This window comes from Trachypithecus francoisi, unplaced genomic scaffold, assembly GCF_009764315.1.
Source record: "Trachypithecus francoisi isolate TF-2019V2 unplaced genomic scaffold, Tfra_2.0 Lachesis_group21, whole genome shotgun sequence".
Taxonomy (NCBI): domain Eukaryota; kingdom Metazoa; phylum Chordata; class Mammalia; order Primates; family Cercopithecidae; genus Trachypithecus; species Trachypithecus francoisi.
The window spans coordinates 4,994,491-5,282,848 of NW_022681467.1; the positions used below are offsets into that span (position 1 = coordinate 4,994,491).

The window sequence follows — 288,358 nt, forward strand, 5'->3', positions numbered from 1 at the left end:
GAGCAAACGTACAAAACACTTTTGTGTATATCCAGTTCTGTCCTCATTGAACTTTAGAATATAGCTCAGAAATGTCAGTACGGAAATGTAATACAGATACATAGACACAAAACTGTGCCTTTTTAGGGTCTCAGTAAGTGTACATTGATAAATATAGAAAGATTATTTAATTCTGGCTTGGTGCAGTGGCTCCTGCCTATAATCCCAGCACTTCAGGAGACTGAGGTGGGTAGATCACCTGAGACCAGGCGAAACCCTATCTCTACAAAAAATGCAAAAATTGCTGGGCATGGTGGCACGTGCCTGTAGTCCCAGCTACTCGGAAGGCTGAGGCGGGAGGATAGCTTGAACCCAGAAGGTCAAGGTTGCAGTGAGCTGAGATTGTGCCACTGCACTCCAGCCTGAGCAACAGAGCAAGACCCTGCCTCAAATTAAAAAAAAAAAAAAAGAAAATTTATTTAATTCAATTCTAAATTGTCTCAATCTATGTTCATGCCTTAAGTCACCCAAAAACATTTTTGTGAGTAATGTATCCAAAAATATGTAAAAAGGAGGTTCTGTGGTCAGATAACTTTGAGAATTCTGGCTTAAATCGAGCTAAACAGACTACATTTCTGCAACCATCTTAGAGCCTTTTTGATTGCACATTTCTAAATTTCTCTAACCATGACAATCCTTTTTTGCAAACCATACTTGTTATCACATGGATTTAGATGACAGATCCCATGCTCTAAACCATAACCCCAAGCAACCAAAGCCTGCTAGAACAGGATTTGCTTGTAAAGCAGATACAAGATCCTAGATCCATTACTATGAAAGGTGTCCTAGATCCATTACTACATTTCATTCCCTAATACGACATTTAAGAAAATTCTGGCAGATTCCTGTTTAAGGCCACAGGTTGTATTGTTCCTTAAAGGAAAAGACAGGGAGTTGACAGGAGCCATATGTTTCAAAGAGCTGAACAGTAATAATTCCCTGGAAGAAGCTGGATGGAAAAGACCTTGTTTAAAGGATAATAAAGTGTAAAGCACTCTGAGAAGTGTTGAAGGTAAGACCTCAACCCTACAAGCTGATAAGCAGGCCCAGACTTTTATTTGTAGTGACATGAGTGACATTTATCTGCCTTTCACTAGAACATGTAATCCACTTGTCAAGTTGTGTCTTAAACGGGGACCTGATTTCTGGTCAGAGTTGGCAGGCTTCAAATACAAATATGACTGCCCTGGCTGAAATTCCTGATTGGAAAAACAAAACAAAAAATTGAGATATAAAATCATGGGATGGGGTAACTATATCAACTCAATTTCAGTTTGCCTCACAGAAGTCTTTGACTGAAGAGGGTCTTGGCTTTGTGATAGAAAGTATGGTCTGTCAGTTAAAGGAGGAGTGGGATGAATTACCAAGGGATTCACAAACCACAATACCCCCCTACTTAGTCCCTAGGTACAGTCATAATAGAATTGTAGGTTTCTCTTCCTTACCCCAAAATGTTAACCCAGTCCAGTTTTAGGAACTGAAAATCGACGAATCAAGAACATCTACAAAAACTGCCCAGCTGCTGTAGTTAAGGAACTGTGGGGAGATCCAGGGTACAGGACTCTCTTAAGGAACTTGTGTTCTATGTATGAGATAAGCCATAGGCACATTTGAAATTAACTAGCAGTAAGCAATTTGAATAGCAGTTCAAGAGAAAAGAGGCCATAGCTATTTACACATACATTAAACAAACAGAACTTACTATAACAGTACAAAAGAGGGAAAGATGAAAAGGTTGCTCTGGTTCGGGACTCAAGCAAGAATTTGTGAAGATGTGGGATTTGAACAGGCCTTGATGGACGAGTGAAATAAATAATACCTTCTCTAAAATGATGTATCATTCTTTAACTCCAGGCCATGGTGGATCTACTCCCCCACCTCTCTCTCTCTCTCTCTCTCTCTCTCTCTCTCCTCTCTCTCTCTCTCTCTTTCTCTCTCTCTCTCTTTCTCTCTGCCTCCTTCTCTACTTCTTGTCAGTAGGCTTCTTTGGCCGCTTAATCCATTCTGCCACCCATTGCTCCTAAGTACAGGGCCTTGTGCCATGGATCTGCACCTCAGCTTCGTACTAAACCATAAACACCTTAGGAAAGTCTCTTCTGTTTCCTCCCCTTGGCCTTGTGTAAAGCTATGCCCAAATATAGATCTCTTTGTTTATAACCAGTCAACTTCGTTGTGGTGTAATTTTCAGATATTAAAATGCATCCATTTGAAGTGTACAGTTCAATGAGGTTTGACAAATGTATATACTTGGGCAACCACCACTACAATCATGATATATAACAATTTTGTAACCCCCAAAGGTCTCTTTTGCTTCTTTATGGTAGAAACTCCCTCCCTAGCCCTAGTCTCAGGCAACCATTGATCTGCTTTTTGCCCCTATACATTAGTTTCATTAGAGTTTCATGTAAATGAAGTCATACTATTTATAGTCTTATATCTGGCTATATTAAGTGTAATGTTTTTGAGATTCACCCATGTTGTGTGAATCGGTAGTTTTTTGGTTTTGGTTTGTTTTTTGTTTGTTTTTGCTGTGTGGTATCTCGTATAGATGTAACACAATTTGTTTACCCAGTTACCCATTGATGGATATTTGGGCTATTGGATTTCTTGGAATAAAGCTAGTATGAATATTCATGCACAAGTCCTTTTGTAGAAATACATTTTCGTTTCTTTGGAACAAATACCTAGGAATAAAGGTTGCGTAATAGTGTATATTTAACTTTGTAAAAAACTACCAAACTGTTTTCCAAAGTACTCGTGCCATTTTTCCTAAATATCTGCTTGGTGATTATAGGAATGGCCTCCATGAGCATTACTGCCATTGTCAAAAACTCTGGAAGCCGCAGGGCATGGTGGCTCATGCCTGTAATCCCAGCCCTTTGGAAGGCCGAGGCGGGCAGATTACGAGGTCAGGAGATGGAGACCATCCTGGCTAACACGGTGAAACCTCATCTCTACTAAAAATACAAACAATTAGCCGGGCGTGGTGGCGAGTGCCTGTAGTCCCAGCTACTCAGGAGGCTGAGGCAGGAGAATGGTGTGAACCTGGGAGGTGGAACTTGCAGGGAGCTGAGATCGTGCCACTGCACTCCAGCCTGGGCAACAGAGCGAGACTCCATCTCAAAAAAACAAAACAAAACAAAAAACTGTGGAAGCCTCTCTGGTTATCTGTAGGCTGGAATTTACACTCCCAAGTCTAGCATCCTTGGCTGTCCACTGTCTGCCCTTATTTCACTTTCCAGACTTGGCCTTCCACTGACCTGGTAAATGCTTGCTTCACTTGCTCACTTACCATTGAACCACTTGCTTATCCACAACTGAGCCATACATTACAGTGCTTCCAGGGCTGCAAGTGGACTTAGCCTGGCCCAGTGCTGCTTTTTGCCTGACTTTCCACGTGGCCAATGACACAGAATGACCAATCAAAAGGTCAGGGTTAAGATCAACAGGATCCTCAACAGGATCTAGGTTAGGCATCAGCATGGATATGTGACTCACTATATTCTTTTTTTTTTTTTTTTTTTTTTTTTTTTTTTTTTTGAGATTGAGGCTCGCTCTGTCACCCAGGCTGGAGTGCGGTGGCGGGATCTCGGCTCCCTGCAAGCTCCGCCCCGCAGGTTTACGCCATTCTCTGGCCTGAGCCTCCGGAGTAGCTGGGACTACACGCGCCCGCCACCTTGCCCGGCCCTTTTTTTGTATTTTTTTAGTAGAGATGGGGTTTCACCGTGTTAGCCAGGATGGTCTCGATCTCCTGACCTCCTGATCCACCCGTCTCAGCCTCCCAAAGTGCTGGGATTACAGGCTTGAGCCACCGCGCCCGGCCAATATGACTCACTATATTCTTAAGACAAATTCACAGACATTATCCATCTTGAAATTTTATTTGTCTCTAAGGAGAAGCATACCAAACATATTTCTAGGATTTTAGAAATCCCCCTTTTCTTTTTCTTTTTTTTTTTTTTTTTTTGAGACAGAGTCTCACTCTGTCGCCCAGGCTGGCATACAGTGGTGTGATCTCAGCTCACTGCAACCTCTGCCTCCCAGGTTCAAGCGATTCTCCTGCCTCAGCCTCCCAAGTAGCTGGGATTACAGGTGCACACCACCACACCTGGCTAATTTTTTTTTTTTTTGTATTTTTAGTAAAGATAGGGATTCACCATGTTGGCCAGGCTGGTCTTGAACTCCTGACCTCAGGTGATCCACCTGCCTTGGCCTCCCAAAGTGCTAGGATTACAGGTGTGAGCCACCTCGCCCAGCCAGAAATCTTGTTTTTTGAAAGGAGGGGAGTACAGAGGGCATTCTCTCTTCAAAGATTCATTCAACAACCATTTGGTGAGCATCTACTATAAGCAAAACTTCGTGGGAGATACAAACATGTGCTGTCTCTGCAGGATGGCTGAGAGTCACTGCCTTTGAAACCAGCAGAGGCTCATAGACAGCCTGAAGAAAATAAGTGGACTGATGTGATTTTAACTGAAGCACAAACTGGAAAATTGGAATGTATGTTTCATGACAATTACAAAGAGGAAGAAATAGAAGAATGCAACCCACCCTGTCTCATTATTCATTCATTGCTTAAGCAAACAACTTAAATCATCTATTTGGGTGATACTGAATTTGAATGAAGTCTGTGCCTGTTAGTAGCATCATCATGGGCAAGATTTGGTTCCATAATGTCTCCTGGGTTCAGCTGTGGTTTCTTCAAGGTAATGCTAGTCATGAAGATGAAAACAAGATAGGAGGGGAGTGAGGGGAGAAAAATTATGCATTTTTTAAATCACCAATGGCCAATTTTGCTTAGTAGACAATGGTATCAATTTGAAGGAGAAAATACATTAGGAATTTAGTGTACAACGTGTTTAACCACCATTTCTCATTTATTCTATTTTTTTTAAAACCTGATTTGCACTGTTCTGTGAATCCCCATACTCTTTTCTGAAATGAGTCTTCCACCTGGAGTAGTGTATGTATTTCTTTGTCCTAACACATGTTACTTAAATAGAATCTGTCAATAAACTTGAATAATAACTAAAACAGGGAATTGGACACTTGCGTTATGCAAAAATGAGTCATTATCTGGCTATGGTTGACAATGTGGGAGCTGCTTATACTGTAGAATTTAGTCCAGCATAATAGAAGAATGCCTTGAATTAGTGCTCTCAGAAATGTAACAAAGTTAAGGATCAAAAAGCTTTTCTTCCAGTGAATGGCAGGAACACGTTTCTATCTGTTTATCATGGAATCACTTGCTTAAAGAGAACCAGCTTAGAAATCACTACCTTTTACAGAGAGCACTTTAGTGTATGGTTAGAAAAAAAGGGGATATTATGACACCCAGAGATGAGGAATATTTTTATGTGGCTGATCCCACCACAAAAGGTAAATCAAAAGACCTAAAACTCCAAAGAAAATGCATTTTCCTTCTGTCTAGTACAAAGAGAACCCTCAAAGTATGAGCCTGACTTTTAACATCCAATTCAGAGTCAATATTGTTTCTGACATCTCATTCGTTTCTACCTAACTGCACTGCTAGGCTAGGAACACTCCTTTCCTAAAATATGCTGCACTTGGCGGAGGAGGCAGCCCTGCTGCAGAAGACCGAGAGCCTGGAACTCTTGCTAGTGACCCACGTCACGTGGCCTGCCTTCTAAGCCTGCTGCTGTGTGTCCTTGAAAGAGCCTCTCATCTCCTTTAGATCCCACTACCCTCACCCAGAAAATGAGTAGCTAAACCAAGTCACCTCTAAGGAGCCTTCCAGCTCTCATGAGTCAGGATGAGATGCTCTCTCCCTTGTCTGAATGCCTGTGACACTGGTGATCTGCATTTAACACACTGATAACTGTGTTATCAATGGTCTGATTGCCACTTGTTTTCAGCTATGTAGGCTCCGCCTCCCTTCCTGGAGTTACTCCATTCATTTAATTACCTTCGACAAATCCTGACTAAGCAGCTGATGTGCACCAGATGTGGTTGTAGGTGCTGGGTGGACAGCACAAAGTGCCTGCTCATCTAGATTTTATGGTCTTCTTGGGGTGGCAGGTTGGGGGAGAGAGAGACAGCGAACAGGTGGGAAAGACAATATGTCATGCTGTGATGGGTTGTGATAGGTGCTATGAACTAAAATAAAACAGGGCAAAGGGACGCAGCGTAACCATGGGCTGGGGACTCTATTTTGGGATCAGGAAAGGCCTTTTTTCTTTTCCTTTTTCTTTTTCTTTTTCTTTTTTTTTTTTTTGAGACAGGGACTTGCTCTGTCACCCAGACTAGAGTGTAGTGGTGCAATCACGGCTTACAGCAGCCTTGACCTCCTGGGCTCAAGCCATCCTGTAGTCCCAGCTACCAAGTAGGGACAAATCCTACCGAGTAGCTGGGACTACAGGTTTGCACCACCATGCTTGACTACATTTAAAAATTTTTTTTGTAATTTAAAATGTAATGTAATTTAAATGTAATTCTAAATTTAAAATATAAATTTAAAAAACATTTTTTTGTAGAGATTAAGTCTTGCTTTGTTGCCCAGGCTGGTCTCGAACTCCTGGGCTCAAGCAATCTTCCTGCCTCAGCCTCCCAAAGTGCTGGGATTTCAGGTATAAGCCACTGTACCTGGCCAATTTTTCTATTTTTATTTATTTACTTATTTATTTAGAGATGGAGTCTCATGCTGTCACCCAGTCTAGAGTGCAGTGGCGCAATCCCAGCTCACTGCAACCTCTGCATCCCAGGGTCAAGTGATTCTCCTGCCTCAGCCTCCTGAGTAGCTGGGACTACAGGTACCTACTACCCTGCCCAGTGAATTTTTGTATTTTTAGTAGAGATAGGGCTTCAACATGTTGATCAAGCTGGTCTCAAACTCATGACCTCAAGTGATTCACCTGCTTCAGTCTCCCAAACTGCTGGGATTACAGGCATGACCTACCACACCCAGCCCCATTTTTCTATTTTTTAAATTGGAGTGTAACTGACATACCATATGATGCACAGTTATGTGTTCAGTTGATAAGCTGTGACAGTTGTACAGAACTGAAATTCTATGACACTATTCCCATCTTTCCCACTATTCCCATCCCATTCCTTGATTTTATTTTATTTTTATTTTTTTTGAGATGGAGTCTTGCTCTGTCACCCAGGCTGGAGTGCAGGGGCACAATCTTGGCTTACTGCAACCGCTGTCTACTGGGTTCAAGCAATTCTCCTGCCTCAGCCTCCTGAGTAGCTGGGATTACAGGCACACACCACCACGCCTGGCTAACTTTTTTGTATTTTTAGTAGAGGTGGTGTTTCACCATATTGGTCAGGCTGGTCTTGAACTCCTGACCTCTAGTAATCCACCCGCATCGACCTCCTTTAGTGCTGGGATTAAGGCGTGAGCCACCATACTGGCCCCATCCCTTGATTTTAGACTGGCCTTGTGACTTGATGTCAATGCATACAATGTAGGAGAAGGGACATGGTATGATTTCTGAGACTAGGTTAGATAAGCAAGACAGCTTCCATCTGGCACATGCTTGCCTGGGGTTTCCCCCACCCCCTCCTCTCTCTCCATCCATCCCCCCTATCCCCAACCTGCACCACCACCAACCTCACGTTTATCCTCAGAACCCACCCAACTGTACTGTAAGGAAGCCTAGTGGCCCTGGACAAGCCATGTGTAAGTAGGTGTTCTGGCCATAGCTGAGGTCAGCCGACAGCCAACACCAACCACCAAATATGGGAGTAAATGAACCTTTGGATAATAGCAGCTCGTAGCCTTCAAGTTTTCTAGCTGAGGCCCCAGACATCACAGAACACCCTGTCCCCACTGTGCCCTGTCCAAGTTCCTCTACTGCAGAAATCCCGAGAGGTAAAAAATAATGGTTTTCCTCAACTAAATTTGGGAGCAATTTGTTATGCAGCAATAGACAACAGAAAAAAAAAATCCATGTAATTACCACCCAAAATAAAATGTAGAACATTTTCATTAACCCAGAAAGTTCTCTCATGCCCCTTCCAGGCAATTTCTCCTCCACCCGGAGACACCACATTCTTCTCCTACTGGCATTAACTAGTTTTGCTTATTCTAGAGAGGAAAGCCCCTTTGAATGAAATGCTCTTTGACGCCTGTGGGAAGTAAGGAAGTGATTATGCGTGCCAAGGTCCATGGGATCCAGGCAGAGGAAACAGCCACTGCCAGGACCTCCAGACAGGAATGTGAATGGCGAGGTTGGGAAACAGTGGAGTCTAACATGGACTGCATGGAGTAAGCAGGAGAGAGGGGCCAGGAGAAGGGGCAAGGGTCAGATTAAGTTGTCTAATTAGCCAGGAGAGGAGAAGCTGTTGATGAGCTCTAAGATTTATGTTTTGTTTTTGTAGGTTTTTGTTTGTTTGTTTGTTTTCTTGAGACAGGGTTTTGCTCTGTCATCCAGCCAGGCTGCAGTGGAGTCGTGTGATCAGAGTTCACTGCAGTCTCAAACTCCTGGGCTCAAGTGATCCTCCTGTCTCAGTCTCCAGAGTAGCTGGGATTATAGGTGTACACCAACATGCCTGGCTAATTAAAAATAAAAAATTGTAGAAACGGAGTCTCACTATGTTGCCTAAGCTGGTCTCAAACTCCCAGGCTCAAACGGTCATCCTGCCTTGGCCTCCCCAAGTACTGGGATTAGATTACAGGCACGAGCCACCACACCCGGTCAGGGATTTATGATTTTAAAAGGAAGTTTCTAGAAGATATGTGGAGTAATGGTAGAAGCAGAGAGACCTGTGTGGTGGACTAATGATGACCACAAATTCTTTGCCTCTTTCCATTGAAAGCTGGTAATATTTCTCACTACTTAACTTTGGGCAGATTCTGTGACTGCTTTGATTAAAGGAACGTGAAGAAGTGGTTCCCTAGTCTGTGATTTAAGAAATATGCAGTTTCCCTTTTGGTGCCTGGAACGCTCCCACTTAGAACCTAGCCACCATGCTGTGAGGAAGCCCAAGCAGTTATGTGGAAAGGTGAGATCCAGGTGGAGAAGAATCAAAGCCCCTGGCCAATTGCTATAGCTGAGCTTCCATTGATAGTCATCCCCAAATCCCAGCCATGAAAGTGGGACCATACTCATCCTTCCAGCCATCCTAGTACCTCAAATGACATCACATCAAGCTGTGTAACTACCTGACCAACTCACAGAATCATGGGAAATAATAAATGAAGGGCTGTTGCTTTGAGCCACTAAATTTCAAATCGTTACACAGAAATAGAGAACTGAAACAACCTGTGAGGAGACTGTTAGTCTGGGTGGGAGATGATGGTGGCTTGGACTAGGTTAGCAGGGGTGGAGGCAGTGAGGAAAAAGATGACAGGATTTGTAACTGTGGAATACGAAAAAAAGAAAAAGGGATGAAACCAACAATTTAGGTCTTGATACTTGGAGGAATGAAGTTGTCATTTACTGAGACAGGAAGAATGACACAGGGACAGGCTTGGGGGAGAAATCAGGGATTCAAATTGGGACTTGTTAAGTCTGACATTGTTAACTTCCAAATGGAGATGCTGAGTAGGCAGGTGGATCTGTGAATCTGAAATCCATGGGAGGAATCTGGGCTGGACACTTAAATTTGGAAGTCAGTAGCATATGAGTGGATTTAAAGCTACAAATATGGATGCAATTACTTTGGTTTCATGTTAAAAAGGAAGAGAAGAGTTCTGGAGACTGAGCCCCAAGGTAGTCCAATATTGTGAACTCTGAAGGTTAAGGAGAGGCCAGGCGCGGTGGCTCACGCCTGTCATCCCAGCACTTTGGGAGGCCTAGGCGGGTGAATCACTTGAGGTTGGGAGTTCAAGACTAGCCTGACCAACATGGAGAAACCCTGTCTCTACTAAAAATACAAAATGAGCCGGGCATGGTGGCGCATGCCTATAATCCCAGTTGTTCGGGAGGCTGAGGCAGGAGAATTGCTTGAACCTGGGAGGCGGAGGTTGCAGTGAGCCGAGATTGTGCCATTGCACTCCAGCCTGGGCAACAAGAGCAAAACTCTATCTCAAAAAAAAAAAAAAAAAGGATAAGGAGAAATCTCAGAGGAGACGGAGAAGGATAGCCTGTGAGATGGGAGGGAAATCAAGAGTGTGTCCTGGAGGCCAAGAGAAGGAACATGTTTCAAGAAGAGAGTAGGCTGGGTGTGGTAGCTCATGTCTGTAATCCCAGTGCCTTTGGAGGTCGAGGCAGGTGGATCACCTGAGGTCAGGAATTCAAGACCAGCCTGGGCAATATAGGGAGACCCAGTTTCTACTAAAAAAAATTAAAAAATAGGCCGGGCGCGGTGGCTCATGCCTGTAATCCCAGTACTTTGGGAGGCCAAGGCAGGCAGGTCACCTGAGGTCAGGAGTTCAAGATCAGCCTGGCCAACATGGTGAAACCCTATCTCTACTAAAAATACAAAAAAAAAAAAAAAAATTAGCTGGGCATTGTGGCACGTGCTTGTAATCCCAGTTGCTCGGGAGACTGAGGCAGGAGAATCGCTTAAACTCAGGAGACAGAGGTTGTGGTGAGCTGAGATCACGCCACTGCTCTCCAGCTCAGGGGCAACAGAACAAGATTCTGTCTCAAAAAAATAAATAAATAAAAATTAAAAAATAAAAATTAGCCAGGCTTGGTGGTGTGCACCTGTAATCCCAGCTACTCAGGGAGGCTGAGGTGGGAGGATCGCTTGAGCCCAGGAGTTCAAGGCTGCAGTGAGCTTTGATTGCACCACTGCACTCCAGCCTGGGCAACAGAATAAAACTCTATCTCAAAAATAAAGGAGGAATGGTTAGGTCAACATGGTATGTTAATATGGAAATACTCTAGCAATTTTTAAAGACCAAGGTAGATCTATAGATAGTAATATTTTGTAATCTGTAGCACTTTTGTAACAAACCATGAAAGTTAAAATTCCTAAATGTAAGCAAATGTTTGTAAATGCACACCAAAACATCTCTAAGGATACTTAGCTATTTATGGTTTGAATATTATAGAACAAGAATCTACTTAATATGTGGGCATTTAAAACAAAATTTGGTAGAGAAACTAGAAGAAAGTGAAGCTAAATATTTATAGGGCCTGCTTGGAAAGGTGAGACTTTTGTGTTCATTTTCCCCTGTGTTTTTATTTTTCCACTGAGTACATTTTTAGAATGATTATTTATATGGAAAAAAAGACAGTGGTGAAATAATAATGGGTCAAGAAACAAGACCACCAAAAAAAAAAAAAAAAAGAAAGATATGCTCATTAAAGGAGATGAAATTGTGCAGTGAGAGTTCCTGAGCGTGTTCTAGACTCTTCTCCTCATTAAGTATAAATCCTTCCCAGAGAGTTTGTATAAGGCAGCAGGGGTGGAAAAGGGGCTAGGGGCCTCTGAAATCATTGTTCTTTGTGGACTCAGAATTGGAACAGTAGCCTAATATGGCCAGGTGGTAGGAACATCTCTGTGGGACTAGTTGTCTTGATCCAGAGAGAAAACAGGGGTTCCACAGACAATAAACTGTGTAGCTAGGAGCAGCCTTGCTTCAGTGCAAAGCTGTTGGCCACAGGGAGGACTGATCAACATCACTACCTTATTGTGGGTAGATGGAGTTGCACCTCCACCCACTGCCAGGCTGTTGTTTCCCTTCTTCCTCCCTCTGCTTCTATTCCTGCCTGTCTGCTCAGCAGGCAGGGTTGCTATGCAAGCCAGCGAACTGCCTGCCCCTGCACAGGGATGACATGCTCTGTCCCTCTCTGTTCCCTTCTTATAATACTGATCTTCTGAGATCAGGAGAAGTAAAGCCATGTCCTCCCTTGAGTGAGGGCTGCCCACTTTTTCACTAGCACTAGTTTGGGGTCCAGGCCTCCACATTCCCATCTCTAGTTGCCTCATCCTCTGGATTCTAATGGTCCTGGTTACACATTAATTGACCAATGGCCTTGGACCCTGGTAGCGCTGAAAGGTGAGAGTGCACGACTATGGGGTGTGTCTGGACAGTGTAAACAGAAAGTGAGGTCTGAGCATTAACACCCATATGTTAAGACCTGGTTTCCAATCCAAGTCAAAGATCCTGGATGGGACCAAAAGAAAGAAATCCTGAATTAAAAGAGAGCTTGCCTTCAAGGCTAGAAAGAATCAAGGTGGAAGGAGCTTAAACAGTGCCCTGGGGGAAGGCAAAGAAATTGCTTTGCCATCTGAATAAAGTAGTTTACACGGCCGGGCGTGGTGGCTCAAGCCTGTAATCCTAGCACTTTGGGAGGCCGAGACGGGCGGATCACGAGGTCAGGAGATCGAGACCATCCTGACTAACACGGTGAAACCCCGTCTCTACTAAAAACTACAAAAAACTAGCCGGGCGAGGTGGCGGCGCCTGTAGTCCCAGCTACTCGGGAGGCTGAGGCAGGAGAATGGCGTGAACCGGGAGGCGGAGCTTGCAGTGAGCTGAGATCCGGCCACAGCACTCCAGCCTGGGTGACAGCGCGAGACTCCGTCTCAAAAAAAAAAAAAAAAAAAAAAAATAAAGTAGTTTACACATTGATTTTATTTGGGAGTGAGGAGACACTGACAGTGACCTCTGAGCACAAAAGAGGGTTAGTGGTGTCCCACATCAGGAAAAAAGAAAACCTATGCTTTGAAAAACTTGTTTATTTTGGAATAATTTCACACTCTCAGAAAAACTGCAAGAATGGTGCACAGAATGCCCATATACTCTTTATTCAGTTTGATGACGTGTAAACACTTTGCCACATTTGTTTTGTCATTCTGTCTCTCTCTCACACACATTACACATATTTTCTGAACCATTTGAGTAAAGTTAGCGCTATAGTTTGGATGTTTTTCCCTCCAAACTTCATGTTAAAATTTGATCCCCAGTGTGGGAGGTGGGAATAAACAGGAGGTGCTTGGGTCATGCACAAGGGAGGATCCCTCATTAATAGATTAATGCCCTGGGAGAGGGGTGAGCGAGTTCTCACTGTTAGTTTCCACAAGCACTGGTTGCTAAAAAGAGCTGGTCCCTCCCCTTCTCACTCTCTCTCGCTGCGTCTCCTGCCAGGGGATCTCTACACAGCCAGCTCCCCTTTGCCTTCTGCCATGAGTGGAAGCAGCTTGAGATCCTCCCAGAAGCTGAGCAGATGCTGATGCCATGCTTCTTCTACAGCCTGCAGAACAGAGTCAAATAAACCTTTTTTCTTTACAAATGACCCAGCCTTGGTCAGGTGCAATAGCTCACACCTGTAATCCTAGCACTTTGGTAGACTGAGGTGGGTGATTGCTTGAGCTCAGGAGTTTGAGACCAGCCTGGGCAACATGGTAAGACTCTGTCGCTACTAAAAATACAAAAAAAAAAAAAAAAAAAAAAAATTAGCCCGGTGTGGTGTCACATACCTGTAGTCCCAGCTACTCAGGAGACTGAGGTGGGAGGATCACTTGAGCCCAGGAGACAGAGGTTGCGGTGAGCCGAAATTGCACCATCTTGGGTGACAGACTGGGACCACATCTCAAAAAAAAAAAAAAAATTACCTGGCCTCAAATATTCCTTTATAGCAACTCTAAACAGACTAAGACAGAGAGATCGTGCTCCCCTTTATCCCTGAATATCTGACAGCATTTTCTAAACCTCTGTCCTGATTTTGATAAAAATCAGGAAAACTATTGATACATTGTTACTACTAAATAAACAGTCCATGTTCAGTGTTTGTCCTTTGTCCCCTAATAATGCCCTCTACAGCAGTGTTTCCAGTCTGGGACCCCAGGGTCACACATTTGCACTGAGCTGCTGGGACTCTTTACCCTACCTCCATCTGGGACTGTTCCTTCTTCCTTCTTTGCCTTTCTTGACCTTAATGTTTTTTAAAAGTGCAGAACAGTTCTTTTGTAGGCTGTTCCTCAATGTGAGCTTGTCTGATATTTCCTCATGATTAATTTTAGATCATGCGTTTTGGGGAGGAACAGCACAGCAGTACACTGCTGTCTGTATAGTGTGTTGAAGGTCGATATGTCCCATTGCTGGCGGCACTAACATTGATCTCTTGGGTAAGGTGGTGACCCCCAGGTTTCTCCACTGGAAGGTCATTATTTTTCTCTTTGTAATTAATTAATAAGTAATTAATAAGTAATTTGGGAGTTAATATTTTGAGAATATGTAAATGTCCTGTTCTTCATCATATGTTCATGCACTACTTTTAACATCCATTGATGATTCCTGTGTGACTCAATATCATGATGGCTGCAAAATGATGATGTTTCTTTTCTCTTTCTTTCTTCTTTCTCTCTCCCTCTCTTTCTTTTTCTTTCTCTCTTTTTTTCTTTTTATTTTCTTTTCTTTTTTTTTTTTTTTTTGAGATAGAGTTCTCTCTCTCGCTCTGTCACCCAGACTGGAGCGCAGTGGCGAGATCTCAGCTCACTGCGACTTCTGCCTCCCAGGTTCAAGTGAGTCTCCTGCCTCAGTTTCCCAAGTAGCTGGGATTACAGGTGTGTGCCACCATGCCTGGCTAATTTTTGTATTTTTCAGTAGAGACGGGATATTGCAATGTTGGCCAGACTGGTCTCGAACTCCTGGTCTGAAGTGATCCACCTGACTTGGGCTTCCAAAGTGCTGGGATTATAGGCGTGAGCCACTGCACCCGGTCCAAAATGGTGATGTTTCTAACTTCATCATTCCTTCTACATTTGTTACCTAAATAGGAGAGAAAGGAAAGTTTTGTTTTGTTTTGTTTTTCTGAGATGGAGTCTTGCTCTGGATGGGCAGACTTGCCCAGATGGAGTTGCCCAGGCTTGACTGCAGTGGTGTTATCTCGGCTCACCACAACCTCTGCCTCCTGAATTGAAGTGATTCTCCTGCCTCAGCCTCCCATGTAGCTGAGATTACAGGTGTGTACCACCACACCCAGCTAAATTTTGTATTTTTAGTAGAGATGGGGCTTCACCGTATTGGCCAGGCTGGTCTCAAACTCCTGACCTCAAGTGATCCACCTGCCTTGTCCTCCCACAGTGCTGGAATTACAGGTTTGAGGCACTGCACATGGCCAGAAGGGAAAGTTCTTCATAGAAGAATGCCAACTAATAATGTATAACTGCTATATACAAATATGCATGCATACATACATATTCATAATATACAAAAATAACACACATATATACATATTCATAATATACTAAATATACTAAAACACATTTTACTATGTAGTATATTATACACACATATATAATATACTAAAAATTATATTTATATTTACCATTTATATATAGAATACATTATACTATGTAGTATAATGCAGAATGTTAATGTATACTACTATACACACATAAATAATATACATAATATACTAATAATGTATATGTATATATGTTATATGTATTTGTTATTAGTTGTCATATACACACACACACACACACACACAAAGAGTGTATGTGTGTATAATAACCGTGGACAGATGGGTTCTTCTTTTATTTATGGGTTATAATCCTTTGCTGTCATTTTTTATTTTTTATTTTTTATTTTTTTTTTAATAGAGACAGGGTCTTGCTCTGCCATCCAGGCTGGAGTGCAGTGCCGCAGTCATAGCTACTGCAGCCTCCACCTCCTGGGGTCAAGAGATCTTCCCACCTCAGCCTCCTCAGTAGCTAGGACTATAGGCATGCACCACCATGCCTGGCTAGTTAAAAAATTTTTTCTTTTGTAGAGACAGGGTCTGTGTTGCCCAGGCTGGTCTCAAACTCCTGGCCTCAAGGGATCCTCCCGCCTCAACCTCTCAAAGTACTGGGATTATAGGCATGACCCACTGAACTCGATCTTATTTTGGCTTATGTTAATGTTCATATTGTCTCAAATGTGGTCAGTGGGAGCCCCTTCAAATTAGCTCCTGCATCCTTTCGATGTTTCCAACCTTTTTAGAGTTTGCCCTTTTCTTCTGGCACAATAAGATGTTCCAGGCTCATCTTGAACTTTCCCTGTGCCAGCTCTGGAATCAGCCATTTCTCCAAGTTGCCCTAGAAGTCTACATGTTCAGAAATGAAGTTAGTCCCTGTCTAAAGCTCTCAAAAGTGTGCTGGCTGCTCTGGTGGGATATCCACTGAGCTTCCCACTAACATGCCATATCAAATTAAATTTTATCTCATTTAATTTTATTTTATCTTAATTATTTGTAATATGACACATTGTAAAATGATTGTTTATTAACAGAGAAACTTTTTTTCTTTTTTTTTTTTTGAGATGGAGTCTCACTCTGTCGCCCAGGCTAGAGTGCAGTGGCACGATCTCAGCTCACTGCAAGCTCTGCCTCCCGGGTTCACACCATTCTCCTGCCTCAATCTCCCGAGTAGCTGGGACTATAGGCGCCCACCGCCACGCCCGGCTAATTTTTTTTTTTTGTATTTTTAGTAGAGACAGGGTTTCACCATGTTAACCAGGATGGTCTCGACCTCCTGACCTCGCGATCCGCCTGCCTCAGCCTCCCAAAGTGTTGGGATTACAGGTGTGAGTCACCGCGCCTGGCCTCTTTTTTTTTTTTTTTTTTTAAGTGCAGTCTTGCTCTGTCGCCCAGGCTAGAGTGCAATGGCGCGATCTCGGCTCACTGTATCCTACGCCTCCCGGGTTCAAGCGATTATCCTGCCTCAGTCTCATGAGTAGCTGGGATTACAGGCACCTACCACCATGCCCAGCTAATTTTTTGTTTTTTTTGTACTTTTAGTAGAGAATGTGTTTCACCATATTAGTCAGGTTGGTCATGAACTTCTGACCTCAGGTGATCCACCCCCCTCGGCCTCCCAAAGTGCTAGGATTACAGGCGTGAGCCACCACTCCCTGCCTAGAAGATAAACTTCTGATTTACTCTATATGTTTAAACATCTTATGAAAGTTAGAATAAAATTTATCTTGCTACTTTTTGTTTTTGTGCAAAATTAGTAATTGTAGCCATGTTATGGGGTGACTAAGCTTTTGTGAACTGATCTAAACATTCAATTAGCCATCATGTAGAATCCTGATTGCATGAGATGAGTTCTGAGCATGAAACAACCAATTTATAAATGGACTTTGGAAGATGGGATATTTATAAGATGGGCTCACAGGTGGTTAAACTAGTCAGTGAAGTTTAAATTCTCCTTCATCCCTAAATTCTTTTTTTTTTTTTTGGAAACATAGTCTTACTGTGTTTTGCAGTGGCATGATCTTGGCTCACTGCAACCTCAGCCTCCCAGGTTCAAATGATTCTCCTGCCTCACCTTCCCAAGCAACTGGGATTACAGGCATGCGCCACCACTCTCAGCTAGTTTTTGTATTTTTGGTAGAGACTGGTTTCACCGTGTTGGCTAGGCTGGTCCTGACCTCAAGTGATCTGCCTGCCTTGGCTTCTCAAAGTGCTGGGATTATAGGCGTGAGCCACCACGCCCGGCCATAAAATTCTTTTGCTTTTATTCATCTATGATTACCTTTGACCAGAAACCAATTCAAAGGTCAACTTCTGCGGTTGGTGGCGCTTGTATTCCTTTCCACGTTCCACCAGGAGTCAATTCAGAAAATACCTGTCAAATGAACTCTGGAGAGAAAAGGGTCCCATGGTTTGGGGTCCTAGTTTACGCACAGTGTGAGGATGTGCTCAGAAAACAAGGAGACAGAGGGTAATTACTCGATACCACGGAGATCTAAGGCAGTGGTTGTCAAAGTGTGGTCCCTGGTCCAGCATTAGTATTTCCTGGAAACTTGTAGGAGATATTCATATTCTCAGGCCCTAAACCAGACTTCTGGATTTGAATCTGTGGGGTGGGTCCCAGGGATCCAGGTTTTAATATGCTCGCCAGGAGACCCCAGTGTCACTCAGATTTGGGAACTGCCGCTCAAAGAAGGGTGGAGAGTCAGGGCTGCACCCGCTAAAAAGCCAGCCAGCGTCCCAGCAAGCAGCCAGCCAGGGATCTAGAAAGGGAAGAATCTTCTACCATGGGGACGGGGACTGTTCCTGCCTCAGGTCTTGGCCACTCCCAGGTGTGCCCAGAGCCAAGTGTTCAGGTGACCCAGGACCTGCAGGAGAAATCACCAGGAAGCGGTTATGTTCACAGAAAATTCACACGGGATGGGGCAAGCCAAGGTGCGTGGGTATCTGCTGTCTCCAGTGGTTCCCCATGCTACACCTGATTCTGTTTTCAGAGCCATCTTCTCGGGATATTGGTTCTTTGCCTGATTGTGTCTCATCTGACAGGAAGCACAATAGGAAGCAGGGAATTCAGAGCAAACAACTATGCAAAGCCCTGCAGAACATCCTTATGGGGAGACATTCAAGGGCTCAGGGATGGTGGGTGGGGGCAAAGAGGGAGGAGCTTCTCCTGGACCCTCACCCCACAATGGGAATGTGGCCACCTCAGAACTTCTGTTTATAACCACTAAGATGGCCATGATCCCAAACTGCAGCTATAATAATATTTGACATCTATTTTGAAATCTCAGAACAAAGCTTTGGCTGCCCTAGAAAAGGGACTGGCTGTGTTCAGCAGATGGAGGCAGAGTTTGCATGGAGGGGTCAGGAGTGGTCACAGACAAGCCTTGTGATCAAGCTATGCAAATAGGCACCCATGTGCTATTCTGGACTCAAGGCCAATGTCACTTCCCATTTTCTGAAAAGAGAGCCTTGGAGTGACTTCCACCTTAGCCTCTTTAGGAAATTAAAGCCTGGAGCTGTGACGAATGCCTTTCTGACCAGGGCAGCACGGGCAGTGTAAAGATCTACGTGCTTCTTATTTAATGATGAGCTCAGGCCAAGATCAGCCTTCAAGGGGAAACCACTGCGTCTCCTTTCTGCTCACTCCAGAGCAGGGCTTGAGAGTCCTACTGGGCTGAGAGGCTCTTCAAGGATCTCAAGTTTACCCAGCAGAGATGATATTGACCTTCCGTTTTTAATCAGTGGTTCGTCCCCCGAGGCCACACAGAAGATGGAGACTGCAATCTGTCCTTTCGCCTTCTTTTCTCTAATTCCTTTCCCGGTTCTGACAACACTGTTTCCTTAGGAAAACATAGGTAAACATTTACATCAGACTCCCAAGGTCCTAGTTATAGCCAGTGGGGTCCCACAGCCTTCTGTTTACTTATGGTTTCCTGGGGGAGAACATGGAGGAGGGAAGCCATCTAAACTAAGGGTGATGGTTCCTCTTCCTCCTTAGAGGACTGCAGAATGGGGACTCACAACATAAAAGGATTGAGATCACCAGTCAACTTTTGCATATCTTTGTGAACCGTTTAATGTTTATTACAGTAAAATAATGACTTCCACACCATGTAAAGGCAGTGTAAACTCACCGGTAAGCTTCAGCGTCCTCCTCTGCATGTCAATAAGAAGCTTGTGAATTCACTCAGCTTGGGAGCAGAGCAGATAAGGCACAAACCAAGGAGAATTAGTGTGTGTATGCCTGGTTCTTCATGCAAACAAAAAACTGATTTCAATGCCATGATAGTGTTTCTAGACTCATGTATCCTGGACTCCTCTGGGTTTCTGGAAATGTCCTACTGCCTCTTCCACCAACAGGGGCAGGAAAGCCCTGTGTTGAGTTACTATCCCTCTCTCCTGATACTGCACTGCAAAAACTGTTTTACCTTCCTCTTCCCTTCTCCCACTCGAGGTCTCATTCCTTCTAAGCAACCCCCTGCAGAGTGATGCATCTCTACCCAGAAAAGATCCACTGAAGGAACCAGATGTTTCCATAGGAGAAATGCACAGCATGGAATTACTATACAGAGAAATACATGAGCCATCAAGAAGTAAAGTGAGAATGTGGATGAGGCCCATGAAGAAGCCAATATGCCAAACAGTGAGCACACCAGGTGTGTATGTGTGACCGGAAATGAAAACAGTTTCTGTGAAAGCACATTTTCACCCAGACAAGACCAGTTAGAATAGTGTTTGCCACAAGTAAATGATTCTTACTGAAACTTATAACCTGAGAAATAGGTAGAACAGGTGTTGTTCCCAGTTCAGAGAGCAGCAAAGAGTTGCCCAGGTAACAATCACACCGTGAGACAAGGTCTGGCTCTGTCACCCAGGCTGGAGTGCAGTGGCTCTATCACAGCCACTGTAGCTTCAACCTCCTGGGCCCAGACAATCCTCCCACTTCAGCTTCCTGAGTAGCTGGGATTACAGGCACATGACACCATGCCTGGTTAATTTGTGTATTTTTAATAGAGACGGGGTTTTACCATATTGGCCAAGCTGGTCTGAAACTCCCGGGCTCAAGCCATCCTCCCACTTCTGCCTCCTAAAGTGCTGAAATTACAGGTGTGAGTCACTACTCCCAGCTGACTTCTAGTGAGGATCTTTTTTCTTTAGTAAAATAAATGCCTTTCAGGAATTCTTCACATTCATGAAAGCCAAATGCAATGAGGAAGCCTTAAGTAGCTCCTTGAGTTAAAAAAAAAAATGCTAGAATAGAAGATTTTTGTGCAAATTGGGAATTGTGAATGGACTATATGTTGGATGGCATTCTTGAATTAGTGTCAATGGTCCTCATGTCATGATCGTGTTGTGACTAGGAAGGACCCATCCTTGTTCTTTGGAGATGCTGTTTGGGGAATTTAGGCCATAAAGAAAGAAGTGACCACAGAGGAAAGGAGAGTGAAGGCATCAGAGGACCTAGCTGGTCTGCTCAGGACTCCACTCAGCTAGATGGAAAACACAGTTCTGAATATCTGTTGCTGTGTAATAGACCAGCCCAGAATATGGAGCATAAAAAACAACCATTGCTTCTTTGCTCCCAGTCTGCACTTCGGGCAGGTGCTCCTCTCTGGTCCTGTGGCATCACCTCTGGTGCTCCAGTGCTGGGGGCTGAAAGGAGTCACTTGCTGTTGCCTGGGTTCCTGGGTTCTCTCCACATGTCCTCTCCATGTGGTGAGCTTGGGCTTCCACACAGCATGGTGGTCTCAGAGTAGCTGGACTTCTTATATGACAGCTGGCTTCCCCTAAAGTGCAAAAATAGAAGTTGCCAGAGCTTCACAGGGCTTAGGCCTAGAACAAGCACTGTGTCACTTCTGCCACGGTCACAGAGCCGGGCCAGCTTCAAAGGAGTTAGATACAAGGAGAGGCTTATGCGGGTGGGGGTCACTAAACAGACAGTTAACCACACATAGGGATGAGGAGCTATGGTTAGTGGAAATTTACTGTAGGCCAACATCCACAGGAACAGGGTACTCGATAAGACTGTGTCTCAAAATTATTTGGTCGTTGGCCCTACCAAGGCGCCTAAGTTGAATGCAGTGATCAAACCATTCAGTGAAAAATGGGGAAAACAAGAGTTTCCTTATTACAGGACTACTCCAAGAATTTAAGAAGCTCACACACATTGGGAGTATAATAAAGAAAGGACTCCCGGCCGGGCGCGGTGGCTCAAGCCTGTAATCCCAGCACTTTGGGAGGCCGAGACGGGCGGATCACGAGGTCAGGAGATCGAGACCATCCTGGCTAATACGGTGAAACCCCGTCTCTACTAAAAATACAAAAACTAGCCGGGCGAGGTGGCGGGCGCCTGTAGTCCCAGCTACTTGGGAGGCTGAGGCAGGAGAATGGCGGAAACCCAGGAGGCGGAGCTTGCAGTGAGCTGAGATCTGGCCACTGCACTCCAGTCCGGGCGACAGAGCGAGACTCCGCCTCAAAAAAAAAAAAAAAAAAAAAAAAAAAAAAAAGAAAGGACTCCCTATTCAATAAATAGTGCTTGGATAACTTACTGGCCATATGCAGAAGATTGAAACTGGATTCCTTCCTTACACCATAAACAAAAATCAATGGTCCTCATGTCATGATCGTGGATGGATTAGAGTTAAATGTAAAACCTAAATCTATAAACACTCTGGAAGATAACCTAGGAAATATCATTGTGAACATAAGCCCTGGCAAAAATTTCCTGATGAAAATGCCAAAAGCAATTGCAACAAAAACAAAAATTGACAACTGAGACTTAATTAAACTAAAGAGCATCTGCGCAGCAAAAAGAACTATCAACAGAGTAAACAGACAACCTGCAGAATGGGAGACGGTATTTGCAAACTATGCATCCAACAAAGGTCTAATATCCAGCATCTATAGGGAACTTATTAAAAATCAGAAAACAACCCCATCAAAAACTGGTCAAAGGACATGAACGCTCTTCAGAAGAAGACACACATGCAGCCAACGAACATATGAAAAAATGCTCTACACCACTAATCATTAGAGAAATTCAAATCAAAACCACAATGTGGTACCATCTCACACTAGTCAAAATGACGATTATTACAAAGTCAAAAAATGGAGAGGTTGTGGAGAAAAGGGAACACTTAGATGCTGCTAGTGGAAATGTAAATTAGTTCAGCCATGTGGAAAGCAGTGTGACAATTTCTCAAAGAACGTAGAACTGCCATTCGACCCAGCAATCCCATTATTGAATATACACCCAAAGGAATAGAAATCATTCTACCATAAAGACACATGAACACGTATGTTCATCACAGCACCATTCACAATAGCAAAGAACGAGATCATGTCCTTTGAAGCAACATGGATGAAGCTGGAAGCCATTATCCCAAAAAAACAAATGCAGGAACAGAAAAGCAAATACTGCACGTTCTCACCTATAAGTGGGGAGCTAAACATGGAGCTAAACACATGGTAACAAAGAACCGAACAACGGATATTAGGACCTACTTGATGGTGGAGGGTGGGAGGAAGGAGAGGATTGAAAAACTACCTATTGGCTACTATGCTTATTACCTCGGCGACAAAATAATCTGTACACCAAACCCCCAGGACATGCAATTTACCTATATGCAAGCCTGCCCGTGTATTTTAATTCTAAAATAAAATATTTTAATTCTAAATTCTAAAATAAAATATCTTAATTCTAAAATAAAAATTTAAAAAATAAAGCATTTGCCAAACCTGTCTGACTTCAGTGCACACTTTTTAGAAAAGACTGTCATTTGAGACATCAGGATTATAAAGACTCCAGTTTGGATTCTTATCCTCCAAGACATGGAGGGTGAGTTTCTCATTAGATCACAGTCCTGGGTTTTCTGCTGTCTGTCCTCAGTTTCAGCACATTCCTGTTCACTGATTCTCATGATGTATGTTGATAGTCTCTCTTCTCTGCCATCCTCCCAAGGGGATTTGCTGAGGTTCGATGTTATTACAGGGTGAGAATGTGAACCTCAGGAACCTAATATGAGCTCCCTTGGTATGAGAAAATTCTTACTGTTCACAGGTAAAAATAATATCATGGTCACACACTTCCCTTGGCACACCCATGCCCAGCATGACTGAACCCCCAATTGTGCACATGTTGAACTCTTACTGGACCTTCAAGACTCAGCCCAAAGTTTCCTTCCTTATCTAAGCCTAATAGGAACCACTCACAAGCAGTCTATCCAATCCAAGTGCGTTTCCATGGAATAGTAAATAACAATGCTGTCAGCTAATAATTGTTGGGTACTTACTATGTATATGACACTGTGCTGAGTACTGGGATTTGAATGTAGATTTGTCTGACTCCTGAACCAGATTGTTTAACCATTGCATGGTCTGGCCTCTCCTGAGCTGTTCCCCTACCAGTATTTAGCACATAGCATTGTGTGATAAAGACTGCCAGTTTTCCACCAAAATTCGCATTGCTCTTCTTCCTGAGACTACGGCTGTTCAGGTGGTAAATGTTTCCTGACCTACCCCATGGCTAGGTGTGACCAAGTAGCCAAGCATTCACCAGTAGAACTGGAGAAATTCCCATGGTCCTCCTTAAAAGGACATCTCTTTCCTAGGACTTCCACTCTCTCCCTTCTCCAGTGCCTGGAACTCACTTGGCCATGCAGACCAGCATGGTCCCCTGGGGTTGGTGGAGGGATGAAATGGAATGAAATGGAAGGGCTTCAGAACGTGCGGAGCAGAGCCACTTGCCAAACTGGAGGCTGGTAATGGATGAGCGCAAAATGAACTTCCCTGTTCTCTGAGCCACTGTATTTCAGGGCCTGTTTGTCACAGCAGCTGAGACATTGCCCTCAACAATTCACCTTGAGATGATCTGGTTTTTCCCTACAAGACAATGAAGTCCTTGAAGTCGGGGATCATGCCAAACTCATTTCTCCGTGTATCCAGCTTGACATGGTGCCTGGGGCACAGCAAGTACTCCCCAGTGATGCTCCTGTTGAATGTGTGAATAAGTAAAGTGCTACTTCTTATATTGCTGCAAAAATGCCAATGAGAAATGTCTGTGCATTGAGACTAGATGCAGGTATATCTGAACAGAGAGAAAGACTGGTCTTTGGTGAGAATTGGGACCAGGAGCAAGACTGACAGCATTCCCAGGGGACTGGAGGGAGAGATGCGTCCGATTTTGGTTGATTCCATACAGTGGCAATGAGTGTGCTTGCAAATGTCAGGAAGGCTTGGCCAGTGGCACCCTGTGAACACCATTTCATGCACTACTATGGTGATGAAACCTCAGCGTGCTCCAGAGAGGCTTTCTAGCTCTTTTCCCTGGCACATCCCTCTCTTGAGTAATGCCTGGCTTTAAATTTGGGAAGGCAGAAGATGGCAGTCGGGCTGTCTGTCAGTCTCATCATCTGTCATCATCTTCGGGCTGCCAGTGGGACAGCTGGGGAAGAGCAGGATCAAGTTGACTGGCAGAGGGTTTTACATCTAATGAGTTTGTGTGCAGTAATAGTATAATAAACAAGGCTCTGGAGGAACTCGGCTATCACTTGCATTCCAAAAGTGAGATATGGCCTTCCCAGAAGCTCATGGAACCATCTGTCACCAAATACTAGTCTGTGTCAGTGGCTGGACTGCCTGAGGACATGGAAGACGTCAGTGGAAGGAGGCAATAGACACACCATGTCATTCAAAAAGATTTAAAGGGAGCCACCTTAAGGAGCTGGAGATTTCCAGGTGATTTTTGAAAAACCACCACCAAAAGCAGTGAGACTTGAAATTTCAGCTGCTGAATGCTAAAGAGTCTTTCCTTAGGAGGAGTTCAGTTTCTGTCACTTGGGGTAAATTCTTGAGTCATATCATCCTTATCTGCTTGCATTTGGGGCTGGAATTAATGCAGTGTTTTTAAATGTGTTTCTGCCAGTGTGAGCCATCAAGATCTGATTGTTGTGGAAGAACTCTGCCAATGACACAGCCGTTAGTGACAGGAATATCGAGAGCGGACGAAAGCTTGAGTATTGGATAAAAGCTGTCAGGATTGGTAGTTGTTTGGTTTCCTTGTTTTTTTTTTTTGTTGAGGAAAAGGAGGAGGAGGCTTACTAGCTGTTACAAATAAAGAACTGGGGCCTGAATAAATCTTGTGTTGGTAACACAAGTCCATGCTGAGCTATTAAACCACATGGTAATGGGGAAAGTCAGGGGACAGAGGGGCATGGTGACCCTTTAAAATGGAGGCAAAATTAGGCAAACAATTCCTTGTGCTCACTTGAGCAGTACAGATAGTAAATTTAGAAAAGCAATTCATTGAAATGAAAAGTTCAAGGATAGCCAAGTCCCAGTGGTAGCAAATGCAGATTTTATGGGTCTCATCTGTGTGAGGTAAGGTAAACCCACCAAGATTTGCCTTGGTGTGTTTACGCCTGGAGAAAGTGTGCTTTCCCATGTTGATGGAAGACCCTGGATTGGCCTCTGCTGGGGAGTTGCAGGGATGGGTCCCTAAGGACAGGGTTCAGTGAGGTTGATTTTAGTGCTTCAAACTCACAGAATTTACCCCTCATTCCCTGACGAGAACAATCCTTCTCAAATGTATTCCAGGACCAGTACCAGCAGATTTCTGTGGTGGATATGGTAGAATGGTACTCCACATCCATTCCAGCCCCTTCTGGTATGTCTACCTACACTACAGAGCATGGAAAGCAAATCACTACATTTCCTAGACTCCCTTGCAGCTAGGGTTCTGTTGTGCTCTAGGTAGGTCCTACTAATCAGATGTGCTTGGAAGAGATTTGGAGAGTGGGAAGCAGGCAGAGCTGTGCCGCTGCTCCTGGGGCTGAAAGCTTGCTTATAGCAGTGTCAGTGGAGGACCCAGGGCATTGAATCAGAGCACACAACATCCATTTTGTCCTGGACAGCTATGACAGTGATGCTCAGTGGCTCATCTCGGGTCACCCTGGCACAGGAAGCCCAGTAGTGTGGGTGGGACTGTGGCTTTGGTTGTAGCCCTCACACACCAGGGCTTCTGACCTGAATCCTCCACTTCCCCATGTGCATCTCAAGCCTGACTTGAGACTCCATATTCAGTCTCTCCTTTCACTGGGGCCCACATGCAGTCATCCTTGTGCTTAGCTTGGTCCCCTCCCCGGGTTGCCTCCCGTCAACCTGGTCCCAAGCCATTCTCCCAGAACCGGCCCACTGAGGCCTCACCTCAGCACCCAACTCCAGGCCAATCTGGCTGTCTCTCACATGCGTCAGCCTTTATCCTGGCTTGTCACCTGGTGCATTTGGTCACTTGTGTATGTTTACATGTGCGTGTATCTTGTCTCTCCAAAGACCCTGGGGGAGCTTGCCCCAGCCTTGTTCTGCAGCCCTGGCACAGAGCTAGGTTGCTGACAAAGGCTCAGCTTGCTCTTACTTGGATTCAGTGTTGGACCTGAAGCCCTGGGGCATCAACACTGGGCTCTCATCAGGAAAGCCAGCTGGTGTTTCCTCTGGGCATGAGTGGTCTGGTGAAAGATGAGATGGGAGCTCTGGCCAAAGGTCTTCCCGCACTGGGCACTGGATGCAGCGATGGGGTTTCTCCCCACCGTGCATCCGCTGGGGCACTAGGAGGTCAGAGCTGCAGGTGAAGGCCTTGCTGCATTCAGAGCACTCACAGGGCCTCTTGCCTGTGTGGCTCCTCTGGTGCATCAGGAGGCAAGCGCTGTCTGTGGTTGAGGTCTTGCTGCACTCAGGGCACATGGATGGCTTCACACTGTGTGCACACCTGGTGCACAGTGAGGCTGGAGCCCTGACTGAAGGCCTTGCTGCATGTGCTACAGACGAAGGGCTCCTCCCCCGTGTGCACCCCCTGGTGCCACCTTCAGTATGTGCATAGAGATTCCTGCTGTGGCGGCCAGGCTGGGGCTGAGGCGGACAACTTCCCCGAGTTCCAGATGGTTCTGGCCTCGCTCCTGGGAGACATTTCTTTTCTGTTGCTGGGGCCTGCCTGGTATCTTTTCGTTTTTCCCCATTTGCTCGCCTGCAGGCTGTTCCAACAGCTCTGCTCCTCTGTTCCCTGCTTCTCGGGCTTCCCCAAATGCACAGGCCTCTGGAATCTCACCCTTGAGTCTTCCAGAGAATTCTTCTTTCCGATTTGTTTATTCCAGAATCCAATCCTCCTTTTCAACTTTGGTCTCAATATCCAGCATGGCTGAGGCCTCTCTACTCAGCCTTAGCAGAACGTCCCCAACAGTAACCCTCAGGGCAGGGAACAGATGGGTCCCAGGCAGCAGGTGGCCTCAGAGGGCTGAAGTCAGAGGAAGCCCAGGCCCTGCTCTCACGGTGGCTTTCTCATCCAGAGTTCATGCTGCTGTCGCCAGGCCAGTTCTGAGACTCTCTGCTGTGGCACGCCAAGTTCCTATGGGAAATGCCCACACTCTGCTTTGGTGGGGGAGCTGACCACTTTTACGTCAACTTCATACAGGCACAATTTACATGTCATAAAATGCTCCATGTTAAGTGTACAGTTTTGATAAATGCATACACCCATGTGATCACCACCACAATTAAGAACAGTGGTGAGGCCCGGGCTCCTCCTTCAGGCTCACAGGGCTCTCCCCATTTGTATGCACCTCATTTGCGTCTGACCCCAGGCGACTGGAGAGAGGAAACCCTGATGTATTCTATGGGCTCAGTGAGTGTCACCCGAGTATGCCTGGCAGAGCCTGAAGCCCAGATCCTTAGGGTCTGTCCAATGCTCTGTCCAAAAAGTCTTTAAGCCATTTTGTGGCCTATTGTTTTAGAGAATCTCCAAATACAGCTCTGTGATAGTTTCTGTTGTATACACATGCAACTGTACCCATTAAGAGGTGAGGTCTCATCCTCCTCCCTTTGCTGGTCCCAGTGACTTGCTTGAACTGCAGAATGCAGCAGAAGTGACTTTCAAGGCTAGGTCATAAGAAGCATTGCCGCTCTGGCTGGGCCTCTTGGAATTCTCGCTCTCAGAGGACTGAGCCGCCACACGGAAAGTCTTGCTGCCTTGAAGCCACCGTGCTCTGAGGAAGTCCAAGATGGCCACAGGGGAAGCCAGCCACAGTCAGGAGATAACTTGCCAAGCAAGAACGCAGCAAGGGGAATGAGTGGGTGGCATTTCTGTGATGGCCTTGTGCATTTCTCCCCACTAAACCGAATATCCATGCCAAATGAATCTATTTTATACTCTGACTGGAAACATGGAGAAGACACATTACAAATACTTGCTTCTCTTTTTAAGAGCCCATGCTGGCTGTTCTTAATTGTGGTGGTGATCACATGGGTGTATGCATTTATCAAAACTGTACACTTAACATGGAGCATTTTATGACATGTAAATTGTGCCTCTATGAAGTTGACTTAAAGCTGTCAGCTATCTCTCTGGAGGCCAAGTCATGCCACAGGTCTTCAAGGTGGTGGGGTGTGTGGTGACTTCTGCAGATGTCTTTGATACCTGGCTTCATGGAGCCCAAATATTGTAAATTATCAGAGATCTTCAGGGAAAAAATATCTCTTGAGCTACAAGTGTCTAATGTATTTGGTTGGAGCAAAAGTAATTGTGGTTTTTGCCATTTTTATTGCCAAAAACCACAATTACTTTTACACCAACCTAATAAGAAGATTATATGCTGTACTCCTTGTGTGATTCATTCAATGAATCCTTTGGGAATGAAGTCAATGTATAAGTAAATCTCCCTTAAAAACGGAGGGAAAACTTCCTAATGCAGACTTGGCAGAGCTTGGATTTAGAATGGATGACAACTCCTATTTGTCCTGTCTTGCTAAAGAGAACAGGCTCTCCTATAACCCATGATGAATGGGGAGGTTTTGCCTATTCCAGCCTTAGTCCCCTGTTTTGTCTGGTTCCTTTTCTTCCTCTAAGGTTGATGCTTCCTTCACTTCAGATATCCAAGAAACCCTAGTCTCTTCTTGGGACCCTGTCTTACTGAAGTTAGGAAAGATATAAAGTTAACTATTATATTTACGCCTTCTTCTTCTCCTTCTCCTCCTCCTTCTCCTCCTTCTCTTTCTTCCTCCTCCTCCTCTTCCTCCCCCTCCCACTCCCCCTCCCCCTCCTCTCTCTCCTTCTCCTCCTCCTTCTTCTTCTTCCTCTTCATCTTCTTCTTCTTCCTCTTCTTTTTGATTTTTGTTTGAGACGGAGTCTTGCTCTATTGTGAAGTCTGGAGTGCAGTGGTTGCAGCCTTAATCTCCCAGGTCCAAGTGATCCTCCTACCTCAGCCTTCCAATACCTCGGACCACCACACCCAGCTAATTTATTTTTGTAGAGACAGGGTCTCACTATTTTGCCCAGGCTGGTCTCAAACTCCCATGCTCAAGTGAACCTCCCACCTCGGCCTCCCAAAGTGTTGGGATTACAGGCGTGAGCCATCGTGCCCGGTCTGTTTATGCTTCTTGATTCATTGTTTATATTTCAGCTTGAGTTTCAGTCCAGGAGTTTGGCAGCTATTGTTAGGTTTGCCAGCTCAACTCACATTCCTATTTCAATCCCTATAGGATTTGTCTGCCTATGTCATAGAGGTGAGAGTGTGGATATGATCTTTTCTAGACTCCTATGCAGCTATGATGCAAACATATGACCTCGAACCTCCCAATCATGTGCACGCCTGTAAGACCTAGATGTAGAAGCAAACTACAGGACCATTCTTCTGTAGACGAACTGGGCCTTCCAGCAAGCACAGTGGCAGAGGAGTCAGGTCCACCCAAGCAGTCAAGGCCGAGTTTGTGACATCACAGTTGGCAGGCAGTGGAGGCAGCAGCATTTTCACTAGAATGAGAACTAGGCATTTTTTTCTGGTTTCATTGTAGTGACCATATGAACACATAGCCTAGTTGGCTAGTTCTCCTGGAGATTCTAGTGTTGTCAAATATTTTTCAATAAATCCCTTTCTACCTAATCTAAGCTAGAATGGACACTGTTGCCTGCAACTAAGGACTCTGACCATTACAAGTGATGATGGTGACCAGGCAATTGTATTTTAAGTGTTATCTCTTATCATGAACCAAGAACCTTTTTATTCAGTGAAAGAAATTTCAGGCATCTGTGACAAAGGAGTAGAAAAAAATAGGGGGTCAGTCTAAGAATTTTCTGCTATAACAATAGGCTAACGCTGGGCATGGTGGCTCATGCCTGTAATCCCAGCACTTTGGGAGGCTGAGGCAGGTGGATCACTTGAGGTCAGGAGACCAGCCTGGACAACATGGTGAAAACCCGTCTTTAGTAAAAATGTAAAAATTAGCTGGGTGTGGTGGCACACACCTGTAATCCCAGCTACTTGGGAGGCTGAGCCAGGAGAATCACTTGAACCTGGGAGGCAGAGGTTGTAGTGAGCTGAGATGGTGCGAGTGCACTCCAGCCTGGGTAACAGAGAAAGACTCTGTCTTGAAAGAAAGAAAGAGAGAAAGAGAGAGAGAGAGGGAGGGAGGAAGGAAGGAAGAAAAGAGGGAGGGAGGGAGGGAGGGAGGAAATGGAAGGAAGGAAGGAACGAAGGAAGGAAGGAAGGAAGAAGGAAGGAACGAAAGAAGGAAAGAAAAAATAGGCAAGGTCTACTAGATATAATTTGATTTTATGTTGTCTTCTTTCACCAAGGAGGTAGTGAACCCACTCCTTCTTTTCCTATGAAGGATGATAGAATTTTAAAAAATCTTTTTTTTTTTTTTTTTTTTGTTGAGACGGAGTCTCGCTCTGTCGCCCAGGCTGGAGTGCAGTGGCCGGATCTCAGCTCACTGCAAGCTCCGCCTCCCGGGTTTACGCCATTCTCTCGCCTCAGCCTCCCGAGTAGCTGGGACTACAGGCGCCCGCCATCTCGCCCGGCTAATTTTTTGTATTTTTTTTAGTAGAGACGGGGTTTCACCGTGTTAGCCAGGATGGTCTCGATCTCCTGACCTCGTGATCCGCCCGTCTCGGCCTCCAAAGTGCTGGGATTACAGGCTTGAGCCACCGCGCCCGGCCTAAAAAAATCTTTAGAGCAAATGCATACTGATGCACTGTCTCCTTTTCGCTTCAGTTTTTTTTTTGTTTTGTTTTGTTTTGTTTTGTTTTGTTTTTGAGACGGAGTCTCACTCTGTCGCCCAGGCTGGAGTGCAGTGGCCGGATCTCAGCTCACTGCAAGCTCCGCCTCCCGGGTTTACGCCACTCTCCTGCCTCAGCCTCCCGAGTAGCTGGGACTACAGGCGCCCGCCACCTCGCCCGGCTAGTTTTTTGTATTTTTTTTAGTAGAGAGGGGGTTTCACCGTTGCTTCAGTTTTTGACATTATCCCAAACTTCTACTTGCCGAAGTGAAATTATAATTGTTTATTCCTACCTAAATTTCAACTATTCTAATTCATTTGATACCATATTTGGATTCAAAATAATTTCCTGTTTAAATATATTTTAAATCTTACATTCTTATGTGTTCAACATTCTTTTATTTATATAAATATTTAAAAATTATTTCAGTACATTTGACAATAGTTCATTAAATCATCCTCTCATTATAACCATTATTTAATCGAATCTAAAATGCTATTAATGGCCAGGCATGGTGGCTCACGCCTGTAATCCCAGCACTTTGGGAGACCGAGGTGGGCAGATCACTTGAGGTCAGGAGTTTGAGACTGGCCTGGCCAACATGATGAAACCCCATCTCTACTAAAAATACAAAAATTAGCCAGGCATGGTGGCATGTGCCTGAATCCCTGCTACTAGGGAGGCTGAGGCAGGAGATTTGCTTGAACCCGGGAGGTGGAGGCTGCAGTGAGCTGAGATCCTGCCGCTGCACTCCAGCCTGGGCAGCAGAGCGAGACTCCATCTCAAAAAATAAATAAAATAAAATGCTATTAATTGTAAGGTTTAATGTTATTTTATGTACCATTAAGAAGGACAAAAAAAAAAAAAAAACCTTCCACTTAACCTGTGATATAATTTTTCCTTTTCTCTTAGAATATTTGTTTTACATTTGTTGAAAACACTCTTTTAGGCTTAAACATAGATTTAAAAAATCATTTCACAAAAAACCAAGCCTCTTGAATAAAAAATGGGCAAAAGACTTGAATAAACATTTCTCTAAAGAGGATATACAAATGGCCAATAAGCACATGAAAAAATATTCAACATCATTTACTACTAAGGAAATCCAAATCAAAACCACTATGAAATATCACCTCATGCCCATTAAGATAATATGGTTTGGCTGTGTCCCCACCCAAATGTCACCTGGAATTGTAATAATCCCCAGGTGTCAAGAGTGGGGCCAGGTGGAGATAATTTAATCATGGGGGCAGTTTCTTCAATACTGTTCTGGTGGTGGTGAATAAGACTCATGAGATTTGATGGTTTTATAAATGGGAGTTTCCCTGCTCAAACTCTCTTCACTACTTCCATGTAAGACGTGACTTTGTTCCTCATTCTACTTCTGCCGTGATTTTGAGGCCTCGTCAGCCATGTGGAACTAGGAGTCCATTAAAACGCTTTCCTTTATCATTTACCCAGTCTCTGGTATGTCTTTATTAGTAATGGGAGAGCAGACTAATACAGATGGATACTATTTTTTTAAAAAAAGAAAAAAGTGTCGGTGAGGATATGGAGAAATTGGGATCTGTGCACTGTTGGAGGGAATGTAAAATGGCACAGTCATGATGAAAAACAGTCTGACAGTTTCTCAAAAATTAAAAATAGATATGATTCATATGATCCTGCAATTCCACTTCTGGGTATATACCCAAAAGAATTGAAACAAGGGTCTCAAAGAGATATTTGTACAGCCATATTCATAGCAGCATTATTCACAAAAGCCAAAAGGCAGAAGCAAACCCAGGTGCTTATTCATGGATAAATGGATAAGCAAAATGTGGTACATACATTCAAGTATTTTTCAGCCTTACAAAGGAAAGAAATTCTGACACATTCTACAGTGTAGATTAACCTTGAGAACATGATGCTAAATGAAGTAAGACAGGTATTATATGATTCCACCTAACTGAGGTACCTAGAGTAGGCAAATTCATAGAAAGTTAGGGGGCCGGGTACAATGGCTCATGCCTGTAATCCCAGCACTTTGGGAGGCCGAGTTGGGCGGCTCACCTGAGGTCAGGAGTTCAAGACCAGCCTGGCCAACATGGTGAAACCCCGTCTCTACTGAAAATATTTCTAAAAAATTAACCAGGTGTGGTGGTGGGTGTCTGTAATCCCAGCTACAAGGGAGGCTGAGGCAGGAGAATTGCTTGAACCCAGGAGGTGGAGGTTGCAGTGAGCTGACACAGTGTCATTGCATTGCAGCCTGGGTGATAGAGTGAGACTCCGTCTCAAAGAAAAAAAAAGAAAGTTAGAATGTGGTTGCCAGGGACTGGTGGAAAAGGGGAATGGGCAGTTATTGTTTAATGGGTACAGAAGTTTAGTTTTACAAGTTGAGAAAGATCTAGAGCTGGATAGTGGTAATGGTTACACAACGGTGTGTCTATACTTAATGCCACTGAACTGTACGCTTGGTAATGGTTAAGATGGTACATTTTATGTGTATTTTACCATAATTTAAAAAAATTAAGAAAGAAGAAAATTTTCACTCTTATGCATGTATATAAAAAAAATAATAAAGGCCAACCAAATGAGTTAATGCTTTCCCAAAACTCCTTCACATATCAAACTTGCCTCTTCCAAATCACTTTTTGATTCTGAGTGGTAGATGTCACTTTCCCCACGTGGCGTCATCCACGGTGCCATGAAGCACATTGGTGATGCAGCATGTCAGAGTTCTCCACTATTGTCCCCAGGACTTCTGTCGAAGCAGCTGATACCCATTCTTCAATAACAACAATGCCACGACTGTTGTGTGGCCAGTGAGATGCATTCCAATTTCAGAATTGTTAAAATGTGAAAAAAACTGTGCCAGAAGCAATAAAATATGGTGATTTTTGTTCTTGACTTTTATTAGCTAGTGGACTTGATGAACCTAAAATGAGATTGTCAGAATCCAAATGCTCTCTCAAGATGGAAATCTCATCCCCTGTTTAAAAGTCTTCAGTGGCTTCCAAATATTGGCCAATAGAATAAAGTTCAAATTCCTTAGCATCAATATAACACTCTTCATGACCTGTTTCTTTTTTAAAATTATGAACTATTTTAAACACACAAAAATTCAGAGAAAAACATAACAAATAACATGTAGCCACCACCCATATTTGACAAATATTTGATAAATGTTGATACTTTGCCATATTTGCCTAGACCATATGGATTTTTTTTTTTTTTTTGCTATGTAAACATAAGTAACATTTATAACACTAGGTTTTAAAAACTCAGGGTAAGTGATAAGTGAACATATTAAAACTGTTCCAAAAAATATACAATGGAAAAAAGTCTAAAAGAAAATAAACCAAAATTACAGGGTGAATAATATATACCATTTTACATTTTTATAGCAAGCAATCATTGGAAAATTGTTTAAAAATTAGTGGTGATCAATGATATAACTGAAGACTATCTATGTCTTATGTCTTTCTACACTCACAAGTACATGAAGCTGAGAGAGTATTTGGGTTTTTGTTGTTGTTGTTGTTGTTGTTTTTGAGACAAGGTCTCATTCTATTGCCCAGGCTGGAATGCAGTGGTGTGATGTCATCTCACTGCAACCTCTGCTTCCCAGACTCAAGCAATCCTCCCACCTGTCTCTGGAGTAGCTGGGGCGACAGGCCTGTGCCACCATGCCTGGCTAGTTTTTGTATCTTTTTTTTCGTAGAGAATGGGTTTTGCCATGCTTGCCAGGCTGGTCTTGAACTCCTGGGCTCAAGGGATCTGCTTGCATCAGCTTCCCAAAGTGCTGAGATCACAGGTGTGAGCCACGGTGCCTGGCCAAGTTGCTTAAAAAAGGAAGCCACTACTGATGAACTGAAGTTCTCTGTGTACCACCCAGCCTATTCTTTTTTATTCCCCAGAGCTCATCGCTATCTTGAAGCGCTCACAACTCCCTTCCATCCATGTTTTTATACTTTTATTCTATATGAGTCCTTTCCTCTCTATCTTTAAGTGACACATTGAATTACTTTGTTTTTACTTGTACACATTATTTTTGTTTTTCTTTTTTCACTTTTACATATGCTTCATAGCTGTATAAATCCTCCAGCAATGTGTTTCTTACCATTTTCCTGTCCATGGGCCCAAATGCTTCCAACGTTTCCTATTTCAAACAATCCACAATTAAATTTTGGACATGTCTTTGTGTACAATGGCCAGAATTCTCTAGAGCAGCTTCGGCCAATAGAAATATAATAGAACCACAAATGCAAATCACATATGTAATTTTAAATTTTCTAGTAGCTACATTAGAAAATGCAAAAAGAGGCTGGGCGTGGCGGCTCACACTGTAATCCCAGTACTTTGGGAGGCCGAGGTGGGCAGATCAACTGAAGTCAGGAGTTCAAGACCAGCCTGACCAACATGGAGAAACCCCGTCTCTACTAAAAATACAGAATTATCTGGGTGTCATGGTGCATGCCTGTAATCCCAACTACTCGGGAAGCTGAGGGAGGAGAATCGCTTGAACCCAGGACGTGGGGGTTGCAGTGAGCCGAGATCGCGCCATTGCACTCCAGCCTGAGCAACAAGAGTGAAACTCTGTCTCAAAAAAATAAAGCAAAAAGAAACTGGTAAAAAAAGAAACTGTTGAAATTAATTTTGATGCTATATTTAACCCAATATATCCAATATATCCATTTCAAGATATGAACAATATAAAAATAAAATAGTTTATATTATTTCTTGCAGACCAAGTCTTCAAATCCAGTGTGTGTCTCATAATTTGGACTGGTCATGTTTCAAGTGCTCAAGTTATTTGTGGCTGGTGATGACTGTGCTGGGTAGCGTGGCTCTAGAGTATACATTGGAAATGGAGTTGCTGAGTCAGGACATGCCTGTCTATAACTTCACTTGATGTTGCAAATGGACTCTTCACATTACCAAGTCCCTCTTCCCTGAAGTCCTTCCCAGTTGTCAGTGTGACCTGCCTCTCTCTCTGCCAGTCTGTTGGGTATGGAATGGCACCTTATCATGTGTCACTTTTACAGTTTATGCTAGTGAGTTCAAGAATCTTTTACGAGGCCGGGCGCGGTGGCTCAAGCCTGTAATCCCAGCACTTTGGGAGGCTGAGACGGGCGGATCACGAGGTCAGGAGATCGAGACCATCCTGGCTAACACGGTGAAACCTCGTCTCTACAAAAAAATACAAAAAACTAGCCGGGCGAGGTGGCGGGCGCCTGTAGTCCCAGCTACTCGGGAGGCTGAGGCAGGAGAATGGTGTAAACCCGGGAGGCGGAGCTTGCAGTGAGCTGAGATCCGGCCACTGCACTCCAGCCTGGGCCACAGAGCGAGACTCCGTCTCAAAAAAAAAAAAAAAAGAATCTTTTACATTTACTGATCATCTGAATTTCATTTCTATGAACTTCTCATTCCGATCCTTTGTGTTTTTCTACTGAGTTGTATTTTTCTCAATACGTATTTCTTTATGTATTCCACATACAGGTCTTTGATGGATATATATCCTAGAAATGTCACCTTCCAGAGAATTATTTGTCTTTTTTTGTTGGCATTTTGTCACACAGCAGAGTTTAAAAACTTTTCTTTCTTTTTTTCTTTTCCCCCCTCCCTCCCTCCCTCCCTCCCTCCCTCCCTCCCTCCCTTCCTTCCTTCCTTCCTTCCTTTCTTCCTCCTTCCTTCCTTCCTTCCTTCCTTCCTCTCTTTTTGGGGTCTTCCTCTGTCACCCAGGATGGAGTGCAGTGGCGCAATCTCGGCTCACTGCAAGCTCCGCCTCCTGGGTTCAAGCGATTCTCCTGCCTCAGCCTCCAGAGTAGCTGGGATTACAGGCAACTACTATTACAAAACCACCCTAACACTCCCTTATATCTACCCATCTTGCCGACCTCTCACTGGTTCTAAGGTGTAGCCTTCGAAGTCTCTTGATTTTCTTTGTTAACAACCATATTGTCTATGAATAATGAATACTCTGTCTCCGCCCTTCCAATCTGCAGTTACTCCTTTCTCAGTTACTTCCACCTACCTTCACGGACTCAGCCCTCACCTTGCTGCATATGTTCCTTATGCTGCTACATGCGACGATTAATCATGCTTAATTTACACACATTCTTTTGTGCCACTGAGCCTTGCAGGTGCCATTTCTCTTCCTATGTCCCCTGTGCCTCCAGATTCACTCCATCTTGTACAAACGCCACCTCCCATGTGAAACTTTCTTAACTCTACCTTAGGAGAAATTGTTTTTCACTCCTCTCAGCTTTGGGGACATACACAGATGGTCCCTAACTTACAATGGTTTGATTTAAAATTTTTGACCTCATGATGGGATTACTTAATGCATTTCAACTTACCTCTAATTTTGACTTATGATAAGGTTGTCAGGATGCATCCCATTGTATGTCAGGGGCATCTTTCCCACCATCATGTATATAACGCACCATGCTTCAGGCTTTTTCTCCTTTCTTGGACTGTGAGTATCCTGAGGTCAGTGACTGTGCTACATTCATCTCTGCATTCCAAGTGACTAGCATAACAAGGGCCCACACACAGGGAGTGTCTGAAAAGGACTGAGATTTATAATTCTTTGGGTATATACCCAGTAATGAGATTGCTGGGTCAAATGGTATTTCTAGCTAGATCCTTGAGGAATTGCCACACTGTCTGCTATAAAGACACATGCATATGTATGTTTACTGTGACACTATTCACAATAGCAAAGACTTGGAACCAACCCAAATGCCCATCAATGACAGACTGGATAAAGAAAATGTGGCACATATACACCATGGAATACTATGCAGCCATTAAAAAAATGAGTTCATGTCCTTTGCAGGGACATGGATGAAGGTGGAAACCATCATTCTCAGCAAACTATCACAAGAACAGAAAACCAAACATTGCATGTTCTCATTCATAAATGGGAGCTGAACAATGGGGACACATGGACACCGGGAGGGGAACATCACACACTGGGGCCTGTCAGGAGGTGGGGGACTAGGGGAGGGATAGCATTAGGAGAAATACCTAATGTAGATGACGGGCTGATGGTGCAGCAAACCACCGTGGCACGTATATATCTATGTAACAAAACTGCACGTTCTGCACATGTACCCCAGAACTTAAAGTATATAAAACAAAAACAAAAACATCCTTTACTCGGGGGGCAGGGGCAGTGGAAAGCACTGCAGAATGACCAAATAATAAAGCTGCATCTGAATTTCAGTTGGGAGTTGGTGGGGAGTGACTACCCCAGATCTAGAGCTGAGTCCTTAGCACTGTGAGTCCTGGTGCTTGATTTCACCAGTTCACAGTATCCACATGTTAATCAAACTCACAAAAGTTTGATTTATCAATGGGCAGATTGGGTTATTAACTTATGCCATGATAGTGATAGTGCTTTCACCTGGGAAACAGGACTAGCCATGGGCCGCATGTGTGACCTCCCTGTGAAGCCTGATCCTCTGGAAACCCCAAAATACATCAGGGAGGTATTTGGTGAGGGTCTAACAGTGCAGCTTTCCCCTCCTTCCACTTGGTCATGCCCTCCTAGCACTTGTTCTATTTTTTTTTTTTTTAGCTTATTTTTGAAGGTCAATTTTCTTTTTCCCTAAAATGTATTTTAAAAGGGAACTTTATATCCCTGCTATCCATTTTATTTTACTTTTATTTTGTCAGGGCCTCATTCCGTTGCTCAGGCTGGAGCGTAGTGGCACGATCATGGTTCACTGCAGCCTTGAGCTCCCCAGACTCAGTGATCCTTCCACCTCAGCCTCCTGTGTAGCTGGAATTACAGGCATGAGCCACTGTGCCTGGCCACTTCTCTACATTTTAAACCAGAGTCATTTGAGATAAATAGAAAGGAACTAAAAAGAAACACAAAAGGTTAAATTTTAGCTGGAAAATTTTGCTTGCTACTAGTATGGGGCCCTATGCCTACTCCATTGCTATGAAGTAAGAAAACAGCAAAGTTTTAAAGACTAGCACCAAACCTAGGCTTTCTTCTGGACTATCACCAGTGCAGCACGTGATCTCTAGGTAAAAGATGTTAACATGTAGGACTCTGTATACCCCATCAGCATTGCTGACACATAGCAAGGTAGTGCCCTGGTCGAAGGCGTGTTTTGTTTCCTTAGTGGTTATCAATTCTATAAGCCTGGTAAGTTTTAGATTAAAAATAGAAACATTTAAGAAAAGAGAACACCAAAAGCAACGGCAGCAAAAGCAAAATTGACACATGGGATCTAATTAAACTAAAGAGCTTTTGCACAGCTAAAGAAACTACCATCAGAGTGAATGGCACCTACAGAATGGGAAAAAATTTTGCAACCTACTCATCTGACAAAGGGCTAATATCCAGAATCTACAAGAACTAAACAAATTTACAAGAAAAAAACAACAACCCCATCAAAAAGTGGGGAAAGGATATGAACAGACATTTCTCAAAGAAGACATCCATACAGCCAACAGACACATGAAAAAATGCTCGTCATCACTCGCCTCAGAGAAATGCAAATCAAAACTACAATGAGATACCATCTCACACCAGTTAGAATGGCATCATTAGAAGTCAGGAAACAAAAGGTGTTGGAGAGGATGTGGAGAAATAGGAACACTTTACACTGTTGGTGGGATGTAAACTAGTTCAACCATTATGGAAAACAGTATGGCGATTCCTCAAGGATCTAGAACTAGATGTACCATATGACCCAGCCATCCCACTACTGGGTATATACCAAAGGATTATAATTACTCTAATACAAAGACACATGCACACGTATGTTTATTGCGGCACTATTACAATAGCAAAGACTTGGAATCAACCCAAATGTCCATCTGTGACAGACGATAAGAAAATGTGGCACATATACACCATGGAATACTATGCAGCCATAAAAAGGATGAGTTTGCATCCTTTGTAGGACATGGATGCAGCTGGAAACCATCATTCTTAGCAAACTATCACAAGAAGAGAAAAGCAAACACCGCATGTTCTCACTCATAGGTGGGAACTGAACAAGAGATCACTTGGACTCGGGAAGGGGAACATCAACACTTGGGCCTATCATGGGAGGGGGGCGGGGGGATTGCATGGGGAGTTATACATGATATAAACGTCATGCACATGTACCCTAGAACTTAAAGTATAATAAAAAAAAAAAAACAAAAAAACAAAAAAACAAAACAAAAAAAAACAAAAAAGAAAAGGAGAAATCATATGCTCATAGAAAAAGTGTGGAAGGGTGTCACCCAAGTGTCAATAACATTTATTGACGGAGGTTAGTTTACGTGGAATAATTTTAGATTTGCTGCAAAGATAATGCAGATTTCTTATATAGCCCTAGCCCAGTTTCAGTTGCCCTTAATATTATCAGCTTACATTGCTTTGGCACATTTGTCAAAACTAAGAAACCAACATGGTACATTAATATTATACTCTAGACTTTACTCACATTTCGCCGGATTTTCCACGAATGTTCTTTTTTTTTTTTTTTTTTGTTCGAGGATCCCACCGGGGCTCCACAATGCATTTTAGTTGTCATGTCTCTTTCTCCTCTGGTCTGTGAAAGTTTCTTAGTCTTTCCTTGCTTTTCATGACATTGCCTGTTTTGAGGAGTAAAGGCTGGGTGTTTTGTCAAATGTCCCGAGGTTATCTGATTTTTTTCATGATTAGGCTGTGGTTAAGATTTTTCAGAAAGAACACTGTAGGGGAGAAGTGCCCGTCGCCTGGCAGCACAGCATGTCAGGGTTCCAGATATCCACACGAGTCATCACTCATGGGTGTTAACCTTCATCACGTAGGGTGGTGTCAGGCAGGGTTCTCCACTGTACCATACTATTTCCCCCTTTCCATCTCTATTCTGTGGAAGTGACTCACTAAGTCCAGCCCACATTAGAAATGGGGAGAGGAGGGAGACTTCAGTTCTACCTCTTGGGTCAGATGGTTGGAGGAACCCACTCCATTTGCTATTTTCCAGTCGAGATATATACAGATACCCAGAGAAATGCTCCAGATGCTGTGCCTGCTTTCCAGAGACCACGGAGGGCTTCCCAGCAGGCTGTGGTTTCTGGAGTTTTTCCTGTCAACAGGCTCCCATTTATTGGCTACCACAGCTCCGTTCTAAAAACGTCCCGCAACCCCTGCCCCAAGGTGTGCAACTTGTTCCTCACCTTCCGCAACTGTAATTGTTAACACTTCATTTAGAAATAGTCTAACCACAGACACTTCAGGTTCTCAACTGGAACAAAGAAAAAAGATGTTCTTTATTCAGTATCAAATTTTCTTTAAAAAAATCTTAAAGGTGTAATGTTTATTCAGTGAGCATTTAGGAAACCTTGCAAGTCTCACCACTCCAAAATTAAATTACACATGGCCTAATCAGAATATACATAAATGGCTGGGCGTGGTGGCTCACGCCTGTAATCTCAGCATTTTGGGACGCAGAGGCGGGCAGATCACTTGAGTTCGAGAACAGCTTGGCCAACATGGTGAAACCCTCCCTACTAAAAATATATAAATTAGTCAGGCATGGTGGCGCATACCTGTGATCCCAGCTACTCGGGAGGTGGAGGTTGCGGTGAGCTGAGATCCTGCCACTGCACTCCAGCCTGGGCGACCGAGTGAGACTCTGTCTCACACACACACACACACAAAAGGAAAAAAAGAAAAGAAAAGAAAAGAATATACGTAAATGGAAGAATAGTATATTGGTCAGGCTAGGCCAGAATTTTCCTGTGGTAACAACCTCCCAATTCCAGTGGTGCGAACATGATCAGCGGGGAGGTCTGCCCATCCTAGTCACTGAGGCACCCAGGCTGATGCAGGCTCCACTTGTCCCATGCTGCCATGGCTGCTGACCCAGGAAAGAGGACACAGAGAATCACGCATAGCACTAAACCTTCTCACCGAAAGTGGCATCAGTTACTTGTGTTCACACTGCATTGGTCAAAACAAGTCACGTGTTTCCATTTAACTTCAACCCTTGCCAGGCAGGCTCCTCCTTCCTTGCCTTCTTAGTGTTACTGACAACTTGGTATCTATATTGCTGTTCACTTGGCTGCCTTATTTATGTATCACTTTTGACCAAGTTTTCTAAAACGAGAAGTTTTGATGAATAATGTTTTTGACTCTAAACTTCAAAGACCATGTGATCTCTAAAAGCTTTTCCAGTCCTAAAATAGCATGATTCTAAATCTTTCCATCGTGTGCTTTGAGCCATAATGTACCCCCTTATTTATGTGCAGAATTACCATTAGAGTCAACTCCCATTATTTAATAATGGTGGATAGGGAAGAGAGAATATAGAAAAACAATGCTGGAGTATAAAGCTTAAAAGTTTTAAAAACCAAAGAACGAAATATTGTCTTATTAGAACAAACAACTAAGCCAGAACAACATAATGCAAAAAAGAAAAAAAAAGAAAAAGAAAAGAACAAAACAAAACAGAAAAACCAAACAGCCAACATTCCTTGCCTCCCATCAAATGGATAAAAACACGGATTTCAGAGTTGAATTTATTTCCCCACAGTAGATAGTTGTCTTTCTAGAAAAGTGATTCCCACAGGGGTGCCTGCTAAAAATGCAGATTCCTAGTCTCTACATCAGCTCTGGGTTTCTGTGCTGAGCAAGCAAAGTGTCTGGGACATAATAGGGTGCTCAATAAATAGCAGCTATTTTATTATTAGCAAATTAATAATACACAAATTATACTTTTTTAAGAAGAAAGAAAAAGGAAACCCATGGCAGGATTTTTCTTAGTTGCCAAGGGCAATATCAAGACAGCTGCTGCAGAAACTCAGGTGTGAAGGCTCAGATGCGGATGGTGATGATGGCAGGGAAGAGACAGGAAGGGCCTTGGTAATTTGAGTGAAAAGAAGGAAGAATAAAGGAGTGAATCAAAGACAACTTCCAAGTTCTTGAGCAGGGTGAGTGACAAGCAGGAGGTGATTTAAAAACAAAATACAATGCTTTAAAAGTCATTTCAATTTCAGAGATTCTGAGGGCCCAAAGGAAGCCAGAGTAGTCACATGACCCACCATGACCCTCAGGCTCCTGAGTTGCACAATTAACTTCTGACATTGACTAAAGTGACCATTTAAAAGTGAGAAAGTGTTGCACCAAGAGTTGCCTATAGTCACTCGAGTCACTAGACTCCAAGATGTATGAATTACCAATTTCCTGTTTCTAAACAGTATTGACATGTAATTTACATAGCATATAATTCACCTATTTAAAGTGTACAATTCAATGGTTTTCGGTGTATCCACAGATTATATAGTCATCAGCACAATGAATTTTAGGACATTTTCATTATCCCTGCCAAAACCCCTCCTATCAGCAGTCACTCTTCTCCTGACCCCAGGCCTAGACAAGCACTCATCTGTCGATGGATTTTCCTATCCTAGACACTGCATAGAAATGAATCTGACATTATGTGGTCTTTTGTGAGTGCCTTCTTTCACTTAGAATAATGTTTTCAAGGTTCACCCATGTTGTAGCATGGATTAGTACTCCATGCCTTTTTACTGATGAATGATATTCTATTCTATGGATATTCTGTTTATCCATTTATAAGTGATGGACATTTGGGTTGTTTCCACTCTTTGGCTCTTACAAATAATTCTTCTATACACATTCCTGTACAAGTTTTTGTGTAGATATGTTTTCATTTCTCTTCGAGTAGAATCATTAGGTAATAATCCCTCTATGTTTAACCTTTTCAGGAACTACCAGAGTTTATCAAAGTTGCTGCACCATTTCACATCCCTGCCAGCGATTTCTCCACCTCCTCATCACTTGTTACCTGCCTTTTTGATTCCAGTCATGCTAGAGGGCATGAAGGGGAACCTCACTGTGGTTTTGATTTGCATTTCCTTGAAGACCAATGATGCCATGCATCTTACTGGCCATTTGTGTCTCTTCTTTGGAGAAATCTCTATTCAGATCCTTTGCCCATTTTAGAAATTGGGTTGTCTTTTTATTATTGAGTCATAAGAGTTACTTATGTATTTCTGGATACAAGTCCATTTTTAGATGTATAATTTGCAAATATTTTCTCATTCCATAGATTGTCTTTTCTTTTCTTTTCTTTTTTTTTTTTGAAATGGAGTCTCACTCTGTCACCCAGGCCGGAGTGCAGTGGCGCTCTCTTGGCTCACTGCAACCTCCACCTCCTGGGTTCAAGCAATTCTCCTGCCTCAGTTTCCCAAGTTGCTGGGACTACAGGTGTGTGTCACCACGCCCAGCTTTTTGTATTTTTAGTGGAGATGGGGTTTCACCATGATGGCCAGGCTGGTCTCAAACTCCTGACCTCAAATGATCCACCCACCTTGACCACCCAAAGTGCCAGGATTACAGGCATGAGCCCTGCACCTGGCCTTAACTTTGATGGTATCTTTTGCAACCACATCTAAGCCTTTGCGGTCATATCTAAGAAACTGTTGCCTAATCCAAAGTTAGATAAATTTACACGTTTACTTCTTTTTTTTTTTGAGACCAAGTCTTGTTCTTGTCGCCCAGGTTGGAGTGCAATGGTGTGATCTTGGCTCACTACAACCTTCGTCTCCCAGGTTCAACCGATTCTCCTGCCTCAACCTCTCAAGTAGCTGGAATTATAGGTGCTTGCCAGTATGACTGGCTAATTTTTGTATTTTTAGTAGGGATGGGGTTTCACCATGTTGGCCAGGCTGGTCTTGAATTCCTGACCTCAGGCGATCTGCCTGCCTCAGTCTCCTGAAGTGCTGGGATTACAGGCATAAGCCACTGTGCCTGGCCACCTATGTTTACTTCTAACAGTTTTATACTTTTAGCTCTTATATTTAGGTTCTTGATCCATTTTGGTTAATTTTTGTATATAGTGTGAGGTAGGGATCCAAGATCATTCTTTTGCATGTGGCTATCCATTTGTTCCAGCATCATTTGTTGAAAAGACTATTCTTTATCCCCATTGAGTAGCAGAAATTGTCACCCTTGTCAAAAATTAATTTACCTAAATGTGAGTTTGTTTTTGTATTCTCAATTCTAGATACATATGAATCAACAGTCAATATTCCATTGATTTCTGTTTATCTAGTACCACAGTATCTCAATTACTGTAGCTTTTCAGTAAGTTTTGAAATAAGGAAATGTGAGAAATCCAACGGTTTTTTTTTTTTTTTTTTTGAGATGGAGTCTTGCTCTGTCACCCAGGATGGAGTGCAGTGGCGTGATCTCAGCTCATTGCAACCTTTGCCTCCCAGGTTCAGGCGATTCTCCTGCCTCAGCCTCCTGAGGACCTGGGATTACAGGTGCATGCCACCACGCCTGGCTAATTTTTCTATTTTTAGTAGAGACAGGGTTTCACCATGTTGGCCAGGCTGGTCTTGAACTCCTGACCTCAAGTGATCCACCAGCCTCAGCCTCCCAACTGTATTTCTTTTTCAAGATTGTTTTGGCTATTCTGGGTCTCTTGAATTCCACATGAATTTAAGATCAGTTGGCTAATTCGTAACATAGAAACCACCTTGAATTTTCATGGGCATTGCATTTATCACTTTGCTTCATGATGACACTTAAAAATGAATATGCAAGTTCATATTTATGTCATAAAATTTCACTTGAATAGCAATGTAGTCCTAAGTTTTCCTGTGAAACCATCAGAAAACTTAAAAGAACATATTGATTTTGGACATCACATATGAACACAGGGTTTCAGTTTGTTTAAAGACTTTATTTACAACAGATGTCACAGCATGTTAGTCATAAAAATCATCAGAATCATCGGTGTTATGGTTTCTAGGGCGTAAAGCAGCCTCAATTTCTGAGTTACTGTCGTCAGTCTCACCCCAGAGGGCTGGAAAATAAAACCAGACAGTCATTTAACATTTCTGCACTCTGGTTAAGAGCTTACAAAACATCAGAGCACGGAAGGACTGGTTAAGCAGAGTGTCGGTCTGCAAAATGCCTAACAGGGACACCACATAATGTACCTGACCAGACACACCCAAATGCATGTCATACTGCACAAATTACACAAAGTGTGTCTTATGCACTGTTATGGAAAACAATTTGCAGACTATTTCCTTTTCCCTTCTGTTGTGCCCAACTCTTTATTACAGGATAGGGATTTAAAGTCAGTGTTACGGAAGCAGGGTTCCCTCGTGTGCTGTATCAGCCTGATGCCGCCCCACTTCAGCTGTCCCTCCACTTTTATCTCCCACTCTTCTGTATGAGAGCAGAGAGGAGAAGGGAAAGACGTGACAGAGGAATAAGCAGAGATGGTTAGCCTGAGACAGGGCTTTGGTTCACATCGTTTACTTGAGAGGTGATCCCAGGAACCATGGAGACAGTGTAACAAGGAAGACAGGAAGCCAATGAAGGGTATGATGATGAGTGGATGCCTGACAGTGAGTGGACAGGCAGGCCTCAGCCTGCTGGGGCCCCCTGAGAGACTGCAGAACTCTCCCCCAGATTGTCCCAGTGAAGAGCAAGGGAGTGGGGTTACTGATCCACCAACTTGCCTCTGTTGGTTGAGGGTTGCTCTCAACCCAGGGCATCAACTCCCTGGTACTCTGGGCTGCCTTGTGAGGGCTGAGCATGCTCCTGCAGCCAGAGAAAGCCCCTCAGGTAGAGAGACACAGCTGCTTGGTGCAGGAAGCTGTAGGCGCGTCTGTGAATTGGAGCTGAGGTGCCCTGTGGGTGGTCTGGCAGGATGTGGTGGTGGAGTGCACTGTGTCTACTGCATCAACAATCCCCTAACTCTGTGGACACCCGCATGGCAACACCTGCCAGCTCTGTGCTGACTTCTCATATGTGACCCGATCTCATCCTCACACCAGTCTGGCAAGGTAAGTATTAATGTTTCCACTTCACTGAGCAAACAAATGGACGCTGAAGGGGTTAAGAAATTGGCCACAATCACTGCCTATGAGTATCCAAGCTGGGAGTCCCACCCAAGTCATCTGACTCAAGCCCGTACTCTCCATCACAACCCACTGGGTACTTGTCTCCCCCACAGTAGGTAGCTGTCCTTCTAGAAGAGTGATTCACACTGGGGTGCTTGCTAAAAATGCAGATTCCTAGGCCTAGGTTCTACAGCAGCTCTGAATTAGTTTCCATCCTGCGTTAGCAAAGTGGGACATACTGTGCTAAATAAATAGTAGATATTTTTGTTATTGGCAGTAAAACTATTAATCGAATTATATCTTTAAGGTATAAGCAGTTTAAGAAGACAGGAGCTGAGAGAGCCCAAGCTGGGCAGGGGATATGCCACAGTGTTATGGTAGAAGGAAGGCTAGATTTTTCCTGTGAGCTGGGGGTTGAAGGATGAATAGGTGCTCACTGGGCTGCGGAGAAGGAAAAGGAACTCCCTAGAGAAGGAACAACATGGACAAAGGTACAGAGGCATAGGTGCGGTACAGCTGAAAAAAGCTGACTGTGGCTTGACCCAAACAGGGGACCTTGGGAGGAATAAGCTGCAGAGCAGAGCTGAGGCCTCCCAAGAATGGAGAAAGCTCAGACTACCCTGCAGGCACAGGGAGGCATTGGCAGTCCTTACACAAGAAGGTCGGGGCAAGCCAGGGTTTGGAGGCTGGTGGCCCGATGAAGGACAGTCAAGAGCTGGGAGGAACTCGGTATGAGGAAACCAGTAAGAGTTACTCCAAGAGGCCTGTCCAGTCATGAGCAATGGGTGCTTCCGACGATGGGGAGAGTCAAGAAACATTTTATCGGTAAAATACACAGTGCTGATAATTAATTAGACATGGAGGCCAGGATCCCCTACAAATTCATACTTGCAAATTACAATGCTCTGCCCCTGAGGTCCATGGCACCTGTGTGGTCCTGTCTGTGAAGAACTGAGCCTCCAGAAGCCCTCAGGCTCCACCCCAGGGAGAACTGCAATGGCAGTCCCTGTGAGCATGCCTGCTTCAGGACTCACACGAGGGTGTAAACAACAAATGCATGTCACAGAGTTTTTTGGTTAAAACATAAAAAGAAAATCTGTTGTCCGATTATCTCTCTTACCATTAGATTTTAACTTGATCATGGGTTTCTTTCTGTCTTCATGCCTGCAAAATAAAGAAACACTCTAAATTCTGGGAAAAAAACAAAACAAAACAAAAAAAACAATGAAACTAGTATTTTCATAATGAATGCATTAGAGAAGGAGCACTTTGATTCACTGGAGGCCAGAACTTTACACTTACTTCCCAGAGTTTAAAAGTAAAGGGAAAATATCGGGATGCAGCGTGGCCTTGTTGGGAGGGTCGCTACTCAACAGCATTGCTCCCGTCCCGTGTGCGTCCCCTCGGCAGGTCTGCATGGCCCACCCCGCGCTGCTGAGCTGTGCCTGTGTAGGGCTAGTGTTCTTGGGGGAGGATGATCGCATGGGCCCCTGAGGCAGAGGACCGGTTTCCCTCAACAGTCTTCTGGAAGACACTGATGCGTGAAGCTTTAGTGCCTTCAGGCAAGCTAAAAATGAAACACTGACAGTAGGGAATTCAGGATGTTGGTAAGGAAGTTAAAACACCGAGTCAAACCAGTGGCAGCAACACGAACAGCCTAAGAAAGGAGTTCAACACAAACACCTGGTAGAGGGCACCGCACGTGTCATACAAATGCTAGTGTCCAGGGCATCCAGGACCGAGTGACTTCTCGACTGAGGCCAATATGGCAAGAAAACTGGCTCCACGGGATACGATTTCTCTGTGTGCCTTTTCAGGAGCTTTTGCAATTTTAATGAATTTAAAAGTCTCCCCAGGGAGTGGCACTCGAATGTTTTATGATGCTGAGATTCTTTTTTTTTTTTTTTTTTTTTAATAAAGGAAAGAGGTTTAATGAACTCACAGTTCCACATGGCTGGGGACACCTCACAATCATGACAGAAGATGAAGGAGGAGCAAAGGGACATCTTACGTGGTGGTGGGCAAGAGAGCTTGTGCAGGGGGACTCCCGTTTATGAAACCATCGGATCTCATGAGAATTATTCACTAACCCGAGAACAGCATGGGAAAAACCCTTTCCCGTGATTCAATTATCTCCACCCGGCCCCGCCCTTGACACGTGGGGATTATTACAATTCAAGGTGAGATTTGTGTGGGGACACAGCCAAACCATATCAGGTATGTGCCTATCAAGCCATGGAACAACGTGAAGGAGCCTTAAGTACATATTGCTAAGTGAAAGAAGCCAGCCTGAGCAGACTGCATATTGTATGATTCCAACTATATGACATTCTGGAAAGGGCAAAGCTATAGAGACAGTTAAAAGATCAGGTTGCTTGGCAGGCCGAGGTGGGTGGGTGGATCACCTGAGGTCAGGAGTTTGAGACCAGCCTGGCCAACATGGCCAAACCCCATCTCTACTAAAAATACAAAATATTAGCCAGGCATGGTGGCGGGCACCTGTAATCCCAGCTACTCGGGAGGCTGAGACAAGAGAATTGCTTGAACCCGAGAGGCGGAAGTTGCAGTGAGCCAAGATCCTCACGCTGCACTCCAGCCTGGGTGACAGAGCAAGACTCTGTCTCAATCTCAAAAAATGCTGAGATTCTTTAAGAATTGCCTGAATGGTCACAGGAGATGTTGGTAGAGAAACCATTCTTGGTGCATAGCTTGACGCTTTGCCCTACCCCACGTACCACCACCGCCCTTCTCAAGGCCGGGGCCTTGCTCTTCTGACAAAGGAAACCCTGCAAATATCTTTTCCTTCCCTTTGGGCCAAGTCTGGTTGACTTTTGGCTTAAAAATCTACCTTTTGCTATAATTTACTGTTTTTTCAGAACAACATGCTTCGCTAATGTATCGTTTTCTAGGCTATCTTTCAGTATTCCCTTTAAATTTAGTGCCTGTTTCTTTAATTGCCATGACTGAGTAGTGCTCACAGCCACTTCTCCATGAAGCATGGAAGACCCCTACGAGCATCCGGAAAGGCCAGCAGCTGACTGACAGTCCTGGAGCTGCCAGGATTGTGGGGACCTGCCAGTGAGTTGAGCCTGCAAGAACCCGTTTTACAGAAAGTGACACACACATCACACACACACTAAATGCAACCCGCAGGGATGTCTCTTATTTCCCCACCTACCCCTATCTGAGGACACTGGGCTAGGTGCTGCAGGAGAGGGTGGATTATAAAAATGCCAGGAGGGGGTGGAAAGAGGCTAATTTGCCAGCCACGGTCCATATAAGAAGAGCCACAGGGGGAGCAGGAGAAATCTTTGCCAGCTGGGAGGACGAGAGCACTGTGGCAGGCGATTGGGGGAGCTGCAGGACCACAGAGGAAGCCAGGCACCTCCAAAGGCAGAGGCTTTCACAGGCCAGGACTGAGGAACAAGGTGTGGCAGCAGGGAGCCCCTGACACAGGAGAAAGGACACAGTGGCAGGTGAGCTCAGCTCCTTCCATCTCAGCAAATGGTACCCCAGACCCACTAGTCCCCCCAAGCCCCTCTCCAGTCTCCACTCCTCCTTCCTCCACACCCAGTCTGGACCTCGGTCCTGCCAATTCCCCCACCTCCCCACAATACTTCCTGCAGTCCTCGCCAGTTCCCTGGGCACTGCCAGCACACTGGGCAACAAAACTATCAGCTCTTGCTTCTATCTCTGCAACAACTTCCTAACTGGTGACATGCACTCATCTTGTCCCCTACAATCCATTTCCCACTAGGCAATGAGAGTGAGATTTCTGAAATGCAAATCTGGTCACTCCACTTCCTCGCTTAAAATTCTTCAATGCCTTTCCATTGATTTCTGCACAAAGACCTAAATCCCAAGCAGTGCCTCCAAGATGGATCCCCCAGGAGTGTCGTGCTGTCCTCCTGGAGTCTTCCCACTTCTGACTCCCTATCTTCACCACTGAGTCCTCATCAAGTTGCTGTTTCACATCCACTTGTGCAGCGAACAGATGCGCCACTCCTCCCCCTCTGAAATGCAAGCTCCATGCGGGCAGTGACCACACCTGTTTCAGCTCACCTGGGTAACGCGGTGCACAGCACTTAACAGGTGCTCAGTATGTTCACTTGGAATGAACAAGTGAACCTCACTAAGCATAGGGCCCTGCTTAAAGGTATTTGATCAATATTCAATTATATAATACTTGATTTACATATTTCTATTTAATATTGCACTTCAGAATCAAGTTCAAGTTTCTTTGGCTTCCCTGCTGGCAAAGAAAAAAAAAAAATCAGAAAAGCTAAAGGGAGAGGGGGAAAAAAAGGAGAAAGTCTCATGCACAAGGCTGTAAACACAAACAACATGAGAACCATCTATGCGAGTGTGTGCTAGTCGTCACTTAACTCATCAAAAGCAATCAGCCAGCAACGCTCAGTCCCACCACGGAGGTGACCCACTGAGCATTTCAGGGACCTCGCTTCTGCATGTGGCACTCTAGGAAAAAATGATTTCCTGAAGCCATGTCTCTATGAGGCCACTTGAACTTGCTTTTTCTGTTTGTCCTGTGGTTACACAGTGTGGCTTTGAGAACATTTAAGCCACAGGGAGCCAGTAAACATCCCAGTGAAATGTGAATTAATTGTGTAATGGTTCTTAATTGTCTGTGTTACTGGTTTTCTCACAGGAGACATGTTTCAGAGCTAAATGTGCGTGGGGCATGGTCTACCCACGGAGATGGGCAGAGTGTGCTTTTCAGTGTTTTGTTCTCCACTCTCATATCTAAGGGGCAATTATTTTTCCTTTCGGGAAAATCTCTGAAAGTCAATGTGACCCTGCAATTCATAGTTAATTTTTTTATTATACAGAATTCTTAGGGTCAACATTTTTTTCTCTAGGTCATGCCTAACATGTAAAGCTAAGGCAAGGCTGATGGAGAAGCCTGAGAAGTTTCTGTGGTGTGCTGGACAGAGCCAACTACTTTGGCTACTAGAGTAGATGAAAGAAAAACAAAACTGCATTTCAGAAAGTAAAATAAATCAAAGAGTTAAGGGTGTAGGCCATGGGATACGGTCACCATGTGGTCTTATGTGCTCGGAATCTAACTGCCAAATCTTTGCTGAGAGTGTAGAAGTAATGTTTTCATCTTGTAAGGCAGAGGTTTTCTGTAAAGAACCAGAGAGTAAATAGTTCAGGCTTTGTGGGCCATACGGTCTGCCACAACTACTCAACTGTGTTTGTAGCACGAAAACAGCCATGGACAATTTGTAAACTAAAAGATGTGGCTGTATTCCAATTAAACTTCATGTATAGACACGGAAATTTGAATTTCATACAATTTTCACATGTCATAAAACATTATTCTTTTAATTTTCATCCAACCATTTAAAAATGTGAAAACCACTCTTAGCTTGTGGGCTGTATGGACCCAGGCAGGGGCCTGGGCATGGCCCAAGGGCCATTACTGTTGTAAAGAATTGCCTCACATGAGGCCCATGCTGCAAGTCACAGAGCCTGCCTTTCCCCTGCACCGTGGCTCAGGGGCAACTCTTGGAACCCCAGAGGGTAGACTTGGTATTTTTTCCCTAGAAGTTTACAATTGGACTAGAGGTCCTACTTCAAAATAAACCATTTTCAGGCAAGACACTGCAGATGATTAACTGAGTAAATTAAAATATAACCATGTTCCACTAGTCTCATTTGAATGGGACAATTAGCTGGGTGTGGTGGCTCACGCCTGTAAGCCCAGCACTTTGGGAGGCTGAGGCGGGTGATCGCCTGAGGTCAGGGGTTCGAGATCGGTCTGGTCAACATGGTGAAACTCTGTTGCTACTAATAATATAAAAATTAGCCAGGCATGGTGGTACGTGCCTGTAATCCCAGCTACTTGGGAGGCTGAGGCAGGAGAATCGCTTGAACCTGGGAGGCAGAGGTTGCTGTGAGCTGAGATCACACCACTGCACTCTAGCCTGGGTGACAGAGCGAGACACCATCTCAAAAAAATTTAATTAATTAGTTTTAATTAATTAAAAATAATGGGACAATTATCTCTGCAGAATTTCCCAGTAGCTTTGGTCATTTTTTCTCCCAGCTGTGCCAGGAATGCCCCATTCCCAGTTCACTTGCTGCCGTTCTGCTGTGCTGACTTCACCACATCTCCCCCTCTACCTAGCCATTAAGCCATTTTATTTTGGATGCATTTTGGTAACTGCTTATAAATTCCCCTGCTATTGATAAACCAGATTAGGACAATGCTAATCAACATCACTTTTGTTCTCAACGTTATTCAACTTAAGAAGTTAGGGCCAGCCAGGACTTCAACAGAACAGGTTTGATCTGAGAGCAGCCCTGGTACAGAGTGAACACGCTACACATGGAGTCAGGATGACACAGTGTGCTATGGAAAACAGTAACAATTACGTGTCAGTTGTTCATTTTATATGAACAAAAGGCTAATGTAGCTAGAATTGGTCTACACAGTCAACATCAATATAAAGTTAGACAGTAAGGATGACTGACAATAGTAGGTTTTGCTTTGTGGAGCCAACAAGTAAAGACAAAAATGAGACACAGAATACCCAAGGCCAAGAAACCCACTATTCAATTAGAACACGGCATTCACAGATTATCAATCCAGAGCCTTCACTGTACAGTGGTGGAGCCCAGAGAGGTTGAGAGATGCGTCCTAAGACACACAGAGTGAGCCAGCAGCAGAGTAGAAGTGGAACAAAATGCTCCTCCCAGGACACTCCTACAAATGCACACCCGCCCCAAAGGGCCTCCTGAGCAGTAGTAAAACAGTAGGGCAGGGAGAACCCTGTCGCAGCATGTGCCTGGCTATGTGATCTGCTTTCAGAAGCTGAGACAGAATCAGCTCTGGGGCCAGAGAGACTCTGCTCACTCATGATCCTGTGCAAGATCCCTACCTCTTCAAGCACCGGTTTTCTTGTCTGTGGAATGGGGACAGCAATGCCTTCCTGGAAGTGTTCTGAGAAGTTTGCAGACAATCCTGTGAGAGCCTGCAGAAGGCAGACTTCAGTAAGCAGTGCCACTGCACTGCCAGCACATGTGGATCAACAAAAGCATGTGCTCAGTTTGGTGACGTGCAGCCGTGGGTTCTAAGTGGAGGTGATGAGTACTTAGGCACAGGCGCCAAGGAATGGGAGGTTTGGGGACAGACGGAGAGAAGACAGGTCTGAGATGCATGAAGTTTCTTCCTTGAGGAACCCGGTAAGTGGGTGCCCTTGAAATGGGAAGAGACAGGGCAACTGCCTCAGCCAGGCCTTCTAAGAGCAGGGGCAGAGCAAGGCATCGGACTCTGTGCTGGGGCTGCAGCAGCAAACAAGACAGACTCACTCGATGCCCTTGAGGTGTTCATGCTCCAGTGAGGAGACTGACACCAGAATAAATACCATGAAATGGGCTGAAAAGGCAACTGTGGGGTTGGCTGAGAACTGATGACAGTGGAATTGGGGGATGATGTTCCAGGCCTCCAGCATGTGCCAAGAGCTCTCATCAAGGTCAGGGCCCGAAGCCAGACACCTTTCCATCAGCAGACAAGACAGCAGCCAGGAAAGAACCCCAGTGAGACTCTGCAAGTGTGTTCACACAGGTCCTGCTTCCTGAAACTGGAGATGCATGAGCAGACGGCATATTCACAGTCATCACCAGTCTCCCTTTGAAAATGTATGTGTCCACACACACACACATTCACATACACACCCTCTCACACACTCTCACACACACACTCTCTCACACACCCACACACTTATGCAGATAACTGTATGAAATGCATGATTCCCTGCAGCTCAAGTACATGATGCCATACAGAAGTGAGGGAACTTGTACAGACTGACTTTTATTTAAAAAAAAACAAAACTAGAGTGAATGGTGCAGCTATATATCCATGCTTACTCACTCAGGAAGTGCAATGACTATCCAGCACTGGTGATTAAGAAACCCACTGATAGGCACGGTGGCTCGCTTATAATCCCAGCACTTTGGGAGGCCGAGGAGAGAGGATCACCTGAACTCAGGAGTTCGAGACCAGCCTGGGCAACCTGGCGAAATGTCGTCTCTACCAAAAATACAAAAAATTAGCCGGGCTGTGGTCCCAGCTGCTTCGGAGGCTGAGGTGGGAGGATTGCTTGAGCCTGGGAGGCAAAGGTTGCAGCGAGCAGAGATCATGTCACTGCACTCCAGCCTGGGTGACAGAGCAAGACCCTGTCTCTAAATAAATAAATAAATGAAACCTGCTACACTGTGGGAGGGAGGGTACTGGGAAGGGTACTGGGAAATGGCTTCTATCCCTGCACTACAGATGATAACAGAAATAGCTAGGGAGACCACAGGAGGGGCATGCTGTACAGCCAGGTCTCTGCTTAGGAAACTTTCAGAAGGTTGAGTTAAGCCTTGAAAAATCTAGGCCTTAACCAGGTAAAAGAGTGGAACAGGAGCATTCCACTAAAAGCCAGGGACATGAAATAGTGGGTCATACGAGGGCATGACATGCGGTCTGGTTGTTAACTTTCTTGAGCAGCGGGACAAGGGGAGCTGGCTGGTAAAGGTGTGCAGACTGCCCGTGCTTGACAGGGGTGCAGGCAACAAGGGCCCCCTGAGAGATTTGTGGCAGCAAAGGTGGGTGTCAGATACTCATTCCTGGCCAGAGCCGGAGCAGGGGGTGGAAATTTAAAGAAAAGAACAGAGAGAAAGCCTCATGCTAGTAAGACATTGATTCAATGTCATGGTCAATATCTTTTTTTTTTTTTTTTTGAGACGGAGTTTTGCTCTGTCACCCAGGCTGGAGTGTAGTGGCACCATCTTGGTTCGCTGCAAACTGCCTCCTGGGTTCAAACGATTCTCCTGCCTCAGCCCCCTGAGTAGCTGGGATTACAGGCACCTGCCACCATGTCCAGGTGGCATTTTTAGTAGAGATGGGGTTTTGCCATTTTGGCCATGCTGGTCTTGAACTCCTGACCGCAGGTGGTCCACTCACCTCAGCCTCTCAAAGTGCTGGGATTACAGGTGTGAACCACCGCATCCAGCCATCATTTTTTTTTGTTTGTTTTTTTGAGACGGAGTCTTGCTCTGTTGCCCAGGCTGGAGTGCAGTGGCCGAATCTCTGCTCACTGCAAGCTCCGCCTCCCGGGTTTATGCCATTCTCCTGCCTCAGCCTCCCGAGTAGCTGGGACTACAGGCGCCCGCCACCTCGCCCAGCTAGTTTTTTGTATTTTTTAGTAGAGACGGGGTTTCACCGTGTTAGCCAGGATGGTCTCGATCTCCTGACCTTGTGATCCGCCCATCTCAGCCTCCCAAAGTGCTGGGATTACAGGCTTGAGCCACCGCGCCCGGCTGTCATTTTTTTTTTTTTTTGAAACAGAGTCTTGCTCTGTTGCCCAGATGAGTGCAGTGGTACAATTTCGGCTCACTGCAAGTTCTGCTTCCCAGGCTCACGCAATTCTCCTGCCTCAGCCTCCCAAGTAGCTGGGATTACAGGTGCACACCACCACACCTGGCTAATTTTTTTTTTGTATTTTTAGTAAAGAGGGATTCACCATGTTGGCCAGGCTGGTCTTGAACTCCTGACCTCAAGTGATTTGCCTGCCTTGGCCTCCCAAAGTGCTGGGATTACAGGCGTAAGCCACTGTGCCTGGCCTGTCATATCATTTTTTAAAAAAGAAAAAATAGCCATGGCCTATTAACAAATATACCCAAGTTATTGTGACTTTGAGGCCTCACCAATTGAGTGTGGCAATAAGACTCAGAGGGTCCTGCCAGGAGCACTATCTATGATGTCCAGGATAAGGAGGAATGGCTCCCGGCAGGAAGTGTCCTTCCAGTTCTGAAGTCTAATTAGCAGGCTGAAAATAGCGAATTTATGAGAAGACATGGTCTTTAGACTCCAAATTCTAAAATTTTAAGTAATTTTTGACTGCTACCGGAAATCAGTATTACAATTTCTAAAGGAGCAATTTCAGCTGGAACGTTCCTCAAAACAAACATATGTTTCTGAAAAACAGAAGGCAAAAAATAATCCAGAAAGAAAAAAATCCCAATGACTGTGCCAACAAATCTCTGTAAACACTAATTTTAGGTTTTAAAGGTCTACCAGTAATTTAACAAAGTCTGAGCGCCCCCTGATGGTTAATCAGGGGTCCTACAGAAGACGCCACTTTTAGCTACCTGAGGTCAACTTGTTAACTTTTCTCTTCAAATAATCAAGCAAGTCATTGTTCTTATTTGCTTTGTGCAGAAAAAACAAAGTATGTAGGCTTGTGATAAGAAATGTGACATATTTAGGAAGCTGCCAATTCAGTGAAATTTAACAACGGAGATGTGCCAAACCCAAGACAGAGAAGAGTGCTTTAATATAAGAACCCAAAGGACTTCCAGGAAAAACTCATAATATTTCACTGGACTATTGGTTCCTTATAATCTTTATGTTATCCTAGGGAAAACATCACAGTGACCAGGCAAAGACAGAAAATGCCACCGCCCCCACCAGAGCATCAGCTGCAGGCTGGCGCCCTCCACTGGCCGCTCTGGTGGCTGCAAGGCTGGCACAGAATGCCACCCATGGTGGCCCTGCCAGGGAACAGTGGCTGGGTGACTTCTGCTACCTTTCCCCCAGGCAATTATGCTGCAAGCACACACCCTTTCCTTTTGGTAAAACATTATCTGGTCCAACCAGTAAGCTGAAGTTACAAGGCAGGAACCAGCAAGCTAAGGGCAGGCTGTTAAAATATACTCTCCATTAAACAAATGGATCCGGGAGAGTGAAAACTGCTTGCTGGGGAAGGTAAAGCGAGACAATGTTTGCAGAGGAGAGGAAGCTCTGGCATGCACCCCTGAACAAAAGGGAACAAGTGGTCTTTACTTGGAGAACGGCTTCCTATTAGGACTCACTCCTTCGTACATTATGCCTTTCATCCCCACTCAACCACAAAATGATTTTGCTGAAGCAAATACAATGGTAGAAAAAGATTTACACTGAAAGAATCTTTAATAATAAACTGTTGCCAATCTGCCTACTTGCCCGTGATTTATAATACAATAAACATCGGATTCTATTACGGCTCATGCACTGAAGCTGCTGCTCTGAAAACCGGCATATGAAAGCACCCGAACCCCACCACCATCACAATGAAATGAGCATGTATAAATGTGCTAAGAGTATCTCTTTGCATCTTTTATAGCTTGTGTGTATTAATCTGTAACGCTTATTAAGAAAGTCATTGCTATGCAAAGCAGCACCCAATCCCTTTCTCTGGCTTTTCAACAGGAGTACACTGTTTAGCCAATAGGACGGACCCTCTGGCCCTCATTCTGCATTCATCACAGGCAACATTTGCACAATGTATCTCTCAAAGGCGGCTGAAAAGAAGGCCTTAATACTCATGTAAACAACTGCAAACCAATTACTTAATGAATCAGGCCCACACATAATGAGGTGCAGACAAAGAGCTATAAATGCATTTTTGCGCCCAAGCCGCTGCTTTAAAGTAAAATCCCTCAGCTGTAGTTTGGGCTTAACTAGCACATCATAATTATTGTCTCTAGGACATCAGAGGAAGCCATTTTTTTTTTTAGGTCCAGCGGGTTTTTTTTTTTTTTTTTTTTTCTGAGGTTGCTCATCAGCTCACTGACAAAATAGAGCAAAGAAGAATTTTAAAAGTGCTACAGCAGCACTGCACTGTTATGTTTATTCTCAAGTACCGGGTTTCGAGACCACTTGTAAAAGCAATAAAGCACAAGGAGTGACTGCAGTAAGTGGGATCCTTAAATGTAAGCCTCTAAGAAATTTCAGTGAATCCAGCACAAACAGCAAAACTGGAGCTCTCCAAAGCCCAGGGTGGCGTATTAACAACACCAAACCCAGCACAAGAACCCAACTGTGACAAACAGCACGCCAAACCTACGCCCTCTGGGCCCAGACCTTTTCATCACTGGATTATTATCAAGTGCCTAGAACCAAGAGTTCCTTGAAGGCCTTTTTGTGTTTTTTTTTTTTTTTTTTTGCTTGTTTTCTTAAAGGGGATGATGAGATTACTTGTAATTTATTAGGAAATTCATTTCATACAGAAATAATACTAATAACAAAAGGCCTCTGCCTCAATTTGAAGGAGGAAAAAAGTATGATTTTAGTTTAGTGAAATATAGACAAGATGTGAAATTATTAGGCTGAGAAATGTTCTACAAAATCCAATTGCTTTCTCAATGTCTTCAAACATTTCCCAAAGAACCTATGTAAAGACTGTTGAGGAAGAACTGGGTTTTTTAGTGCCTCTATATATTATTAAGCCAAATGGTAACATTCGGCCCTGAAAACTATCTGTAGAATTTACTGTCTTTTAAAATTTCTTTTAGGAGACCTAGAACTTGAATTTATAATATAATCGTAATAACATAATACTTTTAACACTCTTCCTGTTCCGTTTACCTCCCATTTCCTTCAAAAATATGGATGAAAACTCAGGCATTAAAAATAATAACTTCTGATAATTAAATGAGTTATCTCCCTAAAACTGAACTTGTCAAGTTTCTAAAACCCATAATTTTAGAAATTCAGTCTCATTTTAATATACTCCAGGTTCTAAAAACATTGTATTGTTTTATAAAATAAGAATAAAAATAGGATTTTTTTATTTAAAAAATTCGACATTCCTGGCTCAAATTATTTTCTCTTATGGAACATTGTATGTTATACTAGAAATATAAAGTTCCTGTTCTAAAATTTCATCACAGACAAGCAGTTAATTCAAATGTAATATAATCATCTGAAGGACACCTTTTTACTGAGCAATGCTGTTCCAAAAGGAAAGTTGCTATGCCATTTTAAATAATATTTAGCTCAAAGCGAAAGAGCAAGGTATTTCATCAGATGACGGCTGATATCCCCATCTATAAATTCTAAGTGACCTGAAGCTACTGTGATTAGTATTTTATGTTAATGACAAATTCAGCACACAACTCTCTTAGCACTGCTCAAAAAACTTACAAGGAGTGAGTACTACAGTTTGACAAATGTGAAGAGATAAATTTTGTTCTTTATGGAAAACAAGCAAGAAAGTATTAGAAAAGGAAAGAATAATCTAGCCTGAACACACTTGGTTAAAAAAAAAGAGAAAAATAAAAATGAATATCCAGCAATTACTAGTTTATATATTAGCCATCACAAAAAGAAGAAACATGCCACTTTATTTCTTTTAAGGCCTGATGTTTTCTCTCTGCCCTTTTTTCTGACAACCTCCATTGTGTGATCTCTAAGCAGTCCTACTGCGAGCAGCTGTAGACGCTAATTTGTGGTTCACTGAGGTGTCAATTGAGTCTTAAACCAAGGAAACAACAGCTGCAAAACAATACTTGGCTCTGGTGCAAACATTTTCAAAGGTAGACTAAAGTTTCAACTGTTATTTTAGATAAACAAAAACCCAAACCATAACCCTCCAAGTCACACAACAAAATAATATGCAGCTAGAGTTTAATTCATTGCATTGTGACATTTCTCATCTTGTTGCTGCTATTCAGAAAGGCTTTCACAACTTTACCTTGACAAAGGACTTCCTTCACTAGATGAAAAACTAGCTTCCGACGTAATTTTGTTAGCTGTCTTTGTCTCGAATGCACCGCTGCCAATATTCAAACCTGTGATAAGCGTAAACATGGAGAGTGAAGGTTAGCTGTCATGTAGCCACGGGACAAAATGAATAAAGTGGCCTCACAGTAAGTTTGGTGAAACAAACGCCAGCAGAGGAAGAATCTGTTCAAGCCACAGAAGGCAAGGGAACTTCTGAGGCAGAGAATGAAATGCTGGTAGAATATTGAAAGGGAGTAGGCCGCTTTCCTGTGATACCTAAACAGAAGCCACAAAAAGTGAAAACTGAAATCATCCAAAGAGTTCAATTTTAAATGACCAAGATGCACATGTAGGCATATGGATCTCTACTGTGTCACAAAGCACTGGATAATTCCCATTGTTATAACATATGAGCAGCAAACCAGGGCTCAGAAATAATTGAGATCCGTGGATAAGTTACCCACCTTATCCGTTAAGCCCCTCTGTAAAATCCTCTATTTTCCATCCCACAGAGGAGAAAGAATCTCCACTGAAAATCATCAAGGCCACTCTTTACCAGCCTCAAAAGGTTGAGGAGGAGGATGCACACTCCACCTCTTTCTCTGGAGCCAGAGACTTGGATATTCCCACAATGCCCCCAGTTTTTGCAGGGCAACCCCTGACCTTTGCCTTCTGGGAGTTCTCAGCCTTGGATATTTCTGCTACAGGTCTGCTTCTTAATTGGCAGTCACAATCAGAGACACAGCATGCATGGGCATCTGTGCAAAAAGCATTTGCTGAGTTTCTAACCTGGAACCTGCCTGCTTTCATGTACACTCTGCAGCAAAGTGATTATTTTAGAAATGTGTCCACATTCAGCCCAAAGAGGGTGTCCACATGCTTACCAGGAGGAGGTCTTTTCAGACATGAAAACTAAGGCTTGAGATTTAAGAGGCTTTCCTCAGGACAGGTCCACAGACTCAGAAGTAAGTGAAACATGCACTGCTTCTTCATTAGATTTGGGGTGGGCTCCTTGAGTGCAGAGTGCACCACCACCTCTCATCCCTGCTACTTCTAACACTGTGAAGCTGCCCTACACCCTCCAGTCCACTTTCTGTTTTTCATTTTTTTTTTTTTTTGAGACGGAGTCTCGCTCTGTCACTTGGGCTGGAGTGCAGTGGCCGGATCTCAGCTCACTGCAAGCTCCGCCTCCCGGGTTTACGCCATTCTCCTGCCTCAGCCTCCCGAGTAGCTGGGACTACAGGCGCCCGCCACCTCGCCCGGCTAGTTTTTTGTATTTTTTAGTAGAGACGGGGTTTCACAGTGTTAGCCAGGATGGTCTCGATCTCCTGACCTCGTGATCCGCCCATCTCGGCCTCCCAAAGTGCTGGGATTACAGGCTTGAGCCACCGTGCCCGGCTCACTTTCTGTTTTTCTTTGGGACTCAGATAAGTCCTTAGGATCAGAATGAGAGTAAGGGTAAAAGACAACACACAGCCAAAGGATCTGACCACAATGACAGTGACGGCAAACACAGGCAGGAGCACTTTGAGTATGGGGCAAGGGAAATGAATTTAGGGGTGCCTGACTATATAACCTAGAGTGTCATTTCATTTATGAATAAATTAATAAAAATGCATTAAGTACTAGGTTATTAATAGTACCATAATCCATAATTTCAGATACACATCCAAACGGGATTACAACTTATATGTCAGATTTACTCATCTTTTTTTTGTTTTTTGAGATAGGGTCTGGCTCTGTCACCCAGACGGTAGTGCAGTGGCGTGACCTTAGCTCACTGCAACCTCTGCCTCCTGGGCTCAAGCCATTCTCCTGCCTCAGCCTCCTGAGTAGCTGAAGCGCCTGTCACCATGTCTAGCTAATTTTTGTATTTTTAGTAGAGACAGAGTTTCACCATATTGGCCAGGCTGGTCTTAAACTCCTGACCTCAGGTGATCCGCCTGCCTTGGCCTCCCAAAGCGCTGGGATTACAGGTGTGAGCCACAGTGCCCAGCCAAATTTACTTATCTTTTGCACTTGTCCAATTAACTACTGAAAATAACACTTACCAGAAACAGATGTGTGGAGTCACTTTCCAAAGTATGTGTGTCATTTATCCAGCTGAAAGGCTCTGAGCAAGGTGTTACTCTCCTGGGGACTCATTTGTAAAATAGGAGTGTTGAATACATTCTTTCTAATATCCCTCTGGATTCCAATTCCATGACTCAAATGTGAAGAAGGTCATGGAAAGCAAACAGTTAAGAGTTTGCAAGTGATGACAGTCTCCATCAGGACAGAGGCCCTGTTTTATAACTCAGTAAACTACAATGTCTTATGTTCAAATCACCCCTACCACCACAATGGCTGGCTCTCCTAGGGAGCTTTTCACTGTTAGGCACTGTGCTGGGCACTTAACATGCAGTGGCTCACCAAATCCTCAAAACCACCAAAATAACTGAATTTTGTGCCACAACTGACTTTAACCACTAATATTATCTAGGAAATAGCTCTCCAAACACAGCTAAGTCTGATGGACCGTAAGTATGTCCCTCGAAAATATCTGTCTGAAAAAGACATTTTTTGTTTTATTTTTTAGATCGGGTCTTGCTCTGTTGCCCAGTGCAGTGGTGTGATCATAGCTTGCTGCAGCCTCAAACTTCTGGGCTCAAGTGATCCTCCTGCCTTATTAGCCTCTTAAGTAGCTGGTAGTGTAGGAACATGCTAACATGTGTGGCTAAGTTTTAAATTTTTTGTAAAAACAGTGTCTTGCTATATTGCCCAGGCTGGTCTTGGGACTCCTGGCCTCAAGCACCTCTCTCACCTTGGCCTACCAAAATGCTGGGATTACAGGCATGAGCCACTGTGCCTGGCTGAAGAAGACATCCTTGAGACAACCAGGAAATCTGAATATGGACCGGGAATTACATGCTATTTAGAAATCACTGTTCATTCTGCTAGGTGAAATTATGGCATGGTGGCTAAGAAAGCCATTAATGTGGATTTCCTTCTGTATTAATCCATTTACTCTCACAAAGGAAACTGAGGTAACTTATGCTTTAAAAACTGGTGTAATGAAAGGAAAACCACTGAAAATAACAGATGTACAATAACAAAGTATAAAAAAAAAAATTATAATTAAAACAAAATCCTAGATTGAGGGAACTATAATTAAGCTTACAATTTAGCTTTCCTGACTGGGCATGGTGGCTCACACCTGTAATCCCAACTCCTCGAGAGACCAAGGCAGGCAGACAGCTTGAGTCCAGGAGTTTGAGACCAGCCTGAGCAACATGGCAAAACCCTATCTCACAAAAAAATACAAAAATTAGCTGAGTGTGGTGGTGTGCACCTGTAGTCTCAGCTACTTGGGAGGCTGAGGTGGGACGATTGCTTGAGACTGGTAGGTTGAGGCTTCAGTAAGCCATCATGCCACTGCACTCCAGCCTGGGAGACAGAGCAAGACCCTGTCTCAAAAATAAATAAATAAACAAACAAACAAACAAATAAAATATAGCATTCCTGGGATTTACAATCCTTTCAGTAAAATAACTAAAAATCCCCCAACATTCTGGTGAGGGAAAGCAGCCCAGTACAACACTGCCCATTGAATGACAAAGACACTAGCAGTCGTGGGGAAGAGAAGGAATTTGGGTGTGTCTTCCCAGGATCACTGATGACAAGTCACTATGATGACATGCTTGGCAGAATCCAGGGCCTGGGAGGGCCACTGCCGTGCTGGCCAGCACATGTCTAGGACACAACAAAAGGGCTTTTCCACATGTCCGTTTGCCAAGGATAAAAAAAGTACTAGCTCGGCCGGGCGCGGTGGCTCAAGCCTGTAATCCCAGCACTTTGGGAGGCCGAGACGGGCGGATCGCGAGGTCAGGAGATCGAGACCATCCTGGCTAACACGGTGAAACCCCGTCTCTACTAAAAATACAAAAACTAGCCGGGCGAGATGGCGGGCGCCTGTAGTCCCAGCTACTCGGGAGGCTGAGGCAGGAGAATGGCGTAAACCCGGGAAGGCGGAGCTTGCAGTGAGCTGAGATCCGGCCACTGCACTCCAGTTCGGGCAACAGAGCGAGACTCCGCCTCAAAAAAAAAAAAAAAAAAAAAAAAAAAAAAAAAAAAAAGTACTAGCTCATTCTGTCCTGGTGACAGCTTGTTACAGAGCAAACTCCAGAAACCTTCATAAAGAATAACCACCCTTCCCTGAACACAGCCCTGCCTGCCACTTTGGGCCCCTGGACACTGCCATTTGCTCTTACTTACCTGACAAGTGTGACATAGAAGCATCTGCCTTTTGAAACCTGTTTTCAGTTTGATTTGTATTATCCTGAAGGGTAGCCTTCTTCAGTAACTGGTAGGCTTCTGTTTCTATTGATTAAAGAAAAACACAGAAATACCACATTTTTTACTGCCCAGAAAGCAGCTTTTAAAATTCTTCCTACGAGATGAACACTTCTCAAATGCATGCAAATTATTATTTTTTGAACTGTCACGTTTTAGACATTCTGAAAATAAAAACAATTTAGTTGAAACCAGGTTTCAAGACTCAAAGACAAGTTGTATGAGTTTATTTGAGGCAGCCAAATTCTAGTCTGTGGGTCTGTGGATAGGTTCACCATCACAGTAAAACATTTTCACTTCCCTCTGGGCCTTGTAGAGGCAGCTACAGGAATGAACCAGAAGAGAAAGCAAGCCTTCCTAGGTTGCCAGGTCACTCAGAAACTCTCTTTGCTCCAGCCCTTGGGCTCTCACACTCAAGTGCAGGGGCTCTGGGACAGGGCTGGGGGAATGGGGAGAGGGTCAAGAAGGGTGGTGACAGCTGGATGAGTTCAGAGTCCCACAGCTGAGGAAATCTAACCAAGTCTTGCCACGGGGAAGGAGCGAGAATGGGTTTGCAGAGAGCAAAGCCAGGCGTCCACAGGGATCAGTGGGAGCCTGTACATGCTCATGTTCATAGGATGCTCTTGGCCATGCAGTGCTTCTAATGGCATCTGCTGTAAGTGAAATTGGGGAAGACTGTTGGGAAAAACAGTAAACAAAAATACATAAAGAACCTGAGTGACACAACCTTCCCCATTACTCTAAGTTTCAAGAGCACCCAGATGAAATACAGGATGAAGAATCAGAGTTTCAGCACAAACATAACAAAACAGCATCCATGTCTACATCTTCAACGTAACACAAAAGGAGTCCCACTGTCAATGCCAGGGGCTGGCAACAGGTTGGATTCCTGCTTTCGCTGGCTTCATTTAAGGACTTAACCATGAGACCCTATTACTGGATTAAAACTATCATCACACTGAAGAATAAAAACACAACTTACCTTGCCCTACTGAAAATCAGTCAAGATAAAAATGAGTACTTAAAATGAACATTATACTTTGGAATATTAAATACTATATAATTAAAATACATACAGATCAGGGATTCTTCACTCTGAAGATAATAAATTCTAAGGCAACACTTTTTTAACATTGCCGGATTGTGAAATCAGTTTAGGTCATTGAAACTAGTATTTTGAAAAATCTAATAAAGAAAACATCAGCAACAGTGCATACAGATGGGAAAGTGCTGTTTTGTGTAATGTGTGTTGGGGGCGGGGGGCTGGGATGAAAGTGTCTCCTGGTGAGGCTGGTCACACTGTCCTAGGATGGCTCCAATGGGATGGTGTCCTGAGGCCCTTTGGCTAATCCTAAGATCCGCGTTACTTCAAATACACTGTAAGGTAATTGTGAAAGAGGGACAATATTAATAAAACCAAAGACAGAGTGTCTGAATTCTAAAGGTAAGGAATCAGTGTAAAAGAGGTAAAAATGCCCTGTTTTGTTTTTATTTTATAAAAATCAACCAAAAAGTTTTTCAGCTCTCAGGATACAACTCCAGATCTTAATGACCACATGTTATTTTTACATTCAATTAAACTTATTTTGCCAAGGAAAAGATAGCAAAGATGGGAATTTAAAAAAAAAAGGAGCAGCTTCTTGATAAACAAAGCCTCCTGGCCACTGGAAGCTGGAGTTACGTACTGCAAATTCATTTCTCCATTGTCGGAAGGCAAATCACTTGACTCCAGTGAGACGGTGCTCCTGCTTCTCAGAAACCAGGAAAACGTGTCACTGGCAGTCAGAAGGGGATTTCTGTGAGAAGTATCAAGCTAGTAGTCCTGAGGTAATTTCAGATTTGGGGGGGATTAAGCATTCTGCTCAAACAGAAGAAGGGCTGATAGTATTACTGGTTTGAGGTTAGCAAGGGAGGAAACTGCCAATGTGAAGTGAAATCACTTCTAGCAACAAGGCACCATTTTGATACTCTGGAATAGATGAGCCCTTTCTATGTTCCACACTTTCCATCTGGTCCCCCTCCCTTCCTTCCTGAAGAGTGCGAGCTCAGGAGCTTTTGGCTAACCACCCACCCTGAGATGGCTCACTCTCCTGCCCCATTCAACCAGAGCCCACCACTTCCCAATCACCTCACTGGTGTTTCATCCTTAAGCCTCTGTGGCCTTTCTCCAAGCAGAGTCACCGAAGCCCACCTGGGTAGTTTTTATTTGGGATGCAGCTGCCCCGACCTGAGTCATAAAGGACAGGCAAGATCAGGCTGAGGACTGCTGGGCACATCTCTCACCGCCAATCCCAGTGCGCACTCCCTCCAATGGTTTAAAGGCAAAGTGAAGTTTAAAAGGTACAAAGATGAAGTGCATTCACCTAGAGGAATGACACTCACTGAGGCAGGACCACAGATGTCAAAGCTGGAGAGGGCAGAGAGCCTAGCACTGTTGCCGCCCAACTGAGGATCAGATGCACCAGAGCTGGAGTCGCTCTCCCTATGCATCACCCCCCTATTTAGTCAGAATTGTTGCCCAAAACTATTTATGAAAGTCTGAGAGATGATCTACATAGGAAAAACAAAATTAATAAGGGTTGGTTAAAACAAATTAGAAGTGGTTAAAGGATACATAGTCTGCATAGAACAAGGTTGGAGAAGGGAAGGAAAGTTCAGGTATTGCAAACAGACTGGACAGGGTGGGCATTGTGGATGCAGATGCCTCTGGGGCCAAGCAAGTATCTCCAAGAATTGACTATGGCCAGGCAGGAACAGCAGGAAGCGGCTGCCCTGTAGCAGGCAAGGAGGCACATGACTTGTCCATAAAGCACAGCTGCTCCTTGGCTCCAGCCAATTGCTGCCTGGTGGGAAGGTGGGCCTGGTCTTGCCAGACTTCTGCCTTTTCTTTCTTCTTTTTAAAAATAAAACACTGCACAGACAAAACAGAACATATTTGTAGCCTCAAAACTAGATGGTACCGAGCAACTTTTTGTGTTCACTGAAAGTGGTACAAGAACACTTAGGGAAAAACTGCAGCCAAATAATACAAGCTAGATATCAGGAAAAGCTTTCTTATTGAAAAGGTTGTTGGAACATGTTATCCAGGGAGGATGCATCAGCTGTATGAAGATTTTTAAGGGGCTGTCTGTATCAAACAGACCAGGTTTCAGACTCTGGAGGCAAGAGTGTATTTTTTTTTTAGGAGTTCTCAAACAAATCAGACATCCTCCTGAAACAGCACAGAAGACTTGGCTGGGATGCTAGTTTCATGAAGCAAGAGTGTAAAGCTATAGACATGAGGTTTGTGGTAACTCAGGCCCAGGATTTTTTAGAAGAAACACAGTGATGAACCAAGCAGTTAAAAGCTCCACTTTGTTGCTGCTCTGCAAATTCAGAGTTACTAAATGAATGAACAAATAAAGGAGCAAAAGTAACGAATCAAGAAGTTCAAGTTAGTCTGTTATAAACAAGGTAGGGACAAAGTCAATATATTTCCAAGGGAAAAAGATTTTCGTTTTCTCAGATGCAAGTAAACTGTAAGTCTGAAAATTTGAGGATTGGGTGTTTGCTTTAATGGTTTCACTTTCTAGCCTGACTTAGAAATCCAGGGAAACACTTCCTCCCATTAGTAAAGTAAAACTCTCAGAAAATATTGAGTAGTGAAAATGTTTAGATTAAACAAACATTTCTAAAGAATACAATCACTTTCAGTTGGAATGTTCTGATACACACAGAAACAAACACACATGCATGCTCAAGCTTTCAGTTCTGAATCTTTGTTCAAGCACTGATTATATATTCAAATCTGTGTCAAGACTTAGTTTAAAAAGTAGAAAATATTGTAGTTTAAAATGTAAGGCAAGGCAAGGGGGGGGCATCCCATGCAGTCTATAGCTCCAGAAGGTGAAAATCTATCCTTGTCTATTAACTCTTGACTGATGACATGAGATAAATGTATTTTCCCTTACTTTGTTACATAAGCTGCCTGAACCCAATCATCTATCTTTCTGCAAAGTGCTGAAGGATCGCTGAGACTGTTTTTTTTTTTTCTTTTTGATATGCGTTTTGTGTCTGGAAAAAAGAAACAGCTACAGAAAGAAAGTGAAAACATGCTGAATAAAGAGGTGGGAGAGAGATGATGCTGAGGAGAGGAGAAAGAAAAAGCCTCAACTTCTTATCTTTTTTCCTCTTTTATATGCAAATGTACACCTGCTAAAATACTTCTAAATCTACAAATAAAAAGAAAATATCTGATAAACAAGTGCTTTTAACACCCCATTACAAGAGCCAGACAAACACATGGTTCACCAGTCTCTAAGGGGTGTCTTGGAGCAGGGAATCTGCCCATTGCTTTTGCAGAAATCCTTAAAGAAAAAAAGAGTTGGGCTCGGAAAAAAAATAACAAAAGGAGATGCAAACAATACTGTCACTACGGCTAAAAAACCGACCTTGAACTGACAGAGAACTGGGCATGTTTGAGTAAGGAAGGATAATTGCTATTTCTATATGAAGTCAAAATGAAATCTGAAAAAGATTCTCTGTCCACTGAGTTTCTCAGCATTGTTACTTTTCACGTATTTCTACACCTACATGTTTTTTCAAATTGTACTAGGTGTGTTGCTGACACTGCAAACTCGGTCATTTTTGCAAAATAAAATAAAAATTGTGAGATATGTTTCTTAAGTTACTTCAAAAGATAAATATTAACACTGAGAATCCAGAAATCATTTGTCTAGTAATCTGCATAAATAAAAATAAGGGCCAGGTGGGGTGGCTCACGCCTGTAATCCCAGCACTTAGGGAGGCTGAGGAAGGTGGATCACTTGAGGTCGGGAGTTCGAGACCAGCCTGACCAAAATGGAGAAACTGTATCTACACCACTGCATGGTGGCACATGTCTGTAGTCCCAGCTACTTGGGAGGCTGAGGCAGGAGAAAAGCTTGAACCTGGGAGGCGGAGGTTGCGGTGAGCCAAGATCGTGCCATTGCACTCTAGCCTGGGCAACAAGAATGAAACTCCATCTCAAAAAAAAAAAAATAAATAAATAATAAGGAAATAGGGCCAGGCGCAGTGGCTCACACCTGTAATCCCAGCACTTTCGGAGGCTGAGATGGGTGGATCATTTGAGGTCAGGAGTTCAAGACCAGCCTGACCAACATGGTGAAACTCCGTCTCTACTATAAATACAAAAATATAAAAATTAGCTGGGCACAGTGGCAGGCACCCCTAATCCCAGCTACTGAGGAGGTTGAGGCAGGAGAATCACTTGAACCTGGGAGGTGGAGATTGCAGTGAGCCGAGATCACATCACTGCACTCCAGCCTGGGTAAGAGAGCAAGACTCTGTCTGTGGAAAAAAAAAAAGAGAGAGAGAGAGAGAGAGAAAATAGGATATGGTTGCTTTCGCAATTCTGAAAATACAAAAAAGGATTTTTTTTTTTTTTTTTAAAGGCAGGAAGATACACAAGTTTGGGTCCATAACCAGAATCACTTTTCACGTCCAGACTTTCTGCAATAAACTCCACTCCACCTGTATAGACCTGGACCTGCAAATTCCATTGTCAAGGTTGCTCTCTGCACTCTCAGGAAGAGGGCCGATGCATTAGAAGAGACCCACCTAATTCACATGAGTTGTCTGGAACTGCTTCAGAAAATAGAGATTTATGTCATAGTCCTAATTTCTATGGGTCAACTCAACAATTAAACCTGAAAACAAATTCCAGGCTGGAAACTGACCTTTAACCGACATTCCCCAAATAAGCTGAAACACTTTTGCTTGCTATTTAACACTGTTCAGTTGTGACAGGCGAATTTTCAACTCTCAACCTCATGACACCTTTAACTTTTCAACTTGAGTAATCTTGATCAGAAAGCTGTATTTTATTGATATAAATAGCTTTTTTAAAAAACAGTATATTTTAGCCCTTTGTACTCAATGATTTATTTAATGAGAGAAATTAGAAATGGCAATATTATCTTTACCATTATTTATGATAGGTTCAGGAATAATTACTATAGAAGACGAACTGGATGCTAAAAATGTAAAATATGAAGGAGTCCATCCTCATTCCCTGTAGTTGGTTGAATAGTGTTGTTCACCTCAACCCGACACACTCATGTCCTCCCAGAACCTCAGAATGTGACCTTATTTGGAAATAGGTTCTTTACAGACATATTAGTTAAGGTTCCCGAGATGAAATCATTCTGCATTTACCGTGGGCCCTAAATCCCATTTCTGATGTTCTTCTAAGAAGAGCAGACACAAAGACACAGAAGAGAAGGCCAAGTGAAGACAGAGGCAGAGACGGGGCTTATACTCCCACAAGCCAGGAGCCACCAGCTAGCGCCTTCAGAGGCGAGGGCCCTGCTGATGCCTGGATTTCAGACTTCTAGCTCTCAAAACTGTGAGAGAGTGCATTTCGGTTGTTTTAAGTTTGTGCTGCTTTGTTACAACAGCCCTAGGAAAATAATACACTCCAACCCCTGATTTTATTAAAATATTTAAAGCCCGATTTCATCTTTCAGAGTCTTCTGTGTAAAATGAGGGTGCTTCACAACAGGACCTATAAGGGTTCTTTTGAACTGAGACCCCTGCTCCATAGTTCTCAAACCTAAGAAGTTACCTGGATGTGTTACAAAGTACTTATGCCTGGGTGCCACTCCCAGAGGTTCAGAAATAATTGCACAAGGGTGTGGCTGGGGCATGGGTATGTTCTAAAACTCTACATGGGATTCTACCATGAGCCACTAGGGAGAATTTCTCCTGGCATTTATGAGTTCATCTCCTTGAACGTAGAAGCATCCAGTCCAGAAGACCCATCAGAAAGATACTTTTTATCCTTTAATGACCAGGTTAAATAAACAGCACTGTCCTGCAATATAATGAGGACTGTTTTGCTATGGCAAGTAGCAGGGAGCAGGCTCCATGGGTGAAGCCCCAGCAGGCTGACGCCTGGCACAGAGACAGGGCCATGTGGACTTTCAATGGACAATCCAGCAACATATGGCGGTTCCCCTGGTTTTGCACAAGCTGGGGGTTTCCTGTCCCAGGCACAACAGGTAACATGTCTCGACTGATTCTTGTCAGGAAAGTGCTTCTGGGACAGGACAGGTGAAGCACATTCTCGGTAAAGCCTCAGTAGTAGCGGTGTTATGCCACTGTGCTTTGGGAGCCCAAAGTCATCACTGCAGTCTTTCCTTCCAGGATAAATCCAGTCACCAGTGACAACCTAGCTACTATATCTTTCCAGCCCTTTTCCAAACTGATGTAAAACTCAAGCAATCATATTTTGGGAAGCACTGCCTAGAACTCCAAGTGGCACCCTCCAAATCTAAGCTGACCTCCTGGAAAGATTCTAAATGGATGTCTTAGGAAATATGCAAGGAAATACTACCTTGCATATTTCAGCTTGCCAAAGAATATCCACAAGGAATGGCTCAGTCAGGCAACCACTTTCAACACAGCTTGACCAAGAGAACTGGTGTCAAAAGAATGAGAGGCTGAATGGACATTCTTAGAGGCTTAATCCTCTTGAGATAAAAGCTGAGAGCCCTTTTCACATGGAGCTTAAGGAGACTAGTTTTGCCAGGATGGGCACGTGGGGTGGGAAAAGTACTGGTGGAGTGAATGACTGAAAGAGATAGTATTCTGTCCTGAATCAACAAGCATGTAAGAAAATTCCTTAATATCCCCATTTTTATTCCTTTGACAAATTAAGTGCCCACTCTGTGCTAGGTGCTGTATTTTTATGACATTTAGCATAGCTGCATCATCTGCTAAAATTAAAACTCACTTAATGCTGAAAGGTAAATTTAGTGTAAATACAAACAAAATTGTCAATGTGGGAAATTTTCACTTTGGGGATATAAGTAGTTCAAAAGGCAGACTTTCTCTCCCAATCTAGATAAGCATCACTTTGCTCATGGCCTGAGTGTTTCAGGCAAACTAACCTGTATATTAGGTCAGGAAGTATTTCAGGGAAACCGACCTCCCAGCAGCCCAGCTGGGCTCAGGTTTGCCCCACTTGATAAAACGTCTACCTCTTGGGATGAGCTGCATTTGAAAATCCTTGCATGCTGCCCACCTCTCCAGGCCTAACCCAAGTGAAAGAAAAGGCAAGCTTTGTTTATCATTGCTCTCAGAAGCAGCCTTGCAAAGTCCATCTTCTGTTATGATGTACACTGATGTTTAATTGATCTGGACATCCTGATACAGTTGTCTTTTTGGTAAAATAAAAGAGGCAGGGTAGGCCGGGCGTGGTAGCTCACACCTATAATCCCAGCACTTTGGGAGGCCAAGGTGGGTGGATATTTTGAGGCCAGGATTCAAGACCAGCCTGGCCAACAGGGCAAAACCGTCTCTATTAAGAATACAAATTTAGCCGGGCATGGTGGAATGTGCCTGTAATCCCAGCTACTCAGGAGGCTGTGGCACGAGAATTGCTTGAACCTGGGAGGCAGAAGTTGCACTGAGCCGAGATTGTGCCACCACACTCCAGCCTGGGTGACGGAGTGAGACTCTGTCTCAAAAGAAATAAACAAATAAATAATAATAAAACAAAATAAAATAAAAAATAAAAGAGGCAGGGCAGTGAAACGGAAGGAGTTCAAGGGCCCAAATCCCAAAGTCTAAGTTCAATTCAAGATCTAACACACTAGCAACATGGCCTTGAGCAGGACACCTTTCAAGTCTCTCTTTGACCACTTGTAGGGTGAGTACTAATGTTTACCCTATAAGACTGTTGTGAAGGTGAGAGATGAGGGAGGTTTAGTGAGGGCAGGGATCCCATCTTTTGTGGTTCCTGGTATCCCAGGATTCAGCCCATGTAAAAGTATTAATTAATTAATATAATTAAGGATTTTATATATAATTATATGATATATAATATATAATATATATTGTATTAATACATCTAATTATATAGTACTTATATACAGAAAACCATATATTTATAGATATAAAAATTCATCTTTGATTTCCACCTGGATTCTTTAGTGAACAACAACTACACCAATAAAAGGGGTAGAATATATTCACAACAACAGATCATACAGGCTATGGAATACTGACTCTGTGTTTGTGGGTGGGGGATCGGTGTGTGCCCAGGAGGGTTTATATGTAAATCTAAACACAGAAAACTCGCATGCTCCATAATAATGATTAACAAAGCAGATGCCTTCAAAGTGATAGCAGACTCTTTAAGGAGGAGCCTCAGCCAAGAAGACCTCCATTTTGGGGTGATAAGCAAATGAGAAAGGGAAATGAAGAGATGAGAATGCTGGCACACTGGATTCCATTAGCACAGAGGAAGAAGCACAGTCCCTTGGCATTAGAAGGAACGCCAGGGGTCACAGAGGCAATAACTCCTTCCACGATGCCTCTTTTAGAGAGCCACAGGACCAGGCAAAGTGGCTCATGCCTACAATCCCAGAACTTTGGGAGGCCAAAGCGGGCAGACTGCTTGAGCTTGGGAGTTTGAGACCAGCCTGGGCAACATGGTGAAACCCCATCTCTACAACAAATACAAAAATTAGCCAGGCATGGTGACGCATGCCTGTAGTCCCAGCTAGTTGGGAGGCTGAGGAAGGAAGATCACTTGAGCTCAGGAGACAGAGGCTGCAACAAGCTATGAGCACAACAATGTACTCCAGCCTGGGCCACAGAGCAAGACCCTGACCCTGTCTCAAAAAAAAATAAGTCATGGTTCCTGCCACGGTTCAAGCACTCACACCTGGAAGATATTGAACTTGGTTTTGCTGAAATGAAGAGCTAGAAAGTTGTTTTGTTACTGAGCTACACTCTATAATTAAGCTCGATAAATATTCTGCCTGGTATATGGCAGCTTCTCAAATATTTAAAGAACTACTGTGCCCTTCTCAGGCTAAACATCTCCAGGACCCCCTCATTCTGATAAAGATATGACTTCACAGCTTCCCACCCCCACCTTCCTGTGACTTCCCAGATTCCACTTCAGCCACGTCTTCTATTTCTCTTATACTTCTTCTGAAATGGCTGAAGAGCAAATAAAGACATACAGAAGGATCCCACACTGAAGAATAGCACTCCTGGGCGCCTGAAGTTACTACTGTAACCTTCTCATCAATTCAAGGAACAGCTGTAACAAACAGCTGTCAGTCATAACATCTGGGTGTAGTTACACTACAGCAGCCCAAAGTTTCCTTATAAAGCAATCTCACGTACAAGAGAGCTTCCCACAAAATGAAACCACAGAAAAATGTTGAAGATAATTTTAGTGTATTGAGGAAACTGGTGTCCCCATTGGACTCACTGCTTTCAAAGTGTTCCACATATATGTGTGTATGTTTCACAAAGCATGTTCCATAGAACATTAATTCTGTTGGCTGTTAACAGGAAAAATTCCATTTTCAAATAAATGATAAGTTATCTGAAACTCCAGGATCATACTTTTAAACAATTCCTTTGCTGAAAGTCTTCTCCAAGTCTTCACTGTGCTTCTATGCATTATGCATACTGCAGAGAGAGACAAGGATCACGCAGGGCTTGGCAACAAAATATGTATTAATTGATGTATTTTCTGGGTGGAGCACTGCAAATAACACATTTTGGAAAATGCTGCATTAGCTCATCAATACTTGTGGGGCAGCACACACATCAGGGGAGGTCTGCCGCCTGGTGATCAGGTGCCCTGCAACGTCTTCCACTGTGAGCAAGTAAGGGTCACTAAGGGCACACAGGCCCCCCCAGGCACAGACGTCTAGGCCTTGACCAATGAGATCTTCAGGAACACTTCAGCAGCTGTTTTGGATATTTCTCTATGGATTTTCTCATGGGACTAAGTGGAAGTTGGAAAAGTATCATCAAACTCTTTTTGAGATTCCTTTTTGATAAGGTAACCATCCTTCTGGATTTGAATCTCAATTGTGTTCTCAAGTGGCAATTTCTTGCAGAAACTAACGTAGCAGTACTACCGGGAAGTACTGTCTTGCAGGCATTGCAGCAGCAGTGTACTTGTGTGGGTCTTGGTCCCAAGTGGCTACCACAACTCAAGGAAGGTATGCAGGTCCACAAGAACAGACTGAAAGTGTCCACTCTTCCGGGGGCTCATCTCACAATGGCACTTTCTGTGATGCTGCATCCCCATTCTCTCTCTCTACTTCTGTTCTTCTTTGAGTTTGCATTGTGAGGCTCCTCATAGCTGGTTTGGAAATGCTGGGGCTTGTGGGGGCCAGCACAGAAGACCAAGAACACTAATAATGTTCACGTGAATGTTATTATATATCACAGATAAAACTGAGTGTCTAGTATCTGCTTGGAACTTTCATAAATGATTTCATTTAAACTTTAAGACAATCCTATTGGGCAGTATGTCTGCTTTCCCAATACAGAGACTCAGAGAGGGTAGAGAAACAGAGCAAGGAGTAAAAGAGCTGACACTGAAGGCTGGTTCCAAAGCCCCAGTCTAATTGCTACATTTCCTCAACCTTCAGGGGACAGCCTCTGGAATATTTCTTTTCTTTGGAATATTCTAGAAGGAATGCAGCCCATACAAACACAACCACCATGTACTCACACAAACAGGACACTCCAACAAAACTATTAAAAAGAGGCAGGCAGACTCTATCTTAAATTAAACTACGTACTTGCTTTACTCTACCAAATGCAAAATCTCCAAATAGTTATGCCAAAGTCACAAACATTTAATAAAGGGATGATGGTCAAGAACTTAAGAGATCAAAGTAGCTGCAATGATGGACAAAGCAACAGTATTAGCAGTGCCAAGGTGTGTGAGGCCCTCAAACATGAATTTCATGGGAGGTCCCTGGGTGGGGAGAGTACACTGCCAAGGACAGAACAGTAACACCTTAACAAAGTATATGGCTTTGCTAAGTTTTTAAAATATTTCCAAAGTTTTTTTTTTAATGCCTAATATTTTGGCACAAAATAGGCACAAAGCATTTTTTTTTTAACTGCCAACTATTGGTGGATCAATGGCAGGTTGTTGGAATTACAATTTCTTTTAAAATCTTTTTCTTTTTTTTTGAGACACAGTCTCGCTCTGTCCCCCAGGCTACAGTGCAGTGGTGCAATCTCAGCTCACTGCAAGCTCCGCCTCCTGGGTTCCCGCCACTCTCCTGCCTCAGCCTCCCAAGTAGCTGGGACTACAGGTGCCCGCCACCACGCCCGGCTAATGTTTTGTATTTTTAGTAGATATGGAGTTTCACCATGTTAGCCAGAATGGTCTCGATCTCCTGACCTTGTGATCCGCCTGCCTTGGCTTCCCAAAGTGCTGGGATTACAGGCGTGAGCCACTGCACCCAGCCTTTCTTTTAAAATGTTAATGGCCAATAACCCAGGTTGCTTCTAGCCATATTGCACTTCTTTCTGCATAAGGGAGGATTTGAAACCCTGGTACTTAATTATCCATTTTCTTATAAAGAAAGTATATAAGAAAATACATTTGCATTAACTTTGGGGAGAGTCAACTACTCCCAGCAAGGGATGATTGTAAAGAATACTGAAAAGAGAAGAAAGAATGAACAACAAGGTAATTTCCTGGTTTCACCTCAATAATCCTTTATAATTTTAACTGAAATAAATTCAGAGGCCATTAGATACTTCTGTATCCAAAAGTAAATGCAAGGGGAAAGTATCCAAATGACTTCTTGGTTATCTGTAGTTTGGGATCATCTACATTTCCATTAATAAAAATAACAGGGAGCCATACCAGAGTTTTCAGAAAATGCAGACTAAAAACACAATAAACATATCATTGGGGAAAATGTTTAAAATAAAAAAACTCTGCATTTTAGAGTAAAATATTATCTGAATGCATAATATATACAATAATTGCTCTACCATAAACTCCTTTTTCAAAACCAGAGTTCATCACAAAAACATGAGTTTAAAAAATTAATCATGCCAGGAATTGCACTGCTATAAAAGCAGGCCATTCTTTTCTGCTTATAAACAACAACAAAACTACCACATATGCACATGCATGCCTCAGTACCTTGGTGCAATGGTGTATTTACTTGTATAAATATTTAAAGTCAGACCTTTGAATTTATAATGAAGTAGTACACCACTTTACAAAATAAGGTACTAGTAAATTCAGGTGTATGACAAATAGAACTCTGTACAGAATACTAATTGCTGCTGTTGCTATTCTAAAAAGAAAAAAATAATGATATCGTTCAGATTCCACCTAAACAAGCCTAATACATGTGCCGAAATCTTAATAGGTCTTGATGAAGCCTGATCGGTGCAATTTTTAAATTATCAGACAGGCTTTGTAACTGAGGCAAACACAAGCTTCCTATCTGGTATTTTTTAAAAAATTATCTGCTTATTTTAATATATATATTCAATTACCACAGGAAAGAAAGAGTAAAATCAGAAACATCTATAGTTTGCTATGTAATGACTGGGTGTTCCCCAGGGAGATGGACCTTTTCTTTTTTTTTTTTTTTTTTGAGGCGGAGTCTCGCTCTGTCGCCCGGACTAGAGTACAGTGGCCAGATCTCAGCTCACTGCAAGCTCCGCCTCCTGGGTTTCCGCCATTCTCCTGCCTCAGCCTCCCAAGCAGCTGGGACTACAGGCGCCCACCACCTCGCCCGGCTAGTTTTTGTATTTTTAGTAGAGACGGGGTTTCACCGTATTAGCCAGGATGGTCTCGATCTCCTGACCTCGTGATCCGCCCGTCTCGGCCTCCCAAAGTGCTGGGATTACAGGCTTGAGCCACCGCGCCCGGCCGAGATGGACCTTTTCACACAGACGCAGGTGCTGAAAGGGTACATGATGGAGGATGTTACAGGTGTAAATATATAACATGGTGATGAAGAATTCAATAGACACGGTGATTTTCCACCTTAGTTTATGTTAACAAAGGTATATATGTTCTGCTCTTAGGATTAATCTCCTGCTCTAGCATGCAGTAGCTGAATACATGTGCTCTTAGTGGGGTCCACAAACCACTGACCCAAAATGTTCTGATTATATAATAATGCTAAATCTTGTGTCTGAAACTCTTAGGCAACCATAGCTTTACCTGTGATTGGGATATCTGCAGCCATATTTTCTTTCTTGCTCTTGTCTCCACAGCCATTTGAAACTTCTAAAAATTGAATGCATAATAATAAAAATGTATTTCAAAGTTAAGGAATAGATCCTTTGGTGTTTAATTGCCATTCCTTTTATGTTCAATGTTTTCTTTTTTTTTTTTTGGTTAATGTATTTTTTTTTTTTTTTTTTTTTTTTTTGAGACGGAGTCTCGCTGTGTCGCCCAGGCTGGAGTGCAGTGGCGCGATCTCGGCTCACTGCAAGCTCCGCCTCCCGGGTTCCCGCCATTCTCCCGCCTCAGCCTCCGAGTAGCTGGGACTACAGGCGCCCGCCACCTCGCCCGGCTAGTTTTTTGTATTTTTAGTAGAGACGGGGTTTCACCGTGTTAGCCAGGATGGTCTCGATCTCCTGACCTCGTGATCCGCCCGCCTCGGCCTCCCAAAGTGCTGGGATTACAGGCTTGAGCCACCGCGCCCGGCGGTTAATGTATTTCTTGTCTGAAATAATACTGTTCCTAAAAAGAAATCTATTCTAAAATTAAGGTATCTCATAAATAAAAATTTAAAAATTAAATTAAATTAAGGTGCCAATATGTTGCTTTCATGCAAAATAATTGGGCCTGACATCTATCAAATTTGGGTGGGACATAAAATAAGTGAGTCTCACATCCTGTACATGTACATCAACTGGAGCAATTCCTGAGGAATTCATAACTGTCTTGGAAAACCATTAAAGCAGTTAAATGGCATGTCTTAGCGGTAGTGCTAAAATAATCACAGTTTCTGGGTGCTCAAAATTGGTTATTAAATTTGGGGGGCATAAATTCATTGATTCTTAATCAACTGTTTAGACACTGGTAAGGTTCTATTATAATTAAAAGGAATGTTTACAATTACGAGTAAATCCTATTAAGTGATATCAACAACTTCACAGTACTTTATGGAATCATCTTCATCTTTGTGGGATCAAAATTATCTACTGCCAAGCAATTAGTTTTGTTAAGATTTCATAACTTCTGAATACTTATTTTATTAGAAATAAATTCACTAGAACTAAAGACTTACAGTTAGATTTCCCATTCCTGTTAGACTAAAGGAGAACATATGTATTTATTGGAAGGTGGTATAAAACAAATAATACATTATGCATATTAAAATCAGAGGTATTCACTAGTCAGTGATATTCTATAGGTATACCTTGAGAAAGATGATGATGACCCTGAATGCCTTTTTGCTACAGACAAACACTTTAACAATAGTTACCTTGTTCCCTTGTAGGAACGCTGTTGAGCCATACAGCAGGTTTGGCTTCCTTTATTCCACTACTGTCATTCAGAATAGACGGCAAGCTGCAAGATGATTCACTACTGTGAATAGCTGACCTATGGCCACACTCTTCTGCAAGGGCTTTTCTCAATAATGCTGTTGCCTACAATGTTTCAAAAAAAGCACAAAGAAATAAAAACAAACTGTAGCCACATTCCTCTTGGTCTCAAAGACATAGCCTTCAAATATAATTTTAAGTTAAGCTTTACTTAGGATTTGTTTCCTATATTTAAATGAAATTAAAATGTCAAGATAAAATAACACCTGGTTATTTTCTACTATAATCTAATTCTTTACAAGTTACCCTCAAAATAATACACTTTTTGAGGGCTGAATCTTATGTAATGTAGAAATGTTCTTCTGCTTGTTAAGTATGTATATGAAACCTGACCACCTCTGTTAATCTGGGCAGGTTTATCCTCCCTTCGATATATACAAAAGGCAGAGAGCCTCAGACCTCCTTTCTGAAGGAAAAAATTATTCTTTCATTACATGAATCCTATTTTCTAGGCATGTCAGACAGAATTACTTTGAACTGAGAAAAAGATCTGGAAAGATGTGACCCTGCCATATCCCGGTCCTCCTAAAAATGACCCATGAACTTCCCCTAAATAGGAAGATTGCAGAAAAATTTGTGGCTGAAGAGGATGCACTGAGCAGAAAGATAACTGCCCTTATTCTAAATCCCAATCTTCAATCAAGTACTAAGATGGTCTGCACTTTGCCTGTAAGTCGTCTGGGGATCTGGGGAAACTCACCCACCACATTGCCTATCTTTTTTCAAAGGCATTGTCTTACTTATAATACCTCACGTGTCCTGAGTAAGGAGGACGACACAGGTTTTTTTCAGAGCCAACCCTAGAGGTGGAGAAAAGGGGGCAATTCACAGGGCCTGGGTTAGTAGCCATGTCTCTTGATTTTCAGGTCAGTACTTTCCCCTAAGAAATACAAATATGCTGGTAACAAGAGTTAAACTTTTAGTAGGTAACCACTGGTCACATTATCCCGCTGCCAGACTGTATGTTTCTCTCATTTTCTATTGATAGGTGGCAATTTCCTTAGGTAGCGGGAGAGGAAACCTCGGTGGTGATGGTGACCCACAGGTAGCTGACAATGACAGTAAATACTGGGTAGTGTCCAACCCAATTGTGGGAAATGCCCATGAGAGTTTGAAATTAATATGAAGAGCAGAAGTGGATAAATGTTCATAGGTCATCATTAGCCAAGAGTGAAGTGGTAACAATGTAACTGTCCAGTGAACAAGGTGGAAAAAAAAACCTTCCTTGTGATTAACATGAAAGAAGGTGAAGACACTCTGACAGGGAAAATCACTAAAGCAGAGCATGGAAGGTCTGGCCTTGCATGTTTGGCATTTCAGACACTTTAAAGCAGCTACCTTTAGTCCTGACATCCCTGCAGGGTTCTTGCCTTCTGCCCTCCCTAGTACTGGCTGACCTCCTGGACCCATGGTCTACCCTAGGAGCTGGAGTAGCTGATTAGGGGGATTTAAGGAGTTCTAGTCCTCCTGGCCAAAGAACTTGGTGTCAAGTTAGCCTTGCAGCCAGGACCTTTCTGTGGTGCAGTTCTAGTGACCAGGGGCTTTTCCTCTATTTCTAGAAACTAGTCTCTGGATTTCACTCCACTGCGATAACTCTGTTGGGATGACTTGCTCAGTATTCCCATTTCTGCTGAGTAGGGGGAAGGCATAGGGTCCTGCCCTTGAAGGCCAGGCCAAGGTTGGTTCCCATCACTGTCCCCATCCCAACTGCCTAAACAGACCACTGCACCACTGCATCTGTTTCTGGAATCTACTACAAACACCTTTCTGATGAGTCCTTGTATGCTTGACAAGAATACCGCCATTGCCAACAGTTCTGCGCTGAGCCCTCTTTTCCACGGTGAGGTAAATAATGTGGTGGGCACACTGCACTGCTAGTTTAATTTACTTTGTACACAGACGCTCCTTGAGTTTATGAAGGAGTTACATCCAATAAACCCACAAGTTGAAAAAATTGTAAGTCAGAAATGTATTTAACACACTTAACCTACTGAACATCACAGTTTAGCTTTGCCTGCCTTACACTGCTCAGAACACTTACATTAGCCTACAGATGGCTAAAATCATTTAACACAAAGCCTATTTTATAATAAAATGTTGATTTTCACATGTAATTTGTTGGATACTGTACTAAAAAAGAAAGATAGAGGTGCTGTATGGGTACTTGCAGTATGGTCTCCACTGAATGCCTATCACTTTCACACCACCATAAAATCAAAAAAATGTAAGTTGAACCACTGGAAGTCAGGGACTATCTGTATTTTATCCCATTTATCTTCACTACTCAATACTTATCTCCAGGATTTCTGTTACTTTTTTGATAGAAATGTTTATAAAAGAACCTATCTTTTAAGATAATTCCACAGATAATTTCTCAAAAAAATTTCTAGAAAAAGTTGTTTTCTAGTCAAAAACAACTTTGTTTTGAGACAGTCTCACTTTCCTGCCCAGGCTGGAGTGCAGTGGTGGGATCTCGGCTCACTGCAACCTCCACCTCCCAAGTTCAAGTGATTCTTGTGTCTCAGCCTCCCAAGTAGCTGGGATTACAGGTGTGTGTCACCACACCAGGCTAATTTTTGTATTTTTAGTAGAGGCGGGGTTTCACTATGTTGGCCAGGCTGGTCTCGAACTCCTGTCCTCAGATGATCTGTACTCCTTGGCCTCCCAAAGTGCTGGGATTACAGGTGTGAGCCACTGCGCCTGGCAAACACAACTTCTGCAGTCAGGAAAACATCTGTAATACATTTTCAAGATGTACTGTTTGCAGATGTTCCAGAAAAGTGTATTTCTAAGGAAACCTCCAATCTGAAGGAGTTTGCAGTCTGAGACTGACGACACTAACACATAGAGAAGCTCAGAGAACAGTTAACAGGTTGCTTTATTACATCTCATGCTGGGACTAAATGGGTTCTGCAAATTGGAGCTAATTCTCTGAAAAAATGTCACTAGACAACAATTTTACCACAGGCTTTCTGATAGTGCTTATGAATGAACTATGCATGGGTTTCAACTTACCTGTTACTAATAAAGGCTCTCTTTTTGGAGCCCAGAAGAGAAAACTAGAGATTGTTTCATTGTTCTCAGCAGTCTGAAGCCTAAGTCAGTACCAACAAACTATCCCCTCACTTTTCAGCCTTACCAGGAGCCAGGAGAAAGAGCTTGGAAATTAAATGCCAGCACACACACTGTGGAATGACTGATGTTGATACTTCCATATTTCAGACATTATGGCAGATAAACTGTTCTATGAATTATACCTACAGTACTATTCCTTTATTAGCCCAGTTCTACTAGAATTTTCCTCCATGTTCAGTTTAAATATTAATCTTGCTATGTCTAGAACCCCAAGAATCATCTAGGCTTACTCTTAAATTATATCAAAAAACTTACAGTTGTGATATTCAAATGTATAAAGAGACAGATGTAAGATATTAATAGAAAAGACATTGTGTCCAAAACACCATTAAGAAAATTAAAAGACAAAAATTAAACTGCTAAAAAGGTAGTAACAAAATTTCCAAATTTATATTTAAAAAAATTTTGCAAGTCAATAAGAAAAAATATTACTAACCTAATAGAAAAATGAGCAAAGAACATGAGCTGGCAGATTATGATAAAAGAAATACAAATAGCTAATAAATAGGTAGAGAAAAAGTTCGACCTCAATTGTAATAAAAAGGTCAAATGAACAAAAAAAAATTGGATGTCATTTTCATCTCTCAAATTGGTGCCCCTAAAAAAAAAAGTTGATAGTATCTAGTTTCATAAAGAACTCAGAGAAATGTTATTTTCATCCATTACTGGTAACTCTGATGACCCTTCCAGAGTGAGATCTGGCCATGCATAGCAAAAGCCTGAAAGATATACCCACCTTTTGACCTAGTAATTCTACATCTAGGAATTCATTCTAAGAAAATATTATAGATATTTGTAAAATCTGAATTGCACAGATATTCTCTGAAACTTTTTTACTAGAGGAAAAATTAGAAACAAATGTTGAACAACAGGTAAATGACTGAAGTGACAGTGGACAGGGGACCTCTGTAAAGCCACTTGAAATGATATAAATAGAACATGTAATGGTATGAAAGAGTTCACTTTGCAGCAAATGGGGGTAAAAAAAAACACAAGGTTATGTATACAAATAAAGCAACCTACGTTTTTCAATGTATTAATTATTATTATTATTATTATTTTTAAAAACTGAGTCTCACTCTGTCACCCAGGCTGGGCTGGAGTGCAGTGGTGCGATCTCAGCTCACTGCAACCTCTGCCTCCCAGGTTCAAGCAATGCTTGTGCCTAAGCCTCCCAAGTAGCTGGCATTACAGGTGTGTGCTACTACACCTGGCTGATTTTTCTATTTTTAGTAAAGACGGGCTTTTACCACGTTGGTCAGGCTGGTCTTGAACTCCTGACCTCAGGTGATCCACCAACCTCAGCCTCCCATATCACTATATTAAATATTAAAAAACATACACCATAATGTTAACAGAGTTATATATAAATAGTAGAATAGTAGGATAAAGGCCAGTTTTCTTTTTGTTTATCTTACTATTTCAAGATTTTTTTTTAAATGCTTGTTTTTGAAAGAAAACATATGCTAACTCTAAAGAAATCCAATTTCTGCTATCGGTGGTACCAATACAAAAAGAAAATGAATGTAAATGCATCTGATAAAATTAAATTCCCTTCTATATGCAAACCAGTGCTACTAACACAGACACAGAAAAGCAAAAGAATTAAAAATCATGGATATGGAGAGCAGATGATATTTTCCCCTAGTATGCAGATTTAACTGACATGGATATGGACAGCAGATGATATTTTCCCCTAGTATGCAGATTTAACTGGCTCTTCCTCAACGTTCAAGAATATTCCTCTTGGCCGGGCGCGGTGGCTCAAGCCTGTAATCCCAGCACTTTGGGAGGCCGAGACGGGTGGATCACGAGGTCAGGAGATCGAGACCATCCTGGCTACCATGGTGAAACCCCGTCTCTACTAAAAAATACAAAAAACTAGCCGGGCGAGGTGGCGGGCGCCTGTAGTCCCAGCTACTCGGGAGGCTGAGGCAGGAGAATGGCGTAAACCTGGGAGGCGGAGCTTGCAGTGAGCTGAGATCTGGCCACTGCACTCCAGCCTGGGCGACAGAGTGAGACTCCATCTCAAAAAAAAAAATAAATAAATAAAAAATAAAATAAAAAAAAGAATATTCCTCTTGGACAATGGAAGTAACTTCTTGGTGTTTAAAGAGAAATGCAAGCATCAACACTTAAGTTCTACATTAAAGGGAATGAAGGGATTTTACCTGTATAGCAATTTTTTTTTTAAATGGGGTCATTCATATGACCCAGCAAATGAGTATTCAGGAGATAAGAACAAGAGAACAGCCCAGCATTTGGGGAAAGCATCTTCCTGGTGAATAAAACTGGTTTGTGTGTATGGTGGGGGCAGGACCCAACTACTCTATGAGTGTCACCAGCAGATTGCTCTGCTGTGACAAAGTTCTCCAGGGCGGAAACAGGTATCACTTGGGAGAAAAGTAATATTAACGCACTTTGTATTTTAATGAAGCACCCAACTCATCTTTTTCTCCACAAAAAGTAATTACAAATTTTTCTGATTTAAAAGCAGGCAGTTCAATTATGTAATTGCCTAATAGGTTGTGTGGGCACTGCGGACCTTATCTGGTCTCCAGGGAACATAATCTGCGTTTCTGCGGCTTTGATGATGTATTTACTCAAGAGAAGGGATTGACTCGGGCTGACAGCACAGGGAACCACAGGTAAACATCATTTACATGCGGCTTTTTAATTAGCCATTTACCCAAGAGATCAAAGTAAATATTTCTGAGCTTCATTAGACTCTTAACCAAGTAGTTTCTAGTAGAGCTTTTTTAAATTTTGAAAATCACTTACTTTTAAGATTTTATCTAAAGAGAGAGATTGAACCCGTAGTATTTACTAAATGTGTAGATGGTTTCAATACACAGAAACAACTCAAAGACACTTTATTTTACTAATCGGAAAAGGATGACACGTAAACCAAAACAGTTTTAGGACTCACAAAAGCATTTTGTCCTTCAGTTCACAAGGCGTGCCCCACCTGCATCATTTTGGTAATACCGTTCTTTGGGACTGTGCATTTCTTCAATCACAACTTAACTGGATGGGAAATTACCTGTTTACTTCCATGTTTTTTTTTTTTTTTTTGAGACAGAGTCTTGCTCTGTCACCCAGGCTGGAGTGCAGAGGTGCAATCTCTGCTCACTGCAAGCTCCGACTCCCAGGTTCACACCATTCTCCTGCCTCAGCCTCCTCAGTAGCTGGGACTACAGGTGCCTGACACCACACCCGGCTAATTTTTTGCATTTTTAGTAGAGATGAGGTTTCACCATGTTAGCCAAGATGGTCTCGATCTCCTGACCTCGTGATCCACCCACCTCAGCCTCCCAAAGTGCTGGGATTACAGGTGTGAGCCACCGCGTCCAGCCTACTTCCATTTTTAAGGATAGAGTTTGTCATTAATCTATTGGTAATTTTTACGATTGTCCCTAAAATGAGATCAGAATGATCTAAAAAGGAACAAAGATCTATTGGGGAAGCAGAATATAATTTGATTCATTCGGTATTAGTTGGACAGCAACCCCTCCTATTATTGGAAAAATTGAGTAGATTGGTTGTTTGGGACTTGGACCATGTTTTCTAATATAAACAGTATCATTAAAAAAAAAAAACATTAGATAGCAAAGGACAGCTGACCAACACTTATTTCACCCTTAAAACGCCTGAGATGTGATGTACTTGCAGTGAACAAGCATGGAAAATAATGTTGTTACAAGACAGTGCTAACTCAAAGGGACAATAAAACCCAAACAGTATCTTTCTGAAGATCTATGTTCATCAGCTGGGTGTGGTGGCTCACATCTGTAATCTCAGCACTTTGGGAGACTGAGGGAGGGGTGTGGATTGCCCAAGGTCAGGACTTCGAGACAGCCTGGCCAACATGGTGAAACCCTGTCTCTACTAAAAATACAAAAAATCAGCCAGGCATGGTGGCACATGCCTGTAGTCCCAGCTACTTGGGAGGCTGAGGAAGGAGAATCGCTTGAACCCGGGAGGCGTGAGCCTCGGTTGCAGTGAGCCAAGATCGCGCCACTGCACTCCAGCCTGGGCAACAGAGCGAGACTCCGTCTTGAAAAAACAAACAAACAAGCAAGCAAACGAAAAAGATCTATGTTCATCAGCAAAGAAGGAATGGATCTAGGTTATCTTTGAAAAGGGGCATGAAATCTGTGAGAAGCCTACAGGGGGCTGTACCTATCTTTGTAATAATTTATTTCTTCCCCCTAAGGAATAGGGGGAAGGGGGAGGGAAGGAAGTTTGAGAAGAGGGAGAAGAGAGAAAGAACAGAAGAGAAGGAAGGTGGGTGAAGTGAGGGGAGGAAAGGAGGGAGAAGCAGGGGTAGGAAGATGGGGGAAAGGAGGAAGAGGAGGAGGAGGAGGTCGGAAACAAATATGGTGCAATGGTAACAACACATGTGAATTTGGGTTGTGGGCATGGAATTAGTGCGTCCGTCCTATCACTGAATATATGTATGTTTGAAATGCTATAAAAAAAGGAGTCCTACTACTCTCTTAATTGTAGTGGCAAGGAAAGAGGGGTCTGAGGGGGACTGAAGGTGCTCTGGAAGGCTGGAGGGGGAATGCCAGAGGCTCTAGATGGCACAGCCACGTGGGCATGTGACTTCAAGACAGAGGCAGCAAAGCTTGACTCCAGAAGGTACAGGTATATAATCCTTGAACTATGAGCATGACAATAATTTTAAAAAACCTTAAAAAGAATCAAAGCCAGAATATCCTATATTATATATAAAGATGAAAAAACATGATTTGAAACGACACATTCCCAAGATGTTCAACCCAGAAGGCTGTTTCCCTGAATGTGACTTTTCTAGGGAATGAGGAAGGAATATGCCAATGGACATGCTCTAAACTTAGGCTTCTGGTTCCTCCCCTCATAATTTCCTTGGGAACTTGCTCCATCTGTTTCCATGTTCTGTTCAGCATCTTCAAATTCTCTCTTGGCACCAGCTCCCAAGGCCTCTCCTTCCTCTTGCCTGAAACACTGCAGGGCTCCCTCCTTCAATGTCTCAGTCCCAAACCAAACATGAAATTCCCTAAGGCACTGCAGAACTCCTATCACAGCTTTGTTCAAAAAGCCCCAGTGGGTTTTCAAAAGCTACGAAACTAAACACAGTCTCCCTGGCCTGGTGTTGGATGCTGCACACCATGGCCAGCAACTACTTCTTGAGTTCCTTCTCACCATCCCCAGACTTGAGTCCTCGCTTCAGCCTCAGGATGGCTCTATTGCCTGAGTATGTGTTGGGTTTCCCAGCGTGCTCTCTGGCTCATAGCTGCCATTTCTTGTCGCCTCTGTCCCCTCCAACTCATACCGTCAAAAGCCTATCTTTTAAGGATCACTTCTCATGCCCCTGTACTCCCTCCATCATGATCTCTGCCTTCCTTGCTTCTCCAGGAGTCTTGGCTTGGCTCTCTTTCCTCAAAGCCCATATTTTTGCCATTTTCTTATTACATGCATCCCATGATGTCACACCCCAGAAGGGGGGGGGGCACATTTTATTGTCTCTTTCCCTCCAGTGGATCTGGGCTGACATCTGTGTACAGTAATGGATGGATAGGCCGGGCGCGGTGGCTCAAGCCTGTAATCCAGCTTTGGACATGCCGAGACTATCACGAGTGGAGATCGAGACCATCCTGGCTAACACGGTGAAACCCCGTCTCTACTAAAAAATACAAAAAACTAGCCGGGCGAGGTAGCGGGCGCCTGTAGTCCCAGCTATCGGGAGGCTGAGGCAGGAGAATGGCGTAAACCCCGGAGGCGGAGTTTGCAGTGAGCTGAGATCCGGCCACTGCACTCCAGTGGTGACAGAGCGAGACTCCGTCTCAAAAAAAAAAAAAAAAAAAAAAAAAAAAAAAAAAAAAAAAAAAAAAAAGAGTAATGGATGGATAGGTATTTGCTGAATTGACATGACTATACAGTATTTCTAAAGTATAGAGTGGAGATGAAAAACCAGAGTGTTATAAGACGCTTTGAAATTTCTTGGAAAATGAATGCCTACATAAAACATTATGCAAAAGGCCTGAGGTCAGAAAGTTAAAAACCAACCAACCACAAAACCTCACTTACTACTTTTCTTATTGCTGTTTTTTGCAAATACATAACATTTCCTCAATGAATAACTGGCATATCTGGAGACTTTTTTTTTTTTTTTTTTTTGAGATAGTGTCTCACTCTGTCACCCAGGCTGGAGTGCAGTGGCATGATCTTGGCTCTCTGCAACCTCCGCCTCCTGGGTTCAAGCAATTCTCCTGCCTCAGCCTCCCAAGCAGCTGGGACTACAGGCGCATGCCACCATATCCAGCTAATTTTTGTACTTTCAGTAGAGACAGGGTTTCACCATGTTGGCCAGAATGGTCTTGATCTCTTAAGCTCATGATCTGCTTGCCTCGGCATCCCAAAGTGCTGGGATTACAGGCATGAGCCACCGCACCCGGCCAAAACTTTTCTTTTTTTTCTTTTTTAAATAAAAATTACGGCCGGGCGCGGTGGCTCAAGCCTGTAATCCCAGCACTTTGGGAGGCCGAGACGGGTGGATCACGAGGTCAGGAGATCGAGACCATCCTGGCTAACACGGTGAAACCCCGTCTCTACTAAAAAATACAAAAAAAACTAGCCGGGCGAGGTGGCAGGCGCCTGTAGTCCCAGCTACTCGGGAGGCTGAGGCAGGAGAATGGCGTAAACCCGGGAGGTGGAGCTTGCAGTGAGCTGAGATCTGGCCACTGCACTCCAGCCTGGGCGACAAAGCGAAACTCCGTCTCAAAAAAAAAAAAAAAATTACTAACCTTGCTCTGTGGTCCATATTTGTGACTGGGAAAACTTCAGACAGTCTAGCTACCTACCTCTTCTTTGAGAGAATTATCATGTTTTTTCAAGGTGGCAACATGCTGACCCACCGGTGCCCTCGGTACGCCTGAGTCTGGTGCTTGTCCAGGTCTATAAAACAGAAACAGAACACTCACTATAGATTTGTAATATTACAAGATTCCTACTTTTTTAAAGGCCTCAATTATGTTAGTAGAAGGTGGTTTATCCAGAAAAGTCTGGAACTCAACATATTCTGGACTAAGTGAGTTTTGAGTCCAAGTATCATTTTTTTTAACTTTTAAAAACTTTGGTTATTTCATTGCTAAGTGAGTATTCTCAACTTTTGCTGCACACAGAACAACCTGGTGAGTTCTGCACAATCTGGGTGCCTGGGGCCACCTCTACAGAGTCCAGGAAAAATGGTCTGGGGTGCGGCTTGGCCAGTGGGCTTTTTAAAAAATTTATTTTAAAATTTTAATCTATTTATTTATTTAGAGACTGGGTCATGAGACTGGCTTTCATCATGTTGCCCAGGCTGGTCATAAACTCCTGGGCTCGAGCAGTCCACCTGCCTCGGTCTCCCAAAGTGCTGAGATTATAGGCGTGAGCCACCATGCCTGGTCTGGTCAGTGGGATTTTTAAGGCTCACAGAGTGATTCTAAAGTACAACAATGGTTTTGAATCACTGCATAGATGGTCAGTCTTCCACATGTAGTCAAGAGAAAAAGATCACATTTTCATCTCGACAGCAGTTGTTCTGTTACACTCTTACCATGGTCTACTTACAGTTTTTTAAAAATTAAGATATTAGGAAAGCATTAAAAAGTAAGCCTATGGCCAGGCGTGGTGGCTCAAGCCTGTAATCCCAGCACTTTGGGAGGCCAAGACGGGTGGATCACAAGGTCAGGAGATCGAGACCATCCTGGCTAACATGGTGAAACTCCGTCTCTACTAAAAAATACAAAAAAAACTAGCCGGGCGAGGTGGCGGGCGCCTGTAGTCCCAGCTACTTGGGAGGCTGAGGCGAGAGAATGGCGTGAACCCGGGAGGCAGCGGAGCTTGCAGTGAGCTGAGATCTGGCCACTGCACTCCAGCCCAGGCGACACAGCGAGACTCCGTCTCAAAAAAAAAAAAAAAAAAAAAAAAAAAAAAAAAAAAAAAAGTAAGCCTATACTGCTGCCCAGGCTGTGGTATTTATATACTAAAAGGAACCAGAGTTCATTAAAGAAATGCCCTATTCAGGTCTGGGGCAGGAAACGCACAAGATGAACCTGAAACATCTTGTGGGTACCAGAAAGTAAGGAAGCTCTCAAAGTTGTATCAAAAGAACTGAAGGTGGGGAGGAGATATCTTGAGGAAGCTCCCACTGTCAATGATGGGACGATTTCAGCCCCAAAAGGATACTGACTGCAGTGGACTGAAACACAGGGAATACATGAAAATCCTTGAGTTCATCTAAAAATAAATAAATAAAATTTTAAAAATAAAAATAAAAACCTTTGGATTCAGCCTTAAAAGGAAGGAAATCCTGTCACATACTACAACATAGATGAATCTTAAGGGCATTGTGCTAAGTGAAATAAGCCAATCAGAAAAGGACAAATACTGTATGATTCCACTTACATGAGGTACCTAGAACAGTCAAATTCATAAAGACAGAAGGTGAATGGTGGGTGCTGGGGCCTGGGGGGAAGGGAAAATGAGGAGTTGTTTAATGTGTATAGATTTTCCATTTTATATCATGAAAATGTTCTGGAGATCTGTTTTACAACAAAGTAAAGATATTTAACACTACTGAACTGTACAGTTGAAAATGGTTAAGAAGGCTAATTTTATGTTTTTTTAAACCACAATAAAGATAAAATAAAAATAAATCGTAAAACCTTTGGAGGCTGGTAGGGCAACAATTCATTATTCTGCAAACTGGTAAATAAAGAAATAGAATAAAGCATTTATCCTGCTTTTGTGGTCAAAAAATACATTTCAGAGTCACCAAGTAGCTGATAAGGAAAAGTTCTTCCAATAAACGCAGAAGAAATGATCAAATTAGAAAAGTCACCATTTTGTAAGTCCAAATTAATGAATGTATCTAGGAAATGGTCATAATGTTGTGAAAATTACATAATAGTAAACTTCTGTACTGGAGTCATCAACCTTCTGACATTTGAACCCACAGATCGGTCTTAGTATCACTAACTACGGGGTGACCACGCATCATGTGCTGCCCAATTTTAAGTACCAGCACCACCCATGATATTTTCTTGCCAAAATAACTGGCCTGGAACTTAATCACACATTTGGATCTAACCACCAGTTTACAGGTAATAAAGAGTAAAGAGGAACTGGTTAAACATACCAACCAAATAGAGCATGTAAATTCTCCAGGATAAGTGACCCAATTCCTTCAACAAATCAATACTATAAAAAAAGGAGGGAGGGAATGTTACAAAATTAAGAGATTTCAGAGACATAGCCAATTGTAATATGTGGACCTTATTTGAACTCTGATTCAAACAAAACAAATATAGAAAAACATTTTTTCAGATAAGCAAGGCAAACTGACAATGACTAGGTATTAGATAAACTGAAGAATTTTGTTGATTATGTTAAAATGATAGTATTTTAAATCCTTATATGTTAGAGACATAAGTATTTGTGAGTGAAATGATATGTTGTCTGTTTTAAACTACTCAAGAAAAAAAGCGTTAGGGAAAGAGATAAAACAAGACTGATGAAATGTGAGCAGCTGGTGGGTCTGAGTAATGGGTATATGAGACTTCAAATGTTCAAAAATGTCAAGGTAAAAAGTTAAGTGTATATTAGCATCTGCAACTTACTTAGAAATGTATAAAAATAAGAGATTGATGGAAGGATGGATAAACAAATATGAGGCCGGGCGCGGTGGCTCAAGCCTGTAATCCCAGCACTTTGGGAGGCCAAGACGGGCGGATCACGAGGTCAGGAGATCGAGACCATCCTGGCTAACACGGTGAAACCCCGTCTCTACTAAAAATACAAAAACTAGCCGGGCGAGGTGGCGGGCGCCTGTAGTTCCAGCTACTCGGGAGGCTGAGGCAGGAGAATGGCGTAAACCCGGGAGGCGGAGCTTGCAGTGAGCTGAGATCCGGCCACTGCACTCCAGCCTGGGTGACAGAGCGAGACTCTGCCTCAAAAAAAAAAAAAAAAACAAATATGAGAGTGCAATAAAATGTCAGGAGTACAATCTGGGTGGTGTGTATATGGATATCCACTGTATGATTCCTTTTATTTTTCTGTATGTTTGAAAAATTTCGTAACAAAATCTCTGGAAAAAGAAGTAAGTCTAGGTACAGTTCAGAACCTTCCTTAATAAATCTTAATTGTTATAACTTGTGCCTGACCTAACCCTATTTTTTTCAGGACTTGAATAAAGTGAGATGAATCATTGGAATCCTTTGATTCTAAGGCTTCTGACTAGTTTGATAGAAAGACCTTTCAGCAATTTGCCTTTCTTGGTTACCACCGTACCGCAATGATGTCACTAAACTACCCAATTCCTTTGTTTCGACCTTTGCATCTATATTTGGTTTCTTAACAGACTGCCCTGCTAGGAAAATGCACTGACCAGTCATCAGCAAATTCTAGCCCATTCAGCAGGTATATTTATTATAATAAGCAAGTCAACTATGCTTTTTGCTTGAAAGCAAGTTTAACTAGGATAAATTAAATTAGTTAAACAGCTAAGTGAGTCAAATTATCAACTAAGTGAGTCAAATTATCAAAGAACGGTCCCTCTAGTGTCTAATACACATGATTTTCTGAAGAAGCAAAACCAAGTCAAGACTCTTGTTACTAATACACCACCCAACTGCATCTACCCTTTGGGTCCTAGCATGAAAAACTAGCTAAGGTTTCCTATAATTATTATACTTATTTCCCACAAAAGGACAACATTGATTAAATGACTTGCGCAAGTCAAACAGAAAATGAGCTGTTGAAGGAGGTACAGCACCTAGGGTTTGTGACTTCTGAACAACTAAGGCAACCCTTAAAGCACAAAAGCAAGCCGACTTGCTGATTTCTTTTGGGATAGATCAGGTAAGAAGTGCAAGAGCCATGGCTTCCTTAAATGGAGCTTTGCCCATGGCTCTACAAAAACATACCACATTAGAAAATGTGCAAAGTGGTACAAAGGATTTGAAGAAGATTTTTCTCTTTTTTCTACTTTATGTTGGAAAATGTATAACATTGATCACACACAAAAAAACAAAGTTTAATGTCAGGTAGTTCTTTAATTAAAAATGTAATAAAGGAATATGGTTTAAATTGTCTATAATTAATTTCATGTACTTGAAAAGGCTTCCAATCAGAAAACTGAAATTTAAACAAATCTATCAGCATTTCTTAACTTTAAATGCAGAGTAATAAATACCCTGAGTTTTATTCTGAACACAGGCAGACTAGAGATGTTTACATACTATAATCCAAATAATACAAAGCTGACTCAATTTTTCAGTATGAGCCTGAGAACACAACTGGGAAACTGTATCTGAAGGTAGCCACTAATACAGACAATTAGTTGCACCTGGAAAAAAATAAATGGTCTCATTATGTTTCTCATAAGATAAAACTACTTATTAATCATTTTTATATTAAAATGTTTTCCAGAAGACAATAATGAGCAATTTTTAAATCAATTTCTCTAAATAACATGAATTATATTTTTATAATTCATAATTGTCAAAAACAATACCTTGGTCTTCCACATGATAATAGTAAACCTTGCATATGACTTTTTGTTATTTTTTTTTTTTTTGAGACAGCATCTTGCTGTGTCACCCAGGCTGGAGTGCAGTGGCACAATCACAGCTCACTGCAGCCTTGACACCCTGGGCTCAAGCGATCCTCCCGCCTCAGTCTCCTGAGTAGCTAAGTCCATATGTGTGCGCCACCACACCTTGCTAATTTTTTTGTATTTTTTGTAGAGATGAGGTTTCGCCATGTTGCCCAGGCTGGTCTCGAACTCCTGAGCTCAAGCAATCCATCTGCCTCAGCCTCCCAGAGTGCTGGAATTACAGGCATAAGCCACCTGGCCCATATGAAGGTCTTAATCCTTGATATAACATAAATCAATAATGATGACAAGAGTGGTCTGTTCTTTTTTTCTCTTAAGATGCTTCATTTTGTGAGCAGGAATTCAGAAATCTTCACATTGTCTTCTAGAGCAGGGGTCCCAACGCCTAGGCCATGGACTGGTACTGATATGTGGTCTGCTAGGAACTGGGCCACAAAGCAGGAGATGAGTGGCAGGAGGGTGAAGCATGAGCTCTGCCTCCTGTCAGATCACAGGGAGCATTAGATTCTTATAGGAGCACAAACCCTATTGTGAACTGTGCATGTAAGGGAGCTAGGTTGCATATTCCTTATGAGAATCTAATGCCTGATGATCTGTCACTGTCTCCCATCACCCCCAAACGTGACCATCTAGTTGCAGGAAAACAAGCTCAAGGCTCCCGCTAATTTTCCATTATGGTGAATTGTATAATTATTTTATTATCTATTAAAACGTAAGAATAATAAAGTGCACAATAAATGTAATGTACTTGAACCATCCTGAAACCAGGCCCCTGCCCATACCTTCCTAACCCCGGTCCGTGGAAAAACTGTCTTCCATGAAACCGGTCCCTGGTGCCAAAAAGGTTGGGGACTGCTGCTCTAGAGTATGCTATGGGGGCAGATGTCTCATTTTATAGATCAAGATTAAAGAGACAGATGTGAGCTGCTGCTACACCAAACACTCTTTTAAGGATTATGTAATCAGTCAAAGCCTTTCCACCCTGCCTGGATTAGAATTCTATGACACCAGGCTGGGTGTGACGGCTCATGCCTGTAATCCCAGTACTTTGGGAGGCAGAGGTGGGTGGATCACTTTAGGCCAGGAGTTCAAGACCAGCCTGGTCAACATGGTGAAACCCCATCTTCTACCAAAAATACAAAAAATTAGCAGGGTGTGTCGGTGCACACCTGTAATCCCAGCTACTCAGGAGGCTGAGGCACAAGAATCTCCTGAGCTCAGGAGGCGGAGGTTGCAGTGAGCCAAGATCACTCCACAGCACTCCAGCCTGGGCGATAGAGCAAGATTCTGTCTTAAAAAAAAAGAAAAAAGAATTCTATGACACCAGAGTTATTAACCATTAAAGAATAAGAATAAATCATTCTCTCCAAACCAGTGTTTCTGCAATGGTTGATCAAAATGGCCAGGTGACGATCACAAAGCAGACAGGTCTATTTCAATTAGACTTGGGGTTCCCAGCAGGCACTTCTGGGTGCTAAGGGGCACAGAGGACGCCAGAACCAGGAGAGCAGCAGGGGAGCCTGGTGACTAAAATCCATTAGGAAGAATCTGTGTTTAAAGACCTGACTACTGTCTCTCAAAGGTTACAAACACTTGGCACTTTTTTCAAGGCTAGACAGTGAACCAGTGATAATGAGTGTGCGTTAAACAGCATCCCCAATCACAACATATACAGCAATTCTAACTGTAGCAGAACATAATGCTGACAGCAGAAAACATTCCTGACTTCTTTATCTGGCTCTAAAAAATGATTGTGGTAAAGAAACAGTTTTGAAGACTCCAGATATTAATTTTAAAATTTGTGGTGGTCATAAAGAAGGATCATTTCTTATGGAAGACTGATTTACACATAATTGTAGATCAATAGTCATGTAAAACACAACCTTTCATAATGGAAATCAATGCTCTATTATGAATGCTGAGAAACTCTAACAATCGTTAGTCTAGTAGGTGCAGACATCATGGCTTATCACCCATAATCACAGTTTGGCAGCCTAGGTTAAGAGAGTCACAAAATGAATCCTTTTTTTAAACAACTCAGTTTGCACACAGAATTATAAATGCATATATCCTTCCCATGCTACACACCACAACTGTGGTTTATGCCAAAGAGTATATAAACAGATATAAAAGGCACTGAGAAAGAAACGGGAGATTCGTTAAAGAGCCTTCTAAGACATAATCACCAAATGACCTAGAGAGCGTAGAAGGACTCCTCCCAACCCAGCTTCTTCCACTACGTTGTAAAGGATTATTTTAAGACTGTGGTTTTTATTCTGCATGATAAAAACTGCAAGAGGGTTTTCTTGCATTGCTCTTTACTGCCTTAGGTTGAAAAGCTACTGACCGGGAAGGTCTTAGGTTGAAAAGCTACTGACCGGGAAGGTCATTTCCAGCATTTCCCATAGCTTCAAGATTACTAGTACAGATGCAGAAGGTAACGTAAAAACACAGCCACTTAATCCAGTGACGTTTTCTTGTGACAAGGTCCCTTTAAAGACTATTATCCTGATTTCCATCCACCCTTTGAGAGAATCCAGTGCGTACTAGATTTAAGCGGAATCCTCTAAATATTCTCCCTATTTATATTTTTAACATAAAACAGCCTAAGTGGCACATGACAGGTGAGGAAGACGGCGCTATGTGTAGGCTAAGCAGACCCAAAGCCACTCACTCGCTCGGCCAGCCAAACAAGGTCCCTTCAGTGGAGCTTTCACAGACATGCATCTACTGACCACTTCTGAGTAATAATCTGTTCTCTGCTAGTAAACAGTGCAGATGTATTTTAATAAGAGGATTGCAACTTTCATAAGAGGATGTCAAGCCAGTAAGACTTGACTTGCTTTTCATAGCTGCTACCCCAGGTAGGAGTCCTGGGAGCTGATGAAGGACAGCTTCTCTGTGAGCTTCAAGGTCTTCTTTCAGAATGTCACTGTGATTACAGAGCCTATAAAATAAAAAAGGTGCTGCAGGAGATGCTTATTTAAGCACAGATCGCCAGCTTCTAGAATCTATGGTGGTTCTTCATGGTTTACTGAAATATATCTGTAATATAATCTGGACATTAAAATGCAGCAGCTATACTGTCTCTCAACAAAGATATAAAATGGGGCAGTTTGAAAAACTTGTTTGTGTGTATGCGGCAATTTTAAATCCATCAGAGGAAGTAACTTTTAACCCTTTGTTGACTTTAATGATGTTCAAATCCACAGCTGGGCAATCTCGTTCCACATTCCACCTGAATGATAGGTATGCTAGATAATCTTAACAGCAGAAAAGGCTAATTTTATATTGTCAATCATAACAAAGTTAGATCCCCACAACTCATATGAAATTTACTTAAATTGTCACTGCCAAGAAATTGAAAACTTCTGGCTGAAGTATAGGTTACGTCCTCTATTTCCAAATGTAGAAAAATGACTATTATTTTTCCATTCAGATCCTATTACAGTAAAATTTTCTTTATTCTTAATCAGGATAAGAAGGTTTAGAAAGAGGGATTTATCTTTTATTATCTATATCCAGTCTACTGAGTAAGTGATAAGAGTCTAAAAATTTGGTCACTGTTTTAGGTTAGGTCTACCATTGCATCACAGTAGCCTTCAAAGCTTAAAGATGGTTAGTTACCATCTTTAAAAAAATGTCTATTTTGGGGGATGCATGATTCTAAAAAGCTGTAGGAGAAGATATAAAAGACAAAACAGTGTTTCTACTTTAAAGGAGCTGTTCACATTTGTAGTTAGGAATATTCAACACATAATCCAAAAAGAAAATGAAGATTAGTTACAAAGCAACTTATAAATCAATATGTTATTTGTGAAGTACTAATTTGTAAATAGCACTACAGTTGGTGAAGTTACTGGACCTAGTTGATGACTATGTGCCTGATGCGACAAGGATGAAGGAGACGTGGTCTATTGGAGGATGAGTGACAACTGCAGACTCAAGCCTACCCCTACTGTGAAGTGTATCTTTATGCTGGGAAGGAAGCAATAACAGGCACACAGGATTCAAGTGCTACTCCTGACTCTTATCCACACTGTTGGTGCTCCAGCTCCTTGCCAATTCCCAAGCTTCTGTCTAAACTCTAAGCCTGGATTCTTAGTTCTTATAGGTCAGACCCCGAGTTGGGTCCTTCACTCCTGGGTTCTGCTGCCCCAAAGCTTCCAGACTTCAGGCCTACCTGACTTATAGTACCTATGAATATTTCTTATTGCCTAGACAAAATCTGGATCCTAATTCTTCCTGGAAGACTCTATCCTGTCATCACTCAATTCCCAGAACAACACCCGCCCTTAAGAGGTTCCCCCAGTGGTAAGCCAATTTCAGGGCAGTAAAAGACAGCCTGTAATCAATGGTGAAAGGCACAGGGCAGGCCATCAGACAATCAGGAATTATGAAGCAGTGAAGACACAGAGAGATCACTGGAGGCCCAGGGGCTTGACTGAGGAGGAGGAACTTGAGCCAGGCAGGTTTTACGGAGGAGGGGAGATGACATTTGAAACTAAGGAGAGACACAGGCAAAGGTGATGGGAAATGGCAGGGTAAGAGTGGTGTGGGGACCGGCAAGGGAGACAAGTTTGGCTGGGTAGGGGCTGCTGTTGGTGACAGTATGATAGCAATGGAAAATTAAATTCAATATGAAACTCTGGAAAGAATACAGCAACAAGCTTGTGGATTTCTGAGTCATTGCTGGTTTCTCGAAAGCAGTGTTTTTCAGAGGGTTAGCCTGGCAGCCCTGCAAGGATGGAGTTGGTGAGGAGAGAGACCTGAGACCTAGAGACCAGTCAGGAGACTGACCTTGTGTTGTAGGTGGCAGAGGAAGAGCAGGTAAGTAGGTGAGGCAAGGGAGGAAGAAACAGTCCTTTACTGTTCACCTGGGGAGCACTCAGCTGCCTACAGGAAAGGTAACTGAGACCACGCTGGCTGCTGGTGGGGTGGGGCTGTGGAGAGCTGGGGCCAGTGCCTCCATCAAAAGTTCCCCTGGGGAGTGTGTGTCCTAGTGAACCTAGATCTTCTCAGTTTTTAAGAGAAGCTGGAAGTTTATAATAGCAAGTTTTGTTTTTATTTAACAGCTCCCAATCTTTAAAATGTGGTGACTAATTCAAAAGGTTGCCTATACACTGACGGGACAAAGAGAACCCATCTGCAGCCCAAGGTAGGCCTGCGGCCACCAGCTTATGATCTCCAAGCTTAGATTCCCTTTAGTCCCACTTCTCAAACCAGGATGCAAACCTGGAGCAAGGACCATGGCTTAATATTTTGGATATCCTCTAAAAGGTTAGTACTGTGCAATACTGGAAACTGGCTGACACTCCATGGTGCTAGTGGATGCTGCAGTGGGAGCAGGTTCCCTCCCTGGGAAGGTGTATTTTATCTTTGCCATGCTTAGGAATGGTGACAACAGAAAGCAGACTGACTTTTAGTGGTCTTATCATTGTTTTTAAATTGTTCCACAGAATGCACCTACTTATTACCAGAATCTGCACTCCTCCAACATCCCCTCACTACCACCATGGCGTGCATGCCAGTGCTTAGTAATGCTTGATTGTCCTGCCAGGACAAATGCCAGATAACCTTTGTTCTTTGCAGATCTTATCAATCTAAGTGTCAGGCTTACTTAGACTAGCTCAGCTCATGACCTTCTAGAAGCTTCCCTGACTACCTTACTCATAGGGCTCTTTCTTATCCCTGAATTCTTTAGCACAAATGAGACACCATCTTACCTTCTTACCTTGTGCTATTCCACAGTTAAGTCATCTCTGCTGAGTCTTCTCAACAAGAGTAAAAGCCTGGTGAGAACAGCAATTGCACTTCTGAATTTTTTACTTTTATTTCTCATAGCATTCAGCACAATGCTGAGCACAGAACTTAATGATACTACATGTCGAATGACAAGCTGAAACTTAAGCCCAGATAAAAGAAATTCATATGACACACTTATCTTTACATTTTTTTTTTTTTTTTTTTAAAATAAAAATGAGATGGGGTCTTGCTTTGTTGCCCAGGCTGGTCTCAAACTCCTGAGCTCAAGCGATCCTCTCACCTCGGCCTCCCGAAGTTCTGGGATTACAGATATAAGCCATCACACCTGGCTGACAGTATTTTTCTAATGGTTGTTGTTACACCAGTCCAGGGTTTCCCCCTTGGTATTGGGTGATCAATCAGCTGGCCACAAGCACTATGCACAGCTCTTATGATCTACTGTAACTCGGAACTTTCTCTGACTAAAAGATGAGCTGGTTTATGCTGAGGATTTCTAACAGTGCTCTTCCCAGATAGCAGACTTTAGTTTATAAAATATTCATCAGTTATTTTGCTGAAAAGAACTCAACTAAAGAATTCAAACACTATATGGAATTAAATATTAAAGACTATGCGTCATAAAAAACACAGAAACTATTTTAGAACTCAAGACCTCAATTCCTTTTTCTATGTGCATTCCTGCCAAAATCATTCCAGCTAGAAGGACACTGGCCTGAGGAACCCGTGTCCAGTCTCTGGCACCAACATGCTAGCCCTACCATCACCTTGTTCTCTGTCAGATCTGGCAGGTGGAGGAACCCGCCGAATGACAAGTAACTCGTGGACACAAATGGCACTTTAAAGATGCATAACTTATCCAACAACAGTTAAAGCATGTAATAAATGTAAAAAATTTGGCCAAATTAAAAATAATTGCTTTCTAGCTTCATTTTCAGTCACACAGAACTTAGGAGACAACTCCACTCCAGGCTATTGGGAACACTGAAATTAAGGTACAGGGTTTTTTAAAGTGAGTAAGAGAGAAAAGGTGCTATGCTCAGAATTGCAAACTGAGAATTACTTCTTGGCAAAAATGACCCTGTATGAGGGCTACAGAAAATAAACTTTTCCTTAACCCTACCAGATAACTTTTACGTATTCCTGACAGTGTTATCTTTTTCGTGAGTTAAATTTTTGTGTTTCAGTTGCAGCATAGTAAGCTTGATTTGCAGATTTTATTTTCTCCAAAGAATAGCAATCTCAAAATGGTGTGGTGATCTCTGATCATAAGTAGTAACAAGTTTGCCAACATTGGGGCTCAGAAGCTGATATCCGAAAATACAGCATTTTGAAATGCTGGGCTGAAGCAGGGATGCAAGGTCTCTCTGATCTTCCCTCCCCCATTCCCCTTCCTGTCTTTCAATTCTCTGTCTCTCCCAAAGCACAGGATGCAATTGTTCTCTGAAGTTCCCTTAACTGCCTAAAGTCTGAATCTGCTGGAAGAAGAAAACAATCACCTATGGTCCCTTCTCTGAATTTTTATTAACTTAACTTACACTGCAGGAAGGACTAAGTCTGTCAACACACATGGACAGATTTCCTCACAAACCACTGTCTATTCTGCAGGCCAAAGAGACTTTGTCCCAGGACACTATATGTTCTTCAAGTCCATTCGTTTTCCCCTAAAAATCATTTACTATCCCCCAAATTGCCACCTTTCCCCATCTCCCCTCCCCTATGAAGAAGGGTAAAAAAGTATTCATACCCCAGTGGGTTACTGGGTAATCATTCTCCTGTAATGCCCCTGTGCTGTGCATATCAAAACAAATTTTCCAAGTCTTTTCTCCTATCAATCTGCCTTTTGTCAGTTCATTTTTCAGGGAAACTTATACTTACATAATTTACATATTACTTTTTAGAAGTTTTATAAAATGTTGTTACTGTATTTTTAGTGAGACTGAAGAGTCACAGAGCACTGGAGTTGATCACATCCAGAATAAAATTTTAGGGAAGGAAATTGTATTTCAAAAGAAGCAAGTCAGGCACGGTGGCTTTAGCCTGCAGTCCCAGGTACTCAGAAGGGGGAGGTAGGAAGATCACTAGAGCCCAGGAGTTGGAGCCTCGCCTGGGCAACATATTATAACCCAGTTGCTAATAATCAAACAAAATAACACCCTCCCCACCACAAAAAAAAAAAAAAAAAAAAAATCCCGAAATGAACAACAAAATGGTGTCATTTGGAGAGGTGGTCCCTAAGTGATGAACATGTAATTCAGGAATACCCTGTATTCAGAAAGCTGGGAAGAGGCAAGGCAGCCAACCTTTGTTTCCAATTCCAATTGTTTTCCAGTGACACAGAAAAACTGGCTAGGAAACTCAGCTTCTGTCTTCTCATGGGTTTGGCCCTACCTTCCATCCTGCTCCTGCTCCTTGGAGCCCTGGTTTCCCTTCTTCCAATCCCAGTGTACCCTTCCCTGCCAGCAGGAGCTGGGGTTGGACAGTTCCCAACAAAGAGGGTTTGTGAGTGGAATAAACCAAAACATTCTCGATAAGGGAGCTCCGGGCTGCTTTACTGCCTTTTCTCACTAGACTCCTTTTACTGGTATACTGGTAGCAGTCTGGGGCTGCTTTTTTTTTTTCTTTTAAACAACTCCCACCTCCTCTCCAAAAAACAAAACAAACTTGTTGGTTACCTCATATACTAAAAATTCTTTTCAGGTACAAATCTACTAAGGTAGGTTCCTTTCTGGATGCTTCCCCTCTCTGTTCTCTTTTAGCATGTATACAAAGACACATTAAAGCAAAATGAACAGGCTTCCTTACTTCATAGTTATTTTGATTTTTAAACCATGATGACTTCTTTAGCCTCTGTGAGGATCAATGAACATCCAATCACTGCCTCAAAATTTTCCAAAGTTAAAAAACAAAAAATAATTTAGTTGTGGTTGCTTTCTTGGAATACAAAGCCTTTGCTGTGGCTCACCTCCCCAGGAATGCCTGGCCTGGCTTTCCCCATAGGCTCAAAACCACCTTTCCTGGGGAGTTCCCCAAAAGCCCTTCCACCCAATGCATTCAATTTCTTTAATGTTTCTTAAAAGAACAATATTTATTTATAAACAGTTGTGTCTACTTTCCTTCTGCCTGGCATGTCTATTACATGGAAAACTTGCAGGCTGCAAAGTCTGTTTAAATTATATTTACTATCCTGACTACTCTCAGCAACCAAGACAATTCTTTTTACTCCATGTGCAATATCACTAAATTCAGCAGCTAACACCATGCCTGAGATGGATACCTAGTAAGTACTTGTTGAATAAATGAATAAATGCTTTATGAGGGAAAAATAGTAGAACTAGTGATAAGGTGGTCATTAAAATGTCCCAAGCTTTGTTTTCATTCCAACCAAGCATTCCAAACTCCATCAGTTTTCATCCATTTAATGTAGTTTAACACCCTCTCTTCCTGCCATGCTTCTGACCTGCCAGTTTCCCTCCCTGTCCACCTCCCTGGTCCTCCATCTTACAATCAGAACTCACTCAGGCCTAGGCTGAGCATCTGAAACTGATGTGTAGTTCCATCTTTACATTATGAAAAGACAATTTCATCTATTGTCTATTGACAGGGTAATTCTAAACACAAAAAGGCTTTGATCTTTAAAAACATATGGTCTGGATAGAAAAAGATTACTTTTAACACTATCACGTTCTGGTTGTGGTTTTTGCATATAATTCCCAAGGAAATTTGTTGCTTACAATAAACAACATGTAAAATCCTCCTAAGACCAATGAAAATTTTTACTTGAAACAGATGTAGAAGAATGCATCCAGGTACCAAATACTCAAGGACCACAACTGCTACAAAATATAATGAATGAACCAAAGCAGACAACTGCCTGCCAGTTGGCAGGCAATATTGCCTGAGAGGCTAATTCAATATTTGTGGCATACCAGTTATCCCAAAGCAATTTAGCACCCTCATCAATAAGATAAATCTCTAGTGACTCTCCCATCCACAGGTACACAAATTCAACTGGGAACTAGAGAGGTCTGTAGAAGCTCTACCTCCATAAGGATGCAAATTAAGATTTAAACAGTGTAACAATTGGCTAGCGCTAATCCTTTTACAGAGGTGTAAATGGCTATTGAGAACTGAATTCCGGGCTGCCAGCTTTTGTTAAGCAGCATTACAGGCAAATTTCACCCAAGAGCAATGCCCAGCCATCAACTCTGAGGACTACTGATAAAATACTTTAATAAAGCCAGTGCAATTTGCTTGTTTTGATATCACGTTTCTTGGTCATAAATCTAAGCATGTAACTAGAAACCACATCAAGAATTAGTGTCCTGGGAAAATAAACTGGAAACGACTATCTCAAGTCTGACACCCGATGGCTGGAACAGCTGTATGTGAGGCCACAGTGAAGTTTGTATACAGGGTTTTGTTTGCCACACAAAACAGTTGTGGAAAGGACAAACACATACATAGTTAAACAGTATTTTTCTTTTAAAGGGCTGTCTTACAAAACCTGTGTTTTGGTGGCTACCTCAGTCTCCATTGTGCAGCCCCCTGGGTGGTCCCTTCCAGGGGGCCACTTGAAGGGAGCACAACGCCAAAAAGGAGGGAAGGAGGGGACAGCAACACAAAGGCCAGCAGAGCGGGGCGACCATGGCAGGCTGTGGACCAGGGGTCAGCAAACAACGCTCCTTCTCTTTACCCAGGAAACAAGGGCTCCTTCTCTTTACCTGGAAACAGTGTGATGAAGCTGACAGCTTGAATTATGGGCTACATTTGGTAGGGCACTGTCCATCTGCACTAAGGTCCTCTTCATTGTAGCACAGGCTGCACAAGCAAAACCCTTGCCTTTTCCCCACTCAGGCCTCTAAACAGACCTCATCATTCTGTTACATTTGAATGTTCAGAACTAACCCCCTCCCATATGACTTTCTAAAAAAGTTTCTTAATGAAGAGCTGGAAGGCCTGGGAGAATTTTTAATAGGTATTTCCCTCCACCCTTAAAGAGAGAACCCATCATACATTTTTTCTCCACCCTTAAACCTCCTGAACCCATCGCCCATATTTAATAGCCAAGAATCATTTGTAATGGTGGCAGACATCATTTATGAAATGAGTAACATTCTCTTTTTCACAATTCTATGGATCCCAAACTTAACCCTTTTAACAGAACAGGGGTTCCGTTTTTTTCAGGTTGAAAAAAACCCTCCTGACTGGGCAGGTAAAGATTGGGAAAATTTACTCTTACTTCCCTGGGTTTCTTCCAAATCAGCACCGATACAAGGCTGTAGTCACTAGGGTACTGGCTGAGTTCTCCAACTGAGATGTATAAACAGCACGCAGGATGGTGGCTCATGCCTCTAATCCCAGCACTTTGGGAAGCCAATGTGGGAGGACCGCTTAAACCCAGGAGTTTGAGACCAGCTGGGCAACATAGCAAGACTCTGTCTCTTAAAATAAAATACAAAACAGGCCAGGTGTGGTGGTTCATGCCTGTAATCCCAGCACTTTAGGAGACCAAGGCGGGCAGATCACAAAGTCAGGAGATTGAGAACATCCTGGCTAACACGGTGAAACACTGTCTCTACCAAAAAAAAAAAAAATTAGCTGGGCATGGTGGTGGGCACCTGTAGTCCCAGCTGCTTGGGAGGCTGAGGCAGGAGAATGGCATGAACCTGGGAGGCGGAGCTTGTGGTGAGCCGAGATCACGCCATTGCACTCTAGCCTGGGCGACAGAGCGAGACTCCATCTCAAAAAAATAAATAAAATAAAATAAAATACAAAACAGATCTCCAGGGCTTACTATGGGGCCAGCTACCTAAAGTGACTGCCTTAAATATCTACTAAAGAAGAAAAAAAAAAAGAATGTGGAGGGTGTAGGGGCAGAAGGGGTGATCCCTTTCCTCCTCATCATAAGGGTCACAGTCAACACCCTTATAACAAACAGGTTAACAAAAGAAAACACAAGAAATTTTATTTGATCATTGTTTTCTGTGACATGGCAGCCTTCAGACTGAAGACCTAAGAATATTGAGAAGATTGTCCATTTTTATGCTGAAGTTCAATGAAGAACAGACAACCATGTAGAACTGTGCTTGGCCAAGAAGGGTATGTATGACTGAATGCTAACAGACTGAGTGCGGAAACTCAGCCAGGCCTGTCTGTTCATTCTTCTTGGCGTCTCTGTGCAGTGTTCCTTCCTCCCTGGTACCCGGCAGGACCCTTTCTCAAACGGGGAGTCTTACGACTCATAATCAAACAAGGTAGGTTGAAGAATTTCTTTATGGCCAATTTCACCACAGAAATACAGGAGGGAAATTAGAGTAATATTTTTAGGTTTTATGGCTGGCTTTGGGGAAAATGGGTTCAGGTTTTTATGATCCACTTTGAAGAAAAGGAATTCTAGTTTCTACAGCTTACCTCTGAGAAAATGAGGCTGAGGTACTGGAGAGTAGGACAAGATCAGAGAGAAACTTACTTCTGAGGCCTTCCCTTTGGGGTGTCATTTTCTGAGGCCCAATGAGGGTAAATGTCTTATTATCATACAACTTTATGCCTTCCCCAAATTTAATACAACTAGGCTCTGTAATTTCAAAAAGTTTTAAAATACTACAAACACATCAAAAAGAATTTACTAGACATTATAATCAGTTCTTTTTTCCTTTTATTTTTTTTTTTTGAGATGGAGTCTCGCTCTGTCGCCCAGGCTGGAGTGCAGTGGCCGGATCTCAGCTCACTGCAAGCTCTGTGTCCCGGGTTTATGCCATTCTCCTGCCTCAGCCTCCCAAGTAGCTGGGACTACAGGTGCCCACCACCTCGCCCGGCTAGTTTTTTGTATTTTTTTAGTAGAGACGGGGTTTCACTGTGTTAGCCAGGATGGTCTCGATCTCCTGACCTTGTGATCCGCCCGTCTCAGCCTCCCAAAGTGCTGGGATTACAGGCTTGAGCCACCACACCCGGCCATTATAATCAGTTCTATCATTAAACTCTAGAGGGTAAATGATGATGATGAAAAGGTATCTGGTATTGTCAAGGTAGAATCATCTTTGTGAGGATTAAAGGCTGACGCAGGACCATAAAACAAAACGTCAGACTCTGCTGTGTTGTTCCATGTCTGTCCGTCTGTTTATACTCATATACACACACGTGGGTTTAAGAGAGGAGACAAGGAGGCTCAGACAGGGCTGGTGAGGGTTACACTAGGTGAGTGGATTCGGGGAGAAGGGAAACCAGAGGGCACGATGGGACGGTGGATAGGCTTACTGAAGTTCGGCTCAGGCAATGTTGAGACCCTGAAATAAGCTGCCATGTCACTTCTCTAGGATAAGTGAGTCTCCACACAGGCCAATTTAGTCTGATGAATGGGAATTGGTCTAGTACAGAGTTATCGTCCACTGAGGGGGTACTCAGATGAATAGGGCAGGCCCCATCCTGGGTTCTTACTCTGCTCGGGGTCCATTTCCATGATAACAGTGAAATGCCTGGTTTATGAACATCATGCCTCCTGCTCCCTGAGCATGGTAGATATCAAACACAGGACTGCTGAAAGGATTGGGCTGGTTTGCTGTTGGACCCTCAGAGGATCAATATAGGTTGAATATCCCTCATCTGAAATGGTTGAGAATTTGGATTTTGAATTTTTTCAGATTTTGAATTGTGTTTTTTTATTTTTACTTTTTGATTTTGGAATATGAGCATCCTAAATCTGAAACGCTTCAATAAACATTTCATCATGTTGGCACTCAAAAAGTTTCAGATTTTGGAGCATTTTGGACTTTGGATTTTAGGATTTGGGATGCTCAACCTGCCCTGTATTAAACTGAAGACGCTGAATCAATTAATTATTCAAGTGCTTGTTCATCTAAGAAGCTGCCAAGAGGAAGCCAAAGACAAAAAGAAGAAATAAGAAACATGAAAGTGCACAAGAACAAGTATTATGAATGGATAAATGGATTAAGTCTGGAGGAAGGGCAGGAGGGATGTAAGCACAAAAACAACAAAAGCTAACTGGTTCTCCTAGGACAGCCTGTCAGATTTGAGTTTGTTTTCTTTACTGTAGTGATTCTCAGATATATTTTAGTAGAATTATTCTACATTTGAGTAAAGTAGTCTTTTCTAAGTTCTTAGGAAAATTAATCTTTGTAATTTTGAGAACCTTCCCAAAATTGGTTTAGTAAAGTTTTGGCATCTGCTATCTAGTTTGCCTACTAGAAGATAATAAAATGAATGACAGTACCGAATGAAAAATAATGGAAAGTATGGAAGTAGCTGGGAACCAGATGCAATGACCTCTTTTGTCAGTGTCAGAGTTTAGGGGATGTCAGACAATCATGTCCCAATTCCAGGTAAGTGGACTTTTCAGAACAGAAGAAACGGATTCCAAGTGTACTCAGGATTACAGATGCCAGCCTGTAATCCTGCTCCTAAAACAACCATGCCTAGTCCAGTCCATAACATGGACATCATATGTCCATGTGATGTGTGACAGAGCCGATCAGTAAGGACCAGCTGTCTCATGACCAGAAATTCTTTTTGGGATTTGGTTATCCTGGAAAGTAGTACTTTTCAATGTTTAAGGTGGCAGAACACCTGAAATTCACAAAAATTTTTGCCACAAAGTATTGACATATTCCATTTATCACACAAATTAGAACTTTTTTTTTTTTTTGAGACGGAGTCTCGCTCTGTCGCCCAGGCTGGAGTGCAGTGGCCGGATCTCAGCTCACTGCAAGCTCCGCCTCGCAGGTTCACGCCATTCTCCCGCCTCAGCCTCCCGAGTAGCTGGGACTACAGGCGCCTGCCACCTCGCCCGGCTAGTTTTTTGTATTGTTTTAGTAGAGACGGGGTTTTACCGTGTTAGCCAGGATGGTCTCGATCTCCTGACCTCGTGATCCGCCCGTCTCGGCCTCCCAAAGTGCTGGGATTACAGGCTTGAGCTACCGCGCCCGGTAATTCGAACATTTTTTACTAGTAAACAATAAATATATGCATACAATATAAAAATCAAACCATTAACATATGTCCATGATTTAAAAATCTGTCGAGATCAGCTACTTCCACTTTCCCTTACTTTTCATTCGGTACTCTTATTCATTTTGTTATCTTCTAGTAGGCAAACTATATAGCAGGTGCCAAAGTTTTAGTAAACCAATTTTAAGAAGGTTCTCAAAATTACAAAGATTAATTTTTCTATGTAGAAAAGACCACTTTACTCAGATGTAGAATAATTCTAGCAGGGCACGGTAGCACATGTATGTTGTCCCAGTTACTCAGGAGGCTGAGGCAGGAGGATTGCTCGAACCTGGGAGGTTGAGGCTGTGATGAGCCAAGATGGCACCACTGCACTCCAGCCTGGGCAACATAGCAAGACTCTGTTTATTTGTTTATTTTTTTTTGAGATGGAGTCTCACTCTGTTGCCCAGGCTGGAGTGCAGTGGCGCAATCTCGGCTCACTGCAAGCTCTACCTCCCGGGTTCACGCCATTCTTCTGCCTCAGCCTCCCGAGTAGCTGGGACTACAGGTGCCCGCCACCATGCCCGGCTAATTTTTTGTATTTTTAGTAGAGATGGGGTTTCACCGTGTTAGCCAGGATGGTGTCGATCTCCTGACCTCGTGATTCACCCGCCTCGGCCTCCCAAAGTGCTGGGATAACAGGCGTGAGCCACCGCGCCCAGCAAGACTCTGCTTAAAAAACAAAAGAAAGAAAGAAAGAAATAGGGCTGGGTGCGGTGGCTCACGCTTGTAATCCCAGCACTTTGGGAGGCTGAGGTGGGTGGATCACTTGAGGCCAGGAGTTCGAGACCCCATTGGGAAACATGGTAAAACCCTGTCTCTACTAAAAGTACAAAAATTAGCCAGGCATGGTGGTGGCCACCTGTAATCCCAGCTACTCTGGAGACTGAGGCAGGAGAATCGCTTGAACCCGGGAGGCAGAGGTTACAGTGAGCTGAGATTGCGCCACTGCACTCCAGCCTGGGCAACGGAGTGAGACTCGGTCTCAAAAAAAAAGTAGAATACTTTTACTAAAATGTATCTGAGAATCACTACAGTAAAGAAAACAAATTTGAAACTAGTACTGTTTTCAGATTTAAAAACACATTTCCAGTCCATTAAAATGACAAACAAATCAAAATGAATTTACACTGAAAAAGGAAAGCTATCAGAAAAAAAGTGAGAAAAATAGTTGAAAGCCATAAAAGATAGGGGATTCAGAACTATTCCTCACATCTCTCTTGTAGGTTAAGGTAATATTCTAAGGCTTGCTACCCAAATTCAAAATAGATTCAGTATAAAAGTATAGAAAGAATGCACCCACGCACACATACACACACACAATTATTTTTTTCCTTTTCTTGAGACAGGGTCTTGCTCTGTTGCCCAGGCTGGAATGCAGTGATGCAATCATAGCTCACTGTATTTCCCAACTCCTGGGCTCAAGCAAGCCTCCCACTTCAGCCTCCTGAGTAGCTAGGATTACAGGTGTGAACCACCATGCCTGACGAATTTATTTTTATTTTTATTTTTATAGAGCCAAGGTCTTGCTATGTTGCTCAGGCTAGTCTCAGTCTCCTGGCCTCAAGCAATCCTCCTACCTCAGCCTCCCAAAGGGCTGGGATAACAAGCATGACCCACGACACGAGGCCCCAGGAAACATTAAAGTCTTATTTCCTGCTTAACTTTCAAGTTTTAGTGTGTCTCATTCACCTGGCCTATCTGCAGACACTTTTCCCTCCCTGAAGGGAAGCTTTCCCACTCAGTTATCAAGCTTGAAGATTCTTTGTCAAATCCCACCTTAAAACAAACTCGGTTTTTCCAAAAGTCTGTCACTAGAAGCTCAACTACTATTCTTCAAAGCTGTGAGAACTGTAAGTTAAAGAGAATTAAAGGAAAAGTATGCCACAAAGAACTAAAGAAGGAAGAATGAAGTGGGCAATAACAGGTAGAAATGAAGTCAGGGGACCGGGTGCGGTGGCTCACGCCTGTAATCCCAGCACTTTGGAAGGCTGAGGCAGGTGGATCACCTGAGGTCAGGAGTTCAAGATCAGCCTGGCTAACACAGTGAAACCCCATCTCTACTAAAAATACAAAAAATTAGCTGGGCATGGCGGTGGGCATCTGTAATCCCAGCTCTACTTGGGAGGCTGACACAGGAGAATCGCCTGAACCCGGGAGGCAGAGGTTGCAGTGAGCTGAGATTGTGCTATTGCACTCCAGCCTGGGCAACAAGAGTGAGATTCTGACTCAAAAAAAAAAAAAAAAAAAAAAAAGTCAGGGATGCAGAGAAGGGAAGTGTTGGGTCTGCCACCTGGCAACTATTAAGAGAACCCAGTTTTATTCTGATGAACCACTACTCCCCTATCCTAACCCATACACCTTGAGTGAAGCATGAGGTCCAAGTAAAAGCCAATGGACTCTGCCCTTGATTCAGTGATTGTGTAAGGGATGGGCATATGATGTGGTCAGAGCCAATGACAGTCTCTGATTCAGCATGCCAGGGAAAAGTTCTCCAGCAGTAGGGCCTAAGAACTGAGCTGATGCAGAGGGAGGTGAGCCAGGAAACAGAGAAGTCAGAGTCCACTGGCACCATCTGAGGCTTGGGTAAAGCCAGCCTGAAGACTGTCTACCACTGGGCTGCAATGACATGTGCAATGAAAGAGTCTTACTGCATAAAAAGAAATACACCTTAAAAAGAGGTAAAAAGGACAAAAAAAACCCCTGCAATTTACTGTTTCTGTATCAGTTTTATTTTTGTTGTAAGGATGCTAATTCTTTGATTATAAAATATAAAATATTTTGCATGGTCTGAAAAATATTTAGCACATATGTAAAAAGAAATAGTTATTAAAAGTATCCCCATCATGGGAAGATTTCCAAGGCCCTCCGTGAAAGCTGTGAAGCTAGCCACACAGCCAAAGGCACCCTTGCCTCTAAAGGGCAAGCACCACAGAGCTGCGGTCCATGGTTTTTAAGCTTTGGAATTCAGGAGATTTTTTTTTTTACTGTTCTAGTAAGATATGATTCACATATCATAAAATTCACTAATTTAAAATGTACACTTCAATGGTTTTTATTAGTATACTCAGAGTTGTGCAACCATCACACAATCGAATTTTAGAACATTTCTGAAAGATGGTTTAAATTTTTTTCCTGATTATAAAAGCAATACCTATTCATCACAGACAACTTGCCTGTGGCATTTCAATTTTAACCCACCAGTCACAGGACAAACACCTTGCTGGGGTCGAGTTCTGTCTCCAGACTCGGTCCCTTTGGCTGTTTCCTATATCTACTAACCTTTCTTTGGACCAAATTTAGCAATCATGCGGTTACCTACTCAATGTCCATCTCCCTTCTTCCTTTTCGTGGAACCCCAATTGTGTTTACTAATCAACCTCTCCTTTGTATAACTCATGGGGCAATAATTCCTTGTCTCATTCCAGAGTAGACTGTGATTAGTCTAAGCCAGGAGTGACCAAATCCAGCCACAGCCTGCTGTTGTATAGCTCTTGAGCATATATTTAAAAAGAGAAAGAGCAGAGAGAGGGAGGGGAGAGGAGGAGAAAAGAAGCCTAAAATATTTGCTATTTGGTCTTTTTTTTTTTTTTTTTGGCTGGGGGACAGTCTCGTTCTGTTGCCCTGGCTGGAGTGCATGGCACAACCTCGGCTCACTGCAAATTCTGCTTCCCGGGTTCAAGTGATTCTCATGCCTCAGGCTCCCAAGTAGTTGGGATTACAGGTGCACACCAACATGCCCAGCTAATTATTGGTATTTTCAGGAGAGACAGGGTTTTGTCCTGTTGCCCAGGCTGGTCTTGAACTCCTGAGCTCAGGCAATCTGCCCACCTCGGCTTCCCAAAGTGCTAGGGTTACAGGTGTGAGCCACTGCACCCGGCCTTACTATTTGATCTTTCACAGAAAAGGTTTCCTTAGTCTAGGCCAATTATAATAACCCTTGCCAGTAATTAGCTTAGGAATGGGTCTGTGAACAAATTTTAGTCAACAAGATGCAAGGGGAAGTCTACTGAATACTTTCCTTGCTTCTAACCGAGACTCAAAAAGAGTCTCTTTCTGTCTTTGGAAGCTATAAGGCTGTGGTGTCTAGATGGGGTCCTTGGTACTTGTCTACCTTCTCATTCCTCACTGTGTCCTCAGACGGTAGGGGAGAAAGAGAGCTCTCTTGTGTCTCTTCTTATAAGGGCATTTAATTCTATCATGACAGCCCTACCTTCCTGACCTCATCTAACTCAGATTACCTCCCAAAGGTCCCTTCTCCAGATATCACACTGAGGGTTACGGCTTTAACATATGAATTTTAGAGGGACACAAACCCCGGAGGCAGAGGTTGCAGTGAGCTGAGATTGCACTATTGCACTCCACCCTGGGCAACAAGAGTGAGACTCTGACTCAAAAAAAAAAAAAAGTCAGGGATGCAGAGAAGGGAAGTGTTGGGTCTGCCACCTGGCAACCATTAAGAGAATCCAGTTTTATTCTGATGAACCACTACTCCCCTATCCTAACCCATACAGCAGTCCATAATAGCACTGCTGCTGCCCCTTTGCTCCTGGCTGCAGGAAGATGTCAACACTGAGGATGCCAGAGCATGGAAATGGAAAGGATCTGGGTCTTTGACAACAAAAGTGAAGGGCAGTACCAACCAACTCCATGGCCTGCTCTACCTCTGGACTTCCAGAAATGAGACAGAACAATAGAACCCTTGCCTTTGGTGTGGCTGGGCCAGCATGAGGCAAGACCAGGTGGCTGGTCTTGTGTGGGAACTGGAGAGATGAGGAAAAGACACTTTGCAGACCCTGACTGCATCCCCTGGGCCTACAGTAGTGCTATTTGCTGGTATGCGAGCTGCTCCTTCAGTTGGAGTAACCATAGTTCCCAGATACAGGCCATGCTTGCTTATCTCCAGGCCTCTGCTCATACTGCAGCCTTCAAAATCTGGAATGACGAATCTCCTTCAACTAGCCAAACCAGTCATCATGGCTATTCTGATTATCTACTGCTGTATGATAAAATACCACCCAAATTTAGTGGTATAAACCAACAACTTTTTATAATGCTCATGGCTTCTGTGGTTCAGTAATCTGGACATGGGTAGGGCATAGTACAGGTGGCTTGTCTCTGCTCCATGATGTCTGGGGTCTCAGTTTGAACATCTGAGGGTGACTTGGAATAAAGGGACTGGAATTATTTGGTGACTCTTACACTCACATCTGGATCCTGGGCTGGAATTACTGGGCTCAGCTGGGATACTGACTGGAGTACCTGTACCTGGTCTGTCACTGAGACTTCAATGCTATTGGGCTAATTTTTTTGGAAACCTGCCTATGTTGTGCTTTCTCCTGCCTTATTTGCATCTTGAACAACCAGGGCTTGACTTTCAGAGTCTCCTCTCTAACTTCTGAAACCATGGGTAAACCTGTTTCACCCGAATAAACTACTCTTAGATCTCAAATTCGTATTGAAAGAAGTTTAGTTTTGCCACACCCGTAGTTGGATTTGGCTTGACTCTTGGTTCCCTTCTCAACAGAGGCTGAAGTCTGCTCTATGCTCTCAGTAGCCTTCCTGGCTTTTCCTCTCCTTGCACCCGTCTCTTCTTTCCTCGCCCCACCCCCTACCACTTACTTGGCTCCAGGAGAGTGGGATAGGACACCTTAACACTGACTTGGGAGATTGCCCCAAAATGCTGTAATTTACTTAAATATAAAATGGTGAAAAGAATTACAGGAAAACAGTTGTAGAGTTGTCACCATCATCATCTTTAAAAAAAACTCCCTGCATTAAAAAAAAACTCCCTTATTTAAAAAAAAAAAAAAAGAGCAAAGAGCAAACCAAAAACTCATAGATTTTTGAGTTTGAAAATGAGGTGAAATAGACAGCAATATAATACTGGTAGGAGACTTCAGTATTCCATGTTCAATAATAAATAGAACAACCAGACAGAAAATCAACAAAGAAACAACAAACTTGAACAACAGTACTTGCAAAATGGACCTAACAAACATATGTAGAACACTCCACCCAAAACCAATAGCATTTTTTATACTTAAAGTATAAAAAAAAAAAGAAAAAGAAATTTTAAAAAAGATGAAAATTCATGTGGAATCACAAAAGACCCGGAACAGCCAAGACAATCTTGAGAAAGAAGAAAAAAAAGCAATAGAATAGCAATACATTCTTCTCAGAAGTGCTGACAAAACATTCTCTAGCACAGACCACATGTTAGGTTCCAAAATAAGTCTCAACACATTTAAAAAGACTGAATCATACCAAGTGTTTTCTCTGATGAAACGGAATTAAATTAGAAATCAATAGCAGAAGCAAAATTGTAAAATTCACAAACGTGGAAATTAAACAACACACTAACAACCAACAGATCACAAAATAAATCAAAAGGGAAATTAGAAAACATCTGACACAAATGAAAACAAAAACACAACATGCCAAAACTTATGAAATGCAGCAAAAGCAGTACTAAGAGAGAAGTTTATAGCAATAAAAACTTACATTTAAAAAGAAGAAAAGCTTAAATCAACAACCTAACTTCACACCTTAAAGGAAGTAGAAAAACAGAACAAAACAAGCCCAAAGTTAGTAGATAGAAGGAGATAATAATGATTAGAGATAAATGAAAAAGAGAATACAAAAAAAGGAAAAAAAAACAACTAAGAGTTTTTTGAAAAAATAAACAAAATTGACAAACCGTTAGCTAGACTACTTGAGAAAAGAGAGAAAACCCAAATACATAAAATCAGAAATGAAAGAGGAAACACTGCAATTGATACCAGAGATTAAAAAGGATCACAAGAAACTATATTATAAACAATTATACACCAACAAACTGGATAACCTGGAAGAAATAAATACATAAATTCCCAAAAACATACAACATACCAAGACTAAATAATAAAGAAATAGTCTGAACAGACCTAAAACTAGTAAGGAGATTGAATCAGTAATCAAAAACCTCCCAACAACAAAAACAATGTCCAGGACCAGACAGCTTCACTGGTGAATTCTACCAGACATTTAAAGAATTAATGCCAATACTTCTCAAACTCTTCCAAAAAAACTGAAGAAAAGGGAATACTTCCAAACTTATTTTATTAGGCCCGCATTACCCTGATGCCAAAGCCAGGCAAAGATATCACAAAAAAAGAAAACTACAGACCAATATGCCTAATGAATACAGACACAATTATTGTCAACAAAATACTAACAAGCCAAATTCAACAGTACATTAAAAGAATCATAAATCATGACCAAGTGAGATGTTTATCCCTGGGATGCAAGAATGAATCAACATATAAAAGTCAATGTGATACATCACAGTAACAGAATGAAAGACAAAAATCACATGACCATTTTAATAGACACAGAATAAATGTCTGACAAAATTCAACACCTTTTCCCAATAAAACCTCTCAATAAACTAGACATAGAACGAAATTACCTCAACTTAATAAAGGTCATATATAAAAAGTTCATAGCTAATACCATACTCAATGGTGAAAGCTGAAAGCTCTTCCTTTGAGATCATGAACAAGACAAGGACGCCCACTCTTGCCACTTCTGTTTAATATAGTACTGAAAGCCCTAGCCAGAACAATTAGGCAAGGAAAAGAAATAAAAATTATTCAAATCCAAGTAAAATTGTCCCTGTTGCTGATGACATGATATATAGAAAACTCTAAAGATCACATATACACACACATGCATACTGTTAGAATTAATAAATGAATTCAGTAAAGTTGCAGGCTATAAAATCAACATACAAAAATCAGTTGTGTTTCTACACACTAACAACAAAACTGTCTGAATATGAAGTTAGAAAAATATTCCCATTGGCCGGGCGCGGTGGCTCAAGCCTGTAATCCCAGCACTTTGGGAGGCCGAGACGGGCGGATCACGAGGTCAGGAGATGGAGACCATCCTGGCTAACACGGTGAAACCCCGTCTCTACTAAAAATACAAAAAAACTAGCCGGGCGAGGTGGCGGGCGCCTGTAGTCCCAGCTACTCGGGAGGCTGAGGCAGGAGAATGGCGTGAACCAGGAGGCGGAGCTTGCAGTGAGCTGAGATCCGGCCACTGCACTCCAGCCTGGGCGACAGAGCAAGACTCTGTCTCAAAAAAAAAAAGAAAAATATTCCCATTTACAATAGCACCAATAAGAATAAAATACTTAGAAACAAACTTAATTAAGGAGGTAAAAGACTTCCATGCTAAATACTACAAAACACTGACGACAGAAATTAACGAAGACACAAGCAAATGGAAAGAATTCCATGTTCATGGATTAGAAGATTTAATTTTGTTAAAGTGTCCATACACTACCAAAGCAATCTCCAGATTCTATGAAATTTCTATCAAAATTTCAATGGCACAGGGCAACCAGGCAGGAGAAAGAAATAAAGGGTATTCAATTAGGAAAAGAGGAAGTCAAATTGTCCCTGTTTGCAGATGACATGATTGTATATTTAGAAAATCCCATCGTCTCAACCCAAAATCTCCTTAAGCTGATAAGCAACTTCAGCAAAGTCTCAGGATACAAAATCAATGTGCAAAAATCACAAGCATTCTTATACACCAGAAACAGACAAACAGAGAGCCAAATCAGGAGTGAACTCCTTTCACAATTGCTTCAAAAAGAATAAAATACCTGGGAATCCAACTTACAAGAGATGTGAAGGACCTCTTCAAGGAGAACTACAAACCACTGCTCAACGAAATAAAAGAGGACACAAAAAAATGGAAGAACACTCCATGCTCATGGATAGGAAGAATCAATATTGTGAAAATGGCCATACTGCCCAAAGTAATTTACGGATTCAGTGCCATCTCCATCAAGCTACCAATGACTTTCTTCACAGAATTGGAAAAAACTACTTTAAAGTTCATATGGAACCAAAAAAGAGCCCACATTGCCAAGACAATCCTAAGACAAAAGAACAAAGCTGGAGGCATCACGCTACCTGACTTCAAACTACACTACAAGGCTACAGCAACCAAAACAGCATGGTACTGGTACCAAAACAGAGATATAGACCAATGGAACAGAACAGAGCCCTCAGAAATAATACCACACATCTACAGCCATCTGATCTTTGACAAACCTGACAAAAACAAGAAATGGGGAAAAGATTCCCTATTTAATAAATGGTGCTGGGAAAACTGGCTAGCCATATGTAGAAAGCTGAAACTGGATCCCTTCCTTACATCTTATACAAAAATTAACTCAAGATGGATTAAAGACTTAAATGTTAGACCTAAAACCATAAAAACCCTAGAAGAAAACCTAGGCAATACCATTCAGGACACAGGCATGGGCAAGGACTTCATGTCTAAAACACCAAAAGCCATGGCAACAAAAGCCAAAATTGACAAATAGGATCTAATTAAACTAAAGAGCTTCTGCACAGCAAAAGAAACTACCATCAGAGTGAACAGGCAACCTACAGAATGGGAGAAAATTTTTGCAATCTACTCATCAGACAAAGGGCTAATATCCAGAATCTACAAAGAACTTAAATTTACAAGAAAAAAACAAACAATCCCATCAAAAAGTGGGCAAAGGATATGAACAGACACTTCTCTCTTTTTTTTTTTTTTTTTTTTTGAGACGGAGTCTCGCTCTGTCGCCCAGGCTGGAGTGCAGTGGCCGGATCTCAGCTCACTGCAAGCTCCGCCTCTCGGGTTTACGCCATTCTCCTGCCTCAGCCTCCCGAGTAGCTGGGACTACAGGCGCCTGCCACCTCGCCCGGCTAGTTTTTTTGTATTTTTTTTAGTAGAGACAGGGTTTCACCATGTTAGCCAGGATGGTCTTGATCTCCTGACCTCGTGATCCGCCCGTCTCGGCCTCCCAAAGTGCTGGGATTACAGGCTTGAGCCACCGCGCCCGGCCAACACTTCTCAAAAGAAGACATTTACGCAGCCAACAGACACATGAAAAAATGCTCATCATCACTGGCCATCAGAGAAATGCAAATCAAAACCACAATGAGATACCATCTCACACCAGTTAGAATGGCAATCATTAAAAAGTCAGGAAACAACAGGTGCTGGAGAGAATGTGGAGAAATAGGAACACTTTTACACTGGTAGTGGGACTGTAAACTAGTTCAACCATTGTGGAAGACAGCATGGCGATTCCTCAAGGATCTAGAACTAGAAATACCATTTGACCCAGCCATCCCATTACTGGGCATACACCCAAAGGATTATAAATCATGCTGCTATAAAGACACACGCACACGTATGTTTACTGTGGCACTATTCACAATAGCAAAGACTTGGAACCAACCCAAATGTCCATCAATGACAGACTGGATTAAGAAAATGTGGCACATATACACCATGGAATACTATGCAGCCATAAAAAGGGATGAGTTCATGTCCTTTGTAGGGACATGGATGAAGCTGGAAATCATTGTTCTCAGCAAACTATCACAAGGACAAAAAACCAGACACCACAAGTTCTCATTCATAGGTGGGAATTGAACAATGAGAACACTTGGACACAGGAAGGGGAACATCACACACCAGGGCCTGTTGTGGGGTGGGGGCTGGGGGCAGGGAAAGCATTAGGAGATATACCTAATGTAAATGACGAGTTAATGGGTGCAGCACACCAACATGGCACATGTATACATATGCAACAAACCTGCATGTTGCACACATGTACCCTAGAACTTCAAGTATAAAAAAAAAAAGAAAAAAATAAAAAAAAGATGAAAATTCATGTGGAATCACAAAAGACCCAGAACAGCCACGACAATCTTGAGAAAGAAGAAAAAGTTGGAGGCATCACACTTCGTGATTTCAAAATACATTACAAAGCTACCATAATCAACACAGTATGGTATAGCATAAAGACAGACATATAGACCAACGGAACATTAAGAATAGAGAGCCCATAAATCAAGCCATGCATATGCAGTCAACTGATCTTTGACAAGGGTGTCAAGAATATATGATGAGGGAAGGACAGTCCTTTAACATATGGTGTTGGAAGAAACTGGAAATCCATATGCAAAAGAATGAAACCAGACTCTTATACCACACACAAAAATCAACTCAAAATGAATCATGGATTTACATATAAGACCTGAAGCTTTAAAACTCCTAGAAGAAAAACATAGGGAAAAAGCTTCATAACACTGGCCTTGGCAAAGATTTCATGGATACAACACCAAAAAGCACAGGCAACAAAAGCAAAAATAGACAAGTGGGACTACATCAAACTAGAAAGTTTCTGCACAACAAAGGAAATGATTAACAGAGCAAAAAGGCAATCTATTGAATGAGAGAAAATATTTGCAAAACACATATAAGGGGTTAATTTCCAAAACATATAAAGAACTCCAACAGTTTAATAGCAAAAAAACTAGTACTCTGATTAAAATATGGGCTAAAGACCTGAGTAAACATTTCTCCAATGTCTCCATAAAACATACGAATGGCCAACAGGTATATGAAAAGATCCTCATCACTAATCATCAGGGAAATACAAATCAAAACCATGGAAAAATATCAGTTCATATCTGTTAGGATGACTATTCACAAAAAGAACAAAAGATAACAAGCATTGAAAAAGATGTGGAGAAACTGGAACTCTAGTACACTGTTGGTGGGAGTGTAAAATGGAAAACAGTAGGGAGATTCCTCAAAAAATTAAAACTAGAACTACTATTTGATCCAACAATCTCACTTTTGGGTATTTATCCAAAATAATTGAAATCAGGATCTCAAAGAGGTGTTAGCACTCCAGTGTTCATCATAGCACTATTCACAATAGTGAAGATTTAGAAACAACCAAAATGTTCATCAATGGATGAATGGACAAAGAAAATACACGTACAATGAAATATTACTCTGCCTTAAAAAGGAAGGAAATTTTGACATGTCATAACATGGATGAATTCTGAAGACATCATGCTAAGTGAAATAAGCCAGACATCATTTCTCTACCAAGTCCAATCTACTGATAAACCCATCAAAGGCATTCTTTATTTCTGTTACAGAGTTTCTTTAATTCTAGCATTACTTTTTTATTCTTTAGTATAAATTTCATCTTTCTGTTTACATTACCCATCTTTTCTTGCACATTGTCCTCTTTTTCCTTTAGAGACCTAGAGCCCCAGCATATTAATCAGTTATTTTAAATTCCTAGTCTGAAAAATCCAACATCTGCCATATCTGTGTCTGGCTCTGATGCTTGCTCTGTCTATTCAAACTATTTTTTTTTTTTTTTTTTTTTTTTTTGCCTTTTAGTGTGCCTTGTAATATTTTGTTGAAAGCCAGGCATGATGTACTAGGTAAATAGTCCTTTAGGGTGAATAGGTAAACAGGTCTTCAAGGTGAGGTTTCATGTTCATCTGGCTAGAAGTTAGGCTGTGTTTATCATTTGTTGTAGCTGCAAATGTAGGTATTGGAGGCTAAAATTCCCTTGGGCGTCCTTGTTTTTGTCTCCTTCCCTTGTCTTCAGGTTTCCCGACTGATTGACTGATTTGAGACAGAGTCTCACTCTGTCACCCAGGATAGGGTGCAGTGGTGTGATCTCGGCTCACTGCAACCTCTGCCTCCTGGGTTCAAGCAATTCTTATGTCTCAGCCTCTCAAGTAGCTGGAATTACAGGTACCTGCCACCACAGGCAGCTAATTTTTGTATTTTTCGTAGAGACAGGTTCTGCGCTGTTGGCCAGGCTGGTCTTGAACTCCTGACCTCAGGTGATCCACTTGTCTTGGTCTCCCAAAGTGCTGAGATTATAGGCGTGGGCTACCGTGCCCAGCCTCCTTTTTTATTCAGACAAGGTCCCACTCTGTTGCTCAGGCTGGAGGGCAGTGGCGCCATCTCGGCTCACAGCAACCTCCGCCTCCTGTGTTTAAGCAATTCTCCCACCTCAGCCTCCTGAGTAGCTAGGAGTATAGATGTGTGCCACCATGACCAGCTAAGTTTTGTATTTTTTGGTAGAGACCAGCTTTCACCATATTCGCCAGGCTGGTCTCAAACTCCTGACCACAAGTGATACACCTGCCTCGGCCTCCCAAAGTGTTGGGGATTACAGGTGTGAGCGAGCCACCATGCCTGGCCTCCTAGAGACTTAACTAAGGTCTGAGACATGTGGTTCATTCAGTTGTATAATAGTTTCCTGCTACTAGACAGGATCCCTAGTGATGTGGTGGCAAGGTTTGGGGGAGGAGAAGCCTTTTATGGTCCTTGGATTAGGTTTCAGTCTTCTGTGACCTTCACAAGTGCTTCTCAGTTCCTATCTAACCCCTGCCTTTGCCCCATGTGACTCATGTACTTCTGACTGAGGCTAGAAGCCTATATGCTGAGATGGCTGGCAAAGGACGGAGAACTGAGTTCATTCCCATTGGCCAATGGAGACTTCTTTTGACATCTCCTCTACACCAAATGACAATGACTGTGACTATGATTATTGCCTACTTTGCTGAGGATCAGGTCTCAGGACTATTCCCTTCTTAGAAACCTGGTTTGGATTTTTAAAAATTTAAACCAAAATAAGGATAATGAAAGTCTTAGATTTTTCAGAAACTAGGTGAGCTAACAGGAAAGGTACAGGCAAGATAAGAATGAAGTGACAGGTAGAAAACAAAGGGAATACTCTGAATGGCCACACCTACTGGCATTGGGTTATTTTTCCAGAAGTATAATGCATAGCCTTACTTTGGGAACAAAGGACAGAATCTGTGTGGTGGTAAGAAAAGGCTCAGGGGCCACCGGTGCTGAGAGGCCAAAGGTCACATTCAAGAAAAACAGGCAACTGTGCTGATGAAAACAGACAGCTGAGAACAGACATGTGAAGGCATCATCACATCTGAAGGAATGTTGAATTTCTAAATATGCTTCCAGCTCCTCATAAAGTGAATTCAGGGTAAATTCTAAATGAACATAGTTCAAACCTATTATTCCAGGCACATGACTTTCAGCAACAAATTCTTCTCAGATGCAATAACTTCTTTCCTACATTTAACTTTGAAGAGGAGCTAAATTAAAATCACTGGATGGGATTCAATCTGTGTGATCACATTTTTATGACCTTGAGAAACCAAGGCTTTCATTTGACTTAGTTTAAAAGGCAGCATTCAGTCACACTCCAGGGGGAGAGAGAACAAAGCAACTTTGCAAGTACTTTGTTCAAGCCTGAATAAAGGCACATAGCACTTCATTGGCCTATTTGAGGCTGGAAAGCACAAAACCAATATGGACGGAGCAAAAGGTCAAATTGCCACTGCTTAGTTTTCTTTTCTTTTTTCTTTTTCTAATTAAAGAATCTAATTTGCTTTTTGAGCTTCCTATTTAACCTTATAAAATATTATCTTTGATGATACTCCAACTATCTAGGTAGTAAAGATTCACTGGGAGACAGCATAGGGTACCAGTTAACTCTGGTCACAGAGGGTCAGTTTGAAGCATACACAGCTGTTTTATGACTTCCCATATATTACATAACTCCCTGTGCCTCAGTTTTCTTATCTGTAAAATGATGATGATGATAATAGGATTAAATGATTATAAATAAAGGTGTTAAAACAGTGCCTGGCATGGAGTCAATACTACTGAAGGGCATATCACCATTTTGGTTGTGATTTGCGTGGTAGAAAACAGAAATCAAGAGCATGCATTCTGGCATTAGACTGTTAGTTTAGACCCTAGCTGCCCCTCTGTGACCTGAGCAGGTTATTTAAGGTTTCTAAACCTCATCTGAAACATTCTACTTGGCACCTGCAGCATAATGCCCTCCTGGTTCTCCTTGTTCTTCCCTGCGGCGTCTTCTCAGACTCCTTTGCTAGTTCCTTCTGATCTTCCCGATCCTGAATGTGGAGTCATGCCCTGGGCCGCTTTCCTATTTATATTCACTCTCTAGTGTTCTTCTTAGGGCCCGTGGCTTTAAAATGCATTTACACCCTGATGATTTACAAATTTATTTATCTAGCCCTGACCTCTCTCTGAATTCCAAGTTCATGAAATCCATCTGCCTACTCAGCATCTCCCTGTGAATGTCAAAAAGACATCTCAAATCTAACATACCCAAACATTGTGTCTTGATTTTCTTTCCCTCAAGTCTGTGCTTCCTACATGTTCCTTATCTCAATAAATAACTCACTCTGCCCCCAAACCCTGGAGTCATCCTTCTACTCCCTTTCTCTCATAACCCAGACCCAACCCATAAAGAATCCAGATGGTTCTTTTTTTTTTTTTTTTTTTTGAGACAGAGTCTCCCTCTGTTGCCCAGGCTGGAGTCCAGTGGCATGATTTCAGCTCATTGCAACCTCCACTTCCCGGGTTCAAGCAATTCTTCTGGCTCAGCTGCCCAAATAGCTGGGATTACAGGCACCTGCCACCATGCCTGGCTAATTTTTATATTTTTAGTAGAGACGGGGTTTCACCATGTTGGCCAGGCTGGTCTTGAACTCCTGACGTCAAGTGATCCACCCATCTCAGCCTCCCAAAATGTTGGGATGACAGACGTGAGCCACCACACCCAGCCCTCCAGCTGTTCTTTATTTTTTTTTTTTTTTTTGAGACGGAGTCTCGCTCTGTCGCCCAGGCTGGAGTGCAGTGGCCAGATCTCAGCTCACTGCAAGCTGCGCCTCCCGGGTTCCCGCCATTCTCCTGCCTCAGCCTCCCGAGTAGCTGGGACTACAGGCGCCCGCCACCTCACCCGGCTAGTTTTTTTTTTTGTTATATTTTTTAGTAGGGACGGGGTTTCACCGTGTTAGCCAGGATGGTCTCGATCCCCTGACCTCGTGATTCGCCCGTCTTGGCCTCCCAAAGTGCTGGGATTACAGGCTTGAGCCACCGCGCCCGGCCCCAGCTATTCTTTTATATAAAAATATATCCAGAATCTGACCACTTCTCACCACCCCACTGCTGCCACCACAGTTCAAAGCAACAGCACCTCTCTGCAGGATCTCTGCAATATTCTCCAAAGAGCATTCCTTGCTCCCACTCTTTCCCCCAGTTTATTTCCCATAAGTGGCCAGAGTGATTCCTCATTTCAACTGAAGTTCAACCTAAAGTCCTTCCTTCAGCCTACTGACCCTTCACGATGTGGCACACTGATGCTCTCTCACTCCAGCCTCTCCCTCCTCCCCAACACCTGTTCAGATTCAGGTGCACCAGCCACTTTGCTGTTCCAGGAAACACTCAGTACGCCCCAAATGCATGGCCTCTGTACTGTGGTTCCCTTTGCCTCGTATTCTCTTTCTCAAGACACATCCCATCTCTCTCCCCTCTCTCTCCCAGAGGAGAGAGAGGAAATATAAACTAAGAAAAAAACACATAGGCCGGGCACGGTGGCTCAAGCCTGTAATCCCAGCACTTTGGGAGGCCGAGGCGGGCGGATCACGAGGTCAGGAGATCGAGTCCATCCTGGCTAACATGGTGAAACCCCGTCTCTACTAAAAAATACAAAAAACTAGCCGGGCGATGTGGTGGGCGCCTGTAGTCCCAGCTACGTGGGAGGCTGAGGCAGGAGAATGGCGTGAACCCAGGAGGCGGAGCTTGCAGTGAGCTGAGATCCGGCCACTGCACTCCAGCCTGGGCGACAGAGCGAGACTCCGTCTCAAAAAAAAAAAAAAAAAAAAAAAAAAAAAAAAAAGAAAGAAAAAAACACATAAACCAGTGTAAAAGACGACAAAGAACAGATGAGGTTAAGTGGATAGAGAAGGCATGGGCACAACTGAATGTCGCTTACCAACTCTCTCACTTCAGGTCCTACTCAACTACCATCTTACCACAGAGACCTTTCCCCACTATCTTATATCTTATATTAAATTGCACCCATGCCTTCTCTATCTACTTAACCCGCTTATTCTTCATCATAATATATATATAATTTTTATTTTTTTATTTTTATTTTTTGAGACAGGATCTCACTTTGTCACCCACCTGGAGTGCAGTGGCACGATCTCAGCCCACTGCAGTCTCAACCTCCTGAGTTTAAATAATCCTCCTGCTTCACCATCCCCAAATAGCTCAAGCATGTGCCACCACACCTGGCTAATTTTTTTGCATCTTTTGTAGAAATGAGGTTTTATCATGTTGCCAGGCTGGTCTCAAACTCCTGAGCGCAAGCAATCCATTCACCTCAGCCTCCTAAAGTGCTAGGATTACACGTTAGTCACCACGTCTGGCCCTTTGTCATAATACTTTTCACACAGATTGTTTACTGGTTTATATTTCCTTCCTCTCCTCCACATGCATGATCATAAGTACCATAAGAGCAAGAACAATGCCCGGCACAGAGCAGGTGTTCCACATTTAATGTTAAATGAATGTACCCTTTTTCTCATTATCTATAGACTCATAACAAATTACCTCAAAACTTAGTAGCTTAAAACAACAACCAAGTCATTATATTTCATGCTTTTGTGGATTAGGAAAGCAGGCAGGGAGTGGCTGGGTGACTCTTCTGTTTCACATATTATCAAGAGAGGGCATTTAGTGGTATTTAGTCTCTGGATGGATTTATCTGGAGAGTCCAAGAAGGCTTCACCTATGTGTCCGGCACCTTGGTGGGGATGACTGGAAGGATAAGGCTCAGCAAGGACTATGGACTGGGGCACCTACACATAATTTCTTCAGCATAGCAGCCCTAGAATGATCAGACTTTCTATATGGTGGCTTGTGGTTCCCATTGTGAGAGTTGCAGCTAATAGGGTAGACATTGCAAGGCCTTTTATGTATAATTCAACCTCAAAAGTTATATAGCAACAGGCTGGGCATGGTGGCTCATGCCTGTAATCCCAGCACTTTGGGAGGCCAAGGCGGGTGGATCATCTGAGAACATGACTTCGAGACCAGCCTGGCCAACATGGTGAAACCCTATCTCTACTAACAATACAAAATTAGCCGGGTGTGGTGGCACGTGCCTGTAATCCCAGCTACTCAGGAGGCTGAGGTGACAGGATCACCTGAGCTTGGGGAGGTAGAGGCTGCAGTGGGTCACGATCGCACCACTGTATTCCAGCCTGGGCAACAGAGTGTGACCCTGTCACAAACAAACAAACAAAATACATTTTAAAGAATAAAATTTAAAACTTCTGCTCTGTAAAAGACACTGTTCAAAAGAAAAGACAAGCCATAGATTGGGAGAAAATATCTGCAAGGCACACTATCCCCCTGATAAAGGACTGATATCCAAAATACAAAAAGAGCTATTAAAACTCAACGATAAGAAAACTAACAACTGAATTAAAAATGGGTGAGAGATCTGAACAGACATCTCATCAAAGAAGATACACAGATGGCAAATAAGCATATGAAAAGATGTTCAACATCATATGTCATTAGGGAACTGCAAATGAAAACAATCGCATACCACTAAACACCTTTTAGAATGGCTAAAATGTTAAAAACTGACAATACCAAATGCTGACAAGATGCAGAACAAGAACTCTCATTCATTGCTAGCAATAATGTAAAATGGCACAGCCACTTTGGAAGATGACGGTTCAGCAGTTTCTTACAAAGCTAAACATAGACTTACCTATTTAGCCATAGAAAAGCATGAGATCATGTCATTTAAAACAACATTGATGGAATTGGAGGTCATTATGTTAAGTGATCTAAGCCAGGTACAGAAAGACAAACTTTGCATGTTCTCATTTATTTGGGGGAGCTAAAAATTAAAACAATTGAACTCATGGAGACAGAGAGTAGAAAGACAGTTACCAGAGGCTGGGAAGTGTAGCTGGGCTCAGGGATGGGGGGAAGTGGGGATGGTTAATGGGTACAAAAAGATAAGTCAGAAAGAATGAATAAGATCTAGTATTTGATAGCACAACCAGATGACTATAGTAAATAATAATTTAATTGTACATTTAAAACTAAAAGAGTGTAACTGGATTGTTTATAACACAAAGGATAAACGCTTGAGGGGAGGGATACCCCATTTACCATGAAGTAATTATTATACATTGCATGCTTGTATTAAAATATTTCATGTACCCTATACATATATATATACCTATGTACCCACAAAAATTAAAAATTAAAAGTTAAAAAATAAACAATCCCAAACCAAAAATAGACTTACATATGATCCAGCAATGACCCTCCTTGGTATTTACCCAAATTAGTTGAAAACTTATGTCCACACAAAAACCTGCACAGAGATATTTATGGCAGCTTTATTCACAATTGCCAAAACCTGGAAGCCACCAAGATGTTCCTCAGTAGGTGAATGGATAAACTGTGGTACATCCAGACAATGAAGTATTTATTCAGCACTAAAAATAAATAAGCTATGAAGCCATGAAAAGACACAGAAGAACCTTAAATTTACGTTACTAAGTGAAAAAAGCCAATCTGATACTACTACTTGTTACATAATTCCCACTACTTGACATTCTGGAAAAGACAAGACACTAAAAAGATCAGTACTTGCCAGGGGTTCAAGTGGGGTTATCATTTTCAAGCAGAGAAACTATTTTTTAATGATACTTTTAAGGTGGGTACATATCATTATGCATTGATATATAAAACAAAGCAGGCTGGGCACAGTGGCTCACACCTGTAATCCCAGCACTCTGGAGGCAGGCAAATCTCCTGAGGTTAGGAGTTCGAGAACAACCTGGTCAACGTGGTGAAACCCCAGCTCTATTAAAAATACAAAATTAGTTGGATGTGCTGGCACATGCCTGTAATGCCAGCCAGCTACTTGGGAGGTTGAGGCATGAGAATAGTTTGCACCTGGGAAGCGGAGGTTGCAGTGAGTCGATATCGTGCCATTGCACCCCAGACTGGGTGACGAGAGCGAAACTCCATCCCCACCCCCACCCCCCCCAAAAAAAGCGAAACAAACAAAAAACCCACTAGCATGAGAAACTGCTTGTTGGTGAATGCAGACAGGGACACCCACTTTTAAAGTCCCTATCCGTCTATAATGTTCCACTACTGCTTACCTGAGTATGAAAATGCACTTGCTCAGACAGTGAAGGTACAAGGTGAGGGGAAGCACAGGTTACCTTGGCTGCTGAATCACTTGCTCAGCACTTTGTTACCATGTGTTCCCACAAGGAACCCTGAATATGTCCAATTCAGCCTGTTCCCAGTCATTATGGGTAGACACTTCTATCCATACAATCCTTGCTTCCAATTCTTCAACTGAGTTGTATTAATTTTCTTATTGCTGTATCACAAATTACCACATTTATTATTTCATAGTTCCCATGAGACAGGAGTCTGGATCTGGGTTAGTGGGGTCATCTGCTCAAGGTCTCACCAGGCTGAAATTAAGGTGTCTGCTGGAGATGCAATCTCATCTAAGGCTCAGGGACCTCTTCCAAGCTCACTGGTTATTGGCAGAATCAATTTCCTTGTGGCTGTAGGACCGAGGCCCTCAGCCCCTAGAGGCTGCATGCCATTTCTTGTCATGTGGTCTTTCCCACAAGATGACAGTTTGCTTCTTCAGGCAAACAGAAGAGTATCTTAGCTGCTTTAACTCTCTCTGGCTTCAGGCTGGGCGCGGTGGCTCATGCCTCTAATCCCAGAACTTTGGGAGGGCAAGGCAGGCAGATCGCTTGAGGTCAGCAGTTCAAGACCAGCCTGGCCAACATGGTGAAACCAGGTCTCTACTAAAAATACAAAAATTGGCCAGGAGCGGTGGCTCATGCCTGTAATCCCAGCACTTTGGGAGGCCGAAGCGGGCAGATCACCCAAGGTAGGGAGTATAAGACCAGTCCGACCAACATGGAGAAACCAAGTCTCTCTAAAAAAAACAAAACAAAACAAAATACAAAAATTAGCCGGCCATGGTGGCACATGCCTGTAATCCCAGCTACTCAGGAGGCTGAGGCAGAAGAATCGCTTGAACCCAGGAGGCAGAGGTTGTGGTGAGCTGAGGTTGCGCCATTGCACTCCAGCCTGGGCAATGAGAGCAAAACTCCATCTCAAAAACAAAAACAAAAACAAAACAAAACAAATTAGCCAGACGTGGTGGCGGGCACCTGTAATCCCAACTATTTGTAAGGCTAAGGCAGAAGAATAGCTTGAACCCAGGAGGCAAAGGTTGCAGTGAGCTGAGATTGTGCCACTGGCTTCAGTAAGGGCCAGTGTCTTTTAAAGTCTCATCTGATTAGGTCAGGTCCACCTTGAATAATTTTCATTTGACTAGCTCAAGGGCAAATGATTTGGGACCTTCATTATATCTGCAAAATCCTTCACCTTTGTCACGTGACAGCTTCATCACAGGAGTAAAATCCACCAGACTCCCAATCCTGCCCACTCTCAAGGCAAGGAGATTACACAGGGCGCAAACAACAGGAAGAGAATCTCAGGGCCATCTGCACTTCTGCCTACCACACCGATGATTAATCCTAATGAACTAACACTGTCAGGTTAATCCTCCTAAATCAAGCCTCATCACACTGTCCTCCTCCTAAAATAACCTTGAACAGCTTTACAAAGCATAGAGAGTGAATTCTAAATTCATTAACCTGATATTCCAGGCCTTTCTCAACCTCACCCTAGGTGACATTTTGAACCTTAACTCCAAAAGGCCCTCCTCAGCCATGTGGTCCTTTGCTCTGCCCCTCCCATGTCCTCTGTGTTCTCTGCTCTGCATTCCTTCTTGCATTTTCCTCCAGACCCTATTTGCTCTTTCCCTCCTCTTCCTCCTTCAAAGCCTATACAGACTTCAAGATGTTGTGCAGATTCTACATTCCAGATCATACGTTCCTGTGTGTCCTCCTTTGTCCCATTTATGCATCTTTGCTAATTAAATTCTTGAAGTGCCTTTTCTCCAGGCCCCCAACAGACCCTAAAGTCAACTGAAATACTGAACTGTTGAGGTTATAGTGTTAGCTCTATAAATATGATGCTATGGTCTCAGACTAATAATTAACCCTCAGAGCAAAGGAGAAGAGCTCCAACTAAACAATAAATTAACAAAATGTGGGGCCTCAAATGCAGTGGTGATGTCAGGGAGTTAACTAGCATCATTTAAAACCACCTTTGACTGATTGCTGGAGAATATTTTTACCCAGAAAATCAGTAGGCTCAAATTTGATAATACAGACACAAAAACAACCACTGCTGACTGACATTTTCATTCTGGAGGCATTTTAGTAAGAGAAATACTCAAAATTCCCCACATGCCCATATTTTCCAATAAATACTGGAAAACTATATGCCAAAACTCCAAGGAGCCTGACTTTATGCCTCCAAGATCATTTTTAAAAAAGTCTTTCGAATGGAGACAGAATGAACATTCTTGACTCTTAGAGAAATGTTAAGTAGGAATTCCATACACACACTCAATTTTTTTCACCTCAGAAAAAGACTGAGTCCTGGGTAAGTATATTAGTCCCCTTGTTAGCCTACCAAAGTACTAACTGGTCCATCATGCCATAAAAATAAGCCCACAAACACAAAACTATAGATAGATAACATTCTATCTCCAGTAATAAAGTTTCTGATGATGTAATATGTATTACCTGTGCCTCTTTGATGAAAGTATTATTACTAGAAAAATCCATTTAGCTTGCCTCTCCAATAAATCAAATTTCTCAATGACAGGAACCATGTCGGTTCTTCCATCCCTAGTGCAAGAACTTTTACTTGGAGATGCTCTTTTTTTTTTTTTTTTTTTGAGACGGAGTCTCGCTCTGTCGCCCGGGCTGGAGTGCAGTGGCGGATCTCAGCTCACTGCAAGCCCCGCCTCCTGGGTTTACGCCATTCTCCTGCCTCAGCCTCCCGAGTAGCTGGGACTACAGGCGCCCGCCACCTCGCCCGGCTAGTTTTTTGTATTTTTAGTAGAGACGGGGTTTCACCGTGTTAGCCAGGATGGTCTCGATCTCCTGACCTCGTGATTCGCCCGTCTCGGCCTCCCAAAGTGCTGGGATGACAGGCTTGAGCCACCGCGCCCGGCCTGGATATGCTCTTAATAAATATTTCCTGAACATCAGTTTGGATACAATCTATAAATTAAAGCCTATTCATAAACTTTTCACCATAAGTAAACGATGAATGGTAAGAGGCAATATATTAAAAGGTACAGCGGTGTTCTAAAAGAGAACACATGCCTCATACACAAAAATGCCCACTTGGCTTCTCACTCCTGCCAGCTTTGTGGAAACGAAAGGGTGACCAGCATTATGATGTAACAGAAAATTCTGGAGGTGGGGCAGTGGTGTCACATTCAGGCAGACAGGGTGCGGGGTGTCCTGCCCCAGCAGATCCAGCAGAACTATAGGACACCACTCTGCCCCGGCCTTCGTTTCCTCATTTGTAAAAGGTGAGATCTACCTTAGGTTGTTTACTTAGGTTCCTTCTACCCCAAAAGAGATTTGATGTTATTAATGCCATTTTTCAGCACAGAATCAGTTTTCAACAGTTAACAAGTTTTCTACACAGTAGATACACAAGAACTTTCTACAACGTTTTCTTCTAGCATCTCCGATCAGTAGCACAAAAGCATATATAAATTTTTATCAGTTGGATAATGTAAGTTCTCAAAATGTATAACGCTGATGTTCCCATTTAACATTAGAGATTCCAATGTTTCCTATTTACATTCAAAAAAGGAAATCTGGCTTATATATACAATTGGAAAAACTTATTAACTCATATTTAATCAAATGACAAAAATGATACTATGGCAAGGAATATAAGGATTAAGCAAATTAATTAGACATAAAGTTCTCAGACTCTAATACTGCATTCCTAGTAAGTTTAACTGTCACCTTCTGTGCTACCAAAACTTCAAAACAGATTTATTTTCTGAAAGGCTGGAGAGTAGGGTGTTGGGGAATGACTTATTACGTTAACCAGGGATTGTGTGTATATAATTGCAAGCTGCAATCACCATGACTCAATTATATCCAAACTTTTAAAGCTTTTCTGTTAAAGAAAGAAGGAAGGGAGGAAGGAAAGAAAGAAGTAAGAAGGACAGAAAGAAAATTGGGTCTTGCCTAAAAGATTACTTATGAGACTTAAGGAATTTACACATTCATGGCTGAGTGCTCAATAATACATTCCCAGTGGAATGGTCTCTAGAAATGTCTACAATTAAAAACAGAACAATATAAAAAAAAAAATTGAATGGCTTACTCTCTAGTTGGTGCGTTAGTGGAGGATTCCTTTTCTGAATCAGGAGAGCTTAAGGTTTGCAAAATACAATGATTTTTTTCAGTGGATAGGGCATCTCTTTCTTGCTCAGCATGGATTAATTTTAAGGCCTCTATTCCATCTTCTCTCTCCATCTTGCCACCTGGATTTGGCTGTGGTTCTGGGCTCTTTAAAAACAGGTCATCTTCTTCACTTATTGAAACAGTGAGGTCACTGCTGGTACTCCAACTTTCCTCCTCCTTCTCTTCCTGCTTTTTTCTGAAGGGCTTTTGTGACTTTGGGTCCCCGTGAGCAAGATGATCTGCAAGTGGGGACACGAATCGATTACCAATCACTGACTTCAGGGGGAAGCAAGGTAACACAGAGCAGAATCATTCGTCGGTTAAAAACACGGAGAAGCAGCCCACACACAATTCATTATAGAACCTAAAAGCTTAAACATATTTTCAAACGTTTAAAAAAATCACAGTGTAAGGTTTAAAAATCAGCAAATTCACTTGCATGTACATTTTTAAGAGTTCATTAGAATGGAACTTGTTGCCAAAGATACTATTTTATGACAAAGAGAGATAATTAGAGAGTATATTTTGTCCTTACATAAGATCACTACCACCCAGAAACATCAGCAACCAAACTCAGCCTTTCATCCCACCTGAAACACCTTCCCAAGGAGAATGCTTCTCTTGAGACCACTTATTTTCAGATTCACAGTATTCTGAAACTGATATCTGAGAGACTGGCGGGCTGGCTCTTTTTTCCTCAACTTCAATATGTTCCCGTGTCAGTATTTCTCCCTCTGATCCCTCTGATCTGCTGGAACTGTCACACTTTAAATCAGTGGTTCTGTTCTCTGGACTTAATCTTTCCTGTAACGGGGAATTGAGTTCAGCAGACTTTTTGCCTTCAGATAAATTACTCTTGCCATGACGTGTGTTACTTCCTATCTCCAAGCAATGAGTTTGTTCCTCCTCAGACAATACACTGGCTGTGACTGGCGTTTTCTCACCAGTCTGAAGAGATGCCTTTCCATCTATGCTGTCAGACTTATTTAAGCACTGTGTGTCATTACTAGTTTGTACTACACAGCTGTCTGTCACATTACTTCTCTGGGCTGTCTGTCGGTGTGAATGTGGGTCAGGAATTGAAAAGTTCTTTGTGGGTTGGGGAGATTTGTGCTCTGTACTGAAATCTCCCATGCTTGAGACGGCTGACATTTGGCGGCCCATAAAGATTGTTGCTGGTTGATACAATCCTCTTGACATGGCTGTTCCTGAGTTAATTCCCTCCTGCACTGCAACCTGCAACACCAAAAGAGATGTGAGCTAAACATATTGTGTATAAACAATTAGGTGGGTTTTTTTTTTCCGGAAATGAAAGGAGGTCAAACAAAGCATGATTACTGAAATCAGCACCTACCATGTTTTATTAAACTCATGCCTTCCTATATAATGAATGAGCAAAAAGCAGTAAAGTCCATACAATTTAATTTTAATAACAATGATAGTTCATAAAACCAACATAGTAAAGAAAGTAGGCCAGGTGTGGTGGCTCACGCCTGCAATCCCAGCACTTTGGGAGGCTAAGGTGGGCAGATCACCTGAGGTCAGGAGTTCGAGACCAGCCTGGCTGACATTGTAAAACTCTGTCTCTGCTAAAAATACAAAAATTAGCCAGGCATGGTGGCAGGTGCCCGTGATGCCAGCTGTTTGGGAAGCCGAGGCAGGAGAATCACTTGAACCCAGGCAGCAGAGTTTGCAGTGAGCCGAGATCATGCCACTGCACTCCCGCCTGGAGACTCCATCTCAAAAAAAAAAAGTTAAGTACAGAATATATGTTTTTGAAAAAAGAAATACATGCTTTGAAAAGACATCATTAGGAAAGTGAAAACATAACCCACACAATGGGAGAAAATATTATAATTATGTATCTGATAAGGGTCTAGTATCCAAAATACATAAAGAAGTCATATAATTACATAATAAAAAGACAAATAGCCCTTAAAAGTGGGAAAAGGATTTAGATAGACATTTCTCCAAAGAAGATATATGAATGGCCAATAAACACATAAAATGATACTATCGATACTCATTAGGAAAACATAATTCAAAAGCACAATAAGATATCACTTTACCCACTATGATGGCTGTCTTGGTCTGTTCACGTTGCTATAACAAAATACCATAAACTAGACAGTGCATAAATAACAGAAATTTGTTTCTGATAGTTCCGGAGGCTAGGAAGTCCAAGATCGAGGCAGGCGCCAGCAGACTCTGGGTCTGGTAAGGAACTGCTTTCTCTCAGACAGCATCTTTCTGCTGTGTGCTCGCAGGGTGGAAGGGGCAGGCAAATTTCCCTGGGCCTCTTTTATAAAGAAACTAATCGTGCCCATGAAGGCTCTGCCCCCTTGATTCAATCACTTCCCAAAGTCCTCACCCTCAAAAACCAACACCTTGGGGATTAGAATTTCAATACATGAATTGTGCCGGGGGCGGGGGGCACACAAATATTCAGCCCATATCAATGGCTATACTAAGAAAGATAGACGTTTTAATTTAGGATATTTAAGATGGAGAGTACCCCTCCAATAATCAGGAGAAATATGAGATAGAAATAAAGACATTATCACTTACAGGTTCTGGGGAGTACACGGCATACCTGGAGGCCAGCACACAAACGTCAGGGAGTGCAGGCAGAGAGAGAAAGAAAAGGGACCCGTGTCCTCACACGGTGGAAGCAGTGGTTTGAGGGGAAGGACACATGAGCCAATGTCTTTATTGGGTCCCAGGTGTTATCCAAACAGGTTTCCCACAGGCAGCATGGGGAGTTTTAACTGGTGAGTTTAAAGCAAGCAGGCATGAGTTTTGGGAGGTTACCCAGTGACTGAGAGGTGGTCACTGTGGCATATGGTCCATGGAGAATGTGAAGGTCAGAAGGGCCTGTCAAGCAGGCTGCATCCAGCTGTCCCATAGGGAAGTGGTCACCAGAGAGCAGCTGTGTAAGGCAGGTATCCGGACCGACCACACTGAGGAACTGAGGAGGAAGGTGGAACTGCCAACTGTGTCAGGGGTGACTCAGTCCTGCTTCTGGTATGAGAAGGTTCAACTTAGATTTAAAATGGATGCTGAGGCAACATAAAATTATAAGAATTTACTATGGCCAGGTGCGGTGGCTCAAGCATGTAATCCCAGCACTTTGGGAGGCTGAGACGGGTGGATCACGAGGTCAGGAGATCTAGACCATCCTGGCTAACACGGTGAAACCCCATCTCCACTAAAAAAATACAAAAAACTAGCCGGGGGCGAGGTGGCAGGCGCCTGTAGTTCCGGCTACTTGGGAGGCTGAGGCAAGAGAATGGTGTAAACCCCGGAGGCAGAGCTCGCAGTGAGCTGAGATCTGGCCACTGCACTCCAGCCTGGGTGACAGAGCGAGACTCTGTCTTGGGAAAAAAAAAAAAAAAGAATTCACTACAACAAGCAATAACAAGTGTTGTCCAGGATGTGGAAAAACTAGAATCATACACTGCTGATGGGAATATAAAACGGTGCAGCCACTTTAGAAGAGTTTGGCAGCTCCTGAAAAAGTTAAACAGAGTTATCAACTGACCAGCAATTCCATATCTAGGCAGAGGTATGGAGAATGTAAACATATGACTACACAAAATCTTGTACAAGGATGTGCACAGCAACATTATTTATGATAGCCAAAAGTGGAGATAACTCCAATGGCCAACATTAGATGACTAGATAAAATGTAATATATTCACACAAGAGAATAATTTTCAGCCACGAAAATAAATGAATTACTGATACCTGTTACATCATGGATGAACTTCGAAAATATCATGCTAAATGAGAAGCCAGTCACAAAAAGACCACATACTGTAAGATTTCATTTATGAAAATGTTCAGAATAGGCAAATTTTTAGAGACAGGAAGTAGTTAACTGTTTGCCCCAGGCTGGGGACTGAAGGGCGGGGGTGGGTGGTGGGGAGTAGAAGGAATTGGGGGAAGTAAAGAGTGATTGCTAAAAGGTATGGGGTTTCTTTTTCAGGAATGAAAGTATGCTCACATTGATTGTGATTATGGCTGTACAACTCTTAATAAAAACTATAAAGCTGTCACAAAAAAAGAAAATGAACAAATGAATAAAAAATCCTTAGAAAAGAAATTAAGTTATGCAGCTAGGAAGAGATTAGGAAGAGTTCCTGGCCCTGAGGCTGAGGTGGGAGGATTGCTTGAGCCCAGGAACTTGAGACCAGCCTTGGCAACACAGTGAGACTCCACCTCTACAAAATAAAAAATTTTTTAAAAATTTTTAATTAAAAAATCTTTGGGCACCTGTAATCCCAGCTACTCAGGGGGCTGAGGCAGGAGATTTCGCTTGAACCCAGGAGGCAGAGGTTGCAGTGAGCCGAGCTCCATATATATATATATATGTATAAAATTAGCTAGGCATGGTGGCACACACCTGTGGTCCCAGCTACTTGGAGACTGAGGCAGGAGAATTGCTTGGGCCCAGGAAGTCAAAGCCGCAGTGAGCTATGATCGCACCACTGCACTCTAGCCTGGGCTACAGAGTGAGGCCATGTTTCAAAAAAAATTAGGAAAAGTACATCTCTCCCATCTCTCCCCATAGAGGGAGGAGGGACAGGAAGATCCAGCAGGATAGAAAAGTATAGAGGAAAAAGGAAGTTCTACCTCCACGATCCTTTAGTCCTCTAGCTGTTCTCCCCAGAGAAAGCAACTCTAAGTTTCTTGCAGAAAGGACTTTGATACACTAGTAGGTATGTGCGTAAAGGGTGACATACTTTGCATTATGTAATTATAGTTTTTATTATATTCAATTTTAACAGCAGCATATTATCCTATTCTATAGATGTACCATAATTTATGTAAACAGTCTGCTATTGAAGGACATTGGTTTGTTTCCCACCATCTTCCACTCCAAATCACGCTGCAGTGATTATCCCTGAGTGTATGTCTCTCTGCACACACGCAAGTATATCAGTAGGATACTTTTCTAGAACTGAAATTGCTGGGTCAAGCCTGCCTTATAGAATATTGTCATTTTACCATCCAAAGAGGCCATTATGTCATTTTAAAGAATTTCCCATTATACCATATGGTTTAAATAGCAAAATGATATTAATCAACATTCTGATTCATCAATATGAATAGTATTTGTAATATACTGGTGTCTTCTATTCCTTTTGTAATTAAAAAAAGCTGATATATGTTATACTGATATAATAAAAACAAATTTTAAAACAGGAAAAATTATCTATTACCACTACCATAATCTAACAACTACTTTCATTTTTCCTGTTATAAAAAAACTAGTTGTGTAAATAGATGGCTCTGAGGGATGGGCTACTGTGGAGACTTTAGCAGGGCTAAAAGGGCTGAGGCCTCAGAGTGGCTGCGCAATAGCAGTCATTTGGTGGAGACATGAGGCAAATCAGGGATCAGACTTAGAAGTCTGAGAAGGCTTTAATTTTTCATTTTCAAGACCAGTTTATGAAGTGTTAATGTACCAACACCAGAGCAATGACTAACCCAGTACAGGGAGGACATGGCAGGCCTAAGCACCTTCCTCTTTTGATCTGCTAAAGGCCAAGCCAAAGCACAAAAGGCGGCACATTTCAGATATGAGAAAGACACCTGAGGAGGGCCAAAGGACATGCCCCTGAGTTACTGCGCTCAATTAGTAATTCTCAAATGTCTCTGACCCCCTAAGAGAGGCAAAACTGAACAACGAATCCAGAGCCAAGAACTAGAGAGAAACAGCAATCAGATTGGTAATCTGCAGAGTCAGGAAGGTAGCAGGGAACCATGATGTACTTAAGGTAAATGCTTCAGAACTACAGAAAGTGAAAATAAGGACCCAATTCAAGAGACAACACTGTTAGCAGGGGTTTATTTCCCAACAAGAGGAGCATTTATCACTTTCTGTGATAGCAAGTAGTTATTAACTGTTTTGCAATTTTGCCAAGCATTGCCAGACTTCTTGGGATACTGAAGTCTGGGTCCTCAACAAACTCTAGTAATATACTAATTAATAAGTACATGGCATGTTAGTGCCCTGTAACAAATTAGGAGTTATAGAAAAGTGGCCCTTAATTATGTGTAAAAATAAAAGTCTGTGGACGATGCATCATTCATCCAAGGGCCCAAAAAAGGCAACATGTACTTGAGGATATGCTTCAACTCAATAGGAAGGTTGTCTTCCTGCGCTATTTCTAGTTGTTGCCAGTATTATTCATAGGGAACAGTAACTTTTTATTTTGACATAATTCAAACAATATTTTTTATTTATAGAGATGTGGTCTATGTTGCCCAGGGTGGACTCGAACTCCTGGGCTCAAGTGATCCTCCTGCCTCGGTCTCCCAAGTAGCTGGGACTGCAGGTGTGCATCAACATGTGTGACTTTATTTTGATATAATCTTACACCTACAGAAACATTGCAAAAACAATACAAAACATTCCCCTAACAGTGTTTAGCCAGATTTACCAAATGTTTACATTTTATCCCATTTATCACTTTCTCTCCCTCTACATATATGTGTTTGTCTCTGTATGTGTGTATACTTAAATATAAGCATACGATTTTCTTCTGAATCATTTGAGGGTAAGTTGGGACACTCTGCCTATTTACCACTAAGCACTTCAGTGAGCATTTCCAAAAGCACAGGGACACGCTCGTTCTTGAGCAAAGTTCATGATTAGAATCAGAAATTTAACACTGATATAATCTTGTTTTCTATTCCACAACCCATAATCCAATTTTGTCAATTGGGCCAATAATAAGCCAGTAACAAAGTCATTTATTATTATTATCATCAAGTATTATATACTATACATAATTGTTTCTGCTATACTTTTATACAACTGGCAGCACAGTAGGCTTGTTGACACCAGCATCACCACAAACATGTCAGGAATGCATTACACTACAATGTTAAGTCACAGGCAATAGGAATTTTTTCAGCTCCATTATAACCCTATGTCTAAGACTGACAACAATGTAATACCATTCTATAAACATTAAATTTTTAAAAATTTAAATTATAACAATCCTGGATTGGGTCCTGGAACAACAAAAAAAGAAGACATTAATGGAAAAACTGGTAATATCTGAATCAAGTCTAGAGTTTAGTTAATAGTAATGTATCTGTGTTGGTTTCCTAGATTTGACAAGTGTAGCATGGTAATGTAAGATGGTAACAACGGTGGCAACTAGGTGAGGGATCCAAGGGAACACTTTGTACTATCTCTGCAACTTTTCTGCAACTCTAAAATTACTGTAAAATAAAGATGATTTTTAAAAAATTATAACCCCCCAGTACTGAGGAAGGTTAGGTGAAATAGAAGCTCTCACACTGTTGGAGGCTGAATAAATGGGCAGAATCCTCTTAGGGAAGAATCTGGCATCAAGAGTCCTAACCATACTTGTTGCTTTGATTCAGTAATTCTATATGGAAATCCATCATAATAAGGAAATAAAGCTAATAGAAAAAAACAGCTATGTGGACAAACAAGTTCACTTAGAGCATTATTTAAAATCATAAAAAGTTGGAAGCAACCTGTATGACTATAAAATAGGGAAAGGTCATGAAGTCATACAAATTGGGCAAATAGAGACTATGTCATAACAAAAATACTTACACTTTAAAAATTACATACTCAGTATGCTTATACCTATATAAAATAAATCTAAACACAGGAAAAAGATATTTACCAAAATGTGTTTATATAGAATTATGTCAAGAATATTAACACTGCTATTCTCTTTTCTTTTTTTTGGTTTAATAAATTCAACTTGATTTAAACTTTTGAAAACCATTTTACTGAGATATAATTCACATACCATAAAACTTATCCTTTTAAAAGCATACAATTCATTGGGCTTTTAGTATATTCACAGAGTTGTGCGACCATCACCACAATCAATTTTGGAACATTTTTTCATCACTCCAACAAGAAACCCCATACCTTTTTGTAACTCCCCATCCTCCCCAGTCAGTTCCCAGCCCTAAGCAGCCACTAATCTACTTTCTGTTTGTAAAAATCTGCTTATTCTGCACATTTCATTAATATTTAAGTGGAATCATATAGTATGTTGTCTTTTTTGATTGGTTTCTTTCACTTAGCACCATGTTTTCTAGGTTTATCCATTCTGTGGCATTTATCAGTATTTTATTCCTTTTCATGGCTGAATAATATTCTGTTTTAAGGATATACTGTATTTTGTTTATCCATTCATCAGATGAGAACATGTAAATTGTGTCCACTTTTGGATTACTATGAATAACGCTGCTATAAACTTTTGTCCACTTTTTGTGTCCAATCTTGTACACAGCAAGCTGCTATGCTTGAATGCTATGCTATGAATGAAACTGTTGCTTCATATGGTAACTACATGTTTAACTTTTTCAGGAACTGCTAAACTGTTTTCCAAAGTGTTTGCACCATTTTACATTCCCACCAGCAATTACATAAACTTTAATAACAAAAAATGAGAAACTTGCAAAAATTAATTGCTGCTCCCTATAAGGCAATGCTGCATTTGAACTAACTCAATACTTGCAAAGTAAAATACTGGCTCCAGTAAAATGCAAGGTGAACTTCTGTAGGCTTGCAGGTTTCCCATTTGCTGAAATCAGGCGCTAAGACAGGTGTCTCTTTTCTTTTTTAAAAGTCTGTCATTTTATTAGCTTAGCAACAGGAAACAGAGTACTCTTTAATCTTAAATTATGACCGTTATTATGTGTCTTCTCAAAGCAGTTTCTGAGCCAGGGAAGCTGAAAAGAAAATGCCATGTTTCACATTATTGTTGACAGAGGAATAATATTAGGAATTCAAAAGTTTTTGGGAGACAGTTGTTATTGCCAAAAGCAGCAGCATGTATCAGTATTTAAGGATCTGACACAATGACCAACTTTTCCACACCTTCCTATTACTTTGTGTAGGTGAGTGCTAGAGATAAATCTACAATCCAATATTTTAGTTCAGTTCTTTTTTTCTTGTCACAGTTATTCATCTGCAGTCTTAAAAAATGTTGGGAGTTGTGGGAAGCAATAGCAAAGCAAATGAACATGACCAAAAATATTTATTAGTGAACAGAAGATAACTTAAAAATCAGGAATTCATCTTTACTAGGAGAAAGAAGAGGAGTGAACATAAGAAGATATCAACAAGTTTAGAATTGTAATGATGTATTAATCGTTATGAACTACAGTATTTAAAGGCAGACCTTAACCACTAATATACTTTGAAAAAAAATGTTATACTTCATGTTTTGCAAAATGCTAAGAAAATCTTTATTTTTTCTTATTATTATTATCTTCACAGACAAGGGAATAAGAAGCAGCAAGTTAAATGCAGAATGGAAATGAAGCTGTTAGACCAAATTTTCAGCTTTTCACATGGTACAATTATTGTTTTTAATTTCTATGTAAGCAAGTTCTTAAGTCACATTGAGAATATTTTTTAAAATCCATTAACAATAATTTACATGCAACAATCCTGAAGAAATTATTTTATATGATTGTTATTATAAAATTATTATACATATTTTACATGATATACATACCACACACTGAATTGTGTCCAATTCATCTGTTGAAGCCCCAATCCCCAATGTGGCTTAAAGGATAGGGCCTTAAAGGAGGTAACAAAGGTTAAATTGGGTCATAATGGTGTAACCTTAATCCAATAGAATTGGTGTCCTTATAAGAAGAGGAACAGACACCAATGATCTCTCTGTTCATTCACACAGAGAAAAGGGCACATGAGGACACACTGAGAAGGCCCCTTCTATGACTCAAGGAGAAAGGCCTCATCAGAAAACAACCCTGTTGGCACCTTGATCTTGGACTTCCAGCCTCCAGAACTTCAAAAAATACATTTCTGTTGTTTAAGCCACCCAGTTTGTGGTATTTTGTTATGGCAGTCCTAGCAAACTAATACATTATGCCATTGTGATTTTTAAACCTTCTTCTTACATGCTGCCACCATGATAAATGTAGTCACCACCAAAATCGCACAACTTAGGCCACCAAGAGACATCTCTGGCCATGAAATTCAACAGTTATTGGAACTATCTAAACTTTAAGATATATCTGTTAAATTAGGCTTTAATGGTGTATTCTGTATATTATCTTACACAAAATCAATCTTTGAGTTGTCACCATCAAGTGGTATTATCTCCTATTTCTTCAATTCATAGGTAGTCTCCCTACCACCACACCAACCTCTTCACTCTCTTAAATAAGTGGCAAGAATCCAGGATCAAAGTAAGACTACCCTAATGGAGAACAATAATGGTGATGATGGCGGTGACGGTGGCATCAAGAGCAGTGAACATTTATCAAGCATGTACGAGGTGACAAGCAGGAGCTAAGAGATTTATATGATCAAAACAATCATTATTATTAGTCCTACTCTTATGGGACTTAGCCAGGTTAAGCAACTTGTCCATGTTCACAGAGCCAGGATTCAAACCCAGATACCAGGACTCCAATGCAAACCTTTTATGCTACAATATTCAAACTGAGTCAGTCAAACTCAAATTGCATTACTAAACCACAGCTTTTTAAAACAAACATAAAAATCCCTAATAATGAATCTGAAGCCTGTGCCTAACTTCGAATAACTCAAAATCTGATCTCACTAAAACAGACCCTGAATAGAACTTGTATATGATAAATAAAACCTAGTGTATGTGGGGTAAATGGAAGAGTAAGAGAAAAGCAGGTATGAGCTTCAAGAGAAATTTGGCATTCCAAAATAGTGCCAGCAGGTAACTTTCACAAAATGAACAGAACACCCCAGAACCACTCTTCCAACATCCGTAGCTCTAAGCAACTGTCTTGGTCAAAGTAATAAAGTTAAGTTACAGTCTTCAAGTAACACTTCCTAAGAGGCTTAATAAGTGCCTAAAAATGTCAAGGTAACAGCCCTTTCTTTTTATAATACAATTCAATATCCCCTGTATATACTCCACTATCCCCAAATAGGGTAACTCAGGATAAAATTCTCTTAGAGAGCCCCATTCACAAAAGAACTATGCAGAACTACATCAGAGTGATAGAAAGGTGCCTCCACTTTCCATAATTCTGAGGGATATGAGTAAGGATGTAAGCAATTAACACTCCCCCACAATTAAAAGAACAGTCTCAACCACAAGCAGGCTCCTTCTTCCTAAAATGAACTAACCACCTACTCATCCCTTCTTCATAGGTTTAATTTTAAAAATTGTATTAAAATTATTAAATTATAGAAAGTAGACACAAGGCAAAGGGATGTAAAGAACAAGTTACTTATTTTCCCTACCTCATTGCCTCTCTCTCCCCTCTACGAGGTAACTGAAGCCAACCAGTTAGGATGCCTATTCACACCTTCCTTCAAGCCCAGGACAACTAATTGCTTGATGTAAGGTTTGGCCACTTGTACAAAGTGAGAGCGTGTTGTAAGCAACTCTCCACAACCTGCTTTTCTCTTAGTAATATTCCTTGGACACTGCCCAGATCTGGGCGCCATATGCAGAGCACTTGATCATGAGGGTGCTCTCTCTCCCTAGCTCAGCCTCTCCTCTGCAGCTGCTCATTCAGGCTGCTTCCATATTTCTGCTACTACAAATAATGCTGCAACATATAGACTATATTTTTGCCATTTTTTAAAGATTTTCTTTCTAGGGGACAGATAACCAAATGTGGGACTTCTGGGACAGAGCATATGTGTGTATTCATCATGACTGTTATCACCAGATTCTTTTCCAAGAAAGTTCCAGGCACTAATTTTTTTTTTCAGACTGCAAGAAGTATCTTTTTCTAATAATACAGTATTTCATGGACGATAAGTATATGAATTTGGAAAGTCTTCTAAAGAACAAGAAATCAATACTCATTCTCCTGTGGCGCTTCTATAAACCCTTTTCCACTATCAAAAGGAGAAAAGAAACAGTGTTTCCCCACAAAACTTATCCTCTTCTTGTTAAATTGACTTACGTTTCTTTTCCCCTTCTCATCCACTTTTTTTCTTTTCCCCCTCATTCCACTACACGATAGGCACCTGTATCTGTGGATATAATTTTCTCATTTGTTAGAGCCTCTGTCACATAATACACTTGCCACAGAATCCTGCCACAGAGGAAGATAGCTGGCTAGTCAAATGTCTCCAAGGCAAGTTTTAAAAATACTGTTTTTCTTTCCTTCTTATGAGAGAGTAGCTAATCCCTTTTTAAAAAGGCCCTCTCCCATCATTTTCCTAAGTAAATCCTTTCTCCCAGTAACTGAAAAGCAGACTGATGTATTTATGAAGACTCCAGACCAGTCTCCCACTTACTAGCTGTATGATTGAGAAATTAAGTTACTTAATTTATTTGAGCTCCCATTTCCTAATCTGTAAAATGGGTATTAAAATAGTTTTTATTTTGTAAGGCTGCTGTAACCAATGTGTATTTCTATATGCCTATATATATAAAGTCCTTAGAACAGTGCCTGAAAGACCTATGGGGGAGCTGTTCATCAAAGCCACACTCCCTACTAGGTCCTTGAAAGGCACCCTCAAAAGCAGGAGTGCAGAGTCCAAATGTCATCTGCCCTCGAACACCACATGAAATGGAGAGTACCCTTCACTCAGAGAGCAGCTCTCCCCTCTTCCTCCTTTCAGGCGAGCAGGCCATCATCACTCACCAGGTGCAGGGTGCTGTGGGGTGGTGTGGCGGGGAAGAAGGGGCCAGGACCTGCCACGTGGAAGCTTACTGTTGAGTGAGCTGGGAGAGAAGAGTATGTTCTACCCTCTCCTGAAAAAAAGGTCTGCAGGTCTGCAGGTGTAGTTTTAGGGCCAGGACTTGAAATACAATTTGTACAATTCGAGTTAACTTCTAATTGTTTTCTGAATACAAACACATATAAATAAGAAATCAATATAAAAAGGTCCAGCTGAACAGAGAGAGACTACTTTTTGACTTGTCATGGCTCTGTCTAAATCAAGTACAGTCATAACCTTGAGAATGGCAGAACTGAGGGCCACGTTCCCCGTGAAGACAACTGCTCAGAGCTCCCCTCTAGGGAGATTTTTGTGTTGTTTATAGTTGAGCAGTGATTCAAGGGGGCTGCTGGTGAGGGCAGCACTGTGGGCTAGTAAGGATAAGAAATCGGGCTTATACAGAGAACTCTAAGGAATAACGTCTACCTCCTCCACCCACTGTTATTTCCCTTAGCAGGTGTGAGAGGGCGGGCCCATGTCCCTGGGCCCTCACCATCCCAGTACCTGCCCAGTGTCCTCCTGTAAGCACCGTGCCTCTTGGCCCAAGCGTTTCTCTCAGCTGCTGTGCAGCACCAGAAGAGGAGCCAGGTGCGGCACTCTGGCAGTGGCAGACCTGGAGGGGAAACACCTCCCTTTCCTACTCCGCAAATGGGATATCCCTGAGGCGTGCCCTATACAGTCATCCAAGGTTCCCCAATGGGACTGAGAGCCAGGTGCTCTGCGTGATAACCCACTCAATCACACACTCTTACAGCCCACTTTCCCTTCCCCCTGCCACCTTCCCCTCTTTTCTATCTGTGCGTCCTGGGACCACCTCCCAAATAAACTACTTACACTCAAATCCTTGTGTTAGGGTCCTTCCCAGAGGATTCCAATTCAAGTCACTTGCTCTTTCAATAGAGACACTTCAGTATAGTTTTAGGATTCCTTTTCCCCCTTGCTGCAATATTTATTTCAATAAAGTTTCCCCTACACAAGGTATCTGGTCCCTTTACTCTTTGGAGATGAGCCAGGTCCTACAGTGGCTGCCTTGGTCTCATGAATGGTGCTCAGATCCTGGGAACAGCATTCTATCTCACCTGGAATGGAAGAACCCTTTCCATCATCTCATACTGGGGTGTTGTCTTCTCTGTCACGTGCCTCTCCTGCAGTGGCACTGCTCCTGGGAGTACCTCGGACACATGCTCAGATCCGTGGCTAAAGCCACTGCAGAGTTCATCCCTGCATACCAGGCACACAGCCACCTCCTGTGGCTGTGCAGGCTTTCTCCCTTCAAGTTCTTCTTCAGTTGAGCTGTAACGCATTTCTTCTGCCCAACAAAGCCAACAGAAATGGATGCTTCTTTTATTGCAAACATGGGCAGTTTAGGGGGCAGGTCCTCTGCTTGCCATGGCTCACCTGATTCAGCTCAAATACTACAGTACCAAGGAAGACCATTTCCTCCCTCAAGTCTAGGTAAAAATGTAGTACTTAAAGTTTTTATTTCACCAGGAATTTCTCCAACTTTTGAAGAGCTTCCCATACTACCTTTTACCCATACTGCCTTAGAGGGCATTGTTGCAAGGTGGTTAATAGCATGGACGCTGAAGTCCAATGGTCTGGGTTTGAATACTGCCTCTGCCTGATTGTGTAGTTTTCGACGAGTTAACAAACTTTTCAGAGCATTACTATAAAATGGGGGCAACAATATCCTCTACTTCCAGGGTTGTTGAGAAGATACATATAAAGTGTTAATACAGCACCTGGCAAAGTAAAAGTACAGTGATTATTACCCATTGTTACTAACAGTATTAAAAAGTAGGAATAACACCTTTGTAACCATTCTCCACCTGATCCTTGCAGAGAGGGTGACCAGAGGGGAAGTGACGCTCCTCCACAAACCTTCAGCTCTGTGATGAAATTCCCTGGTCCTCCACACCTATCCAGCCCTGATAGAGTATAATCAGTTTGCTTCTACTTCTAGTAGAATATATTTCACAGCCTAATAGTTCAAAGAAACTGCACAACCCCATCCCCAAATGTATACTCTCATTCAAAAATGCCATCTCAATCTTTCTTGAGGACATACATTTTATGTGTTTTTATGTATATTCTCTAGTCACTGTTCTTCAACCAGAAGAACATGCCTAGAAACAGAGTTTGCCCCCAAAATAAAAAATAACTATATATATATAATAGAGGTGAAGAACTATTATAGTAAAATTTGTGAGGATATGAGTGGGGCTTGAAATGTGCCTTTTTGGTAAGACACATTTTTCGTAAGCTAAGTAAATTCATAGTGGAAACAAGCATGGCGGTTGAATAGACTATTAACCCTTCTAAGTGATGTATGATTCTAAAGAGCAGCCACTGGATGCAAGCAAACAATAGATGTCCTACACCAAAACTGAGCCAGGGTTTTACATTTATAAAATGGACACACACCACTTGATGACTTTTCTTGGCATCCACGTTACCGCCTACGGTTGAAAGCTGTACAGCCACTTAAAAAATATCTTTTTACAATTCAGAATGATCACCAATTTGATCGATGCTCTCCCCTTTATTAGTGTTTTCCTCCTCAATGGCCATCTCCAATACAGGCTCTCCATTCTGTTAATTCCTCCTGTCTGAATGGAGCCTCATTTCCTCAGCTCCACACACTCCTCCCCAGGCTCATCCTGCACAGCACTGCCAGCCTCATCTTCCTGCAGGTGCACACATGGGATGTGACCACTTTGCTCACAAGTCCTTCCTTCATTGACCCCAACACACACACACACACACACACACACACACACACACACACAAATTCGAGGAGGAAATCTCAGTTCTTAGCCTGGTACCATAGTTTCAGGTACCAAATCCCACAAGGTAGCTTTCCAAGCTCATTTTCTGCCACTGACTGGCATCCTGCCCATCCTTCTATGCCACCTCACACACCACCTCCTCCACCAGGCCTGGGGTTACTCAATTCACGGGAAGCAGGACCTTCTTTCTTCTCACTGCTCATGCTTGTCCCATGTGACTGGCACTTTATCACACACTATTCTGTGCCTTAGAAAGAACATTGCTTTGTGAGAAGCACTTTGAAGGTAAGAAAATTGTGGCATTTATAGAGTGGCCTACTGTGGCTTCTCAAACAGAATAGATGCTTAACAATTACTTACTGATTCAACCAGTGACTGTACTACGCTTCAGGAAAGGCCCTGGGCCAATGACCAAGACCAATTCATATGACTGCCCAAAGAAGATGAGCTTGGATTTCCACTAAACAGTAAGACATAACTCATATGATAAGGAATTGTTCAGGAATTAGTAGAAGGAGTCACTAAAACATGATTTCGCTGAAATGTATTTACCTTTTAATCGGTTGAACATCGGTGGAAAATTAGAAAAGGCAAAATATAAATTTCTCAAAATGTTACCAAATTAATTCTTACACAGCCAATAGTCAAAGCTTTTAAGGAAATGACATCTTTCCATATAAATGAAAAGACTTCTAATTATTATATGTAAGATTTTAAGGGGTTGTCAACTGTATGTCTCTTGCCCTAATTTTAAATATGTCCTAAAAGGAGACTCCATAACTATATGTAAGGTAAAGAATCAGTAGGTAATAAAGGAAAAAAAAGCTTCCGTTTTCCTGAAGTACCATTGACACTGCCATGCTAAGAATATGTCTATCAAGAATGGCACAGAAAGAACTAACTGGCTTCTAGATTAAAACACATCAATTATTTCATGACCGAATGTCAAACAGAAAAACTGCCTGAATGCTTTAAAAGTCTATCACATCATACCACATTTGGCCTACACGGAATGGCATATTCATCATTTATCATTAAAGGCCTTTTTATATAGGTCAAGGTTGCTAGGGCTTGGTGTTTTGTATCTCACAGTTTAAAGAATGCTCTAAATTCTAGGGTTTTTTTTTTAACTTTTTAATCTATGAGGAAGGAAAACGAAAACTTCCTATAAACTCAGATTAATGCCTGCTAATGCACGGAAGAAAGAAAAACTAAAACCTTCCTCCTACTATAAAAACAAAATAGTGTGGCCTCTGTTTCTTTTCTGATAAGAGTCTTAAATACCAAACAGTTAACTGCATAATAACATTTACTGGCAGCCAAGCAGCCTGCTTAGCAGATATATAAAGCAGGTAAAAGGAGAAAAAGTTAATTTCTTGGCTGAATGATTCCATCGGTAGCTATAGGGCAAACCTGAAAGTCTTTTAGTAAAGTAGCAGTTGATTCTTCTATCAATCTGTAGCACACATACTCTTCCAAGGAAAGCATTAAATATGAAAATCATATCCCGTTATCATCTGTTTCCAGCTTTCAGCCCAGTAAGCTTTTCTTAATGAATGCTGCAGCCTAAGGAACAAGCATGCTGTTGGCTTTTCTGAATAATGGAGTGATGCTACCATTTTTGCTTATTACAATATCGACTGGCTGAGGGGGTTTCACACATAGTCACAAGTGACTACTCTTGCCAGCATGCTCCAAGTTATTACAAGATGTTTTTAGACATTTCATCTAAAAGAGCTTTACTGCTTTTAGTGAAGAAAACATCTATGGTCTTGAACAGAATCATTTATATGGAGATAGGCGGGAGGATTAGAAGCCTGCATTTCAGCAGATACATAGCAGAATTTATTTAAGTATTCCTTGCCGATCTTTTTGTCTATTGCTTAGATATGCAATCTGTTCTTTCCACTTTTTCTGTGCAAAGGTTAAAATGTACAGAATTATATATATTCACACAAATAAAAGAATCAAAATGCCATATTTTGTTTACTTTTCATTTAAAACACTTCTCAAACTAAGAAAAGAGCAGCTACAAGGCATGATTTAGAAAAATAATTTTACCTACTGACAACACTGAGGTTTTCTTTAGAGTCTACCCTTTCTTCCCAAAGTAACTCCCTTTCAGCAAACTTAATTAGACGTTAAAGCAATATTCTGTAAGCAAAAATCTTTAATCACTTAAGGTTTAATCAAAGGGATCTTTCTAATAAGATGATTTTATTTGAAACAATATCTTAAAATATAAATACTCCAGAACTCCTCTGTTAACAGAAAGGTTATCAATTTAGTTTATTACCTTTTCTCTGTCTTCATCTTTCAGTTCACCTTTTAGTCCCAGACTATCTTTTGAGGGTAGCATCTTCTTAGTTTGAGTCTCATATTCAAGCTAAATATAAACAAAGTTTGATTTTGTGATAAATATTTTTACAACTAGCACCTGTCTGTATACTGCAGTCTTTACAACATACAGGGAGCACTGAAGTAGAAAGTAAAAGCTGATGTTGCCACGAAATTCACCTTATCTTAGAAAATGAACAATTTTGCAAATAACACATATCGAAAGTTGAATTTTACAAAATGCCACAATTTTTAAATAAAATAAGATTTGATGGATTTTTACTTTCATCAACTTAGGGAATAAAATTTTTATATATACATATACACACATATATATGTGTGTATATATATGTGTGTGTGTATATATATGTATACAGTTTGATACTTTATCACAAAAATTCAATTCCTTTATTATGAAAGTAACACATTAGACAGTGTTTCCTTTTAGAAGTTTTGCCCCAAACAAAAGAAAAAAAAAAAAACAATCCTACTGATTTCTTATCTGTATGATATCTACAAAATATCATGATTCTGATCGTCACAGCAATTGAGTATACTTGCTAGATCATCAACTTAAAACAAATTCCATTTTCTATGAATAAAAATATACTGCAGACATCAATGATCAGAATCCAGTTTGCTCTGGCACTAATAACTACATAAAGATGTCTGCATCATTACCACACTATAATTGGTGAAAGTGATTCAATCTTAAAATGACTTTTTCTTAAAAGCAAGGCATAAAAAAGCACTTTGATTCAGTACGCTAGTAATTAAAGCCTTAAAAAAGTCATGGATTGTGGTCCATCACAGATAAGTATCAGAACATTTTCTAAATTAGGCAGGTATGTACTATAATTAGAAATACACCTATGAGATGATGAAATTAGAAAGCTGTTTCCTTAGTTCTCTGATTGAACATAAAATAGGCCCGAGCTTTGTTCTCACACACAAAAACCGAATGGGCACTAATAACCAAACTGATTTGTTTCTCTCAAAATATTCTGAAAGGTATTATTAATATATGCTGTCTCATTTTTAGTAACAGTTAGGTATGGATTTTTTTTAACCAGCAGAGTACTATTAACATGATAGACGGCAGTAATTCTCTAAATAGATACTCAATTAAATGAAAATTTTATAAGGCCAGTACAAATGATAAAATGATAAACTAAGAATAGATAAAGCAATAACGAAGATACAATTTACGCCTCTCTGTTCCATATCTATTCCTTTGAACTCAGAGGTGTTTACATTTTAACCACAAGAGCTTTAAACAGGTATCCCTTACAGATTCAGTATCTCAAAAAAGAAATGGGGGATGAATTACAATACAAACATACAATTACAGGCTAAACAAAAATTCTTTTCTCCTGTGACTACAAATGTTTTCTTATGCTCTTTGAGATCAATGAGCATTGTACCTGATTTCCTCATTATAGGATCATTTCAGAGCCATACCTTCCAAAGACAGAGCACTTTCTCATAGAAATATGGGAGTTTTATTCAATTCATTTTGCTGAAGGAAAAAGGAAGTGATAACTGCATAAAGTCTTCCTAAAGAACAGAAAGAAGTATCTTTAAGAGCCCAATTTAGATTGGTCTCAATGCAACTGAAAAAGTCACTAAACTGTAGATACTCTTTTTCTAAATAATGCAAATTGAAATGGCACAATGAAGTTGCAGAGATACAATGATAAATTAATGATTGATACAGACTGTAAGCCTGCATCCCCTAGGACCATGGATTTCCATCAAAAAATGCTTTGTTCTCTTTTTTCTTTTTTTTCTTTTTCTTTTTATATACAACACCTGGTTATTATCCACGTTCTGAACACTGGAAAGCAGGAGTTTTCCACAGTGCTCTCCAGAGCCTACTCATGCACCAGTAACATCTCCTGGTCTGGAGCCCCTCTAGGGATAAATAATTCCCTTATCTTCCTAGCCCCAACCCGAGAAATCTGTTTTAATAAACCCAAGAGCACTGAGTTAATCCATCAGGTAACTTGTTCTGTCTGTCACTGTATTGCCTCACAGCATTGGCTTGATGCTGCCCACCTAAACTTAGTAGGACCTTCCCATTTACTACCTCACTATGCACAAGTAATTTATTTCAGCGGAATTAATGAAATCTGTTAACAATGACTGGGGGTTGATGGAGGTTCTCGCAGAAGTTTCTGGTCTCTGGGATTTCTCTCCAAGCTCACAAACGTTTTCCATTACGTTACTTTCTGTATTTTCACTTCCGTCAATTTCCCTTCAATCACTTTACTGTTTGCCTGAAAGTGTCACCACTACCTTTTTTTGCCACAGACTTCCTTTTTCATTGTTTTTCAGGGTTGCTCAGCTAATTCTCAAGTTACAGAATAAGTGAATAATGGAACTGAATTGACATTTAAAATCTGCTGGCCCTGTCTCCTCATATTAGAGTTGAGGAAATGGGTACAGAGAGTTACATAATAGGCTGATTTTATCCTCAGGTCAGTATGAGAGACGCGACTAAGATTCACAGTCTTTTGTTTTCTCTTCTCCTGTTTTTTTCCAGTATCTGTGCTTCCTCTTAGATCGTGAACTTTTACCAAAGATATGGGGGAACGTTTATTTGTTCAACGAATGTATATTAACAGGCAAGACACTCTGGTTGATAAAAAATGGTATGTGCTACACACTTTGTCCTCCAGGGGCCTGAAGGTTGTGTTCTGCTCACAATGTCTGTCACAATCCTTAGTAGAAATCAAATCAGAGTTCAAAAGATTTGTTCTCAAATATTAGCCCCTTATAAGCATACATAACCTAATGACTGAATTTTCAAGGACAAACATATCTATTTTACTTTTTTTTTTTTTTTTTGAGACAAGGTCTTGCTCTGTCACCCAGGCTGGAGTGCAGTGGCATGATCACAGCTCACTGCCCTTCAACTTCCCAGGCTTAACCAATCTTCCTACCTCAGCTCGCCAATAGCTGGGACTAGAGCACATGCCACCACATCTAGCTAACTCTATTTTTTTGCAGGTTCTCATCATGTTGTCCAGGCCTGGAGAATCACATCTTTAAATAATGACATTATATATTCAAAACCCCTCTGCTATTAAACAGAAATGCTAACTGGGAAGGTATAATAAAGAGTATCATCAATACCACATTAGTTCTCACATACTAGTTCATGGTCCATAACAGAATGAGATAAAAAATACGGAAGAATTAATTTCAGTCAAGGGGGAAGTCTCGATGCTTACTGAGTGCTTATTATGTGCCATATTCTGGGTCAGATACTGAGAGCATTGAAATAATAAGACAAGGAGCTCACAGTGAAGTGGGAAAACAGACATGTAAACAATTATAATACCACGAAGGAAGTGCTTACTGAGATAATTATGACACAGACCTAAGGCAGGGCAGGGGGAAAAAGGCCTTCTAATTGAAGGAGGTATGAGATAATGTGGTGCTTTCAAGGAAATGCAAATTGTTCAGCAGGCTTAAAGTACTGTGGATGCATGTAAGACTGTGTGTGTGTGTGAGAGAGAGAGAGAGTGTGTGTGTACGTGTGCGGGAGATAAAGATGTAAAGAGACAGTGGGAAGATATGGGGGTGGAAGAGTTAGAGGATCTGGAGGAGACAGATTTGGGGGTAAGAAGAGGCAAGGAGACAGGAATAGGAGAGTGGGGAGAGATAAGAGGGAGAAATGGGGATGGCAGGAGAAGGTGGAAGGGGACCAATTAGGGAAAGATGGGGAGAAAAAATGTGCACGTCTGTGTATCTGTGTGAGAGAGACAGAGAGTGTGTGTGTGTGTGCATGTGTGTGTGCACGTGTTGGGAGGAGTAATAAGGGTGAGGCTGCTCTACGCAGGCAGAGACCAGCGTCTGGACTTTGTCCTGAAAAGCCTTGGCCAGCATTTCAGGCCAAAGAGAGACCTAACCAGATGAAGACTCTTGTGCCTGCTATGAGGATCCTCCCTGAATGCCCTGACATGTCAGCCTCATGTCTGGCAATACTGCCATGAGGGAGGCTAAGGCAGATGCTGTTCTACACACGTCCCCGGGACCTTTCTGGTCACTCCGAAGTTCTGGAATCTGGGGCTCCATGCCTAAGGCTTCTCGGAACCTGGGAAGGCTGCTCTGGGGAGCGTTTGGTTAATTCCCTACCACCTACAACCTTGCCCATCAGTCCTCAATCAGTGCTGCTTAGGAGCTGCTGGACACATATCCCAAATGTGCAAACCACTTGCCAGAAGTTCCCTGTAGGATTCGGCGCCGGGCTGACTGTGGCAGCTGGCTTAATCCCCCCTTGCCTACTAATTCCTTATCTCCCAAATAAACCACTAACTGTCAAATCCCTGTTCTCCAGGTCTACTTCAGGGAGAACCCAACCTGAGACAAGGATAATGGGCACCTGAGTGAAACTGCTTTAAGTTAGGACCAACTGGGGCCCCTTTTACAAAAGCAGCTAATACAGGGAGCAGGGGGGCAGAATGAGGGAGACGAGGGCACACTCCTCACAGCATTAATACTAATATTTACATTCTTAGGTCTTTTTAAATTTATTTTATCATTATTAATTTTTTTTGGAGAGACAGGGTCTTGCTCTGTCGGCAGGGCTAGACCACAGTGCCACCATCACAGCTCACTATAGCCTCAACCTCCTGGGCTCAAATGATCCTCCCCCCATCTCAGATTCCTGAGCAGCTGAGACTACTGGAAATTTTTTGTACAGATGGGTCTCACTATGTTGCCCAGGCTGGTCTCGAATTCCTAGCCTTAAGTGATCCTCCCACCTCAGCCTCCTAAAGCACTGGGATTACAGGCATGAGCCACCATGCCCAGATCTGATATTTACATTTTTGAACTGTTTATTCAGCCCCTTTATCCAACTGACATGTAGCAACATAGATATAACACTATATTTTCAAAACTATGTAACACGTCAATATCCTTTAAAAGCCCTAAAATTATTATAGGCCTCCAAATAAAGTATTATGAGTCATAAAACCAGTTGACAGTGTTTTCAGCAATTAGCTCATTTTAAGAGATTTTAACCCTATATAATGAACTGGGCCCAGCCCACGTCTACAAAGTGGGAGAAACTCACTTAGTACCAATTTGGGCAAAATCCCCACTTCTCTCACACGGATTCACTTGGTTTCACTTTCTGGAATTCTACCAATTTGAAGTCCACGTGTATTAACTGTAGTCTGTTCAAGGTGAAATACCTGTGGCATTTTGGGGTGCGTGGGCAATGCACTGTGAACACCTTTCTCCTAAGACTTATGTGAGGTCAATCAAGAAAGCAGGTAAAGATCTGATACCTGGATGGGCAGCATTAAGAGGAGACAAGTGGTTCTGGCATACCTGGGCCACCACTAGACACTAGCCCAAAAGGAAGAAGCAGAAAGAAATGGGAAAACACCAGAGACAAACATCCCCTATGCTGAAGCTCAGCTCACTGCACAGCTTGCTGAAGAAGGTGGGATCACTGGTGCGGTCTCTGACATTGCTATCTGGGTTCGTAGGCACACAACAAACATTGGCTTTGGACCTAGGGTGACTGTCAAAGTCCAGTTCTCCATGGAACTCACATCCTTCCTGAGTGTAGTGCCATGATTTGGCCTTTTATGCTACTAGAAGAATTTTTTTTAAAGGCATTCCTTATCCAAAATTCAAAAATGGAATACCTACATAATTTTTGAACCATGTTTATTAATAGAGCTTTTCATATTCCTATCTAGTTTGTCATGTTAAAATGGTCCCTCATGTTGACAGTCTTTAGTAGCTCATACAAGTTTTTTATAACATATCCTATTTTATATAACGAATGCTCTCAATATAAAAAAATTACAAAAGATGATTCTTCCCTTCAAATTCCTTCCTCTCAAATTTGGTCATAATAAGAAATCAACAATTAAATGAAGCCTCAATATGAAAACAAGCAGAAATTTTCTATTTTTCCTTTATTTTATTGGGAAGACAAAATTCCCTCCTTTGCCCATCACTTTCATTTTCTCCATGCAATCTTTGAAAAGTAGTTTACAACATTGATACTGACAACTTTTTTTGAACTTTAAACATTTTTCACGAATACTAAAATTAAAAAATGAGGAGCTAAAACTTTAGCGCTATTGTTTGAGCACATTTAACTGTGTATCTTGGTTTCTAAATACCCCTCTCCATTAAAAAGAACCACAGCTCCTTGGATAGGAGGCTAATTCCACATCTGAGGGAGAAAAAATGTGAGGTGAACCTGGAATATCTTGTTATGCCCCAGATCAAAGAAGGCTCAGAATCAACGGGGTTATGTCAAAAGGACACAGGAGCCAATCTAGAGAGACTCCCACTGGCCAAATATAAGACAATAAAATGACAAAAAGAATAATTACTGTAATTGATAACATACTAGTAAATAGAAATTCACAAGTCCATCATAACATTTAAAAAAAAAGGGGGTCTATGGCCATACCACCCTGAACACGCTTGCTCTCATCTGATCTTGAAGGCTAAGCAGGGTTGGGCCTGTTTCATACTTGGATGGGAGACTCATGGGAATACCAGGTGCTGTTGTAGGCTAAAAACAAAGAGGGGGGAGTGAAAGAAAGAAAAGAGGGAAAACACTCTTTGTTATAGAGGAAAGCCAGTTAACAGAAGATACAATAAAACAGAAAATCACCATTTTTCAAAACCTCCACTAGAAATAATTGGTTCAGGCAAGGCTCATCTATGGGTCCTAAAACCATTAGGTAAAAGGATATTGAGGAACACAGTATTCCCATGATGCCAACCCATCACTCCATAGATTAGTTACTAACATGCAAAGGGGAAAAAAATGTACCTTACAATAGAGACAACTAGAGATCATCATCTTAACCAAGGGGTCAAAGTCAGCCTCACCCAGCGGCCACCTGACATCACGGGCCTCCTGATGGGATGCAGTTGGAAGTACAACCTCAGCTGTCTATTTAAATTAAAATTAATTAAAATTGGCAAAATTAAAAATATAGTCTTCAGTGTCACAAACCACATTTTAAGTGCTCAATAGCCATATATGAGCAGTAGCTGTATTAGATAGCATCAGTATAGATATAGAACATTGCCATCACTGCAGAAAATTCTATTGGACAGTGCTTGTATAGACCACATTTCCAGTTCACAGGAAATACAGGGGATGCTGTGCAAGTTAAATGATGCCTTAGATTCAGAATGTGGATCATTCTACAAGCAGATGAACTGCCTTTTTCAAAACAGCCAATTACATGGGGAAAAAAAGGAGGAATGGTAGGAGACTAAATTCGATTAAAAGAGACAAAAAAGGCACAATAATCAATAACGCAAAAAACAATATGTGAGCCCTAGTTGGCTCCTGGTCTGGAAAAATAAGTTACTTTTTGGGAGAAGTGGGGAAATCCAAATATGAGCTGAATATTAAATAATATTATGTCTGGGTGCAGTGGCTCAAACCTGTAATTCCAGCACTCTGGGAGGCCAAGTCAGGAGAATTGCTTGAGACTGCATATTTAAGACCAGCCTGGGCAACATAGACCTCATCTCTACAAAAACTAAAAAATTAGCCAGGCATGGTAGTGCACACCTATAGTCCCAGCTTAAGGCTGAGGAAGAAGGCTTGCTTGAGCCTAGAAGGTTGAGGCTACCATAAGCCATGATCACGTCACTGCACTTCAGCCTGGATGACAGGGTGAGGCCCTGTCTCAAAAAACAAAATATTATGAAATCATTTTTAATCTTCTTAGATGTGATAATGGTATGATTATGTAGGAGACTGCCCCTGCATTTAGGAGATCCATGCTCAAGTGCTTAGGAAAGAAATGTCATGATGCCTGCAGCAGACTTTCAATGGCTCAGAGAAAAGAAAAAAAAATACAAAGCAAATACAATAAGATATTTAAAACTACTGCATCTAAGTGGAGAATTACGAGTGTTCATCACAATAATTATGCTAACTCTTCTGTGTATCTGAAAATTTTACAATAAAAGGCTGAAGAAAAACTGCAGGGCAAAAGAAAAAAAAAGCTAGGGGGGCTCAGTAGCAGGCTAGCAGGCAGAATACTGAATTCAACTCCTTCTGTGATCAGTGTTAAGGTGGGTTAAATTGGACAACACCTGACCAGTGGAAATGATGAGGATAAAGGCCTAGCTCCTGGCCCTCCACACTTGGCCTAATTTGTGGAGCAGCAGGTAGCCAAGCAGCAGCAGGTAGCCAAGCACCTGCACTTCAAGGGGAAAAAGGTGCCAGAACCAGAGAGGGCTGCAAGGGCAGTCACGCTGGGTCACACAGTCCAGGAGCATGAAGGCAAACTCCTCGGAGACAGTTCTATCCTTACTGCTGTCCCAAAGAACTGTTTGCCAGAGAGGGGCCCAGACCACAGAAAAAGAACTCTTTCAAGACAGAATCAGTTTCTAGAGGGAACCCCAATGCTGCTCAAATTCAGTCATTCAGCCAACAAATACCATGTGTTACACTGTGCCAGGTACTGGCTAGTGATCTTCCCTGTGTTACAGATATCCCGTTGATTCCTCAACTAAAGAAGAATCTTGGAAAATGCAGTTTCAAGTTATCTGATAAAATTTAGCTATACGGTAATTCACAGAAAAAGCTGATACTTAATCCTAAGTATGAACAACTAAACATTAGTGACTACCACTGATCTGAAAATTACTACTCATTATTTCTCATTTTAGTAAAAAAAGATTAAAAACAAAACATAAACCTGGGGTGTGCACCTGTAATCTCAGCTACTCGGGAGGTACACAGCTATATGAGGTGTGCATCTGTAATCTCAGCTACTCGGGAGGTACACAGCTACATGAGGTGTGCACCTGTAACCTCAGCTACTCGGGAGGTACACAGCTACATGGGGTGTGCACCTGTAACCTCAGCTACTCGGGAGGTACACAGCTACATGGGGTGTGCACCTGTAATCTCAGCTACTCGGGAGGTACACAGCTACATGGGGTGTGCACCTGTAATCTCAGCTACTCGGAGGTACACAGCTACATGGGGTGTGCACCTGTAATCTCAGCTACTCGGGAGGTACACAGCTACATGGGGTGTGCACCTGTAATCTCAGCTACTCGGAGGTACACAGCTACATGGGGTGTGCACCTGTAAGCTCAGCTACTCGGAGGTACACAGCTACATGGGGTGTGCACCTGTAATCTCAGCTACTCGGGAGGTACACAGCTACATGGGGTGTGCACCTGTAATCTCAGCTACTCGGGAGGTACACAGCTACATGGGGTGTGCACCTGTAATCTCAGCTACTCGGGAGGTACACAGCTACATGGGGTGTGCACCTGTAATCTCAGCTACTCGGGAGGTACACAGCTACATGGGGTGTGCACCTGTAATCTCAGCTACTCGGGAGTACACAGCTACATGGGGTGTGCACCTGTAATCTCAGCTACTCGGGTGGTACACAGCTACATGGGGTGTGCACCTGTAATCTCAGCTACTCGGGAGGTACACAGCTATATGAGGTGTGCACCTGTAATCTCAGCTACTCGGGAGGTACACAGCTACATGGGGTGTGCACCTGTAATCTCAGCTACTCGGGAGGTACACAGCTATATGAGGTGCGCATCTGTAATCTCAGCTACTCGGGAGGTACACCGCTACATGGCGTGTACACCTGTAATTTCAGCTACTCAGAAGGTACACAGCTACACGGGGTGTGCATCTGTAATCCCAGCTACTCAGGAGGTTGAGACAGGAGGACTGCTTAAGCCCAGGAGTTTAAGTCTAGCCTGGGTAACACAGTGAGGCCCCATCTTGAAAAAATAAATAAATAAATAAATAAATAAATAAATAAAATAAAACGTAGTAAAAAACAGGAAGTCACCTTCAGTTTTTGAAGCTTCTCTGTATTTGTGGTGAAGTGTACAGCATGAGCTTGGACATGCTCAAATCGCTTTAAATATTCTTGGTTTCGAGTATGAGCCTTCTTTTCAGAGTCACATATTTCCTTCAGATAATTCTTTAGTTTTACATATTTCAGCTTAACTCTAGAAAATTAAAAGCAGTTTTAAAACAATGGACTAGACTTGGACAAATCTAAGAAAGAGAATTTTCTTTATCAAAATTGTTAATGAGACAATGTATTCTAAGATATTTTACCCAAACCACTAAAACCCAAAGGACAAAATGTACATACACATTTTTGGAGAGAGAAAATTAATGCAGTACCACTGAGCTATCATATCGGTTTCGTCTAAGCATAACTCCCTTGAGAAATATATACAAGACTACATTCTAATATTCACCCAGTAAAGATTTCTATGGACTTATTTCTCAAAATTAAACATGATTTCAAGAGTCGTGTCTATGTGGACATGTTTGACGAATGGCTCACTAACATTCTTATACACAACAATTTCAAAAATAACTGCTCATATGGAATTAAATCAAACTACAAATCACAATCCATAAAATTAAGAAATTTAAAACAAATTTAAAAATGTAAAATAAAAATACCAAAAGCTCTCATTTAGATAACATAAACATAATTGTTAGAAATTGCAACAATATAATTCACTATTAAAATATTTTATAATAATATATGGACTGTAACTACTCCAACTGTGAAAAAACCTTTAAGACTCTTATCCAAAGTATAATAGCAAAAACATACTCTGCATTCCAATTTTTCTGTACATACAAAGACATATGGGATAGTTCAAGTTGTGCAGTCGACTTTTCTCACGGTACCAACGCCGTTAATCCTAACTCTTCTTCCCTGTTATACAGCATTCCAATTGTTGGCTCAATAAATTATTCAACGTTCTTACACCAAACAAAAATAAATTTTAAAACGACAAAAATATTCAAAACATTTTTTTGAATGTTTGTTTGAATCAAAACAAAGATTTGCAAAGATGCTGGAGATGTCCAAAGTTGTTTAACAACAATTTTCAAGAAAGTCTTTATTGTGTTAATAATTCCATGCTTTGACCATGGTTGGCTGTCTTCATTTTTCTTTCTGAATAAAAACTGAAGACTGGTCTTATTGCTGCCCATGTCTCTGCATTTTTGACGAGAGTAACTGTAATGGATGTAGAACCTAACATACTGTTGTTCATATTCAGGCACTCAGTAAAGCTGCTGCTGGTGGTATCTACCTGGAGTGGGTACAACTGTACCATGCCTCTCCATCCAAATTCTAGTTCCATTCCAGCTACCACATTAACCTTCAAAGCTGACCACATGACTGAGTAACTCATCTACCCATGCAGTCATCCATATATTCAGCACTCCAAAGATAAAAGTCTTTCAGCTAAGGTCAACAAAGAAAACAATGAAGTAAGTAAATATGAGGGAATGCTATGAGGGAAACCAAAAAGGACTTCTGGACACTGGGCAACCTGACCTAGCTGAAAGGGCCAGGGAGGTCTTCCCAGTGGAAATAATTTTCAGCTAAGACCTGAAAGATGGGTCGGGCACAGGGATTCACGCTTGTAATCCCAGCATTTTGGGAGGCCAAGATGGGTGGGTCACCTGAGGTCTGGAGTTCGAGACCAGCCTAGCCAGAATGGTGAAACACCACCTCTACTAAAAATACAAAAATAAGCCGGGTGTGGTGGTGTGTGTCTGTAATCCCAGCTACTCAGGAGGCTGAGGCAGGAGAATTGCTTGAACCCGGGAGGCAGAGGCTGCAGTGAGCCGAGATCACACCACTGCACTCCAGCCTGGGCAACAGAGCAAGACCCTGTCTCCGAACAAAAAAGAAAAAAAAAAAAGACCTGAAAGATGAATGAGAGTTAATCAAAATTGATGAAGTCAAAAATGAAAAGATGGGGGGAAAACATTCCAGGTGGGGGAAACAGCATGTCAGAAAGCTCAAAGGCAAAACATAGGAAAAAGAATGTTGATGAAATTGTAATAAATAATAATTGGCTCTAGATCAGACACTGCTTTAAGGCTTTGTATGAATCTTGTTGAGTTCTCACAACTATCATTATTCCCATTTGACAGAAGAAGAAATGGAGGCACCAAATGTTGGAGTAATTGCCCCAAGGTCACCGGCTTAGAGCTGGTGAAGCTCAGATGGAACTGAAGCACCTAACCACAGGCCTAGAAGTTTATACTACATTACAAAACATCCTGTCATGCTTAAGAGCCTGACGTTTCAGTCAGTGTCAAATCTTAGGGAGAAGCTGCAGAGAGATGGTTATAATGTAAATTTAAAAGGGTGCAGATAACGGCAGGTCTGGTGGGCTGCTGGATGAGACACCGCTTGTGCCCACCTCACACCTCCTGGCCCGACCTTTTTTCTAACAGCCACAATCGCCATAGCCACCACAGTCTACTGCATGTGGTATAACCTGAGAGCATCTGCCTCTGCCTCAGCTGCACCTGGCATCTCAGGGCCGCCATTCTGAGTTTGCAGCATGGAAAAGCCTAGATGTGTGAAGGAGTTACCTCCACCTGGGGCCACACTTACCAGTGGGGGTCAGGAACCGGTAGGAGTACAGGCCGCTCTCCTTTCGCAGGAGTAGACACTGTGCAGAGCAGAGGGGTAGTCTACACTGCTCCTCTGAAGGCTCCTCTGAAGGTCTGGAGTGACTAAAGCCCCAGGTGCTCACTGCAGTGAACAGCTCTTATTTTGGTCTGCCCAGCCCTTCTCTCCAATTTTAGGTGACCACCTTGTCAAATAAATTACCACCTATACACAGACCCTCGTCTCAGACTCTGCCTTCTGGCAGGTACTAGGTGAAGGCAGCCTTGTTTGGATTTTCTTCTACAGGCAATCTAAGCAAGCCTATTTTTAGTAAATCATATCCTCTGTCTTCCAGGAAACAGTAAGAGGCTGGCAAAGCAGCAGCAGCTCAGTGAACTGACAGTTTGGTAAAAGTGTCCATCCTTTTCTTGCACTTGCCCCTCCCACCACCAGAAGGCCAGGAGGCTTCCCAAGAACAAACTGCATGAAACGTCTACACACAATCTTCTGCCCTTTAGCCATGGGCTAGAAAAATGGCAGCTGCCAAGGATCCCCTTAGACTTGGGCCCACTCTTGAGGCCACAGGATCCACAATGCTGGCTATTTCTTCTGCACACAAAACAACTGATTTCTTGTCTCTTTCAGAGTTACTAGAGACATATGGCTGTCTACCCCAACTGGAAGGTCTAGAAGTACACTAAATCTTAAAACCAAAGAACAATTTTGAAGACAAGGGAAAGAACTGACCTAATAGGTAATTTGACTTTAAAGGATTCTTGGTCTCTCTTCTGGATGAGATCTTTTCATTTCTCACTTACAGTGTGACATTGATAAATTACAAATTTAATGCTATCAAAGCCAGAAGTTCTTCACATGAATAATATAAGAGGTAATGCCATACTTTTGGCTTAAGGATAAAGTTCAGTTTTTATAAAATAGAAATTAAAATATTTAAAATCTGCTCTTAATAGTGGAGAAGGAAACCTAAAAAGGATAATATGTACAATATATTATTCACTACTTATAATTTTAATAGTCATTCTCACATACCCATGAACAAATGAGATACCAGGTAACCATGCCTACAGTAGTACACTGAAAGATCAACTACAGTAATTATGTCTTCATCATCACACAAGCTCAATGTGTTTAAATTGCAACCAAAAAGATAAGGCTATGAAATAAAACAAATACAAAATAACGAAAATAACATATTTTGATCTCATATCGATTTTAACCAAATGTATTTGATAGTAATTATATTAAACTGCACTGTTTATTTCAAATTATTACACACTAAAAATAAGAGAATGGTAAGAGTACTCCAACTAGGCTGGGCACAGTGGCTCACTGCTGTAATCCCAGCATTCTGGGAGACAGAAGCGTGGGAATCACTTGAGGTCAGGAGTTCAAGACCAGCCTGGCCAGCATGGTGAAACGCAGTCTCTACTAAAAATAGAAAAATTAGCTGGCGTGATGGCATGCACCTGTAATCCCAGGTATCCCAGCTACTTGTGAGGCCAAGGCAGGAGAATTGCTTGAACCTGGGAGGCAGAGGTTACAATGAGCTGAGATCACGCCACTGCACTCCAGCCTGGGCAAAACAGCAAGACTCCATCTCAAAAAAACAAAACAAAACGAAGCCAAAAAACCAGTACTCTAACTACAATATTTATGGCATAACATTAGAGTTAAATTTTTGATTAATATATGGAACCTGGCTTGAAAACGGTTCCCACTGTCATCTCTTACCTGTATGTATCAGACTGATGATATTCATAAAGTTTCTTTTCCAGGTCCAATCTCTTCTTTTCACTATAATAAAAAACATTTTATAAGCAATTACACTGATAAGTAATAGGGAGTTAGATTTAGACCATGCTCTTCTTCGAAATCATGTCTGTGTTACAAAGTGTTGATCAGAGGTCAAAAAAACCTCCAAATACCAAATCACATCTTTGTGAGAATGCTTCTCTGGTCTAAGAAGCAGAAAATGACAGATGCATCAAAAGCAAAAGATGCAAAAGTATGCAGCAGTCACCAGGAAAATCTAAAAAACAAAATGAACACCAATACGAGACAAAAGAATAAAATCCACAAAGTAAATGGGGAAATGCAACAGGAAAAGTCTGGGAAGCAGGTGCCTTCATTTAGCAAGTATTTCCTGAGTGCCTATGAAGATCCAGGCACTGTTCTAGGCCTGGAGACTAACATGGTGAACTAGCCAGCCAAGACCCCTGCCCTCAGACAGTTAACATTGTAGGGAGGACAGACAATAATAAACAAGATAAGTATATAAAACGTAATGTGGCCAGACTTCTCTGAGTCGCCGGCATTTCAGTGATGGGGTCCTATTAGATCTTGAGTACAGACTGAAGACTAGTGGCTTGCTCTGCTTTCAACCAGACAAGCCTGGGCACAGCCAAGTGGATGAGCCAGAGAAAGGCCTCTGAAAAGTAAACCTGGCCTCACTTACATCTGATGAAGACCAGGTCTTCTAAGACTATCATTTCAAATTTGGAGGGATTTCTTCTTATAACTCTGTAATGGTGCCACTATGTCACAGGTTGCTGTTTTCCTGGAGCTACTACCAGTAAAGACTGAACCTGTGCTGTTCAGGTGAGTGCTAGTAGTAAGCTAAGGAGAAAGCCTGTCTTACCCCACAACCAGCCTGGGCAAGGGCGAGGGGGAACTGGGCAGCAGAGGAAGCAGAAGCAGCCAAAACCAGGGGGCTAAGAGGTAAAACTGATAAAGCCATTCAGTCCCAAGAAGAGTGCCCGGGAGGATGAGCCACAGAGGGTTCCATTTGAGCACCACTATTTTGCTTCAATCCCACCTAACTGAAGCTAAATTGTTAATCTAAATTAACATTAAGTAAGGCAAAGAAAGAAACCACATAATATCCTATGCAAGCGAAGAATCCTAAACAAAAGGCTGTGAAATAAAGATAAGGACTCCAACAGAGGTGATCTCAGGTTGGCTTCCTGAGGGAAAGGGGCTGGCCCCATGTTCCATTTGTGAGCTCTTATCAGTTTCTATATTTCTTCAGATAGTTTTTTTCCTTTTAAAAAAAAAAAGATCATCCCAAAAGTCACTGTTAGCTACATTACAGGTTAAATAAGTTTATTTCCTTTGCATAATGTTAAATGGAAACTACTATTTAACCAAAATTCATTTAATGGGAAAATGGAGTCCAAAATCCAGACACAGCATCTTCACCTGGGGAACACAACCCAAGGGTTGGTGTATGCCTATGTTAAAAAGGAAAAAAAAAGATTAAAAGGAAAAAAAAAATTACAAAAACACACATTTTTAACTAATAGCATCACAGATCTTTACTTTCTCACTAGTAAGAGTGAACTTAGAAGTGAAGGAAATATAGCACAATTGCTTCCACATTAGAAATTTTTATTAGTTACCATCCCCCCCCTCCAGAGTTTCACGATCAATTGGGTACTTAGTTTATACAGAATGAATGACTGGGTAGTGTGAGCAACTTGTCATTAAATTACAAGGACAGGAAGACCTCTAAATACATCTATGACCCTGTGCCCAGACGTAGTGCTTCATCTCTGTTGTATTCCTAAGAAAGCATGACTGCAGTCTGGTAATGAGATACCATCAGATATATTCAGCTTGAGGGTCACCCTCTAGAATGAAAGCTGTACTCCATGAACTTGTCAGGAACGTGAAAGACAGGGAAAACTGGAGGAATCGTTCCAGATGTGGGGAGACTGAAGAGACATGGCAGCCAAATGCAAGCAGGGTTCCCAGGTGAGCCACTGGACCAGGGGGAAAAAAAGGGAGCATCGTTAAGATAGCTGGTGAAATCTGATGGGGTCTGTGGACTGGGTTCACCACTAGCAGCATCGTTAAGATAGCTGGTGAAATCTGATGGGGTCTGTGGACTGGGTTCACCACTAGCAGCATCGTTAAGATAGCTGGTGAAATCTGATGGGGTCTGTGGACTGGGTTCACCACTAGGAGGGCTGTATGGTGTGATTATGTACAAGAACATCCTTGGTTTTTGGAAAGACACATTGAAGATTTTAGGAGTGATGGGGCATCATGTAGGCACTTCTCAAATAGATCAGAAAAGGCTAATGGTTTCAGAGAGACAGATTTAAATAGATACTCAACAGATATCTCAGTGTCAAAAATCTAATAAAATGTTAATAGTTGAGGGATCTGGGTGACAGGAACACTGGAGGTCTTTGTCCTACATTTGCAATTTTTTTGTAAGCTAGAACTTACTTTATATATATATTTTATATTATATATATTTTTTATATATTTTATATACTTTATATATATTACTTTATATAATATATATATATATGTATCTTTTTTTTAGGCAGAGTCTCGCTCTGTTGCCCAGACTGGAGTGCAGTGGCACAATCTCGGCTCACTGCAACCTCTCCCTCCTGGGTTTAAGGAATTCTGCTTCAGCTTCCCAAGTAACTGGGATTACAGGTGTGTGCCACCACACCCAGCTAATTTTTGTATTTTTAGTAGAGACAGGGTTTTGCCACATTGGCCAGGCTGGTCTCAAACTCCTGACCTCAGGTGATCCGCCCGCCTCTGCCTCTCAAAGTGCTGGGATTACAGGTGTGAGCCTCCACGCCCAGCCACTTTAAACTGATTTCTAAAATTCACCTATGACCTCTAGTGAAAAAGGACCACAGTCACGTCGGAAATTCATCACCTCCCAAGCAGCAAGTTCTTCTTAGTAATGAATGTAAAATTTATTTGTAAAACATCTTCAGCAGATGCAGACATTTGCTGCTCACACTTCTCTATCACAACACTTCATACCCTGACAATCAAACTCCTCTTGGCTTTCTCTCCCAGGCAAAACGGTGCTAATCTTGTTTACTCTTCTTCACAGGCCTATTTTCTAGCCCCTCATCCACACTGCAGCACCTCTGAATGCTGAGTCCTCCATGTCTTTTTAAAATTTAATACTAAAAACCAGATATTTGCCTCACCAAAAAGCCTTCCCATGGCTTGCAATTCCTACATATTAAATCTCTATTTCAGAATCTTTGAAACCCCCATCCCTGGGATGCTTATCCACAGTTCACGTTTTCAGTCATCCCTCACTTGGACCTTTCAGTTTTACACAGCTAAGTGGTCCTTAGCTGGCTGAGTTTTCTACTTTTAAGCCACTTGTTATTCTGTTTTTGTCTCGATACCACAATTCTATACCATCTTCAGCTTACTCCACTAATATCTCAGTGTCAGTTTCTAGACTATTATGATATCTTACTCTGAATCAATATAGGCACTGAAAAAACCGCGGCTGGCTAATGGGCCCCTTTAAAAGGATGTTTTTATATAACCATAAGAGCCAATTCCACTCATAAGTTTCTACCATGCTTGTGGGTGCTATACACACTGTTAACAAGTCACTCCATTAGACTCTTTTAGATTCGATTATTGACTTCCACCACAATGCAGAGAAAACACTGTACACATACAGGAAAACATTCAGACGATAAAATTACATCTGTGTATAACTACAGCTAAGATGACTTGGGCTAGAAATATGTTGGTTATCTGACCAGCTAATATTGCAGTGACCACCTCTAAAAGGGCTAAGAGGGAGTTTTTTTTGTCTACCACTTCCCAGAAGTTTCTGGATTGACAAAGCAGCTGTGACTAACCAGGGTTGCAACCTATGAAATGACTCAGTAATTTTAGGAGACAGTGGTATCTGTGATCACTGGGATGGTTTGTGTTTGTTTGCTTAAAAAGATACATCCAAGGCCGGGTGCAATGGCTCACACGTGTAATCCCAATACTTTGGAAGGCAGAGGCAGGAAGATCACCTGACGTCAGGGGTTCGAGATCAGCCTGGCAAACATGATGAAACCCCATCTCCACTAAAAATACAAAAATTAGCTGGGGTTGGTGGTGGACACCTGTAATCCCAGCTACTTGGGAGGCTGAGGCAGGACAGTTGCTTGAACCTGTGAGGCGGGGGTTGCAGTGAGCCGAGATTATGCCATTGTACTCCAGCCTGGGCAACAGAGACTATGTCTCAAACAAACAAACAAAAAGGTACATCCAAACACTCAAATTGGATACAGACAATAATATTCTTTACACATTGCTTTGCAAAACTACAGCTTTCAGCTTTTTTTTTTTTTCTTGTTTTACTTTAAGGCCCATTATACTAGTAAAGAGAAAAAGAAAAAATCTGTGGCCTTACTTTGCATATTAGTTAAGCCCCCTCATTCCTGGTGAAGAACCAAGGTTCAGAGAAGTGGAGCAACCTGCTCAAGGTCACACAATTGTTCGCGGACTAGAATCCAGGTTTTGATGTTTCTACTGGAGCCTTTTCTGTATCTAGAATTATTTGCCTCTATAACTGTGTGCAATGTGTATTAATCTGAGTTAGTTATAAATTCTTAAAATGAAAAATCAACACACACAGCAACAGATTTGTACTGACTTAAAAATAAAACGAACCTCCAAATGCAGAACCATGAACAGGCTATAAAATTTGACTCAAATTCCTTATATATTTTCAACAGCCTCACCTTGTTTAATAATTAAAGGAGTAAGTGTTAATCATAAAGTACATAATCATTATACAGTTATTGTGCCATAAGGACTATAAACAGCCAGGTGTTCCTAGCACAGGAAAAAAAAAACTTACAATTAATAGTTCAGAAAGAATGCCATTTATGAGTGCTGTAAGAATGCTAAGAGTCACAAAAGAGAGGGAATGGGTTGAAACAGGGAAGGCTCTGCAGGAAGTGATTTATTTTTAAAGTTAGAAATTAAAAGGTCACTGATATAGGTGAGTGATGATATGTCAGAAAGAAAATAGGATGTAGAAAAGGAGTACAAGGTAAAAAAAAAATGCTAACAACAACTAAGGAAGCCTGTTGTAGATGCTCTGTAAATAGCTGACAAGAATTAAATCTAGCATAAGATAAATGTAATTCCTTTTCAAAATCACTTCTGCCTTTATTTTCCATGTAATTATTATCATTTTAGCATTGTCACACCCACAGCTCTCCTGTTCACTAGAACGATTTTGTAACTTTTAACACTCATTAAATGTTTTGTTTATCAAGAGATCCAAAAATCTATTTCCTTTCTTGTCAACTAACGAGATTTACAACTTCAGTTAACTTAGCAGCTAAATAAGAGGTCCAGCAATTTATCTTTCACGTGGTTATTTATAGTACGTTGCGGTATAATTTTCTCTATACGCACTCTTAGATCTAGCTGTTTTCAGTGGTTCCCATCTTTCATATCTTAATCAAAGGCATCACGAACCCTCTGGAAGCTGGACTTCTTTGGCTGGAAATTTCATCCCTTCGCTGGAAATCTAGCCAGCCCTCGCTCCCCTCAAAAGTCTCCTGAGTTTAAACAGGGCACATGTTTGACAAACACACACACACACAACTGTCTGCGTTCCAGGACCTGTCATCATTGATGCAGTGCAGCTGTCACGGTGGGATGATAATTTGAAGAGAGAGTTGGGAGGGGGCGTGTAAAAGGGGGTAAGAGAAACTCACAAGGCTTGATGGAGAGTGACAGGCAGAAGAACTCCCACTTTCACTTCTGGGCAAATTCCGTGACGCGGCCGCATCCTCAAACTGGAGACCAGGCTTTAGCTGCTATTGAAGGGGGCAGGGGGCGGTCTCTCACCTCTCTCCACTCCCACCCGCAATACAGGGGGTGGTTCTAGTAAACGTTGTCCTCCAGGCCCCGCTGGGAGCCTGGGGGGCGTTGCGCGCGGGCCTGGACCCCGGCGAACCTCGGGCGGGGGAGCGGGAAGGAAAAGGGGCAGGGCATGCGGAAGACCCTCGGCGCGGGCCGACTCCCCACCCCCACTCCAGTGCCCTTACCTGTCCCGCAGCCCATGCTGGAGTTGGCCCAGCCTCTCGTAGTAGTCGGGACTCGACAAGGGCACGGACGATGCGAGGGTCCAGTTCATGCTGCTGTCGCTGTGCCAGCTCAGCACAGCCTCTGGGCGGCCGTTGGGCCGAGGTTGCCGGATGAGACCGCCCCACCATGCACCGCGGGTAAACACCGCGCGGGCCGCCTGCAGGAGGCGGGTCAAGACGCCGGAGGGGGGGGGGGGGGGGGGCGGGGCGCCGCTGAGGAACGGGGCGGAGGCGGACATTGTGGGGGGCGGGACGAATACCTACATGGGGCGGGGAAGAGGCGTGGCAGAGGCGGGGCGTCGTGAGGCAGGCGCTGGGCTACGTGAGGCCCCGGCCGATCACGTCGGAGGGGCGGGCGCTCGGTGCTCTCTCCTCTCCCTATCGGCACCCGCGTGTCCGTTCCCGTCACCTTCCAGAATTCGCACAAACTACGTTAACGTTACCAGGCGCAGGCCCTCCCTTTCTTCCGTCTCTCCTCGCTTGCTTTTCCTCGGCCTCCTTTCTTGCCAGGATTTGTTGAGTGCCAGGCACTGTGCTAAGCGTGTTCTATTATATCAGCACTCAAACGCGACACAAAACGCCACACAAAAAAAGACAAACCCTCAAATGCTAAACAGCTGTGCTCAGCCCCGACAGTGGACCAACCCCTTACTCGAAAATCCGTGCTGAATCTAAGGATGTGTTTATTGTTCCAGGTGCCAGTATCGTTGGCGAGAGGGAAAAGTTGCTAACTAGTTGCTTGGGAAGCAGATGTTTGTGCATACAGCTCTAACGGACAGCGCTCCTAATGTTCTGTAGGATCTTCTAGCAGGAGCCCTGGATTTACATTCCCCATCCACGTCCCAGCTGTCAGGCCGTCTGCAAGTCACCCCAGGTTTCCTCATATGTAAAATGGGAGGCTGTTAACACAGGATTAGTTTAGGATTCGATTGTTAATATGTGTTAGTGTTTGTAAGAGGGCCTAGCATATAGAAAGCATCAGGTTTTATTATCGTCACCAACGCGGGGAAAAAGCTTCCTGAAGGAAGCCAACCATATTCCAAAACCCACTGGGCAGAAAAATTAAGCCTTAGCCTGCCTGCCTGCCTGCCTGCCTGCCTTCCTTCCTTTTCTTTTCTTTTTCTTTCTTTTTTTTTGAGACGGAGTCTCAGTGTGTTGCCCAGGCTGGAGTGCAGTGGTGTGATCTCAGCTCACTGCACCCTCTGCCTCCCGGGTTCAAGAGATTCTTGTGCCTCAGCCTCCTGAATAACTGGGATTACAGGTGTGCGCTGCCACACCCAGATAATTTTTTGGGGGGAGTGTTTTTTGTATTTTAAGAAGAAATGGGGTTTCACCATGTTGGCCAGGCTGGTCTCGAACTCCCGACCTCAGGTGATCCACCCACTTTGGCCTCCCAAAGTGTTAGGATTACTGGCGTGAGCCACCGTGCCGGGCCTGTAGAGTTTCTTTAGTCTCTTATTCTTCACTTCTTTTGGTTTCTTTCCTATGGCATTAATTTTACTTACACATACAAGGTGCAAGGTGTGACAAACTAAAACTGTAAGAGAGATGGAACACTCAAAGGCCAACAACACAAAACTGTGATTTTACTCAGCCTTCTGTTCACATTTGCCAGGTCCAGGGCAAGAGTGTGAATGGAGGCCCTCATACCATCCGCCTAAATATTAAATTATAATTCAAGATAACAAACTGTAGGTAAAATATGTGTTCTCCTCTCCACTTTGACCAATATGCCTTCTTAAGAACCTGGAAAACCAGGGTGGAATATAGTTTGCCTGCTTCTCCAGCTCCCCCCAACCCCATTTCCCACCCCAGGCTCGGTTTTGCACTGTGAGGGGTCTCATACACAGGCAGGGATGTGTGTGCCTGCCTCTTCTCCTCCGCCTTGTCCAGCCAACAAGTCCCAACTCTGCTCACATCCTCACCTCAGCATCCTCTTGGCCTGGCAGTGAGCATGCCAGTGATGGTTACCCTTGCAGGAAAGACCCAGCCAAGAGGTCTTTTAAAGCCTTAGAAAGCAGCTTAGGTCCCTTTAAGCAGGGAAGGTAAGGGTGTTGGGTACTTAGAATGTGTTCTAGGAGAGCATGTGTGTGTATGTGTGTGAGCACCCCAGGTAGGCCTGTCATCTGGCCCTGGGACCTCCTTGCCTTGCGTGGAACAGCATGGGCAGAGAAGGGCTAGAACAGACTCTCTAATACACAGAAGCCAGGGCAGAGGCCTTCTTGCCCTGGTCTAAAGGTAGCACTGATGTGACTTTTATTTAGTTGTTATTCAGATTATGTCCAGTTGATTCAGTGGTAACGTGCAAAGGTTTATTTTAATGAATTTAGTGTAACTTACATTTTACTACAACCCCGGTGAAAAAAAGAAAAGCATAAAAATTTTAAGATATTGTATTTAGGACCATGCCCCCAGGTTAGTTTTTTTTTTTTTTTTTTTTTTTAGAAAAAGAATCCCCTATTTTCAGCAAGTAGCACAGAGTAAAGCAGATGAGGCAGTCATTTTAGCACCCCAAATTTTTATTAGGCCATTTTAGGAGAATCTAAAATTAAATGTAATTAAACAGTAAATAGATAATTCAAAATAATTATAATTTGCATCCTATGGTTGATTCATCAATGACATATGACAAATCTAGATGTGGGATCTCCTTTATTAACAATAACACATAGCAGGCCGGGCGCGGTGGCTCAAGCCTGTAATCCCAGCACTTTGGGGGGCCGAGACGGGCGGATCACGAGGTCAGGAGATCGAGACCATCCTGGCTAACACGGTGAAACCTCGTCTCTACTAAAAATACAAAAAACTAGCCGGGCGAGGTGGCGGGCACCTGTAGTCCCAGCTACTCGGGAGGCTGAGGCAGGAGAATGGCTTAAATCCGGGAGGCGGAGCTTGCAGTGAGCTGAAATCCGACCACTGCACTCTAGCCCGGGCGACAGAGCGAGACTCCGCCTCAAAAAAAACAAAAAAAACACAATAACACATAGCAAACAAAAGGAATATTTCTAGAGTATTTATGCTAAAATTATGCATTTTAAATGGTGACAGGCTTTCAATAAATTCTGAGTTCTTCACTTTGAATATTTAATTTGCTGGAGGCCTCTATTTTAATATTTTTCTTCAAACCTTTTATTTAGCTGAGCTGATTTCTGTAAGCAGCCCTGCTTTTGGCTCACTGGACCAAGGGTCATCAAGTCTGCCTAGATCAAGGCTTCCTCTAAGTCCTAGAATGTCTTAGTTAGAATTTAGAGGGAGCCTATCCCCACCCCATTGTTTTACAGGGGGAAAAGGGTTCAGGGCAGATAAGGGACTTGGCCAAAGTCACATAGCTGGAAATCTACGTAATATTAACGAGTCTGGTCCAAAATATGGATCCCTAGTGGTCCCATTAAGCAAACAGCGAGGTTAAGCCAGAGTTTCGGCCCAGAAGTCACATGAATCTTAGGGTGAACCAAATGAAATTGTTGTTTTTGTAGCTCAAAAACAGTTAATAAGTGACAAATTGATTTTAGAAAATATATTGAAATTAGAATTGTACGTATATTCTAGTTTTGGGAAATTCTAATTTCAACATATTTCCATATATGTGTATATGTACATTACATTTACCAGTTTATTATAAGAATATCATAAAGGATACAGATGAAAAGATTCATAAGGTGAGGTCTGGGGGAAGGGGTGTAGAGCTTCCATGCCCTCCATGGGCACACCACCCTCCAGGAACCTCCTCCACATGTTCAGCCAGCTCAGAAGCTTCCTGAACCCTGTCCCCTTGGGTCTTTCATGGGGACTTTATTGGAGAGGCATGATCAATAGTTGTGTAGAAATATGATTGGACAAAGGAGACATGATATAATACTGAGTGGGGAATCCCAACAAGTCTGTTCTGATTCCTCTCGGCCTCTCAATGCAGCAGCAGTTTTGTTTTGTTTTGTTTTGAGATGGAGTTTCGCTTTTGTTGCCCAGGCTGGAGTGCAATGGCGTGATCTCAGCTCACCGCAACCACTGCCTCCCTGGTTCAAACGATTGTCCTGCCTCAGCCTCCCGAGTAGCTGGGATTACAGGCATGCACCACCATGCCTGGCTAATTTTGTATTTTTAGTAGAGACGGTGTTTCTCCATGTTGGTCAAGCTGGTCTCCAACTCCCAACCTCAGGTGATCCGCCGGCCTCGGCCTCCCAAACTGCTGTGATTATAGGCATGAGCTACCGTGTGGTCTGGCCTGCAGCAGCATTTTATATTTTAAAATGCACACATCATGCCGCTTTTAATTAAATCATGTATAAATCATGTATAAGTGACAGGCTGTAGGTGCTGACGTCACATGTGAACAATCTTTGAATGCCAAGATTCTCCTCAAAAATCAATAACTGCTTGGATATTGTATTAATTTGCTAGGGCTGCTGTAACAAAGCACCACAAACTAGGTGTCTTCAGCAACAGGATTTATTGTGTCACAGGTCTGGAGGCCAGAAGTTGAAGATCAAGATATCCGCATGGTTCGTTCCTTTTGAGGGCTGTGGGGAAGAATCTGCCGCATGCCTCTCTCACGGCTGCTGGTGGTTTGCAGGCAATCTTTGGTGTTCCCTGGCTTGTAGACACATCATTTTGACCTCTGCTTTCATGTTCACATGGTGTTCTCCCTGTGTATGTGTCTGCAAATTCTACCTTTTTATGAAGGCACCAATCATATTGGATTAGACACCCACCCTTCTCCAGTATGACCTCATCTTAACTAATTACATCCGCATTGATCCCGTTTCCAAAGAAGACTACATTTTGAGGTACTGAGAGTTAGAACTTCAACATATGTATTGTGCAAGGGACACATTTCAATCCATGATAGATATGAAACTAGGAAAAGATTTCATTTTGCAGCCATTTTGCAGAAATATAAGACATTGCATCCTAACCCATTAGAAAATTTGATCTAGAAGTAGAGATGAGGCGGGGCAAAGTGGCTCATGCCTATAATCCCAGCACTTCAGGAGGCCAAGGCAGGAAGATCACTCAATTCCAGGAGTTCAAGACCAACCTGGGCAACATAGTGAGATCCCCCGTCTCTACAAAATTTTTTTTTTTAATTAGCCAGCCGCGATTTTTAAAATTAAAAAAAAAATTTTTTTTGAAAATTAGTCCCAGCTACTCAGGAGGCTGAGGTGGAATGATCTGTTGAGCCCAGGAATTCAAGACTGTAGTGAGCTATGAGCCATTGCACTCCAACCTGGGCAACAGCCAGCCTGGGCAAGACTCTACCAAAATAAAAAAGTAGAGACAAATCAAATGTAGGAAGTGGGGGGAAAGCTGTGATGTCCATGTATGAGTATGCCATTGAAATGTACCCCTTCTCTCACTGAGATGTACACTGGTGCAAGCATTCGTAGCTTCATTTAGATCTATGACAGTCCTTTGAGGGCACCAAAAGTTGAAGCAACTAGCCCAAGATCACACTATCAGTGTGTTCTTGTCAAATAAATGGTAGTGGTAGGATTAAGAGTGGTAGAATTTGGACACAGGCCTGTTCCAATTCCAGAGTCCATTCTTTCTTATATATATTCTATATATATATATCCTTTGCCTTGATCCTCATCATTTGAAGCTACCTGTATTTTTTATTTTCCTTGTATGAGATGTGTAAAATATATACTATGTGACCCAGAAGGGTTTTTACAGATACACGGTTCATGTATTGGGAATAGCATGCATAGAATACATTTTTCCACATGCTGTGATACAGCATGATATGTTCACCATTCTGGTTAATTTCCTTCTTGGAACTCAGAAAGACTGCATTTATCATCCTTGCTAGCCGTTAGGTGGCTCTACATGACCAAGTGTGACTAGTGAAATGTGGGCAAAAGTGATGCAGCCACTTCCAGGCCTGATCCCAAAACATCCTGCACAATCTTCCTGTTTCCATTAGTTTCCTGGCTAGATGCAAAGAATCCACTGGAGAACTCTGAGGCCCTGGAAGAAAAGTGACTGACTGCAATAAGCATGGGACTGTGACTTGAGCAAGAAACCAATCTTAATTGTGTGGACTGACTGATATTTTAAGGTCGTTTGTCTCAGCAGCTGGCATTGTTTATCCTGACTAATACACAAGCATTCCATGCAGAAATTACACAAATGCATAAAAATATCTTTCCATAAAATTCTCAGCGAGGATTTATGTGACTATCCAGATGGTAATAAAAACCTGGAACAGTAATATTAAGAGCCAACACTCAAGGACAGCGTCCCAGATAATGAAGCCAAGGCTATAATAAAGAACCAGTTAGAGAGACTCTGTCCAATAGGACTTTCTGCAATGATGGAAATGTTCCATTCTGTGCTATCCAATCTGGTAGCCATTAGCCATACATGGCTATTGGACAATTGAATGTAGCTAGTGCAACTGGTAAATTGAATTTTAAGTTTAATTTTTATTTATTTATTTATTTTGAGATGGAGTCTCACTCTGTCGCCAAGGCTGGAGTGCAGTTGTGCAATCTCAGCTCACTGCAACCTCTGCCTCCTAGGTTCAAGCGATTCTCCTGCCTCAGTACCCTCTAATAGCTGGGATTACAGGTGTGTGCCACCACACCTGGCTGATTTTTGTATTTTTAGTAGAGATGGGGTTTTGCCATGTTGACCAGGCTGGTCTCGATCTCCTGACCTCAGGTGATCCACCCACCTCAGCCTCCCAAAGTGCTGGGATTACAGGTGTGAGCCACTGGGCCCAGTCAAATTTAATTATAGTTTAATAATTAAAATTAAAATTTAAGAGGCTACATGTAGCTAGCAGCCACTGTATTGAACCATGCAGATCTAGAGATAAAGTGGAAAGATAGATAAACATGGCACAGGGAGAGGGAAGACATAAGTCACTGGGAAGTGGAAAGATAAGAATAGAAGATAAGATGCCATCCTTGCTGGGAGATTGATATGGTTTTGCTCTGTGTCCCCACCCAAATTTTGAATTGTAATACCCTTGTGTCAAGTAAAGGACCTGGTGGGAGGTAATTGCTGTTCTTGTGGTAGTGAGGGAGTTCTCATGAGATCTGCTTTTTTGATAAATGTCTGGCACTTTCCACTGAGAGCTTGCTCGCTGTCTCTCTTCTCTCTCTCTCTCTCTCTCTCTCTCTCTCTCTCTCTCTCTCTGTTTCTCTCTCTGTCATGCACCTGCTGCCATGTAAGACGTGCCTTGCTTCCCCTTCGCCTTCTGCTATGATTGCAAGTTTCCTGAGGCTTCCCCAGACATGCAGCAATTAAATGTCTTTGGTTTATGAATTACCAATTCAGGTAGTATCTTTATAACAGTGTGACATGGACTAATATAGAGGTGATGGTCATCAAGAGGAGAGGTGTGATGGTGAATTTATTTTATGTGTTAACTTGGTCAGGCCATGGTGGTCAGTTGCTTTATCAAACACCAGTCTAGACATCACTGTGAAGATCTTTTTTTTTTAGATGTTGTTAATATTTGAAGCAGTAGGCTTTGAGGAAAATAGATTACTCTCCAAAATGTGGATGGGCCTCATTCAGTCAGTTGAACGCCTTAGGAGAAAAGAATGAAGTCCCTCACAACCTCGTGAACCAATTCCTAAAAATAAATCTCTCTCTCTCTCTCTGTCTCCATATATATATATACACACACACATATATGTCCTACTGGTTCTGTTTCTCTGAAGAACCCTGATGAATACAGGAAGACATGAGGTTACTAACAGTACTTTGTTCAAAGGCATTTGTTTTTTAAATTAAATTAATTTGATTTTAAGACAAGCTCTTAGTCTGTCACCAGGCTGGAGTGCAGTGGCATGATCATAGCTCACTGCAGCCTTGAATTCCTGGGCTCAGGTGATCCTCCTGCCTCAGTCTCCCAAGTAGCTGGGACAACAGGTGCGTGCCACCATGCCTGACTAACAAAGACATTTATAATAACCAATTTAAAATAATAAGAATTGGGTGCAGATTCCAATAAATAAAAACATGGATTTCCTCATTTTATTTCTTATCATATAAACCAACAGTTAATATGTGGGTCCTGGCCGGGCACCGTGGCTCACCCCTGTAATCCTAGCACTTTGGGAGGCCGAGACTGGAGGATTACCCGAGCTCAGGATTCAAGACTAGCCTGGACAACATGGTGAAACCCTGTCTCTACTAAAAATACAAAAAATGAACTGGGTGTGATGGCACATGCCTGTAAGCCCAGCTACTAGGGAGGCTGATGCACGAGAATTGCTTGAACCCAGGAGGCGAAGATTCAAGCTGAGATGACGCCACTGCACTCCAGCCTGAGTGACAGAGTGAGACCCTGTCTCCAAAAAAAAAAAAAAAAAGTGAGTCCCTAAAATAGTTGAGTTCTACAAAAGCTAAATAACAGCCAAAAAATGGAATAATCAAGTAGTTAACTGCCTCTAGCTAGAGACTCACTACTTAAATATAATGGGCTCAGTCTGTCTCACAGCTCTTATATGCCTATGATTTCCACTGAAGTCCTTGAATTGGGCTTCCATAAGGTCTCCAGGATTATCCCTTTGTAGACAAAGAGGAATCCTCAGAGGAGACAGACTTGAAGCACCAAATCTTTGCACTCTTTTCTCCCTGCACGACTGGCCCATGGCGTGGTGTGCCAGGCAGGAGCAGCTCTGCAGCCCCGCAGCCCTGGGTGCATGAGTGACAGGCTGTAGGTGCTGATGTCACATGTGAACAATCTTTGAATGCCAAGATTCTCCTCAAAAATCATTTGGTGAATTTCTTAATCGTTTGCCACTTGGCTGCACTTCTCTTCAGGGTTCAACAAGTACTCCTAACTACAAGGGTTGGAAACAAAGGGACGCTCTAGGCCTCTTATTACAATTCGCAGGCAGGTTAAAACAAAGGGTTTGCATAATAAATACCACTTATTTGATGGCTATATGTTTATATTTACAAGGTGACAGGGCACCGCATGTAGAATATTCCGCTTCTCGTTGTCTGGAGTTATTCACAGTCTTGGTAGAAATATTGGCTTCATTCATTCCTGGGGCACACCTCAATGGTGACTGCTACACAAAACACCGTCCCTACACTTAATCATCAAACATTTGCTATTGTGTCCTCGAGAAGTAGTCAAATGCAAGGGTTGGGAATTTGGGCTCAGGTGCCTCCTCTGCATGGTATACTACCGCTTCTCTTACAATCTGTGTGACCCTGGGCAGATTACTTACCCTTGCTGTGCCTCCAATTCCTCGTCTGTGAAATGGTGATCATAAGAGTGCTTTCCTCTCAGGGTCATTGAGAGCCTTAAAAGTGGTGATCTGTGTGATGCACTTGGAATCATGCCTGGTAGAATTATTCCTCAACCAACACAAGCTAGCATTGCTTCTTAGGGAGACAAGAAAAATATCCCTTTGGGAGGCAAAGCAAGTCATCAGAGGTAATGGCCCAAATTCTGCGTTTTATGACTTATCTTTGTCTCTCAGAGGCATTTCCTGAGCTTCATCTCTGTCCTTTTCATCAATTCTACTGGTTCTGCAGTCACCTGCCCACACAGGGTCAGGTTCTGGTCACCTGAATTCATCACTGATGACTCAGTAGGTGACATTCTGTTGGGAACCTCAACCTGGGATTCAGTTTTACTCCTTTTGTGTTAACTCTGGCAGTTGAGATCTCAGCCCATCAGCCTCAGGGGTAGAAAGCAATGACATGCAGGCAGCACCATGTTGTCTAAAGATCATGTGCTTCAGAATCAGCATACTTGACTTCCAGTCCCAACTCTGCCTCTTAATGACTGTGTGGCTCTGAGCGCATCTCAACATTTTGAATATCTCATTTTGCTCATTTCTAAAATGAGGACAATAACATTTTTATTTATGAAGTAATTGCAAGGAGTAAATGAAATAAATATTTAAGACATTCTTAGCACAGGCCTGGCCCGTAGAAAACACTCAATAAACAAATGGTTCCAACCTCTCCCTGAGGACAAAGAAGCATTCTAAGTTTCCTAGAACTTCCAAATGTAACCCAAGAGGAATGGTGATGGGTTCATTTTGGTAGAGGTTGTACGTATGTGGTCACATGCATGTGTGTCGGTAAATACCATCCAATAGCTAATATGATGGAGCCTCACTTTGTGCCTGGTTCTTTATGTGTACTGGCCCCATTTTCCAGATGAGGAATTTGGAGCATGTCAAGGTTAAGCCACTCCACCAAAGCCACATGACTCGTCAAAGGAGGGGTGGAGTTACAACCCATACAATGTAGCACCAGAGTCCTAATTCTCAACTACTATGTTCTACTCCGTCTCACAATGGCAGGTGTTTGTTGGAGCAGTGAAACTGAGGCAGGAGAGGCTGTGTCATATCCAAGGTGGGCCACTCTGCAGGAGTGGAAGCTGGGGTGGACCTGTGGAGGTGTTATGGGGGCCTTGCTTCTTCCCAGTGGTGGACTTTTTGGGGATGAATTTAAACTGGACTCTTTTTGCAAGTATTTTAACACCATGTTCTATGACAGCAACTTGATTATAGACCATCTTCAGGAATAAAGGCTGCCATATATTTCTTCGGCATTCCTCAGCTGAGTTCTGGGACCAGAACCCAGGCCGGAAGACCACCCCAAAGATACTGGCTGATGGTCGGGTGTAGCAACAAGAAGTCAACAAGATGTTTTTTAAAATTGAGATATAGTTCACATTTGATGAAATTCATCCTTTGAAAAAGTAAAATTTAGTGATTTTTGGCATATTCACAAAGTTGAACAACCATCACCACTATTAATTCTAGAACATTTCACTGCCCCAAAAAGAAGCCCTATACCTCTTAGCAGTCATTCCCCCTTCCTCTGTACCCCCAGTCCCTGGCTACCACTAACCTACTTTTTATCTTTATGGGTTTATCTATCCAGGAAATTTCATACAAATAGAATTGTACCATAAGTGGCTCTGTATCTGAAGAAGCCATTATTTTTAATGCAATAAGGTGGTCAATATAGAAGCCAGCTTCCATCATGGCCCTTGTATTAGTTTGTAGGGCTACCATAACAAAGTACCACAAATTAAAAGGTTTAAACCACATAAATAAATTTTCTCACAGTTCTGGAAGCTAGAAGTCTGCAATCAAGGCATCAGCAGGGTTGACTTCTTCTGAGGCCTCTCTCTTTGGCTTATAGATGGCCATCTTCTCCCTGTGTCTACATGATGTCCCTCTGTGTCTGTGTCCCAATCTCCTCCTATAAAGAACACAGGTCATATTGGGTTAGGGCTCACCCTGATGACCTCATTTAGCATTTGCCATGATTTGGGTTCTATGCCCTCACCCCGCAAATCTCACGTTGAGATGTAATCCCCAATATTGGAGGTGGAGTCTGGCGGGAGATGATTGGATCATGGGGGCAGACCCCTTATGACTTGGGACTGGGTGCTGTCTTCACAACAGTGAATGAGTTCTCACAAGATGTGGCACCTCCCTACCCTCTCTCTTGTTCCCATTCTGTCCACGTGACATCCTGCTCCCTCTTTACTTCTAATGTGATTGTAAGTTTCCTGAGGCCTCCCGAGAAGTTGAGCAGATGCCAGCATCATTCTTCCTGTAAAGCCTACAGAACCATAAGTCAGTTAAACCTCTTTTCCTTATAAATTACCCAACCATAGGAATTTCTTTGTAGCAATGTAAGAACGGCTAATAGAATCTTAATTACCACTGTAGAGAGCCTATCTCCAAATATAGTCACATTCCGAGGTACTGGGAGTTAGGACTTCAACATGAATTTTGAGGGGATACAACTCAGCCGGTAACAGTCCTCCAGTATTCCTTCCCTTGGAATTCATGCCCTTGTGTAGTCCCCTCCTGCATTGTATCAGGGCCAATCTGTGTGATGTTATATGACTTTCAAAGATGGCTCACTCAGAGGTAAACAAGCTACCTACTGTAAGGACACCTGAGCAGTCCTGTTGGAAGTACCAATGGGAGAGCAACTGAGGCTTCCTGTTAACTGCAGTACCAACTTACCAGGCATGTAAGTGATGATAAGTGAGCAATTAGACTTAGCTGGAGTTAGACCCTCCAGCTCTAATTTTCAGATGACTACAGCTCTAGGCAAAATCTGACTGCATCGTCACAAGGGATCTCAAGAGAGAACGAAACAGCCAAGTTGCTCTTGAATTCTGACCCCCAGAAACCATAAGATAATAAATTATCATATTCTTTTAAGTCATTAAGCTTGGGGATGACTTGGTAGGCAGCATTAGATAACTGATACAGTTGGGATGGGATGGTGGTGGTTCAAAAAGTCAATGATTATTATATACCCACTCTCTTTCAACCATAGAATCATGTGTGGGAGTCTACTTCTTCAAGGCTCACAAGAGCTCTGCAAAATGTGTGTTGTTATCCCTGTTTCATTGAGGCTCGGGAGGTTAAGGAACTTGCTAACTATTTAAATCTAGTCCAGCCTTTCTCCAAGATCTGTATGTTTTCTACTGTATCATTGGGACCCTATCATAGGAGATCACCACTCAGGGATGGTGTTATGTACACAGTTAACTACTTGCTACCACTTAGCAGCAACAAGAGTCACCCAAAATGTGTCTCACAGTTAACGTTTGTATTCTACTTTGGAAAAGTCACCATTTTGCATTCAACTCTTTTCGCATTCTTCTCTTTTTCTCTATTTTTCTTTCCTTTCTTTCTTCACATGTGTGCATGCAGGTTTTAGTGTCTTTAAACCAAAATGACTTATTATATCACATGAATCTGTGGGTCAACTGAGCTCATCTGGATGGTCTGGTTCACTTTTTTTTTTTTAATCCAATCTTTATTTAAAAATCGACTCTACCAGCTTAGCGTTTTCCACCAACTCAGGGAGCTAAAACTTTCACAGGCTTCACAACTTTTTGCTTAGGTGCTGCCTTTGTAGGTGCCTTAGCAGCAGCCATTGCAGTCTTTTTAGATGCTTGCTTAGCCTTTTTTTGCTTCCTTAGCATCCCTGATAGCTTATTCTCATTGATCCTTTCTAACTTCAGGTTTCTGATTCCTCTTGGCCATTATATCAGCAACAGATGCACCAGTAATGGCCCTCTGGAATTTGACCGTGCGACGGGTTCTTTTCTTTTGAATTCCTTCTGACTGTCCCTTTTTGTGCTTCATTCTGTAGAGAACAGTGCAGTTTATCTGTCGAGGATTCCTCTTGGAAAGGAATGCCTACTCGCATTTTGAATTAAGAAACTGGAAAACCTTCCCGTCGGTCCTGGCATGGCACCTCCCGTGTCCGGAGTAGAACTTGTACCTGCTGAAACTGCACAGCTCAACCTTCATGGCGGCAGTTCCACGGGAGGAGGAAAAAGATGGTAAAGAAGGCCGGGCGCGGTGGCTCAAGCCTGTAATCCCAGCACTTTGGGAGGCCGAGACGGGCGGATCACGAGGTCAGGAGATCGAGACCATCCTGGCTAACACGGTGAAACCCCGTCTCTACTAAAAATACAAAAACTAGCCAGGCGAGATGGCGGGCGCCTGTAGTCCCAGCTACTCGGGAGGCTGAGGCAGGAGAATGGCGTAAACCCGGGAGGTGGAGCTTGCAGTGAGCTGAGATCCGGCCACTGCACTCCAGTCTGGGCAACAGAGCGAGACTCCACCTCAAAAAAAAAAAAAAGATGGTAAAGAGAACGGTTCACATATTAAGCACATTCAACCAGCAGCTTTGCTGAGGCTGCAGTGTCCAAGATAGCTTCACTCTTGTACTGCGGCCTTGGTATAGATGTTGGCTGGGCCTTTCTTTCCACATTATCCCATGTCAGTCAGTGGTCTAGTTTCTTTCTCTGGTGGCTGGATTCCAGGACAGCTTTCACATATTTTTTCATTATTGTAATATTTTTGAAACAATACATCATAGGAAATTCAATTGTGAAAAAGACAGCAAAAAATGTCCCTCTCATTCCTGCCACAAGCCTTCCAGTTTCCTTTTTTGGAGGTAATGAATTACCAGTATCTTACTTGGCCTTCCTGAGTTATTCTAAGCACATCTTCGTCTATCCGTGTACCTCTACATTTCCAAACCCAGCTACTCTAGCATTTAAAATATGTAAATAGCAGCACTCTTTACACACAGTTCTGCATCTTGTGTTTTTGCTTGACATATCTTGGAGATCCTTCTGTATCAGGATATGGAAAGCTATAGATCTACCACATCCTTTTCAACAGTTATATAGAGTCTTGTTTTGTGGATCTCACATGAGGCAATTTATCTAGTTGGTCCTCTTCTGATGAGCATCTTTTCATTTCATATACCATGATATTGACAGTGATGGCATTTAATATAGTAACTTCTATTTAACTTTTAAAATTGACTTAAAATATCATGGAGTAGGCATCTTTCTAGTATATCACAGCACCGCCACCCTATAGCATTACTAATAAGTCATTACAAATATATACATGTGCCTTGCTTATGGAAATACGTGGTCTAGTAAATGCTGCTGACCGGTACCTCTGGGCTTTTAAAAATTTGCATCATTAAGTCATACTTACAGCTGTGCACCACTACTGTAGGCTCCCTTCCCCCATAAGATTTTAAAATGTCCCATATCACTACTATTTCATTATCTTTAAAAAGTTATCCCTTCTTGGCTTCAGTGACCCGCACCTCAGTTGCCCCTTCAATCATTTGCTGATTATGTTGCTACTTGAATCCACTCAGAAGAATAATTCCTAATACCAGCCTTAGGATACAAGCATGGCATGCAGAGGCAGTGCTGGGCTATTAGTGTCCAATTATATACTGCTGGATGCTGTGTTATCATTGCTTCAAGTGCATTACTCCCACATCTGGTAAGACTAAAGAATATAGTCTAGAACCGGAAGAACTGGGTTCTAATTCTAGTTCTGCTACTAACCACCTTGATCATTTGTCAAATGACCAATCTTGTTTTTGATTTCTCAAAGCGGATCCCAAGACAAGGTTTAGGGGCATAACTAGTTTATTTTGGAGGTTATCCCAGGAAGTGGTTGAGAGACAGGGACCATGAGACAGAGAAGGGAAGGAAGCAGATTTAAGAGACCTTAATGGGCAGGTTACCACTAAGGACAGCTGTGACTCAATTCAGCTGGGGACCTCTAAGGGACTGTGTAAGGATGGAACAGAATCATCTTGACTGAGGGATGAGAAAGTAGGCTTTTGAATCTATCCACTCCCACCACTCATTAATGGAGGGTTGCTCCTTAGGTTAACTCCTGCTGTGGTCTGAATGTTTGCATTACTCCAAAATTCATATGCTGAAATTCAATCCCCAGGGTTTTTTGTTGTTTTTTTTTTTTTTTTTTTTTTGAGATGGAGTCTTGCTCTGTTGCCCAGGTTGGAGTGCAGCGATGCGATCTCGGCTCACTAATCTCTGCCTCCCAGGTTCAAGTGATTCTCCTGCCTCAGCCTCTCGAATAGCTGGGATTACAGGCATGCACCACCACACCCAGCTAATTTTTATATTTTTAGTAGATATGGAGTTTCACCATGTTGGCCAGGCTAGTCTTGAACTCCTGACCTTGAGTCATCTGCCCACCTCAGCCTCCCAAAGTGCTGGGATTACAGGCGTGAGCCACCACGCCCGGCCCCCAGTGTTTTGATATTAAGAAGTGGTGTTTTTGGGAGGCAGAGCTCTCATGAATGGGATTAGCGCTCTTGTAAAAGAGGCCTGAGGGAGGCTGTTTGCCCCTTTTGCCCTTCCACCATGTGAGGATGCAGCAAGAAGATGCCATCGGTGAAGTAGTGAGTCCTTGCCAGACACCCGATCTGCTGGTGCCTCAATCTTGAACTTCCCAGCCTCCAAAACTGTGAACACTCTACTTTCCTGTTGTTTATAAGTTACCCAGTCTAACATATTTTGTTACAGCAACTTGAACTAAGACAACTCTCTAGTGTTTCTAGTCTTGCTTGCAATCTCCCAAGTAGTCCCAGCACCAGAGAACACCCTCAAACAGAGAGGTGGAGGATGTCCTGGACTATACAAACACTATGAAGGTAACCTGCAGGGTAAGAAAGGAGAAATGAACTCTGACAGCATCTGCTATCTAGAAACAGCATGTGCATTAACTAAAAACATAGTTTTTAGTTCCTTAATGGAGCATGTCATGATAGGCCAACAAGTGAGGATGTTTTGAACACTTGGACAAGGGTATTTAGCACTTGGGATCACAAAAGAAGTTTCCATGGAGAACTTAGAATATTAATCAAAGGACACTGACATATACTGAGTGCTATGATTCAGGCCTTGGCTGGGCTTTCAACATATAGGATCTTATTACTCCTAACTGTAGCATGGCAAGGTGAGCATTATTATCCAGAGGCTTGGCGAGGTTGCTTCTCTTGTTGGAAGCCCTGCAGAAAACAGAGAAGTAGAGGGCAACCCAGGGTCATCTGCATGACAAATGTCCTCTTAGAGGATAATGGGGAGGAGGGAAACCAGGCTGTGTCATTCTGGTTTCTACTGCCTTGCAGAGAACTAATAAGTGAGTTTAGCAAGGTTGTAGGATAAAAGACCAATATATAAAACTCAACTGTATTGATACATACCAGCAACAAACAACAGGAAATTGAAAAATTTTAAATACCATTTACAATGGCATCAAAAACCACGAAATATTTAGGGGCAAATCTGACAAAAGATGTGAAAGAACTGCACACTGAAAACTGCAAATATTGCTAAGAGAGATGAAAGAAGATCTAAATCAATGGAGAGAAATATGAGTCAGGACACTTAATATTGTTATGATGTCAATTCTCTCCAAATTGATTGATAAATTCTACAGACTCCCTATCAAAATCCCAGCAGGTGTTTTTTTTTTTTTTTTTTTTTAAGAAATTGACAAGCTGTTTCTAACAGCCAAAACAACTCTATAAAGAATAATTGTGGAAAGAATGTTGGAGGACTAAGATTGATTTTAAGACCTATTATAGGACTACCAGAATATACTACCCTGCTTAAAGGGAAACTGTTCAACTTCCTCTCCATGCTCCAGATTTCACTGAAGAACTTGGTGTATACACTCAGAAGCTGTCAGATGGAGGGCTTTGGGCACGCACAGGAGGTCTCACCCTGAACCTAAGTGTTGGGCCGGTTGATTGCCTTGTGATATTCCTACTCTGGTGCCTTCAACAACAGACATACTTACTGGCTTTCTGGCCTTTGTTGTTGTAAGATGACAGCAATGCTCTTTCCAACTGTCTTTTATCCCCAAGCAGAACCTGAAGTCAATGGGATGAATTTTAAATAGAAGGTAGAGGGGCCAGGCGCAGTGGCCTATGCCTATAGTCTCAGTTACTTGGGAGAATTGCTGAGCCCAGGAGTTCAGTGGTGCAGTGAGCTATGATCGTGCCTGTGAACAGCCCCTGCACTTCAGCCTGGCCAACATAGCGAGACCCTATCTCTTAAAAACATAACAAACAAACAAATAGAGGGAATGAAATTGTGGTCTAGAAGTGACAATATGAAATTAAGTGAGAGCCTCAGGCCAAATGGATATTGCAAGGTGTGTAGAGCAATGAAGATAGCAGTAAGTTGAAATTTTCTACCACTTTGCACTCTAACACTCCATGGGATTCCTTCTCCAACATTCTTTTTAATTAATTATTTATTTATTTACTTGAGACAGAGTCTTGCTCAGTGGCCCAGGCTGGAGTGCAGTGGCTCCATCTCTGCTCACTGCAAGCTCCGCCTCCTGGGTTCATGCCATTCTCCTGCCTCAGCCTCCCGAGTAGCTGGGACTACAGGGGCCTGCCACCGTGTCCGGCTAACTTTGTTGTACTTTTTTAGTAGAGACGGGGTTTCACCGTATTAGCCAGGATAGTCTCGATCTCCTGACCTCGTGATCTGCCCACCTTGGCCTCTCAAAGTGCTGGGATTACAGGCTTGAGCCACCGCGCCTGGCCACTTCTCCAACATTCTTTAATTGCTTCCCTTTCTTAAGCTTCCTTGAATATTTCAGAGCGGAATTTCTCTATAGGAATAAATTTCTAATAAACATGTTGAAATTGTGACATCATTATCTTTGGGCAATAATAAAAAAAAAAAAAAAGAAAGAACAAGAGTTATCTGCTATGGGGAAGGAAAAGAAATACAAAGATTCCCATGACCCCTCAAATCTCAGAAAATGCACCTGGGTATTCGAACAGTAGGAAAATAATTGGACCTCATGTTTTTTTCTCTATTACAATATTCAACCTGATTTCTAGAATATTTTGGCAACATTATTTATGAAAATGCTTGCCTCTTTCTGTAGAAAGCCCATAGACAACATAATTGCCATTATTTCACAAAAGCGCCAATAAAAACTCTCTCATCATAAAACCACAGAATATTTCAGGTTTATTTAAGCAACTTAATAAAGAAGAATAAAACCACTTTTACCTTAACCTACCAACTATTTAATTATAACCTCTTCAGGTGCCACAATTTTTTTTTTTTTTTGAGATGGAGTCTCCCTCTGTCGCCCAGGCTGGAGTGCAGTGGCCGGATCTCAGCTCACTGCAAGCTCTGCCTCCCTGGTTTACGCCATTCTCTTGCCTCAGCCTCCCGAGTAGCTGGGACTACAGGCGCCCACCACCTAGCTCGGCTAGTTTTTTGTATTTTTTAGTAGAGACGAGGTTTCACCGTGTTCTCCAGGATGGTCTCGATCTTCTGACCTCGTGATCCGCCTGTCTCTGCCTCCCAAAGTGCTGGGATTACAGCGTTGAGCCACCACACCCAGCCGCCACGATTTTTATAATTTAGTAATCTGTCCATCTTATCTTATTTAATTCTTTATTCATTATTTCTTTTTTTCAGCTTGATGTTAACAAAATATGTATTATCAATGTAATGACAGCAGAGTAGTCCATCTCATTGATGAGTCTTGGGAATTTGAGAGCAAGAAAGTTCGAAAGAGCTAAAATGTCAATCTAGGACAAGATATTCACTACAGAGATGATGAAACTGAGGTACAGAGAAGCAGAGTGGACAATGTCACTTCCTGTTCTGATTATTCTCATCATCAATTGCTGTGTGATAAACAATGGCTTTTTATTACTTTACGGTTCTGTGGGTTTACTGGGCCCACCTGGGTGGTTCTTGGCTTGGATCCTTTTCAGCCAGAGTTCTCCAGAGAAAAAGAACCAATTATAGACATAGGTATATATATATGTATACATGTGTATATGTGTATATATGTGTGTATACCCTGTATATGTATACCATATATATATATATTTTTAAAGGAATTGGATCATGTAATTGCAGGGGTTGGCAAATCTGAAATCTGTAGCACAGGCTGGCAGGCTGGGGATGCAGGCAGGAGTTTTGCAGCAATCTTGGGGCAGAATTTCTTCTCCAGGAAACTTCAGTTTTTGCTCTTAAGGCCTTCAACTGATCAGATGAGGCCCATTTACATTACTGAGGATAATCTCTAATACTTAAAGTCAACGGATTTTAGATGTTAACTACATGCGTAAAATACCTTCATAGCAAGTAACTGGGTACCATAGCCTAGCCAAGTTGATACATAAACTAACCATCACAGGATTTCTAACATGTTTAAGTCAGATGTGAAAGCCGCAGTCTTCTGAAGGCTCTGCTGGGCTGGACATCCAAGATGACTCATTCCCATGGTGATTGCTCACTCCACATTGGTGGCTAATGCTGGCAGTCAGCTGGGAGTTCAACTAGGGCTGTTGAACTGCACGCTCACCTGATCTGTCTCCAGCATGGTGGCTGGGTTCCAAGAGGGAGTGCCCCAAGAGCCAGCATTCCAAGAAACAAGAAATGGAAGCTGTTGGCCAGTTAACACCCACACTGGAGTTAGTACAATGTCAATTTCACTGTGTTCTACTGGTCAAAACAGTCACAGGGCCCATCCAGATTCAAAGGGTAGAAAACTGAGTCCCACTTCTTGATGGGAGAGTGGCAAAGTCAATTGCAAAAGAACACGTGGGCTGGGAGATACAAATGCAGCTGTTTTTGGAAAACACAATGGGACTTACCATTTCCATCCACATTGGCCCACCATCCAACTCCCAGCATCTATGACTCTTTACCTAAGGTCTTTCTTTGGCTAATGTCTTCTTCGCCTCCTGTAAGGCAACCCTACAGTGTGGGCAAATAATGCCCATCCCAGAAGTCCTCAACCAATAACTGGATACTACAATTCCCTTGTCCCTCATGCAGGTGTCTACACTGCCTCCCAAGGTTTCTCTAGTAGTATTAAGTTCCAGTTGCATAAAATGGTAACTTACTAGGTAATTCACTCTGTATTGCTCCCTCCCCTTCTCTGTTTCTTTTCCCTACTCTCCCTACTGTGTTGCTTCCTGAGATCATCTCCTGAAAAATCTATTTCCACTCATCTTTGGCTCAGGTCTGACTTCTAGGGGAACCCAACTAAAGTAAGAGAGTGACTTGTTCAAGGTCACAGAGTTATAACTAACGGCTGAACTGACACCTAGACAAGAGTGCTTTCCAAACTTGCTACATTCTGACAGAGCTTCAGAGAATTAAAGAGTTCAATCTTATTTAGTGATAGGGAAGGCCTATCACTAAAAGAACAAATCAGATGTTTATGTTAGCTATTTGGAGAGAGCACTGGACTAGGAGTCAGGAAATGTGGGTTCTTGCTTTTGTTCTAGTGATGAACAAGTCCCATAACTTGAGCCTCAGGAGTGGAGATAAATTCTCATCTCGAATTCACACTTTTAGCATTTCAGTGAGCATCAAATGGGTGATTGTGCAAAAACAGTACAATGAAGAAAATAGGCAAATGAATGGAAGGAATTATTTTTTCCCATTTTTGGTGACTCTATTCAACAAAACCTTATGTTTTAATTATTTTCGAAAGCTTCTCATGTAGTCTTGAAGTACATGATTGTCAAGTTCACCAAACCATGTTGTCTGGATAATTCAGGTTATGTTCAAAATCTCCAGTTTTAAAACAAAGTCTTCAGATACAATTTTTTAGCCAATGGCCCACTTTTACCAGAAAAAGATCCTGGCATTGAAAGCCATCTCTCAGTCCCTGACAACAAATGTCCCTGTCATTGCAGAGCACATGTAGGCATGAACTGCCTGGATAAAGATAGTCAATATATTTTTCTCCATTGGCTTATGAAAAAATATCACATCCATATTATGGCTTTTCCCCCTCTGCACTAGCTTCTTTAGGATGTATGAATTTCACCTAGCACTATGTGTGTGTGTTGAGTTTTGATACCCATCTCTTTGTACGTTAGTGGAGAGGGTAGAAAAATGCAGACAACAGATTAATAGAAGAGAAAATAACTCATGAGTGGTCTTGGACACATTTAATATTATCAATGATATTCTGCAATAAAACATAAGCGGGGGTAGTATTTATGTACTTATTGGCTTACTACATTGATCACATTTTCTGGTAGAAAAGTTAAATGCAATTTAGCTGCTGAGGATTTGGAACATGCCCCAGTTTGGTATTTGTTTATACTTTATATTTTAAAAAGGGAAAACAACTTGACTTGATCTCTGATTTGTGTAGAAAACTTGACTTACCAACTTAGTGAAATTCACAGCCCTTGCCCGGAGGAACTGGTCTTCTGCTGAAAACTAGCCTTGGCTTATGCCAAGGTGGGAAGAGACTTAATTTGGGAATTACATTTCTTCCAAAGACTAATTTCAAACTAGGTATATATTTTTTTAAGTTGGTTTGCAGATTCACATCTACACTACCTCTTCCAGAGGTGGGGGATGTTTTCCCTCTTGTTTATCGTTTTGCTGGTGTGAAGGTGTGAATGCTGAGAATTAATTACCCTCCTTTGTGCCACTAAGAAAACTTTTAATGAGCATTTGTTTCTTCTATTGTATGGAATGAAATCATAAGAAGTTTCATTTAATTGGTTTATTCATTTAAAGAGATTCCTTTAATTGAAATAGAGAAAAGGAAAAATAAAACCCTAGAAAATAAAACCAGGTTCTAACCACTTTAGGGCGAAACGCGTATATCATTCTAAAAATGAATGCCTCGAATTAAGAATTTAATTTTTAAAATTCTTTATGTCTCTCTCACCACATTTGTAGTATGTGAAAGGCAAGAGAGGCCCTTTGAACTAGGGAAAAGTTATTCTTTGAAATGACTTCAGTGATCTGACTCCATCTGCATTTCAACCGAATTAACTTCATACCGTCAACACTGGGCAATGAAGATGCACAGAGGCAGGTCAAATTCACCCTCCTGAAAAACTGCAAATTAAGATGCTGTTGATCACACGCCACCGGCTGTCTTCATCATCGTGATCAAAATCCGAATATTAAGGAAAGTGGCCTGGAAGGGTTACGTTTGGGCCTTTGACAGACCCTCAAACAAACTCTGACGCCCAGCCTGCGCGTTTCCACATGTTTTTCCAGGCAAGAGGCTCCATCAGCCCGCGTGGGGCTCGCAGTGTTTCTCGAGAGTGGCTAGACATCCCCCACTCCCCAAACCCAGACACACCCCGACCCCCGCGAATGGTTCTGGGCTGTCAAAACACGCGGCGGCGTGTTCAGTCCCAATAACTCTCGTGATGATTAATGAGCAGCTTGATAATTTAATATCGCGTGTGATTAAATTATAAGACGTGGGGGAGGGGAGCTCTGCGCCGCCTCGGCAGCCCAGCCGACGCCGACCAGCTAACCGGTCTGGGCTGCGCGCGGAACCCGCTCTTCCCGTGCACAGTGCGGGGCGAGGCTTGGCGAGCGGTGGGTCTGCGCCTTCCTAAGGTCAGTGGGTCTGGAGAGGGGAGGACCGCGGGACTGGGGGTGGCGGAAGGGGTATCTTGCAGAGCGGAGGAGAGGTGTGGGCTCAGGGTAACTCTGGTCTGAGCCGATGAGCAGGGCAAGCCATCGACTCTTCCCCGGCAAAGGCGCGTAGAAGGCTGGAAAACGGCCTCAGGAAAGGGAAGATTTGTTTTTAAAAATTCCTCTTTTCTCTGAGAGAGTCCCTAGGATCCGGAGACCGCTGGGGGGAAGGGGCGTCCCTCTGGGTCTCTCTCTGGATCCCGCTCTCCGCCCCCACCCCGCGCCTTGACTTTGTGGGGTTTCCCCGCAGGCCGGGCCGAGGTGGCGGTCGGGTTGGGCCACCCGACGTCCCTTCTTTTCCCCAGTCCGCAGACCCCGGCCTTGCCTAGTGCTCGGCGGGGTTCAGGCAAGTCCGGGGGAAGAAGGGGTGGATGAAGCCTGCTAGAGCACGAAGCTGCTGGGAGGCGGAGAGACGCCCACAAAACTCTAGCCGCAGAGTCTCTGGGGTTTCCAGCCGGATTCCTAGGGGAGGTGCGAAACCCCGGCCTAAACTGAGGTTACTGGAGGGACTCCCAGCCGTCACTCTTTTCTCCTGAAGGGGTCGGGTAGGGGGGCTCGGGCCACTCCTTATCCTGGAAGAAGTGTGACCGCAGGGCCCGCGCCGGGTGAGGGGGCCAGCGGCGCTCGCACTGTCCCCGCCGCCGCGGCGCAGTCCTGCCCCGGGCCAGGTAGGAGGTTGCTTTTGCTGCTGTGCAGAGCCAGGTCTGCTAGGGGGGCGGCAGCCTCAGAGGGGTACCTCGAGAAACCACTTGCGGGACACAGGGAGAGTCGCCTCTTAGTCTACGACGGCATTGAAGGGCTGAACTTTTAGCCCGAGGAGGGCAGGCCGTAGAGAGGTAGGGATGTCCCCAGAAGACCCCAGGAAATAACACCCTGGAGGGTTGTTCAGACCCAGAGCGGGAGGGTGAAAATTAAAGCGTCCTGACCGGGGCTCCAGAGGGCTCGCTGTCCAGGTTGTGCTGGCTGGATTTTCAGCTGGGAAATGGCATTCGAAAGGGCACGCCGCGGGCTGAACCTAGGCTGCCTGCTTTCCTTCAGCCAGAGAGGCCCTAGAGAGCGCCGCAACGGCGCGCCTGGTGTCCGGTGCCTCGGACTCCAGGTGCAGTGGCAGAACCTTCCTCCTAGACAGAGATAGAAGCTTCCTAGGCTGGGCTCCTTGGATATGCAGGCATGACCATTTCTCTCCCAGCTCCTCCAGATATTTGGAGGTAACACCAATTAAGGGGAAAATCATGAACAACCAAACGGGCTTGTAAACAGAGGTCACAGTATGGAAAAAATATATGCGTGTGGGTGTGTGCGCCTGTGTGTGTGTGTCTGTCTGTGTGTGTCCTCTCAAAATACCCAGAGAGAATATGTAAACAAAACCTGCCTAGCTAGAGCAGAAACAAGCCACAAATTGGTTCTAGGAGGCTCAGCCTGAAATGCCCCAAATTAGCAGAGGATGTAGGTTGTGACTGCAATTCCCGGATATTTGGAACACACAAAACTCTTCTTAGGAAAAAAACAGGGGTAAAGTCAGGGGTTGGGGGATGGGGGGCAGAGGAGAAGTGCTCAGAAGCTGCCGGGCGTCCTGGACCCCCAGCGGCTGCAGACCTGGTTGCATCTTTCTCCAGGGGCCCGCACCTCTCTGTCCTGGCCCTCAGGCCCTAAAGAGGAGGCTACTCCCCTCAAGTTGAGTTAGTGGTAACTAAAGAGGGTTTTATGGACAAGGTTTTGCTTGCGGTTGCCTCTGCAGCCCGGAGTCATTTTAAGGAGAAGCAGCCTCTGATATTACCGCTGAGCTCTACCTGGGGTACTGACGTGACCAAAGGCCAACGCGCTGGTTCCAGCATGCAGCTTTTGTCCTTGTTATGAAAATTATTCCTTAAATTTGCTCCTCATCTGTGCTTTTCTCAGACACAAACTGACCCCCTTATATCTGGTTCCACCAAAAATAGTGGCTGGGCCCACGGGGAACAATTTAAAAGCCCAGGACCAACCTGTTTCTCCCAAAGGTGGCACACATTATAGCATTAATAATGTGCGCCTGGTGGACGCATTATATTTCCCAGGAATTACATTTGTTTTACGGAAGCTGGACTGGGAAGGTCCTAGACAGAAGTGAGTCCTTGGAAGAAAGGACTGAGCGTCTCAGTAATGACATGGAGTCGGGGAGGGTGTGGGATAAGGGACGCCAAACTGGATTTTATTTCCCAGATTATCATCAGTCTGCTGCGTGACTGATGCCAGGAGACTAACAATTCCCAAAGTTGCGAAGGGAGTAAGAGTTAGTCTTATACTCCTGTCCGCAAGATCACTCACGTCTAATAATGATTTCGGACACCTGCAAGATGAGTCGATTAGTGACGCGTGGGGTGCATTGTTCGTTCGACGTGCCAGGACGCCAGCGGTGCTACCTTTTCCTGTCTCCTGAGCGCGAGTTGGCGCACATTGATTTCACCCCTCGCTCTCCGCCCCGCTGCCGAACACCATTTAGGCCAAGATCGGGTATAATGGGAAACAGCATCAGCAGACAATTACCCTTTCAGAGGATTCACTTCTCCTCACAGACACTGTTATTTGAGAAATAGGATCATTTGATTTCATATTGCACTAAATAACACCCAGCCGCTTCAAATTGCCAGCTTCTTAAAAACCGCCCATTGGAATAAATTGCAGCGGCCTCTTTTGCTTTTCAGGGCAATATGATGGGCACCGGGCAGAACTTGGAAAAATATCTACAAAGCCAGCCCCGAGCCGTGGCTATTGGTAGGAACAGCCCTGCCACCCCGCAAGCAAAGGCATCCAGCCACCTAGTTCCCTGCCACCGCCCCCTCCACCCGCCAACTTTGAGGTGGTTCAACCTCTTGACTTTGGAATTAAAATGCACAGCCCCAGCCACCCCAAGGAAGCGCTTCGAGCCACAAGGCGCTTTCGTGTTGAGCAGAGAAAGATGGGCGGGTGTGCGAGACACGCATTTCGGTGTGTCCTGCCAGATTGCTTGCAGCGTTGGAACGTTTGGACAGCGCAGCGGGTTTGGGGCTCTGCAGCCAGGGAGTGCGCCCTCCAGCTTCGCGGGTCTGGGGTTCCCAGGGCCAGACCAGCTGCTACACTCAGCCGCTACACTCTGCAAACCAATGTCCAGGCCTGCCGGCCACGACGTCCTTCTCCGCTCTCGGCACAGGCGCCAAGCCGGGAGTCAGAGCTTCCGGGTACAGCTGCGGACAGAAGAGGAGGGAGCGGCACTGGGGCTTCAGCACCGAGTCCAGGGGGAGAGGCGAGCGGGGTGAGCAGCGACCGGCGAGCTGGGGTTCGCTGCACACCCATCACCACAGACATTTCAAAAAGAATTAAGCCTTTTGAAGTCAGCCAGAGCTGCGGTTTGTTAATTGACACTGTTCAACTGCGTGACAATTGTTACGCTCAGTGGGGGCTACCCACTCCTTTCCTCCCTCCCCCCTCTTTTTTTTCTTATAAAATAGGAGTTGACTCCTTGGTTCTCCGTTCTTCTGTGCCAAGGGCAGGATTTATTTAAGAAGGCAAGGGCTTTGGCGATTCTGTGCGTTGAAGTCTTTCTTATATTTGTGTGAATGTACTTCAGGAAGGCCGCGTTAAACTCTTTCTCTCCAGATCCCGAAGGGCCGCCGCTGCCCCCCTGTTCGGAATATGAGCTAGAAAGGCCCTCTTAGTGGGTCCCGTGACCTGGAGCGAGTTAGTCTTGAGACTTTGGGGACAGGGTGGGAGTCTTTCCCCTTCCTTGACACTGGGAGGAGCCAGGGAGCAGGGGGTTGTGGGTACGCTGCTAGAGGGAAGGTTCCAGACACGTCGGGAGTGGGAAACTTAAATTCCCCTCTCTGGTGTAGGCGCAGGCTTTAGCTCCAGGGTCTTTTCCGGGTAAGGTGTCGCTGCCCGCTTAAGATGGCATGATAGGTAGCAGGGGGACTCAGCGTGTCTTCACTCTCCACTTGGCCTTGAAGTGGGGAGGCTGAGCCGCGCCGCTCCCTGGCGATTCGCCGGGTCTCTGTTTCGCAAACAGCTCAATTGCGAGGCCCAAGTATACCTAAAGCAAAACCTCGGCCGTGGGCCTTCAGCACGGCCCTCCAGGGCTGGGGAAGATACCGCGATGCCCAACGGGCCACGCCGCCAGATCTGGCCTTGCGTATCCGCCTCCAAGGATCCAAGGCCGGCCTGGGGCTGTTCAATCGAGCCCAGGGAGAGCCCGGAGCTGCTCCATCACCGCCCCTGCCCCAAGGCGGTCGCGCCCTCACCCCGCGCCGCACTCCGCCCCCACCCACCCCCGCGAGCCTCTGGCCCCTGCACGCAGCTAGGGGGCTGTGTTCCATCTCCCACCTACGTCCCCACGGTGGCGTAACCGAGGAACCCTTTCCTGCCCAAGGCCGAGCCCAAGCCCAATCGTGGCAGCTTTTCCAGGAGGCAGGAACTGGGCGGTTAAATTCGAAGGAGCCGGAAAACACGTCTTGCCCGGCTCCACAGTTAGCTGCCTGCGCAAACGGAAGCGCTGAGCTACCCGGTGGAACTGCCGAGCCGCTCGCGAGGCTACTCAAACCTGGGGCCCGAGCCCCTGGAGCTGGCGGCGGCGGACTGCGTCCCTGGGGACACTGGAGGAGATTCCAGGGACAGCGTGGGTAGGCCTTTCCCCCCGCAGGCGCCTCTCACTGTCTTTAGGGGCCAGAGCCGGGGCAGCGCTTTAAATTAAGGTCGACCTCCAGCTCTGGGTGAAGTCTTCGGTCCGCCCGATCCCGGCCCAGGAGCCCTGGGTGAGGGTGGTCGGGGTTTGGCGGGGGCTAGCGGGTCAGCCCTTATGACAGATATTTCTACCCCCACCCCGATCGCTTCTCGATGCCGGCCCCGGGGCTCCCTCCCTCGCCCGCGCTCCCCGCACGTCGCCGTGTTTACCAGCGCGTTTTGTTACCCTGTTGGATTCCCGGCGGAGGGGCTGTAACCGTGTTCTCCTCCGACGGAAGCTAATCAAGTAATTTCCCCATCCCAGCCCCATCAAATTGCTCTTTAGCTGTTGAACCGCGGAGTTTTGCTCGCCTTTTCACATGCTAATCACGCCCATTCAGCGGCTCTCGGTGGGGCTGTTTGTCGCGGGGTAAATCTCCTTGTTTGCCCGCTGCATGATTAATTGATATTGTTGTCTGGCTTTTGTGGGTACAGCAAGGAGCTGAAAGGCGGCGCGTAATGGCTGCGCCGGGGCCGCTGGCGACATCATCGGGCTGCCGAGGTCCCGGCGAGGTCGGGCCGGGGCTGATGACATTATGGGCCCGATTTGGTTTTCCTTATTAGAAACATGATGAAAGACTTGGAGACCTCCGGTCTTACCCCCCCAACCGGGTGCAGAAACTGCACGGCATTTAAGCCACAAGCTCAGACAAAGCCCTGGTGTTTGCTCAATTCAGGGGAGAAAGTGGGTGTCAATTCCCCACGCAGGAGACAATTAAATCTTATTTCGGCGCACCCGGGATTTCAATAGAGTGGAACATGAACGCACAGCGTAGTGGTTTGGTTTTACAAAGAACAAAAAGAAAAAAAGGTTTTGGGGTTTAGCGGTTGTAAAAGCAGGAACCTTCTAAGGTTAAAACCCCCCAAAAATAAGTAAATGGAAGCCAGAGCCTCCCTTGCAGGCAGCGGTGGAGGAAAGTCGCGCAGAGGCGCTTCCACGCCAGGCCCCTAGTGATGCAGTTTGCGGAAACGCGACTCCCTTCGAATCGCAGGCTTCGGTGAAACACGGGGCTAACGCTGAGCTAGCGCGATTCCCAAGGCCCGCGTCTGCCTACAAGCCAATGTTTTATTTGACATCACTGGTCCCTGCTCGTGGCTGGTATTTTCTCGCCGACCACAGGTGTGCAGTCAAACCAACAAATTCCTCCGCCCCCTGTACTCTCCCACCCTCTCCCCTGAGCACTGGGGTTTTATCCTCTACGGACATCCCTAAAAACTTGAAGATTCAATTAAATAATTCCAGTTACGAAGTGCTACTACCGCCTGCTTATCGCAAATATTTCCTTCTTCGAGTTCTTAAAAAAAAAAAAAAAAGCAAAGAGAAGAAAAGAAACTGTCGCTTTCGCTTTCACTGCGCGCGGGGTAATTGATAGGCGCCATCGGAGGTCAGAATTTGCATAAGAATTAAGAGCAGTAAATTAATTTAATATTCCATGCACATCTCCAATTATTCCTGGAGACCTTTGTCTCCGCGGCTGCCAGAGAGGGGATTCAGCTGCTCTTCAGCCAAACAACATCTGTGCGGTTAATAATTTGATAAACAGCTCATACAAATAGTTTCTGAATTATCTGGCAGCCCAATGACTATTCAGTTTGGAAACGTTTTGGCAGGGTCTCCCGGAGTCCTCTGAGAGCCTCAGGCGCCCGCCCTGACAAATGTCTTCCTATCTTTTAAACATCAGCAGACGACAATGTGTAAAATAAGTAATTATCATTAAGTAATAACTCTAACCCTTATATATATATATATATATAAAGAAGCGCGCCTGAGTCATCAGGGTGTCAGCAGGTCGTCTGTCAGGTACCCCAAGATGAAGAAATATGTTGGGGAGTGGGCTGGGTGAAGAATGACCTGAAGGGGAAGAGAAGACCTGGATGCTGGCAGGGGCTGGATAGGGATGGGGAGCTGTGTTTTTCAAGGTCATGGATTTAAATTGAGTGACAATTTGTGCATGGAAATATCTGCAAGGAAGACTCACAGTTGCCACTGGAAAGGAACCAAAGTAGGTGGGCTACAGGGAGACCAACTTTCCGCTGTGCTGTTTCTTGAATCTTTCACTTTTCTCCCCACATGCAGGTATTGTTTATTTCAAATATAAATACAAGAAAATAAATTGTGTTTAGCAGAAAGCAGGGTAAATTATTTTGGCTGGATATTGTCCTGCCTGGCTTGGGGCTATCCTCCTCCTGACCACTGTCCTTCCTTCCTATCTTTACCTTCAGCCAGTGCACCCTCATCCTGATAGCAACTTCCCAGAAAGCACAGGTTTATCCAAAACCGTGGAGAGGGCACACAGATTCAGTCAAAGCATTGAGTTGGCCCAAACTGGAAAGGAGGCACTTGTAGGATGAGGCCATTGTGTTGTTAAAACAGGCCTGAATTTAAACACCCCTTGCTCTTCCTGTCTTTACACTAAAGATTTCATGGCTGCGATTATGTTCTTAAATCTTTCTGTTACCCAGAGCAGAGCCTGTTCCTGCTAAAAAGTCGAGAAAGAAATGATTTGATCTTGAATGAGACTCAGGATGCTCTAATTCGTGCAACCTGCACATTGCAACTCTGTTTACTCCAAGCCTGTATTTACCCTGGAATTGTTCTGCACCCTCTGCAATATAATAGGATGTTTGAGGAGGGTCTTTATCTCTCTGTCTATACATTCACACATGTTTGATATATACACCTCACCCATTCAATATTCTACTTTCTATTTCCCATACTGCTGACAATCTAAGTACTTGAAGCCACTGAAAACTACCTAGGAGTTCTGAGAAGTGTCAAAGCAGTAATATGCTAGAGCTTTGTCCTGGTACTCTAATGAGCCCGGGTAGCATTGCGCTTTAAATACAGACAAACCCTTCAGACTACAGGTTTAAATATACAACTTTACAATGAATACAATGCTTGCCTGGGCTCAATGGAAGAATTACTTTTCCAGAAAAGAAGACATTGTGTCACAAGAGTATGACAATAGCATTTCTACCAGGCACATTCATTTCTATTTTTAACATTTTCTTCTTGCATTTCATTAGTTTTTTCCCCCATAGAACTATAGACACTGCTGGGCCATGCAGGCTTTTACACATACAAAAATCGTCTCTGTTATTTATGATTAGGGGTCTCTGTCTGCATCCTATTATTAATTTCTGACTTTGATTCAGACTCCTCTAGTCAGCAGAGTGATTTGAAAACATTTCTTTTCTTAAATGGAACATTTTCAATCCTTTGGGGAACCATTCTAATTTTAAACACCAACATATTCAATTTCTTAATCTGCAGCCACTGGCGTTGCTCATTTTTATGTACAGAACCTACCCCCTTTGGCACTAGTTCATTTATGCTTGATATTTATCTTCTTTACATTTGTTTGACTATTTTTCAAGGCAGTATATGGGCAAAAAAATGGCTACTAAACAAGAAGGCAAGGAGCTTGGATTGTATTTTTGACTATGTAAGTAAAGCTACAGAACATGGAAATGTTGAGAATTTTTTTTCTAAACTAATGAGCCCTCTCCAGAAAAGCTGTCTGGATCCCATTAAAGTTGATGCATTTGGAAGGCTTATCCTGATAAATGCTTGGCTTTTTTGGTGATTAGACACATATTTTCAACACAGTCTACTAACTGAGACTGAGGTTTGCATTTGGAGGGAGGTTTGTTGAGCCTAACAGGAAATTGTTGGGGGGAAAAATCCAAAGTACCACCTTACTGTATAGAGTTCAAATCAGAGGTAACTGCTACTCTTGTTCACTTGCACAAAAATATTAGAAATATAATAGTGAGTTGTGTCCAATAACTTAAATGAAACAAACCTTGGTAATTTTCAACCTACATGTAAAAAATATATACCTCATATCTTGGGAAAAGTTAAAGAATGGTTAAAGCAGAATAACGATTTTAAAATTTAGTGCAATCTCTATTGAGCATAAAGGATTTTTTTGAAAATTGACATAAAAGAACAGTGCAGGGCCATTAAACAAATTTTTGCAATAAATCATTTGCTTTCATTGCCCCCCCTTTTCTATTAAATGACCATTTGTACATATATGGCCAGCTTAACCCCAAATCCAGTCAAAAAGTGAATTTGAAAAATTCAGGTTAGCATGTAAAAGTTATGAATAGGATCCACTTAGATAAACCTGTCTCCTCTCATTTTCTTCTATTTTAATATATACATGAGCTGTGCTGGGTGGGCTTAACTTTCTAGCATTTCCATCTGTGATACTGAGTTCAAAAAGAAACAGCTTTGTCGGCCTGTAGATAATTGGAAGCTACAGAAACAAGTTCAGGTTCTTGAGAGATGACTGGAAAATATCTCTGATATCCATAGATTTCAGCTAGCCCCCCGATTCTTTCCTCTGCCTCTCCTGGCCAGGATTCCAATCCGGCAGGTTGAGTGTCACATACGGGTACCCTTCCCATTGTTGTTGATGTGTGTGGTTTGTATGGTTTCTAAGACATTGTTTTGGTGTTTGTCAGTAAAGTAACAGGTGCATCTAAAAATCTATACCACGGGGCTACATGGGCTAGCAGTGAAGCTGGCTGGCTCTCTTTGAAAGCATAGGGCCTCTATGCTATTTGCTTTGGTCACAAAGTCCAATCGAGGAACCTCATGTAGGCTGAGCCTGAGAGGGCCTCCAATGGCTTATTCTGCTTTGCTGCTTCTGTGATGAGGGGAGATGAACCTTGCAGAATACCAGACTCTTCAACATGACATGTGAGCCCTGTCACAGTCTGGTTGGAATCCAAGTGAGGACAGTAAGGAAAAAATAGTGTGCAGAAAGGCTTTTAGTTCCACTTGTCCACTAACTAGCTGTGGACACTTTGGCAACAAACTAATCTTCCAGGTCAGAGACTCCTGTCTGCCACTTGTCATCATTTATTCTCTTCTTGCTGGGCACACGGCCGACCAGCTGAACTACGTTTCCCAGCCTCCCTTGCAGTGATACGAGGACCATGTGACTAAGCATTCACCAGTGGCATGCAAGTAGAAGTGATGTGTGTAATTGTCATCTCATACTTGCACCTCCCTGTTCCTTCTTGCTGGCTGGGAAGTATGCTAATGAGAGTCATGTACTGAGGATGGCAATAGTTCCCGAATGGCCTGGGTCCCGAGATGACTTCTAGGAGCAGAATCTGCCCTCCCATCCTGGACTGCTTATATGGCAAGAATAAATTTCTGTTTTGTTTGAAGAGCTGCATATTTTTGTTCATTTTGTTATAGCATCCACTCAAAGTAATCTCCATCCTGGCTTTATTTTTCTTAACTGCAAAATGAAAGCATCTTAGTTTGGGTTTCTCCAAAAGCAAGCAATCTATTACTGAAAGGTGATCTCTGGAAACACCAGTAGGAGAATGAGGTTGAGAGACCGAGAAGGGAAGGCAACCATTAAGGTGTACTATAAGGCAGGTTACCATTGTGGGCACCTGGAATTTAATTCTACTGTGAGCTCTGGGAAACAGTGTAGCATATACCTGAGCTGGAGTATTTATAGACCAATTCCATCAGTCACTGACTGAGGGCTACTCTGCTGGCATTATTTCCCCAGCACTTCTGGCCTGTTGCATAAGCAGAGTGAGCTTCAGGGGCCAAGAAAAAGCTCCCAGGCAGTGAAACACAGGTGCTGGTGGTTGGACATTGAGCTGGTACACACTGATGTAGACAGGTAAGGAGCTATCAACACTGACAGCATCTCCTGTGGAGGGCATCACATGGACTGCCTTAAAGATCTCCTTCCCACACTAAAGCTATATGGGCCTGATTTATCAATCTATATTCTTCTAGTTGTTAACCTGAAATGCTTGCTCTAGCCAGGTTGGTTTATCCAGTTTGGGGCTCCCTTATACCACATGCACTCATTCTCATTTTATTTATGCCACCTTCTCATGTGGAAAGCAGTTCATCACTCATGTACTCCTCTTTATCCTACTGTTTCATTTACCTGTTGCTGCTTAAGGAACCACCCCAAAACTTAGCGACTTAAAACAACAGCAGTTTATTTTCTTTTCAGAATTCCATTGGTCAGAATTTCTAGCAGGACTTGTTGGGCACTTCTCTAAGGAGGGTCAGTTGGGCTTATTTATGTGGAAAGTCCAAGATACTGTCTCACCTCCCAGGGCCTGTCTCCACATGAGCTCTAATCATTCTGTACCCTAGCATGGGTTTCTCTTCTGCATGGCAGCTGGGCTCCAGCGGGGAGGCAGTGGAAGCTGCTAGTCCTTTTAAGGTCTATGCAACCAGAAGTCCCAGAATGTTACTCCCATCTCATTCTATTGGTCAAAGCAAGCCACAAGGTGCAGCCAGATTCAAGGGGAGGGAAAAGAGGCTCCTCCTTTATTTGTTTGTTTATTTATTTATTTATTTTTGAGACAGAGTCTCACTCCATCACCCAGGGTGGAATGTACTGGCGTGATCTCTGCTCACTGCAACCTCACCTCCTGTGTTCAAGCGATGCTCGTGCCTCAGCCTCCTGAGTAGCTGGAATTACAGGCATGCACCACCATGCCTCGCTAATGTTTTGTATTTTTAGTAGAGATGGGGTTTTGCCACATTGGCCAGGCTGGTCTTGAACTCCTGACCTCAAGTGATCGGCCCACCTTGGCCTCCCAAAGTGCTGGGAATACATGTGTGAGCCACTGCGCCTAGACTATTTATTTATTTTAACAGATAGGATCTGGCCATGTGGCCCAGGCTGGCATGCAGTAGTGAGATCATAGGTCACTGCAGCCTCCAACTAGGACTACAGTGTGAGCTGCCACTCTTCCTGTTGATGGGAAGAGCTACATGGAATGGGAAAAACTAAGGGTGGTTATATTTGGATACTATCATGCTTACCCACCCCTCTTTCGACTTATTCAAATCTCCAAGACACATGCTATTTCATGTAGAAAATCTTTCCTATCATGCTAGTCCACGGGGGTCTTCCACGCTCACCCCTCAACTCCTAGGGCACCTGTTAGTATACACACTTGTTATTTTGTCTTTAATCATTTACTGTCTTGTGACACTTTGTTGCCTCTTATTGTTGGCTCTTCAAGGGCAGAAAATGCAAGTTAGAGCTTCAAGAACACTCTGTACATTTGAGTACATAGTGGAATCTCAACATGAGTGTCTGTGCAAAGCCAAAAGAAAGACCCAGAGGTAAGGGCTGGGTGGAGAGAGTGACCAGCATGTATCTGCCCTCAGGTTAAGATTAGATCAGTAGAGCTCATTTCTAGTATATTTCTCTAGTCTTCAACTGCTCATTCTGAAAATTAAATAATTCTGAAATCCTCCCAGCATAAGTGAGGCTTAGGTGATGCAAACATTTACATCAAGAATGGCCAAATTTGTTCCCACTGGAATGGATCACCTGGAAGGCTTTCCCTTCCCAAATACCATACCTCCCCTCCATCCCCATCATGACACACCATTCCTTTGGGTTAAGAATTGCCCTCTTTTATGATACAAGTACTGCCTGTTGGAGATGGAATGGGAAGGATAGGGTATACATTTGAATCTCTGGTGTCTTAGTGCAAATGAACAGATAAGAGCAGTGTTTCTCTTTCCCTTACAGAAGAGACTGGGACAGCATGAATGTGCTGGAAGATTAGTGGCTGCTGATGCTGAAGAAAGGAGAAATGAGGAGGAAGGGTCCCTGTGGACAAGTCATCTCCCTGCATTTAAGCCAGGCCAGTAGTCCGGGAGACGTTCTGAATGATGCATTATCCTAGGCACCAGAAAGTAGCCAATATTCTCACGGACAGCAGGGAAAAATGAACACATGAGACAGGGGAATATTCCAGCACCTGTGAACATGTTTGTGCAGGTTTCCTGTCAGTAGATGGCTATCCCTCAAGCCTTTGGAATCCAGTCTCCTGTGTTGTGATTGGACCATTCGTCATTGGATTTCCAATGGCAGAGTAATGCTGTGGGAGAAGTGGCTATGATGGCCACAGGAGGTGAATTAAGTATTATTGTTTTTTAGTAGAACCACTAAAGGAAGATCTGCAGGCAACTTGGGTGAGTATAAGAGCCAAAGATTGACAAGACTTCCTCAGATGCTCCTACTGACCAGTGGGGGCACTTCTACAGCGCCCCAAATATGTTCTCCCTACAACCCCTACCACTTTTTAGTTAAATGGCCAGAACTGTCCTTTGTATCAAAACTTACTTTAGTCTATCAATCAAAGAAGGCTTCCATAGCCCACCTCATGGCGAAGGATATCAGATACGTAAAAGATAATTGTTTTGACATATTTATTACCACAACTAGCAACTCTTTCTGCATTCATGTTGGCTGGTATGCAGAAAAGGGTGGGTGCTTTACAGGATTCTTGGAAATGTGTACGGGATGCTGGCTCCAGGGGAGGCAGAATAGAGTGTGGGCTCAGCCATGGGTCACATCCGGGTTTTAATTCTGCCTCTGGCACATGACTTTGAACACACTGGAAAACCCTGTTAGACATGCAAGAAGCCTTCTTCATCTGTAAAGGGGGAATAGCAATACTTAAGTCACTGGGTTGTTGTGAGTAATACATAAGTTAATGTATGCTAACTTTCTAGAAAGTTTCCTGGCACAAAGTTGTATTTAATAAATGATTTATAAAACAAGCTCCTTTTTTGGGATTAGTTGCCATCTGATCATCTAATCACACCACTGTGCTTGTAGACTGTGTGTATGCATTTTCTATTTAGCATCAGAAAATATGCGTAGGAGCCTGTGACTCCTGAGGATCGGGAAACAATACAGAGGATCTAGGATGACTGGCCATTCTGTTAATCGAAAAGAATCTTTTGGTGCCAATTTGAGGGATTCATAAAGAAAACAAGGCATTTAAGCCATAACAGAGAGGAATTCTCTTCTACCGTTGAAGTAACAGATGATCTGGTTATAAAAATTGGCAGAAGCTCTTGGATGGAGCTCTCCCTTCTACCTAGGGCATTCAGCCTCAAAGTGCCTACCGCCTGGGCATTCCCACTGTTACATTATTACAATCTCTTGTAAATTTGTAAAGAAGCTGCTTTCCTTTTGGATGACTCCTAGTTATGACAGTTACCCTTTTTGTTCTTCTCTGAGTTCCAACCACAGTGAGACTTGATCCTCAGATAGGAATGTTGGTAACACTCCTTTTTGTTCCATCTTTATTCCTTGATCAAGCTTCTCATGCAGTAGTACCCCCCGAAATAAACCAAGAGTAATCCTTCCAATCATCCCTTTCTCTTCCAAAGGGTATTTATTGGTTGATAATAGTACAGAATAGTACAGAATTTGCAGTGTCCTTAAACACTGGGTGGAGTAAACATCTCCTGATGGACTCTAATTGAGTTGAAGCACCATGACGAGGGGGTCTTAATCAGCGTTTTCCAGTTATTAATAGTGATTTGTCAGAAAGCCAAAACTGAGGGATTTTGGAAAGAAAGAACTCAGTCTCTTTACAAAACTCCTCTCTCAAAATTGGAAAGAGAAAAAAAAAACCTGGAAAAAATTAAAGAAAGACAAATACCAAAGAAATCTGGGAAATTGTTGGAAATGAATGTGCATACAGATGTCACTTTTCTGAAGGCAGTTAGATTCTTGAGTTTCAGTTCACTCATCATATTAATATGTGCCCATTGCCGAGGATGTATGCTTCCAAGAAAAATAAAGGCAAGTTTCTTGGCATCTGTGTCGCTATACCCTGCTGTGGAAAACTCATTGAAGAGCCATTCTTGATGGCAATAGGAAATGTAAATGAAATGGCCCCCTTTTTAGTATTTGGTTGAGATGGTCCTAATGTTTGGTGGAGTCATTAAACCTTCTCCAAGCAATATTCACAAAAATTAACAGAAGTTGTCAATTCTCAGCATCATTAAATTTATGTCAGTAGTCACCATCGGGGGAAAATAGAAGTCACATTTGCATTGCAGAGTGGCCTTAGTAAGAAACTAGGGCTGTAGCTTCACTTTTGGTGGGGGGGGTGGGTGGGAGGGTTTGCACAATCTCTTTACTAAGTTTTTAATCAAGTTGCTAGTCCACTCTTTCTTTTATGGAGCCATAGAAGTGTCTGTAATGAAAGATTAAAATGGTCCTGTGCAGTGGTTTGCAGTAGCTATGCCCAAATAAAATATGACAGCTCTCTCGAAGGGCCTATATGTAAGCAGAGGGAGCCGATAACAAGCTGCATTATGCTCTCTGTTGTGCATACTGATTGCAAATTGTGTGGGTTACCCTGGATGCCATAAAAAAAGGTGTGTGTGTGAGTGTGAGGGAGAATTTCTTTCCCCCAAATGATTATGCACCTCATGAATAGCAAGCAATGGAACATCGATGCTCAGATTTCCTGTAGCAGAGGTAACACACACACACACGCACATTTACACACTGACAGGCTAATGGCTACTTTCCCAAAGAGTGGTTAGAAAGAAGTAGTAAATGGGACTGTGTTGATGCCAGGAGAAGACCCGGGCAAAGATCAAGATACCAGCAACATATCGGATAACACATAATTGGCGGGTCACAGCCAAATGAGTGTAGTCATGCATCTCCGGGCAGGCCTTTGCTGGCGATAAAGACACTTGTAAACAATTCAGTCCCAGAACATGGCAATAATATGTTGATCCGGCGTGTAATGAGGTGTTCCTGGAATCAATAAGCAGTCATGGAGAGCAGGGAGCAAGGGCAGCGGCTGTCTTTTTGATGACCTTTCCTCACCACCAAGGACCTCATCTCCCCTGAAGAGGACTTTTCTCATTTTGCAGCAAGCTCCGAGTGTCAGAACTTCCATTCGCAGCCGGCAAATGAACAGCCAGGCCCTGCATGCTAATGAAGTCCAGGCTATTTTGCACCTTTTCATCCGCACATTATGCTCTTGACTCTGGAGAAGGTGGGAATTAGGCCGGACCCCGGTGTCAGACTGCCTGATGGCTCGGCTCCGGAAAACTGGTAATTGAAGCTGATGACTGATGCGAGGGAGGCCTGAATTTGGAAATAAACAGTTTCAAGCACTGCATGTCATTTCTAGAGAGACTGCTGAGAGAATGGAAATGAGCTTCGTTTCTTGAATCTAATGCAGTTTCTCAGCAGGAAAAACACCGTCTTTTAGACAACAATGCCAGTCATTAAGATTTAAATGTTCTGGCGATAATAGAAGAACTGGCCTTCCAGTTCACAAACAGCACTTATGTAAATGTCTTTCAACACCCAGATCTTCATTTAATCCACGCCCAAGAAGATAACTGTGTCGGAAAGCGGAACCAAACGCAATTCGGAGTCTATAAATATCGTTCATAAGGAGAGAGAGGAAAACAGTAAAATTGTTTGCCAACATATCACATAGCATTGCCTGTCAGCGCAGGAGAAAACAGCAGCTCTCTGTTGAAACAATGGAAGGACATTCAGAAGTCTACGTAAAAACACACTGAAGCCGCACTTTGATGATTTTTGTACTGCTGTATTTCATTCCAAATAATATGCTACCCTTTTAATGTGGAAATGGCATAAATATTTCCTACCTTATATGCAGAACCCATATTTGGACAGTGAATCCTCATGTTTAATATTGCAGGAGAAGCCCAAATCTAGACCCCCTTCGCTTGTAATCTTTTAAAAGAAGCTCTTTTATCAAGTATTTAATTTTCTCTTAACATCACTGGGTTGTCACAAAACCACAGACTAAACATGGCAAATTGTCTTAGTCCATCTCCCCAGTCGGCTGAGATTAATTGGACGTTTGCTGTATGCAAAAAGAATGACTCATAATCCAAATACAGACAGGCTTTTGCGTTTTAAGAGGCTTTAAAAATCATTTTTACTAGACATCCCTCCAGCCCAATTCTTCCTGTGCAGGTAAAACACCTTCAGGGAGAAAATTATGAGCCCAGCGAAGAGGAGAAAGAGACCACTGTTATTTATCATGGCAGGCCGGGAGTGATTCATGAATAACCATCGGTTTGCTTTTTTCTCGCTTCTCTTCTCTACCAGAAGTGAGGTTTTGATATTTCCGGCCTTTTTCCATTTAATGACATACATGATTCTCACAGGCAGTCTCTGGTTTGTTAGAGACATCAAGGATATCAGCACAACTTGAGAGAAACCAAAGACGCCTTGGGTGTTATTGTTGCTTCAGTTTAAAGGTAGCAAACCTATCTTGCAAAGGATCAACACTGAATTATTTCAACATTTCAAAAATATAGATAAGTAATACATTTCTAATAGCATACTTGTCCATACTGGATAGATCAATGAATATTCAGCAATCCTTTGCATGAAATATATGACTCTCAATGAGAAAAAGGTTAAATCTTACACATGCACGCACGCATACGCACGCACACACACAGGCACACCTACTCCTCACTGTGACAGTGTTGCTCCATTCTGACATTATTCCTGTGTCTCCGGGGTCTCCTATGGCTTAACGGCTAAAAAAGAGGGAGAAAATTGGGGTCGCTACAATCTGATAATAATAACCGTAGGGTTCTCTGTGCATGGGTTACACATACACTAGGAATGCAGTATTGGTATAGTGATTCCTTCCAGGTTCAGAGCACCAAACATGTTGATTTTTTTTGAAAAACTTTTATGTATATTTCATCACTGGACTCTCATCACAAGCCCATGGCTCAAAGATCTATTTTATTAACATTGTAAGAAAAGGGAAACAGAAACGATGTGATTTTTCTAAGGTCAACAGCAAATATAACAGTGAGGCCAGAATCAGACCTTTCTGTTGGTAATCATTTGTCACGTGTTCTTTTCTATAAATCCACACTTCCCTGTGTAGATACTATCAATAAAGAAAGTTATGCTGTGTTAGGCTATTTCTCCTTTTATCTTTCACAAGCACTACCTTTTCTATTGCTGTTATGAGGTTGAAATTATTCTTTTTCTTTTTTTTTTGAGACAGAGTCTCGCTCAGTCGCCCAGGCTGGAGGGCAGTGGTGCGATCTCCGCTCATTGCAAGCTCCGCCTCCCGGGTTCCTGCCATTCTGCCTCAGCCTCCCGAGTAGCTGGGACTACAGGCGCCCGCCACCAAGCCTGGCTAATTTTTTGCATTTTTAGTAGAGACGGGGTTTCACCTTGTTAGCCAGGATGGTCTTGATCTCTTAACCTCGTGATCCGCCCGCCTCGGCCTCCCAAAGTACTGGGATTACAGGCGTGAGCCACCGCACCCGGCCGAAATTATTCTTACTTCCAAGACTTGCAACTCCAATTGTCCTGAGAAGGACTAGCTGGAGCAAGATTTTTCCAGTCTTTATTGGCCACAGATGGTGACTTCTGTAGTAATAGCATAGCGTTTGTGCGGAGAGTGTTACCTGGAAGAGAACGAATGACTCAACATAGCTTTGGTTCAAATCCTGCCTCCATCATTGTATCAGTAATAACAGAAAAACAGAGTGGGTTTGCTCAAGTAACCAGAATTCTAGACGTAGGTAGTCTGGGGTGGAGGAGAACACGTCCCATGACGCTGTCAACGTCCCGATTTCCTTTTATCTTTCTACCCCACCTTTATTCACAGTCTTCTCGTGGCTGCTGCATTTTCAGTCTTCTCATCTGAAGGAGGAAGGAGGAGGAAAGGAAAGGCAGAACTACTCCTCCTTTCAAGGAGCCTTGTGGGAAACAGCTCTAGCCTCAACTTGCCACTGTAACGCATTGGTAACAGTGTAATCACATGGCTATTTCTACCTACAGGGAAGGCTGTGAGGTATGAATTTGAACCTGGACACGCTGCTGCTCCCGTTAAAGTTTGGATTATTTTACTAAAGGAGAACAGATACTGTGTAATTAATTGGCAGGAGGAGTTTGCTGCCATAAACAATGGATGTGTGAATCCATGCTAGTTTCCTAGCTTCTAAGCCTCAGTTTACTCATCTGTCACCTGAGAAAAAATATTGGCTCCTTCCTCACTATTACATCAGGGATGAATTGTGAAGATAAAATGAAATAGTTCACGTAAAGTGCCCATTATAGTTCTGGGCACATAAATGTTAAGAAATGGTAACTTAAGAATTAAGGCATGAAAATATGTTCAGTTTTACTAGAGACTGGGGGAATGCAAACTAAAACGCCAACAAGATGTAATATTTCTTTCCTTTCCAACTGCCAAAAATAAGAGTGAACAATAATGTTTCATTTTGGCAAGGTCATGGGGAAAGCGCACTTTCATAAGCTACCAATGAGATGTAACTGGGATGACATTTTTGGAGGGTAAATTTGACAGCAGTCCTTCTTCTTTGTCCTTCCTCAACCCACTCTAAGTAGATATTTGCACAAATTTATAAAGAGAACTGTCTGACAATGGTCACTGAAGCGCTGTTTGCAGTAAGAGAAAGAAAAAACCGAACCCATTCAAAAGGTGTATGTTTAATTAAACCATGGCACATCCATGCCATGGCTCTCTAGGCAGCAGATTAGAAGAAGGGAGATCTGTTGGCATATCTATAGTGGCAAGGAAAGAAGGAAAGGAAAAATGCCAAGTTCCTGTTAAGTGAAAACAAACTGCAAAATGACATGAAAAGAACGATGTCAAATTTTTAATTCCTACTCCATACTGCCCCCAAATAACTTCTCTCTGTCTCTGCGTTTCTGTCTCTCTCTGTATATATAGTGTGTGGGTGTGTTTGTGTATATATATATATGGTACATACATAGGTATCCATATATAGACAGGTACCTATATAGATACGTATCTCTCTCTATATCTTTATCTATATCTATATAGATCTAGATCTAGATATAGATCCTTGTGATTGTATAGCTAATAATCTGGAAAGGTATGCACCAAACAAGTCATGATCATCTCTGGGACTTGGAGAAGTGTCATATCAAACAAAGTTTCTTTTGGCCTTGTCTGTAATGATTTACCTAAATGACTGTAAATGTACATTTTGATTGCAATATTGTTGACAGGCAGTTCTCTATAGCTCTATCATGTTTCTGCAAGTCTTGTGAGCAAAGGCACTAACAGGTTTTGTTCTAGACTGTCTTTTCAAATATGTTCATATAGTGAATAGCCTTGGAAGATAGAGACAGAGTCTCCCTCTGAGGAGCGGCAGATTTGTTTGCTGTGCAGTATAATAAAAATAATGTCTCCTTCTGAGACAAAGTTTAAGCAGCGTTTGCTTAGAGTACCTTTACGAGACTGAAGTTTTCTAGGCTAGGATTGTCTGATGCAAATGCACTGCGTGTGCAGCTTCCACCAGGGCTAATCTCCACGTTACCCCGTGGGTCTTGAGAGTTAAAGGGAATTGATGCAAACATGAAGCTTACAATTCTGGTGAATAATAAAGTCCTTTGTCTCTGACCTAGGATCTTGTGTCTTCTACCAGTATCCATGAGATTGTGGTAGGCTAAAATGACAGATTCTTCAGAGTTTTCATAATAATAATGTAAATATTGCAAGGTACACATACAGTAAATGTACAATTGATGAATCCTGCAAAGTGAACTCACTTATGTAACCAGCAGCAGATCAGAAAAAAAACATTAGCAGCATCACAGAAGCCCCACAAATGTCCCCTTTGGTCAATAGCCTCCCAAAGATAACCACACTCCTATCTAGCAGCATGGGTTAATTTTGCCGTTTTTGAACTTTGCATAAATTAAATCATGCAACATGTACTCTTTTGTGTCTGACTTTTTTGGTACAACAACATGTTTATAAGATTCACCTGTATTATCTCATGTAGTTATGGTTTTTTGTAATCATTGCTGTATAGTATTCCATCATGTCAATAAATGACAATTTATGTGTATCCTCTTGTTGATGGATATCTGCATTGTTTGTAGCTTTTTACTGTGTAATTATTTATTCTTTAAAGGTGAGTGTATTTACATTTTACTTGTATAATTTTTATTATGGAATTTTCAATCATGAACATAAATAATAAGAATGGTATAATGATTCCCTACACAACCATGGCCCAGCTTCAAATATTAACTTTGGAGATTTTGTCATGATGAGATTGTAATTACAGTTTCATAATATTTAAAAAAGAATAGGCCAACTTTACTCTCCCCTGAATTACTTTTAAGATGAAAGTTTTTCACTCTCTCCTCTATCTTAAAATCTCTTTGATGAAAGAATAACACCAACTCACTCTCTTAGTGGCCTTACCCTGTCTTGTAGCTTTAATTCCATCTACATCTGATTGACATCCAAATGTATTTTTCTAGCTGAAACATCTCTCATGAGCTTGATATGTCTGCTTGGATATCATTTTGGATCTGGTTCCTCAGCAACTGACCTTAGACAAGGGTTTGTGTACTTGTGATCCATTAGGAGCTACTCTTAGGAAACTAGCAAGCGGGTGCGTGAAGAAGGACAGGACAGAGAAGGTGAAGAAACCAAACAAACTGTCATCTCAGGCAAAGTTCCATGGAGGGTGGCTTTAACCTTATCCCACAGGGCTGTTCACACCGCAAGGTTGGTAGTTTGTCCCAATGCAAAGAAATGGGAGCTGGGCTATTATATTCCCACATTTATCAGTCATTCTTCAGGCACTGCTCTGGGAAAACATAAACTCCCAGGCATCTCTAGCTTGGCAGCAGAGCACCAGCAGTCTGCTATGGTCTATTAGACATTGCAAACTTAACATGTCCTAAACTTCTGGACTCTTGCCGTCACTCCCACTGCTCTCTCAAACCCATCCACTTATACCTGGTAGATGCTACATAAACAGTTATACCTTAGAGTCATCCATGAGTCCTCTCTTTTTATTACACCCTTGTCAATACATCAGGGAATCAGGTTGGCTTCACCTTTAAATTGTATCTAGGATTTTCTCATCACCTCCACTGCCACCCCTGACTTGAGCCACATCATCTCTTACTTGAATTATTGCCAGAGCCTCCTAGCAGGGAGAAAAGTCCTCTCAACATAGAAGTGATCATATCAGTCTCATCGAAACCTTTTCCATTTTCTTCAGAGTAAAAGTCAAGATCCTTACACAATGGCCTTCAAGGCCACATGTAGTCTGCGCCTCCCGTCTGCCCCACCACCCTTCCCTCTTGACCTTCTCTCCTTCTACACTTCCTGTCACTCCCTCCCTCCAGCTACGCTGGTCTCCTTACTGTCCCTCAAATACGCCAGGTCTGAGCCCGTTTTACCACTCCTGCATTACCGGTTTCATCTGCTGGTATTCTTTCCTCCCACATAATTGCATGGCTTCCTCCTTCAAGTCATCTTCTCAAAGAGATCTACCTGGACAACCCATTTTAAAGTTGCATCCATCCACCATTCCTTAGTGCCCCTCATCTTTCTTATCTGTGCTCTTTTTCTTTTCATAGCATACCATATAATTTTCTTTCTTTCTTTCCTCTTTTTCTGAGATGGAATCTCACTCTGTCACCCAGACTGGAGTACAGTGGGCATGGTCTTGGCTCACTGCAACCTCTGCCTCCCAGGTTTGAGTGACTGTCATGCCTCAGCCTCCTGAGTAGCTGAAATTACAGGTGCCCGCCCACCACGGCCGGCTAATTTTTGTATTTTTAGAAGAGACAGGGTCACCATGTTGGTCAGGCTGGTCTCGAACTTCTGACCTTAAGTAATCCAACTACGTTGGCCTCCCAAAGTGCTGGGATTATGGGCGTGAACCATTGCAGGGGCCATAATTTACTTTATTATGTATATTGTTTACTATGTCTCCTCCCACTAGAATGTAAACTCTACAAGGGCAGGAATTCTTGTGTTTAGTTCACTGATATATACTAAGCTCCTGAAATAGTTCAGACCTATAGTCTATGCTTAATATTTGCAGAATGAAGGAGCTTGTGTATATCTCAGTGCATTGATACTGTCTCAAAAGGAATATGCTTAGATTTGTAGTCCAGCAACCTTTCAAGTTGTACCCTTGCAGTGACGGATCATTGGATGTAGATTGTCAAAGAGGGGCTGAAACTTGGGCCAGGCAGCTCCCGTCAGCTAAGAGCTGTTTCTGGAGAGAGACCCAAAAGTAAGTCCTAAGGAGGCAAAATGCTGTCCACCCATGCAGTGCATGCACCGGTCCTGAAGCAGGAATCTGGGTAGTGTCATAGCGTCCTCTATAGAATGGGCTTTGTGCCTCTCAGATCTGCTTGCTGCATGTAAATTCAGCCTTCCAGGATTCTCAATTTTTTCCTGGGGAAAATACAAGAAGAAAGTTAATGGGATGAACTATAGCTCCTGGTAATGTAGCTAACTTGGGACTGAAGCTGATACTCATCTTTTCCTTCCCCCATTCTCCATTCTAGATTTCCCTCAGACTCAGTCAGCACCTGTCCTGGCCTAGGTAACTTCCTTGTTGGGGTGACCCAGATCTTTGTCTCTGAGGAGTCTGAGCCTCTGGTCTCCATGCCCTTCTGTGGCTGTTGCTGCTAAACCTGTCCATTTACCATTAAAACTGGGCAAGGGAATACCTAGAGGCCCTCAGTGGATGCTACACACATTCCTCCCTGCCCTCACTGCTTAACAGCAGCCCTGTCTGTTCGTGATGATCAGGGTTAATTGATGCTTTCCAAAATGGTGACTCCAGTCCTTGCTTGCAGGTCTCTTGATATGAGGAACCCAAAGTTGGCATTCACAGCTTAAAGTTTAACGATGTACTTACATCCTCTGGTGGAAGTGTTCCCCTTCTGGGTAGCAAGATGTCTACATCCACGGAAACTAGGTTTGAAGAGATGAGAAGCACATATTTCTAAATAAATCACTGGAAGTGATGATATGTGAGGCTACTTCTACATTCAGCCCTTAGTCCCAGAATCTATTTATTTCATCTAGTGGGAACACAGTACCGTATAAGGGTCATTGACTTAGGGTGTGTGCCACATTCTGGAAAACAGCCTCATCCTTGTAAGATGTTTATTTCTCAGACAGCACATTGGCTTTGCCTTGAGCAGGTGATGTAACTCGTGGATCAGGCTGGCAGCTTCCCCGTGGTGTTGAATGCAGCAAGACTCATAGACCCCATGGACATGAAATTGTTGCTGCATCCCTTTTGCTATAAAGTGGGCTGTCTTTGTTCATTTTTGTGTTGCTATAACAGAACATCTAAGACTGGGTAATTTATAAAGGAAAAATATTTATTTAGCTCATGATTCTGGGGTTGGGAAGTCAAATATTAGGTGTCCACATCTGGTCAAAGTCTGCTGAGAGCCATGTGCTCCATCATAACATGGTGGAGAAGTGGAAACAGAAGGGTATGCATGCAAAGAGGATAAAACATGAGAGGCAACCACACTTATTTTTATTTTATTATCTTCTTATTGTTTTTTGAGCAGAGTTTTGCTCTGCCACCCAGGCTGTAGTGCAGTGATGTGATCATGGCTCACTGCAGCCTCAAACTCCTGGGCTCAAGTGATCCTCCTACCCATCCTGAGTAGCTGGGACCAGAGGCGTGCATCACTATGCCTAATTTTATTTTATTTTATAGGAACTGGCTCTCACAAGGTTGCCCAGGCTGGTCTCGAACTCCTGGGCTCAAGTGATTCTCCTGTCTCCATCTCCCAAACTGCTGGGATTACAGGCATGAGCCACCATGCCCGACAACCTCACTTCGAACAACTTGTTTTTGCTGCCACCAATCCAGTCGCATGAGAGTGAAAACTCACTCACTCCTGAGAGGCTGCATTTATTCCTTCATGAAGGTGGATTCCTCATGACCCAAATACCTTTAGGTTCCATCATCTGTCAATACGGTTACAACCATCACCACCATCCCTCTCCAGCACTCATTTTATCTTGCAAAATTGAAACTCTGTATCACAAAAAATAACTGCCCATTTCCCTCTCCCCCCGGGTCCTGGCAAGCACCATTGTACTTCCTGTCTCTATGAATTTGACTACTGTGGGTACTTCATATAAGAGTAATCATACAGTATTTGTCTTTTCCTGACTGGTTTATTTCACTTAGCATAATGTCCTCAAGATTCATTCATATGGTAGCATGTATCAGAATTGTTCAATGTCTCAAGTTATGTTATTGTGGTCTTTAGTTACATTTCCCTGATGAGTAATTGTATTGAACACTATATTTATTATCCATTTGGATATATTCTTTTGGAAGTACCTGTTCAAGTCTTTTGACCATTTTAAGAACTGAGTTGTTTGACTTTCTCTTCTTGATTTACAGGAGTTTTTGTAAATTATGTACGTGAATCTTTTGTTACATACACAGGTTGAGAGTATTGTTTCCCAATGTGTGGCTTGCCTTTTCACTATATTAATAGTGTGTGTGTGTGTGTTTTTTTCTCCAGGCTAAGTCCCACTGTTTTCCAGTCTAGCCTCAAACTCCTGGGCTCTAGAGATCCTCCCACCTCAGTCTCCTGAGTAGCTGAAACTACTGGTGTGCACCACTGCACCTGGCTAACGGTGTTCTTTTTTTTTTTAATTTTTGAGTAAAATTTTACATTTTCTCGAAGTCTAATTTATTAGATTTTGTTCTGTAATGGTCTTTATAGTTCTGTGCCTTAAGAAATATTTCTCTACTCTAAGATCACGAAGATAGTCTCCTATATATTTTTAGGAACTTTATATGTTAACTTTCACATTTAGGCTTATGATTTATCTTAATTTTTTTGTGTGTGAATGGTGTGAGGTAGGAGGTCAAGGTTCATTTTTAAGATGCAGATTTCAAATTTCTCCATGCTATTTATTGAAAATATTTTTCTTTCCCCTTTGAGTTGTTGAGCATCTTCACTGAAAGTTAATTGAAGCCTGGGTGTGGTGGCTCACACTGTAATCCCAGCACTTTGGGAGACCGAGGCAGGTGGATCACCTGACGTCAGGAGTTCGAAAACAGCCTGATCAACATGGCGAAACGAAATCTGTACAAAAAATACAAAAATTATCAGAGCGTGGTGGCACATGCCTGTAATCCCAGCTACTCAGGAGGCTGAGGCAGGAGAATTGCTTGAACCCAGGAGGTAGAGGTTGCAGTGAGCCAAGATTGCGCCATTGCACTCCAGCCTGGGCAACAAGAGCAAAACTCTGTCTCAAAAAAAAAAAAAAAATTAATTGACTTTATGAGTCTATTTTTTAACTCTAATCTATTACCTTAATCTATGTGTACGTCTTTGCACAGATGCATGCTTTGCTTTGTTTTTTCTTGGCATAGATGCACTGTTTTAATTTATGCAGCTTTGTAATAAGTCTTAAAATCTGCTAGTAGTATAAGTCCTCCTGCTTTGTTTTTTTTCTCATGATTGTCTTTGCTAATCTAGTGCCTTTGCATTTCCACATCAACTTGTTGATCTCTAAAATAAGGCTTGCTAGGGTTTTGATTAGAATCATGGTGATTTAATAGCTCAGTTTGGGGTGAATAGCTATCTACAATATTGAGTTTGCCACTCCGTGAAAATGGTATATCTTTCCATTTGTTTAGATCTTTAGTTTTTTTCAGTAATACTTCATAGTAATGTAAATGTCTTGTACATATTTTGTTACATTCATTCCTAGGCATTTGATGTTTTTGATACTATTGTAAATGTCATTTAAAAATTATTTTCCACCTGTTTGTTGCTGATATACAGAATAAAATTATTTTTACATATTGACCTTGTATCCAACTGCCTTATTCTATTTATTCATTAGTTCTAGTACATTTTTTTGTAGACTTTTTTTTTTTTTGAAACAGAGTCTTGCTCTGTTGCCCAGGCTGTAGTGCAGTGGCACGATCTTGGCTCATTGCAAGCTCTGCCTCCCGGGTTCATGCCATTCTCCCGCCTCAGGCTCCCGAGTAGCTGGGACTACAGGCGCCCACCACTAGGCCTGGTTAATTTTTTTTTTTTTTGTATTTTTAGTAGAGATGGTATTTCACCATGTTAGCCAGGATGGTCTTGATCTCCTGACTTCGTGATCCACCCGCCTTGGCCACCCAAAGTGCTGGGATTACAGGCTTGAGCCACCGCGCCCAGCTGACTTTTTTGATTTTTAACATATACAATCATATCATTTGTGAATGAAGACAAACATTTCTTTTTTTTCAGGTGTTTGTTCTTTTGCTTCTTGAATTTGCCTCTTCTATTTTATGGTATTTATTTTTCTTAAATGCATGGTACTTCTTGAATGCCTTCTGTTTTACAGGTTTCCTATCTGTGAGTCCTATATGTTTTAATGTAATTTGTCTCCAGTGTTTTATAAGTGAGATGCATAAATCTACGCTAACTCTCTAGTCTTTGGCTTAGGTAACAGGGTAGGAGCTATTTACCAAAATAGCAAATGTAGAGTGAGAGCAGATTGGAGAAAAAAATATGGAGACTTGAGATTTGGACACATTGAATTTGAAGGGCCAATCCTATCATCTGTAATGTTCACCAGGCTGTTGGTAGATAATTAAAACTTTGGAGAAGACAGACTTGTTTAGTAGCCATCAACATAGATGTGAGGTTACATAGATGGGTAAGGATGATATTGCTCATGGAGAGTGAATAGAATGAAAAGAGAAAAGGAGAGAGGATGAGGCCTTGAGGAACATACTTGAATAGTCCCTCGGATTTGCTAATTAGGAGGTCATTTGAGAGAGCAGACTGAGTGACGTTATGAAAGTCTTCTGGTGGTTGCAAGGGAAGCATGGTGGGATGGAAAGAGGAAAAGAAAGAGGATGGGTGTTTTAGGTGAGGGTAGGGTAATGGGGTGGGGAATGTAAGGCAGATGACAGTGTGTGAGAAGTAAATGAGAGATGTAAATGCAGAGTATAGATTGCTATTTCTCAAATGGAAAGATGTTCTGAAAATAATACTTGTATACGTGTTAAACAAAACCCAAGAGTGCCAAAGGTCATCCAATGAAAAGCAAAATCCCTTCAACAACTTAAAACTTTCTTTGATTTTCTGTTTTCCAGTAGTCGCCTCTGTAACTCTAATTAACATGGCCTCCCACTAGTTCTTGATTTTGTTTCTCTCCACATTTTCTACTGAACTTGTTGTATCAAATGAGGACTTGATTCATGTACACCCTTTCTTCATCTTCCCCTCCCAAGTATCGGTAAGTAGATCTTCTGTATCTGTCTGCTGGCTACGTTAACCAATCTTTTTTTCTCTTGTATTTTCTAATGTAGGCCACTCTGCAATGCATTACTGCTACTACATACACTGAAAAATGTTTGCTTTATCTATATGAAACCATATACTTACTTTTCTGGCTGTAAATATTTTTTCCTTTTTTGAGTCTGAATGCAGTTTTCATGTTTGATTCAATCTGCATCACTTCAATTAAAGGAGAAAAAGAAATAAAACCCACATGGGAATCTTTGTGTATGTGAAATAGAAGCCTTATCAAATATTAAAACGCGCGCACGCGCGCACACACACACACACACACACACAGAACCAAACTCAACACCTGAGTCTTCCTTTTATCTGAGTAACAAGGGAGAGAGACTCTTTGAAATCCTCCCTGGATTCCATGTAAATGACCAAGACAGTTATGTAGCAAATGATCTTCAAAGTAGGCATCTTCCAACAAACGTTTGCATTGATTTTGTTATTTCTAAAGGCTGACTGATGCCAGAAAGAACAAAGTGATAAGGCAAAAACTGTCTCTTTGATTGTTCCCCTTATCCTGTATTTTAGAGTGATGACGTGACACTAGACCAATTCTCTGGTCATTTAGGGAATTTCAGATATTCCCCATCAGGGACTAAGGAGGACTGGCAGGTGGGGAAGAATGAACTATGTCGTGGGGTCAGATGTCCAGAAGTTCCGTCTGCTGTTTGTTAGTTGTTCTTTATGACATTTGGGGATTAAGCTGCTTAAGAAAGGGTTAGAGAAAACCAACCAGTTATTCTGACCTCGTATCCTCTACCTTGTTTGAATTTTTAACTTTTAATTATTTACTTTTTAATGCTGTAATGTTAAGTAGAGTGGTTTACAAAAATCACCCTCAAAGTCTTTTACAAAACCTTAGAATTCAATTCCTACAGCCCCTCAAAACCCTCACTGTCCCCCCACTGACTGCGCCAGGACTATTTAAAAGTTGTACCATAATCAGAGACCCCATGGGCCTTCTTTGCTCTTCTATGCTGCAGATGAAGAAATCAGATGAGTTTTCAGCATGTATTAGATAGAGGAAAGAGAGAATATCAGATGCCTTTATTTATTTATTTGGAAACAGGGTCTGGTTCTATCGCCCAGGCTGGAGCACAGTGGTGCAATCACAGCTTACTGTAGCCTCTAACTCATGGGCTCAAGTTATCCTCCTGCCTCAGCCTCTTGAGTAGACACCATGCTTGGCTAATTATTAATTTTGTTTTGTTTTGTTTTTCATAGAAACAGAGTCTTGCTTTGTTGCCCAGGCTGGTCTTGAATTCCTGGCTTCAAGTGATCCTCCCTACTTGGCCTCCCAAAGTGCTAGGATTACACGTGTGAGCCTCCGGGCCTCATCAGACATCAGATGCTTTGCTTAGGAATTTCCTAGTAGCTAAGGCAGAAGGACAGAAAAAAAAAATGGCAAGTAGGATGGGAAGACAAATTAAAAAAAAAAAAAAGAAACCAGGGCACCAGCATAGAGGGATTAATTTATAAGAAAGAATCTTTTCATTACATGGAAAAGTATATCTGATTGTTAAACATAGGTATGTTTAACAAGTTTTTTTATTTTTTATTTTTGAGATGGAGTCTTGTTCTGTTGCCAGGCTGGAGTGCAGTGGCAATCTTGGCTCACTGCAACCTCCGCCTCCTGGGTTCAAACGATTCTCCTGCCTCAGCCTCCCGAGTAGCTGGGATTAAGGCTCCTGCCACCACGCCCGGCTAATTTCTGTATTTTCAGTAGAGACGGGGTTTCACTGTGTTGGCCAGGATGGTCTCAATCTCCTGACCTCATGATTTGCTCACCTCGGCCACCCAAAGTGCTGGGATTACAGGTATGAGCCACCGTGCCCGGCCAACAAGATTTTAATGTTGAAAATACTATTGAGAAAACTTACAAATATGGCAAATAATGGGAGATTTAATAATATATTAGTACCCAAGAATAAATGGTTGGTTTCAGTTATCTTAATCTTTGTACAGAGGACACAAAAGAACTTGTTCAACTTTAATATTTTTGGCAAAAGGAATTCATATTTTAGGTTATTTACTGACCTACCTTTGGTGAGCAATGAGCTAAAGCTCTAACCCAATGTTGTTTAATAGGAATATAGTGCAAACCAGATCTGTCATTTAAAATTATCTAGTCACTACATTATTAAAAAAAGAAAAGAAACAGGTGAAATTGAGTTTAATATATTTAATTTAGCTCAACATATTAAATATATTTTCATTTCAACATATAATCAATGTAAAAATTATTAAAGAGATATTTCACTTTTTTTATTCTAAGTCTTTGAATTCCAGTGTGTATTTTACATTTTTAGCACATCTCTATCCAGACACTAAATTTGTAATGATTGAAATTAAATGTATTTCTACCAACCCAATAAAGCTGTCTTCAGCAGAAAAATAGTTTTACCCTTCTTTAGTTTTTAAATTTAAATTAGTTAAAATAAAAAATTAAAAAATTCGGTTTCTCACCACACATCAGTGTTCAATAGTCACAGCTTTCGAACATGGTAGCCACATGTAGCTGTTGGCTATCAGTTTGGACAGTGTAGCTCCCCACCAAAGGACACCCTTAAGATGTTCATGTAGTCAAGCCCGTTGTCAGTCTTCCAGCAAGAACGTCTTGGGTTAGAATATTTGTAGTTTGTAAAGATCCTGCTGTTGTAGACTGATCTGCGTTCTTCCAAAATTCACAGGTTGAAGCCCAAGTCCCAGTACCTCGGGGTGTGACTGTATTTGGAAATAGGCCCTTTAAGGAGGTAATTAAGGCCGGGCGCAGTGGCTCCGACCTGTAATCCCATCACTTTGGGAGACTGAGGCGGGCAGATCACTTGAAGCCAGGAGTTCGAGACCAGCCAGGCCAACAAGGCGAAATATAAAAATCAGCTGGGCATGGTGGCGTGCGCCTGTAATCCCAGCTACTCGGGAGGCTGAGGCAGGAGAACCACTTGAACCTGGGAGGCAGAGGTTGCAGTGAGCCAAGATCGCACCATTGCACTCCAGCCTGGATAACAGAGAGAAATCCTGTCTCAGAAATAAACAAATAAATAAATAAATAGGTAATTAAGATAAAGTGAGTCATATGGATGGGCCCTAATTCAATCTGACTGTATCCTTACAAGAAAAGGAAAGCCGGACACACAAAGAGACATCAGGGATGCCCTCGCACAGAGAAAAAGCCATGTGGAGATGCAGCAAGAAGACGGCTACCTGCAAGCCAAGGAGAGAGGAGGCCTCAGGAGAAGCCAAACTTGCCTCTGACTTTCAGCCTGTGGACTGTGAGAAATAAACTTCTATTGTTTAGGCCATCCAACCTGTGATATCTTATTATGGCAGCACTGGCAAACTAATATAGTGGCCAAACATATAGAGGGTTAAAAAAAATTCAGATAATCTCTTTACCATTTCAGAGGTGTTTCTCCTATTTAGTCACCAACTTTATATTTAAATGTCCCACAAATTCTTAAAGTTTGGCTCTCTGAAAACCAATTTAAGAAAAATACAAATCCACGGTTTTTTTTTTTTTTTTAAACTGCCCTTGTGTACAAGTTATTTATTGGCTGGGTGGCCAAGATGTTGTGTGCAGTTTCCATTCAGAAGGTGAGGAGTGAGTGAGTCATGCCAGAAAACCACAAACACAGTGCTCATGTTCAAAATGAAGTGCCTGTGCCCATCAAGCAAAACCTCTTGCCTTTGTCCATCACAGGCATCCAGCCTCTTCATGGTCGCCAAAGTTCGTTAATAACGTTTGTGTCTATGCTAATACAATCAGAAAATTATGCAGACCATCTATTTCTTCCCAGAGAGAACAGGGTGATCAGCCATTAGTGATTCACACTGATGAGCCTCCACTAATTGCACAGAATGTAATTAGTGATTATATAATATTTGAGCTCTTGCAACTGTCATTAATGTCCACGATTCACCAGAGATGGGCCCTGCTGAATGGAGTATGATTGCCACATGCTAAATCTAGTTAATCCGAGGCATGTTAATCAGCACAGGATGCTCTTTAGGCCGTGGTTAAAAGCACTGGTGACCTCAGGAAAAAAACCCCTGCCATTCACCAAAGTCTGAATTGCATACAATAGAGATCCCTTTAAGGGAAATTTAATAATTAAATGGCCTGGAAAACTTGAGGGCAGAGTTATCAGATGGTTTTAACACATTTAGATTTTTCTGTAACAGATATGGTGATCAAAATGTTGTATTGGTGCTGGCATTAATTTATGATACATTAGACTAGTGGCTCAGGGTATATGATGTGTCAAAGTTATGATGGATTTGCCATGTGGATAAGGAGGACTGGATTAAAAAGTAGTTCTTTCTAAGAGGAAAGATGATTATATATAATCGCCCAGAGCCCTATTAGATGGAGCACAGTTTTTAAGGTTTATTTCATGGAAAAAATTTTAGAAGTATTAACATTAAAAGGTATTCTGCTTCTTGTAATAAAAGTTGGGGTCTAAAATGGATTCACATAATCTTACGTTTCACCATGTTCTGAGTCACAGTACATTTTAAAAACATTTATAGCAGATGCTACAAATATATACATGTTTTTTGAGACAAGGTCTCGCCCTGTCACCTAGGCTGGAGTACGGTGCTGCAATCATGACTCACAGCAGCCTTGCCTTCCCAGGTTCAAGCAATTCTCCCATCTCCACCTCCTGAGTAGCTGGGACTACAGTCAGGTGCATGCCACCACCTCAACTAATTATTCGTTCGTTTGTTTTGTAGAAATGGGGTCCCACTATGTTGCCCGGTTGGTCTTAAACTCCTGGGTTCAAGTGATCTTCCTGCCTTGACCTCTCGAAGTGCTGGGGTTACAGGTGTGAGCCGCTGCGCCCGGCACCTTCCCTTCTTATCCTCCATCCTACCCAACCTCCGTCACCCTAAGAGAAGGTAACCAGCTGCCAGGACTTCCTCTATATATGTGTGGCAAGCCCTGAGTAGTTCTCTCCTAGATATGTAGTTTTTACCAGTAAATTTATGTGAATTAAAATCCTTTACACCAACCATAATTTGTGTTTTAAGTGACAGTACATATAAACGGCTGGTTCCAATGCGGAATTGTACAGGTTTACAAATTTCCGAGGCCTGAGTAATTTAATATGGTCCAGTTTTTCATAAAATAATATGGTTGTTGTAGATTCTAAGGAAAATAGCAGCTTGTGATTTATGTGATTTCCTCCTGTTTATGTATTTTATATAAATGGTAAACACATTGGCATCTTTGTTTTGTAAAGGTGCTTTCTAGTGGTTGTTTAAGCAGCTCAAAGTCCTTTAGGTCTTGTTGGCCAGACACTGAGAAAAGTTCTGCTAAATAATAGGGGCCAACTGAGGTGGCTCACATTGGTAATCCCAGCACTTTGGGAGGCAGAGGCAGGAGAATTGCTTGAGGCAAGTAGTTCAAGACCAGCCTGGGCAACATAGTGAGACCCTGTTTCTACAAAAAGTAAAAATGAAAATTAGCTGGGTGTAGTGGTGTGCGCCTGTAGTCCTGGCTATTTTGGGAGGCTGAGGCATGAGGATGGCTTGAGCCCAGGAATTTCAGAATGCAGTGAGCTGTGATTTCACTACTACACTCCACCTTGGCAACAGAGTGAGACCCTGTCTCTAAAAACCAACAACCACAACCACCACCACCACCACCACCACCACCACAACAACACAATAGTAATAATAACAGGAACTTGTGTTGCCACTTACTCTCTGCCAGGCACCATACCAACCTTTCTGCTATAAGAACTAGTGTCATCTCCAGTTATAAATGAGGAAAATGTGGCTGAAAACGGCAGGCGGATCACTTGAGCTCAGGAGTTCAAGACCAGCATGGCCAACATGGTGAAACCCTGCCTCTGCTAAAAATACAAAAATTAGGTGGGTGCTTGTAATCCCAGATACTTGGGAAGCTGAGGCAGGAGAATTGCTTGAACTGAAGAGGCGGATGTTGCAGTGAGCCAAGATCGTGCCACTGCCCTCTAGCCTGGGCGATGAAGCAAGACTCATTCTCCAAAAACAAAGCAAAACAGTCAAGTGATGCCCTGCCTATGATGTCACAACCTATACATGGTAAACAAGCATCTGCATAGACGTGCCTTGCTTTAAAGCCCATCATTGTTCTCAGGCTGAAAATGGAAGAGATTAGAGAGATTCCTTCGAATCTCCTGATTCTCCTTCTTTGGCTTGGACTGAGTTAGGAGCCAGAACACTGCAACATACAAGGTTATGTCAGCCAGGGCATTCCCAGGCATATTAGCTTCCCAAAGCCATTGCCTGCATCTCTCTGTCCACAGGCTGCCTTTAGGGTTCTTCACCTTTGATGCTCATCAGAAGTGCCTGGAATTTATGTCTCCTTAGGGGTCCCCCTTAACAATGCCAGATGGAGCATGGCTGTAAACACTGTAGGATGCTTGCCCTGGTCTGGGCACAGTGAGAACAGACCCATGCTGGGTGGACTGAAACAAAGTCACTTTCCCTGGTGATGAGCTTGAAACTGCACCTGGCTTGGCCTCCTTCCTGGTTCTGCTCCCCACTCTCCCGCCAGGTTTTCCTGGGGTTGGGTCCTAGTAAGCCATATTCACATGAACCTTATCTCAGGGCCTGCTTCTGGAGAGCCCAACCTAAGACAGAGCCTGTGAGAGGACCATCAATGCTTGGAGTCAAAGGCATCCAGAAAGGCAAACCTGCAAGATGAGCTGGGACTGGAAACTGTGAACAAGGTTATTGACTGTTTGAACTAGAATATGATTGGAATACAGTTGGAAACAACTTGAATGTCCATCAGTAATGGATTCATTAAATAAATTATGGAAAATTCACACAGCGGAATAATACACAGTTGTAAAAAGGAGTGGGAAAACCATTTTAAATCAGCAGAAGTAAACTCAATCTATTTGATTGGAAGACAAAAAAGAAAGGAAAGATAAGAATGTAGATTAATTTCTAATATATTAATAACTAGTAAATGTATTGGATTTAAAAATTCTATAATATATACAAGAGACACTCATAAAATGGAGAGGTAAAGGAAGTTTGGAAATAAGATGAAAAAAGCTGTAATAGGCAAATATGAACCCAAAGAAAGTTGGGGTAGCGATCTTAATTTTCAAAAAAATAAAATAACAGGCAAAAAGGTCATTTACAACAAAACAAAATGCTATATAACTGCAAAAAGAACAATAGAACAAAAACATATATCCACCATAGCTATATATGGCCTTTATATATCAAGCAACAGCAGATAGAACTGCAAGAGAATCACATAAACCTTCAGTTGTTTTTGAGGTTTTTAACACAGCCTTTTCAGAAACTGCTAGATCAAATAGATTAAAAATAAGCAGAGATACAAAAATTTGAACAGTATAATACATGCTTGAGGTCATAGACATATATAGAACTGACAGAGAGAGAGGAAGAGAAACAGAGAAAGAGACAGAGACAGAGTCTTCTTAATCACACACACAGACACAATCACACACACAGAACATTTATGATAATCACCAGGTGTGGTGACTCATGCCTGTAATCCCAGCACTTTGTGGGGCTGAGACAGGAGGATTGCTTGAGGCCAGCCATTTGAGACTAGCCTGGGCAACATGGCAAAACCCTGTCAAAAAAAAAAGAAAAAAAAGTACAAAAATGTAGCAGGGTGTGGTGGTGTGTGCCTGTAGCCCCAGCTACCGGGGATGCTGAGGTGGAAGGATCACTTGAGTCTAAGAGGATGAGGTTGCAGTGAGCTGTGATTGCCCCACTGCACTACAGCCCAGGGAACAGAGTGACATCTTGTCTCAAAAAAAATAAAGGGGCCGGGCGCGGTGGCTCAAGCCTGTAATCCCAGCACTTTGGGAGGCCGAGACGGGCGGATCACGAGGTCAGGAGATCGAGACCATCCTGGCTAACACAGTGAAACCCCGTCTCTACTAAAAAATACAAAAAACTAGCCGGGCGTGGTGGTGGGCGCCTGTAGTCCCAGCTACTCAGGAGGCTGAGGCAGGAGAATGGCGTAAACCCGGGAGGCGGAGCTTGCAGTGAGCTGAGATCCGGCCACTGCACTCCAGCCTGGGCGACAGAGGGAGACTCCATCTCAAAAATAAATAAATAAATAAATAAATAAATAAATAAAGGAAAATAGGCCGGGCGCGGTGGCTCACGCCTGTAATACCAGCACTTTGGGAAGCTGAGGTGGGCGGATCACGAGGTCAGGAGATCAAGACCATCCTAGCTAACATAGTGAAACCCCATCTCTAATAAAAATACAAACAATTAGCCGGGCATTGTGGCGGACGCCTGTAGTCCCAGCTACTCGGGAGGCTGAGGCAGGAGAATGGCGTGAACCTGGGAGGCGGACGGCAGCCTGGGCGACAGAGGGAGACTCCGTCTCAAAATAAATAAATTAATTAATTAAACTAAATTGAAAATAAAGGAAAATAAAAGAAAATCAACAATGTATTAGCCGTAAGGGCAGTGTCAATACATTCCAAATAACCAATAGCTATATTTTCTCTATATGGCTAGTTTCTCTGCCATAATGCAATCAGTAGAAATGAATAACAAATGAAAGCGAAAAAGTCAATGTATTTGTAAATTAAAAATATATTACTAATTGAACCAAGTTCAAAAGAAATCAATCAGCAAGTGAAAGGATATTTAGGACTGAATGATAATGAAATCCTACTTTTCAAAAGTTGAAAGTTGTGATTCATTACTAAACATAGCACTTATTAGGATTTTTTTAGCTTTTAAATACATTAATTAGGAAACCAGAAAGGGTAATAATAAATATAGTGAATGTTCAACTCACAACTTTTGAAAAGGCACAACAGGGCAAGTCCAAAAAAAAAAAAAAAATGAATAAAGGGCAGACATTCATAATATAGAGAAAAAATTAAAAGTGAGTTTTCAAACCAAAAACTAGCTCTTTGAAAAAAATTGGTAATGTAGGCTGACCTCTGATCTCTGCAAATGAAGAATGAGAAAGAGCAAATAACTACAAACACTCTAGGAATCTAAATAAAGTAAAATAATAATGTTATATTTGTATGCCAGTGGATGAAAACTCTTACAGAGTAATTAAGTTCCTAGAAAAAATTATAATATCCCAAAATTAGTGTAAGGACAAAGAGATAACTTGAAAGAGACTAATAGATATCAAATAAATTAAAATTGGCCAAATATTTATTTTTTCCCAAACCTCATGATGTGGTTTGGTCTTGCCCCCACCCAAATCTCATCTTGAATGGTAGTTCCCATAATCCCCACCTGTCATAGGAGGGACTCGGTGGGAGGTAATTGAATCAAGGGGGCAGTTTCCCTCATGTTATTCTCCTGATAGTCGGTAAGTTCTCATGAGAGCTGGTGGCTTTAAGAGGGGCTTCCCCCTTCTCTGGGTTCTCATTCTTCTCCCTGCTGCTGCCATCTGAAGGAGGATACGTTTGCTTCCCCATCCGCCATGATTGTAAGTTTTCTGAGGCCTCCCGAGCCATGCTGAACTGTGAGTCAATTAAATCTTTTTTTTTTTTTTAAACAGAGTCTCACTCTGTCGCCCAGGGTGGAGTGAGTGGCGCGATCTCGGCTCACCATAACCTCCGTCTCCTGGGTTCAAGCGATTCTCCTATCTCAGCTCCCCGAGTAGCTGGGATTACAGGCGCCCGCCGCCACGTCCGGCTAATTTTTGTACTTTTTAGTAGAGACGGGGTTTCACCATGTTGGCCAGGCTGGTGTCGATCTCCTAACCTCGTGATCTGCCCGCCTCGGCTTCCCAAAGTGCTGGGATTACAGGCGTGAGCCACAGCACCTGGCCAATAAGACCTCTTTCCTTTGTAAATTACTCAGTCTTGGATATGTCTTTATTAGCAGTGTGAGAACAGACTAATACACCTCACATGCCTAGATGGTTAAGGTGAATTCTAAAAATAAAATTCCAAGGAGCAGCTAATTCCTCTTTTATATAAGGTGTTCCAGAAAATAGCGGAAAGAAAAAAAAGCTGCCTGATCCATTTAATATCATCATTTTGGCTACACGACTTGACTTTGGACAATATAAAGAAAGATCATAGGCCCATTTCACTTATGAACACACATGTAAAAATCCAAAACAAAAACAAAAACAAAAGCAGGCAACTGAATCCAACAGTATACAAAATATTTCAGAACCAAGTAGGGTTTATCCCAGGAAAGTAAGGATGTTAGATTTGCCATAGTAATAAAATAGAGAAAATCATGTGATTTGTTGATGCAGAAAAAGCACTTGTTAAGTTTCAATACCCATTTATGGTAACTTTAGGAAGTTAACAACAGAAGAGAATATCTCTTGGCTGATACAAGTTTTACACCTGAACTTGCAGCCATCATTATACTTAGCAGAGATATTTTAAACTCATTACCTTTTATATAAAGACATTGTGGAATGAGTAAAACAGGGGGTTATTAGACTGGAAGATGCCAGCTACAATTAATACAATAATACCATAATGAACACACCAGGATTAATCGACCAAATGCTTAGATGAATGCTACATGCTGAGATTCTTGTTCTTTTGAAGCCTCTCAGAAAGCTAGAAGTCAAATCTTCACTCTGCAGGTAAAAGACTGGAAGACTCCATTCCTGGAAATCTGAGCAGCACAAAAAGAAAAACCCAAAGATGTATATATGGAAGGTTTGTCAACAGAGAACCTGCCCTGATCACTTAGGAGTCAGGCTGAAAGTCAGCAAGCTCCATATCAAAACACCAAGGATACACAGGACACAGTGAACAATTCTGAGCATATGAATTTGGAGTCCCAGAGACAGGAGGAGGAAAGAATGGAGCAGAGCCAGTATTTGAAGAGATTGTGACTGAGAATAGTCCAAAGCTGATTAATGATATTGAGCCACAGATTTTTCTCTTCTTTTCTTTTCTTTTTTTTCTTTTTTTTGAGATGGAGTCTTGCTCTGTTACCCAGGCTGGAGTGCAGTGGCGTGATCTCGGCTCACTGTAAACTCCTCCTCCCAGGTTCACGCCATTCTCCTGCCTCAGCCTCCCTAGTAGCTGGGACTACAGGTGCATGCCACCATGCGTGGCTAATTTTTTGTATTTTTAGTGGAGACAGGGTTTCACCGTATTAGCCAGGATGGTCTCGATCTCCTGACCTTGTGATCCGCCCACCTCAGTCTCCCAAAGTGCTGGGATTACAGGCGTGAGCCACCTCAACCGGCCGAGCCACAGATTTAAAAAGCACTATAAACCTCAGACAGGATGAATACAAAGAAACCATACCTGAGGATGGCATGCTGATACCGATGAAAACTGAAGACCGAGAGAAAATTTTAAAAATAGCTGAGGAGGATGCTGGTGGTGGTGGATTAACAGTTTCATAATTTCGGTTGAAAAATTAACTATAAGTCTGTTGCTTTTTTGAAGGTAAAGCACTGAAAGGAAATAACTGCAAATCAGAATTCTATACCTAGTGAAAATATCCTTAAGAATGAACATGAAAACACAATGTTTTAAGGCAAACAAAAACTGAGGAATCTTTTTTTTTTTTTTTTTTTTTTTTTTTACCAAAAACACCCATGAAGGCAGGAGGAAAATTATTTTAGAGAAAAGCACAGAAATGAAGGAAGAAATGAAAGGTAGAAGAAACAAAGGATAAGACATGGTAAATATGTGTGGAAAGTCTAAATCTGTGGTTCTCATCTGAAGTCAGTTTTGCTTCCTGGGGGACACTGTCACTGACTGGAGGCACATTTGAGGCCCATAACCTGGGGTGGGGAGGATGCTACTGGAGTTTAGTGGGTGGAGACTGGGGATCCTGATAAGCATCTTACAATGCCTAAGGCAGCTCCTACACAAAGAAGCATCTAGCCTAAAATGTCAACAGTGCCAGGTTTGAGAAACCCTGATCTAAATGAGTGTTGAATGTACAAAATAACAAAAATAATACTGTCTTGTGAGGTTAAAATACTTAATTAAAAGCCAACAATAGCACAAGAGGTCAGAGAGAGTAAATGGAGTTAGTGATCTAAAATTCTATAATTGTCTGAAAATTGTATGATACTAATTTATAGTATTTTGATCCTGTAGATTTATCAGGATCTATCAAGGTGCATGTTGTAATCTGTAGGTCAAACGACAAATAATGAAAGAAGGTATAACTTATTAATAGAGGGTAAAAATGGAATAATTTTAATTTTTGGGAATTCCATTTAATGAAGTAATTTTCCATTAACTTGGTTAATCCAAAAGAAGACAACAAAAAAGACAAAAGAAATAAACAATAGGTAGGATGGATAGAAAACAAAATAGTAATATGCTGGCCTTAAACCCAAATATGTTAGTGTATACATTAAAACAAACAGACTAAATGTTTTAATTAAAAATCAATATTGTCATAGTGCATTAAAAATTCAGTGCTGTGCTGCTTAAATAAGACATAGCTGTAATATTAGGACACAGGAAGTCTGAAAATAAAAGTCTGGAAAAATATCATGCAAACACTAACACAAAGAGAGCTGTTATAGCTGTATTTTTAAATTAAATTAAATTAAATTTTATTTATTTTAAGTTCTGGGGTACATGTACAGGATGTGATGGCATCTTATGCCAATCAGAATGGTGGTTATTAAAAAGTCAAGAAACAGCAGATGCTAGTGAGGCTGCAGAGAAAAGGGAATGCTTTTACACACTGTTGGTGGGAGTGTAAATTAGTTCAACCCTTGTGGAAGACAGTGTGGCAATTCCTCAAAGATTTAGAACCAGAAATACCATTTGACCCTGTGTTAATACTACACAAAGCACAAAGTCACAAGACTTCCAGGAGGAGGAATTGTTGGAGATAAAGGAGAAACTTCCACAATGATAAAATGTTTAATCCAATAGGAAGACATAACAATCCTAAATTTGTATGTAGTTAATAATCCAGCTTCAAACTATGTAAAGTGATAGAACAAAAAAAAGGCATCATAATGATAGTTACAAATTTTTTAAAACTCTCTCAGTAATGATAGAACAAAGAGAAAGAAAAATCAGTAAAATTCTAGATTTGGACAATCAACATGGCCTAAACAACACATGTAGGATATTTCCAACAAAAATTGGAGATAGACATACTTTTCAGGTGTATTATGTGTAACATTTAACAAAAATGATGATAAGTTAGGGTCATAAATCAAGTTTTATTTCACAGCATTAAAATCATAGGGAGCATATTCTCTGACTTCAGTGGAATTAAGCTAAAAATCAATAACAAAAGATAATTAGGAAAATCTCTATTGGAAATTAAGCAATGTTCTTCTTGTTCTTCTGAATAACCCGTAGGTTAAAGAAGAAATCACAAGGGGCATTGGAAAATACTATGAACCGAATAACAGTGAAATGTGGCACATGAAACTCGTGAAACGTAGCTAAAACTGTTCTTGGAGGGAAATTTGTAGCTCCTGATGCATAATTTATAAAAGACAATTTATGATCTAATTCTCTCTCTCCTGAAGTTAAGAAAAACATTGAATTACACCTAAAGAAAATGGATGGAAAGAAAGAAGAAAGATAACATCAGACATTAATTAAATAGAAAATAGGCATAATAGAGAAAATCAACCCAGGAAAAAGTTAGTTCAATGAAAAAACAAGACAATAATTAAATTTCTAATAAGACTTAATCAGAAGAGAAAAGCCACAAATTACTACTTTTTAACAATGAAAAAGTGACCATCACTCCAGATCTTTTACATATTAGAAAGATCATAAAAGAGCATTTTGAACAACTCATGCCATTAAGTTTGGAATTCAGATGAATTATACAATTCATCTAATTTTTCAACTTCCTTGAAAAATACAATTTACCAAACATGAAGGACACATGATGAAATAGAAATCTGAATACTTCCCTTAGATTTATTAAGGAAAGTGAATTTGTAATTTGAAAACTTTCCAATAAAATGCCAAGACAGATGGTTTCACTGTTGAAATATTTCAAATGTGTAAGTGTAATATTTCAATGTGTAATATTTCAAATGTGTAAATATTTCAAATATTTCACTGTTGAAATATTTCAAACGATATAACACTAAACTTACATAAACTGTCTCAGAAAGAGAAAAAGGTGAGACACTTCCTAACTTGTTTTATGAGGCAAGAATAACCTTGATATAAAAATATAACAAGAGGAAGGGAAAATAGGACAATATTTATCATAAATATTGATGAAAGATCCCAAATTGTTAGTAATTCAAATTCAGCTATATATATATATATAAGATACTCATGATTAAATTGGGTTGATGTGAGAAATTCAAGCTTGGTTGAATATTTGAAAATCAATTGATGTCATTCACTACGTTAACAGAGAGAAATGAGAAAAATATCAAAAGATTATCTCAATAAAAGCAAAAAAAAGCATTAAGTTAAATTAATCATTAAATAACTCATAGCATACTAGGAATATATGAGAATGCAGGAGGACAGGTCCCTGGACGACCTTGGCCAACTGAGCTCATACCCCTCTTGCCTGCAATTCTTAGGCAGAATGAACTGACAATGCAACATCTTGAGATAAGGAGGAGATGTCTGCAGCAGTCTGGGATATGTCATGATTCCTTCTAGAATAGGATGTCCTGCAATGCTTGTGCTCAGTGAGCCAAGTGGTGCCCAGGGTGTGGAAACTCAGGGCGGAGCGCTTTCAGTTTCCTCCAGTTGCAGTGCAATGTGGGTTATGTGGAGATGAGACTCCATCCACCCTGGGCAGCTTTCCTTGGCCTTAGAGAACTGTCTGGCCATGGAGCCTAGGCTTCTGTTTCCTCTTGCTGTCTATCTGTGAGTAATAACACTGTTCTGCCTGGCTTGTCGTGTGAGTGTTTTCTCTGGATTCATGAAATGGGTAGAGAAACTTTGCAGGGAATTTCTAATCTAATATTATGTATTTGTATAAGCCCCACAGAAAACATCACAGTTAATGGTGAATTATTAAAAGCTTTCCCCTGGCGATTGAGGGAAAAAGAAGGATGCTGCTAGCATCCCATTTATGCAACATAATACTGGTAGTTCTCAAATTGGGAAGAAAAAGAAAGAAAACTTATGAATGCTGAGAAGGAGGAGAGGAAGAAAAAAAGGAAGAAATAAAAACCGGATGACATGTACATAAAAAAGTTAATCTACAGATAAATAAGTAGGATAAATAAATGGACTTAGCAAACCTGCAGAATATAATAACAAAATAGCAAAATCAGTCTAATTTCTACATGTTAGCAATAGTTAGAATATCAAATTTTAAAAAACAATGTGATTTCTGATAGCATTAAAAATGAAGTATTTAGGAATACAGATGTGCAAGAGATTGACACAGAGCTACACAATGTTACCAAAATGTATAATGAATTGAAAGGCTTAACGTTATATAGCTGCTAATTTTTTCTAAATTAATCATAGGGAGCGTTTGGGTTTTTTTGTGTGTGTGTGCAAATCTTTAAGTTGATTCTAAAATGCATATGAAAATGCAAAGGACCAGAAATAGCCAAGGCAGTTGTGAAGAAGAACCAAGATGATGGATTCATTTGATTACTGGTGCTTTATAAGACGACAGTATGGAACAGATGCAAGATAGACAAATAGACCAGCAAAATCAATGGTCCAGAAGCAGATTTGTAAACATTCAGTCTCTTAATTGTGTTGCAAAGTGCCACCAGAACACAGTAGGGGAAGGGTGGTCTTTTCAAAAAATGATTCTACTTACATCATATACAAAAACAAATTCTAAGGGGGGTTGTGCATCTAAATATTACAAGTAAACACATTTAGAAGGTAACAGCAAAATATCTTCATGGCCTTTGGAAGGCTAACGTTTCTTTCTTTTTTTTTTTTTTTTGAGATGGAGTGTTGCTCTGCCGCCCAGGCTGGAGTGCAGTGGCATAATCTCGGCTCACTGCAATCTCTGCTTCCCTGATTCAAGTGATTCTCCTACCTCAGCCTCCCGAGTAGCTGGGATTACAGGTATGTGCCACCTTGCCTGGCTAATTTTTGTATTTTTAGTGGAGACAGGGTTTCACCATGTTGCCCAGGCTGGTCTCGAACTCTGGAGCTCAAAGTGATCTGCCCGCCTCAGCCTCCCAAAGTGCTGGGATTATAGGTGTGAAGTCACCACACCTGGCCTAACATTTCTTAAGTGGATGCAATAATCACTAACCATAAAAGAATAAAGTGAAAAATCAAGCCACAGAGTGGGAGAAGATATTTGTAGTAATATATATTACCAGATAATGATACATTGACTGTGAAAAATATTCTACAAGTCAGTTAGAAAAGACTATACAATTCGAAAAAAATGGATAAAAGGCTTTTAAAGACGTAAAGGGCTTCTGGACTTCATTAAACAGCAGGGAAATGCAAATTAAAATCTCAGTGAATTACTATTATATACCTGCCAGATGCCTACAAGTTAAAAAAGAAAAAGGACAATACCAAGGATTTGAGGATGTAGAGCAGTTGGAACTCTTTCTCTTCTTTCCTTCTCTTTTTTTTTTGAGTGGAGTGTTACTCTTTTTGCCCAGGCTGGAGTGCAATGGTGTGGTCTTGGCTCACTGCAACCTCCACCTCCCAGGTTCAAGTGATTCTCCTGCCTCAGCCTCCTGAGTAGCTGGGATTACAGGCGTGCACCACCATACCCTGCTAATTTTGTATTTTTACTGGAGATGGGTTTCACCATGTTGGTCAGGCTGCTCTCGAACCCCTGACCTCAGGTGAGCCACCCACCTTGGCCTCCCAAAGTGCTGGGATTACAGGCATGAGCCACTGTGCCTGGCCTACAATTGGAACTCTTATATACTGATTATGGGAGTGTAAATTTTTACCACCAGTTTTGAAATCCATGTTAACATCTACTGTAGAGGAATATACAGACACCTTATTGAGGTACGAGGTGGTATTCAACTCCAGAGGCAAGGCTTGGACACTGGACAAAATTGAGGACTAGCTAAAACAGGAATTTGGCTGGAGCACTATTAAACATGCTTACCAGTGTGCCATGCTGGTTTACCATTGCCATGGCAACACCAGAAAGTTACTGCCTCTTTCCATGTCAACGAACTGATGACCTGGAAGTTACCACCCTTTTCTGGAAATTTTCTGCATAACCCGCATGTACATAAACAAGTTAAAGCAATCTACAGATAATTAAGTAGGATAAATTTATACCCATTTAAAAAATTTCTTCATCTGGGAACTGCCTTTGAGCTGCTACTCTCAGCGCACAATGACTGTGGGGTGGCCCTACTCTGCAGGAACAGTCATGGCGCTGTAACATTGCCATCTCAGCACAGCTGTTTTCTTCTACCACTGGCTCGCTCTTGAATTCTTTCCTGAGCAAAGCCAGGAATCTTCCTGGGCTAAGCCCCAATTTGGGTCTTGCCTGCCCCGCCATCATGACCTAAGAGCTCCTCTCCTTTGTAGACAACAAAAATGTGTGCCCATGTGCTCAAAAGGCTTGTACAAGATTACTGATAGCCGCATTATTCAAATATTTCAAACTACAAATAACTCTACGATCTATTAACAATATAAGGAGTAAGTAAATTTTGGCGTAATAATATACTGGGATGCAGGTAAAATATAGTATTTATGAAATTAAAAATAAAATTCAATAAGATACAGCAATAAAATGAAGAAACTATTTCTACATGCAAAAACAGATAAGTCTCACCAACTAATGTTGAACAAAAGAAGCCAGACATAAAGGGATGTGTTGTATATTGTATGTTTCTATTTCTATAAAGTTCATAAACAGGCAAAACTAATTAATGGTGATAAAGGATACAATAGTGATTACCTTTGTTGAGGGTCAAATATGGGGAAGAGGAAAATTTCTTGGTTTTGATAAGTTACTATTTCCTCACTTGTGTGGTAGTTAGGCAAGTGTATTTAATTTTTAAAAATTTATTGTCCAGGTGTGATGGCTCATGCCTGTAATCCCAGCAACTGGGAGGCTGAGTGGGGGACTGCTTGAGCTTATTAGTTGGAGACCAGCTTGGGCAACATGACGAAACCCCATCTCTACAAAAAATACAAAAATTAGCCCAGGCATGGTGGCTCATGCCTACAGTCTCAGCTACTTGGGAGGCTGAGGTGGGAAGATGACTTGAGCCCAGGAGGTGGAGGTTGCCATGAGCAGAGGCAGTACCACTGTACTCCAGCCTAGGTGATAAAGTCAGACTTTGTCAAAAAAAAAAATTAAACTAAATATAAATATATTTATAAAATAAATATAAATATAAACTAAATAAAAATACATTTATATTAAAGTATAAATAAATATAAACATAAATACATTTAAAAAACAAATGATACAATTTGTGCAAATATTTATATGATGTTCTTTTTCAATAAAAAGTTTTCTTAGAAAAGAATCTTTGGAAAATTTTAAACATTAAATATATGATATCAGAAATAAAAATAGAAGACTTGGAAAATAAAGTTGAGGAAATATCCTTGATCCCAGAGCAAGGAAATGGAGAACAGTAGAAAAAGAAAATTAGAGGACCAGTTCAGAGATTCAACATCCAAATAATACAATTCTAGAAATTGAGGGATGGAAAAAAATGGAAACAATTTAAGAAAAAAAAAATCACAGAGGGAAGAAGTTACCAGATTGAATGTTCCCACTAATTATTAGTGCAGTGGAATTTCATCATTGTGAAATACCAGGGATGATGAGAAGCTACTAGAGAATAAAAACTAGGTGTTATACAAATGAATGGGAATAAAAATGACAATGGAGTGATGCTTTTAACATTGAAACAAAGAACTTTTCAACCTAAAACTCTTTAACAGCGAAACTATCAAATAAGCATGAAGGTAGAATAAAGACATATTAAGAAAGGAAATTTACACTCCAAATAACTTTTCTCAGAAAAGCTACTAGAGGATGTGCTCCACCAAAATTCGGGAGTAAACAAAGAAAGAAGACATGGATGCTGAAAACGTGGATGCTGGCTTCTTTTGTTCAACATTAGTTGGTGAGATTTATCTATGTTTTTGCATGTAGAAATAGTTTCTTCATTTTATTGCTGTATCTTATTGAATTTTATTTTTAATTTCATAAATATATTTTTACTGCTGCATCCCAGTATGTTATAAGAGGACCATCATAAGAGGAAGTCTCCAGAGGGATGGAGAACAAGGATCCCAGGGTGATGGCTGTGCCCCCAACACAGAGAGTAACTAGCACAGATAGCTCAGAGTGACTTAAGAGTCAACTTGTAACAGAACATCAACATAGTCACTGCAATTGTATAATTTTTATTTTAATGTGAAGACAGAACATCTAGGTGAGTCTAGCCCAAATTTTGATAAGCCTTTGGTTCACATTGATTATGTACGGAAGAAGTTCCTGTCCTGAAGCATTGCAGGCTGAACTGAGAGCCCTCATTTCAGCTTACAGAGTCTTCTGCTTGGACCTATGCCTGAAAGACCGAGGAAGGGCATGGTGAATTTAGAAATAGAAAATATAAAGTGACCCATGCTCATTGACCGTATTCTGGGAAGGCATTCGATACTGGTCCCATTGAATTCCTTCCAGACACCCTCATTGTACAAAGCTTTAAGTTTTCTAGGTTTTTATTCAAAGTCTTGCCCTCTGATTTTTTTCAAAAGGGACTCTTGTAAACTGCATGGATAGCTGATGACAAACTATATCCCAGAAGATCTCTTCAGTTTATTTCCTCTAGAAGCCTTCATTTCACAGTGATAATAGTGTCCTTCCTTCACACAGAGAAATATGTACTTCCTACCTAGTTTAAAAATGTGGCAATATATTGTTTAGGAATACAGACTCAGGTGTTAGATGTACTTAAGTGAAAAATAAAAAACAACGAATACAGAAGTTCTGTTGTTTGTCTCTGGGGAGAGATGAGAAAGGGAAGCTAAGAAGATATGAGCTGTACACAGTTGATTCAATTTCTTCATCTGGTTAGTAGGTATGTGGATGTTTATTTTTCTTTAAACTGTATGTTTTAAACTTTCTGTTTATATCACACATTTTATAATAAAATATTATTTTAAAAAGAGATCTGTCAATGCCTGTTATCATCAAAAGGATGAGAATCAGACATTATGTGCTTCCTGGTGGAAGTACTCTACTATAAAGTAGTTTTACCGAGAAAAAAAAAAAAAGAGCAACTTATATATGCAACTACAATTTTTTCCCCAGGAAATACAGAGGACTGAGGGACTTTAAAAACTATACAATGAAGATGAATCCCACAAAATCCAGATTATGTGAAGTAATATGGGCCAATCAACCTACCTTCTTCAACAAATAAATTACAAACAAATGAGAGACATGAGTGGAAGTCCGACAAAATAAAATAGATCTGACAGAACAATCAAATGCATCATCGTACGGCTTTATTTAAATAAACACACTTTAAAGAAACAAACTAAAAAATTATGACATTTATGAAACAACTGGAAACTTGAACATCCATGATTATTTGATGATATTAAGGGATAATTGATCTCTGTGAGTAATATGACAAATTTGAAGATCAGATTCTAAGTTCAATTTATTTCAGTTCCTGCTTTTAATGTCTCAAAAAAAGAAACCTCACAAGGTTTTATATATCCAAATGGAAGAAGTGCATCAATGGCTGGGCTAAGTGACAAAACACATTTGTAATCGCATCCTTCAATTTTCAAAAATTTTTATTGGAATTTGGCTAAGTAAACTATAGCTTCCTTGATATCAGTCTTACAAAATGATTGAGAAGTATTGCATTTTTATATTTTCAAAAATCTGCTCAGAATGAAGAAAAATGCTGTGTTTAGAAGACTTTATAACAAATTAAAAATTCTGTTTGTGAGGGTGCAAATACGGGAGCTTTGGGTAAGAAGTATATTTGTGTGACAATGGAAATGTTTCCAAACACACACTGTTCAAAATGCCTCCTTATGGGATATATTTTCTTTTAAAAGCAGCTACTTTTCACTCCTTGGTAAATAAAGAGAACTTCCTTTCTCTTTTACCCTATAGTAATAGATTGTGTGCTTGCTTACTTGAAAAATATGTGTGAGGTCACATAGTAGTGACAGCTACTTGTCATCACAGAAAAGTCCAGAAATCTGGAACCCCTTTAGTTTCCCTGTTCTTTTAGGTACACTGTCCAAAGGACAGTCTGTGTGGTCCAAAGATTTCTTAGGGTCATTTCTACTCTCATTATAAAATGTGTTAAAGATTCAATCATATTTGGCAAGTCTCGTTTTTATAAATTTAACGTCATAGGTGACATCTGTTGTTTTCTTCATCTTGCTTCACTACTTGCTAAGAACGACACAGTAAATGCATTTGATGGTTGTGCTTTCATTGTTAACTTTACTGTAATTTTTTTCTTAAAAAACAAACAGTTCAGCCATTCCACCACTAGTGATTACACTTACAGATTTCCACCCTAAACACTTTTTCAGTCATTTACTATTGAGACTATAATGGTTTAGCGGCTCATAAAAAAAAAAAAAAGGCCTTTGGTGTATTTCATTATTGAAATGGAATCTAGCAAACACCACAAAGCGAGACATGTTGGAAATATCTGTACTTTCATTCAACTCTCTGGCGAACCTCGGTAGAGCATAATTTGTTCTAATGTGTGTATCTTTAAATCTTCAGCATTGTTTGCTATGCATTTCCAACCGCGTTGCTAATAAAGGCAGGCATTTTAACTTGCCGCCGTATTGTCGTCTCTGTATTATTGCAGCCATTTTTACAGGGGCATAAAGAGAAAGTTTTACTCAATGGTAGGCAGCTTTTTTTGTTTTTCTTTATTTAAAAACTTCAATATTTTTCAGTAATCTGTGTGAAACTTTGATAAAATACTGAACTGAGTATCTCACAGTTGTAAACATTGCTTAGAAGTCTCATAGATATTTGCTTCTGCACACCGAATGCTTACCCATAGGTGGGTCTTGGTTATCACCGTGACTTTCCATCACCTTCACCTCAAATCTTCAAACCACCACACACACGTGGAATTCATTCTCCATGACAATGATTGTATATGCTCATTATCAGTAGTCTTCATTATAAGTTCAATATTTTGGGCTGAATTCTTCTCATACTAATTAGATTATTATACTTTTTACCTTGTAGCGAGGCCAATGGGAGGTATTGGGAATGGAAGGGTCATTTCTGCTATTTATTTTCATCCTTTCTGCTTGTGATACTAGGATTATCTTCAATCCATTGTTTCTTGTCTAGAATATTTTTAAGCCACTTTCTCAAGTTGAGAAAGTTACTTAGTTAAAGCTGGATTCATATAATCTGTGCATTCATTTAATGAGGCTCACAAAAGCCACCAAGTAGGCATACCACTCTCAGCTGGAGTGTTGGAATTCCTGCATTTCCTTGGGGGGAACTCTGGTACCAATTCTACAAGACTCTGACGCACAGACCCAGGAAGGGCACTATTGTCAATCAGTATAATGTATTTCAGTAAAACTTAATCACTTTGCCATTTTTACATAAAACTTACAAATAGATGTCCTCATATTTTCTTTTTTACCCAATGGATTGTCATGCACCCCTATGTGGAGACCCTGAGACCCTGGCTTAAGGTTGTATGTGTGTGTCTGTGTGTGTAGCTGTCTAGTAAGAGAAGTTAATTAATATTTACAGACTATCTTCTAGTGCCAAGTACTGTATTGTGTGCGTTCCTTAATAATATAACAGCAGGTCACACCTGATTATCATGGGTGCCACCAGGCTTTGCACACATACTCTGTGGCAACCCTATGAGTTAGGTATCATTACTTACCTATTTTTCAGGTGAGAGCGGCCAGGTATTTCCTTGGTTCATTTGGAGACCTGCTATGGGGAAGGGATGTCTTTCAATACCTGAAAACACACAACCTCGCTCACTCCTCAGAATCCTTCAACATCTTTGCTTTTGATCCTTCTGATTTTTAACTATTAAAATCCTTTTAGTTTTTAACTAAGTTTTTTTTGTTGTTTGTTTTTTATAGAGACAGGGTCTAGTTTTGTAGGCCAGTCTCAAACTCCTGGTTTCAAGTGATCCTTCTGCCTTGGCCTCCCAAAGTGTTGGGACTACAGGCATGAGCCACTGTGCCAGTCAACTAATACCTTTTTAAAATAGTAGTCATCCATGTACAATATGAAGTCTGTCACCTGTCCTCTGTGCCCAAGATTGGTGACCTCAAGGGGGCAGGAGCCCGGCTAGCTGTCTTTAGCACAGTTACGTCACTAGTGTCTAGAAGAGTGTCTAGCAAAGTAGTTATGCAAATCTTTGTTGAACAAATATGTGACTTGAAAGTTTTACTTCTGAAAGACAGTAAATATAAAAAGCCTACCTAAAATATGGGATAACTTTTGTTTTTCAGTATATCTCTTTTATAAGCATCCTTTAAAATGTTTTCTCAATTAAAAAATGTCTTCATGTGATCTTGAAAATTATAGTATCCTTCTCTGTATTTGACTAATTTTATTTGATGTTGTCTTGAGGGAGGCTTCTCTTCATAACTTTGCAATTTCCAAATACGGGATTACAATACCAGCTGGAGCACCAGGCTTTGCATCCTGGAAAAATTAAATCTCAGCTTTAGGATACGTATTAATCATGTAGACATGAGCAAACAGTTGGTTAACATTGGGAAACCTGGATATTTTTCTGAGCATTCATTTAGGATTTTAAATGAACTTCTCGCATGTGTTTATGAGAGGCTTTGCAAAAATGCCCCCAACCTTTTCTGAACTGAGGCTCAGCTTATTTTTCTTTCCTCACTGTAAATGCAATGCCATTGGCTCATTTCTAGAGTTTCTCTACCTGTTAGGTGGAGAGGCTGTTAATTTCAGCAATGTTGCATGATTTTCTACCAAATTGAGTTGGCTTAACTGACTCAAATTCACTCAAGACGTTTTATGGGTAAAGTTCTTAAGGGGTTCCTTTCAAAGTGAGCTGAGACCAGAAGTATCACTTTGTGGCATACACACGCTCTTGTTCCTTAAGTTCTCCTTGTCTTCGGAAGAGCTCCTGTGTGAAGCCTCCCTGTAGAATCACAGAGGGCTCCATTTCACGACCCCCACATCTGCAGCGCTTGTTTATTTATAAATCAGACGGATCCCTGGGGAGAGTGTTTTCCCCTCAGCTGGCCTGTGTTTTTACCACATATGAGCTATCGCTGAATCTAAAAGTATGAATAAACTGACAACAAGCAGAAAGATATATTTTTGGCTTAGCATCTTCAAGAATGGAGGAATGCCATGTAACATGGGAATGAACGTGTTAAAATCCTTCCTACTAGATGAGGGTCTCCCGGCCAGGGAGCTCTGCCAGCAAGAATCTTTCCTTTGTCTCAGCATGCCCCCAGCTGGCAGATGGGGCTCACAATTTGCTTTCCAATATCTCAGCCTGGCTATGGGATCTGGTGTTTAAAAGGAAAAGGGGTACACAAAGATTTCCCCAGCCTGCAATGCTCTGGGCAAATAATAGGCTTTGCGGGGTGATCTTGGGCTGTTGCAACATGCGAGGATTAACTATTCAAATAAAGTTCCTTCTCTGCTGGAGAAGAAGTCATTCATTCAAGCACGGTTTATCTGCTCCAGGCCATGGGTTTCAGGATTTTTGCATCAACATTTTCCCACTCTCTCTACCCCTCCCCCAACATCTGGGGTGACAGAGGAGAGAACATAAATTATAGTCAGAGTCTCACTGGCTGCTCTATTCTAATCTGTATGGTTTAGCCAGTGGGCCTACTAGGGGTGGCGGAAACTCTTAACTTTGGGCCTAGGGAATGTAGCAGGTGCTGTTGATAGCCTGCCACCACTTAGCTCACCCCGGAGGTGTCCTGCTGACACTCCCTCCCAGGTCAGTTTCCTGTGTCTCTCTGTCCAAGGGTGTTGTCTGTGGACTGTGCTCATCTATGGGGCAAACCAGAAGTACCAGGGAGTTAACACCCCAGGAGTGGCCCTCGATTGATGATGGGTGGGAATTAATGGGAAAACATCCAACATCCTCACTTCAGAGGGACAATTCCCTACAGCCTCCCAGAGTGTCCCAGGGATTTCGTCCTGGGTGCCCACTGCAGTCACCCACTCACTTACCCACACCAGGTTCCCTCCTGCCTGACTCTCCCTACTTCCTCACAGGGATTCCTGGGGTCGGCCCCCAAACAAACCGCCTGAATGCAAATCTTCATCTCAGGCCCTGCTTTCGGGGGAACCCATGCTGAGTCAGGCACCCCTGGGAGATGCAACTGGGCAGGCCAGCCAGGCCTGTCTAAAGCACCCAGCCCAGTGCTGGGGTGGGCTGTAGCTTCTCTCCTAATTTTGATGTGATTCTTGTCTCTCGTTGGCATCAGCACAGTCACAGCAGGACAACCTCTGGCAGGCTCCTGAGTACACGCACACGGTGCCCACTCATGAGAGTGACCAGTGGAGGCTGACGTCCGGCCCTGCCAGGCCTGTCCACCACATCCTGAGCCAGGCGTGGGGCTCAGTCAGCAGAGGAAAGGGAGCTTTTTGTGAATTGGTCCATCCCAGGCGGCACCGGTCATCTCTCCAGAGTGGTGACATTTCTGATTTGCCCACAGGTGCTTTCAATGCAGTGGCCTTGGCCAATGGAGGCTCACCAGTTGAGTTGCTGCCTGTCACCTCTTTTCTGCTTTCTGTCTTCTTGAAGAAGGTGTTAGATCCTGCCCTAGGTGACCTCCCAAGTCAACCTGAGGCCCTTTTCCCAGAGGACTCTGTATCTCAGATATCACCACCTCCACGGAACTTGTTGACCAGAAAGTCATAGAAAAACTTTGTGAGAGCAAGGCCACCACTTACCATGATAACATAAGAACAGTTACAATTCAGGACAACTGATGACATTCAGGTGTGCAATTGGTTTTGCTTAAATTGATTTGTATAAACTCATATCCACATGTTACTAAAAATAGATCATGTGTATAAGCTATTATGCAGTTTCTACTGAAACTAAATATACGCATACCAGTAATTTCACTCCCAGGTATAGATTCAAGAGAAATGATTGAATGTGTCTACAAAAAGACATGTTAAAACATGTTAACACTCATTTCAACATTCCAAAACTTACTACAAAGCAACAGTAATCAAAATAGTGCAGTACTGGCAAAAGGATAGACATGTAAACAATGGAATAGAATTGAGAGTCCAGAGATAAAACCACGTGCCTATGGCCAACTGATTTTCAACAAGGGTGCAAAGACCATTCAGTGGAGAAGAAGTCTTTTCAGCAAATGGTGCAGGGACAACTGGATAGCCATACCCATAGGACTGAAGTTGGACCTTACCTCACATCATATACAAACATTAACTCAAAATAGACCAAAAAACCAAACGTAAGAGCTAAAATGATAAAACTTTTAGAAGAAAACATAAAGGTAAATTTTTATGACCTCAGATTTTGCAATATATTTTTAGCTATAATAACAAAAGCACAAACAACGCAATGATCAGTCAGTGCAGGGTGTAAAGTCACCTCCCTTGTTCCAACAGCTTGGAGGTCCTGATGGGATCACCTGATACCTTAAGACTTAATTCCAGTCCAGAGTCCAGGCTCAATCTGCTTCGTTCACACCTCACAGGTGTTGATAGCAAGAGCACTGCCTAAAAAAACTCAGCTTCTGCCTCCTGGGGAAATTGACCTGTAATAATGAAGTTCAAGCTCAAGCAAAACTACTCGGTGATGGCATTCAGAATAGCAATTTCCTCGGGGTTGGGGGCAGGGGTGTGTGGCTATTGTCTGGATCTGGACGTCCTGCCCCATCATCTTTGCTCCTCATGGGGCTGCACCACCTGGTCTGTTCATGGTCCACTCTGAGCTGCAGCTGTGTAGGCAACAGCCTTTACATTCCCAGGGCTGGCGGGGCCGTAACTGTGCTCACACTGCAGACAGCTCCCAGCCACGAGTCCATGAGCCCTGCTCCAAACGTGAATCACTCACCTGTAAAATGAGGGAGTCAAATGCAATTAATTTCTTCTTTTGATATGGCTTTTTTTTTTTTTTTTGCAAAAGTTGTATACTTTTATGAAAAAAAGTTCAACTGTTCAGGAAAGCATAATGAAGAGAATAAAGAATCCTGCTTCTCAGGGATGACTGTTATCAACAATTTGGTAAATATCCTTCCTGACACTTCTCTATGTGGATTGTATACCTCCTGTGCCCTGTTCATAGCCCCTTGACCCACCTTTCAACTCCAGTTGTTGCCATGGCCACCAGCTGTGCAGGTATAACTCCAGCTCCCCTGCCTATCTCTCGCTGTATGCCTCAGGGCACCCCTGCCACTGCGGGATGGAGCATTCACCACCATTCAGGTGCAGGTGATCGCTGGAAGGGAAAAGGAATGAACACTTCCTAGGGCAACTGTCTACCAATGGGGCATATATCTAGTGGATAAAAATGCCCCTGTTCTGTTCCTCAAGCGAACGATTCTAAGGCTGTCTACATAGTGCCCCAGAGGGTCCCAAACAGGCCTAGGCCCAGATGTTCACAGTAGTGATGATCCCTCTTTCTCTGTCTCTTTCTTCTCTAGCCTCCCTCTTCCATTTCTGTGGTCTTTTTCCAAAATACACTGACCATGTACATGTAAGCCCTTGTCTCAGCCTGATCTGGGAGGAACCACATACACTAAGACACTGTGTATGTGTGTCAATCAATCAATCAGTGTAAAATAAAGGGGCCGTGCTATTCACATGACTCTACAGCCTGAATTTGCACTTTGTATGCCAGGAGATAGCTACATCTATATCTAGATTTCCACCATCTGTGTAGTACTTTATTATTGTATGTGCCACGCTTTACCTAACTTACTGGATGATTTCTAGGTTTTTAGTGTCTCACACAGGATTCCATCCTTGATGAAAATGGGTTAGCTAATTTCTAAAGTATTGTCTAGTTGGAACTAACCGGCCTATGGACAGTAGGCCTCAAAACCCCCTCCTTACTGGGTAACTGGGAATATCATTTCTACTTCATCAGTTAATGCTATGCAAAGCTATGATCTGTGCCTGGGATTTAGCTCCAGCCCCCTGGGGAGATCTGGAGTGTGAATTGCATTGTGGAGTTCATGTCCCCTTGAGGCATCTATAAGCCCTATAAGGTGTGGTCTTTGGGCTCTGGCAGCACATGGGATGGGCTCACAATCCCCTGGGCGAGTAGCTTCCCTTTTGGCCTGAGGACAATTCTGCAGTGAGGGAGGCAGCTGAGATCCCTAGCAGCCAATACTCCAAGCAGCTGGTAAGGGGCTCTGGGCGGGGCTCTACAGCTCCCTTGCCGGGCAGTACCTTAGTGAGAATTACATAGCACATTCTCTTTACACTACGTGTGGATTACCAGTTTTCAGCCCACACTTTTGCTATATACTCAGTGGGGCTGCCTTGCCTGTTCCATTTCCAAATGTTCTGATGAAGATACATTAGGATAAATTTCAATTCAGTGACAGCAAAATCAGCCCTTAAGACGGCATGCACCATTAGGCATGTCAGAGTAACTAATAGTCCTTAATGAGCCACGATCTCTCAAAGCTCCATAAAAACCAGTTTCCAAAGACACGTGAGGTCCCTGAGGACTCTCGTACCTCACCTGGACCATGGCAATTTGCCTCACTTCCCGGACCCCTCTGGCGGCTGCACCGGCATCCATTCTCCCTCCACCCTCCCAGTGTCTTTTGTGCCCGCCTCATTCCCCTCTGTTCACTTCTGCCCTCTAGTGGGCGCTCTGATGGGCTCTGATGGGCCCGCCCTCCGGGAAGCTCACAGGGTATCCCTAACCTGGAACTCTGAGCTCTTCTGGGACCTCTGGGGAATAGTGAAGGAAACATTTTCTCTGCTTTCACCTCTGGGCATTCCAAGGGCTGCTGCTGCTGTCCCCTGAGCAACCTACCTCTCCTGCCTGTTTCTCCTCCCCAGCGTGATCCGAGTTGGTTTGCACCTTTATGAGTTGAGGAGAGACTCAATGAGAGCAGTCTGTTAAGAGAAACAGCTGGAGACCCTCCCAATTCCATTCCTCTTTGCCTCTCTGGGACAACTGTACGACCTGAGGAACAGCAGGGCTGACCTCGTTAGGCTGTGATATGGCTGACATCCGGAAGGTTCCCAGGACAGTGCCTAGTCTGTAGTACGGACTTAACAAACGTGTGCTATTATTGGTATAAGGTCACCAACCACTGTGTCTTCCTGCTTCTTCTCAAGTTTCATGGTAAAAATGGATTTTGCCTGCATTTTCCTATTTTATATTGAATTAAAAGTACCTGAGCTGACAAGGGCAGCTTTGATGTGTGCTGGAATAAGTCTATCTTGGTCCTGATACAGCCAGGAAATAAGATGCAGCTGAGTTGAATGCAGGCACGTGGGTTTTAGAGCTGGGTAGAACTAGGTTGGAATTCTGGCTGAACCACCCGAATCTTAGTTATTTCACGCAATATGTCCGTCTTGGGCCATTGTGGAGTTTAAATGAGGAAATAGAGCCTGGTGGTGGAGAATGTAGTAGGTTCTAGAGCCGGACTGACTGGCCTGGAGTCCCAGTTTTCCACCGCCTATCAATTGTGTAACTGTGGACAAGTTACTTAACCTCGCTGTGCCTCAGTTTTCCCCAATTACGAATTGAAATAATGGCAACATTTACTTTGTAGCAGATTGAGTTAACATCTCTGCTTGGCTCCTGGTGTTTAAAAACATGATGCTCTTTATGAATTATTATGTGATAAGTTAATGGCAATGTTAACTAATACATATTAGCTTTTAATTATTAGGAGAATCATGAAGATGACAATTATATCATAATGATATATTTTATGAGAATTTAGTATTATATAAAATATTAGTTATTTTATATTTTTGCTGCAAATTTGAAATAATGCAAGCCTTCATGAAATAAAAATTAATCTAGAATTAGATCATTGCAAAGTTGATAGGTCGAGTGAATTGTATACTGGTTTATGCTATTACCACATGGCTGGTGATCAGAAATACCTCCTTCCTTGGGATTTATGTTGAATCATGCACCTTTGTATTACGTGATTTCTTCAGGAACAATACCCTTTGCATGAAGTGCCACCACCTTGCATATAAAAGCCTTTGAACACTGCCTGCCACAGAGGAGGCACTCTATGAATGGCAGTTACCACGGAGGTGTCCTCTGCAGTCAGGTACCAAGCAAATAGCTCGGGTTCCCACAAGCTTGGCTGGTTAAGTCCTCTTCCACCACACACAGTGGCTCCCTAGGAATGGGAAGATGAGTGATATCACTACCCTGATATTACCACTCAGCGTGGTGATTGCTTCTCTTCAACCCTCTCACCCAAGTCGCTGTGAGCCATTTCTGTGGTTTTGTTGTGAATACAGCTCGCTGCTTCCCTGACTGCATTCTTAGTGTTGTGACATTGGGGTGTGCCTTTTCTCTCACGATTGTTACGTTGTCTCACAGAGCTCTAGGCATACAGTCAAGATGTAATACAGCCTTACCAACTTCACAATTTTTCAAAATTTGGAGCGAGAAAGGGGAACGGCTGTATGTGGTAAAATTACTCACTCAGGACACGTGCATGATTTGTCAATTGTGTGGATGTTCGCTTGTACATCTTCCTGGTGCTAATAAATCTGAATGAGTGAGGGTGTTTATTTCCCTTCCGAATCTAGTTTCAGGTGGGGCACAGTGCAGGCTCCACTCTGAGCATCCCTTCCACTCTTCATGGGATCAGAAGCAGCAGTTGAGGAGCTGGTTGATCCAACTGCCCTTCAGCCTGGTTCCCCATTGTCTTAGTCTTCGTTCTCTCTGGAGCTGCCCCTGAGGTGAGAATTTGCAGACAAATGTTGCCGGGAAGCACCGGTAGGGGGGAGGGCAGGCAGAGCAGCCCGTGATAGGTGTTAGCAAGTCAGGCTGCTGTGAGCAGCTGGGGAGCAGGTGCGGAACCTCTGTAGATGGTGTGAACATGCATCGGAGTTTTCCATCTGAGGGGTAAGAGTTGGGCTACTTACTAGAAATTTCCACTTCCATTAATTAAGGGCTTCTCTGGAGGCAATAACTCCCTGGTACTTCATGCCTGCCCCTCACTGGCCACATGGGCTGAGCCAGGAAAGCCCCCAGGCAGAGTAACAGTAGCTTTCAGTACAAAGTTGACAGCTGGTATGGAAATGATGAATGTCAGGGGGCTGTAGACAGCACTGATAACATCTGCTGCATAGGTTAAGAAAAGGAATGTGTATAGAGAAATAGCCTAATGATACTCAGGCTCTAGAATGTAGTGTTCCGGTTATATGTTGTGGTGCAATGGCATGCCAAAACTTACTGGCTTAATCTCTGACTACCATTTTATTCCTATTTACGGTTTCTCTGGGTCAGGAATTCGGGAAGTCTCTGCTGGGGTCTTCTTTCATGTGGTTGCCATCAGTAGGTGGCTGGAGCCAGCACAGCAGATGGAGATGGCAGGGAATGTCTTTCTTTCTCCGTGTGGTCATCTGCATGAGCTTGTTTGGGCTTCCTCACAACATGGTGGCCTCTGGGCCCTTGGGCTGTAGTGGCAGCTGAAGTTTGTAAGAGCAGGTATTCCAGCTCCTAAGGTGGAAGCTGCATTACTTTTTATGACCTGGCCTTGGAAGTCACTTCTGCTGGACTCTTGTTTATGGGTGGGTCACAAGACAGTCCAGATTCAAGGGCAAGTGAATTAGACTCCACTTGTTGACAGGGAAATTCTAGAAGATATTAGTGAAGTCACCTTTGGAAAATACAATCAGCTATGTGTGTGCATGTGTGCGGTGTAAGTGTCAGTAAATGCTGCCATCTTTCAATAGGAAATAAATATGAAATACATAACATCCACAGAATAGCAAATGAACGTGGATCAGCACAAAAGCCTTAACAAATAAGATGTGCAGAAATTTACGAATTTTGTAACTGTCTGAGGCTGTCTCCCCACAGGCATTCTCAGCAGGCTGAATGTGTGTGTGTGTGTACGCGCTCACACACATATGCACGCTGTGCATTCTTAGATGGAGACAGTATTGGCTAATGATTATCAGCAACTGCGGAAATGAAGGAAATCAGTGACACAATAAAAACTCTAATTGCTTGGCAACAGTGTTTAGGCTTCATTAGGTAGATTTGTAACAGCTTCAAGAGAAATAAACTCCTGTGTCATTAGATAACAAGGCAAGAAATAGGTTATTTCCTTTTTGAAAGGTATGAAAGCTTCCAATTGCCTGATATATTCACTTAGTAGATTATTTTCTGTCATCTCAATTAATTGAATTTTATCCCTTGCTCTTAAAATGCTTTCCTTTTATAAAGTTCAGAGAAGTCATATTTGAAATCATAGTCACAGAAGGCAGGAATCAACCTTATCTAGACAAAGTGCTCCAGGAGAAAATAAAAAAACCCAAACCTTTAGAAGATCACCTTTCCCATATACTTGGATGACTTGGCATTGAAATTGTATTTTGTGGAATATATCTTTGTAATATAGCACCCAATTTAAATTTTAAAATGAAAAATAAAAATTATTTTTGGTTTCATCTAAATTCCTTCTATCAAAGCTTTCAATTCCATCAAAGCTTTCAATGTTGAACAGTTTTTATTTTAGTTAAAAGGAACGAAAATCAGAATTCAGGTTTGGTTCCAATACAAATTTGGCTTGCAATATTATTTGGTAGTAGCATACTTTCAATCTGTCTATGACATATTTCATGCCTGCCCTCTCAGTCTTTATAAACTCTTGAGTCTTTCTTGATTATGCATAAGACACACACACACACACACACACACACACACACACACCCCTTGACACTACACAGTCAGTTATAATGTGATATGAAGCTCATTTTCCCTTTTAAGTGCTAAAAAGTGGAGCAAATCAATGTAGCAAACATATTTGCAATATCTTACATCTGGATTTCCAAGGCTAAAATATCCCTGACCATACTGTTTATCACTTCATTCTTTCACTGCGGACTTTTAACTCTTCTCTCAGGAAAAAGAAATATGAACGTGCAATCCACTCCCTGCCTGCCTCGGATATGTTCCCGGTTGGTTTCACGCGCCTGCTTGTCCCAGTCCCTCAGAAGTTTAGAGAGCTGATGAGGGAGGCAGGCAGATGTTAGTGCCTTGGGAAGTCTACAGCATGGACTTTGACTCTTTGGTGCCAAACAACGTTTCATGCAGAGGGTGTCTAACCCTCTTCTTTCTCACAGGTGAACACCCAGAAGGGTCTAGGAGAAGAGAGAGATTCTACCTCCAGTGCTCATAATTCCAAGCCCTTGGCTGGAGAAATTTTCTTAGAAAGATGACTTTGTGAGAAGGTGAAATGATTGTCAAATTTGAAGCCAAAACCACCTTCTGGAGAAATACATGGTGAAGCAAACACTGTCAGGACCCACCCATGTCCCCTTGTCCTCACCACCCTGACACAGGCCAGTGCTTGTGTCAGGTAGACAACCTGCACAGCATAAGCAAACCACAGGCCTGAAGTGCTCAGAAATGAGTGCTACCGGGAGGGGCCCTGGACCATAGGCAGACAGGAGTGGGTGGGTAAATAACGCAGCTGATTCGGCCTTTGGGTGGGACAACTCTGAGGCCTGTTCAACATAGTCACTCAGATGTCCCCACTGGGTTCGAGCCCGTTGCCCGCAGTCGTGAAGCGTTCATTCATCTCCCTCAGAGGGGTTTCCTTCTCTTCCCTGTCTCACTTCCCCAGCTTGCCCCCCATCCCCCCACCAGTCTTCCTGGAATCACCTCCCAAATAACCTACTTGCACCTAAATTTTTATCTTAGCGTCTGTTCTGGGGGAGCCCTGGCTATTTTCATCTCTGAGGGCAGTGAAGTCTAATATTGGATGATTTCACTTAACAAAGATGGAGGCCGATCCATGTGGAACAGATTTGGATTGGTTATGAATTCCTGGTCTCTCATTTCCCTGCACACCTGGTCCTATCTGGTTTTCCTGTACGCTAAGAGTTCAGGCTCTGAGCTCAGACCATCATGTGCTTGTTTCCAGGCTCAGTCACCAAGAACTGGACAACCCTGAGCAAGTTCCTTAACCTCTGTAATTTATTCCCTAACCTGGACCTGGAGAGGAAAATAATCCCTAGATCACGGGGTTGGTGTAAGGAATAAATGAGATAATGTTTGCAAGAGGCTTAGTATAGTGCTAACACACAGAAAGTGCTTAATACATGCTAAAATACTATTACTATTACTACCCCTGTTGTTATTATTATGCCTAACTTCCTAAAATACATTTCCGCACATAACTGAGAAGTTTGCTATCTCTTTGGCGCAGTGATAAGATAGATATGCCATAACGAACCCAAATTAGCAATGTGGGTTCAAATTGACAGTGTGGTTCACACTGCTATAAAGATACTACCCAAGGCTGAGCAATTTATGAAGGAAAGAGGGCCGGGCACAGTGACTCACTCCCATAATTCCAGCACTCTGGGACGCCAAAGCAGGGGATCACTTGAGGTCAGGAGTTCGAGACCAGCCTGGCCAACATGGTGAAACCTTGTCTCTACCAAAAAATACAAAAATTAGCCAAGTATGGTGGCAGATGCCTATAATCCCAGCTACTTGGGAGGCTGAGGCAAGAGAATTGCTTGAACCCTGGAGGTGGAGGCTGCAGTGAGCTGAGATCGTGCCATTGGACTCCAGCCTGGGTGACAGAGTGAGACTCCGTCTCAAAAAAAAAAAAAAAAAAGAAAAGAAAAGAAAAGAAAAAAGAGGTTTAATTGACTCACAGTTCCCCATGGCTGGCGAGGCCTCAGGAAACTCACAATCGTGGTGGAAGGGGAAGGGGAAGTAGGGCACGTCTTCACAAGGCAGCAGGAGCAGGAGAGAGACAGAGAGAGACAGAGAGAGACAGAGAGAGAGAGAAAGAAGAAGCACCAGACACTTATCAAACAACCAGATCTCGTGAGAACTCTCTATCACAAGAACAGTAAGGGGGAAATTTGCCCCCATGATCCAATCACCTCCCAGCAGGCCCCTCCCTCAACACATAGGGATTACAATTCGAGATGAGATTTGGGTGGGAACACAGAGTCAAACCATATCACATATCACAATGAATGAAATTTTGGTTCAGAATATTCCTATGGTATAAAACATCTGAATTCTAAAGCTTGGCGTTTGCAGATCTTAAACTGGATAGTGACAAGTCACTTAGTTCCTTGGAGAAAGTTTTATCTGACAAACTCTCTAGACCTTTTCTCCATATTTGCAACTGCATATTCTGGGATATTTCTTTTTCTTTTTTTTTTTTTTTTTTGAGACGGAGTCTCGCTCTGTTGCCCAGGCTGGAGTGCAGTGGCGAGATCTCCGCTCACTGCAAGCTCCGCCTCCCAGGTTCACTCCATTCTCCTGCCTCAGCCTCCCGAGTAGCTGGGACTACAGGCGCCCGCCACCTCGCCCGGCTAGTTTTTTGTGTGCGTTTTTTAGTAGAGACGGGGTTTCACCGTGTTAGCCAGGATGGTCTCGATCTCCTGACCTCGTGATTCGCCCGTCTCGGCCTCCCAAAGTGCTGGGATTACAGGCTTGAGCCACCGCGCCCGGCCCTTCTGGGATATTTCTAATTGTGCTCACAGTTCAGTAGAAGCAGTCTGCCTGACTGCTTGAGCTGAAATATCAATCTTCTCTTGCCCTCAGTGCTCCTGGTTCTCAGGCCTTCAGACTCAGACTGGAATCTACACCATTGGCTCTCCGGCTCCCGGGCCTTGGAACTGCACCACTGGTTTTCTCGGTCTCCAGCTTGCAAGTGGCGGACTATAGGACTTCTCAGCCTCCATAATTGCATGTTCAATACCTTATAATAAATTTCATATCTATCTATCTATCTATCTATCTATCTATCTATCCATCCATCCATCCATCTATCTAATCTGTCTATCATCTCCTATAGGTACTGTTTCTCTGGTGACCCAGGAATAATACAATGGGTGTCCTCTTTTCCTGGGGGTGCAGTGTGGGAAGGGAGGAAGGTGTAGAGTGCAGAGATAGTGTGATGAAAGATCACATCTCTAGAGGTGTAAATTGTGAATTTAAATCCAGTATTTCTCTCTACCAGTGTCATTTGCATTTTAAGCTTCTTTCAAAGGAATTTCAGGCATCACTGCGGTAGGCAGGAGGAAGTGGGGCCCAATGATATAAGCTTCCTCTGTCCTGGAGGTGTCAATAAAGGCCCAGTAGTCAATAAAGGCCCATTTAGTGACTTACAAAGCCGTGGCTGAGGCTGTGAGCCTGAAAGTGCCTGCGAGGGTGAACAGATGAGCTCCCCTTGTCTCAGCATCAGCTCATGTGGGAGCTGAATTGAAGGTCAATACCTTGGATTCTCCTGCAGTAAGCAGGTGTCCAGAGAGTATAGATTTTCTGCTATGTAAGCTCAACTCTCCTCTTATTGTTGGCCTGCATCAGGCCAATTTCAAACCCGTCAAAACATATTATGGAGAAGCCAGGCTTGAACAAAACCCTCCACATGGCACTTCTGGAATTTAGGGCTGATATTGCGCAGGGCTGATATTGTTCTTTCTCCTCCCCGCCACCTCCATCCTCTCTCCCTTCATTTCCTGAGGACAACACATGCTGACCATCGGGAGCGTAACAAAGATGTCACACTCCAGAGAGAGTCACACCCTTTTTAATTCATCCATTGCTGCAGCTGTTTTAGAAAATGACAGGTGGTGGGTGAGCCACCTCTGTTCTGGGGGCGGGGCTACTGGGTGCCCAGATATGTGGTCAAATATTATTCTGAATGTTTCCGTGAGGGTGTCTTGGAATGTAATTAGTTTTTTTTGTTTTTTTTTTTTGAGCTAGAGTCTCACTCCATTGCCCAGGCTGGAGTGCAGTAGTGCGATGTTGGCTCACCACAACCTCCGCCTCCCAGGTTCAAGTGATTCTCCTGCCTCAGCCTCACAGGTAGCTGGGATTACAGGTGCCTGCTACCATGCCTGGCTAATTTTTATATTTTTTGTAGAGATGGCCAGGCTGGTCTTGAACTCCTGACCTCAAATGATCTGCCTGGGATGCAATTAATATTTAAAATGAAGACAGTTTAACAGATTCCCTTCCCTAATGTGGGTGAGCCTCATCCAATCAGTTGAAGGCCTGAATAGAACAAAATGCTGTCCTTCCCTCAGTAAGAGAGAATGTTTCCTGTATCATGGCCTTCCTTCAGGAACATGGCTTTTTTTCCAGCCTTTGGACTCAAACTGAAATATCAGTTCTTCCTGGGTCTTGAGTCTGCCATCCTTAGGATTGGAACTGTACCATCAGCTATCAGTCCCAGGCCTGTGGACTTGGATAGTAAGTAAACATTGGGCTCTCCTGGTCTCCAGCTTGGAGACCAAATCTCCACCCAAATCTCCACTCTGCAGATCTTGGGACTTGCTGATATCCATAATCATCTGTGTTTGTAAATCAGGTAATAAATCTTTTTTTTTTTTTTTTTTTTTGAGACGGAGTCTTGCTCTGTCTCCCGGGCTGGAGTGCAGTGGCCGTTTTACGCCATTCTCCTGCCTCAGCCTCCCGAGTAGCTGGGACTACAGGCGCCCGCCACCTCGCCGGCTAGTTTTTTTTTTGTATTTTTTTAGTAGAGACGGGGTTTCACCATGTTAGCCAGGATGGTCTTGATCTCCTGACCTCGTGATCCGCCCGTCTCGGCCTCCCAAAGTGCTGGGATTACAGGCTTGAGCCACCGCAATAAATCTTGTGTGTGTATATGTGTACACATATATATTCATTACACACATGCACATATATAAATCCTATTGGTTCTGTTTCTGTGGAGGACCCTGACTAATAAAACCAGCACAGAAAATAGGCATTGAGTTCTTCCAGTGTTTTCCTTTGGTTGTCAAGTATTCATTTATTTGTTCATTTATCGATTCACTCAACCATAATTATTTAGTAGTATTATCTGACAGACACTGTGCTTGGTGCTGGATATATAGCAGTTAACAAGGCAGAGTCTCTGCCTTCACAGAATTTGGAGTTTATCTATACCAATTAAAAATTGCCGTGTATGCTACATAGCTCCCAACTACAACACTTCTGGGGTGCACAAGAATAAGCATCCATTCAGCTCATCTGTTTGTGGGTTAGCTGGGGGTGGGCTGATCTTGGCTGAGTGGCTCCACTGGTCTTAGCTGGGTTGGATCACATACTTATCTGGGAGTGGGTTTAAACTGTCTTGGCTGGCAACTTGTATTAGTTAGCTTGAGCAACCATAACAAAATACCATAGACTGGATGGCTTACACAACAGGAATTTATTTCTCACAGTTCTGGAGGTTGGGAAGTACAAGATCAAGGTGTCAGCTGATTTAGTTCCCCATGAAGGCTTTCTATTCCTGGCTTGGAGATGGCCCCCTTCTTGCTGTGTCCTCATGCAGAGGAGAGAAAGATAAAACTCTGGTCTCATTCTCTTTTTATAAGGACACGAATCTCATCGTGGGGTCCCTGCCATCATCACATCATTTAAATCTAATTACCTCCAAAGGCTCCATCTCCAAATACCATCACACTGGGGGTTAGGACTTCGATGTATAAATTTTGGCAGTGCACAACTCAGTCAATAGCATAGCTCTACTTCCTGATTTGGATCTGGGTGGGCTTGGTTCCTCTTCATCTTGGATCCGCTTTCTCTGTGTCCGTCTGGAACTCAGACTGAAGGGGAAGCAGCCACTCTGGGGAGTGCTTCCATGATGGCCAAGGTTCACGCCCAATCATCAAGGCTTTCCCAGCTGTCAATCATGTAGCCCCTGCTCACAGTCCATTTGCCGAACCAGTCACATGACTGAACCTGATGTGAAGAGGGTGGGAAATGTCCTGTGCTGCTCTAGTGGGAGGAGCTGCAAAGTCACGTGGCAAAGGGAAAGGTGAAGAGTCAGGGCCATCTGTGGAGCCTATCACACCTGTGCTACTGGTGTTATTTCTCAGAGGGCCCTCAAGGCTCAGGCTGAAACTTCTACCACAAGAGGTGGAGCACTAGCAAGTGACTGGTTTGGGAGGTGGAGATAGTTGGTGTCAAAGTCATGGGCCTACTGGTGATAATGGCCTCAGGGGAGTCAGGAGGGAGCCTGCTGGAACATGGTGGTGGTGGATGGAAGAATGGATGAGCCTCAAGTCAGGGGAAAGGCTGAACTCCCCTAACAACGTGGGAAATTTGAGATGTCATTGTATATGTGTGTCTGCACACATGCCTGTGTTTGGGGTCTGTGCCTGAGTGAGGGGGGCAGATTGAGAGGGACATCCCATAATACCTAGTTTGGAAAATAATTTATGGAGAAGGAAAATGATAACAATAAGTCAGTTTCTTTCCACCATGGCTGTGTATCAGAATGTTAAAATATATGTATACCTGGCTGTGTCCTGCCTATAAGGCTTCTGATTCAGCAGTGCAGGGAGAGTTCTTTAATTGTATATAGTCAGGTTAAAAATATTTATATGTAGTCATGCACTTCATAACAACGTTTAGGTGAATGACAGATTGAATATACAACAGTGGTCCCATAAAATTATAATGAAGCTACCCTATACAGGTGTACCATTTTTTTTCATCTTTTATACCAGGCTCTTTTACTGTACCTTTTCTATGTTTAGATTATATTAGAAACATAAATGCTTACCATTGTGTTATGGTTGCCTACAGTATTCAGTACAATAACATGTTGTACAGGTATGTACCCTTAGAGCAATAGGCTATGCCATATAGCCCAGGTGAGTAGTAGGCTATGCCATCCAGGTTTGTGTAAGTACACTCTATGATGTTTGCACAATGGCAAAATTGCCCAGTGACACGTTTCTCAGAGTATATCCCCATCATTAAGCAAGCTACAAATGTCCTATGTTCTAAAACCATTTTTTTTATTATACTTTAAGTTCTAGGGTACATGTGCACAATGTGCAGGTTTGTTACGTAGGTATACATGTGCTGTATTGGTTGGCTGCACCCATCAACTCGTCATTTACATTAGGTATTTCTTCTAATGCTCTCCCTTTCCCAGCCCCTCACCCCCCAACAGGTCCCAGTGTGTAATGTTCCCCTCCCTGTGTCCATGTGTTCTCATTGTTCAACTCCCACCTATGAGTGAGAACATGCGGTGTTTGGTTTTCTGTCCTTGTGATAGTTTGCTGAGAATGATGGTTTTCAGCCTCATCCATGTCCCTGCAGAGGACATGAACTCATCCTTTTTTATGGCTGCATAGTATTCCATGGTGTATATGTGCCACATTTTCTTTATCCAGTCTGTTATTGATGGACATTTGGGTTGGTTCCAAGTCTCTAAAACCATTTTTATGCATCTATTTGGGAAGGCTAAAAGTTAGAAACCAACAAGTGACATTTATACTATTGTGATTATTTGAGTATTCAGCATTCACCAAAGTGTGAAATATAGGATAGTCTATTTCTTTGTCTACATTATCAGTGCTTCTCAAAGGAGACTCTTCTTTGCTTCAAGGTAAAGCTGTAGGCTGGTGGGGGTAGGGGAAACACTGGTTTCCATACAGAACTTAAGCCAGTTGTTCTCACGCTGGCTGCACATTAGAATCACCTGGGGAGCTTTTAAAACTCCCAACACCCAGATTGTACCTGAGACCAATTAAATCGGAATCTGTAAGGTAGTATGCAGGCACTGTTGCCATTCAAAGCTCTCCACACATTCCCCTGTGCAATCAGGGTTGAAAACTACAGCTTTACTCCTCCAGTGCTCAGCTTACTTCTTGTCCCTGCCCCTGCTGGGCCTGCAGGGTTCTGCCAGGCAAGTGGGTCCCCTCCACCTCAGCGCCACCTGCAAAGTTCTTGCCTGCAGTTCCCCTAAGCCCCTTCTACCTTTTACTGTCTTCCCCAAATGTGTTGAACTCTCACTCACTGCTAAGGCTTCCTTCACGCCATTTGCTTTGTTGTTACTGGGTTTTATTTTTAAAAACCCATTATCACAATTTTAACAGGACCTCAAAAGGGTATAGAGACACAAAGTGTGTGCTCAATGTACCATCTTGAGCTGCAAAAGTTTAGGTTATTTAAAAATGCTTTTAATAGGCTTAAAAAAAAAGTTACCTGCCTGATAGTGACTCACAGCCATGAGCTCACTTGTGTGCATTAGCAAATGGTGGATATACCAGATTTCTTGAGAGCTGTTGATGGTGTGTGATGACATCCTCTGGCTGGATAATGTGGCTGTTTAACCATAGCACACTGTAGTAAGAGAAATACTGATCTTGGACTTACAGAATTGTGGGTTCTAATTCAGTTTTGGGTAAATTATCATCTAAGTTTTCCAGGGCTCAGTTTCATTATGTAGAAGATGGGGAGAATGACTCTTGCCTTACAGAGTCGTCGTGAGAATGTAATTATAGCTCCCAGAGGAAGCTGCTGGTGCAGTGCCTGGCACAGGACCTTTTCCTTCCTACTTCAAAGCTGCCTTGGGATGGTGTGAGTAAACTTGAACTTTCTGCCTAAATCAAATGTCTCCCTATTTTATTTTGTGGTCATGTCGGTGTGCCAATGCAGGAAACTGTCTGCATTTTCAAAGGAAAAAATGCAAATATAGAAGGAAATGGTTATGTCTTCATGGGCAGGGCCCAAATGTTCCTCTCCTGTTCTGAGATATGCAGGGCCGTGCGCTAATTGTGATAGCAATGTGATTTCTGTCCCTTTCAGGCGAACCTTGGTCATCTCCGGCATATGCTGCTCCTTCTATTGTTTGGTTTTCCAGTGATTCCTGACATATTCTCTCGCCCTTTCCACATCATTATAAAGAAAATTTCCAAAGCAATCTTGAGAGTATTTCTAACCAATATCCGTAATTTTGTTTCTTTTTCTTTTTCTTTTTCTTTTTTTTTTTTTTTTTTTGAGATGGAGTTTTGCTCTTTCGCCCAGGCTGGAGTGAAGTGGTATGATCTTGGCTCACTGCAACCTCTGATTCCCAGGTTCAAGCGATTCTCCTGCCTCAGCCTCCCGAGTAGCTGGGATTATAGGTACCTGCCACCATGCCCAACTAATTTTTGTATTTTTGGTAGAGATGGGGTTTCGCCATGTTGACCAGGCTGGTCTTGAACTCCTGACCTCAGGTGATCCACCTGCCTTGGCCTCCCAAAGTGCTGGGATTACAGGCGTGAGCCACTGTGCCCGGCCCTTTATCTGTAATTTCATGAGGACCCAGCTGTCTCTCTTGGTAATACACTGATAAGAGCACAGCTTTGCCAGAGAAATAATACGGACAGACTGCAACCTTAGCAAGCTGACATCTTGTATATTCTTCTAGCCAGGGCTGTGTAGACAGGAACAGAGGTGCAGTGATGCAGGAGTTGGGGCATACCCAGACAGCCCAAACTCCAGTTCTTTTGTCTTAGTCATAGTCCTTCCTGTTTTTGCTACTCAATAGCACTGAGTAGTGTTTAAGTCCAAAGCCTTTGGAGAAGCAGATGTTGGTTTGAATCCTGGTACGAGCTGTGGGCATCTGAGCCTTGTCTGCAGCCTGGATGTGGCAATCCTTATTCCACAAGGGTGAATGAGGATCACAGCACAGGGCTTGGCACATAGTGCTAGATAGTGCCCAGCGTCACTGTGCTACTGAATGGTGCCAGAGAAGAAATGCAGTGGGAAGCTGGATGCGGTGGCTCAGGCCTGTAATCCCAGCACTTTGGGAGGTCGAGGCAGGAGGATTCCTTGAGCTCAGCCTGGGCAACATGATGAAACCCTGTTTCTACAAAAAAAAAAAAAAAAAAAAAGTAAAAAATTAGCCAGATGTAGTGGTGTGTGCCTATAGTCTCAGCTATTCAGGAGGCTGAAGTGGGAGGATCTCTTGAGCCTGGGAGATTGAGGCTGCAGTGAGTCGTGATCACGCCACTGCACACCAGCCTGGGTGACAGAGCAAGACCCTGTCTCAAAAAAAAAAAAAAAACAAGAAAGAAAAAAGAAAAAGTAGAGGGAAACAGGAATCAGATAATTTTCCTATGTAAGCACTGCTGAAGAAACAGTTAAGGAAGAAGAGGAGACTTCACAGCTAACGTAAGGTGTGGGGATTACCTCTTGGTCTTAGAAGCTGGTATAACTTCTGTTTAAGAAAATGGGAGTTCAAGTCTTGTGTCTAATTAAAGACACTGTGGACTTTCTTATGCACAGCTCCATTTTGTCCCCATGGACATCCCCATGGAGCCAGGATGGCAGGAATCACCGGCATTGGCCCCTGATTTTGGCAGCATCAATGACAGCTGATCTTGCCCTGGAAAAATGAAGAGCAGCCTGAGGACTGGAATGCTCATGTCTTGATCAAGTGCAATGCACAGAACGTTAACCTGACACATTTGATGACATAGGTCATCATCTTGGGGCTGGGGGTAAATTAAGCCCCTGGATAAGTCAGGGAAGTGACATTCTGTTTTCTTTCTGAGTGATATGAGAGGTGGCTCTGTATGGATCAAAAAAAAGAGTAGAGAGAAGTGAGTGTGATGCATCAGCCTCTCGTGTCTTGGAGGGCTTGGATCATAACCTGAGGGGGGCCTCAGCTTTGTCCTTTCTTCCAGGAGCACCAATGACCAGGTGTTTCTGGAGCTCAGGCTCAAAAGTTCACCTCCTCTAGGTGTGGAGAATGCTGAATCCACAGAGTGGATATCGAGCTTCAGACTGGATAGTCAGTGACAGTCATTTGTGCTGGAAGATGGTGCTGCTCACTGAGGAATGAGGAGCAGACAGGGGAGTTGAGACTGAAAGCTAAAGAGCAGCCAACTTATCCACTTAGTGGGAGAAAGAATTTGTTAAGGAGGTCATGGCGGTATATGTGGTAGTCCCTTCCTATTCAGACCAATTTTAAATTTCAGAGAAAGCCTGGTATTGTGAATTATGGAGAGACTTTCACCAGTGTTCACACCTTCCTTCCTTGGATGGCTTAAAATACGACTAATTAAAAATTGATCTTAGTGAACAGATATCCATCTGAGAACAGATAATGGCTTCAGCAAGGCCATTCCCTATCAAGTATGAGTGAGTGCAGCTGGTTTGTTCTCCTAGCGCCTCTCAGGAACTAGCAAGGGGACTGGGGTTTTGTTAGGGCCTACAGTGGCTGCAGGACCTGGAGGTTGTGTGTTGAGGCTGCAGGACACAGCAGGACAGGGCTGGGTGGGTGGAGGCCTGTCTATACCCCAAGCGAATATCAGGAGGTTGAGTGGCTCTCAACATGTGTGTGCGTGCGTGTGTGTGTGTGTGTTGTGTGTGTGTGGTGGTGCTGATGGTGGTGCGGGTATGGAATATGGGATGAACAGGCAAAAGTGAGACCAGGAAGCAGAAGTAAGGGAAGAAAAAAAAAAAGAGAGGCGGTAAGAAAGCCCATTTATTCAACATATTAATCACCCATTGTGTACAAAAGAGCATTCCAGGTCCTGTAGGGCTGTAGTTCTCAAACGTTTTTAAGTAAAAATATCTTTTTTTGGTATGAAAATCCTATTATATGGAGGGCCAATGCATATATAATAATTCATGTTTTACTACTTCTTGACCAAAAAACAACATAATGTCCAAAAGTTAAAGCACCCCTGGTTTAGGCCCACAAGTTAGAAACACTTTATGGGTGGAGAGAAATTAATTAAATGCAAATGTTGTAATAATTGTAATAGGCAATGTTTCTTAAATGTTTTCTATGTTCCAGCCTCCTGCTAATTACTTCATATGGACTGTCTAATGTAACCATCACAATAGCTCCCTGAATCATACCTGAAGCAGGCATCATTTCTACGCCTATTTACAGGCAAGGAAATTGAGGCTCAAAGATAAGTAACTGCCCCAGGTTTTCACAGTGAGGCAGAGACAGCTGGGTGATGGCTAAGGCCCATTTTTTATTTCCTCTTAAGCATCTAGCTAGCATATATTTCCTAATTGTCCTTACAGTTAGATGTGGCCACGTGACAGTTCTGACCAATGGACTGTGTGCAGAAGTGGCTGTGAAAGCCTCCTCCACCGTCCTCTGCATGCCCTCCCCTGATCTGACAGCTGAGTGCAGAGGGCCCAACAAGGAGTCTGAGGCCCAGGGAATGGTGCAGCCATAAGATACAAGGAAACTGGAGTCCTGAATGATCACGTGGAAAGCACCTGCCAACCAGAAACATCCACTTTGGATTTTGTGTGAGCAAGAAATACACTTTTTAAAAATTTAATTAATTTTTATTTCATTAGCTTTTGGGATACAAGTGGCTTTTGGTTACATGAATGAATTCTATAGTGGTGATTTCTGAGATTTTTGTGCACCCGAGCAGTGTACACTGTTCCTAATATGTAGCCTTTTATTCCTCCCCTACTCCAGCCTCCCCACCTCTGAGTCTGCAAAGTCCACTATGTCACTCTGTGTGTCTTTGTGTCCTCATAGCTTAGCTCCCACTTATAAGTGAAAACATACGTATTTGGTTTTCCATTCCTGGGTTACTTCACTTAGTATAACGGCTTCCATCTCCATCTAAGTTGCTGCAAAAGACATTATTTTGTTCCTTTTTATGGCTGAGTAGTATTTCATGGTGTATATAGACACCACATTTTCTTTATGCACTTGTTGGTCGATGGGGACTTAGATTGGTTCCATATTTTTCTAAATATGACTTGTGCTGCTTTAAACATGCATGCACGTGTGTCTTTTTCATATGACTTCTTTTCCTCTGGGTAGATACCCAGTAGTGGGATTGCTGGATCGAATGGTAGATCTACTTTTAGTTATTTAAGAAATCTCCATACTGTTTTCCATAGAGGTTGTACCAATTTACATTCCCACCAGCAGTGTAATATTGTTCCCTTTTCACCACATCCACACCAACATCTATTGGTTTTTGACTTTCTAATTATGGGCATTCTTGTATGAGGACAGTGGTATCTCACTGCAGTTTTAATCTGCATTTGTGATGTTCAGCATTTTTTGATGTTGGCTGTTTGGATATCTTCTTCTGAGAATTGTCTATTCATGCCCTTTGCTCACTTTTTGATGGAATTGTTTTTTTTTTTTTGCTGATTTGTTTGAGTTCCTTGTAGATTCTGAATACTAGTCCTTTGTCAGATGTGTAGTTTGCAAATAAAACTCTGTCGGTTGTCTGTTTACTCTGCTGATTATTTCTTTTACTGAGCAGAAGCTATTAAGTTTAATTAGGTCCCATTTATTTCTTTTTGTTTTTGTTGCACTTGCTTTTGGGGGCTTAGTCATGAATTCTTTGCCTAGGACAATGTCCAGAAGGGTTAAGAAATAAACTTCTATTGTGCTAGGCCGCTGAGATGTGAGGCTTTGTTTGTAATAGCAGCTGGTATTATACACCCTACCTATTTGCGTAGTTTGCAAACAGTGGAGCCAGGATTCACACAGGCAGTCTGTGAGCTGAACTACCATGCCATACTACACATAGACAGTGACAATACAAAAAAAGGAAGTGACAGATGTCTTTCTTAAATCTTCTTATTCCCATTCTTGGCACTTGTAAGAAATGGCCTCATCCCATTATTTTGGTCTTTAAAAGAATGGTCAGTTGTACACATGAGCAGATGCAGGAAAGGGAGAGGATGGCACTGGGAATTTGGAAAGGGAAGTGGGATGCACAAAGGGGACTGAGGTGAATCATGGTCAAGAAAGGAGGTGAAAAGAAGGTATGTGCTGGGGTGAGTTGCAGTTCAGAGTGACACCAGCTGGATCATGGGGCTGGGATAACTCTTTTTTGCTAAATGATTTCCATTCTTTATTGAGATTCCCTGTTTGTTTTCAATTATGGTATTTGAGAAAATCCTTTGAATATATTTGTAATAGCTGCTTTAAAGCCCTCACCTGCTAATTCTAACAGTGCTGTCATCTCTGGGTCTGTTTCTATTGGTTCATTTTTCTTCTGGTTATGGGCCGCATTTCCCTACTTTGCTTGTCTACAATTTTTGGATTGTATGCCCTTGACTTCTGGATTTTGTTGAGCATTGAGTGTAGTTCTGGCAGGCAGTTAATTTCCTTGCCAATGAGTTTGATCCTTTGGAAGCTTGTTTTTTAAACTTTGTTAGGGTGGGTCTAGAGTAGTCTTTACTTTAGACCTCTAGTTGAGTCCTACTCCCAAGGTGTGGCTTTTTGGGAGTCTTGACTCAATGCCTGGGACATTCAGTGATGTCTCTCCACTCTGGCTGTTAGAACTCCAGCGTCTCTCCATCCTCTGTAAACTCCAGAATCCCCATCCAGCACATAGCTCCCCAGGGATTGTTCTCATGAATTTTTTCTTTGCACAGGTGCAATTTAGTCTTGAGCCAAAGGTTTAAGAGGATCTTTATGCAGATTCTGGAGCTCTTTTTCTGCACAACTGCATCCTTTTCAGTCTCCTGACCTCATACTCCAGCCATGTCAACAGATCCAAACTCTGATGTTTGACTCCTCCTCTCAATGCAGCCACCGTGGTCTGTTGGGTCTCCATCTCTCTGTACGGTGGTCTGGACAGTGTCTCCAGGTAGACAGCAGGGCCATCATGGGTCTCGCCTTGTGTGTGTCTCTTCCCTCAGGGCCACAGTCTTGTGTTGCCTTCCAATGTCTAAAAATAGTTTTGCTATTGGCCTACAGTGGAAGAGTTAGTCTGGAACTTGGCATGCTGTCATGGCAGGAAGCAGAAATTATCTTCCAGTTGTTCTGATGTTCTTGGATTTGGAAAGAGTCAGTTGCCTCTTCTACCCTCTTCATACCTACTCAATATCCATTTGCAAGCAGGCTGGAGGGTACTTCAATGGGGGTCTTGAGGGAGATGCCCTGTATGCTGTGGATGGGATCAGGATCTCAGAGGGGCAATGAGTGTATATATCAAGTGGTTATGCCCTGTTGGCTGGAGTTTCTTGCTCAAGCCCCTTCACTTGGCAGGATGCAGGCAGCCTTTTTATTTTCCCGTTTTAAAATAGGGGAGTAGGAAAGAGCTAGGAGGAGTAGAAGGTCCAGACCAGGAGATCTGAGGACCATACCCGGTCCCATCACTTGTACACTGTGGGATACTGGACCAGTCATTTAGACTGTCTTGACTTTCATTTTCTCATCTGTGAAGTAGGAGAAATGGTCATAGTGCCATACAACATCAGTGTATGGTTGCCATACAACCAGGAAGACTCATAGACACGAAGTTTTTTCTCTCAAGGAATCCAGGTGCAGTGTGTAGTGTGTGGCTTGTCCAGGGCCCCAGGATCCCTTTAGAGAAATCCCAGATTGTAGAAAGAAGCAACCAGGAGAAAGAATAAGGGAGAAATTTCCTCTCCCATCAGCCCCCTTCAGGCCTCATTTGTCCATTTGTCCCTCAGGCCATAGTGAAGTCACATGTGTCTCCTTAGGTGTGTGTGTAGTGGTGGTTTTTGGCCCTGGAAATAAGCAAGCAGCGCTGATGCCTGCGATTGCCTTGAGAGGCTTTCTGAGGCCTGCCTGGCCTGTGTCTGAATGCCAGGGCTGCTGGTCCCCAGGGCTCAGGCTGGGTGGCTTTGGGGACATGCAGGAGAGGCAAGCCCTTCTTTCTGTGAGGTTCTGACTTCTCTCCCACCCACCCACCCTACCCCACAGGCTGCTGCAGAAAGTCAGGTATACAACTGTCTGAGAGACCGGGTTTGGTAATCTCCTGGCCTCTGAGGCTGAACAATGGGGACCACCAGGGAGGGGAGCCAGTGTGGCCTCCAAGGCTGACCCCAAGGCTTTATCAGCAGGATAAGGCCATATGTCCTTGTTAATCCAACATTTGGGTCACAGGGTGAAGAAGTGTATAGAGCCTGGCTAATGCCATGGCTTAACTCCCCTCCCAAATTATAATTCTCAGTGGCAGGGGAAATTTAGTTATTAAGAGATGGTAGCGGGGAAGGCAGAAAACAAAGCAGGTTTTGGAAAACAAACACATTTAATTTGCACATAGTGTTCTTGAGAGCATAATGGTTAATTTTAACATCACCTTCCCTTGCCCCAAGATTAAACAAGAAAGAGGGTGTGGAGTAAGAGAGGACAGATTCTTTATGGAATTTTAGACTGTGATGTGGGATTTTGTGGTTTTCTCATTAACCTTTCTGAACCCAGGTTATATCCACACCCCACTCCCAGCTGCATTTTTTTGGTTGTTGTTTCAAAAGTGAAATTTGTATCCAACTTAACATAAGTGAACACCTTTCCCAGTGTTCACAACGCAGCCCCGGAGCAACTAGCTGGCACTCTTGGCTGGCCAAAAAATAAACAAACAAATAAAATCTGCCTTTGCAAATTAAAAAGATAATCAGGACATGGAGAGAACAAATAATTGAGTGGGGATTTTCAGATCTTGTTATTTTAGTTATGAAATCACTCTCCTAAAGTTCACTGATACATTTTCAAGTTCATTCTCCACAGAGTGGAAGTTCTACATTCCAGAGGAAAAAAAAAGCCCTTTCCTCCCCGCTTGATTTAATAGACAAAGGTGAACTGGCCAGAAACCAGTTGTTGTCCCCCACACTGCCACCCCTACAAAGCCTGAGCTCTGTGAAATGTTCTGATTCATGCTATGCATGCGCCGGCAAATGGCAGGAGGGGAGGATGGGGGCTTCAAGATGTGTGGGTGGCCCAGGGCCCCGGCCAGAGGCATCTGAGTGTAAACAGATGCATGGTTTGCTGTGCCTTCCCTGAAGACACAAGAAGACAAGCTTTGAGTTACTTGTTAGGCAGGTAGAAAACCTAGGATTTCTACTTAATTATAACCAACATCCTTCCATTTTGGGAAAGATTCACCTTTGCTAAATTAGAGACTTGATTTGCAAAGTAGCCAGCAAGGGAATGAACAGGGACTGATGATTCTGCCATCCAAGCCTCCACCAGCACGAGAGATGGCTCTGGAATGGCAGCATCTCAGTCACTTTTTTTTTTTTTTTTTTTGAGACAGTCTTGCTCTGTTGCCCATGCTGGAGTGCAGTGGCAAGATCTCGGCTCACTGCAACCTCTGCCTCTCGTGTTCAAGCGATTCTCCTGCCTCAGCCTCCCAAGTAGCTGGGATTACAGGCACCTGCCACCACGCCTGGCTTATTTTGCATATTTTTTTAGTAGAGATGGGGTTTCGTCATGTTGGCCAGGCTGGTCTCAAATTCCTGACCTCAAGTGATCCATCTGCCTCAGCCTCCCAAAGTGTTGGCATTACGGGTGTGAACCACCACTCCTGGCCAGGATCTCAGTCATTTTGAAAGGCTGTTCCATTTTCTGCTTGACTGTCCACCAAACGCATTAGAATAAATTGCACAGTATGTACTACATTGCTATAAATTTCCCAACTGTTTCAAAATAGTTTCTTCCTGAGCCCTTTTTTCCTGGGCCAGTTGGGTGGAGCAACCCCAGGAAACAAATGTGGTGGCAGAAGCGAGTGTAGCCTTCAGGCTCCCAGGTCCCCGCTGGCACACGTTGGTACAGTACTTTCCCAAGCTCTGCCTGTAACTGGTAAAGGGAAAAGTATTCAAAGACTGAGAGTGACACTGCGACACTGAATTCCAGAGAAGCGGGTGGACATCTAGAAAAGACATCTTGGCCAAAGCTAAAATTTGCCCAGTGAAAGGGGAAGAGGGATAGCAGTGGCACTTTGAAAACATGTACCTCTGAGTGCATGATGAATGTGAGTTCTTCTGTGTCCAGAATTAGTGGCTTGGGATCCTTATCAAACAGTTCTGAGCCATCAGAAAGCTCATATACTAGTGTGAAAATACTGACACTAAAAGAATCGTGATGAAGCAGCTGTAGAGCTAAGCAAATGTGCCAATCACTTCATGAACTAGAATGAGGTGACCAGGGAGGGAGATTTAACTGGGAGAAGACTAGGTTGGGGTACAGCTCGGGGCCTGTCTCTGAGGAAGAACGCACCCACCCTATGACAGCATGATTGGAAAGGCGACAGCAATAAATAAAGGTTACCTTCAATTTGTCATTAACTTGTTTGCTTTCCTGAGGGTGTACTATGAGGCCTTAGGTACCATGAAATTCCAAGATCAAAAACAGGGCCTCTCTCCGGGTGCAGTGGCTCATGCTTGTAATTCCAGTGCTTTGGGAGGCTGAAGAGGGAGGATCGCTTGAGCCCAGGAGTTTGAGGCTACCGTGAATCACGACCAGGTCACTACACTCCAGCCTGGGTGACAGCAAGACCCTGTCATTTTTTTTTCCATTTAAACATTTTTTTTTTTTTTTTGATACAGGGTCTCGCTCTGTTGCCCAGGTTGGAGGGCAGTGGCGTAATCTCCATTCACTGCAAACTCCGCCGCCCGGGTTCACGCCATTCTCCTGCCTCAGGCTCCCGAGTAGCTGGGACTACAGGCGTCTGCCACCATGCCCAGCTAATTTTTTTTTTTTCTTTTTCCTTTTTTTTTTTTTTTTATTATACTTTAAGTTCTAGGGTACATGTGCATGACGTTTATATCATGTATAACTCCCCAATGCAATCCCTCCCTCCTCCCCCCTCCCCATGATAGGCCCCAGTGTGTGATGTTCCCCTTCCCGAGTCCAAGTGATCTCATTGTTCAGTTCCCACCTATGAGTGAGAACATGCGGTGTTTGGTTTTCTCTTCTTGTGATAGTTTGCTAAGAATGATGGTTTCCAGCTGCATCCATGTCCCTACAAAGGACGCAAACTCATCCTTTTTTATGGCTCCATAGTATTCCATGATGTATATGTGCCACATTTTCTTTTTTTTTTTTTTTTTTTTTTTTTTTTTTTTTTTTTTTTTTGAGACGGAGTCTCGCTCTGTCGCCCAGGCTGGAGTGCAGTGGCCGGATCTCAGCTCACTGCAAGCTCCGCCTCCCGGGTTTACGCCATTCTCCTGCCTCAGCCTCCCGAGTAGCTGGGACTACAGGCGCCCACCACCTCGCCCGGCTAGTTTTTTGTAATTTTTTGTAGAGACGGGGTTTCACCGTGTTAGCCAGGATGGTCTCGATCTCCTGACCTCGTGATCCGCCCGTCTCGGCCTCCCAAAGTGCTGGGATTACAGGCTTGAGCCACCGCGCCCGGCCATGTGCCACATTTTCTTAATCCAGTCTGTCACAGATGGACATTTGGGTTGATTCCAAGTCTTTGCTATTGTGAATAGTGCCGCAATAACATACGTGTGCATGTGTCTTTGTAGTAGAGTAATTTATAATCCTTTGGGTATATACCCAGTAGTGGGATGGCTGGGTCATATGGTACATCTAGTTCTAGATCCTTGAGGAATCGCCATACTGTTTTCCATAATGGTTGAACTAGTTTACAATCCCACCAACAGTGTAAAAGTGTTCCTATTTCTCCACATCCTCTCCAACACCTGTTGTTTCCTGACTTCTTAATGATTGCCATTCTAACTGGTGTGAGGTGGTATCTCATTGTGGTTTTGATTTGCATTTCTCTGATGGCCAGTGATGATGAGCATTTTTTCATGTGTCTGTTGGCGGTATGGATGTCTTCTTTTGAGAAATGTCTGTTCATATCCTTTCCCCACTTTTTGATGGGGTTGTTTGTTTTTTTCTTGTATATTGTTTGAGTTCTTTGTAGATTCTGGATATTAGCCCTTTGTCAGATGAGTAGGTTGCAAAAATTTTCTCCATTCTGTAGGTTGCCTGTTCACTCTGATGGTAGTTTCTTTAGCTGTGCAAAAGCTCTTTAGTTTAATTAGATCCCATGTGTCAATTTTGCTTTTGCTGCCGTTGCTTTTGGTGTTTTAGACATGAAGTCCTTGCCCATGCCTATGTCCTGAATGGTACTACCTAGATTTTCTTCTAGGGTTTTTATGGTATTAGGTCTAACATTCAAGTCTCTAATCCATCTTGAATTAATTTTCGTATAAGGGGTAAGGAAAGGATCCAGTTTCAGCTTTCTACTTATGGCTAGCCAATTTTCCCAGCACCATTTATTAAATAGGGAATCCTTTCCCCATTTCTTGTTTCTCTCAGGTTTGTCAAAGATCAGATGGCTGTAGATGTGTGGTATTATTTCTGAGGACTCTGTTCTGTTCCATTGGTCTATATCTCTGTTGTGGTACCAGTACCATGCTGTTTTGGTTACTGTAGCCTTGTAGTATAGTTTGAAGTCAGGTAGCGTGACACCTCCAGCTTTGTCCTTTTGACTTAGGATTGTCTTGGCAATGCGGGCTCTTTTTTGGTTCCATATGAACTTTAAAGCCGTTTTTTCCAATTCTGTGAAGAAAGTCATTGGTAGCTTGATGGGGATGGCATTGAATCTATAAATAACCTTGGGCAGTATGGCCATTTTCACGATATTGATTCTTCCTATCCATGAGCATGGTATGTTCTTCCATTTGTTTGTGTCCTCTTGATTTCACGAGCAGTGGTTTGTAGTTCTCCTTGAAGAGGTCCTTTACATCCCTTGTAAGCTGGATTCCTAGGTATTTTATTCTCTTTGAAGCAATTGTGAATGGAAGTTCATTCCTGATTTGGCTCTCTGCTTGTCTGTTACTGGTGTATAAGAATGCTTGTGATTTTTGCACATTAATTTTGTATCCTGAGACTTTGCTGAAGTTGCTTATCAGCTTAAGGAGATTTTGGGCTGAGACGATGGGGTTTTCTAAATATACAATCATGTCATCTGCAAACAGGGACAATTTGACTTCTTCTTTTCCTAACTGGATACCCTTGATTTCTTTCTCTTGCCTGATTGCCCTAGCCAGAACTTCCAACACTATGTTGAATAGGAGTGGTGAGAGAGGGCATCCCTGTCTTGTGCCAGTTTTCAAAGGGAATTTTTCCAGTTTTTGCCCATTCAGTATGATATTAGCTGTGGGTTTGTCATAAATAGCTCTTATTATTTTGAGGTACATTCCATCAATACCGAATTTATTGAGCGTTTTTAGCATAAAGGGCTGTTGAATTTTGTCAAAAGCCTTTTCTGCATCTATTGAGATAATCATGTGGTTCTTGTCCTTGGTTCTGTTTATATGCTGGATTACGTTTATTGATTTGCGAATGTTGAACCAGCCTTGCATCCCAGGGATGAAGCCCACTTGATCATGGTGGATAAGCTTTTTGATGTGCTGCTGAATCCGGTTTGCCAGTATTTTATTGAGGATTTTTGCATCGATGTTCATCAGGGATATTGGTCTAAAATTCTCTTTTTTTGTTGTGTCTCTGCCAGGCTTTGGTATCAGGATGATGTTGGCCTCATAGAAAGAGTTAGAGAGGATTCCCTCTTTTTCTATTGATTGAAATAGTTTCAGAAGGAATGGTACCAGCTCCTCCCTGTACCTCTGGTAGAATTCAGCTGTGAATCCATCTGGTCCTGGACTTTTTTGGTGGGTAGGCTATTAATTGTTGCCTCAATTTCAGAGCCTGCTATTGGTCTATTCAGGGATTCAACTTCTTCCTGGTTTAGTCTTGGGAGAGTGTAAGTGTCCAGGAAATATCCATTTCTTGTAGATTTTCTAGTTGATTTGCGTAGAGGCATTATAGTATTCTCTGATGGTTGTTTGTATTTCTGTGGGGTCGGTGGTGATATCCCCTTTATCATTTTTTATTGCGTCTATTTGATTCCTCTCTCTTTTCTTCTTTATTAGTCTAGCTAGCGGTCTGTCAATTTTGTTGATCTTTTCAAAAAACCAACTCCTGGATTCATTGATTTTTTGGAGGGTTTTTTGTGTCTCTATCTCCTTCAGTTCTGCTCTGATCTTAGTTATTTCTTGCCTTCTGCTAGCTTTTGAATGTGTTTGCTCTTGCCTCTCTAGTTCTTTTAATTGTGATGTTAGAGTGTCAATTTTAGATCTCTCCTGCTTTCTCTTGTGGGCATTTAGTGCTATAAATTTCCCTCTACACACTGCTTTAAATGTGTCCCAGAGATTCTGGTATGTTGTATCTTTGTTCTCATTGGTTTCAAAGAACATCTTTATTTCTGCTTCATTTCGTTATGTACCCAGTAGTCATTCAGGAGCAGGTTGTTCAGTTTCCATGTAGTTGAGTGGTTTTGATTGAGTTTCTTAGTCCTGAGTTCTAGTTTGATTGCACTGTGGTCTGAGAGACAGTTTGTTATAATTTCTGTTCTTGTACATTTGCTGAGGAGTGCTTTACTTCCAATTATGTGGTCAATTTTGGAATAAGTGCGATGTGGTGCTGAGAAGAATGTATATTCTGTTGATTTGGGGTGGAGAGTTCTATAGATGTCTATTAGGTCCGCTTGGTGGAGAGATGAGTTCAATTCCTGGATATCCTTGTTAACTTTCTGTCTCGTTGATCTGTCTAATGTTGACAGTGGAGTGTTGAAGTCTCCCATTATTATTGTATGGGAGTCTAAGTCTCTTTGTAGGTCTCTAAGGACTTGCTTTATGAATCTGGGTGCTCCTGTATTGGGTGCATAGATATTTAGGATAGTTAGCTCTTCCTGATGAATTGATCCCTTTACCATTATGTAATGGCCTTCTTTGTCTCTTTTGATCTTTGATGGTTTAAAGTCTGTTTTATCAGAGACTAGGATTGCAACCCCTGCTTTTTTTGTTCTCCATTTGCTTGGTAGATCTTCCTCCATCCCTTTATTTTGAGCCTATGTATGTCTCTGCATGTGAGATGGGTCTCCTGAATACAGCAGACTGATGGGTCTTGACTCTTTATCCAGTTTGCCAGTCTGTGTCTTTTAATTGGAGCATTTAGTCCATTTACATTTAAGGTTAATATTGTTATGTGTGAACTTGATCCTGTCATTATGATATTAACTGGTTATTTTGCTCGTTAGTTGATGCAGTTTCTTCCTAGCCTCGATGGTCTTTACATTTTGGCATGTTTTTGCAATGGCTGGTACGGTTGCTCCTTTCCATGTTTAGGGCTTCCTTCAGGGTCTCCTGTAAGGCAGGCCTGGTGGTGACAAAATCTCTAAGCATTTGCTTATCTGTAAAGGATTTTATTTCTCCTTCACTGATGAAGCTTAGTTTGGCTGGATATGAAATTCTGGGTTTAAAATTCTTTTCTTTAAGAACGTTGAATATTGGCCCCCACTCTCTTCTGGCTTGTAGAGTTTCTGCCGAGAGATCTGCTGTTATTCTGATGGGCTTCCCTTTGTGGGTAACCCGACCTTTCTCTCTGGCTGCCCTAAGATTTTTTCCTTCATTTCAACTTTGGTGAATCTGGCAATTATGTGTTGGAGTTGCTCTTCTGGAGGAGTATCTTGTGGTGTTCTCTGTATTTCCTGAATTTGAATGTTGGCCTGCCCTACTAGGTTGGGGAAGTTCTCCTGGATGATATCCTGAAGGGTGTTTTCCAACTTGGTTCCATTTTCCCCCTCACTTTCAGGCACCCCAATCAGACGTAGATTTGGTCTTTTTACATAATCCCATACTTCTTGCAGGCTTTGTTCATTTTTTTTTCTTTTTCTTTTTCTTTTGGTTTCTCTTCTCACTTCATTTCATTCATTTGATCCTCAATCGCTGATACTCTTTCTTCCAGTTGATCGAGTCGGTTACTGAAGCTTGTGCATTTGTCACGTATTTCTCGTGTCATGGTTTTCATCTCTGTCATTTCGTTTATGATCTTCTCTGCATTAATTAGTCTAGCTGTCAATTCTTCCACTTTTTTTTCAAGATTTTTAGTTTCTTTGCACTGGGTACGTAATTCCTTCTTTAGCTCTGAGAGGTTTGATGGACTGAAGCCTTCTTCTCTCATCTCGTCAAAGTCATTCTCTGACCAGCTTTGATCCGTTGCTGGCGATGGGCTGCGCTCCTTTGCAGGGGGAGATGCGCTCTTATTTTTTGAATTTCCAGCTTTTCTGCCCTGCTTCTTCCCCATCTTTGTGGTTTTATCTGTCTCTGGTCTTTGATGATGGTGACGTACTGATGGGGTTTGGTATAGGTGTCCTTCCTGTTTGATAGTTTTCCGTCTGACAGTCAGAAGGACTGTCTGTTGGTCTGTTGGAGATTGCTTGAGGTCCACTCCAGACCCTGTTTGCCTGGGTATCAGCAGCAGAGGTTGCCGAAGATAGAATATTGCTGAACAGCGAGTGTACCTGTCTGATTCTTTCTTTGGAAGTTTCCTCTCAGGGGTGACTCCACCCTGTGAGGTGTGGGGTGTCAGACTGCCCCTAGTGGGGGATGTCTCCCATCTAGGCTACTCAGGGGTCAGGGACCCACCTGAGCAGGCAGTCTGTCCGTTCTCAGATCTCAACCTCCGCGTTAGGAGATCCACGGCTCTCCCCAAAGCTGTCAGATAGAGTCGTTCGCGTCTGCACCGGCCCCGGCTCTTTCCCCTGTTGGACTGCAGCTGTGCACTGTCCGCAGAGGTAGAGTCTACAGAGACAGGCAGGCTTCCTTGAGCTGCTGTGAGCTCCACCCAGTTCGAGCTTCCCAGCGGCTTTGTTTACCTACTTAAGCCTCAGCAATGGCGGGCGCCCCTCCCCCAGCCTTGCTGCTGCCTTGCGGATAGATCGCCGCAGACGGCTGTGTTAGCAGTGAGGGAGGCTCCGTGGGCGTGGGACCCTCCCGGCCAGGTGTGGGATATATTCTCCTGGTGTGCCTGTTTCCTTAAAAAGCAGTATTGGGGTGGGAGTTACCCGATTTTCCAGGTGTTGTGTGTCTCAGTTCCCCTGGCTAGGAAAAGGGATTCCCTTCCCCCTTGCGCTTCCAGGTGAGGCGATGCCTCACCCTGCTTCAGCTCACGCTGGTCAGGCTGCAGCAGCTGACCAGCACCGATTGTCCGGCACTCCCTAGAGAGATGACCCCAGTACCTCAGTTGAAAATGCAGAAATCACCGGTCTTCTGTGTCGCTCGCGCTGGGAGTTGGAGACTGGAGCTGTTCCTATTCGGCCATCTTGCTCCGCCCCCGCCCAGCTAATTTTTTGTATTTTTAGTAGAGATGGGGATTCACGATGTTAGCCAGGATGGTCTTGACCTCCTGACCTCATGATCCGCCTGCCTCGGCCTCCCAAAATGCTGGGATTACAGGTGTGAGCCACCATGCCCGGCACAATTTAAACAAATTTTAAAAAGACCCACATAGCCCCTGATTATTGGGACTCATAGTAAGGACAGAAAAATTCATCCTCATCATCCTCCTCCTCCATAAAAATTACCAAGCATTCATGTATGAGGCTTTATTTATTTGAACTCAGTTGATTGCCACAGAAAGCCCCTGAAGTAGGCACTTTTCATATTCCCATTTTATTTTAGAAATGTGGAAAATGAGGCTGAGAGAAGTACAGAGTCAGCAACTGCAGAGCCTGGATCTGCAGATACACGTCCACAGATCACTAGGCAAGAGGTGGTAGGGGCTGCTGGAGAGGTAGAAATCGGATGCAAGGGCGGTTGAGAAGCGGGAGGTCGGTCACATTTGACTGATGAAAGGGCAGGCTTCAGGGAGGAGGTGGCGGTTCAATGGGGGCTGGGAAAGGTAAGATGGATTTCATCAGGTGGGGACCAGTATCTGGGAAAGGTAAGATGGATTTCATCAGGTGGGGACCAGGATCTGGCAAAGGAGGACAACTGGTGGTAGACACTTACACGGATGAACGCTCAAACAGGCGCTGCTGCCCTGTTCCTGAGGACACTGTCCCAGCGATAGGGAGGGAGGCCAGGCAGCCTTGCTGTCCGACATGTCCTGTCTGCATTCAGACTGACGTTACCACTGATCACCTCATCCCAAAAGGTGAGTTTCTGTAACTAAAACAAGTATTACTCAAGATAATATCTACATGGAAGAAAAGGTAAGTGGAAGGTTCCCCAGATGGCAGTGTTGAGAGTATGTTTGGGAAAAGAGTGAATAAAGCTTCCTATGGGTGAATATTTGAAAGTAAAGATAGAAAAGGAAGAGATAATTAACTACAGTGAGAATTAACAGCTGGGGCCTGTGGGGCAGAACAACGATGGACTCAGTTCTTTACACACCTTAGGTCATTTTATCCTAAATAATATCTACAAGGTAGGGTAGAAGGGTAAAAAGTACAAGGTAGATATTATTGCTGCCATTTTATTGATGTACAAATTAAATACCAAAAGATGAAGTAACTCACTCAACACCACGTGGCTAGTTCAGTGCAGGTGCCAGAGCATTGAGTGCAGGCCTCCCTCGTTTCAAAGCCTGAACTCTCCATTACACTGCTAAAGCCAACACATAGCACAGAGTGAATACCAGGCAACTAACCTTTTTTTCATTTTTATTTTATTGTGATAAAATAGACATGATATAAAATTTACCATCTTTCCTGTTTTTAAGTGTGCAGTTCAGTGGTATTAAGTGCTTTCTTATTGTTGTGCAACCATCAGCACTATCTATCTCCAGAACCCTTTTCCTCTTGTAAGACTGAAACCCTATACCCATTAAACAATGACTCCTATTCCCTCCGCCCCCCAGCCCCTGGCAACCACCATTCTACCTTCTGTCTCTATGATTTTGACTATAAGTATCTCATATAAGTGGAATTGTACAATACAGATACCAAAATCCATGGATACTCTAAAGTCTCTTGTATAAAATGGTGTTGTATTTGCACATACCCTACATACATCCTCTTTAATACTTTAAATCATCTCTAGATAACTTATAATACCGAATGCAATGTAAATGCTATGTAAATAGCTGTTAAACTGTTTTTTATTGGTATTATTGAAAATATTCAGGAAAAAACAATAAAAAAATACAAATAAAAATAGTGAAATAAGTCCATTGCAAAAGGACAAGTACAGTTGGCCCTCCATATCTGCAGGTTCCACATCTGTGGATTCAACCAGAGGTGGTATTTCATTGTGTTTTGATTTGCATTTCCCTAATCATTAATGATGGTGAGAATCTTTCCATGTGCTTTTTGGCTGTTTGTTCATCATCTCTGGAGAAATGACTATCTGAGTCCTTTGCCCATTTTTTGATCTGGTGATTTGGAGAGCTCTCATTTTTAACTCACTTTCAAAGCCTGTATCCAACAGGTCTGAGGAGGGACTCTGGTATCTGTAGATTGAAAAAACATCACAGATGTTTCTGAAACAAGTAAGATTTGAGAGCTGCTATGTCACATGCCAAGAGTGTTGTCTCTGCCAACTTAATTAAACATGCACATATTCATATAAATGATCCAACATTGTCCAATTCCTCTCTATGTCAAACAGAGTCACTACGATTATGTTTTGGTCATGAATTATCTAGGTCTCTTCCTTCATCTTTAGACAACCTCAAAGTTAATGCTGGTCACTAGTGGCTGAAGAGGGTAAGCAAAGAAGAGGGAGCTAATGTCTAACAAAGCAAAGAGCTTTAGTTAGGAAAAGGCTGATGCTGTTCTCCGCAGTGCAGTGAACTTCATGTTTTTCTTCTTCTCGGGACCACATTGCTTGACTAGACAAAGAACAGACTTCAGGAACCCTGAGGGGAAACACCATATCCAAGATATGACTGAGAAGGAGCAGTCAGTCTAGGTCTAATAGGTGGCTTCAGCACGTGGATTTCAAATAAGACCAAGAGTGCTAGGAAACCAGGAATTGAGAGGTGTCAGTCAACCAGAGATCTGTTGGCTGCAAGTGACAGCAACATACCTCGAACTGACTTTGGACAAAAAGGCACATTGGTGTCTCATCTCATGGGGAAGACCCATGGCATATTCTTTATTGGTCTCTTTTTTTCTCTGTCTTTCTGAATATCAGACTGGAAGGGAACACAGCTGCTGAGAGGTTCTTGTTGATGAGTCTGACCATCTGTCTCTCCTAGGCTTTAGTTTGAAAATTCCAGGCCAGGATTCTGGTTGGTGTGATTTGGGTCACTTGCCTGTTGATGGATCAATCACCTGTGGTTGGGTTAGGGGTGGACTAGGACTGTTAGTTCATGAGAGCCTTATGGTTGGGTTGGGTGAGGAATAGTTTCTCCCAAAGAAAGGCTGCTGGAGTGAATGCACACACATAAACATGACAAGGATGTGTAGGGAACAGAGCACAGACAGCATTTACTATACACACACACACACTCATTTAGTCCTTAAAATATTCAAAAGTGTCATTTTGAATACAGTTGCCTGTATGGTTAAGAGCAGGCTTTGTCAGATGGTCTGGTGTAATTGGTAGACAATGAGGCACACCAGGAGAGTCATAAATACATCATCCAGACTCCATGGCACCTATCACATGCTTACTACAATTTTGGTTGTTTAAGAATATTAAAAAATTATTTCGGTGGTTCAATAATAAAAGGTCATTTTAGGAAAATGGGCCTAAGTCTTAGACTCTGTGCATATCTGCCTACACCTTGAGTGTTACATTTAACTCATGATTCTGTAGGTTGTTTGGGCAGCTCTTCTGGGCTGGGTTGGCCTGGCTGACCCCTGTTGGACTCTTGCCAACATACATCTGTGGAGTGTCTTGTGACTGGATGACAGAAGATGGCCTCATTCACAAGTCTGATGGTTAGGCAGGTCTTAGCCATGTGTCTCTCATCTTCCAGCTGGATAGCTCGGGCTTGTTCACATGGTGATCTCCAAGTGCAGCAAGAGGGCAATGCTAAATGCTTTTCAAGTCTCTGCTTGTGTCGCATTTGTTGATGTCCACTGGCCGATCAACAAAGTCCCATGGACAATCTCAGAGTTAGGTCTGGAAGGCACTACTGGAGTGGACTTGGGTTACTTCCTTATCATAGGTGGCCACGGCATATATTCAACAGCTCCTTTAATGGTCAGCTTTCCCTATATTTTCATTTGACTTTTAATTCAGTTATGGGATTAACCAATTTTGAAATTACAATATTTTATTTCATTAATTTTTTTTAGATAAAAATATCATTCTGTTACCCAGGTTGGAGTATAGTGGTGCAATCACAGCTCACTGTAGCTTCAACCTCCTGGACTCAAGTGATCCTCCCACCTAAGCCCCACAAGTAGCTGAGACTTCAGGTGCGCACCACCAATGCCCAACTAATTTTTAAAATTTTTTGCAGAGAGAGGGTCTGGCTATATTGCCCAGGCTGGTCTTGAACTCCTGAGCTCAAGTGATCCTCCTGTCTTGGCCTCCCAAAATGTATTTTTTTAATTAAAAAAATACGAGTAGTCTTTGGATCCCAACCAGATAACGACTCTTTTCTCACCTGGCATTAGATCCCATCATTCTTCGCTCAGAAGGTTGTTCGTCAGGCATTTCGTTTTTCTATGTGCCTTAGCCGAAGACGTATGAAGAGCTCACATCAATGTGATTATTGTTCTGTCAATGAACAGATCAGAATTTGCAAAACAAAATCATGTGGAAGCGAGGTCACCCAGGGTTTGTGAGCGATGTTTCACTCCCTTAGGTATGCCCTATATTTTACCCATGATTACTCCTAAAAGTAAATTTTTTGATTAAAAAAAAATGGACACATTTTAACAAATGTGTAACCAGTAACATCCAACAGGAGGGGTCACCCAAAGAAGCTCTTTATGATGCCAAATGTAGACCCAGCTAGTAAGGGCCTTCTTCTTCTTTCTCCCTGATTAAGCACATATATACATATATATATATACACACATATATATATATTTTAAAGTCTCTTCTTAAGGAGTAGTAATGTTCTGGTGCTTTCCCCATGCAGGGAGGAGCAGTTTCTGCTTATGTGCCCTTGTCCAAAACTTGAGCATGTAATTTAAAAATGAGACACCCCCACCCCACCTCTCCCAAACACACAACCCTCAGACTCTACCCTTCCCATTTTCTCTATGTTGAGCCAATTTACCTACCGGTTGTGGAGCTGGTGTTCAGGAATGAATGATACATTCACTATCCGCAGCCAACTTTGAATCTGAAGTCTGGGTCAGCAGTTAGGATCAGGGGAGAGAATGGACCCAGGTCACCTGCACACAATGGCGTAGTTACTCGATGGTAAGCTGGTTTGGGCTATTACTAGAGCAAATGCCACCTGGTTCTGGAAAGATGGCAGGTAGAAAAAGCCCTGCCTACGCTTAAGGACTGGCTTGGGAAGTAGGGAAAAGACTGAAGCTTAGACAGGCCAGGCAACTGTGGACTCTACAGCCCTCAACTATCCTGCCAGAAATGAGCCAGTGAGCTCAAGACTGCAGTCGGTGACAGACAGCTCCTTTTTTGTAAGTAGTTAATGTTTCTTAGCAAGCACTTCTAAAAGAAATTGGTATGTAATGACAGCACTCACTGGAAAACAGGCCGATTAGAAAATGCACTAACTTATCTGGTATTCATTTGAAAAGTAAATGGATGCACGGCAAGGTGAGAGTTCACTATCAATTCAAATATTTTCCCTTAACGGGCTCTAGCACTCCTGCTTTAATTCAAGCAGAAACACAAGTATGAATAATCAAACTAGATGACGCTCATCAAGAACCTTTGTGCCTTGCACCATTTCAAATGGTCATTGAAGCTTAATGGCAAAAAATTTACATTCTTCCTTTAATTTGTATTCTATTCCTTCCTTCTGAGTGATGTGATTGTGGCTTGCTGTTGCCTGCTGTATTATTTTGATGCAAATGCTATGTTGTGTGTGCCTGAGTCCAATTTCCTGGCTTTTGCTAGCAGGAGGAGTGACTGTGAAAATAGTTGAAAATCAGGGTTATTTAAAGAGTTTATAACTACTGCTCCTAATGAGTGAAACAATACAATTGATGAGCCCACTGTTTGGAGACACCTTGATGGCCCTAGGTTAACAGATGCCCGCAAAAGAAAATAAAATCAACAGGAAAAAAAATCACTGTTTGCTTGTGTCTGTTTCCCCCGCCGGAATATTAGACTTTATTCTGGTTGCTGTCTACGAAAGAATTAAAAAATTTGTAATCCAAGCGAAACTCCCCTTCCTGCGACATACTCACCCGGGAAGGAATGCTTTATTGAGATACAGGGGGTTGCTCGCCAAAGACTGCAAACACAGGGCCCCAAGGGTGATCCTTGAATGTAATGTATGCACAAACTAATTTATGATACTGTGACTAATTTCCATTTCTTGTGCTTAGAGTTGCCTGGCTAATTACAGGGATGTTTTCTTAACTTTAGTAATTACGCTCTGTGCTTTCGACAAGCAACGGAGCAAATGAGTGAGGGCGGATTGCGCAGTTTTGGAGACAGGCACGTCCAGGAGAGAGGGGACCGCGCGCGGCCCTCGCAGGGCCGGCAGCCCTGATCACAAACCTCGCCAGCTTTGACCAGAGCCCGCAGGCTGCATCGGAAGCATCTGGAGAAATATTTGATGGAACACCCCGTAATTAGATGGACTGGCTTAATTAGGAGAAGTTTGCGGGCAGAGGGAAGCCGGGGGTCTGTGCTGGGATCTGAAGGTTTGCAGCCTCGTCCCAGGAGGCCCGGTGCACAAAGCTCTGCCCGCTGAGCGCGCACGTGCTGGTGTGTCTGCACATCCAAGGGGGTCCCGTGGGGTCTGCGAATCCAAGCGGGGGGCCAGGGGCCTGCCTCCCTGCAACAGCCTTGCCAAAACGACAGCAGCCACGCTCATCCGATGCTCCCACCGCCCATGTAGTCTAACAAGGCAGACAGGATGCAGTCGCCCTGTGGAAGCTGGCTGTGGAAGGCATTTTTCTGAGAATGGGAAGAGGTGGGTAGTGGTGGTGGGGATGAAGGGACCCAGGTATTTCACTCATTATCTAGGGCCACCTGCCCCAGCACAGAAGTCAACATTCCAAGCAAGCACTTTGCTCTTTAGGAACCAAGGTCATAATTGTCTAACCCCATCAGTCAGGGCTTTCAACAAACTTAAACGCCAGGCACTGCCCATAGAATCAGGCTCCCCAGGAGGGCAGAGCGAGGGGGCTGGGCAGGGGCTGTGGGCACATCTCGGAGACATCTACTCACTGTTTGGAAGCAGGTGTTTACTAAACACAATGCTCAGGATTCCAGGTATTGTGGCTTGAGCACGCACAATTTGAGGGAAGAATCGGACGGAACGTTTTCACCATCTGGAACCACAGCAGCCAGAAGCAGAAAGGAGAAAATAATTGTCACCAAAGCATCACAAACTCTCCATATTTACTTACTCTGCTCACACTTCTGGAGACATCTTCTCTTCCTCCCACATAGGGGGACAGCAAGGGAAAAACTGAAGGTTCGTGTGAGAGTGTGTGTGTTTGTGTATGAGTGTGTGAGAATGTATGTGTGTGAGTGTGTTGTGAGTGTGACTGTGTATGAGTGTGTGAGTGTATGTGAGTGTGTATGAGTGTGTGTGAGTGTGTGTATGAGTGTGTGAGTGTGTGTGAGTGTGTGTGAGTGTGTGTGTGAGTGCGTGTGTGCGGCGGGGTGGAATTGTTTTCCCTCAACTCAGAGATTTTTACCTTCTGGAACATCAAGGCTATTATTGCTAACATACTATTAGAAAACATGAGAAGACACCAATAATTCGTTCCCCCTTTAGAAAATTAAAATGATTCTCCTGCCTTATGGAGATGAGGCGATTTTGTACACCAGGCCATTCAATATATAAAAAATGATCTGTGCCCTAAATGTCTCATTAGATATAAACATTTGATGAAATGCACTTCAAGCCACTTGTGGTATCAATTTTAAACTAAGCCAACCAGGTAACCTGCATCACAACAGGCCACACCAAGCTCAAATCTGTTGAATTGTAAATGTACCATTGAAAAACATGAATGGACTTTATTCTGAAATTCTAAAAATGATTTTCAAATGCGTTTGAACAAAATTCTTCACAAAATAAGAAAACTACATCTGAGCTACTACTACATCCCCTTTTAAAGTTTGGCTTCTGAGCTAAAGAATGAATGTTTCGGAGGACATCACCTTTAGTAAGGGAAAAATAACACAGTGGAGGGAATTT

At 42.5% G+C, this 288,358-nt stretch overlaps 1 protein-coding gene, 3 long non-coding RNA genes and 1 pseudogene across 11 annotated transcripts; 1 reads left to right on the forward strand and 4 right to left on the reverse strand.

Annotated features, from left to right (window-relative positions):
* Positions 1-40,630: 40,630 nt before the first annotated feature.
* Positions 40,631-41,648, reverse strand: LOC117068241. The gene is made up of 2 exons (XR_004431039.1): positions 41,350-41,648; positions 40,631-40,782 (listed from the first exon to the last, which is right to left on the reverse strand). It is a non-coding gene; the product is annotated as an uncharacterized LOC117068241 (long non-coding RNA).
* Positions 41,649-45,866: 4,218 nt separating this feature from the next.
* On the reverse strand, positions 45,867-172,420 carry KIZ (kizuna centrosomal protein). 8 transcript variants are annotated; one of them, XM_033185456.1, is made up of 14 exons: positions 172,200-172,331; positions 171,867-171,968; positions 166,084-166,146; positions 161,737-161,899; positions 151,851-151,940; positions 134,647-135,292; positions 133,977-134,295; positions 90,334-90,427; positions 80,233-80,398; positions 78,960-79,025; positions 64,871-64,975; positions 60,588-60,684; positions 48,182-48,225; positions 45,871-46,010 (listed from the first exon to the last, which is right to left on the reverse strand). In XM_033185456.1, the coding sequence occupies exons 2-14, from the start codon at positions 171,938-171,940 to the stop codon at positions 45,913-45,915; spliced, it is 2,025 nt and encodes a 674-aa protein (XP_033041347.1). In that variant the 5' UTR covers positions 171,941-171,968; positions 172,200-172,331; the 3' UTR covers positions 45,871-45,912. The 8 variants fall into 8 exon arrangements, with proteins under 8 accessions (XP_033041343.1, XP_033041347.1, XP_033041342.1 ...); XM_033185451.1 differs by lacking the exon at positions 171,867-171,968 and having other exon boundaries at positions 172,200-172,410; XM_033185454.1 differs by lacking the exons at positions 45,871-46,010; positions 171,867-171,968 and adding an exon at positions 52,118-52,205 and having other exon boundaries at positions 48,187-48,225; positions 172,200-172,411.
* LOC117068383 lies at positions 78,249-78,953 on the reverse strand. Its single transcript, XR_004431097.1, has 2 exons — positions 78,674-78,953; positions 78,249-78,360 (listed from the first exon to the last, which is right to left on the reverse strand). It is a non-coding gene; the product is annotated as an uncharacterized LOC117068383 (long non-coding RNA).
* Positions 172,421-185,043: 12,623 nt separating the features above from the next.
* Positions 185,044-185,518, reverse strand: LOC117068242 (annotated as a pseudogene).
* A 13,846-nt stretch (positions 185,519-199,364) lies between these two features.
* LOC117068384 lies at positions 199,365-208,336 on the forward strand. Its single transcript, XR_004431098.1, has 2 exons — positions 199,365-199,778; positions 207,300-208,336. It is a non-coding gene; the product is annotated as an uncharacterized LOC117068384 (long non-coding RNA).
* The last annotated feature ends 80,022 nt before the right edge of the window (positions 208,337-288,358 follow it).

What these genes read in the sequence shown, in the direction of transcription:
- KIZ (XM_033185451.1), bottom strand. Translation starts at nt 172,288, where the DNA reads ATGAACTGGACCCTCGCATCGTCCGTGCCCTTGTCGAGTCCCGACTAC. An exon ending in AGAAGCTTCAAAAACTGAAG is followed by an intron (nt 151,941 to 161,736) that starts GTGACTTCCTGT and finishes GTTTATATTTAG; the next exon opens with CTTGAATATGAGACTCAAAC. An exon ending in TGCAGATATCCCAATCACAG is followed by an intron (nt 64,976 to 78,959) that starts GTAAAGCTATGG and finishes TTTAATCAATAG; the next exon opens with AAACAGAAGCCTACCAGTTA.